The sequence below is a fragment of the Saccopteryx bilineata genome, chromosome 3, assembly GCF_036850765.1.
Source record: "Saccopteryx bilineata isolate mSacBil1 chromosome 3, mSacBil1_pri_phased_curated, whole genome shotgun sequence".
NCBI lineage: Eukaryota > Metazoa > Chordata > Mammalia > Chiroptera > Emballonuridae > Saccopteryx > Saccopteryx bilineata.
The window spans coordinates 309081798-309325498 of record NC_089492.1 but is presented as its reverse complement, the minus strand read 5'-3'; the positions used below and the strand labels follow the sequence as shown (position 1 = coordinate 309325498).

Below are 243701 nucleotides of genomic sequence, written 5' to 3'. Positions count from 1 at the left end.
ATACTTGCACAATGCACGCTTGCAGCGGTGAGATACTATTAGGAATACAAAAACAAATCTATTTAAGTAACCCATATAACAATAACAAAGTATTCAATGTATTAATACTATTAGAGAGGTATTATAAATTGGTACAGTAGCTTAGTGCCATGAAAGATTAATTTCGACCGGTTTTTATTTTTTTATTTATTGATTTTTAGAGAGAAGGGAGAGAGAGAGAGAGAGAGAAGAGGGAGGAGCAAGAAGCATCAACTCCCATATGTGCCTTGACCAGGCAAGCCCAGGGTTTCGAACCGGCGACCTCAGTGTTCCAGGTCGACACTTTATCCCACTGCGCCACCCACAGGTCAGGCCTCGACCGGTTTTTAAAGAGAAAGAGGTAGTCATGTCAGTCAGCTTAACTCCTGAAGCAAGTTTGGATTTTAACAGAATCTTACCTCTCTCCTGTATTTACCAATGGAATTAGAGCCTTGCTTAGGGTGGCTTTTCTTTCTTCCTTGTCACCACACAGATTTTTAAGCATTTGTTGAGTATACTTTATAATATTTTTACTTCAAAACTATAAGAAACACTTGTCTTTATGTTAACCTAACAAAACATAGTAAATGCATTTTCAAGTAACATTTCCAAACTTATTAAAACAGTTCTATTAATTAACAGGCAAATTAAAGTGCACAATAAGGCTGGAAAATTCCAGTACATTATTTCCAGTGGCCATTATTTTTCTATATTATTAATGAAAATCTACACCTTTGCTAGGCAAATCTACTCTGCTTCATGCTTTGCAGCGGCAGCAAGCAGCCTGAAGCTTGAAGCAGTTTAGTCAAAATTAACAAGTCTTTAGGATTTATGTTTCATACTATTTAAATTTAAATGAGCGCGTTTTACTTGTTTCAATTAAAATTATAAATTTGTAGGAATAATATTTTTATAATATTAGAGCCGGCATATTTAATTTTTGCATGCAAGAACTTAAAAATTCACATTTAGACAACATTAAACAAAGACAAAACACAAACAAGAATCAAACAAAGTAGACAAATTAGACAAATTAGAGAGAAACCCGGGATTTTAGAGATCAGAATATGGCCTGCTTGATTTTCCACAGGGCAGTATTGATTGGAACAGATTGAATAGAAACTAAACAGAACTCTCTCTTGAAAAGTTTCAAGAACGGCCGTTTATGAGATTCTGTTTAGCTATATTCAAACAGGTGTTCCCTTTGTCCTCTTTTCAGGCATAAAACAGGAAAGAAATAAAATGAGTTGAGAGAAAGAGGAGAACAGAAAAAAACTAATTTTTCTAAACTCTTAAGTCCTTCTATTTACTAAAGAAAATCAGATAATAACACAACTTTAAAACTCATTCCAGTCTCTAATTATTCTTAAATTCTAATAGCTGCTACAACCGGCAGCCGAAATTCCTCCATTTCAACCCCCACAAGAGGCTTGCTTCTCATATTTTGCATGGAGCTACGGGGGAGGCCCGAGTGAGGTCTGAGACAGACCGGAGTTGACAAATGGATTCAGGCTGGCCCCAATTGTTATCGGGGCCTGAGGCTGGCCCCCTTGCCAGTTTTCCTGATTACTACTTGGATTGCTTGCTAGATTTTGATTTTGTGGGGGCTGCCATTCTATTCCTAACTTTGGTCCTAATGGCTGTCCGTTTTTGTGAAATTTAGAACGGCACAGCTTTGCCCAATGATATCCTTCCTGACAGCGTGGACACAAAGTCTTAGGCAATGGGACATTATTATTAGCATTATTAATTATGGGAGCTGTCCCTTGCACTCCTGGGCCTGCTTGCCCACTCTTGCCAGGGCATTGTCAGCTAAAGTGGCCCGTTTGGTTACAAGTAAAGCAAGCAAGACTTCCCTCAGAGGAAGCCTCATTAACAGAAGGCATTTTTTTTTCTTGATACATAGTCTTAATAAATTGAGGATACATTTCTCCTTTCAAAGCTGCAGCAATAGTTACTCCCTGAACAAAAGCAGGATTTACATCCTGACAGGCTTTGATGAAATTCCCTATCGTTCCTTCTCTCCTCACTGACTGCAACATGGCCTGGCAAGTGGAATCAGCATCTTCATAAGCCAACTGTTTAATTATAATATCTCCTGCCGCCTCATCCAAAATAACTCCTCTCACTGCTTGAATCAACCGAGCAACAAACTCCCTACAAGGTTCATCACCTCTCTGTTTTACTCCAACCACAGTAACATTTTCACCAGACGAAGCTGGCAACTTTCTCCAAGCTGATATAGCACAACCATTCACTTGTATCAAAGCCGGTTTAGAAAGTTTTAACTGTTCACTAACATCAGCAAACTCTCCCTCTCCCTACGCGCCGAAAGGCGCTTCTCTCACGATGACCCCGGCCTAGGGAGCGCCCCACACAACCAGCCCTGGGACTCCAGAGGCGGCTGCTGAACCGCGGGGTGAGAGAGCAGGCGCCCTCGGGGCTAGCCGGGCGCCCGTGGCAGGGAGGGGCCCAAAACAAGCGCACGCGGAGAAACCAAGCACCAAGCGGGTGTGAGATGCCCCTTGGGCAACAGGCGGGTCCACTGGGAAAACACACGGGAATTCCCCAAACCGCCACACACGGGCAGCTCCTGACGACCACCCCCTTTCTCCACACTCTAAAAACTTTGACGAATGCAGTGACAAAAACAGGTAGACAAACAGCAAAAAAACAGACAAACAGCAAAAACAGATAAACAAATAGGCGCCATCAACTGCTCTCGAGCTCGGAATATCTAAACTCAAACGGGGTTCCCTAAATGCGGGGTGCCCCACCAAAGTTTCCGAACCTCGCGTCCGAGGGGAAACCGGCCACCGGCTCCTTCCCGGCTCGTCAGCCAGAGCGCACGTGGCAAACAAACGGTCACGACCTTCTTTCTACTTACCCGGGGTTGGACAATAAAGCTCCAATGTGCAGTCCAACGTCTCCTTCCCGGCCAATGCACCAAATGTTAATCCAAATTTGGAGGGACCCAAATTATGGAAGACAGAAGCAAGGTCCGTGGTTTACACATTAAAGCTTTATTGTCTAGCTTGGCCAAGCGGCGGGAACTCCGACAGAAATCTGACGGAGAGCGCGCCGGCCCTTTGTTCTATTTAGTTTTTATAGTTTTGTAAGTGGGAAGTACAGAAGCAAAAATTGCAATTAGGAGCCCCTTACCGCTATTGGTTATAATCATATGTTCTTTAACATGATAGGACCAAGTTCAATTTGCAAACCATACATCATTTTGGAGAAAACAAAATTTACAAGCCAACACAATGGTAGAAAGATGTCTCTTTACATATTAAAGGCATTCCTATATTATTTAGTGTTTATCTGCTATCTTTCTGTCCAGAGTCACACACGCATTTACATAGGAGAGGTAGTTTTGGTGGGGACAAATGCCCGCAAATGACTCATTGCTATAAGAAAAGGTTTATTTTGGCTTTTCCCTTCCTGCACCTTGCTAGCCATTCACCCCTTTCCCCAGAGGTGTGGTGGGATGTCAGGGAATCTATGTTTTCCTTCCCTTTTCATTTACAATACAATGGCAAGAGCCATCCTGGTTATGCCAATCACACAGTACAGAGACTATTCTCACAATTTCTCTATACACCTTAACCCAAATTAATAAAATGTTCTTCAAGCCTCCTAAAATATTAATATTAATTCTGTAGCCTTTGGTACTTTACAACACCTGCGGGTGAAATGGCTCAGTGGCTCCTCACAAAGAAACGTCTTAGTCTGTGTTTAGACATCTATGCCCTCTCCTACTACTTTCAGACACCCTCTCAAATTGAGGCTACCCTGACCAGACTCCCACTGCCACCCTTCTCACATTCTATTTTTCAGTTCCTTCTGGCCTCAATTTCCCTCATCAGCCAATCATTCTCCTGGTTGGTTTCGCTTCCATCCTGGGACCATGTGCCTGTCCCATCCAACCTCCTTTGCCAATTTTTTTTTCACACTGTGGGCTCTCGATTCCTGGCGCCCTCCATTCTGACATTTCATTGGCACCCATACATGGAAGAGTTCAATCCCATACTACATAGGACACCTCGAATTTCTCCCCAGAGCAGCCGACCCAGGCAGACCATACCACCTGGTCAGACTGATTTTTTTATTAAACAAGAACATCAGAAAAGCAAACAGGCCTGACTAGGTGGTGGCGCAGTGGATAGAATGTCCGACTGGGATGTGGAGGACCCAGGTTCAAGATCCGGAGGTTGCCAGCTTAAGCGCGGGCTCATCTGGTTTGAGCAAGGCTCACCAGCTTGAGCCCAAGGTTGCTGGCTCGAGTAAGGGGTCACTCGGCCTGCTGTAGCCCCCGGGTCAAGGCACATATGAGAAATCAACCAATGAACAACTTATAAGAATGAGATGGCGCCTGACCAGGTGGTGGCGCAGTGGATAGAGCGTCGGACTGGGATGCGGAAGGACCCAGGTTTGAGACCCCGAGGTGGCCAGCTTGAGCGCGGGCTCATATGGCTTGAGCAAAGAGCTCACCAGCTTGGACCCAAGGTCCCTGGCTCCAGCAGGGGGTTACTCGGTCTGCTGAAGGCCCGCGGTCAAGGCACATGTGAGAAAGCAATCAATGAACAACTAAGAAGTCGCAACGCGCAACGAGAAACTGATGATTGATGCTTCTCATCTCTCTCCGTTCCTGTCTGTCTGTCCCTGTCTATCTCTGCCTCTGTAAAAAAAATAAAATAAAAAAATAAAAATAAAAAAATTAAAAAAAAAAAAAAAAAAGAATGAGATGGCAATCCAACATCAGATGTGCAGGCTTTATTAGTAGAGAAAGACCTGCCGGGGCACTTCTCTGGGAAGAAGAGCCCCAAAAACAGACTGAGGCAAAATTTTATAGGGTTGGGAATAGCTTTGAGCAACGGTGTGCTGGTATGTTTGGCTTTCTGGAATACTCTTCCTTGGGGCTATCAACCAGCTTCCTGGAACCCCTTTGTCCCAGGGCTGATTGTCCAGTAATTAAGGGTGGGGTCAGGCAGAGAAGTGGAACAGCAAAAGGGCAGTTGTAATTCCTGGTAAATTCATGTATCTATTATTTCTCAACTCTGTGGTTACATATAAAAGAAAGGCAGTTATTAATTTTATAATATATGGTGAGGGGTGACAAGGAGAAAGAGGAGAAAAAATTGGAAAATTATTGTTTCTTCTGGAGAGAACTCAAGAAGGGAACCTTGCCAAGCCAAGTCCCTCATCCAGTTAAGGAGGTCGTCAATTTCCATGCTGTAAGGTCTGAACCAGGCGATGTCCTCGAACACCTGAGTGAGGAAGTAAAACAATCTTGCGAAGTAATAATTGTTAGTTGCTTGCTGTGAGTGCTAATTGAACAGGGTGACATGGTGATACATGGTCTCCTGGATGAGCCTCATGAGACGTGCTGATCTGGTTCCTCTCGGATGGGAGGTTTTTAGAGACGGGGAACCTGTTGGTGTAAGTTTTAGAAGGACAGTATGTGTGGTTTAAAAGGAAGGGGGTTTAGAGAACATTCAGGAGGGAACTTCTCGGGCTGAGGGGCGGCTTCTTCCTGCTGTCATCCCTACCTATTTGATATTTCCCTCGTGAAGTTCTCCTTGGGGTATTGGGGATAGGAGTGTAGGAGCATTTGATTGTAGGTAGCTCTAGAGATTTCTCTCATCTGGGCCTGTAGGAACTTGATAAAGAAGGGGGCAAGTATTAAAATTAGGCACAGAATTAGGATTGGTCCTATAATTGGTGCTAGCATGAAAAACAAGGGGTTTTTCCACCATTGTTTGGAGTAGGGGTCAGTATAGGCCTGGCCACTGCAGATTTGTTCTTGAAGTTTTTGGAGAGAGTTGATAGTCTCCTCAACCAGGCCTGACTCGTTAATGTAGTAGCAACACTGTTCCTGTAAAAAGAGGCAAGTACCGCCCTTTTCTGCTGTTAGGAGATCTAAAGCCCTCCGGTTTTGTAGGGTAACCTGAGCTAGAGAGGTCAGTTGTCTCTGGAGGGAGGCTAGAGAGGTGGCTGAATTATCAAGGGCTTGTTCTAGGTCTGCCTTTAGTTGGTTAGTAGTCCGTATACTATGGCCTAAGGCAGCCCCACCTATTCCTATAGCCACTATAGAGGTGGCAAGGGTAAAGCCAAAGAGGACCAGGATGAAGGCAGCCCATTTATTTCTGCTTGTTCTTAGTTGTTTTGAGAATTCTTCCTCTCCATAATATGTTAGTTGTGGTGCAACTATACTGGGACTCAAGGGAGGGGGAGGAGGTGTTTAAGGTTTTTAGAATGGTTCCATTACACCAGAAATGAGTTCTGTTAGGGCTGGTTAGAGAAGTTTTGATTGGGATAGTCTTATTACATAATGTGGTAGGCCTATTGGTGTAGCAAATTGAGAGGGTCTTTTTGGAAGAGAGGAACTCCAGAGAGAGAAAAAGGGTCTTGAATTTTGGTGGTGTTGAGTGAATATGGTAAAGGAACTGCGGTGATGGGAGGCTTTTTTAAAAAGGCACAGAGAAAGCAGTGAGAAGTGTTGTATACAGAAGTGAGGTTGAGAACCTGGATACCCTGTTTGATGAGTCCTAGCCATGAGAAAGGTTGGGAGTAGGGATGTATTTATAGGGTTTCAGATTTATCTGTTTCACGAGAGCAGGGTTCAGGGTTGGTGTGTAGGGTTAGGTAGATTTTTTCAATTTTTGGTGAAGGTCTGCATGCGGTTCTGGAAGAAACAAATGGACAATCGTAAGAGGCAGGGTCCAAAAGTTAAAAAAGTAAATAGGAGAGTAAGTGGACTAATAAAAGGTAATAGTCAAAACACCCAGTTTGTGTGAAATCACTGATTTCATATTTACAAATTCATTGGGCTTCAGAGAGAGAGAGAGTGGGAATAAGACAAGGAAGTGGCCAGTCCCCCTGCCCCTAGACCTATTTCTGTAGAGATTTCTAAGCAATAAGAAGAGGGATTACACCTGACCGGGTGATGGCACAGTGGATAGAGCGTCAGACTGGGATGTGGAGGACCCAGGTTCAAGACCCCGAGGTCGCCAGCTTGAGCATGGGCTCATCTGGTTTGAGCAAAGCTCACCAGCTTGGACCCACGATTGCTGGCTCCAGCAAGGAGTTACTTGGTCTGCTGAAGGCCCACGGTCAAGGCACATATGAGAAAGCAATCAATGAACAACTAAGGTGTCGCAATGCGCAATGAGAAACAAGGATCGATGCTTCTCATCTCTCTGTTCCTGTCTGTCTGTCCCTGTCTATCCCTCTCTCTGACTCTCTCTCTGTCTCTGAAAAAAAAAAACACCCCAAAAAAACATCATACAATTCCTTTCTAGTCAGAACTTTTGATTTAAAAATCTTTAAACTTTAGTGACAGTTAAGTTGGCTTTCTTTTTACCCTAGTTTCCCTTTTCCCAAAGTCTGATTAAAAGAGTCCTTAGTTTTTCATATATTCGCCATATGTAGACAAACCAGCTTCAGGTTTGTGGTTGAAGTAAGGCATGCCATTTTTCTATTTTAGCAGCAGTGGGAATTGTCAGGATTATGGTGTGTGGACCTGTCCACATGAAACTCAGTCCTTGTGTGATGTAATACTGGAAGTGCCTCTTGGACAGTCTTTGAACAGTTTGCTGAATAACCTGTAAATCCTGCAAGTGCTTAGGGAAAGGGTGGTTACATTTCTAAACTTTGCAGTTAGAGTTTAAGTCCTCGTGACCACTGCTTCTAGCTGGAATTAGCAGCAGGTCCCAGCCTACTATAGGCATAGGGCATTGAGACAGAGGAATAAAGGAGATACTATACATTAAATAAAGTAATAAACTCAGATTGTCAATACCCACAGTAGAGATCTTTGAGGGATAAATAAAACTCAAATATTCAAACGAGGCATAAGAGATGGCCCTTGTGTTTACAAGAAATGAGATTACTTTATCTGCTTCTTAGAAGAAATTTAGGCTCGTGAACGATTTCCTTGGGCCTTCAGTGGCAATTCCCAGCATGCTGGGAAGGGTCAGGTCACAGGTAGCTGGAGCAGGGCTAGAAGAGACTGAACCCTCTGTCCATGGAGCAAGGGGGCAGCTTACCTTCTCGTGTTCCATTTCCACAGCAGAGATGTATAAACCAGTGGGGCCGGGAAGCCTGGCAGGCTTGAGTTCAATGACCTTTCTTTCCACTCTGGAGCAGGGCCCTGATGGAATTCTATGAAGCCCTTTAGGGCACTGGAGCCTTTAAGAGCGTATGCCAGCCTGACCAGGCGGTGTCGCAGTTGATAGAGCGTTGGACTGGGATGCCGAGGACCCAGGTTCGAGACCCCTGAGGTCGCCAGCTTGAGTGCAGGCTCATCTGGTTTGAGCAAAGCTCACCAACTTGGACACAGGGTTGCTGGCTCGAGCAAGGGGTCACTCGGTCTGCTGAAGGCCTGCGGTCAAGGCACATATGAGAAAGCAATCAATGAACAACTAAGGTGTCACATGAAAATCTAATGACTGATGCTTCTCATCTCTCTCCATTCCTGTCTGTCTGTCCCTGTCTATCCCTCTTTCTGACTCTCTCTCTGTCCCTGTAAAAATAAATAAATAAATAAAATTAAAAAAAGAGCGTATGCCAAAAGCTAGTATTTCCTGACCTCTTTTGGGCCTCATTTATTTATTTATTGTTCATTATAGACCTTAAAATTATGCTCAGAAAATCTCACTGAGGGGCTTGACTAAGAGAGAAAAATTGGGAATCCAGTGTTTAAAAAAAGCCTATTAGACCAAGGAATTATAGGATTTGATGTGTGGTGGTAGGTGGTTGGAGACTGTGGAGGGTCTGAGTTCGATCTAGGGTTAGACTTCAGTTGCTGGGGGTTAAGGCTATACCTAGATAGACTAGGGACTGAGAATGAAGTTGAGCCTTAGCAGAGAAGACACAATATTCCTTCGTGGTGAGGAAGTTAAGAAGGGTGGCGCCTTGAGGCCGGCAGGGAGGGGTTGCAGAGGAGTAGGTTATTTATATATTGTAAGAGAGTACTAGTTTTGAGATTGCATGTTGCTAAATCCTGAGCTAGTGTCTGCCCAAACAGGTGTGGACTGTTTTTGATCCCCTGGGGTAAGACAGTCTATGTAAGTTGCTGGGCTGTATTAGTGTCTGGGTCAGTTTAAATAAAGGTAAACAGAAAGTAAGAGTCAGGGTGTAGAGGAATGGTAAAGAAGGCATTTTTGAGGTCTAGGACCATGAAGTGAGTGGTGTTTGAGGGATCGTGTGACAGTAACTTGTAGAGATTAGTGACTACTGGATGGAGGGGAATTACTGCTTCATTGATTAGGTGTAAAGCTTGTATGAGGTGATAAGCCTCTGAAGATTTTTTTTTTTAACATTTTTTTTATCTTTTTAAAAATTTTTTATTTATTCATTTTTAGAGAGGAGAGAGAAAGGGAGAGAGAGAGAGACAGAGAGGGAGAGAGAGACAGAGAGAAGGAGCTGGAAGCATCAACTCCCATATGTGCCTTGACCAGGCAAGCCCAGGGTTTCTAACCGGCAACCTCAGCATTTCCAGGTCGATGCTTTATCCACTGCGCCATCACAGGTCAGGCCTCTGAAGATTTTTTAACAGGAAGGATAAGGGTATTGCAGGGAGAGTCCGTGGGGATGAGTAAGCCTTGATTTAAGAGGCAGGTAATTATTGGTTTAAAGCCTTAGAAATAGACACCGTTACATATTAAACAAAGAGTTTATATATAAATTATGAATTAAGGAATTTAAATGAGCATGCTTTACTTGTTTTAATTTAAATTATATTAGAGATATTTTCTGACAAACAAAGATACAAGACAGATTACTTACTCACACAGCTTAATATACAATTTTACTTTTTTAAGTTTTTTGAGATGGCAGGGAGTTGCCAGCATAGAGGAGAGGAGGAGAGGAAGCAGACGGATGGACTGTGTGAACAGCTGGATGAAAAGAAGGAGGGTCAGAATCTGCAGGAGGAATAGGAGGATAAAGTGCTAGAGTTCTGAAGAGAGGGGAGAGGACGAGGGGGAGAAGGGCATTGCTGTAGCGGAAGCTGGTGAGGAGAGGGAAATGGGTAAAATACAGGTGAATCCAGTGGGGAGGGGTCGGAGAAGAGAGACAGGCACCAGAGCTGGAGCCACAGCTTTTAAGAAGGGGGGGGGGCCTGGCCGGTTGGCTCAGCGGTAGAGCGTCGGCCTGGCGTGCGGGGGACCTGGGTTTGATTCCCGGCCAGGGCACATAGGAGAGGCGCCCATTTGCTTCTCCACCCCCACCCCCTCCTTCCTCTCTGTCTCTCTCTTCCCCTCCCGCAGCCAAGGCTCCATTGGAGCGAAGATGGCCCGGGTGCTGGGGATGGCTCCTTGGCCTCTGCCCCAGGCGCTAGAGTGGCTCTGGTCGTGGCAAAGTGACGCCCCAGAGGGGCAGAGCATCACCCCTGGTGGGCGTGCCGGGTGGATCCCGGTTGGGCGCATGTGGGAGTCTCTCTGACTGTCTCTCCCCATTTCCAGCTTCAGAAAAATACAAAAAAAAGGGGGGGGGGAGAGAATACAGTGGAGAAAGGAGGGGCCCCTGGCCAGCAAGGTAGGAGAAAGAGAGACTGGTATTTGCAGGTGAATAAGAAACAGGATTGCCTGACCAGGCGATGGCACAGAGGATAGAGCATTGGACTGGGATGTGGAAGGACCCAGGTTCGAGACCCCGAGGTCACCAGCTTGAGCGTGGACTCATCTGGCTTGAGCAAAAGCTCACCAGCTTGGACCCAGGGTCGCTGGCTCCAGCAAGGGGTTATTCAGTCTGCTGAAGGCCCATGGTCAAGGCACATATGAGAAAGCAATCAATTAACAACTAAGAAGTCACAATGCGCAACGAAAAACTAATGATTGATTCTTCTCATCTGTCTCCATTTCTGTCTGTCTGTCCCTGTCTATCCCTCTGACTCTCTCTCTGTCTCTGTAAAAAAAAAAAAAAAAAAAAAAAGAAACAGGATTCATTGAAGAGAGGGGAGGGGGCTTTCTGGAGGGAAGAGACTGAATCAAAAGAGATTTGCAGAGGAACCAGAGAGGGGTCCTGAGAAAGGGGTGCCCCCAGGGGTCAGTCAGGAGGGAGAGAGAGTTGGGAGTCCGCGGAGAAGGAAAGAAGCGAAGGTTTTAGGTGAGGTTTCTTTGGCCAAAAACAGCCTACGTGTAGAACAAGCGTCACAGAGATTAAGGACAGGAGCAAAAGTAAAAGGAAACCTGCACGTAAGAAATTTCAGAAGCCTTTCCCGTCTGTGGCAAAGATTATCTAGATTTCTCAGTATGTTGTAATCGAATGTTCCATTTTCAGGCCAATGGGAGTCATTGCCTAATTTTATTGGGGCCATGCCGTGTTACAGAAGAAAATGAGGTTTTTTTTGGCTTAAGGTAAGAGAGGCCCAACTTAGTGAGGTATTTTATGAGACATCCTACAGGGGTCTGGTCGGAAGGCTTAGACTCTGAAAAGCCATGGAGACAGGTGAACAAGAGGGGGCATCCCTCCCTTTTGTCACTGTCCCAAGAGGAGAGAATCTCCACGTGGGGGAGTAGTCCCTGATAGAGGTTGTCACTACCTGTCAGGGAGCTCCGAGGACAAGAAGAATGAGAGAGTGGAGAGGTTTGGCTAGGCGCCTAGTCTTCTGTGCAGTCTATTGAGACTGAAAGTGAAACCCCTCAAAATGTGAGGCGTGTCAGAAAAAACTGTCCGACCAGAGAAAATTTTGTGGAAAAGATAAGCCGACCGGGGAAGGGTAAAGGAGAAACTCGCTACCTTTCTGATCCGGCAAGGGTTCAGGACAGGGTTAGACTGCCGGCCAATCAACCTACAACTGCTTGTCCAGGCTTTGTTTGAACAGCAAAGAGGGATTGTCCAGGCAGTTAGTCCCCTGTCCCGGGTTTTGGCACCAGATATTAGAATGAGATGGCACTCGAACATCAGATGTGCAGGCTTTATTAGTAGAGGAAGACCTGCCGGGGCACTTCTCCAGGAAGAAGGGCCCCCAAAACAGACTGAAGCAAAATTTTATAGGGTTGGAATAGCCTCGAGCAAGGGTGTGCTGGTATGTTTAGCTTTCTGGAATACTCTTCCCTGGGGCTATCAACAAGCTTCCTGGAACCCCTTTGTCCCAGGGCCAATTGTCCAGTAATTAAGGGTGGGGTCCGGCAGCCAAGCGGAACAGCAAAAGGGCAGTTGTAATTCCTGGTAAATTCATGTATCTATCACAACTAAGGAGCTGCAACAAGGAATTGATGTTTCTCATCTCTCTCCCTTCCTGTCTGTCTGTCCCTCTCTCTGACTCTCTCTGTCTCTGCCACAAAAAAAAAAGAAAAAAAAAGAAGTAAAAGAAAATGGTTTGATTATGAAAATGAGATGCAAAACCAACTTTTATTTCATTGGTGAAAATGCACTATGCAAAAGCCTGAAAGTACTGGAGTATCTGCAGGTTCCCTGATTCCCTCATTTTTGTGACAAGTGTAATATTGAATATAAACTGTACTGGAACAGAAAAAAAACACAGCTAAGGCAAAGTGACTGGCCGAAGAGACCTCCAGTAGGCCAAACATTTGATAATCTAATCTCCATCCTAAATGACACAGCTACAGGTGCCATGACAGTTGATAATCACCATAACAACAAAGGAAGAAACCACAAAAGGACAGAAAAAAGGCAGAATCTGGAAAAATCATTACTATTCTTTCCCCTCATCTCAATATCAACATTTGCTGGGTGCTGGGCGGAGAGGAGGCAGATTTGAGAGCTATGCTCCAGCTTCTCCATCGAACAAAGTTTGTGCAGTTAAATACTTTTGGTCTCATAATTGGCTTCATGACACCAAACGGGAAAAGAATCCCGCATGGAGTCCTCAAAAAAAGGGACTTTCACCCCTTAGGTAACAGTTTATTTCGGTTATTTACAGAAGAGAATGAAGAGACGGCTTGACGGTAGTAACCAAGCCAAGGCATTGACTAGCAACCATCAGGTAGGTAAATTGATCCACAGCTCTGCTCCACTCAAAGGTGGCGACCGCGCCAAGGTGTTGCCCAGCAACCACCTGTCAGTCTAATTTACATCCTAAAGCTGTAAACAGCTGTTCCTGGCTCAAAGATAGCCTCCTGAGGAATCCCGAGTACCCTTACTTGCAGCAAAATCGGGAAAATCACCATCTTCCCCCCTCACCCTAGAGGATGGTTTAGTCTAGCACGCGTTGCCTAGCAACCACCAAAAGAGCCGGTGGTTTTTGTTATGAGAAAAAGGAAGATAAAATTCTTAAAATCAGCCTGACCTGTGGTGGTGCAGTGGATAACGCATCGACCTGGAAATGCTGAGATCGCCGGTTCAAAACCCTGGGCTTGCCTGGTCAAGGCACATATGGGAGTTGATGCTTCCAGCTCCTCCCGCCTTCTCTCTCTCTCTCTCCTCTTTAAAAATGAATAAAGAAAAAAAAAATCCTTAAAATCACAAAAATTTTTCTGTAATGAATTTATACAGGATGGTGTATCATGTACACCATGTGAACTGTGAACATAGTCCTCCCCAAATCCTTTCTGTAATATAAAAATTTGGCAATTAAACAGTATATTGACACGTTTTCACAAATCTGATCACTGCTAATACCAACCTGAGTGCTGTGGGGAGCATTCGCTTCTATTTCTGCAGTTTGTCAGGAGTGTTACCAACTTGGAACTAATAGTGCTCCCCTCGAAGGACCTCGCTTAGCCGGGGAACCAGTCTCATTTTCCAATTCACAGCTGCCTTCAGATTCTTCGTACCGTCAGTGCTAAGAAGTGGCAACACAAAGTGTTGACCTGGAATGCTGAGGTCGAGGGTTCGAAACCACAAGCTTGCTTGGTCAAGGTACATAGGAGAAGCTACTACTACGAGTTGATGGTTCCAACTCCTCCCTCACCTCTCTCTAAAATAAATAAAATCATATTTTAAAAAAATCTTTCTTTCTTTCTTTCTTTCTTTCTTTCTTTCTTTCTTTCTTTCTTTCTTATTTTTTTACAGAGACAGACAGAGAGAGGGATAGATAGGGACAAACAGACAGGAACTGAGAGAGATGAGAAGCATCAATCATCATTAATTCATTTTGACATCTTAGTTTTTTATTGATTGTTTTCTCATATGTGCCTTGACCGTGGGCCTTCAGCAGACAGAGTAACCCCTTGCTCAAGCCAGCAACCTTGGGTCCAAGCTGGTGAGCTCTTTTTGCTCAAGCCATATGAGCTCGCGCTCAAGCTGGCGACCTCAGGGTCTCGAACCTGGGTCTTCCGCATCCCAGTCTGACGCTCCATCCATTGTGCCACCATCTGGACAGGCTTTTCTTTCTTTCTTTCTTTCTTTCTTTCTTTCTTTCTTTCTTTCTTTCTTTTTCTTTTTTAAATGAGAGACAGAAAGATAGAGACAGACAGGAGGGAGAGAGATGAGATACATCAATTCTTTTTTGCGCCACCTTAGTTGTTCATTGATTGCTTTCTTTTTTTTTTTTATACAGAGACAGAAAGAGAGTCAGAGAGAGGGATAGACACGAACAGACAGACAGACAGGGACGCAGAGAGATGAGAAGCATCAACCATCAGTTTTTCGTTGTGACACCTTAGTTGTTCATTGATTGCTTTCTCATATGTGCCTTGACCGTGGGCCTTCAGCAGACCGAGTAACCCCTTGCTGGAGCCAGGGACCTTGGATTCAAGCTGGTGAGCTTTTGCTCAAACCAGATGAGCCTGTGCTCAAGCTGGCGACCTCGGGGTCTTGAACCGTCCTCTGCATCCCAGTCCGACGCTCTATCCACTGTGCCACCACCTGATCAGGCATTGATTGCTTCCTTATATGTGCCTTGACCCCAGGGTGGGGACCTCCAGCCAAGCCAGTGACCCCATGTTCAAGCCAGCGACCTTTGGGCTCAAGCCAGCATCCACGAAGTCAAGTTTATGACACCACACTCAAGCTGTCAACCTCGCACTCAAGCTGGTGAGCCCACGCTCAAGAATGATGAGCCTTCACTTAAGCTGGTGGCCTCCGGGTTTCGAACCGGGGTACTCTGTGTCCCAGGCCAACGCTATATCCACTGTGCCACTGCCTGGTCAGGCAATAAATAAAATTAATTTTTAGATTTTACTTATTGATTTTTGGAGAAAGGGGAGAGAGAAAGAGGAAGAGAGGGAGAGTAAGAAAGAGGGAAGAGACAGAGAGAGTCAGAGAAAGGGACAGACAGGAATGGAGAGAGATGAGAAACATCAGTTCTTCGTGCGGTTCCTTAGTTGTTCACTGATTGATTTCTTATATATGTGCCTTGACCAGAGGGGCTTCGGCAGACCCAGTGACCCCTTGCTCGAGCCAGCGACCTTGGGCTCAAGCTGGTGAGCCTTGCTCAAATCTGATGAGCCCGTGCTCAAGCTGGTGAGCTCGGGGTCTCGAACCTGGGTCCTCCACATCCCAGTCCGACACTCTATCCACTGCGCCATCGCCTGGTCAGGCTAAAATGCTCTATATTTTTTACATAACCATACGCCATTATCACCTCTAACAAAATTATCTCTTAGTTTCATCTAACACTAAATCCATAATCAAAATGCCTCAATTCTCTCAAAATATGTTTTTACAATTGCTGGATCCAAACAAAGACCACACACATCCTTAGACTTTATATCTCAAAATTTTTTTCATCTAAATTGGCTCCCTCATTTTTTATACCAGTGTGATTTCATTTTTAATAATATAACAAGGAAGATAAAAGTAAAATGAAGAAAAATTATCAAAAGATAAGAAGATTAAAATTATAACTAAAATAAAAATCTCCCCTCCTAACTATAAGACACCATTTTTCTTTTAAGTGAGGTAGGGGAGATAGTGAGACAGACTCCCACATGCTCCCTTTCAGGGATCCCCTTGGGGCAGATGCTTGAATAAACGAAGCTACCCTTAGTGCATGAGCAACACTCAAACCAATGGAGCCACTGGCTGTGGGAGGTGAAGAGGAAGAGAAGGGGAGAGGGACAGGGAGAGAAGGTGATGGTTGCTTCTCTTGTGTGCCCTGATGGGGAATCCAACCTGGACATCCATATGCTGGCCAATGTTCTATTCATTAAGCTATTGGTCAGGGCCAAGGAAACTTTTATTTAGACAAACTAAAATGTATAATTGGTTGAATGAACTGATCTTTAAACCATTTTCATTAATGTATTACAAAGGATAAAATCAACAATTAGATATTTTATATTTATTTTTTAAAAGATTTTACTTATGCTGACCTGTGTTGGTGCAGTGGATAAAGCATCAACCTAGAACACTGAGATTGCTGGTTCAAATCCCTGGGATTGCCCAGTCAAGGCAAATACAGGAAGCATCTACTAGAGTAGATGCTTCCCGCTTCTCTTCCCTTTTTCTTACTCTCCCTCTCTTCCTCTTTCTCTCTCCCCTTTCTCCAAAAATCAATAAGTAAAATCTAAAAATTAATTTTATTTATTGCCTGACCAGGCGGTGGCACAGTGGATATAGAGTACCCCGGTTTGAAACCTGAAGGCCACCGGCTTAAGTACAGGCTCATCATTCTTGAGCGTGGGCTCACCAGCTTGAGTGCGAGGTTGACAGCTTGAGTGTGGTGTCATAAACTTGACTTCGTGGATGCTGGCTTGAGCCCAAAGGTCGCTGGCTTGAACAAGGGGTCAATGTCTTGGCTGGAGCCCCCCACCCTGGGGTCAAGGCACATATAAGAAAGCAATCAATGAACAACTAAGGTGGCACAAAAAAGGATTGATGTATCTCATCTCTCTCCCTCCTGTCTGTCTGTCTCTATCTTTGTCTCTCATTAAAAAAAAAAAAAAAAAAAAAAGCCTAACCAGATGGTGGCACAATGGATGGAGCGTCGGACTGGGATGTGGAAGACCCAGGTTCGAGACCCCGAGGTCGCCAGCTTGAGCGCGAACTCATCTGGCTTGAGCAAAAAAAGCTCACCAGCTTGGACCCAAGGTCGCTGGTTCGAGCAAGGGGTTGCTCAGTCTGCTGAAGGCCCACGGTTAGGGCACATATGAGAAAGCAATCAATGAACAACTAAGGTGTTGCAACGAGAAACTGATGATTGATGCTTCTCTTCTCTCTTCGTTCCTGTTTGTCTGTCCCTCTCTCTGACTCTCTCTCTCTGTCCCTATAAAAAAAAAAAAAATCAATAAAGATGACAGTTAAGCACATAGAGGTAAAATATGATTTGGGGGATTTAAAAGGCTTCAGCAAAGAAAATAAAAGAAAGAAGAAATGGATCATGTAAATGTGACAAAATAGTGATACTGGGGTGTGCAAAGGATATGCACCCTTTTACCAAGTATTTCCAACTGCATTGGAACAAGTCCTGATTTACACCTTTACTAGACCTAGACTGAGCCTTCTCATTTCACCCACCTCACAAATATTACTCTTCCCAATTTTATTTAACACGACAAAGATAAAATGCTATATCATTAGATTTTTTTTTGTACTTTTTCTGAAGTTCAAAACAGGGAGGCAGTCAGACAGACTCCCCCATGCACCCAACCGGGATCCACCTGGCATGCCCACCAGGGGGCGATGCTCTGCCCATCTGGGGCCTTGCTCTGTTGCAACCAAAGCCATTCCAGCACCTGAGGCAGAGGCCATGGAGCCATCCTCAGCGCCCGGGCCAACTCTGCTCCAATGGAGTCCTGCCTGCGGGAGGGGAAGAGAGAGGCAGAGAGGAAGGAGAGGGGGAGGGGTGGAGAAGCAGATGGGTGCCTCTCCTGTGTGCCCTGGCTGAGAATTGAATCCGGGACTTCTGCACGCCAGGCCGATGTTGTACCACTGAGCGAACCAGCCAGGGCCTATCATTGGACTTTTGATTAGCACTTTTTAATTGGAGAACATGAACAGTTTTCAGATACTTATTTGCCATTTTAATTCATGTGTGTGAGACTAGCCTGTTTAAAATACTTCCCATAAAAAAAAAAAAGCCCTGGCCAGTTAGCTCAGTGAGTTAAGAGCTTCGTCATCCTGAAATTGATAGATATATGACTTTACCAGAACTTCCAACTGCCCTTTTGTTGTCCTACCTGGCTGCCTGATCTCACCCTTACTTACTGGATAATCGCCCCTGAGGCAGAAGAGTTCCAGAAACCTGGTCAACCTGCCCCAAGGAGGAGCATTTCAGAAAGCTGAAATCCTAAAACCGCAGAAGGGAGCATACCAGAATTTCTGACTCAGTACCCCCTCAGGCTCTCCCAAACTCTATAAAATTGGCCCCTAGTCTGTAACCGGTGCCCTTGTCCCCAGAGAAGTGCCCGGCAGGGTTCCTTTCTTCCTTTCAATAAAGCCTGTTACTATGGTCTTTTCGGACTCCCATGGATTCCAACACTTGGTGCCGAAACCTGGGACAGGGGACTAACTGCCTGGACGCTCCCTCTTTGTCGTCAAAGCTTACAACTAAGGAAGCAATGGGCAGCGGCAGCTTGTTCAGGGCTTACTCCCTGATTCTGTTTGGATGTGTAATTGTAGGTTGATTGGCCAGCAATCTGTCCCTGTCCTGAACCCCTGCTGGACCAGAAAGGTAAGGAGTTTCTCTCTTCCCTTTCCCCAGTTGGCTTCTTCTTTCTTTCTTTCTTTTTTTTTTTTTACAAAATCTTCTCTGGTTGGATAGTTTTCTCTGACATGCCTCACATTTTGAGGGGTTTGACTTTCAGTCTCAGTGGACTGCACGGAAGACTAGGCGCCTAACCAAACCTCTCCACTCTCTTGGACTTCTTGTCCTCAGAGCTCCCTGACAGGTGGTGTTGACCTATATCAGGGACGACTCCCCCACATGAAGATTTTTCTCCTCTTGGGACAGTGACAAAAGGCGGGGACGCCCCATCTTGCTTACCTGTCTCCACGGCTCTTCAGAGTCTTAGCCTTCGGACCAGACCCCTCTAGGATGTCTCATAAAAAAACTCACTAAGTTGGGCCTCTCTGACCTTAGGCCAAAAAAACTCATTTTCTTCTGTAACATGGTGTGGCCCCAATTCAAATTAGACAATGACTCCCATTGGCCTGAAAACGGGACATTTGATTACAATATTCTGAGGGACCTAGATAATTTTTGCCACCAGACTGGGAAGGTCTCAGAAATTCCTTATGCAGGCTTCCTTTTACTTTCGCTCCTGTCCTTAATTTCTGTGCCACTTGTTCTACACGCTGGCTGTTTTTGGCCAAAGAAACCTCACTTAAAACCTCCGCTCCTAATCTTTCCTTCTCCACAGACTCCCAACTCTCTCTCCCTCCTGCCTGACCCCTGGGGACACCCCTCTCTCAGGACCCCTCTCTGGTCCCTCTGCAGACCTCTTCCACTTGAATCTCTTCCCTCCAGAAAGCCCCCTCTCCTCTCTTCACTAAATCCTCTTTTTCATTCACCTGCAAATACCAGTCTCTCTTTCTCCTCCCCTGCTGGTCAGGGGCCCTTCCCTTCTCCACTGTGTTCTTTTGTTTTTTTAAAGAAATTTCCATTTTTTTTCTATTTTTTAAAATTTTATTTATTTATTTTTTACAGAGACAGAGAATGAGTCAGAGAGAGGGATAGACAGGAATAGACATAGAGGAACAGAGACAGATGAGAAGCATCAATCCTTAGTTTTTCATTGCATGTTGCAACACCTTAGTTGTTCAATTATTGCTTTCTCATATGTGCCTTGACCGTGGACCTTCAGCAGACCGAATAACCCCTTGCTGGAGCCAGCGACATTGGGTTCAAGTCGGTGGGCTTTTTGCTCAAACCAGATGAACTCGAGCTCAAGCTGGCAACCTTGGGGTCTCAAACCTGGGTCCTCTGCATCCCAGTCCGACGCTCTATCCACTGCACCACTGCCTGGTCAGGCCCCACTGTGTTCTTAAGCCCCTCCTTCCTCCTCACAGGCTACATCTATGCCCTTCTTCCCCTCGTCCTCTCCCCTCTCTTAAGAGCTCCAAATCGTTTTGACTCCTCTAACCATGTGGTGCCACCACTAGCATCACAACCTCCTCCTCCTCCTCCTTGCAGATTCTGACCTTCCTTCTTTCCATCTAAGCTGTTCACACTGTCCGTTCTTTTGTTTCCTCTCTTCCTTAATGGTGTCTATTTCTAAGGCCTTAAACCAATAATTACCCGCCTCTTAAACCAGGCTTATTCATCCTCACTGACTCTCCCTGCAATACCCCCATCCTTCCTGTTCAAAAATCTTCAGGGGCTTATCACCTCATATAAGACTTATGCCTAATCAATGAGGCGGTAGTTCCCCTTCTTCCCGTAGTCCCTAATCTCTACAAGTTACTGTCACACATTCCCTCAAACACCACTCATTTCATGGTCCTAGACCTCAAGAATGCCTTCTTTACCGTTCCTCTCCACCCTGACTCACTTTTCCTTTCTGTTTGCATTCACCTGGACTGGACACTAATGCAGCCCAGCAACTTACATGGACTGTCTTACCCCAGAAGTTCAGAAACAGCCCACACCTGTTTGGGCAGGCACTAGCTCAGTATTTAGCAGCATGCAATCTCAAAACTAGTACTCTCTTACAATATGTAAATACCTACTCCTCTGCAGCCCCTCCCTGCCTTCCTCAAGGAGACAGACATCCACCCTTCTTAACTTCCTCACCATGAAGGTATATCACATCTTCTCTGCTAAGGCTCAACTTCACTCTTAGTCCATAGTCTATCTGGGCATTGCCTTAACCCCCACCACCTGAGGTCTCACCCTAGATCAAACTCAGACCCTCCACAGTTTCCAACCACCTACCACTGCAGATCAAATCCTTTAATTCCTTGGTCTAATAGGCTATTTTTAAACACTGTATTCCCAATTTTGCTCTCCTAGTCAAGCCCCTCAGTGAGATCTTTTGAGCATGGCTTTTAAGGTCTATAATGGCCAAGGAAGAAACAGAAAAGGCAAATAAGGCCCAAAAGAGGTCAGGAAATACCAGCTTTTGGCATATGCTCTTAAAGGCTTCAGTGCCCTAAAGGGTTTCATAGGATTCCATCAGGGCCCTGCTCCAGAGTGGAAAGAAAGGTCATTGAACTCAAGCCTGCCAGGCTTCCTGGCCCCATCAAGGGACACATCATTGCTGTGGAAAGAAGGACACGAGTAAGAAAGCTGCCCCCTTGCTCCATGGGGGGAGAGTTCAGTCTCTTCTAGCCCTGCTCCAGCTACCTGTGACCTGTCCTTGCCCAGCATGCTGGGAATTGCCACTGAAGGCCCAAGGAAATCGTTCACGAGCCTAAGGTATTTCTTCCAAGTAGCAGATAAACTAATATCATTTCTTGTAAACACAAGGACCATCTATTATGCCTTGCCTAAATATTTGAGATTTATTTATCCCTCGAAGATCTCTACTGTGGGTATTGAAAGTCTGATTTTGTCACGGCTCCAGAAGCGCATCATATTACTTGTTACAGCTAGCAGTGACAAATATGGAACTGGACATTGACCATCTCATTAGCCAAAAGCAGGCCCATAGTTCCCATTGAAATACTGGTCAGTTTGTTGATTTAAATTTACTTGTTATTTGTTTTAAATATTGTATTTGTTCCCATTTTGTTTTTTTACTTTAACATAATCTATGTGCAGTGTGCATAGGGATTTGTTCATAGTTTTTTTTTTAATAGTCTGGCCCTCCAACAGATTGAGGGACAGTGAACTGGCCCCCTGTGTAAAAAGTTTGAGGACCCCTGGATTAAAGGTTTTGATTTCTACACTATAAAATGGGGGCAGACTGGGAGCTTGCTCTCTCTCAGTTCCTGAGATTAGCATTAGAGAGGAGAGCAGAAAAAGACCATGTGGAGGAGGCCAAGAGAATTAGCGAAGATGGTGGAGTGCTGAGTGAGAAGCCAGTTTGTGCAGGGAGAAGGAAGGAGATGGGGAACAGAAGTGAATAAGTCTGGTGAGCTAGAAACCTTTGATTCTAGGAAACTTGGATAAGTCAGTAGCTTTGTGAGTACTGAATGAGTGGGTTTTGGAGCCCAGTGTGTGTATTTATTGCCCACAGGGTGCAAGCTAGGATTAAAGCTAATGGCCTACCAGTTCAGGGCTCTGTTGTTTCATTCCCGTCTGCCCGAATCCAATGCGAACCTGCATGGGCCAGGCTGCTATGATGGTGGCCGTGGATACTGGCTTTACACCTTCTCCCTCCCCTTTCTCTCCCTCCTTTTTCTGTCTCTCTCTGTCTCTGAAAACAAAAAAGAAATTAAGCCCTGACCGGCTAGCTCTGTTGGTTGGAGCGTCCCTCCCAGAGCCGAAGATTGCCGGTAGAATTCCCCAGGCAGGGCACAGATAGGAGCAGCTTCATATTCCTGTCTTTCTCTCTCTCTCCCTGCCTCTCTCATAGAACAATAATAATAATAAAGTACAGTATATTTTCCTAAGTTTTTTTTTTTTTTTTTACAGAGGCAGAGATAGACAGGATCAGACAGACAGAAACGGAGAGAGATGAGAAGCATCAATCATTCGTTTTTCCTGGTGCGCTGTGACTTCTTAGTTGTTCATTGATTGCTTTCTCATATGTGCCTTGACCGCGGGCCTTCGGCAGACCGGGTAACCCCTTGCTGGAGCCAGCGACCCCAAGCTGGTGAGCTTTTTTGTTCAAGCCAGATGAGCCCGCGCTCAAGCTGGCGACCTCGGGGTCTCGAACCTGGGTCCTTCCGCATCCCAGTCCGACGCTCTATCCACTGCGCCACCACCTGGTCAGGCTATTTTCCTAAGTTTTGTTAGTAAGACGTATTTGTGTAGTAAATTTCTGTCAACGCATGTTACGATGACTTCCAATTGATGGTATTTTTTTTCAAGTTGGTTTATGGAGCCTTTGCGGACAAATCAATATTTTACGTTTTCTGGCTTTGCTGTAATAAACTTTTTCCAACTGTCAGGATTCTGCAATCCTGTTTATTTATTCCTCCAGATATTTTTATGGTTTCATTTGTTGCATTTACATTTTTTAATCCACCTGGAATGTATGCTCTAGGCCAGATTCTGGCCCCTTTCCCAGAAAACAACTATCAGGTGTTGCTTAGCAACCTTCACTTGGGTTAGAGTTTGGCTTCTCTGGGGGGCAGGCAGTGGTGGAAAAACAAAACAGCTGCACTGTCTTCAGAGTTGACGGCAACCTTAAAGCATTGCCTAGTTACTCCATTTCGGACTATGTGATTGGACTCTTCACACTCCCCATCCCCCTTCTCCTGAAAGGACTCCACTGGAAACCTATTCTATCTGTTAGAAAAAGGGGAAGCCTGGCGGCATAAATGGGGTAGTTACAGCATCATCCCATACACAAAGATTGCCCATTGGATCCTTAGGGCGCATACAGGAACAGATCGATGTTCCTATCTCTCCCTATCTCGCTTCCTCCCTTCCTTTCTCGCTAAAATCAATAAATAAAAATCAATAAACAAAATTTTGTGCCTGATCAGAAGGTGGCACAGTGGATAGTGCGTCAGACTGGGATGCAGAGGACCCAAGTTCGAGACCCCGAGGTCGCCAGCTTGAGTGCGGGCTCATCTGGTTTGAGCAAAGCTCACCAGCTTGGACCCAAGGTCTCCGGCTAGAGCAAGGGGTTACTGGGTCTGCCGAAGGCCTGCAGCCAAGGTACATGTGAGAAAGCAATTAATGAACAATTAAGGTGTCGCAGTGCGCAAGGAAAAACTAATGATTGATGCTTCTCATCTCTCCTTTCCTGTCTGTCCCTGTGTATCTCTCTCTCTCTGACTCTCTGACTCTCTCTGTCCCTGTAAAAAAAACAACAACACACAAAACTGATGATTGATGCTTCTCATCTCTCTCGGTTCCTGTCTGTCTGTCCCTGTGTATCCCTCTCTCTGACTCTCTGACTCTCTCTGTCCCTGTAAAAAAAAAAAAAAAAATTGTAAGAAAAAAAGGGCAGCGTGTGCGTTGCATAGCAACTAGGTCTCCTGACCCTCCTCCTTGACACCAGAGTCGGAACAGGCGCCCCGCTCAAAGATGACGGCAGTGGTGCTGCTTTCAATATATTTCGCTCTCAACAGTCCTGCCAATAATTCATTTTTTCACATCTGGCCCCAAAGGCGTTCCCGTTACCCTTTCTGAGTTTTGCACGCGGTGGGTGGGAACGAGGACGGTGATAGAACCAACCCGCGCCCGGTGCCCCGCTCTAACATGGCGGGGGGCGCGTCGACAGTGGAGCAAAGCCCTTCGGCGCAGGCGCGCGGGCGCTGTGCAGGCGCAGGCGCACTTCCGTTCCTCCCGCGGAGCCTGTGGCGGCGGTGGCGGCGTCTCACTTGTGGGACATGGTTCCCGGTTCCGAGGGCCCGGCCCGAGCCGGGGGTCTGGTGGCTGACGTGGTGTTTGTGATTGAGGGCACGGCCAACCTTGGGCCATACTTCGAGGGGCTCCGCAAGCACTACCTGCTCCCGGCCATCGAGTAAGTGTCATTTGCGCGGCTCCAGTCCCGCCTTTCGACTGTACTTTTCCACAGCCTCTTGCCTGACCTCGACTTTTCATCTCCAACCCTCACAGGTATTTTAATGGTGGTCCTCCTGCCGAGACGGACTTCGGGGGAGACGTGAGTCTTGGGACTCTTGGGTCCGAGAGAGGCGGGGCTGGGGGCCGGGGGCCCGGACTCCCGGGTCCGAAGGAGGAGGGAGCGGGGTGGGAGCCATTGCTCGTTCTCTGAAATTTCGGATGAGAAGTTCCTCTTCCCTCCCCTTCCAGTATGGGGGAACCCAGTACAGCCTCGTGGTGTTCAACACGGTGGACTGCGCTCCTGAGTCCTACGTACAGTGTCACGCTCCCACCAGCAGTGCCTATGAATTTGTCACATGGCTCGATGGCATCAAGTGAGCTTTTTTCTCGGCTTGGGGTGGGGTGGGGGGCCCTGTGAGGGACCGTGAATGGATAGTGACTGGGGTCACACTGGGTAGCTGAAAGGGCTGAGGGGGATTGTGTTGTTTTCTTTGTTTTCTATTGTTTTGAGAGAGAGAGAGAGAGAGAGGGAGGGAGGGGGGAAGAAGAGAGAGAGAGAGAAGCATTAACTCCTTGTTCCTCTTAGTTGTTCCACTTAGTTGTGCACTCGTTGATTGCTTCTTGTACATGCCCTGACCACGGTTCCAATATGTGACCTCTGGCATGCTGGAACAACACTTTATTTACTGAGCCACCTGGCCAGGGCCTAGGGGGATTGTGTTTTTGTGCATTAGTCAATTCTGTGTGTGTGTGTGTGTGTGTGTGTGTGTGTGTTCAGCAGTTTTACCATTGGGTTTGGAAGTAGGAAAAACTCCTCAGTCTAAGAGGTCTTGAGCTCCAGGCCTGACCTGTGGTGGTGGAGTAGATAAAGCATCCACCTGGAACACTGAGGTCGCTGGTTTGAAATCCTGGTCAAGGTACAAATGGGAGTTGATACTTCCTGCTCTCCCCCTCCCCTGCCCCACTTCTAAATGAATTAAAAAAAAAAAAAGAGGTCTTGAGCTCCAGTACCCACTTGGTATGCCATTCCATGAGTGATTTTCCACTTTCTGTTCACAGTTTCTCATCTCCATTGAAGCCTGCATGCGGGGGTAGGTGGGTAATAGGCCAAGGTAGATCCCTCTGTGCTTTGGGTGGAATTTTGTTAGTTCACATTGCAGGCTCTTACAGGTGCACACAGCCTGGGTCCAAATCACAGTAGTACCAAAGCAGAAGTCCTCGACTAGGAGTCCCTTTCCCCTCTGTACATCTCTAAAAGACAGGTGTTAATAGTACAGATGGTACCTGACTCAAGACTTTTCAACTTTATGATGGTGCTAAAGCCGTATGCATTCAATAAAAAACAGTAGGCAACGCTTTACCATTCTGTGGGTTAAATGCATTTTCAGCTTGTGATATATATTTTTTTAATTTTATTTATTTATTTTTTACAGAGACAGAGAGAGAGTCAGAGAGAGGGATAGACAGGGACAGACAGACAGGAACAGAGAGAGATGAGAAGCATCAATCATTAGTTTTTCATTGCACGGTGCAACACCTTAGTTCATTGATTGCTTTCTCATATGTGCCTTGACCGCGGGCCTTCAGCAGACCGAGTAACCCCTTGCTGGAGCCAGCGACCTTGGGTTCAAGCTGGTGGGTTTTTGCTCAAACCAGATGAGCCCGCGCTCAAGCTGGTGAGCTCGGGGTCTCGAACCTGGGTCTTCCAATTCCAGTCCGACGCTCTATCCACTGCGCCACCACCTGGTCAGGCCAGTTTGTGATATTTTTAACTTACATTATTTGGACAGAAGTTGAGGAGTATCTGTATTTTTTAAAGATTTTGTGTAGCCTGACCAGGCGGTGGCGCAGTGGATAGAGCGTCGGACTGGGATACGGAGGACCCAGGTTCGAGACCCTGAGGTCACCAACTTGAGCACGGGCTCATCTGGTTTGAGCAAAGCTCACCAACTTGGACCCAAGTTCACTGGCTTGAGCAAGGGGTTACTTGGTCTGCTGAAGGCCCACGGTCAAGGCACATATGAGAAAGCAATCAATGAACAACTAAGGTGTCGCAACGAAAAACTGATGATTGATGCTTCTCATCTCTCTCCATCCCTATCTATCCCTCTCTCTGACTCTGTCTCTGTAAAAAAAAAAAAAAAAAAAAAAAAAGATTTTGTGTATTCATTTTAGAGAGGAGAGAGAGAGAAAGAGAAAAGGAGGGTGGAGCAGGAAGTATCAACCCCCATATGTGCCTTGACTGGGCAAGCCTGGGATTTCTAACTGGCGACCTCAGCATTCCAGGTCGATGCTTTATCTACTGCGCCACCACAGGCCAGGCTCATCTGTGTTTTTTTTTTATTTTTTATTTTTTATTTTTTTTATTTTTCTGAAGCTGGAAATGGGGAGAGACAGACAGACTCCTGCATGCGCCCGACCGGGATCCACCCGGCACGCCCACCAGGGGGCGATGCTCTGCCCCTCTAGGGCATCGCTCTACTGTGACCAGAGCCACTCTAGCGCCTGGGGCAGAGGCCAAGGAGCCATCCCCAGTGCCTGGGCCATCTTTGCTCCAATGGAGCCTCGCTGCGGGAGGGGAAGAGAGAGACAGAGAGGAAGGAGAGCGGGAGGGGTAGAGAAGCAGATGGGCGCTTCTCTTGTGTGCCCTGGCCGGGAATCGAACCCGGGACTTCTGCACGCCAGGCCGACGCTCTACCACTGAGCCAACCGGCCAGGGCCTCATCTGTGTTTGTATTAGTTGTTTATTGTATTATTTATCCACTGTTGTATAAGAGATAACCCTTACAACATTGTGGCTTAAAAAACCAAACGTTTATTATCTCACGCAGTTTGTGTAAGGAATTGAGGCATAGCTTAGCTGAATGATTCCAGCAGTCACAGTGAGCCCAGCTGCAGTCATCCAGTGGTTTGATTGGGTCTTCAGAGGCTCCGTTTCCAAGGTGGCACATGTTATGGCTGTTGGCTGAAGGAGTCCGTGCACTGCTGGCTGTTCACCACAAGGGCTCCCTGTGGGGTTGCTTGAGTGCCTGCACAGCGTGGCAGCTGACTTTCCTCAAACTCAGCAATCCAACAGAAAGTCCAAAGTGAAAGGAAGCTACCAGCTTTTATTTTAATTTATTTTTATTTTTTATTTTTCTGAAGTTAGAAGTGGGGAGGCAGTCAGACTCCTGCATGTGCCCTACCGGGATCCACCTGGCATGCCCACCAGAGGGCGATGCTCTGCCCATCTGGGGTGTTGCTCTGTTGCCACTGCAGCCATTCTAGCGTCTGAGGCGGAGGCCATGGAGCTGTCCTCAGGCCACAGGCTTTTTAGATCAAGTCTTGGAAGTCACGTATCATCACTTCTGCCACATTCTATTTGGTACACAAGTCAATCGTGTTCAGTGTTTGAGGGGGTGTGAATACCAGGGGTATGGATAACCTTATAGGGGGACTCATTAGGGGCCTGACTACCAGGACCTCATAGGAATACATTGGGAATTTTTCTTAAACACTTTAATATTTTTTTAAATTTATTTATTGATTTTAGAGAGCAAGGGAGAGAGAGGAAAAAAAACAACTGATTTGTTGTTCCACTTATTTATGTATTCATTGGTTGATTCTTGTATGTGTCCTGACTGGGGAGTGAACCCACAACCTTGGCGTATCGGGACAACACGAATCAACTGAGCTAATCAGCCAGGGTAGGATACATTGGGAATTAAATGAGTTGATGATTTAAAACAGTTCTTGACATTTATTTATTTATTTATTTTTTCTTTTAAGATTTTTGTTTATTCATTATAGAGAGGGGAGAGAGAGTGAGAGAGAGAGAGAGAAGGGGGGAGGAGCAGGAAGCATCAACTCCCATATGTGCCTTGACCAGGCAAGCCCAGGGTTTTGAACCGGCAACCTCAGCATTTCCAGATTGACGCTTTATCCACTGCGCCACCACAGGTCAGGCTCTTGGCATTTATTCAGTGTTTGCTATTATTTCATGTCTCAGTTTCTTGGTTTGCAAATAGATGTCCCATATCCTAGGACTCTTGGGAGGATCACAGGAACTAGTCTTCCTTCTGTGTTAAGCTTACGTCTGGTCTGTGGTCAGAGCTCATTAAATAGCACCCTTTCATGATAGCCATTACCTTTGTACATTTGTTCAGCAAACGTTTTTGAGTCCCTGCTTTGTTCCAGGCTATGTGTATTGGACTGGATACTGAAGGTTCAGTGGAAAGGTGACACCCAAGTTTCCCCCTCATGGTCCTTAGAATCAGTCAGAGTAGAGCAGGGCTCCTCAGTCTCGGCACTGTTGAGACAGATAATTCTTCGTTCTGGGTGCTGTCCTTTGTGTTGTTCAGTAGCTTCCTTGGTCTCTACCCATCAGCTGTCAGTAGCTTCTTCTCTCCTAAATTGTGACAAACAAAAATGTCTCCAGGCATTGTTGAATGTCTGTTAAGGGGCAAAATCAACTCCAGTTGAGAACAGCTGAGATAGATTATAGTTGATAAGACTTGAATAGTGGTAAATGAGCGTTCCTTGGGGCCTGAGCCCATGTCTGATGTCCCTCAATCTCTGTCACCCAGTGTATGAGGCCTGACCGAGAGGAGGCTGAGGAAAACTTTGTTGAACAAGTGAGTGAATGAGTGAATGCCCAGAATGTACTTCATACTCTGATTCTCCCTGGTAAACTTCTGTGTAAGCCTCAAGACTCATCTTAAATGCCCCATCTCTGATTCTGGCAAGGAGACAGTTGCTCCCTCCTCCACCCCCATCACTCCAAGGTGTTCCCCTGTCACAGCCCCACACCTTTGGACTGTGAATGTCCAGGACCCTGGGTGTTTGCTTCCAGCTGGGGCCTGGCCCCCAAGAGGCCTCAGGAAACCTTGGCTGAGTAAATGAATGAGAGAAAGCTATAGGAAAGATAACCACCAAGAAACCAAATCTTGGGGTGGGTGTATAAATACTGGGAAAAGCAGGCGGATCCCCTTATTTTAAAATTTCAAGGGCATTAGGAAGCTAAGAGGGAATACATTAGCTTTCTGAATACCTTCATTGCATATCTCCTCTCTGCTGTAATCAATTTAGAATACACTGTATTTTTTTCTTGCTCTATCTCAGAATAAGTAGCTGAAAAAGCTTTGTGTTCTGTATGCCTTCTGTGGAATCCTCCCAATGGGCTGATAAACATTTTACATTCAGAGGCCAGTGTTTTTATCAAGTCCTATGTAATGCTCTAAACTGACTTTCTGTAACGTTCCAGGCAGGTCTGTAACAGAGGTCACAGAGAATCAGCCACTTTTGTTCACACTTGGATAAATCTCATCTTTTCTGGGAATGTCTGGAACTTAAGAAACAAAGCATGCAGTGTGACTTTTGAAACAGCCTTGCTTTGGGAAGATTCATTTCTGAAATTATATTTCCTGTCTTACAAAAGAGGCAGTCTTCCCCCCCCCCCCACACACACACAGCTAGTGACTCAGATCAGAAAGAATAGGACAGAAAGAAAAAGAGCCCTGTGAGTCTTCCCCATGGCTTTATGACCGTCCTTTTGTTCATTCATTCATTCATTCAACAGACATTAGTAGAGCAAGGTGTCCTAGGCACCGAGGAGTCAGGGGTCATGAGACAGGTAAGATTATGGCTGTCTTGGAGCTGGGGTGACAGGCAGATGGGGAACTTGGCACACACAGCCCTGAGTCAGAGCTGGCTGCTGATCACATTTCTTCATTGGACCAGTACCTCTGGGGCCTCCATGGACCTATTAGCTGGTAAAAGTACACAATGAAGATTCTAGGGTATGACACCTGGCTGGACAAAGGAGGCCAGTGAGAGGACCAGGAAGTGGTAGGGGTCAGAGCACCCAGAGCACTTGCAGTTCATTTTATTTTACTCTGTGTAGTATCAAGGGGTTTATTTGGAAATAAGGTGTATCATAAAGTTTATGATATTTAAAACAAATTTTGCAACTGACTATATTTTTTCCCTTGCTCACCATTTTCAAGTTGTTCTCATTTCTTGGACAGAATAGTTGTTATGTATCTCTTTCTGAGCTGGTAACAGATGGTTTATGCTCAGTGTTCAGTAAAGAACAAGTTTTGGGATCTCAAAGTGGTAGGTTGATCATATTTCCCCTCATTAACTATCTTTTTAATTTTTAATTTATTGGCCTTAGCATGTTAGGTTGGCTCAGTGGTATAGAGCGTCAGCCCATTGTGTGGGTGTTTTGGATTCAATTCCTGGTCAGGGCACACAGGAGAAGCAACCATCTGCTTCTCCACCCCTCCATCCCCCTTCTCTCTCCCTCTCTCTCAATCTCTCCTTTCCTCTCCTGCAGCCGTGGTTTGATTGGTTCAAGCGAATTGGCCCCAGGTAACAAAAGTAATCCTTTTAAAGTGAAGAATTCAGTGAAGTTTAAGTACATCCACAATTTTTTTTTTTTTTTTTTTTTTTTTTTTACAGAGTCAGAGGGATAGACAGGGACAGACAGGAACGGAGAGATGAGAAGCATCAATCGTTAGTTTTTCGTTGCGCATTGTGACACCTTAGTTGTTCATTGATTGCTTTCTCATATGTGCCTTGACCGCGGGCCTTCAGCAGACCGAGTAACCCCTTGCTCGAGCCAGCGACCTTGGGTCCAAGTTGGTGAGCTTTTGCTCAAACCAGATGAGCCCGCGCTCCAGCTGGTGACCTTGGGGTCTTGAACCTGGGTCCTCGGCATCCCAGTCCAACGCTCTATCCACTGCGCCACCGCCTGGTCAGGCTACATCCACAATTTTGTGGAACCACTGCCTCTGTGTAGTTCTAGTGTTTTCATCACCTAAAAGAAAATCTGGTATGCATGATGGAATTGCTCCCCACCTCTTCCCCACACCTCTTGTTCCTTTCCCCCAGCTCCCGCCAGGACACCTTTGGCTCAAGTCTCAGAAACACCCAGCAAACCCTCAGAACAGCAAGCTGGCATTTAGATGGATCCAGGGGGGGTTTATTCACTAGGGTCTCTCCCAACTAGGTGGTAGTAAAATTCCTGTGTAAAATGATCTTATGATGAGAAAGTGGAGGGCTGGGGGTGGTGAGGAGCAGTGGGTGGTCTGAGTGCCCTGAGGGGAAAGGAGTTGGTGACTGAGCTGACAGGGTGGATAGGGAGCCAAGGGCCAAAGCCTGCAGCTGGGAAGAACTCAGGGAGAACTGGGCCCGGTGACCCTCAGCCAGGCTGTTGGCATGTTCTATCCAACAGGGTTTTAGAGAGCCTGCTTCCTAATAGTGGCTCAGACCAATTGGTCTCCCTCCCTGAGGGCTGCTGCAACAAAATGGTAAAAACTGGGTGGCCCAGAACAGCAGGAATGTGTCACAGGGCAGGATGCAGGAGTCCAAGATCAGGGGCAGGCAGGGCCTGGCGCCCTCTGGAATCTGTAGGGTAGACCCTTTCTGCCTCTTCAAGTTTCTGGTCACCCCAGACATTCCCTGCTTGGTGGCATCGTCACTCTACAGTCTCCACATAGTGTTTTCCCTGTGTTTCAATATTGTCTTTTGCTCTGAGGATATCCATCTCTGTGTCCCAAGTCCTCCTTACTATAAGGATATGCTCATACTGGAGGAGGACCCATCTGAATGCCCTCATAGCCTGATCACGTCTGTACAGGCCCTATTTCCAAATAAGGCCACATTCTGAGGTACTGGGGGTTAAGACTTCAACATGTCTTTTCTTGGGGACACAGTTTAGCCCATAACACTGGGAGGAGAGGTCCTTGTACCAGGCTGGGAAGTTGAGGCCAGGGCTGGCTTTGTAGGTGGGGAGATGGTCCTGAAAGCAGACATGCACAGGGACTGGGACACAGGACACAGTACGGTGTCCCAGGCCCTTTCCCTGTTCCATCCTCTGGCAGGGCCACTTACCACAGCAATTCCTTTGCAGGAGATGCAAATGTCCTCTTGTTCTCTGGGCCTGGACTGTACCTGCACTGGGGATAGGGCAGGGAACTTGACAGTGCCCCCATTGTCCCAGTACACACATTCCATTGCAGGGTAGGGGATAGCATGAGGGCAGGCTCTATAAGTGCAGCCTGGGTGCTGTAGGGACCCCCCCAGGACTGACAGTCTGGCCTCTTGCAGGTTCATGGGTGGAGGTGGCGAGAGCTGTAGCCTCATTGCAGAGGGCCTCAGCACGGCCCTGCAGCTGTTTGATGACTTCAAGAAAATGCGAGAGCAGATGTGAGTGTGCCCAGCGTTTGGGGCTCATGTCCTGAGCTGGTCTCTGTCCACTTGGCTCAGTACCCTTTTTTCCTGTTTCAGGACTCCACCCCCTGCTTCACATTGGGGAGTCGGGGCTGGGAATCGGGAGTAGTTCCCTGGCTGGTGCCCAGTCTCAGTGTCCTCATCAGGAGGAGGGGTCTGGCTCCTATCTCGCCTGCCTGCTAGGCCACTTAGAGTGAGTCAGGAACCTCATAGCCTCAGTGTTCTCAGCTATAAAATGGAGCCTTTCTTCCTGACTTCCTATGGGGCAGAGTACTTGCATCTCTGCTGTGCTCGGTCTGGGTCTTTTTTGGGGGCGTTGTTGCCACTTGTTCCACATCTTCCCTTGTTCCTGGCAGCGGCCAGACACACCGCGTCTGCCTCCTTATCTGTAACTCGCCCCCATACCTGCTGCCCGCTGTTGAGAGCACCACGTACTCTGGGTGCACAACGGAGAGCCTTGTGCAGAAGATCGGGGAGGTGAGGACTCCTGGGTCTGAGGGAGGAGGGGCCATGGGCTGGACTCCCGGGTCTGAGGGAGGTGGGGGGGCCGGGGCTGGACATCTGGAGAATGGAATGGTCCAAGACTCTGTGGCCAGCTCTGCTTACGCCTATTGGAAGAACTAGAACCCAGAACCCCCTGGGGCAGCTAGTACAGGCAACTTGGTCTCCTGTCCCAAAGGGGAATTTGGTTTTAGGGCCCTTGTCATCCGGTCGCTCAGCTGGTGTGGTGGCCTTGGGGTGGGCCCTGTGGCGGGTCCTGACCGCTTGTGCCCTCCTGCAGCGAGGGATCCACTTCTCCATCGTGTCTCCTCGGAAGCTACCTGCCCTACGGCTTCTGTTTGAAAAGGCAGCCCCCCCGGCCATGCTGGAGCCACTGCAGCCACCAGCAGATGTGAGCCAGGACCCACGGCACATGGTGCTGGTGCGGGGGCTCGTGCTGCCGGGTGAGGCCAGGTGCTGAGGGGGGTGAGGGTGTCCTTACCAGCCAACTTCCTCTGACTTGGATTTTCTTTCCCTCTCAAACCCCTTCTCACGGGTCTTGATCGTCCATCCTTGGCTGTCAGTCGGGGGTGGTTCAGCCCCAGGCCCCCTCCAGCCAAAGCAGCCCGTCCCCCTGCCTCCAGCCCCTCCCTCGGGCTCTGCGCTCTCAGCAGCCCCCCAGCAGCCTCTGCCCCCTGTCCCCCAGCAGTACCAGGTATGGACATCACCAGGAAAGGGGTGTGCTTCTGGGGCCTTGTGGGAGCCCTGGCCCCTTGGGGAGAACTAGTTTTAGGTTGGGGCTTGTGGGGTGATAGGAGTCTCCCTTGAAATATAAGAAGAGTGGGACTCTTGGGGCTGAGAAATCATGTCCCTGTGGGGTGATGGGAGTCACAAGCTCCCACGATAGTAGAGTCAGGGTGCCTGTGCCTTGTGGGGGTGTAGGTGGTTTGGCTCCATGTGACTCCAGGAGTGCGGTGCATGGTCCTCATCAGTCCCCACAACTCTGTCCCCAGGTCCCTGGGAACCTGAGCGCAGCTCAAGTCGCTGCCCAGAATGCAGTGGAGGCCGCCAAGAACCAGAAGGCTGGGCTGGGCCCTCGCTGTGAGTCCCCGGGCGGGGATATGAGCTGGGCAGATGGCCACAAGGCCTCTCTCCATGCACACTTGGCCCACCTCTTCCCTTGATTTCTCTCACAGTCTCACCTATCAACCCTCTCCAGCAAGCGGCTCCAGGAGTGGGTCCCCCCTTCAGCCAGGCCCAGGCCCCTCCACTGCCCCAAGGCCCCCCTGGTGCCCCCAAGCCATCCCCTGCTTCCCAGACCAGCCTGGTCTCCACAGTGGCCCCTGGTCAGGGCCTGGCCCCCACTACACAGCCTGGGGCACCATCTATGGTAGGTGCCTGCATGCTTCCTGCTCACTGCTCCTCTCCTCCCCCCTGACTGCCTTGGACTGGCACAGTGCCAAAGACAAGCAGTGTGCCTGTCTGAAGGGGGCCCAAGGGAGTGGGTCTTTTTTTTTTTTTTTTTCCCCCTGAAGCTGGAAACTGGGAGGCAGTCAGACTCATTCCTGCATGTGCCCGACCAGGATCCACCCGGCACGCCCACCAGGGGGCGATGCTCTGCCCCTCCGGGGCGTCACTCTGTCGCGACCAGAGCCACTCTAGCGCGTGGGGCAGAGGCCAAGGAGCCATCCCCAGCGCCCAGGCCATCTTTGCTCTGATGGAGCCTTGGCTGCGGGAGGGGAAGAGAGAGACAGAGAGGAAGGAGAGGGGGAGGCGTGGAGAAGCAGATGGGCGCCTCTCCTGTGTGCCCTGGCCGGGAATCGAACCCGGGACTTCAGCACGCCAGGCTGACACTCTACCACTGAGCCAACCGGCCAGGGCTGGGAGTGGGTCTTATGGTTCTGGGTCCTTGGGGGCTATATAGACAACACTGAGATTAGTGGTCTGGGAATGGAGTCGTGGGGCTTGTGGTTCCTGGTGGGTGAAGACTGTTCTGAGGACTCCATGGGTTCCTGTCCTGGGAGTCCTGGAATCCTCTTGTATCAGAGTGTTTATACCCCAGGGACAGCCACATGGTTTTCTGGCCGTGGGTGTGTAGAGGAAGAGGCCTTTGTTTCATTCTTGCTGATCTGCCCTGTCAGGGCCACCCAGGAGACGGTCTGACCTGCTCTGTTGCCTTCTTTCTTCCCCTCTGGCAGGCAGGCCCAGTGGCCCAAGGCGGGGTGAGTGGTCCTTCCCCTGCTCAGCTAGGGGCCACGGCCCTTGGTGGACAGCAGTCAGTCTCCAACAAACTCTTGGCCTGGAGTGGGGTCCTTGAGTGGCAGGAGGTGAGTTGGCTTGAGCAGCCTTTGGGCAGCTGGATCTCATAGGGCTGGACCTGGTGGGGTGCAGGGTGAGACTGGGGCCACACAGGGTCATGGACCTGTGGTCTGAGATAGTCCCCAGGAAACATGGGATTGGTAGCCCAGACGTGAGACTAAAGAGGTAGTGAGACTTGTATTGCAAGTGAAAAACCTAGAAGTCTCAGATTCAGGTTCCAGCCGGGCCCAGGGGATTGTGGCATCTAGGAGACAAAGGGTTGTGTGATTTGGGGACAAGAGGAGAGCTCAACATTTGTAGAAGGCTAGAGGATTATGGGATTGATAGTATGGAGGAGGGGCTCTTGGGACTTAAATTGGGGGAGATCCAGAGCTTTGAGGCTCTCAGGGCCCTTCTTACTGTGATGTGCCGTTCTTTCCCTCTCAGAAGCCCAAACCTGCCTCGGTGGATGCCAACACCAAGCTGACGCGGTCACTGCCTTGCCAGGTCTATGTGAATCATGGCGAGAACCTGTAGGTGACTGTCAGGGACTGGGCGGGCTGGGATTTACATCCTCCTGATACCTCTCTTGGCATCGCCCCCAGGAAAACAGAGCAGTGGCCTCAGAAGCTGATCATGCAGCTCATCCCCCAGCAGCTGCTGGTGAGTGGCAGGCAGGAGGGACCCCAGCCTCTGCTAGGTCTCTCTTCCCTCTTTCCTTCCCTGCCCCGCCCCGCCCATCTGTTCTCCCGTCTTCCCTTCCCTTCCCCACCCACCTCTGTTCTCCTTTCCTCCTTCCCCACTCAACACACTGATTGACCTCTCCATCTCCCCAGACAACCCTGGGCCCTTTGTTCCGGAACTCAAGGATGGTCCAGTTCCATTTCACCAACAAGGACCTGGAGTCCCTCAAAGGCCTCTACCGCATCATGGGCAACGGCTTTGTGAGTCCTGGGCTGGGCTGGCCCCAGGGAGTTGACTCCTCTGACCTCTTGGGCCCAAAGGAACTGTTTTTGATGGTTGGGTGGGCTTTGTGAGCTTGGGCTCCTCAGCTCTCTTCCACAGCCTTAGCCTGTTTTGTAATTATAATATGCATCAGATGGAAGTCCATCCTGTGTTAAGTGTGACAGGAACAATTGGGAAGAAGTTGGCTCTGACAGGTTTACTGGGTATATTGGTTTTCTGGGGCTGAGAACAGAAACTTACTTTCTCACATTTCTGGAAACTAGCAGTTTGAAATCGGGGTGTTAGCAGGGCCACGTTCTCTGAAGGCCCCAGGGGAGGACCCCTCCTGGCCTCTTGCCTTGGGTAGCCCCGGCATTGTTGGCTTTAGACAGCAGAACTCCAGTCTCTGCCTTCATCTTTCCACGGTTATCCTCCCTCTGTGCCTGGGCCCTCACAGGGCGTGCTCCTCCCTGTTTGTGTGTTGGTTTTCTTTTTTTTTTTTTTTTAAACCATTTTTTAAGGTAGTATTTTTTTTTTTTATTATTCATTTTAGAAAGGAAAGGGAGAGACAGAGGAGAGACAGAAGGGGGGGAGGAGCTGGAAGCATCAACTCCCATATGTGCCTTGACCAGGCAAGCCCAGGGTTTCGAACCGGTGACCTCCGCATTTCCAGGTCAACGCTTTATCCACTGCGCCACCACAGGTCAGGCTGGTTTTCTTTTAAGGACACCAGTTCTTGGACTTGGGCCACTCTGATGACTTCATCTTAACTCATTAGATTTACACAGTGCCGGCACATTCACAGGTGCCGGGTGTTGGCACTTCATGTTTTTTTTTTTGTTGTTTTTTTTTTACAGGGACAGAGAGAGAGTCAGAGAGAGGGATAGATAGGGACAGACAGACAGGAATGGAGAGAGATGAGAAGCATCAATCATCAGTTTTTTGTTGCGACACCTTAGTTGTTCATTGATTGCTTTCTCATATGTGCCTTGACCGCAGGCCTTCAGCAGACCGAGTAACCCCTTGCTCGAGCCAGTGACCTTGGGTCCAAGCTGGTGAGCTTTTGCTCAAGCCAGATGAGCCTGCGCTCAAGCTAGTGACCTCAGGGTCTCGAACCTGGGTCTTCAGCATCCCAGTCCGACGTTCTATTCACTGCGCCACCGCCTGGTCAGGCGCAGGCGTTTATTTTTGACTCATAACAGGATGTCCAGTGGTAGGCAGCTATTGGGGTTAGTTGTGTAGCTCCGTGACATGTGGGCCAAGATTCTGTTGGCTTCTCTCAACAAGAGGGCTCTTGAAGCTCCAGGAATCTTGTGTGACTAGATGCAGGAAGCCAAGAAGGAAATATGGCATCCGTTCGTCTTGTATTTCCATCTCTTCAGGAAAACAGACATATCTCCACACCCCCAAGCATCTTCTGGGCCAGATCCAGGGCACTGGGGCCTGGACACGTGGCTCCCCCAAGCAGAATTGGGGTTCTCTAAACAGGGGAGAGGGGCAGGTAGATCTTGGGTGGGCCCCTAGCAGGGTCTGCCTCAGATGAAGAACCAACACTCAGAGAAGTAACCTCGCTTGGCTAAGGTCCCAGACGTGGGACCTCAGCCTCGTCGGCCCCTCCTCCCTCAAGAGCCCTTGATCTGAGCGTTTGTGTATTGTGGCTTCACTTCATATTTGCTAATGTTTTCTTTTTTGTATATATATTTTTTGTATTTTTTCAAAGTTAGAAGCAGGGAGGCAGTCAGATAGACTCCCGCATGCGCCTGACCAGGATCCACCTGGCACACCTACCAGGGGGCGATGCTCTGCCCATCTGGGGCGTTGCTCCATTGCAACTGAAGCCATTTGAGCGCCTGAGGCGGAGGCCATGGTGCCGTCCTCAGCACCCACATTTGCTAATGTTTTCTGGGCACTTCGTGGGTATTTGGCTGCCGGCAAGATCCCTGATGTGTCTGGACACACCCCACAGTCACAGCAACCTGTGATGTTAGCACTGCTGTCCTCAGGCCTCACTGGCAGGGGCTGAGTCTGGGAAGAGTGTGGTCACCCTTTAACGGTCTTTTGGATCCCCTGGGTCAGATGTATCCACCATCGCCATTGATCATGTGCTTCAGGTGCCATTTCTGTGTTGAAGCCCCTCCTCAACCGTGAACGCTCCCAGCAGTCCTTAGGAGTGCAGCCCTGCGAGGTGGGGTGGAGGTGGAGGGTCAGGGTTGGAGCTAGGTGCCAGCCATATGTTTGGGGCGCTTTCTGTCTGCTCCCTTCTGCTTTCAGCAAGCCCCCCAGCCTCACACCGTCCCTGTGGACACTTAGTTCTGGAGCAGCCTCGGGCAAAGCTTCAATCTCTTCAGCCTTTCATAGCAGAAACCATAGTGATCCTTGACTGTGGGACTTCTAGAACGTTCTAGAACCAGGAGGGGTGGGATACCTCCTCAGGGCATGACTGTTTCTGATTCTCTCCCCCCAGGCGGGCTGCGTACACTTCCCCCACACGGCCCCCTGTGAGGTGCGTGTGCTCATGCTCCTATACTCGTCCAAGAAGAAGATCTTCATGGGCCTCATCCCCTATGACCAGAGCGGCTTTGTCAATGGCATCCGACAGGTCATCACTAACCACAAGCAGGTGCAGCAGCAGAAGCTGGAGCAGCAGCGCGGGGTGAGTGAAGCAGCTCCCCTTCCCTGTCCTATCCTCTCCTAGCACCGGCCCACCCGGGCCCCAAAGCTCATGGACAAACCCTCAGGGGCCCCTTGGGGTTCCAGTGCCAGGCACTTAACTCCTCTCACAGGACACGGCCACCCAGGCTCAGTCCCATCCCCACATTTCCTTGCCAACTTGCTCTCCCTTTTTAATCCTCGTATAATCCTCCCTTGGGAACCTGGGAATGTAAAGCTTACTTCTCAGATCCCCCCTTCAAAGAAGTGTTCCCAGCCCCTTACAAGTTCCCCCTCAGGGCTCATGCTCCCCGACATGTGGAGTGACCCTCTCAGATGCACTCCACACCCAGTCACTGACTGCTCCCTTTCTCTCCATGCAGATGGGGGCACAGCAAGCCCCCCCCGGGCTGGGCCCCATTCTGGAGGACCAGGCAAGGCCCTCACAGAATATGGTGAGAACAAGGCCAGCAGGGTCTGGGCCAGGGTCGGGGAGGTCCCAGAGGACACAACTGTTCTGACCTGGCTGTGGAGGCTGAGGGCTCTGGTGTCTCTGTTCCTCACCCCCGTTTCTTCCCATCAGCTCCAGCTCCGCCCTCCGCAGCCCCAGCCTCAGGGCACTGTGGGGGCCTCTGCAGCTGCAGGGCAGCCCCAGCCTCCCAGCGCTGTCCAGGCCCCCCCAGGCCCTGCCCAAGGCCCTACTGGAGCAGCTCCCGGCCCGCCCCCTCCTGGGCCTCTCCTTCGGCCCCAGAATCCTGGAGCCAACCCACAGCTGCGAAGCCTCCTCCTCAACCCCCCGCCGGTGAGATCTGGGTTAGGGGCAGCTGGGAACACGGGTCCCAGGCTGACAGTGCTAGACCTTTTATCTCAGAGGAGGGAGGTTGGCTCAATCAAGGGGTGTGAGTAGAGCCCTACCAAAGGCTCCAGGCCCACCAGCTCCTGTCTGTGTCTTCCATGGGCTTCTGCTGAGACCCTTTTGAAGAAACAACCTATACAAATGACAGGCTGAGATGTTCTCTGAGCAGCTGTGCGGGAAGCTACGTGGTGGTGCGGGGTCTCCTCCCTGGGGACCTCTGAGCCGCTGCTTTTGTTCCCCCAGCCCCAGACTGGGGTGCCCCCACCACAGGCTTCCCTCCACCATCTCCAGCCACCAGGGGCCCCTGCACTGCTGCCCCCACCACACCAGGGCCTGGGGCAGCCCCAGTTGGGACCCCCCCTCCTGCACCCGCCCCCTGCCCAGTCCTGGCCTGCACAGCTTCCCCCACGGGCTACACTGCCAGGTAAGGAGGTCTGGGGGAGGCCAGGGGTCTGGACTGAGTATCCCAGCAGCCCCTGGGCTCCTGGGAAGTAAAATCCTAAGACATAAGTAGAGTTGATCCCCTCCTTGGCTTTTGGGGAGCTTTGAAGGGCAGAGGACTAAGTACCTAGGGAGCAAGAGCTCATCCCCTCCCTGCCTGTTCTCTGGGGTTTGCTGAGAAATGTAGTCTTAGGGCCAGAGAGGTATTTTGGAGTACAGGCTCCCAAAGGCTTAGGGGAAACAGTACACTTCTGTCCAGATGGGGCCAGAAAGTGCTTCTAATGGGTACCCCCAGTACTTCCTAGACAAATTAGTGCCTTGGACTCCCAGAGGAGGAGGGAGAAAGCAGTCCCAGGGCCCTCCAGGACCCCAGGGACTACTGGGAGATGCAGTCCGTTCCCCACTGCCCCCCAGGTCAGATGCTGCTGAGCGGGGGTCCCCGGGGCCCAGTCCCCCAGCCGGGCCTGCAGCCCAGCGTCATGGAGGACGACATCCTCATGGATCTCATCTGAACCCCCGACACCCAATAAAGTTCCTTTTAACACATGCCCCGGCTCCCGTCACTGACATCCCCCCGGACTGGGCAGGAAGAGACCGGGGGTGACATCTCTGTCCTTGCTCTTGCTTCAGCAGACATCGCCAGGGTGCCAGGCTGATGAAGCCTGGGCCACAGCAGTGAGTCAGGCAGTCTGGTGCAGCCTGGCTCGGGGAGACATGGAGGCAGGCAGGCAGTGCTCATGGGACCATGTGCTCTCATGGAGGTAGAAGGGGTCCAGGAGTCCTGGAAGTGACCTCTGTGCCTGCCGGGCTCAGCAGTGTTGGAAGAAAAGGAAAAGTTGGTGAGGCCAGGAAGGCCATCCAGTGTGGAGGAAGCAGAAACAAATATGCGGAGGCAGGAGAAAGTGTGGGGTGTTTGGGGTAGCACGTGGGTCAGCGGTTCTGGAGTGTGAGCACGGGGTGGGGGACCTGGGGGTGGGCAGGTGCCAGGCTGGGCGGGACTCAGGATCCAAACTGAGCAGCATGTGGTTTGTCCTGGGGACACAAGAACCACATGATGCTACGAGCAGGGAGGAGGCTCAAGCGGTGGTTTTGAGGCAAGGAGAGCGCAGAGGAGGAGCTGGGGCCAGGGCAGGAGGGGCGAGGCTGGGACTGGTGTGCCCTGTGAAGGAAGCTGAGGATGTGGGGGATGTTGAGGTCAGCCCCCAGGACCTGTCCTGAGCGCTGCTGGTAAATGGTGGGGCTCCCCTGAGTTATGAGCTGGGAGAAGGAGCCAGTAGTGAGTGCTGATGCTCCAAGGTATGTCCAAGTAACAGCTGCTGTGTTGGGAACTCATGATGTGTCCTTAGGGGACAGTGTATGTTTGGTGATTGAAGTCATAGGAGTGGACAAGATCACGTGGAGAAGGGGGAGGCCCAGGTCCTAATCAGAGGCTGACTTTCCGAGGCTTTGGACAGAAGGGCAGGGGGCATCTCCAAGATGAACAATCTGGCAGGAAGTGGTTTTGGGATGTGGTAAGGCAAGAAGCGAGAAGGACGGCTTCAGATGTGCGGGGGGGGGGGGGGGCTGCAGGGGGCTGTGGCATGTGGTGGTCTCCCTGTAGACTAGACTGGTGCTGCTCAGAGCGTGGTCCACACCTGGACCACCAGCATCTGCATTGTTTGGGACACTGGTTAACGTGATTCCCAGGCCTGGCCCGGGAGAGAGGTTGCAGTGTGGTGGCCCATGGGCCACTCTACAGATGAGTTTTGTTTGGCCTTTTCTGTGTTAGCATACTTGCAATTTTTTTTCTAATGAGTTGTAGAAATCAGGATAATTCTCTCTCTCTCTCTCTCTTTCACACACACACACACACACACACACACACACAAATACACCCACAAAAACTGTAGTCTTCACTTCTCTTGATGAGTCAGAAGATCTGGTACCCCTGGGCCTGCCCTTATGCCTAACAACAATGGGCTAGAGCTGCCCTTTTTGATGGGGCATGTGCTCTCTAGTTCGCCACAGTCCCCACCACTCCCTCTTGCTCCCCCACCTTTGTCACTGGGCTCGCCCTGTGGTTGTTCCTGTGGTAGCATGCAGAGGAAAGTGAAATCTTTCTTGTACCCATGTCTCTATCAAAAGTGGCACAACCAAAGAGAGAACGAGAGGGCCCCGTGTTTCGAAAAAAATGGGAGCGAGACTATTTCTTTGTGGAAGTGAAGAACATGCCTATGTGTTTAATATGCAAAAATATCATGTCTGTGTTGAAAGAGTACAACCTGAAACGTCATTATGAATCAAAGCACAGTAAGAGCTACGACCAGTATACAGAGCAGACGCGAGATGCCATACTGAACGAACTGAAAAAGGGCCTCAAATGTCAGTAGGGTTTGGAAAGCCAACAATAGACATGACAAGGCTGCCACACACAGTCTGACAATGATGTGAAAAGAATTACTCGGGCATTAGAACCTCCCCCAGTTGGCGAGTTCATAAATGAGCATAATGATGTGTCCTGGACAGAAACACGTCTGTTTAGGCCGTTATTTAAGTCTTAACAGGCATTTGTTTGAATTGCACGGTGTGTTGAGAAGTCAGAAGATTTACAAGTCCAGTTGCTCGAAAGTCAAATCAATTGTGGCCTTTTCTAACCTTGCGCATCAACTCTTTCCACCCAGTTAGCTTTATTTATTTGTGACGTTGAAAATTTTCATGTGACTGAAGAAGTCTGTGACATGGTGCCTAAATAGGCCCTACACGGGAAAGGACTTATTTTTGTGTGTGTGTTGACAGGAATGGAATGTTTTACGTAGACAGGTCAGAATTCCTAAGCACAGCTACAGACAGTTGTGGTAATCTAAAGATCTGTGTCACAGGGGAACTTGTCAGGACAGCATAATCCAAGGTGGCAATGTTTGGCAAGGACACAGAAGTCAGGTGATGGTGTCAATCACCTGGAATCGCCTGGTGCTGAGAAAGTAGAACGTACTGATCATCCTTTATGTACCTATGTACTGTAATTACGGGCAGGCTGACGGTGAACTTGACCCACTGTACTCCACACAAGTTCTGTGACCTGGTTGTCACGTGAAGAAATCGGAACTGTTGAAGTCTATCTACTTGGTTCATTTCAGATGAGGCAAAAGCCACACACCTTGGTTCCCCTGAGGGGGTCAGTCAAAGACTTTGGGTCAAGGTTATGACCCTTCTGAACACTCATTTCTCTGCAAGGATATTCACAGCTACTTGAATGTATGATTGTGTTGGCCCAGTCCTGGCGAAAATGGGGAAGCCACTGGCAAGGAATGTTCTGACTCCATTTCCTTTGCTGCAGTTGGTTTCCAGAAATGAAAGACATGGCCCAGATCATATTGACCCAAAGGCTCTCTGCATCCAGACTGTGAAGATGAAGTAACACTGTCCAGTTTGCCTTTGTCGGTACATGTCAGTCATGTGAATTCAGACCACACAGAATGGTTATTGAACTACAGTGCAATAGGGTGCTGGCTCCCCAGTGTGGAAGGTCTCAGCCCTACAACTCTCCAGTAATTGTCCTGAATCTCTTGAGTTGGGAGGTTCCCACGCTTGTGAATAGAAATTTTCTGTTATGAAACCGAATCAAATTATTAACACTGCTCCCAGGATTCAAGGTTGAGTTCTCCAGTGCCCATCCCACCGCACCGCCCGGGCCTGATGCTGACGTCTAGCTGCGGAAGGGATGCTGTCAGCCTTCCGATTTCAACTTGGAGGAGCGAAAGAATTACAAGAGAGAAAATTTTAATAATTAAATCTATTTTTCAATTTGTATTTTTTCAACTTTGAATTTGAAATATACACTCCAGTACCAAACATGTTTGTATTATGTTCCATGCATTCACCATAGTTCAGTAAAGATGCAGTTTGATTATACTTCTGGCCGTCGACTTTTCTTATACCTGGCTAGTTCACTCATTTATGTGACCCGCCTGGCTCCTGTAGGCATTTGAGTTTCCGATCCCTGTCCTAGAATTGTTGAGTCAAGTCTGGGGAAGGGAGGGGAGGGAGGAGACTGGGGACTTTGAACAGCTTCCTAGGTGATTCTCACACAAAACATGGAGTAGGAGACACTGGTGGTAGCCGACGAAGGGAAGGGACCGTGGGTGAGGTTTCCCAGGCAGCGTGTGTAGCAGGGGTTTCTGAAAACTCAGATGACTTCATGGACCAGGCAGGTGATGGAAATGTGTGAAGTGGACGGGTGTAAGACAATAGGGAATGCTGGGGACTGTGGTGAACTTGGAGAGTGCTTGCCCCACTTAAAGGCATTCAAATTAAAGACAAAACACTATGAGGACCAAACAAAACCCTGCTGGTGAGTCCAGTGAGGCCGTTAGGCTGCCATTTTGTGACCTCTGCAAGGAAGAGGAGACGTGAGGACAAGTTACAGAGCCCTGAGAAAGACTCACATGTGAGGGTTGGGCAGGGAGCCAGAAGACAGAAGGACCAGGCAACTGTTCTGGAAGCTTGAGTGTTATTGAGGAAAGTGGTTGACTCTGTGCACAGCCACCAAAAGGGGAAGAAGACAAGCAGAGAGCAGCCAGCTGTTGCTACCGGGGTGGAGATTACCCTGCAGGGAAACAGGCTTGGGTCTAGGACAAATTGATGGAAAAGAAGCGTTTCCGTCTCCAGCCAGCGAGGCCCTCTTGACCTCAACACCCAATTAGATGAACCTAAGGGACTGTCAGGCTCTGATCACAATGCCTAGTCACAGGGTGAGGCAGAAGAAAGCCCAGGGTTATTTGGGTGCCCGAAGGGTGAGGGAAGATCTACACAGAACTCCCGCATTTCACAGTCCAGGTAAAGGTGATAGGTGTAAGCACTTCACGTGCCTATGAGAACCAGCCAATGCCAACAGCAAATCTTTTTGGACGTTTTTCTCCATGTGCCAGGCACTATTAAAACTTCTTAACTAGAAAATAGTGAACACCTTAGAAGAGCAGGGTTAAAATTCCAGCTCCTGCACTGACTAGCTCTGTGGCTTTGGGCAGGTCCTGCTGCCTCTGGGGCTCAGTTCCCCATATGTCAAGAAGTGACTCCCCTGTAGGATTGGGCACCTGGCAGGCTCAGCATAATCTTCCACACCAGAGAGCTGCTCTTGGCTACTGTGGTCATCACTGGCCCAGCGCACTCTTAGAGGGCAGGTGTGGTGGGTAAAACTTGGCAAGATCACCAGAGTGCCCCTGAAGGTTGTGATTGGGTGGGTAACTGGTTGGAAACGTTTTGTTGGGTTTTTTTAATTTTAATTTTTCCTTTTACAGAGACAGAGTCAGAGAGAGGAATAGACAGGGACAGACAGACAGGAACAGAGAGATGAGAAGCATCAATCTTAGTTTTTCATTGCGCGTTGCAACACCTTAGTTGTTCATTGATTGCTTTCTCATATGTGCCTTGACCACGGGCCTTCAGCAGACCAAGTAACCCCTTGCTTGAGCCAGCGACCTTGGGCTCAAGCTGGTGAGCTTTTTGCTCAAACCAGATGAGCCCGCACTCAAGCTGGCGACCTCGGGGTCTCGAACCTGGGTCTTCCGTATCCCAGTCCAACGCTCTATCCACTGCGCCACCGCCTGGTCAGGCAACATTTTATTTTTGACCAATTTGCTTTTAGACCATGCGTCCAGAGCTGGAAGCAGGACTGGAAGAGGCACGAGAGTCCTCCCAAAGGAGCAGGTCTAGTAAATGTGGCAGAACTAATTGAAAAAAATTGGGGCAGAAATGCTAAAGCACCAACACATTAATGTACTGCTCACAGAAATTAGGGGATATTTTATCACTTTATATTCATTTTGAAATTTTCCCTAATTTTTGTGAGCTGTATAGTTATGAACCAGTCATGGGTGAGAGAAAATGCCCACCGATGGCCTCTGTAGAGAAAAATGGTGAGAAAAGTGACAGCTTCTAAAAAAGGTATATTTGTCTCAAGGTACACAAAACTCACAATGTAGGTTTTCCTTCTTGAGTTTTTTTTTTATCTTTTTTTTTTTTTTTTTTGTATTTTTCTGAAGTGAGAAGTGGAGAGGCAGACAGACGCCAGCATGTGCTCCACAGGGATCCACCCTGCATGCCCACCAGGGGGCAATGCTCCGCCCATCTGGGGTGTTGCTCCATTGCAACTGGAGTCATTCTAGAGCCTGAGGCGGAGTCCATGGAGCCATCCTCAGTGCCCGGGCCAACTTTGCTCCAGTGGAGCCTTGGCTATGGGAGGGGAAGAGAGACACAGAGAGAAAGGAGAGGGGGAGGGGTGCAGAAGCAGATGGGCACTTCTCCTGTATGCCCTGGCTAGGAATCGAACCTGGGACATCCACATGCCAGTCTGATGCTCTACCGCTAAGCCACCTGGCCAGGGTCTAAAAAATTGATCTTAAAAATATATTGAGCTTGACCAGGCGGTGGTGCAGTGGATAGAGTGTCGGACTGGGATGCTGAAGGACCCAGGTTTGAGATCGTGAGGTCGCCAGCTTGAGCGCGGGCTCATCTGGTTTGAGCAAAAGTTCACCAACTTGGACCCAAGGTCGCTGGCTCGAGCAAGGGGTTACTCCGTCCGCTGAAGGCCCGCAGTCAAGGCACATATGAGAAAGCAACCAATGAACAACTAAGGTGTCGCCACAAAAGACTGATAATTGATGCTTCTCATCTCTCTCCGTTCCTGTCTGTCTATCCCTATCTATACCTCTCTCTATCTCTCTGTCTCTGTTAAAAAAAAAGAAAAGAAAAATCTAATCAGGTAAACATTAATAAATAATCTTTAATATATATATATATATATATATATATATATATATATATATATATATATGTTGAGCCTGACCAGGCGGTAGCACAGTGGATAGAGCGTCGGACTGGGATGTGGAAGACCCAGGTTCGAGACCCCGAGGTCGCCAGCTTGAGCGCAAGCTCATCTGGTTTGAGCAAAGCTCACCAGTTTGAGCCCAAGGTCGCTGGCTCGAGCAAGGGGTCACTCGGTCTGCTGTAGCCCCCGGTCAAGGCACATATGAGAAAGTAATCAGTGAACAATTTAAGGAACCGCAGTTGATGTTTCTCATCTCCGTTCCTGTCTGTCTGTCCTTATCTGTCCCTCTCTCTGACTCTGTCTCTCCCACAAGAAAAAAAAATGTATTGAGTTACACATGTTTATAGTGTCATAAAGATGAGAAAGCACCAACATATGGGAAATAAAAGGGAAAGGCCCCTTTCACACCCATCCCTACCCCCACACGCTGAGCAAACTGCCCTCCTCCCAGAGGCAGACACATCAGTCAGTTTGGCGTTTGAATTTACATGCATGTGGTTGTAGACATATGGTTTCTTAAATGTTTTACACAAGTGAAGTACTTAATAAATAGTACACGCTAAACCAGGGGTCCCCAATCTGCGGGCCGCATGTGGCCCCCTGAGGCCATTTATCCGGCCCCCACCGCATTTCCGGAAGGGGCACCTCTTTCATTGGTGGTCAGTGAGAGGAGCATAGTTCTCATTGAAATACTGGTCAGTTTGTTGATTTAAATTTACTTGTTCTTTATTTTAAATATTGGATTTGTTCCTGTTTTGTTTTTTTACTTTAAAATATGTACAGTGTGCATAGGGATTTGTTCATAGTTTTTTTTATAGTCCGGCCCTCCAACGGTCTGAGGGACAGTGAGCTGGCCCCCTGTGTAAAAAGTTTGGGGACCCCTGCGCTAAACTGTACAAGTCATTCTTTGATAGGTACAAGTTCAGGGAAGGGCACACCAGATAGAGGGGACAGTGTAGGCAAGACCTGGAGGCTACACATTACGGGGCATATTGTGGCGAGTAGATAAACAGGATTAAAACGGTGTGTGTGTGTGAGAGAGAGAGAGCGAGGGAGATCGGTCACATCAGACTATGCTGTGCGCTCCCTAAGTCTCAGTGCCTTAACAAAGGATTGGCTCCCTTCTCCCCACCTCCACCATGACAGTCTGAGGTGTCAGGTGGCTCTCCTCCAGCAGCGAATACGGGGTTCCGTGCTTTCACGCTGGAACCAACCCCTCTATTTGGGCGTCTTTGGTCTCCATGGAGCGCACCCTGACTCTTACATGCCTGGGACCGGAAGTGACGCGTATGACGTATGACGCTCACGCTTTTCCCACAGTGAGAACGCCATCATTCCAAGCTAGTATGGGGGAAGCCGGGACAAGCGGTTTGCGAGTGCGGAGACACATCTCGGCGGCTCTATAGACGCGTGGAGACTGTTCCAGGGCGGATATACATTTAGATCTTGAGAGCCCTGTGCTGGGCACTTGGGGTAGAGCTGTGAATAAGCTAGACATGGTCCTTGCCCTTACGAAGCTCCCGGTCTAATGTGGGAGACACGTAATTGCGAATTATGAGAAAATGGAAGAAAGAATATATAGCACTTGGAGAGTGTGCATCAGCCAGACTTTTATTTTTAGACATTATTTTGTAATTGCAAAAAACAACAAACACCCAAGACAGAGATTGTCTTATTACCATTTTGTTGGTGGTGTCTTCATGTCCTTGCTTATGTCATGTACACTTCCAACCTATATACACTCCCAGTTTGCCCTTTTAGTGAACTCAGTCAGACCGGTAGCTGATTGGTTAAACAAAAGTTAGGTAAACTAGATTATTTGAGAAGAACATATCTGTATCAGGATAGTCTGGGTTATGTTCTAATAACAACCCCCAAATTGCAATGGGTTTTCTCAGTCATGCTAGGTGGAGATCTCATTCATGCTAAGATATCTCAAATATTGCCAAGTAGCATTGGAAGCCATGCTACTCAGTAATTAAATGCTGCAGACTGAATTCACATGTCACTATTGCTCCAATTTCATTGGCCAGAGTTAATCACATGACCCCACAACCATAATGGCACCTCCTGGAAGTCTTTCCATTCCTGGGCAAGTAGAGAGTTAGAAATATATGGCAAATGTTCTAATGACCATCTAAACACTTTAAATGTTTTTATTTTGATTAAGAACATTTAAACAGACATCTCTAAGTAGGACTAAGACCTTTCATTTAAGTGTTGGTTTCTCAGTTATCATACAATATATTCTTGTATAAGTTATACCCACAAATCATGAGTCATATATCATTTCCAGAGGGTTTTTTGTTTTGAGAGAGAGAGAGAGAGAGAGAAAGAGAGAGGAAAAGAGAGGGAATAGAAGCATCATCTCATAGTTGTGTCAGTTTAGTTGTTCACTGATTGCTTCTCAAGTTTTTTTGTGTGTGTGCGCCTGTGTGTGTGTGTGTGTGTGTTTTTTTTAAGTGACTTGAAAACCTAAACACTTAGGTAGCAAACCAAAGGCTGGGTCTTCCTAGGTTTTTATGAGCTTTTTTGTTCAATCATTTACATTTGCTTTGCTTGCAGCTAATTTGGCAGCATTCTTTTTTAAAGCAACTCACCTTTATTCTTCCAAGTGCAGGCAACCTGGTTTGCATATAAACAACTCTTTTGTATTAATATTTCACTGATTTGATAGGACTAAGTTATTAATTTAGGAACAACTGGCATAAACAGGTTTGGTAACAGACAGTTCCTTCTGAGGAATTGTGCAGCTAACAGATGGGAGCAAAATTACTTAGTCATAATAGCCTGCTAGCTTGGGCAGCAGGTTTTATAGTTGACGTGAAGTGTCTTTCGAACTGGCACACTGGGCAAGCAAGATAGCTTAAGAGTGCTGCTGTACGGTAGTGTTACTAACAGAATCTCAGCCTGTGTTTTCCATTTACATTCTGACATGTTTTCATTTTGCTCATGCTGGAGTGTATCCTGGTCTACCTTTCTTAGACATGCTTAGGCAGTCATGGGAATTCATACCCATACATGTGTCCTGATGGAATCTGGAAGGGGAAGGCATCAACTAGGTGGAGAGCAGGAAGGATGATCAGTCTGGAGACAGCAGCAGGGGCCACATGAAGCTGGGCCTTACAGGAGTTTATATTTAAATTTAAGGGCATTGGGAAGCCATTGGAGTGTTTAGATTAGTGGAATCAGAGAAGAGGCAGCAAGAGTTAGGAGACTCTCATCCTGGCAAGAGATCCTGATGGCTTGGACCAAAGAAATTGGTAAGGAATGAGGATTTGGGGAGATCAAGGAGGCTTCTGTCCCTGTGGTTCTTTCTTCCTGCTGCCAGTAGTCAGGTGTTCTGACATGAGTGATTGTTAGAGCTTCAGAGGTACCTGTTGATATCTAACTTGTAGGTTGGGCCCACAGAGCACTGACTCCCCATTTGGCCACAATCTAGGTCCGGCCCCTCAAGGCCTGACTTCTAAAGGGGTGGAATGTCCCAGCCTCTACCGACACACATGTTCTTTGTAATCACGTTCATTCTCATTGTTACTCAAAAGCTGAGGACTCCCAAAGTTTTATCTCCAGATTCCTCTATCTGCATTGCTTGGTCAACGTCTCAAACAGGAGTAGGGATTTCCCCGCCCTGTTCCTCCTATAGCCAGCTCCCTTTCACCAAACAGCATAAACCTTGGCATTATCCTTCACACCTCTCTCTCACTGTCTACATAAGTTCTTTGGGTTCCAGCTTAAAAATAAATTGTGAAAATGACTGCCTCTGCTGTGGCCACCCTGCCTGCGACCCATTCCATGTGTCCTCTCACCTGGGTTATGGCCAGTTTCCTTTCTGCTCTCCTTCTAGTGCCCTACAATCTTATTTACAACCCAGCAGACAGAGGGGTCCCTAAAAAACGTTTTAAGCCTGACCAGGTGGTGGCACAGTGGATGGGACTGTTGGGCTGGGACGCAGAGCATCCAGGTTCAAAACTCCGAGGTTGCTGGCTTGAGAGCAGGGTTGTTGGCTTGAGCCCAAAGGTCACTGGCTTGAGCAAGGAGTCACTCACTCTGCTGTAGCCCTCACCCCCCCGTGGAGGCATATATGAGAAAGCAGCCAATGAACAATGAGGGTGCCACATCGAAGAATTGATGCTTCTCATCTCTCTCCCTGTCTGTCCCTCTCTCTGTCTCTGTCACACACAAAAAGTTTTAAGTATTTCAAGTTATTTTTTAATTAGGTAACACATATGGTAAAAATTTCAAACAGTCTAAAACAGTACAGTCTCCTTTGCACTCTTGTACCCCCACCTCCCCCTTCCTCCTCCTCAGAGGTGACTATGGATCCCAGATTCTGTATATTTGTATAGAGATTGTGTAAATGACTCTATGCACCCAATGAATGGTTTGTTTTAAAAATGTAAATGATCCATGTATCAGAGACACCCGAATAATACTATTTTTTAAAACAAAACAACAAATAATGTAAATGAGACTGTCACTCCCTTGCCAAAAACCTTTTGGTGATTCCCCAGTAAAATGATACTAAAATCCAAATGCCATCCCAACGCTACAGGGTCCCTCCTACTTGTGGCATCTGGCCCCTACCAACTTCCACAGCTCCCTTCCACCCTCATCCGCTCCCGACTCACTGGGCTCCCTTGTTTTTCTTCTACTCTCAGGATTTCTGCCTTTGCTGTTCCCTCATTTAACACACTCTTTCAGCTTATGCAAAATTGCAGGCTGCTCAGTGACTGTTTTTACTTCTGTGGTCGCCATCCCATCCTTCTGTGCATTTGCGCTATTTAACACATCACAAACTACGATGATGTGTGTTCCTCCGTGGAGCATGGGCTCTGTGATGGACCTAGTCTGTCATCACAATATACTCATTGCCTAGCACATAACTGGAAATGATTAAAAGTAAAAAACAAATATTTAAAATCGTCACTGTGCCAAGTAACGATCCTAATACTTCACACTCATTTGAGCCTCATAACCACTTTGGGGTTAGCAAATATCCAAGTTTAAGGAACAGGGAAAATGAAGCAAAAAAATCTTACACATCCACTAATAAGTGAACATGCAGTCATTTACTTGAGTGAATGAGGGAATCAATGAATGGCCGTGAGAGGAGGGTGTAACTGTAAGAAGTAGCAGAGAGGTGGGCGGAGCCTAAGGCGAGGGGCCAATGGGCACACAGCTGTCACGGCGCCTCTTGAGGCCGCGGGCCCTGCCCTGGCTGCGCGAAGCCCACTGGGAGTTGTGGTCTCCTACCGACCTAGCCACGTCACGGCCTTCAAACCTTAAGTCCTCCCCTTGTTCATGGTACGACCCGTATCCCCACACCTCTAGGTAGGTTTCCTCGCCCTCAAGCCCATTAGTCTTTCCTTCCCTTCTCCTGAGAGCTCTTGTAGTCCTCGGGCTCCGCGGGCCCCAGACTCGAGGTAAAAATCTCTGGATCCCACCCCCCAGCCCGGAGCCAACTTAGTATCGTCTTTTACGTTCATCTGTTACCCCCTCCACCCTTTGGTATGGTCTTCCCCGCCACGGTACCCTGAAGTTGTTTCTCGCACGTCCTCTTAATTTCTCCCGCCCTGCTCGAGCAGCCCATTGTGTCTCCCAATTACCTCTTCCGGGCCCCGCACACCCTCTCCGTTCCCTGAGCCCCCCCAGCAATATTTTGGTACACCCCGGCCACGCCCCCTCTCGGACGCTCTTGGTATGCGCCGTGCTCCCCCGCTCGCCGCAGTAGTTCGGCCGCGGCGACCCCTGTCCGGCGGCGCGTCCCCCGCGCTTGGTACAACCCATCCCGACTCCCCCGGAGCCGCGCGCCCGCACCCCTCAGTCGGTGGAGCCCGTAGCCCCCTCCGCGGCCCGTGGCACCCTTAGTCTGCTCGGCACGCGCCCGCCATGGTCCGTCCGCGCCGCGCCCCGCACCGCTTCGGCGCTGGGGGCCCCCTCGGGGGTCGCGGCCGCCCCCCGCGGCCCCTCTTGGTGCGTGCCGCCCGTTCGCACTCCTGGCCGGCCAGTCCCCGGGGCCCTCAACCGCCGCGGATTCGGGCCCGCTCGGCCCCTCCCATGGTGAGCCCCCCGCCGTTTTTCCAGAGCCTTCCACGGCCCCGCCTCCGGGCTCCCGTCTTTGTCCGCGACCCCCTCCTCTCTGGGGTCTCTGGGTGTCCCCGAAGGGTGGTCCTGCCTGCCTGAAGCCGGGTTCCCCCGTGGAACCCCTCGGTGGTACGCGCCGGGCTCTCCCCTTTGTTACGCGCAGGGGCCGGGGTGGCGGGGGTGGGGTACGCGGGCGGGGAGGGCTCGAATTACTGCTGACTCCGTGGCCGGATTTAAACGCGGGGTGGGGGGCTAGCGGGCGGACCGACGATGGCCGGCGTGCGCGCTTGTTTTTCCAATTGGAAAGTTGGTCTCTTTCCGGGCAAGAAATCTGGCGATGAAGAAGGGGTCTGAAGCCGGCGGCGAGAGGGATCTCATCCTGCCCTCGCGCGCCCAGGTGTTGCACCGGGGGCATTCTGCCCGGCGCCCGTGTCATGTGCGCCCAGGATTTGCACGAGCTCCCAGGTGTGAGATGTCCTCACGCGCAGTAACAAGCCCAGACTTTAAACATAAACTAAACATCTAGCATTGCTGGCACATGAAGCTGCACATGCTTTCCCCGGCCTTGAAACATGCACGTACTTTTCGAAATCTTAATAAAAGCCTATCTGGAGCGGTAAGCCTCCACGTCCTGACGTTTCGCGCACAGCCGAACCGTACACAAACCTGCCCAGGGGTGCGTTTTACCCTAGGCTGACGGTGAAGTTCACTTCTCAACTACACCGCCCCAACGTTGTGCATGGCACGGAGCTGTGCTGGCTCCATACAAGCTTTAACCAGGCTTTCTTCGATTTTACACACCCAGACAATGAGCGCCTCCTTAAACTCAAACATCCCCCTTTTCTCCACTGCCTTCCCCTTTCATGGGTATTCACATCTTATTTGTTCAAAGGCACTTACTGGCCCCTTAAACATCCCTCCTCATTAAGGTTTTCACCCTTTCAAGTACCAGATAGACTTTCCTATGCGGTAAACAACAAATCGGAGGTTGATGCACAGCTCAATTGTGCAAACACTCGACCAGATGGGAGATTTCTTTTAGTGTTGCGCTTAAGCCTAACCCTTGACCTGGTCATGATGTTTGTTGCAGGTGTCCCTCCGTTTAGGCAAGCATCCCTGGTCTTTACACTGTGGACCAAAATTTCTTTCAAGTCCTGTGTGGTCAGCCCGCTCTCCCAGATAAGCAGACTTTCAACACGTGTCCCTAGAGCTTGCACCGACTGAGCGAGTCTGTAGTCTGTCTACCTGGATCCTCCGGCTGAGTGCTTTCACTACATTTCCCCCGAGTTTTGTGCCTGCTCTGCGGTGCATACAGATGGAGGGCTTCGATACCTGCTCTCTGTCTCAGACACACTTCAGCACTGAACACACGCACGTTCTGCACCCCCGCTTGTCTCCCACAACTGCCCGAGGGGAGAGCATGCTTGCTTGCTTAAGATTTTTGTGCTTTTTTTGTGCTTCCCTCAAAAATAGAACTTTCCCTGCCTGTCATTCTGGGACAGAAGATATCTGTATGCTTAATAAGAAATTTGGAAATGCCTATTAGTAATAAGATGGAAATTAACAACTATAAGGCCTTTTTTTCCTTTTTTTTTTTTACAGAGACAGAGTCAGAGAGAGGGATAGATAGGGACAGACAGACAGGAATGGAGAGAGATGAGAAGCATCAATTATCAGTTTTTGTTGCGACACCTTAGTTGTTCATTGATTGCTTTCTCTTAATGTGCCTTGACCGTGGGCCTTCAGCAAGCCGAGTAACCCCTTGCTCAAGCCAGTGACCTTGGGTCCAAGCTGGTGAGCTTTGCTCAAACCAGATGAGCCTGCACTCAAGTTGGTGACCTCGGGGTCTTGAACCTGCCCCCCCCCCATCCGAGTCTGATGCTCTATCCACTGGGCCACTGCCTAGTCAGGTTTTTTTGTTTATTTCCTTCCTGCCTGGAGGCACTCACTAGTGAGGTTTTCAGGGGGTTTCTGCTGCAAGGCTGTTTGAAGCCTTCTCGTGTTGGGTTTGAGATGTTTTTGATTTACAAAAGGGTGGCTGGGAGAGAACCCTGTGAGCAGCATGTGTAGCTTTCCTTGGCTTTATTGCTAGAACATTCTGGTGTTCTGCAAATGTTCTTAAGACACTGTGAGACCCCTCCAGGTGTTGTCATGCTGCCTCCATACGCCCCCGCCCTGCCCTTGAGGTAGTTCTGTACTTTGTGTGCTTCTGGTCCCCGCAACCCTGGGATCAGTCTGATAGGGCTTCATCCTGGCGTGCAGTAGGCAGGAGGGAGGGCCTGCAACTGCCCAGAGAAGTTGGTGGGAGCCAGAGGGAGAATCTGTACTTTCTCTTGACAGTCAAGAGGAGCCTTGGAAGGGCCTGGAGCGTGGGCGGGATGGGGCAGACCAGTGTGCCAGATAAACAAACGGACACAGCCTGGGCTGGCTTGTGTGTTGCGGGGGCTTTGAGGAGACCCTGGACCCAGAGAGTTGGCTTCTGTATTGGGTCTCCGTAGAGAGACCAAAACTTGATCAGGCTGGGAGGGTAAGTGGGCGGAGCCTCCCAAGGCTGGTGGGACTGTATTCCAGGTTTAGAGCTCAGCGGGAGCAAGGGCTGGAGGGGGACGCAGGACCTCGCATGGACTAGTGTTGAGGAGACAAATGGGCTGGGGGGTGGTGCAGAAAACTGAAATCAGCTAGGCAGGGCCCTGACCCTTGGGACAAGTGGTTTGGACGTGGTCCTGGGTGTTTCTGAGAGGGAAGTTTTGGTCTGATCATGGAAATGTCCTTTGTGGGTTTTGTGGGTAACGGCGTGCCCTTGTGGTTGCCCCAGCCTCAGTTTCCCCACCTCTCTTCCTCAGCAAGGTGCTCGGGTCTTTGGGGCCCTGGGTCCTATCGGTCCCTCCTCGCCTGGACTCGCCCTTGGGGGCCTGGCGGTAGGCGAGCACCGGCTCAGCAATAAGCTGCTGGCCTGGAGTGGTGTCCTCGAGTGGCAGGAGGTGAGCGGTCAGTGTCCGATCCCCATGAGTCCCTGTGGAGCTGGGGCTGCCTCAACAGTTTCCATGGCCCTTACGGGTGGGGGCAGGCCTGGGCATCCAAGCTGTCAGTGAGACCCTCGCTCCCACCACAGAAGCGCAGACCCTTCTCGGACTCCAATGCGAAGCTAAAGCGGACCCTCCCCTGCCAGGCCTATGTGAACCAGGGCGAGAACCTGTGAGTGCCCGGCGGGGGGAGGCGAGGGGGCTGGGGCTGGCAGCCTCCCCTGACCCTCTCCTACCACAGGGAGACCGACCAGTGGCCACAGAAGCTGATCATGCAACTGATCCCACAGCAGCTGCTGGTGAGACCCGCCCCTGCCCCCCAGCCTGTCCCCTAGAGCGCCCCTAACCCCTAGCCCTGACCTAGCTGTGCCCTTGTTGCCCCCAGACCACTCTGGGCCCCCTGTTCCGCAACTCCCAGCTGGCGCAGTTCCACTTCACCAACCGAGACTGTGACTCGCTCAAGGGGCTCTGCCGTGTCATGGGCAATGGATTCGTGAGTGGAATGGCGGGCATGGGTGGGCAGCTGAGGGCAGGGCAGGGGGCCATCTCGTCTAGGCAACTTGGTGGCAGCGCAGCACACAGTTCTGCCAGGCAGCCCAGGATGGGCCCCAGGTGAGCTCTCCTGCGGGCCGGGGGGAGTCGCTCGCTCACACCATCGTCGTGCCCCATGCCTGTCTGTGGTCAAGTCTCAGAAAGTGTCTTCAGTAGAGCAGAGGGCAGGCCCCTGCTTCAGGCTCCCGTGTCCTTCCAGGCCGAGCGCTGGCCACGGGGAATCTGAGTGGATGGAGGGACTGAGCTAGCTACCCCTCCTGGGATCCAGCGGGTGGCAGGGGCCTGGTAGACGAGGGTGGCCCGGGGAAGAGCGAGCTGAGAGGAGGGACAGGTCTGTGCTGGGGCTAGGCCTTCCCATCTGGCAGGTGGGGCTAACAGCAGAACTCCCCTAGGGGCCTGTGGGAGGAGTACACAGTAGGTTCTCAGTAAACACGACCTGCTGAAGTAGTCGGTTTGGGATTTGAACGAAGGTTATCAGGAGGTGAAACGTGACCTGGTTCCTATAGCCCCTGAGGTCTAGGCGTGGGGTTCAGCAGCACCCCCCTTCCCCCCCAGGGGTCTGGTTGTGGAACAAGGCGTGTATTGGGGGGGGATATGATGTCCAGGAAGTCCAGAGAGCTCGGCTCTGGGGTTCCCTCCAATCACTGCCTCCAGTGGGTGCTGTGTGCGCCCCGACTTCTGATGTCCAGGAGGAACCCCCCCCTGGCCTGGACAGACTAGAGGGTGTGGTGGCGTGGGGTCTCTTGTCTGACTGGTCACCCCTTCCCTCAGCATCCTTTGCTGAGGGCTTGCTTTGTGCCTGGTCCCTAGTTGCCTGGAAGATGGGCGTCATCCTCTTGGTCCTTGTAGTTCTGGGAGGGCCAGTGAGCATAGGCCCAGGGGGCCCGGGGTGGGTTCCCTGAGCGAGTGGACCCTGCGCTTGAGCCAGGGGACCAGAGGCAAGCAGACATCCTTGGGCAGTGTTCCCAGGTGGGCACATCTGTCAGGCTCATGGTCTCCCATGTCCTACCAAGGAGGCACAGCACCTTGGAGAGGCGTGTTCATGTGGCGTTTACTGTGTACACTACTGGTCATTGTACAGACAGGGAAACAAGTCCAGAAGTGGAAGGCAATTTGCCTGCGCTCTCACAGCTGGGAGGAAGCCGCGTCCCCGGGCCGGGCTGGGCCAAGCCCTCTGGCCACTGCCCTGGCAGTGTTTTGGCTGCACACCTCGTTTTGGGACCATGGGGTTGACTTTGAGGACTTCTGTCCCACGATGAGAAGGGCAGGCTCAGGTGAATCGGGGAAGGGCATTGGGCCCTCCTCAGGGCTCTAAGGTCCCTGACCTCTGCCCCCCCAGGCGGGCTGCATGCTCTTCCCCCACATCTCCCCCTGCGAGGTCCGCGTGCTCATGCTCCTGTACTCGTCCAAGAAGAAGATCTTCATGGGCCTCATCCCCTACGACCAGAGCGGCTTTGTCAACGCCATCCGGCAGGTCATCACCACCCGCAAACAGGTACGCCCCGGCCCCCGCACTGCGTGCCAGTGAGCCTCTGAAGGGTGGGACGACTAAGGAGGGTCCCCAGGGGGGAGGTATGTGGAGTGGGGAGCTGGGCACCCCGGGTGCTGTGTGCACCCTGACTCCTAATGTCCAGGGGGTAGCAGGGGCATGCTTGTCATGGGGAGGGCAGTGTGAGGCTGGGAGACCCTGCAGGGTGATCAGGCGTCTTACCAGTGTGTCCCCTTCACCCAGAAGTGTCCCAGTTCGTGCAACACGTTTTAGAGCTGCCAATTATTATAGGCAGATCACGGGCTTTGTACCCCAGGCTGAGGGGCTGGTACTTGTCCCGGGACATTGTGGGAGCCATGGGAGGTCTGGGGGCCAGGAGGCGCAGGTCTTACCCTGGGCTATAGCAGCCTGGAGGCCGAGCAGTGGAGGCAGGCAGTGCGCAGGCTCGGGACCACTGGACTGGCGGGGTAGGGGAAACTGGGTAGGGCCTGGGAGCCCCAACCTGTCTCCTCCTGCAGGCTGTGGGGCCCGGTGGTGTTGCAGGTCCAGTCCAGATCGTCAATAACAAGTTCCTGGCATGGAGTGGAGTCATGGAGTGGCAGGAGGTGAGCCCTGGGGTGGCCCAGGTCACTTAGGAACCAGTGTACCCCCACACACTCAAGGCCCCTCCCATTCCTGATGTTTCTCCTCCTCTCCCCAAAAGCCCAGGCCTGAGCCCAACAGCCGGTCGAAGAGATGGCTGCCGTCGCATGTCTATGTGAACCAAGGGGAGATCCTGTGAGTGTCAGGCAGGGGTGGAGGGAGCGTCTTGGCCAGACCTAGCTTCCTGACCCTCATCCCCTTGTGCCTGCAGGAGGACCGAGCAATGGCCAAGGAAGCTGTACATGCAGCTCATCCCCCAGCAGCTGCTGGTGAGCGAAGGGGGCGCAGTTCCAGGCAGCGGGTCACAGGGTGGGGGAGCTTCCCAGATGGGCCTGCGAGCGACCAGCTGCAGAGAGTGGTCTGGGTGGGCAGACAGCCCAGGAAGGCCCCAGACCGGAGCCTGGCGGGAGTGGCTTGGAGGCTTTGCAGGACCTGCCTGCGGGGTAAGCTGGCACTCGGCCTCAGTGCCAGCCCCGTGTGGGAGGGCTAAGTGGACGGGAAGCGTGGGTGTGGGCTGTCCAGGCTCCTGGGCCTCACGGAGCTGTCCCCGGCCTCCCTGCAGACCACCCTGGTGCCCCTGTTCCGGAACTCCCGCCTGGTGCAGTTCCACTTCACCAAGGACCTGGAGACGCTGAAGAGCCTGTGCCGGATCATGGACAATGGCTTTGTGAGTGAGCCGGGCGGCGGCGTGGGGGCAAAGGCCCAGGGGACAGAAGCGGTCAGCGCCACTGGGTGTTTAAACGAGTATGAGCTAAACAGAGGGATGCTGGCCTCAGAGCTGGCGGGGGTATGGCGGCAGCCCACAGTGACGCCATGTTTGCTGTGTGCCTGCACACACACTGCTTCCTAGTCCACACAGCTCCCACGGCGCTCTGTGGCTCTGTGCTGCCCTGACCCCATTTTACAGATGGGGAAAGTGAGGCACTGGGGCAGGGACTCAGGCCCTGAAGGCCCACATAGCCTGTCCCCTGCTGCTGCGCCTGCGTTGAGTCAGTGCCTGGGTGGCATCACCGGACACTTATTTGCCGCTGCCTGCTCTCCCAGGGGCAGGACCACCATCACTCTCATTTTCCAATGGAAAACCCCAGGGTCCGGGAGGCCCCTCGCCAGGCCGGGCGGCGGGTCTGCTCCCAGCCAAACACCGGGCCTCGGTCTCTCCTACGGCTCTGCTGAAACCCCCGCTGTTGCCGGCCACTTTCTGGACATCTGTAGGGGTATTGTGCTGTCTCCAGATTACCTATTTCTTTTAAATCAATGGAAGTAATCACAGTCATGGCGTCGGGTATCTGAGGGGCCGGTTATCTATTTCTTCGGTGACTAAGTTTAAAAGCACAGAGCGCCTGAGGGCCCCCTTGAGCCCGGCGTCGGCTCTCTTGCCCACTCGTGTGCAGGTCAGATGGCCGAATGTTGGCTCGGGTGTAGCGAGTGGGGCATGCGCTGGGCTCTCCCAAGGGCTTCCTCTTGGAGACCTGCCACCGCTGTCCCAGAGGCGGTACACACAGGGCCAGTGCTGAACTGGGGGTACCGCTGCTCCAGCCGTGGCTCCACATGCAGCTGGAACGGGATCTCCAGGGTGGCAGAGAAGCCTTCCGCCAGCGTCGGGGCCTCAAACTGCTTCCTGGTGACAGGGTGGTGAGGGCAGTGAGGCCCAGCATGTCGGGGCCTGCGGGTCCTCGTTTGGCTGACCTGTGATGTGGGGATGATGACTCCTGGCTTTGGAGAGACAGGAGCCAGGGGCCTGGATGGGGAGCACGTGGTCGCTGCCCTGTCAGCACTAGGCCTCGTCCCTGGCTGATATGGGCAGGCCAAGGGGAGCAGTTAAGTTGCTGGGCTTCCAGCATTCCTGAGCTCGCTGGCTCTGGGAGTTCATGGCATGAGGGACCCTTGGTGCCGGGTGTCTTTCCCAGCTGGACCTCTGTGCACAGCTTGGTCTGGTTGTGGCTGATCCTGCGTGCTGCACCCAGGCCCCGTTTCAGAGGCGTCTGTGTACTGGCCCCTCCGGCGTAGGTGGCGCTCCTGACAGCAGGTGCCTGTGTCCTGGGCTCTGCTGTGCAGAACGTGTTGGGCCCTACACAGTCTGGGTTTCTGTCACTGTGTCCCCAAACTGCAGCAGTAAGAGCTGTGAGGACTGAGCAGTTAGGACACACCTGGCTCGCACATGCGGCAGCTCCAGCTCTGTCTGTGGGACGCTGGCCTGAGCCCATTCCAGTGGGAAGGGCATCTGTGGCCAGGGCCACCGGTGACGCCTGCTCTGCGCCTGCCAGGCCGGCTGCGTGCACTTTTCATACAAGGCCTCGTGCGAGGTCCGCGTGCTCATGCTCCTGTACTCCTCGGAGAAGAAGATCTTCATCGGCCTCATCCCGCATGACCAGAGCAACTTTGTCAACGGCATCCGGCGTGTCATTGCCAACCAGCAGCAGGTTCTGCAGAGGAACCTGGAGCAGGAGCAGCAGCAGCGCGGGGTGAGGCTGGAGCACTGCCCCTCCCTCGTCCTCCCCTTCCCCCCCACTGCTGACTCTTCCCTGGCTTCTTCGCCCACAGATGGGGGGGTAGTGACCACCCCAGGCCTGGGCCCCTCCAGGAGTCACAGATGAGGCCCCCGCTGAGACTGGTGAGTGGCAGCCAGGTGGAGTGTGGGCTGGACTCAGGCACCCTGGGGGTTTGGGGAGTACTGTGACCCTGGCTTTGACAAGAGCAGAGGGGAGCAAGGGGCCTGGCAGTCCCTGATCCCTAGGAGACTCCAGCCCCCTCTCTTGAGTATGGGCAGGGAGAGGCACTTCCCTAGTCCCCAGAGCCATATAGGCTCACAGGTTCCGGCAGCCAAGTAGGGGGTCCCCCATTTATGCCACCCACTGTCCCCCTGCCCCAGGTCAGGTGCTTCTGAGAAGGGTTCCCTGAAGACTACAACTGCCCAGTGAGATGGAGGACAGTGTCCTGAGATGTCTTTGAGGACAGTTCCCACCCATGTATGTTTCCCCAATAAAGTCTTAAAAGCCCACAGGCCATCATCTCAGTGCCTGTAGCCCTGGCCCGAGAGCTTCATTCCTGGCCTTTGCAGGAGAGGTAGTTCATCCAGAGGTGGGCTCAAGTGCCGGCGCCAGCAAAATGCTACCCAAGCTTGAAGCAAAAACAGTGTTTATTGGAGGGCGGGTAGGGCTCAGCCCTCGGAGAACTGGCGGTACCGCTGCTCCAGCCGTGGCTCCACATGCAGCCGAAACGGGATCTCCAGGATGGCAGAGAAGCCTTCCGCCAGCGTCGGGGCCTTGAACTGCTTCCTGGTGACGGGGTCGTAAGGGCAGTGAGGCCCAGCACTGAGCCCCGTGACCGCCCTGGCAGGGCCGACCTATGGCAGTGCCTACCTGTAGCTGAACATGACCATGTCGGACACAGGGGCATGAGAGGAATCCGTCATCTCCCGGAACTGTGGGGGCAGAGGTCAGGCTGGTTAGGCTGGGGGTGGGCACGCTGGGGGTGCGGGGGCACGGGCACCCACCCGGTTGTTGTGGCGGGCGTGCTCCAGGGTGGCACTGAAGAGGAAGCAGCGGCAGGGGACGCCCGCATCTTGAGCACACTTGATGTACCTGTGGGGCCAGGACGGGCTGAGCTGGTCAGGAGCCCTGTGTGCACCCTGAAGAGGCCACCCAGGGCACCCTGGTACCTGGCCCGGCTCTGGGGGTCCGGGTTGGTGTTGTCGATCACGACCGGTTTCCTTTGCTTTAGAGTCGTCTCACACATGGCCACACAGCGCTGCCACGAACCCAGGGTGTCCTGGGGCACACAGAGAGCAAGTCACAGGGGTCAACAGGGACCTTGCCGGGAAAGGATGGGGTGGCAGGGGCAGAGATCTCAGAAGAGGTACAGGGGGACATCTCATAGGGAGATGAGCAGATAGAGCGGGGGCAGCCGGAACCCTACCCTGTTCACGTGGACATAGCCGGCAGACACCAGATGCTCCCGGAGAAAGGTGGACTTCCCGGCTGCGGGGGAAGGGCAGCATCAGTAGGAGGCCCAGGGCAGCCAGAGCTCCCAGGGATCGGTGGGGTCAGGGTGGCTCACCCCCAGGAAATCCCACAGCGATGACCACCTCAGGGTCGGAGCTCAAGAGGGAGCTAGACTCAGGCAGGAAGAGCGGCCCTGACGGGGAGACTGTCCTCTAGGATGTGGGAGGGCAGACAGAAGGAGTGAGACTCCACCCCACTCCACACCCCCCCCCCCAATCCACCGCCCCCATCATACCGACAGGCCTCACCGGGTCAAAGGCTGGGAGCTCGAAGCCAGCCACTGGCCACTTCAGGAAGAACTCCTCAGGTGTGGCAAAGGGCAGGCCCAGGTTGAGGGCAAACTGAGGATGAGGCTGGCGGTCAGGCGGAGCTCCAGGGGGCGGGGCAGGGCTCCAGGGGGCGGGGCGGGGCGGGGCGGGGCTCACCAGACGATCTGCACAGGAGAAGTCTTTCTTTCTCCCCGGAGCCCAGTTGGCTGGGCGTCCAGCTGCGTCTAGAATGCACAGAGGACCAGCAACCTTAGGGACCTAAGTGTCCCCCCTCATCAGTCCCAAGGAGCTGTACACTCCCCTCACACCAGGCCCTTACCTCCCACGAAGACACTGTCCCCAATGGAGATAGGCACACCATCATTTGCCTGAGGAAGGACAGGAGACTGACAACAGGCCATGAGGAACTTGCACCCACATCCATTCCCCTAGCAACGGGCTCCAGCAAGCATTGGGCTTGATCTCTAACCCCACGTCCAGTCGAAGTGCCAGTCCTGTTGTCTCCGCCTCTCCTCTGGACCAAGGTCTCCCCCTAGACTTAGTCCTTGCTGGTCTGTTCCTCTCACCACCGCCAGAGGGCACAGTGCCTACTGCAGACAGCCCTCCCTCAGGGTAAAAGTTGTCTGGTCCAGGCGCCCTGACAGTGTGACACCGGTTCCATCTGACCTGGCCCAGTCTCCCCTTATCAGCCATAAGGGCATCCTCACTGACTGTCCCTAAACACACGAGGCTCAGTACTTTGTACCTGCCGTCACTCCGGTCTGGAGTGTGGAGTGTTCTTCCAGAAACAAGACATCCACCTGACTCCCTCGCCACTTTTAGCTCTTCACTCTAGTGGCCCCTCTAACCCAGCTTCTGCCTCCTGCTGATTAAGTCAGTTTATATGTACCGCCTGCACCCTCCCTGTAGGCCAGGCTGTGGCACTTCAGACGAATGCACACACAAACACATGAACTGCTAACATCACCACTCTGGTCTTCAGTTCAAGATCACTGGCCTCACATACCAACATGACGCCACGAGGGCTTGTGGCTACAAACTGAGAAGGTAAAGACGATGGGAGGAGATGAGAGGGGGAGAGAAGCAGGGACCGTGACCTGGAGTGCAGAGGCTGGGCAGGGAGTGGGGGGGCTTTAAGAGGGGAAAGGAGGGCAACCAGGAGGCTGCAGTTCACCTGCTGCTGCAGGTGTTCCCACATGCCCGTCACCGGCTTCCGGTACAAGCCAGCATGCGTGGCCACCAGCACCTGTGGATCAGGTAGGGTCAGGTACCATTCCTCCTTGAGCACCCATAGTCCTTCAAGGACATATAGGATGACCTAAGGATGCCACACCACCCCTCACCAAAGGAGAGCTCCCAGTGCCCCAAAACTTGCCACTTAGGATGGGTTTTTGTTCACATAACCACACCCAGGATCTGCCTCCTCTCTGGGTCTCTGTGGCCCCCCCTCTGGAACTCTGCCCCCCCCTCAGGTCACTGTGCTGTATCCCCCTTCCCTGCCAGTCCCTTCTCTTTGTCCCATTCTCTCTGGAATTCTGCCTCCCTAGGCCTCTGTCCCCCTCCTCTCCAAGTCCCTGTATGCCTCTCTCTTGATCTCTGTCCCATTCTCTCCAAACTCCCCCGACCCCAGATACACACACCAGGACTCTAGACTTCTGCTCCAGCACTCTTGGTCTTAGATACCCACCATCCTTGTCCCTATATCTCAGAGTTACTGTCCCCTCCCTCTCTTCTGGGTCCCTGCCTCCCTCCTCTCTGGGTCTCTGTCTCACTCTCTTTGTCCTATTCTCTCTGGGTCCTTCTCCCCCAAATCCCTGTCCCATCTTTCTTGGGGTCTTTGTCCCCTGATAGTCCCAGTCTCCCTTGCAGCTGTACCTGAAAGGGGACTCCCAGCTTTTCGACCACAGCCTCCACCTTGGCCTTGAACTCCTCTGCGGACAGCTTCCCACGCCCAATGCCCATCTGGTTGGTGAAGATCACCAGCTAGGGAGCAGATGGGTGTCACCCAGGGCCCTCCTCACCTGGCCTGCCCCACAGCCTGGACCCAAACACGCACATCCACACCTTGTAGCCCTCGGCGTCCAGCTCCTGGAGCTTATGTGGAATCTCTCCGTACAAGATCCTAGGGTGGGCAGGGAAGTGGCTGGGTGACCTGGGGCCCGGAGGGAGCCTCACTCACCCCCTTCTGCCTCTTATCACCTCCAGTCACTGGGGCCAGTGGGAAAGACCTTCCCAGAGCGTGTGGAGATGAGGGTTCCATCCAGATCAAAGCCGGCCACCTGGCGTTATCAAGAAAAGAACAGCAGTGACACCTCTGATCCTCTCACCCATAGGCTGGTACACATCAACCCTGAGAGGCAGGGCCTATGACCACTGTCCCTTACAGATGGGGAAACTGAGTCAGTGAGCCTACACACCTTAAGCAAGGACAGTCACGGCAAGGACGCATCCCTGATGCCAGAGTGCAGAGCCTGGAATCTAACCTTTTTTTTTTTTTAATTTATTTTTTACAGAGACAGAGAGTGAGTCAGAGAGAGGGATAGACAGGGACAGACAGACAGGAACAGAGAGAGATGAGAAGCATCAAACATTAGTTTTTCATTGCGCATTGCAACCTTAGTTGTTCATTGATTGCTTTCTCATATGTGCCTTGACCGCGGGCCTTCAGCAGACCGAGTAACCCCTTGCTGGAGCCAGCGACCTTGGGTTCAAGCTGGTGGGCTTTTTCCTCAAACCAGATGAGCCCGCACTCAAGCTGGCGACCTTGGGGTCTTGAACCCGGGTCCTCTGCATCCCAGTCTGACGCTCTATCCACTGCGCCACCACCTGGTCAGGCTGGAATCTTCCCTTTATTGTTTCTTAGACCCCTATTTCAATCTTTTTTATTATTATTATTATTAATTTTGAGAGGAAAGAGAGAGAGAGAAGCAAGAAGCCTCAACTCCCATATGTGCCTTAGATCAGGCAAGTGCAGGGTATTGAACCGGCGACCTCAGTGTTCCAGGTCAACGCTCGATCCACTGTGCCACCACAGTTCAGGCATTTCAATCTTGACATTGGGGCTCATACCTTATCTGCCCTGACCTTCCCCACCTTGAAGGGCTAATCATGTAAATGAAGCAGGAGCTAAATTTTGTTTGGGTGCTAACTGCACATCAGGTTGTGCCATGTGGTTTTCATAGCTTCTCCATTTTCCTGGTGAAAGGGTCTCAGAGAATGTGGTATAACAGCATTTGAACTACAGTCTCTCTGGACCTAAGAAATACTCATCATAATAGCTCCTGCTAAAATGATCCTGATCATTGCTGTGGTTACAGGTGGTTACCATGGATCAGGCAGGAAGTGATATACACTGATTTGCCCCGATGCTTACAACAACCCCTTAATTTATCATCAGGTCCATTTCTCAAAGAAGTGGCGGCTAAGAGAGGTTGAGTGACCTGTCCAAGGCACAAAGCACACAGGATTGCGTCTCCACTCTGTGGTGGCTCCCTCAGCCCCCAGTTTGGCCCTCACCTTGCCACGAGACTTCACCCCAGATGCAGTAAACACTAGCAGCTTCTGGAAGCTCTCCCAGCCAGGGGATGACTTTCGCAGTCGTTTTTTCTGCTGCTCAACCTCCTCCTCTTCGTTTGGGGCCACCGGAGGGGTGCCAGGTGGAGTGTCTGGCTGGGATGCTGGCGTGCTGGCCTCTTGCCAGCGCAGGGTCAGCGGGTAGAGGCCATTGACCAAATACAGTGTGTCCCCCACCCCCAGAAAGCCCTCCAATCCAGGTTTCAGCTCCTCAGTCCCAGCAGTTGAGGGGTTAATTCCTAGCTGCAAAGAAATAGAGAAGTGGGGGGCCTGACTCCACTCAACTCAGGATACCCTCCAATCAACTCAGGATAGGACTTGCCTCTCTCCACCCGCCAATCAGACCTGTAAGCCCTGCCCCTTCACTGGGTACCACCAATCAAGGCTTCGGGGAAGTTACAGGTATCAGGTCTTATCCAATTTAAATGTGGATAGCTACTGCATTGAAGCAGACACCACCTGGGGACTTCTTACCTGCTTCCCTCCCGTCCAGATATTCCCAATGGCCTGTTCCCCGCGGGGTTGTGATTTCTCCCAGACCCCACCTCCAGGCTTTGCTGAGGAACTGGTACCTGTTTCACAGCCACGGTCCGAGTCTCAGGGTCTGCGACCAGCTCCACTGAGAAGTGAGAATGTAGAGTCAGGATATTCACCCCCATGTGATTGTTTCACTACCCGGGAGCATGGCCAGCGTCAGGCCACAGGATGGCGCCACAGCACCCAGTCAGGAGGAGGATGCAGTTCATTTCTAAATGGGATTGACTCACTCCTTGATATGCAATGCAGTAGCCAGATAAAAGGCCTGAGGACTGCTGTGACGCTGGTCTTTGCCTAGGGACAAGGCGGGCCTTTTTCTGCTTAAAACTGGCTTCTCTTTGATGAAGAATGTGGCTACGTGCAGGTCCGGGCCTTGGTCCGTTACCACTCTTCCCTGCTTTAGCAAAAGGTACTTTCCTCCACAGGATCGGCTCTTTCCTTGGCAAGAGTCGTAGCCTGACTTAACCCTTCCTGGTGGCCTGAGAGCATCCTCTGCCCAGTGACAGTTGTCTCGGGATAGGCTCAGCACTCTCCCCCTCAGGAGTCTGCTGGTTTCTGGTTAGACACAGCCTTTCTCTTACTGTGTTCCCCAGTGGGCCCCTGCCAACTTTAGGGCTGGCTGCACCACAAAATTTCACTTGGTGGCCAAACATGTCCTTTACCGCACGCACTGACTGTTCATGTTCTTCAAAATGTGTTCCCGTTCCGGAAAAAGGCCACACCCCTCAGCTCAGGCCCCGGCCCCGCCTACCTTGGTTTCTGGAGCACTTCCGGTCGGTAACCTGGGTCAGGGGTCCCCGGCCCAGGACCAGGGCTTGCCGGTCCGTGGGCAGGAAGATGGGAGGTGCCCTCCCAGGGGCGCTCTCCAGCCACAGGCGGCCCTTGGCTTCCAGCTCGGCCATCCTGGGCGCAAGGCTAAGGGCAAATAGGGAAATAGGTTTGGATAGCAACTCGCCTTCACTTGCTACAGGAAGTCCCGCCTCTCCCCGTGCCCTTTACCAGGAATTTCCTCCATCAGCTAAAGGCTCGAGAAATCGCACCCACTCGCTTGTCCTGGGCTCGCGCCGTTTCCCAGATTACGACACTTGGGTCCGTCTCGGGGAGCCGGGACCCCTACGTCCCAGGGCAAAGGATGAGGACCTCGCACGCTCCCGCTTCGGCCCAATGCTCACCCGTGCTTTGGCTTACGCCCCACTTCTGACCAGGGAAGTCTTTCCCGCGAGGCACTCGGCCCGCTCCTCCGCCAGCCGACTTCTATTTTGCAGCGGACGGAAATAACTGGTGTAACACGAGGGGGCGAGATCTCCACGCCTGAAGCCCCGCCTCTTCTCAAACCTCCGAGGCCTATGGTCTGGTCCCTTGCTGCAGTGAGGCTCATGCCGGTAGGGGGCGAGGGTCCTCTGTTGAAGATTCTTTCCACTAAGATATCTCATTCCCTTTGCTTGAGATAGTTAAAGCGGGAAGTTTTCTTCTTCACTTAATGGTTATTGGGCAGTTGAAGAAACCACCGTCCCTGATAGCACCTCTACCTTTGATGCTGCAGTTTTCTCATCGATAAAGTGGGGATAATCGTTTTCACTTCGTGCAGTTACTAGGAAGATTAAAGGAGTTAATACCCGTGAATAATTTATAAAAGTATTTGGGTGGTAGTGTGCCCTGCTTGTCCTGCCCGCTGTTAGCATTCCTCCGTGGGTTATCTGATGAGACGGAGAGTCCTTGTTTACTTGACCCAGCCCTAACTTCAGACTAAGTGCCACTCCATCTCTAATCTCCGCCTGCTTTATGGCAGAACACTCCCAGCCTCACCTGCAGTTTTTGCTCTAGATCAGGAGGAGGCCTTGCTGGGGACTACATAGAAGACCAATTACGATTCCAACACTCCCCTCATTCCCCCCTACCAGGAAGACTGGGGCTCTAGTGAACAGATCTCCCACTGCATGAATGTCCATTTTCTTATTTGTAAAGTGGGGACAATAATTCAAAATCCCAGCTATGGGGAAGGGGGAAAGAAGGAAAAGGTGGGGGGAGGGGAAGGGCACAAAATAAAAACCAGATAGGTGCCTGACCAGGCAGTGGCACAGTGGATAGAGCGTCGGACTGGGATGCAGAGGAACCAGGTTCGAGACCCCGAGGTCGCCAGCTTGAGCGGGGGGGGGCTCATCTGGTTTGAGCACAAAGGCCACCAGCTTGAACCCAAGGTCGCTGGCTCCAACAAGGGGTTACTTGGTCTGCTGAAGGCCCGCGGTCAAGGCACATATGAGAAAGCAATCAATGAACAACTAAGGTGTTGCAATGTGCAACGAAAAACTAATGATTGATGCTTCTCATCTCTCTCCATTCCTGTCTGTCCCTGGCTCTCCCTCTCTCTGACTCATTCTCTCTGTAAAAAAATAAATAAAATTAAAAAAAAAAAACCCAGATAGGTGATGGAAGACAATTTGACTTTGGGTGATGGGTATACAACATAATCAAATGTCAAAATAACCTGGAGATGTTTTCTCTTAACATATGTTCCCTGATTTATCAATGTCACCCCATTATAACTAATAAAGACAAATTTTAAGAAAATCCCAGCTATACAGTGAGAATCAATGAGATGCTGTTCATTCGGCTTTAGCAAGTTTGTTGAATGACTATCCACAGCACACCTCACTCATTTGACAGAGGTAAAACTCTTTAATCTCAGAGTGCCGCTCCCAACTCCCGATCCCCACCCATTCTCCCCCTACTTCAGGGCCGGAGAGTGAAGGCCCCTGCCCCCAACCTTGGGTGGACGAGAGCCCTTTAAGGCACCTGTGGGGGAAGGGGAGAGGGGCGGGAGCTGGTTACGTCCTGGACAAGGATGAGTTTCGATTGGCAGGCTGTAAAGGGATGGAACCAGCCAGTGTCAGACGCAGGGGCAGGATCAGGCCATCCCTTTAGAGGGGACCAGAGACCAGTTGCCAGGACTTAGTAAAATGACCTCAGGCCTAGTAGTGTAAAGAACAGAAATTTAAGGCCACAGGCCAATCCTGGGCACAGGAGGGCTTAGCCACGCCCCCAGGAGGCTGAATCCAGTCGGGTAGACTTCAGAAAGTGCGGGTGATGATTCTTGAGATTGGTCAAGACCTTCACGCTCTGAGCCAATCATATGAAACTGCCCGCTCACCAGTCTGAAATTGGAGCGCCACCACCTAATCCTGGGGCTCGGCTGTATGCTTCCAGAGATGGAGCCAATGCCTTGCGAGCAGAGGCCTTGTCGCTAGGCAGAAAACGGAGAGTCAACCAATTTAGGGTTTAGAACCAGCCAGGCCGATTGGAGAGCGAGCCAGTCCCTTAATAGAGAGAATCTGTCGCTGGGCAGAAAAAAGCAACAGACCCTATCGGGAACCTGGATAGGTTCCGCTCCTCCCCGCAGAAGGGGGCGGTAGACTAAGAGGGCGGCAGGGATTGGCTGAGGCTGATCAATCCTGGGCCGGGGATGTGAGAGGCCGGTCCCGAATCTCACTCGGATTGGCGGGCCCCGGGGGCGGGGCCGGGGTGTAGTGTAGGCCTGGGCGGATGCCCAGCGGGGAGGCTCTCTCCCTGGGCCTCAGTATTTCCGTTTCAACTTCTGGAAGTCGCTGGTGTTCAGTCGCGGTCGCGGAAGGTCTCCGAAGACCTGGGTGTCCTCGGCCTCCCGCAGCACCAGCGCGCGCATGCTCGCAGCGATGCGGTCCAGGTCCGGCGAGGAGGGCTGCAGGGACAGCGACACGGCCGTGGTCAGCGCCTGCAGCCGTGGCCACCGTACCCATACTTACCATGTACCCCGACCCCAACCTTCTATGCCTACACTCTGGGCTCCAGCTCCCCTCCCAGTGCTTTCGCCCCTGTGATGCCCAGAGCCAGAAGGCCCTTCACCCGATCTCGCTCGATATAGGACCTTCCTACTTGGCTCAAAGGCCACCTCCTTCAAGAAGCCTCCTTGCCTTCTCGGCCTGAACCATCGCGTTCTAGTTCCCTCCCACACACTGGAAAAGCTGCTTATCTGACCAACAGGCTGTGTGCACCCAGTTGGTCTCACATTGAAGGATTTGGATTTGGATCAATTGCCAATCAGGCCTCTGCCACCCACTAGCTAGCCACAGGGATTTCACCCTTGCTGAAGGCTTCATTTTCTGCTCTGAAAGTTGGGGTAAAATCAGGGTCTGAGAAAAATCAACACAGAGGCTGCTCAGAAAAGGTGGAACTACCATGTCACCAGCGCTGTCCAGAAAGGTTCCCCTCCATGTCAACCTCCACCTGGGAGGGTTGTGTCATTCTGCCTACAGCCCCAACACCGAGTAGTTCCTGTCACCTTGAGCTGCGCCTGGCCCCCAGGTGAGGCCACCATTTGAAGCTGGACCTAAACCCATTCAGTTACCAGCCCAGGGCCCAGTACTCAGGCCTTGAGTGTTAAGCAGCTGCTGGACCCTACCACCGTGTAAACAAGGACACTTGACAGGATCAGAGAGACAATGAACCAGGGGACCTAAAGCCTTCTGCCGTGGAGCCTGTAGTTGCTTTCCTAAAGAAAGCTGGGTACACAGAGGCCTCAGTTTCCCCTCTACTTCAAGGAGCTTCAATGATCAGGGATGAGGGCCCACTCAGGACAGCCCAGGAAGTACACATGTAGGATCATGGGGGAGGAAGAGAGGACAAGTGGGGGCAGACAAAATCCAGGTAAGGCCAGGAACATTTGGGGTGGGGGGTGGCAGGTGACTGGATCCCCTCTGAGCCTTTGTTTCCCCCATCTGGAGAATATACCAAAATCCTCATGCGTTGCTCGCAACATGTGTTCTATAAATGGAGTTGCTCCTAGAGAAGAGGCTTTCTCTACCAGACACTGGGGCTCATTAGAAGGCTGCAATAGTTCACACTGCATGGCTCTGGCCCAAGAACCTGCCTAGTGAGGTGGGAGGATGGATCATTTCTATGAAATGTGGCATCCTTGCTTGAAGGCTTCCTGAAGGAGGTGGCTCTTGAGCCCTTCCCACCCCTCACCTCCCCCCTCCCATTTGCTCCTCACCGGCCCATTCTCCTCATCTGATGACCGTGCTTCTGTTCTCTTTTCCTTGAAGGGCCAGACGGGCACAGACACAGGCAGGGACTTGGCGTACTGCTGTGTGGGCAGAGCTGAGGCCGGGGGCACTGAGTAGGCGGTAGGGCCAGCGGGGGTCTCCTCGCTCAGGCTGCCGTCTGGGAGAGAGGGTAGACTTCAGCCTCTGTCCCTGCATCCAACCCAGCCACCATCCCCCCACTTGGGGCACGGGGACAGCCTGGGACACTTGCCATCTGTGCTCTCAGGGTCTGACTCACAGAAGGGCGGCAGGTCCTGGAGCGTGGCATCTTCGTCCATCACAAAGAGCCCTGTGCATCAGAGGCCCAGGCCCGTCAGGTCACCTCCTCAAGCCACCGCCTCTGCTCCCTGCACTGGCCAGGCCCTTGCAAGCCTCAGGGATTCTGGAACTATTATTCCCTCTGCCTCAGACACCCTTTCCCTGGTTATCAGTCTGGTCATCGGCAGAAACAACTCTAGTTTCTACCTGTTACACCTTCAGGTGAAAGTAACTGGCTGAACAGGAAATCTGTAAAGTCTATTTGAGTGAGATGAACTCACTCAAAATACAGACTGAGAGAAATGTGCGATTATTATGATTCCAGTTGGACAAATGGGAACCCGAAGGCACAAAAGTTAAGCCACTTGCCCAAAGTCCCAGTTAATAAATGGGGTCGTGGGGATTTGAACCCATTCCACATGGCTCCCGAGTCTGTGCCCTTAACCCTATGCAGGTTTTCTCCAAAAATAGTGAGGAAGGCAGCTATTGGTAGTCACAATAACAAACAAGCACCTCCTATTTACTGAGACCCCTGCAAACTCCTACCCATCCTTGACGCCCTAACAGTCCAGTCTAATCTCCGGGAAGCGCCCAACCGCCATGTTCCCCCAAACTGCCAGCTGCTCCTCCCCCGAGTTCCTCAAGTGCTGCTGCATCCCCGATTACTCTTAATCCCCCCTGTTCTTAGAAGTACCGGGCACCCAGATTTGGAAATAAATCCTATTCCGCTCATGCTTCTGGCTCAGGAGGCCCCCCATCCAACCCCACAACCTCCCCAGGACGCTGCCTGATGTCAGCTGGACCTGAGTCCCACCAGTTGGCACTGTGTTCGTGTCCAGCACCTTCCAGCAAAGCTGGACCCAGCACACTGTACACAAACCGAAGATCAGAGAGAGAAAATGGCTTGCTCACAGTCACACAGGGACGCACGGGCGAGGCAGCCTGGCACCCAGGCTCTGTGAGGCTCCAGCCTCCACAGAACATTACGGCTCAGAGACAAACAAGTCTCACCTCTCCAGGGAAACCTACTGCTGAGACAACATGCCATGCAGAGGGCCACCCCAGTCCTTGCCCCGTGACTCTCACCTCCGTTGTCACTGACGTCCAGCCGCTCCCCAGAGGTCTCCGTCTCTGTCGGCTCATCCTCGTCTTCCTTGTCTTCCTCCTTGGGCAATGCAGGCTGGGGTGGGCTCCCTACAGGGCTGGGTGGCTGTGGTGCCGGTGGGGGTACAGGGGGCCGAGCGGTGCTGGCCGCTCGGTGGGCCAGGGCGATGTCCTGGAGGCAGTGGCGGGCGGCCTCGGCCAGGGCCCCGCGGCCATGGGCTGCATAGGCGCAGGGCCCTGGGCGGGGCGGCGGGGGTGGTGCAGCGGTCAACAGAACCAGCTCCGTGCCAGTCCGGGCCCGGAAGCGCTCAGCAGCCCCCACCACGGCCTCCCACAGCTCCTCAGGGCGCCCCAACGCCATCCGCACCCTGTGGGCAGAGCAGGACAGGGGAATCTGAGGCTGGACTGACTGTACTGTCCCCACCCAGCCCCATGTGTCTGCCTGTCCTGGACACCATTCCCATCCCTCGCATCCACCTGTCCTAGCTGAGATCAGCTTAGCATCTGCCCCCAAAGCCACCATTCCCCCAGAACCCCTCCCCATCCAGACCTCAATCCCAGCCCCAGCCCTCCTGACCTGCACTGTCCCCACCACTCTCATTTCTCCTCTTGGCCCTGGGCTTGGCAGCCACCACCCACAGGTGAGTAAAGAGCACTTGAGATATGGCGGGTCCAAAGTGGGAGATGGAATGTGTGTGAAAGCCACACTGGTTCTGAAGACTCAGTACAAAAAAGTAGTGAGTAAATCATCTCATGAGCAATCTGATGGTGATTACATGTTGCAATGACATTCTAAATATACAGGCTAAATAAAATACAGTGAAAATGACCTTTATCTGTGGCTCATGGAAAATTTAGATGCATGGCTCATATTATACTTACAGTGGACAGTGCTGCCCTGACCATCATCCCAGCCCCTCTCACACCTCCCAGCCTCCAGCCCAGTCAGCACATGGCCCTGCAGGGGCCCTTCTACATCTGGGATGACCCTGCCCCTCGCCACCAACCCACAGACAAGGTCACAGCCCCTTCCAGGCTTCTGAGGCCTGAAGCTTTCAGCCAAACCTCCCACCGCATACCTACATCACTGGTCCTCCATGCACTTGTCCATCTTTCCCTCACCTCTAGATCGGGTCAGCACATCCACCTTGCCCCATGGGCTCCCCCAACATGAGTGACCCCCATTCCAGGACGTATGTCTCTGGGCAGTGCTGTCTGGATCCATGTCTATCTTCCCTGCCAGTGTGGGAGCTCTCCAGGGCGGTCCTGGCAGGTTCATCTCTGAGCCACCAGCAGCCTTGCCTAACACACACAGGTCCGAGAGTGGGGCCGATCAGAAAACGGTGGGCTAGCTCTGGCTGGATAGCTCGGTTGGTTAGAGCAGTTTGGAAGTGCAGAGGTTGCTAGTTTGATCCCCGGTCAGGGTACATACAGAAGCACCCCAGTGTTCCTGTCACTCTAAAATCAGTAAAATGAACATTTTTATAAAAAGAAAGAGCCTGACCAGGCGGTGGCGCAGTGGATAGAGCATCGGACTAGGATGTGGAAGACCCAGGTTCGAGACCCCGAGGTTGCCAGCTTGAGCGCGGGCTCATCTGGTTTGAGCAAAGCTCACCAGCTTGGACCCAAGGTCGCTGGCTCGAGCAAGGGGTTACTCGGTCTGCTGAAGGCCTGCGGTCAAGGCAATATGAGAAATCAATGAACAACTAAGGTGTTGCAATGAAAAACTGATTGATGCTTTTCATCTTTCCCCCTTCCCATCTGTCTCTGACTCTCTCTCTGTCTCTGTAAAAAGAAGATAATAAAAATAAATTCAAAAATATTTAAAAGAAAAAGAAAATGGTGTGCAAGTTGCTGTCTGAGCCTAGAGTTGGCCCATGATGCTTATCTTTCCTACAAGTCTGTTTTTGGAAAACAAGGCAACCAGAGGTCACAGAATACAAAGCCCTTGCTGAAGCCACACACAGTGAGAGCACAACCAGCACATGTCCTCTCAGACCCTGCACAAGTTTATTCTACCCTTGCTTCATGCCAAGCAGGGACTTGAGTGTGGCATCAACAATCTCATCCCACTCTCTCACCAGCCCTATGAGGGGGGAGCTGTTATCAACCACTTCATACTTGCAACTGAGGCCCAGGCAGTCAATATCAGGACCAGGGTCAGACAGCTGAAGAGGAGAACTAGATTGGCAATCTGGAGGCAGAGCCTGTTTTAAATACAAGGGTGCCATCCTGCCTACCTTCGGAGAAAAGGTTTTATAATCTCCTAGTCCAGACGAGAAAAGAGAAACTCCGAGAGCTTAAGGCACTGGCCTGAAAGCACACAGCTACAAAGGGCAGGGATATGGCTGACAATGCCATCTGCCCCAACTCCAACACCTAACAAAGCCGGGACGTGCTCAGGGTCTGACAGCCCCTCCTTGAGTCATTCCCATCTGATGGAGAAAACTGAAGCTCAGTGCAAGGAAATGACTGGTCCAAGGTCACACAACCTAACAGTGCTAGGCCTGGGGCTCTTACTTCCTTGGGACACCAGGAATAAACTCCTCTCTGTCCTAGACCTTAGTGTAACAACAGGGCTGCAAAGAAAAAAATGGGGGTGAGTGGGTGTAAGGGTACCCCACCTCAGAAAGCACACACGAAAAGGACGAGAGTGCCGGAGACCTCTCTGGGGACTCTGGTGGATTACCCAAAGGAAAGAAACCAAGACTTGGGGAGTGTCCTGCCCTTCCATTTTCGAGAGGAAGTCCTGTATCTTTCAAAGAGCTAAGAGACAGAGGACACCCCCTCCCCTCAAATGGAGCAGTTTAAGATTAGGCAAAGAGGAAAAGAAGTGAGACCTGTCCTCCACAGGAGGAAGAACAGGGAAAGTGGCCTCTCAGGAGGCGAAGTGAAGAAACTGACTCCAGGAAGAAGTGAGGAAAAGTTCCCCAAGGAATGAGGAATGCTAATGAAGCCCCCCTGCAACTACCTGTCAAACTGGCAGTGCCACCCCCAACCCCGCTAGAAGGTGGGAGGCTCGAGGATGCACCCCGTAGCCGTAAGGCGGGGTCAATGTCTCGTGTCTTTCTCCACCGCCCAGAGACGTCTCCAGCTCGTCCGGGGTCCAGCGAAGACCCACTTCTCCGGATAGAAAACAGGAAATCCCGCCCAGGTGGGGAGCAGAACAGGAAGTCCCGCCTTTAGACGGGGGAGGGGCGTTTAGCACACCACCCCACTCCCCGGGAGCCACCACCGACCCTAGGGACATGGTCCACAAAGTAAGAATCCTAATGGGACTGAAGACCGGAAAATACAGCTATCTACGTTTTGCTCAGCTCACACTCGACGGTTCACGCCGGCGATCCCTTTCCAGCGCTCAGCGTGGGGTCGCTGGACGATCTCTAACCCTTGATCTACGCAGGCCATATCTCTCCCATGAGCGGCTCGGCCTCCCCGAGACCCTCTCCTCGGGACCGCTAAATCCTCCCACACCGCGGTTCACAACGCCATCTCCACTCACGTGCCCGCAGCCAGCATGGCCGGCTCGGCGCCGTCACCGCCCTCAAACGACATGGCGACGGCGTGCGTCACTTCCGCGTAGTAGCCCGCCTCCACGTTGCACACTCCGCCTCCCTAATGGACGCCGCCCGTGACAAAGAAGGGGGCCAAAGTGGCTTCACCGGACCCCAGGGGTGCCCATAGATGGGGGAAAGCTTCAGCCCGCTCAGAAACAAGCCTCGATCATTTCAATGTGACCCCAAAGAATATGGTGGCCTGCACGTACAAACTCAGTGCACAGTAAGACAAGCGAGCAGACGTCCCTCACTTATAATCAACCTCTTGCACAGAACTAGAGGAAAGCAGTGTCTGTTAATGACAGGCAACCAGCCTGCCATCATTTGCCCATAATGTACACGGGCTCTTCCTCCAACCTAGTTCCTTTCAGCACCAAGACTGGCAAAGATCCAACAAGGCAGCCTTTCTTGTTTCAGTTTGCCCAACTTCAATATGGCGGCTCAGACGGCTTTCTGTCGATGGTGACTCATGAGTTCGTCTGGAATCGCTTCGTTCCCAGGGATACTGACGACTTCATCCTGTTAACCCGAGCTCTTCAGCGCCTTTTGGGATGTACAGCTTCTCTCACCTTTACCTTTCTCGGTTTCTCTTTTCCAGGACCTTGCTATTCCGCCCCGCAGAAGGATGGGACCACCCCGCGTAAGCATGGCCTCAGCTGACCATCTTTACCCGTGCCCTCAAGCAAAATGGCACCTCTTTGGCTTCGATGCCAGTATACAATAAGGAGAAAGAAGTAGGCGTTTCGGAGTTTGAGTGAGGGGGTGGAGCTCTTGGCCCCTCCCCCTTGTTTACTTCTTGGACAGGACGGTGGCAGTGCGCCTGCGCACCTCGCTGAATGGCTCCACCTTCAGGGTTTGAGCCCTATGACTTACCCTCACGGTTCAAGTTCAACCACCCGATTCAGAAAGATAGTAACATCCACTCCTCCTCTAAAATAGGCAAGGGCGCTACCACTGTCGGGGATTGAGGGGAGTTTCATATCCGGATGTGACAGCACGTTGACCCGGAAAAGGGGGGAGCCGCATCTGTGGATCCTCGGCTGCGGCTATGGAGGGAGCCGGTTACAGGGTAAGCACAGCGATCGCGTTCTTTCGCTTCTGTCTATATGAAACCGGCCCCTCCAGTGGTCAACTCTCTCCCCTCAAGACATGCCTGGGCTCTGGTAGCCCGTCCTATCCGTAGAAAACACACTGTTCCCTGATAAACGCTCGGTCGCCCTTCCCTCCACTGCCCTAGGGAAGTCCCACTTATCTTTTGGCCCTGCCTTCTGGGCTGCTGAGATATTCATCTGGGCCCGCCCCTTTTGGAATGCAGTTTTCCCCTTCTACCCCAATTTGTCTTCCTCCTCCTTCCACCCTCCACTGCCCCGCGGACGTTTGGCTGGTATTCACGATCCACCAGTCCGGATCTCATGCCCTAGGTATGCGTTCTCCGGACCCCGCCCCTTGGGGAAATAGCGACTCCCTATGCTTGACCCCATTGGCTCCCGTCTGGGTCCCGCCCCTCGGGTGTCTTTTGAGCTTGGGCCCCGTTCCTCATTGGTTCCCATCCGCAGGTGGTGTTTGAGAAGGGAGGTGTGTACCTGCACACCAGTGCCAAGAAGCATCAAGATCCGGACTCCCTCATCGCTGGCGTCATCCGTGTTGTGGAGAAGGTGGGCCAGGAGGGAGCAGGGCTCGGGCAGACCCAGATCGTGATGGAGGCTACATCTATAGGAGGGATGGTTTGGTTGTCAGCGATGGGATCTTAGGAAGAGGGGCTGGGACTGGAGAGAGACAGGGCTTTTTCAAGCTGAGATTCCAAAATGGGGAATAAGTGTGGCAGTATGGTTTGAGGAGTTAGAAGGAGAGCCCCTCTAACCCCTTTTTCCTTCCCTCAGGACAATGACGTCCTCCTGCACTGGACTCCCGTAGAGGAAGCTGGAGATGCCACCCAAATCGTCTTCTCCAAGAAGGTAGACTTTCCTCACTTTCTCCTTCTCCACTTGCATTTTTCAAATTGAGGCAGTGGAAGGAATATGAAAGATCTGGTACAATCTCAGACCTACCCTCTTCTCTCTCTAAAATCAACTTTTTAAAACACTAGAGGTGTTGGAACTTGGGTTTGAACCCAGGCATGCTGGGAGCCCCGCCTTTTCCTGGGGAGCAGACAATTGGGCTTGGATTCTGAAGATGAGAAGGGGGCAGGAGGAAGTGATTTCAGGTCAAAGGGAGAAGGGGGATGTGTCCCTTGGGGTAGATGCAATCTTGTTTGATTTCCTTGTCTCTGAAATGGGGCTGAAGATGCCCATTCATGCAAAGGAAGCAGATATCGTGAGGTTCGTGGCCATGGGGACAGCTGCCCCCTCAACCCGTTGCTTCGTAGGAGAGCCCTGCCAGGACATGAGAGGATAACTCAGACTGTGGCTCTGAGTTTCATGGGCTGTTAGCCCAGAAGAACTTGAAGAAGTGTGGCATTTCCTCTGGGGCGGTCCTGCCATCATGTCCGTAGAGAAAACAGGACTTGACTGAGGCTACTCATCCACTTCGAGAGCAGCACTCCCTCCATCCTTGCCCTTCTCATCACATAGTCCTCTGAGGCTTCTTGCCATGTCCTGTGCTGGACAGTGCTGGCACCCAGAGATCAGTTAAGCCCAGACCCTGCCTAAGGTCTCTCCCCTATTCTCTTTTTGAGAAATTGAGGCTCCTTTCCCGAGGTCAGAAAAGCTAGGAGAGCCCTGGCTAGGTAGCTCAGTTGGTTAGAGCATCATCCCAATACACCAAAGTTGCAGGTTCGATCCCCAGTCAGGGCACATACAAGAACCATCTGATGAAGGTGCATAATAGGTGGAATAACAAAGCGATATTTCTCTCTTCTCTCTCTAAAATCAACTTTTTTTTTCTTTTTTTTCTTTTATTTTTTCTGAAGCTGGAAATGGGGAGAGACAGTCAGACAGACTCCCGCATGCGCCCGACCGGGATCCACCCGGCACGCCCACCAGGGGCGAGGCTCTGCCCACCAGGGGGCGATGCTCTGCCCCTCCAGGCCGTCGCTCTGCTGCGACCAGAGCCACTCCAGTGCCTGGGGCAGAGGCCAAGGAGCCATCCCCAGCGCCCGGGCCATTTCTGCTCCAATGGAGCCTTGGCTGCGGGAGGGGAAGAGAGAGACAGAGAGGAAGGAGGGGGTGGGGGTGGAGAAGCAAATGGGCGCCTCTCCTATGTGCCCTGGCCGGGAATCGAACCCGGGTCCCCCGCACGCCAGGCCGACACTCTACCGCTGAGCCAACCAGCCAGGGCCTCTAAAATCAACTTTTTAAAACACTAGAGGTGTTGGAACTTGGGTTTGAATCCAGGCATGCTGGGAGCCCCGCCTTTTCCTGGGGAGCAGACAATTGGGCTTGGATTCTGAAGATGAGAAGGGGGCAGGAGGAAGTGATTTCAGGTCAAAGGGAGACGGGGGATGTGTCAAGAGGGGTTTGCTGGACAGGTGGTTGGGCCTGTGTTACCAGGCTCAGAACCCTGGACCTGTCCTGGACGCCTGAGGGAAAATGAAGGGGAGGGTATAAGTGTAAAAAGCACCCTGGTGGGGAATGTGGGACATGGACCAAAGGACTGAAGGAAGGGAGATCGAGAGATTGGAAGCTAGAAGGTCAGGGAGGGGGCAGATGCGATTAGCCAGGGGAGAGGATGAAGTTTCATCTGGGTCATAGGGTTTCAAATAACCTCGGGGGCTAACATGGAGATTCCAGACCCACTCCTCCACCCCTCCAAGGGAGGTAGGGCAGAAACAACTGGGAGCTTGCACTTTTCACAAACCTGGAAGTCAGTCTGAGTGTTCTTGAGAATGTTGTTATCTTCCTTGACACTTGTATTTTCAAATAACAGAAACCTATAGGATGGGCTTCAGCAGAAAGGGCATATAGGCATTCAGGGTACATTCAGCTCCAAGGAACACAGAACCAGACTGATGACAGATTAAGCAGACAGGATCATTTCTCTCATCTCACAAGACTCCCAGAGGTGTAGGGCTGCTGGCCTCGATTGCTGACATCAGGGCCTGGATCACTGAGACACTACTGTGATTGCTTAGATGGCCTTTATTTTATTTTGTTTTTTAGATTTTTTTTTTAGACTTTATTCATTTTAGAGAGAGAAGAAAGAGAGAGAAAGGGGGAGGAGCAAGAAACATCAACTCCCATATGTGCCTTGACCAGGCAAGCCCAAGGTTTTGAACCGGTGACCTCAGTGTTCCAGGTCGATGCTTTACCCACTGCGCCACCACAGGTCAGGCAGCGTCTACATTTTTTCTTTCTTTCTAATATTTAGAGAAAGAGAAGAAAGGAGAAGATGAAAAACATCAGTTTGTTGTTCCACTTATTTATTTAGTCATTGGTTGATTTTGTATGTGCCCTGACCAGGGATCAAACCCACATGTACAGAGACAACACTAAGCAACTGAGCTGCCCGGCCAGGGCCCATAGCATCTACTTTTTAAGGCAAGAAGAAGTGGGCAGACAGAGTGTCAATCACATCTTTCCTCATCAGGAAAAACAAGATTTCTCAGAAACTCTCTGCACTGGTTAGGAATTGTATTTGGCTGTGCATAGCAGAAATAGTACTTGTGCCCACACAAAGTAGAAGCTCATTCCTCTTCTATTAAAAAGTATAGGTTTGGCCTGACCAGGCGGTGGCGCAGTGGATAGAGCGTCGGACTGGACACCGAGGACCCAGGTTCGAGACCCCGAGGTCGCCACCTTGAGCGCGGACTAATCTGGTTTGAGCAAAAATTCACCAGCTTGACCCAAGGTCACTGGCTTGAGCAAGGTGTTACTCGGTCTGCTGAAGGCCCGTGGTCAAGGCACATATGAGAAAGCAATCAATGAACAACTAAGGTGTCTCAATACGCAACGAAAAACTAATGATTGATGTTTCTCATCTCTCTGTTCCTGTCTGTCTGTCCCTGTTTATCCCTCTCTCTGACTCTCTGTCTCTGTAAAAAAAAAAAAAAAAAAAAAAAGTACAGGTTCGCCTGACCAGGCAGTGGTACAGGGGATATAGTGTTGGCCAGGGATGCTGAGGACCCAGGTACGAAACCCTGAGGTTGCCAGCTTGAGCATAGGTTCATCCGGCTTGAGCGTGGGGTCATAGACATGACCCCATGGTCACTGGCTTGAGTCCAAAGGTCACTGGCTTGAAGTCCAAGGTTGCTGGCTTGAGCCCAAGGTCGCCGACCCTAACAAGGGATCACTTGGTCTGCTGTAGCCCCCCAGTCAAGGCACATATGAGAAAGCAATCAATGAACAACTAAGGTACCACAACTATGAGTTGCTGCTTCTCATCTCTCTCCCTTCCTGTGTGACTGTCCCTGTCTGTACCCCCTTTCTCCTTGAAAAAGAAAAAAGTACAGGTTCTTGTGTCATCAATGACCCAGTTTCCTTCCATTCTCACTATACCATTCTCCACATGTTGTATCCATCCTCAAGGCTCTCATGGTCTAAAAAGGATGCTGGAGCTCCAGTCCTTTTGACTGTTTTTGCTCACTCTACATTTGTGTTGCAGATTGGCCAAAGAACTTTGCTCATCATGACTACTCAAGGAATATGCTGCTAGAGCAGTCACCATCTTTTTTTTTTTTTTTTTTTTTTTCATTTTTCTGAAGCTGGAAACAGGGAGTGACAGTCACAGACTCCCGCATGCGCCCGATCTGGATCCACCTGGCACTGGGCGATGCTCTGCCCATCCTGGGCGTCTCCATATTGCGACCAGAGCCACTCTAGCGCCTGAGGCAGAGGCCACAGAGCCATCCCCAGCGCCCGGGCCGTCTTTGCTCCAATGGAGCCTTGGCTGCGGGAGGGGAAGAGAGAGACAGAGAGGAAAGCGCGGCGGAGGGGTGGAGAAGCAAATGGGTGCTTCTCCTGTGTGCCCTGTCCGGGAATTGAACCCGGGTTCTCCGCACGCTAGGCCGACGCTCTACCGCTGAGCCAACCGGCCAGGGCCGAGCAGTCACCATCTTAAAAGTCACCATTCCTTGTGATAGAGGGAAAGAGCTCTAGAGGTCTTCCCCCGACAATGAAATGACCCATCCAGGAAGTGATGCATCCCAGCCCCTTGGCCAGAACTGCTCACCTGGCTCCACCCAGCCAATAGAGTTCAGTGAGCTGTGAATCTGCTGTTCGCCTGAGGCAGAGAGCTGCTAATATTTGGCAAATAGCATAGAGCAGGGGTCCCCAAACTACGGCCCACGGGCCACATGCGGCCCCCTGAGGCCATTTATCCGGCCCCCGCTGCACTCCCAGAAGGGGCACCTCTTTCATTGGTGGTCAGTGAGAGGAGCATATTGACCATCTCATTAGCCAAAAGCAGGCCCATAGTTCCCATTGAAATACTGGTCAGTTTGTTGATTTAAATTTACTTGTTCTTCATTTTAAATATTGTATTTGTTCCCGTTTTGTTTTTTTACTTTAAAATAAGATATGTGCAGTGTGCATAGGGATTTGTTCATAGTTTTTTTTATAGTCCGGCCCTCCAACGGTCTGAGGGACAGTGAACTGGCCCCCTATGTAAAAAGTTTGGGGACCCCTGGCATAGAGGATAGTGATGGCTTTGCCACGGGTGGTTCAGGAGTCGTGTGAATGGGTGTCTCTGCTAGTTCTTGGCCCTCCCCTCCTGGCCCTAGTTTGTTGCTATAGCTCTAAATACCAAGTCGCCCTTCCACAGCACCCAACGGTGTACCAGAGGGTGTTCATTCTTGTACATGCCTTTTTCCAGTATTTCCCTTCTTCATACTCCCCATAGATACTCTCTCAGCTGCCATTGGGTAGAGCAGGGTCTGTAGGCCACTTGAAACTGCACAGGAAGCTTGGAAAGTGAATAGTAGAGTTCACTTTCTGTTATGAGAGGTGCTCAGTCAGCCTGGAAGCAGCAGCAGAAATGGCTGTTGGGTAGACTAACAAGTCTGGGTCCTTCTGCTGTTGCTCTAATCAAGCAGGGTTTGTTGCAGGAGTTCCAAAACATACCAGTTACTTTAAGCAGCAAGGGATTACATGCAAAAAAGTGGAGGCTTATGGAATTTTACTGGGGCTGGAGGAACAGTATGGACACTTCAGAACTGACCTGACAGCGAAGCTGCCACCACTGCCAAGGTGAGGGCTGTGGTGAATGGGACTGGCATTGGAGCTGTTGGGTTCAGGAGCACATCACCGCTACTCGGCCCCCCACAGAGCTAGTGGCTGGGCCCTGGAAGGCTGGCTGGCCTCACCACTGCCCAGCTACCTAAGTGCAGGAAGATTTAGACAGATGAGGCTCCTGTTTGCTCATCAGCCAAACGGGGCCATAATGGCCGAAAGTTGCCCTCACCTAATTTCTGCTTTACAGATCTGAGTATGTGTGATTGGTAGACTCTATCTTGTTTCGGGCACTCTAGCTGCAAGGGAGTTTGGGAAATGTTTTTAGGCCTTATAGTTAGGGCTTTGATTGGTTTTAATTTTTGTGTATGGTCACAAATAATAGTCTAATTCTTTTGCATGAGGCACTCTAATTTTCCCAGCACCATTTATTGAAGAGACTTTTTTTCCTTCATTTTATGTTTTTTGGCTCCATTGTCAAAAATTATCTGCCCGTATACATGTGGGTTTATATCTGGGTTCTCAGTTCTCTTCCATTGGTTTGTGTATCTCTCTCTGCCGATACCATATTGTTTTCGTTATTGTTGCTTTGAGGTATAATTTGAAGTCAGGAAGTGTGATGCCTTCAGCTTTGTTCTTTTTCTCTCAGGATTGCTCAGTGGTGGCTGTCCCCTGTGACCAGGCACCTCAGTCCCACCACAGCACCCCTGTGGGGGAATGTGGTGATGGGGTTCTGAGCCCATGAAATCCCAGCACTGTCCCCTGCAACTAGATGCTGCTGGTAGTACAACTGCAACAGGTTGGGGTGGGGTGACCTGGGAGAAGTCAGCTGGCGCACTCACAGCTTTGTTCTCCTCCCAGTCATGGCAACTGCCAGACCTCAGCTGCTTCACGCCAGCATCTTCGCCTTGGTATCTCCACCCATCGCTGGTATCAGCCGCAATGCTCCTGCTGCTCAGGGAAGATTGCTTCTGCCTCTCCAGTTCTCAGGGCTGCGGATAACGTGCTCTGTAGCCTGATGCTCACTGCTACAGCTTCTTCTGGGACCTGCTGCTAGCTCTGGGAGAGGAGGGGCTGGGCTCCGTGGCTTTATTTTTCTGCTTAGTAATGGTGGCTGCCAGACAACTGTGGGTGTCCCTCTGCGCTCTGTCACCTTCCTGGTCACTGGGCTACATTGCAGTGGGCAGGGAACATTCACTGTGCATCTCTGCTCCTCGAGGCTGTAGGGAGTGCAGGTGGCAGCCTGACTTCCTCTCTCCTGAGACCCTCCGTGAGCTCCGGGCTGTACCCAGCCGTCTCTGCTCCCTTCCCTCCCATTTGCTCCAGTTCACCCACCTTCAGGTGTTTCAATGTGGGGAATCTCTCAACTGCATGTGTTGAGCAGTAAATCCTTTGTTGAAATATAACTGTTCAGTTACCCTAATGTAACTCAGTTAGAGCATCATCCTGGTATGCCAGGGTTGTGAGTTCTATCCTTTGACAGGGCATATACGAGAATCAACCAATGTATGCATAAAAAATAAGTGGAACGGCCCTGGCCGGTTGGCTCAGTGGTAGAGCGTCAGCCTGGCGTGCAGGAGTCCCAGGTTCGATTCCCGGCCAGGGCACACAGGAGAAGCACCCATCTGCTTCTCCACCCCTCCCCTTCTCCTTCCTCTCTGTCTCTCTCTTCCCCTCCCGCAGCCGAGGCTCCATTGGAGCAAAGTTGGCCGGGGCGCTGAGGATGGCTCTGTGGCCTCTGCCTCAGGCTCTAGAATGGCTCTGGTTGCAACAGAGCGACGCCCCAGATGGGCAGAGCATCGCCCCCTGGTGGGCGTGCCAGGTGGATCCCGGTCAGGCACACGCAGGAGACGGACTGCCTCCCTGTTTCCAACTTCAGAAAAATACAAAAAAAAAAAAAAAAAAAAAGGGCCTGACCTGTGGTGGCGCAGTGGATAAAGAGTCAACCTGGAAATGCTGAGGTCGCCGGTTCGAAACCCTGGGCTTGCCTGGTCAAGGCACATATGGGAGTTGATGCTTCCAGCTCCTCCCCTCTTCTCTCTCTCTGTCTCTCCCTCTCCTCTCTAAAATGAATAAATTAATTTTTAAAAAAGTGGAACAACAGCCTGACCTGTGGTGGCGCAGTGGATAAAGCATCGACCTGGAAATGCTGAGGTAGCCAGTTCGAAACCCTGGGCCTGCCTGGTCAAGGCACATATGGGAGTTGATGCTTCCAGCTCCTCCCTACCTTCTCTCTCTGTTCTCTCTCTCTGTCTCTCTCTCTCCCTTCTCTCTCCTCTCTAAAATGAATAAATAAAATTAAAAAAAAAAAAAAGTGGAACAACAAATCGATATTTCTCTCTCTCTCTTCCTTCCTTTTTCTAAAATCAATAAAGGACAGTTTCTTTAATGTTTATTTTATTGATTTTAGAGCGAGACCAGGAGAGAGACAGGGTTAGGGTTAGGGTTAGGGTTAGGGTTAGGGTTATGTTTCTGTATGTGCCCATATCGGGCATCAAACCAGTAACCTCTGTGCTTTGGGACGATGCTCTAACCAACCTAGCTACCCAATGAGGACTAATATCAATAAGGAAGTTTTTTTTTAAGTGAGGGGAGGGGAGACACATGCATCCCCAACCAGGATCCACCCAGCAACCCGTCTGGGGCCAAAATTCAAATCAGCCGAGCTATCCTCAGTGCCCAGGGCTGATGTTTGAACCAGTCAAGCCACTGTCTGTGAGAGAGGAAGACAGAGAAGGGGGAGAGGGAGGGGTGGAAAAGCAGATGGTCGCTTCTCATGTGTGCCCTGACCGAGAATCAAATGCAGGACGTCTGCACAGCGGACTGATGCTCTATCCACTGAGCCAACTGGCCAGGCTGTAAGAATTTTTTAAAAAAAGAATTACAACTCCTCTTGTTGAAACTTCAAGGGGAGAGACCAGGGGAACCTCTCACGCTGTCATTCTTCTAACGTCACTCCTCATGCTATTTTTATAACCTGTGAACCAGCTACTTTTTTTTTATTGAAATAGAATTTACTTAACACAGAGATCTTTAGATTTTTGAAGTGCATAATTCAGCGTTTTTCAGTATTCACAAGATTCTGCAACCCTAGCCAGTGTCCAATTCCAGAACATTTTGTCATGATCAAAAGAAATGTAGCCTGACCAGGGGGTGGCGCAGTGATAGAGCGTCGGACTAGGATGCGGAAGACCCAGGTTCAAGACCCCGAGGTTGCCAGCTTGCGCACAGGCTCATCTGGCTTGAGCAAAAAGCTCACCAGCTTGGACCCAAGGTCGCTGGCTCGAGCAAGGGGTTACTTGGTCTGCTGAAGGCCCGCGGTCAAGGCATATATGAGAAAGCAATCAATGAACAACTAAGGTATCGCAACGAAAAACTGATGATTGATGCTTCTCATCTCTCCGTTCCTGTCTGTCCCTATCTATCCTTCTCTCTGACTCTCTCTCTGTCTCTGTAAAAAAAAAAAAAAAAAAGAAACTGTAGCTATAAGTAGTCCTTCCTTCCCTGAGTTCCTGGCAACCACTAACCTACTTTCTGTCTCTAAGATTTGCCTCTTCTGGACATTTCACATACTATAGCTAGGATCATACAGTTTGTGGTCTTTTGTGACTGGCTTCTTTTTTGTTTGTTTGTTTTTGTTTTTTTGCATTTTTCTGAAGCTGGAAACAGGGAGAGACAGTCAGACAGACTCCAGCATGCGCCCGACCGGGATCCACCCGGCACGCCCACCATGGGGCGACGCTCTGCCCACCAGGGGGCAATGCTCTGCCCATCCTGGGCGTCGCCATGTTGCGACCAGAGCTACTCTAGTGCCTGAGGCAGAGGCCACAGAGCCATCCCCAGCGCCTGGGCCATCTTTGCTCCAATGGAGCCTTCGCTGCGGGAGGGGAAGAGAGAGACAGAGAGGAAGGCGCGGCGGAGGGGTGGAGAAGCAAATGGGCGCTTCTCCTATGTGCCCTGGCCGGGAATCGAACCCGGGTCCTCCGCACGCTAGGCCGACGCTCTACCGCTGAGCCAACCGGCCAGGGCTGACTGGCTTCTTTTATTTAGGACATTTCCACGGTTCATCCGTGTTGGAGCATGGATCAGAACTTCCTTTTGATTGGTGAATCAACTGTGTGACTCAAACACATTTACTTTATTCATCAGTTTGGTGGACATTTTGGGTTGCTTCCACTTTTTTTTTCATTGATTTTTACAGTGAGAAGGGGGCATGGAACAAGAAGTCCAGCTCATAGTTGCTTCACTTTAGTTGTTCATTGATTGCTTGTTGTATGTGCCTTGACCCGGCAAACCTGGGGTTTCAAACTGGTGACCTCAGCGCTCCAGGTCCATGCTCTGTCCACTGTGCCACCATAGGTCAGGCTGCTTCCCCTTCTTTGCTATCGTGAACAGTGCAGCTATGAACGTTCATGTATGAGTTCCTGTGGGACATTTATATTCGTCTCTGTAGGACTCATACCTACAAGTGGGACTGCTGGGTCACGTGGTAATTCCATGTTCCCCTTGTTGATGAACTGCATGACTTCCCACAGCAGCTGCACCACTTTACATTCCCACCTCCATCTTCCCAACACTTGTTATTACCTGTCTCCTTTATTCTAGCCATTCTGGTGGGCACTCAGGGGTATCCGATGTGGCTCTGATTTGAGCTGCCCTAGTGAATACCACTTACTTCAGCACTGTGACCCTGGGAGTCCGACGGCAGAGCACCCTGCCTCTGTCTACCTGCTGCAAGGTGGTGGTGCTTTGATGAGCGCCACCGGGAGACATGGCTTGCAGTCCTGACCCAGTCCCAGTCCTTAGCTGTTCTGGATGACCCCGGTGCCCTCTTTGTGCCTCAGTTTCTCTCTGTGCATAGGGGCTGTTTTCCAGGATAGTCTCGTGGCTCTGATCTGGAAACTCAATCCACAGCCTCTCTTTTCCTTTGATTCCCCAAGGATGCCGGTGCAGGGGACTCCTGCACCTCAGAGGAGGAGCCGACCTTTGACCCCGGCTATGAACCCGACTGGGCTGTCATCAGCACTGTGAGGCCACGGACCCGCCACTCAGAACCCACAAGAGGTAAGCTGAGCTAGTACCCCTGGGGGGCAGGTGGTGACACATCTTACTGTCAGTGGTCATGGCTCCATGGGCTTCACTGCCCACAGTCAGGATGGCCGCCCAGCACTGGCCTTCCAGTCCTGGGAGAGTGGGTGGCGGTGCAGGCTGTCCTCAGCCCAGGTTAGCACGGCCAGCATCTCCAGGGGCTGCAGACTTGCTCACTCTGCCAGGCTCCCTGATTGGCTGTGGGCACCCCCACATGAGTCTAAGCCATGGGAGGCTATAACTACAGGGTGACAGGTGAATTCAGGCCATCTTGGAGTGTCACAGGGTATGGGTGGCACCAGGGGAGGCCTCTGATTCCTCCGGGGCTGGAGGAGCCTTCCAGAAAAAGGTAGTGCCTGGCACTGATGACATTTGGCATGGGGCACCAGCCTTTCCTTGTGGCTCCAGAGTGAGGTCTGGAGCCAAGAGAAGGTTGGAGGTGACGGGGCAGGGGCAGCCCCGAGGAATCTAGTCTGCGTCCTGAGGGCCACAGGGCGCTGATTTCGGAGCAAACACATGTCTACCGGTCTGGGCTCCATGACATTTTAGTCATTCTGTTTCATGGAAATGTGGGGTGACCCAGAGCTTCCAGAGGGCAGGGCTTGGGGCTGCTTCATGGTGGGCTCACAGGACATGACTGTGTCATCCCCTCGGTGCAGAGTCCAGCCTGTCCCGGGACTCTTGGGCCTTCTCGGTGAGCCTGGGGGAGCTCAAGTCCATCCGCCGGTCCAAGCCCGGCCTCAGCTGGGCCTACCTGGTCCTGGTGACCCAGGCCGGAGGTTCCCTGCCTGCCCTGCACTTCCACCGCGGGGGCACCCGCGCCCTGCTCCGCATCCTCAGCCGGTACCTGCTGCTGGCCAGGTGAGCCTTCTCCCAGCGCCGGGCCTTTGTGCCAGGCCCTGTCCCTCTACAGCCAAAGCTGGCCCCTCAGGGCTGTGAGAAACACAATTCAGGCTGATTTCAAGGCAGAAAAAGGGAATTGACTGGCACGTGTAACCACAAAGCCAAAGTGTAGTTTGGTTTCAGGCAGGCTTGGGGTTCTAGGATATTGGAAAAAGTTGATTGCTTCCGAGTTTCTGTCCTCAGGGAATGCCCTCATTGGCCTGGGTTGTGTGCCCACCCCTGGGGCCCAGCTCTGGTCCCAGGCAGTAGTTGGGACCCTTAGCACCTGGAGGGAGGAGGGGGCAGACGCAGGGCCCTCTGTGTGTGTGTGTGTGTGTGTGTGTGATCAAAGCACGTCCCTCCAGCTCCCCACAGGACTCCCGCCTCTACCTCGTCTTCCCCCATGACTCCTCTGCCCTCTCCAACTCCTTCTACCACCTCCAGCTCTTCGACCAGGACAGCTCCAATGTGGTGTCTGTGAGTCCCCAGGCTGAGGGTTGTGTGGAGGGAGGGGGGACTGTGGTTGGGGTGAGGCTGTGACCGACCCTTGGCCCTGTCCCCAGCGCTTCCTCCAGGACCCCTACTCCACCACCTTCAGCAGCTTCTCCCGTGTGACCAACTTCTTCCGGGGAGCTCTGCAGCCACACCCCGAGGGGGCCTCCCCCGACCTCCACCCTGTCCCCGACGATGAGCCTGAGCCTGGGTTCGAGGTCATTTCCTGTGTGAGTATCAGGGTGGACCCTATTACTTTTGCCTGTCACCTTGGCCATGTGACTGCATTTCCCAGGGCCTCAGTGTCCTCCCTGGAAAAGTGGGGATAATAATGGCCCCACCCTCACCAGGTAGCATGAGTGACTGTGGAAAGTGCTAACAGCTTGTGCTCCTGGTGCTTGTTGCGGTTGGGGGGGCCCTTCCAGGCTTGGGGGTGACTTTGTCACTGCCTGTTGAGCTAAGGGCTGAGGTGACCTTAAGGTGGCCTGGCATAGGGGTCAGGGGTACTGTGGGGTCCCCCACAGACAGGGCTCACTTGTCTCGTGTCCTGCAGGTGGAGCTGGGTCCTCGGCCGGCGGTGGAGCGGGCACCTCCGGTCACAGAGGAGGAGTGGGCCCGCCACGTGGGCCCTGAGGGTCGCCTGCAGCAGGTCCTCGAGCTGAAAGCCCGGATCTTCTCAGGAGTGAGGCGCCGGGTTTGTGAGGGAGGCAGGGCTGGGGCTGCAGGCTGCCAGGGGGCCCCCCTCTGAGCTGCCTGCCTGCCCCATCCCCAGGGTCTGAGTCCCAGCCTGAGGCGAGAGGCCTGGAAGTTCCTCCTGGGATACCTCCGCTGGGAGGGTTCAGCTGAGGAGCACAAGGCCCACATGCGTAAAAAAACGTGAGTGGGAGGCTCCTGCCCCGCCTGTTCCGGCTCCGGCCTCTGACTGCCCGGCCTCCCATGTTGATGGGAGGCTGGTGGTGCACGCGTGCCAGTGGCTGGCAGGTGTGCACACACATTGCTCTCCAGACATTGGTGCGAGCCTGTCACGTGCTGGGCACCACGGGGCCCCCGCTCCGTTGCTGTTTTTATCCTGTCACCACACTTTGCTCTCAAAATTCCTGAACTCTCCTCATTCCCTGTATATATTGTGCCCCTGCTGTGCATCCTGGTCCCCACACCAGAGGTGGTGACAGACGCAACAGAAGCCCCTGTGTCAGGAAATACCAGGAGGGGGCCGGGCTGTGTCTGAGAGGGCAGAGGGGCTGTGAGGCGCTGACCCGGGCGGAGCCTGGGGGACACAGGCGCTGGTAGGGTGTCTGCAGGCCCGCCCCTTTCTCCCTTCAGGGACGAGTATTTCCGCATGAAGCTGCAGTGGAAATCCGTGAGCCCGGAGCAGGAGCGGAGAAACTCACTGCTGCACGGATACCGCAGTCTCATCGGTGCGTCGGGGGCTGGAGGGGACCTTGTTGGGGAGATGGGAGTGAACCAGGGTGGGAGGGGCCAAGGACCGGGCAGGGGCAGGAGCCAGCCTCCTTGGGTTTAAATTCCAGCTCTGCTACTACTTAATTGTGAGACATTGGCAAGTGATTTTAGCCCTGTGCCTCAGTTTCCCCATCTGTGGATGGTTCATAACCATCGGTGCTAGGTGGACATGGGGAGCATGCGGCTGTCTCCACAGTGGGCAGGCGGTTGTGAGACCGGCCCACATCTGCTGGGGGTCTGCCTGCAAGAGGAGAGGAAGCCAGCAACAGTGGCCAACAAGGACGCGCCCCACACCTTTCTCACCTTTGTACCCTGCACCCTGTCCTTCAGAGAGAGATGTGAGCCGCACGGACAGGACCAACAAGTTCTATGAGGGTCCTGAGAACCCAGGGCTGGGCCTGCTGAATGACATCCTTCTCACCTACTGCATGTACCACTTCGACCTTGGTGGGCACTGGTGGGAGGGGGTTGCCGTCAGGGGTGCTGAGAGTCTGGGAGGGGCCCTGACCTCCTGTCCCCGCAGGTTACGTCCAGGGCATGAGTGACCTTCTCTCCCCAATCCTCTACGTCGTTCAGAACGAGGTGGATGCCTTTTGGTGTTTCTGTGGCTTCATGGAGCTTGTGGTGAGGCTCAGGGCGGGGGTGGGAGATGGGCCCCCTTCAAGGGGTGGGGTGCAGGCCCTCACGTGACCCTCCCCCCACAGCACGGGAACTTTGAGGAGAGTCAGGAGACCATGAAGCGGCAGCTTGGGCAGCTCCTGCTGCTCCTCCGAGTGCTGGACCCACCACTCTGTGACTTCCTGGGTATGTGTCTTGGTGGGTGGGTAGGGGACAGCAGTGCCACAGATGTTGTCAAGAGTCTCTGGGAATTAGTGGCCACAGTGTCCAGGACATTTGATTCCAATCCACACAAAAATGCCCAGCATAACGCAGAACCCAGAACTTACCTGTGAAAGCAGGATTGCAGTTTGTAGCCCCCCCCCCCCATCCTCAGGCAACCTCTGAGCACCTCTTATCTCCACCCACCTCAAGCCAGAGGTTGGAAACAGGTTCTCTGGTGGCTCTGGATAAAGCGTCAACCTGGAAATGCTGAGGATGCCGGTTCGAAACCCTGGGCTTGCCTGGTCAAGGCACATATGGGAGTTGATGCTTCCAGCTCCTCCCCTCCCTTGTCTCTCTATGTCTCTCCTCTCTCACTCTCTCTGTCTCTCCCTCTCTTCTCTAAAATGAATAAAAAAAATTTTTTTGAAGTGTTTTTTCATGCCTGACCAGGTGGTGGCACAGAGGATAGAGCATCGGCCTGAGACGCAGAGGACCCAGGTTCAAAACCCCGAGGTTGCCAGCTTGAGCACAGGCTTGTCTGGCATGAGCACTGGTTCACCAGCTTGTGTGGGGTTGCCAGTTTGAGTGTGGGATCATAGACATGACCCATGGTCACTGGATTGAGCCCAAAGTCCCTGGCTTGAGCAAGGGGTCACTGGCCGGGCTAGAGCCCCCTGGTAAAGGGCCATATGAGAAAGCAATCAATGAACAACTAAGGTGCCACAACAATGAGTTGATATTTCTCATCTCTCTCCCTTCCTGCCTGTCTGTCGGTCTCTTGCTAAAAATAAAATAAGCCTGACCAGGTGGTTGCACAGTGGATGGAGCGTCGGACTGGGATGCCGAGGACCCAGGTTCGAGACCCTGAGGTCGCCAGCTTGAGCCCAGGCTCATCTGGTTTGAGCAAAAGCTCACCAGCTTGGACCCAAGGTCGCTGGCTCGAGCAAGGGGTTACTTGGTCTGCTGAAGGCCCACAGTCAAGGCAATGTGAGAAAGCAATCAATGAACAACTTAGGTGTTGCAATGCACAACAAAAAACTAATGATTGATGCTTCTCATCTCTCTGTCCCTGTCTATCCCTCTCTCTGTCTCTGAAAAAAATAAAATTTTTACTTGTCAGCCCTGGCCAGTTTGCTCAATGGGTAGAGTGTCAGCCTGGCATGTGGACATTCTGGGTTCAATCCCCGGTCAGGGCACACATGAGAAGCAACCATCTGCTTCTCTTCCTTTCCCTCTCTCCCTTCTCTCTCTTCTCTCTCCTCTTCTCTCATAGCCAGTGGCTTGATTGGTTTGAGCATTGGCCTCAGGCACTGAGGATAATTCAGTTCATCCTAGCATCAGCCCCTAGTCAGGGCTCATGTGGGACTCTATGTTCCCTTCTCTCACTGAAAAAAAAAAATTTGACCTGACCTCCTTGACATTTAGGTTATGTGCAGTTTTTCATCATGAGGAATATAGTCTGCTTCTTTAGGTAAAATTCCAGAGAGTAAAATTGTATCTAGGGCAGTACATATTTTTACACCCTTTGAAATGTCTGTCCCCACCGTTGCTTTCCTGGAAAGTTATACCAACTTCTGTTTTTGGTTTGTTGTTGTTTTTTTTTGTTTTGTTTTGTTTTTGTATTTTTCTGAAGCTGGAAACGGGGAGAGACAGACAGACTGCCGCATGCGCCCAACTGGGATCCACCCGGCACGCCCACCAGGGGGTGACGCTCTGCCCACCAGGGGGCAATGCTCTGCCCCTCCGGGGCATTGCTCTGCCGCGACCAGAGCCACTCTAGCGTCTGGGGTTGAGGCCAAGGAGCCATCCCCAGCGCCCGGGCCATCTTTTGCTCCAATGGAGCCTTGGCTGTGGGAGGGAAAGAGAGAGACAGAGAGGAAGGAGGGGGGGGCGTGGAGAAGCAAATGGGTGCTTCTCCTATGTGCCCTGGCCGGGAATCGAACCCGGGTCCCCCGCACGCCAGGCTGACGCTCTACCGCTGAGCCAACCGGCCAGGGCCTGTTTGGTTTTTTTTGTTGTTGTTGTTGTTGTTTTTTACAGAGGCAGAGATAGGGACAGACAGACAGGAATGGAGGGAGATGAGAAGCATCAATCATCAGTTTCTCGTTGCGCTTTGCGACTTCTTAGTTGTTCATTGATTGCTTTCTCACATGTGCCTTGACCGCGGGCCTTCAGCAGACCGAGTAACCCCCTGCTGGAGCCAGCGACCTTGGGTCTAAGCTGGTGAGCTCTTTGCTCAAGCCAGATGAGCCCGCGCTCAAGCTGGCGACCTTGGGGTCTCGAACCTGGGTCTTTCTGCATCCCAGTCCGACGCTCTATCCACTGTGCCACCACCTGGTCAGGCCTGGTTTGTTTTAATTGGATTTTATTGGGTTAGCTTGTAGTTTCCTCACGCCTCTGCCAGCCCTGGGTCTCACTGCATCCCTCCACATCAGATCGGAAAACCAGGGCTGCCTCACCTGGTCTGGGGTTCGGAAGGCAGGATGGGAGAGGTTCCTGTTGACAGAGCATTCCTGTCTTGGCCCAGAGGCCTTCCCACACTGGGCATGAGTGACTTGCCTAGACAGGTGGAGAGTCTCACAGCCAGAAGACAGTCTCATTCGCACCCCTGGGCACACTGTGAATGAGGATGAGACCAGCACTGGTTTTGAGCCTGCTCTTCGCTTAGCCACTCTTCCCCTGCTGTCCTCTAGATTCCCAGGACTCTGGCTCTCTGTGTTTCTGCTTCCGGTGGCTGCTCATCTGGTTCAAGAGGGAATTCCCCTTCCCAGATATCCTTCGGCTGTGGGAGGTGGGCCAACTGGCATGGGTGGGAGGCCCAGGGAAGGTGGGCAAGCGCAGACCTGGGTGGAACCTCAAGCAGGGGCTGGGAAGTGACCCCTCCCTCTGGCAATAACTAGGTGCTGTGGACGGGGCTTCCGGGCCCCAATCTGCACCTGTTGGTGGCCTGCGCCATCCTGGACATGGAGCGGGACACCCTCATGCTTTCGGGCTTTGGCTCCAATGAGATCCTCAAGGTGAGCCCTGACCCTCTTGGTCCCCACCTTCTCCTTGCCCATCCTGACTTGCGCAGAGGAGACACAGCGGCCGGCTGGGAGTTCCGTGCAGTCTGGCACTGTGTCTATTCCACAGGACTTGGCAGTGGTCGGAACTCAAAGTAGGGTTGTTCAAAGTACGGTTAGCTCTGAGCACTGCAGCTGTGAGACCAGCTATTTTTCTCCTACCCATCCCATGGCTTGCAGTAGTGTCCTCACAGAGCATGTGGCCTGTGTGTGAGTGGGTCTCCCAGGATATAAACCCGGACAGGCTGGCCACAGCGATGGGGCTTGGTGCTGTTTCCCTTCCCAGTGTCCTGCATCTGGCAAGCAGCCTGGGACAATGTGACCTCCCCTAATCACCCAGCTCCACTCTGAGCCCCAAGAGGGCCAGCCCCACCCGTCTTCCCTTCATTGTGTGGCACACAGTAGGTGCTCTGGTGGTGGTGGCTGAGTGCCTCCGGGCAGGCAGGCCTGACCCACCCCCTCCCACAGCACATCAACGAACTGACCATGAAGCTGAGTGTGGAGGACGTACTGACCAGGGCCGAGGCGCTCTACCGGCAGCTGACGGCCTGTGTGGTGAGTCCCCCCCTCCCAACAGCCCCACTCCACCCTCTCCTCAAAACTCTTGACTTTGTTCCCTCCTCCCCAATCCTCCAGGAGCTGCCCCACAACGTGCAGGAGGTCCTAGGTCTGGTCCCGCCCGCAGAGCCTCGCAGCCCCTCGCCTCCTTCGACCCCACTGCCACTGTTACCCACACGGACCCCACCGGCCCCACCGCTCCCCGTGGACACAGCTCCGCAGCCGGACAGCAGCCTGGAGATCCTGCCTGAGGAGGAAGAGGAAGGCGTGGACTCCTAACGTTGCTGGGCTGGCTGCAGCCTTCCCCGGAACAGCACTTTATCCAGCTCCTGCCGCGCACGACCCCACTCCGGAGGCTGGGGGTAGGGCAAGTGAAAGGGGCGGGGCTCCTGCCATGCTTCCTGTGCCCTCCCCATTAGCTGGTTTTATTAACTGACACTTTTCATGTCCAGTTGGCCTCGTGTAGGTGTAGGAAGGAGGCTGCCAGTTGCCTTGAACTTGGATGGGGAGGGGGTTGTACATGGTCCCCTCTGATCACTCTGCAGAGCAGGTGTCTGACCACCAACCCCTAACCCAGCCAATGAAACGTAAGAGGAGGTCCCTTGGTGATGAGTGGGGGCGCCGGCCTTTTGGAGGCAGGTCTCACTTAACTGCCAGAGTTTGGAGCTTTTGGATGAGTGAGGATGGGGTGCGACCGCCACCTAGTCGTCGTGTGGAGACACATCCTGGACTTAACCGAGATGGAAGGACCTGCAGAGCTGCTCACTCTGAGGACCGTGCTTACCAGCTTCTTGTTACTTGAGAAAAATAAACTCGTGTTTAATCCATTGCCAGCCGAGCTTTGTGTTACTTGCATCAGGCGCCATGTGTGTGGTGACAGTGGGACCGGCACTGTGATGACCATTGACCAGTGGTGCCAAACACTCTCCTCCCCCAGTTAAGTCCCTCTGCCCACGCAGAAGTAGTACAGCTTCCGTGGCTACGGGTTATGCACAGCCCCTTCTACCGCGAGGGCTAATGGCTTTGCCTCAAGCAAACTGGGAGGCAGCTGGGCCAGGTAGGGGGCGAGACCACATGGCTTTTTGCAAAAATACTTTAATAGTGGTTGTCCAGCTGGTCCTGTGCCATGTGTAGAGCTGGAGGGTAAGTGCTCTCCCCCTTTTCAGACTCGTACAGGGGCTGGCTGTCCATGGGTGTCTCCGCCACCCGCACGGGCCCCCCCTCCGTGTGCCGAGGTTCCTGGTTGTTGATCAGCACGGCGGCACGCAGGGCAGACTTGACAGCCGTCTCCACCCAGCCATGCGGGTAGGCAGTGTGCTCGCCAGCAAAGTAGATGCGACCATAGGGGATCGTCCAGTTGAACTCCTGCCAATCGTCCTTGTTGGTGTGCCAGAGCGTCGGCGGCTGCAACACGAAGGCGCCATGGCTGTGGGGATCGTCCCTCCAACGCTTGACAATGCCTCTGCCGTCCCAGAGCCGGTACACAATCGGCCCGTGCAGCGCTGCAACGTCGTCGAGCGCCAAATTCAGAGTGTCTTCCACGCTCAGACCCGCGAACGGGGCTGATGAGTCCGACCACGTGTACGAGGCCAGCAGCAGCGCGCCCTCGTCGGGCTGCGGGTAGAATATCTCACGTGCCGGGCGGTCGGTGATCGAGTGGCCGCCCTTGATGTTTTCGTCGTGCCAGAAGGGCCGGTGGAAGCTCAGAAACACCTTGGTGGCCGACACATAGTGCAGCCCACGCAGTACCTCCTGCCGCTTGCGCGACAGCGGTGGCGAGAATTTCATGCCCTGCAGCGCCGGCCCGCTCACGGTCAGTAGCACCACGTCGGCGGCCATGGTCTTTGGACTCTGGGTCCTCAGCGAGGTCCCTAAGTGTACATGCACCTCGTGCGTCCCCTGCGTCACCGCCACGACAGGAGTGTTCAGCACCACGGGCCCGGACAGCGAGCTCAGCAGCGCGCGTGGCAGCAGGTCCCAGCCGCCCACGATGCGGCTGTAGCTGTGGGGACCGAGGCAGGAAGGATAGAGCGGGAGGGTGATCCAGGCTCTCAGGCGCTGCCCCTTTCCACTGGCCCCGCTCTGTGCACTCCCTGGTACTTGTTCTAGTTTTCACCTGGCCGGAGCCCCCTAATCTCACTCCGTTACCCGCCAGTAACTGGCACCTGCCTCCTCCCAGGGAACACCACCTACTTACCCAGAAAATTGTGTGACCCAAGAACCCCGCCTCTTCTCTTCTGGACCACGCCCTTCTCCCGAAACCTTTCTTACCTATTTCCTCTGGAGTCCAGAGGACCGAGGATGGGGGGGACGGACCGTCGCCAGACTCAGGCTCCCTGTCTCTCCTCTCCTTTGGCCCTTTCTCTCTACAAACTTTGACCTTCCCGCCAGCCCCGCCCACTCAATTGCCTTGACCCCTCTGCCACTCACCCCGATTGGCCCCACAGGCCCCGCCCCTCACCGGAGTCGATCGCTGAGGCAGCTGTGCGCCCGCAGGGCCTCCGCGAAACTGCGATAGAAGAAGCCATCCTGGGACATCACGTCTCCCAGGAGCTGCGCGGCGGGTTGGCTCAGGTTCCCCTCCCCGAGGAGGTATTCCTGGAGAACGAGGCAAGTTGAACCTGCCGGTTCAGTCCCTACTCCCGCGGGGGCCCTTTCGCAGCTTAGCCTCCCCATTCCGTGGGACAACCTGCATTTCGTACAGTTTCCTAGACCAGGGCGATCCAGTCCCCACCCCCTTCTTGTGGCTTCTTGTGGCAGATGAGAAAACTGAAACTCAGAGAGGGGGCATGTCCAGACCCATGGTCAAGCAGGGAGGCTGCCTCAGGCCTGGGTCCCAGCCAAAGCCCATGTGCCCTCTCTTGATCCTGGTTGCAGACGGGGTGCTGAAAGCCCCACTCACCAGGAACATGTGCCTGTCAAACTTCTTCATTGCCTTTCTGCAGCCCAGTGTCTCGATATCTTGGAGGGCCTGCAGTGGAACAAGCAGACAGCGTAGAGCTGTGGGGCAGGATGGCAGAGGCCTGGGTTCTCTTTCTGCTCCTGCCCATGGCTGGCCATCTATCAGTCTCATTCTGACTGCCAGGCCTTTGCTCATGCTGTGTCCTCAGCCTTGCCTTCTACTGTTACTCAGATGTCACCACTCTGGGAAGTCTTGCTGAGGCATTCATGCCTCTCACCTGCCAGCACACCTGGGCACTGAAATGCTTATCCCAATTCGATGCTATTTTGCCTACATCTGTCCTAGGCTGTGAGCTCTGTGCAGGCAGGGACTGTCTCTGTCTCAATGCTGTGTTATTTTCATGCCCAGCAACTGTCTCCTGGATCATTGTATTCACCAGTCCTTCCCTTGCCCATAGTTCCCCCATGGTGTCAGCACCTGAAGACACAGAGTTCTAGCCCCTCCGCTCAGATCCACCCAGCAACCCTGTCTAGGGCCGATGCTCAAATACCAAGCTATTTTTAGTGCCTGAGGCTTTCATGCTCAGACCAACCAAGTTCTCCTCAGCACCCAGGGCTGACACTCAAACCAACTGAGCCACTGGCTGCAGGAGAGGAAGAGGGAGAGAAGCAGATGGTAACTTCTCATGTGTGCCCTGACTGGAGATCGAACCTGGGACGTACATACACTGGGCTGATGCTCTATCCACTAAGCCACCAGCCAGGGCCATTGGTCACCATATCTCTCTCTCTCTTTTTTTTTTTTTTTTTTACAGAGACAGAGAGAGTCAGAGAGAGGGGCCGATGGGCACAGACAGACAAGAACAGAGAAAGATGAGAAGCATCAATCATCAGTTTTTTGTTGCGACACCTTAGTTGTTCATTGATTTCTTTCTCATATGTGCCTTGACCGTGGGCCTTCAGCAGACCGAGCAACCCCTTGCTTAAGCCAGCAACCTTGGGTCCAAGCTGGTGAGCTTTGCTCAAGCCAGATGAGCCCGCACTTAAGCTGGCGACCTTAGGGTCTCGAACCTGGGTCCTCCACATCCCAGTCCAACGCTCTATCCACTGCGCCACCGCCTGGTCAGGCTAGTCACCATCTCTTAAGGAAGCTCCAGTTCTAAGAACATTATCCAGGCCCCAGACCACCCTCAGTCCTCCCCCACCTCCAACCCCTGCACTTATACCCCTGCCTCACCTCTGCTTGGCATACCAGTGGCTTTCCTTCACCACTCTGTTCCAGGCTCATCTCCTCACTGCCCCATCTAATTTCAGCCCTCTTCTTTGTCCACCTGGTTTTCCTCTTTCCTCCTCTTCTTCCTCAGGAAGTTTCATCCACAGAACTTCCTGAAGGATGTGCCTTCACTCACTCACTGACTCACTTACTCACCATTCACCTCAAATTTCCCTAGGCTCACTGGACTGGGAAATGCCAATACAGAAATGGCCTGAACTCGTTGCCCACTGTTGTCCAGAAAGGGAAATGGACAATTAGGAGCTGCAAGAGAAGGGTGATCCCAGCCCTCCCTGAGGAGGAGACATTGGAGCTGTTTTGTTTTGTTTTGTTTTTTTTAACAGAGACAGAGAGAGTCAGAGAGAGGGATAGATAGGGACAGAGACAGGAACGGAGAGAGATGAGAAGCATCATCAATTATCAGTTTTTCGGCCTGACCTGTGGTGGCGCAATGGGATAAAGCCGTCGACCTGGAACACTGAGGTTGCCAGTTCGAAACCTTGGGCTTGCCTGGTCAAGGCACATATGGGAGTTGATGCTTCCTGCTCCTCCCCCTTCTCTATCTCTCCCCTCTCTCTAAAAATCAATAAATAAAATATTAAAAAAAAAATTATCAGCCTGACCTGTGGTGGCACAGTGGGATAAAGCGTCAACCTGGAAATGCTGAGGTCGCCGGTTCGAAACCCTGGGCTTGCCTGGTCAAGGCACATATGGGAGTTGATGCTTCCAGCTCCTCCCCCCCTTCTCTCTCTCTGTCTCTCCTCTCTCTCTCTCCCTCTCCTCTCTAAAAAAAAAACAAACAAACAAAAAAAATTATCAGTTTTTCATGGCAACACCTTAGTTGTTCATTGATTGCTTTCTCATATGTGCCTTGACTGCGAGCCTTCAGCAGACCGAGTAACCCCTTGCTCGAGCCAGAGACCTTGAGTCCAAGCTGGTGAGCTTTTGCTCAAACCAGATGAACCTGCGCTCAAGCTGGCGACCTCGGGGTCTCGAACCTGGGTCTTCCGCATCCCAGTCTGACGCTCTATCCACTGCGCCACTGCCTGGTCAGGCTGGAGCTGGTTCTTGAGGGATGAGCAGGGTTCCCTGGGTGGGAAAGTGAAATGGCCTTCCAGGTAGGGCAGACAGAACCCAGGGGAGAGAATGAGGCCTGAACTGGGGCCAGGGCTGCGGGGATAGAGGTGGGAACAGTGCAAGAGAGTCCGTGCAAAGCTGGGGGAGCAGAGAGGGAGTAGGGGGATAGGCATTGAGGATGTACCTGGGAGTCCCCCTTGAGACTGGGGGAGCATGGGGCTGTTGTGAGGTGAGGAACTTGGGAGTATAAGAGAATTTAGGGGAAGATATTGAGCTCAGCATCAGGATACTGGGGGTTGCCAGGGGGAGATGCAAATTAAAATTTAAACCAACTCTGGCTGGATAACTCCATTGGCGAGGTTGCCGGTTTGATCCCTGATCAGGACATGTACAGGAACAGATTGATGTACCTGTCTCTCCCCCTCCCTTCCTCTCAGGCTAAAATAAATAAAACAATTTTTTTTTTTTAAGTTTAGACTAAAGAGCCTGGCCAGGTGGTGGCACAGTGGATAGAGTGTTGGACTGGGATGCAGAGGACCCGGGTTTGAAACTTCATGGTTGCTGGGTTGAGCGTGAGCTCAACAGCTTGAGCGTGGGCTCACCACCTTGAGTATGGGATCATAGACATGACCCCATGGTTGCTGGTTTGAGCCCAAAGATCACTGGCTTGAAGCCCAAGGTCACTCACTGGCTTGAAGTTCAAGGTCGCTGGCTTGAGCAAGGGGTCCCTGGCTCTGCTGTAGCCCCCCAGTCAAGGCACATGAGAAAGCACTCAATGAACAACTAAGGAGCCGTAACAAAGAATTGATGCTTCTCACCTCTCTCCCTTCCTGTCTGTATGTCCCTATCTGTCCCTCTCTGTGTCTGTCACAAACAACAACAACAACAAAAATCGTTTAAACCAAAGATGCAGAAAAGGGAAGTGGTCCATCCAGGACAGTGTGCAGGTGACAAGGGGATCAGAGACCAAAGGCTGGTGGAGCTCTGGGGGTCAGCAGAGTGTGCAGGGAAACTAAAGACGGAGGAGACAGCAGTGGGAGACCGGAGGAAGGAAGGAGAGAAGGAAAGCTCAGCCAGAGAAGGACAGGGGAGCTCAGGATGGCACCGTGTGGAGGGCAGGGCTGCATGGCTGCTGGGTCCACCCACATGGTTGAGGGCCATTTGGTAGATGTCCTCGGGCGTGTGGCCCTTCTCCCAGGGGCGCAGTTTGTAGCCCAGCTTCTCCGGCATCTTCTTCACCACGTGGTTCCGCAGCCTCACGCTGCTCACTTGCGTCCACGCGTTATCGTCGTACTGGGTGAACTGGGTCAGGTTGAGGCCCAGGCTCTTGCAGAGCCTGTGGAGGACCCTGAGGGAACAGGCAAGGCTGGTGAGGGCCTGGCGGGGGCGGGAGAGGGGGGAACTCCCTCTCCCTGTGGGGCCTGCAGAAGGGAAGGCGTGGGTAGGGCCATTGGGGATGGGGTTTGGGGATACGCATGATGCTGGAGTGCGGCCAGATTTAGGGTCATCAGTGCTGGGGACAGGAATGTACTGGGAGCAGGGCCGGTGGAGGACTGGGTTTGGAGCAGGAGCTGCTGGCTTTCACTGGCTGGATGTGGGCTTGGGATGGGGAAGGGACCAGGTTAGGGGGAGGTAGAGCTGGGGTCCGGAGGCACTGGGGAGGGCCAGCTGGGGTTCCAGCCGGACTTCAGGGCCTGACACTTTGAGGGTTCAGTGGGGGGTCTGGCATCAGGGAAAGAACAGAATGGGAGGCTGGGTTTCCACCAGACTTGACTAGGGAGACAAGTTTGGGGTTAAATGACGTCTGGGCAGCATGGAGCAAGAGCAAGTTGGAGGACTGGTTGAGTCAGATCTCGGGCCCAGAGCAGGGGCCCACCAGGCACTGAGTCAGACCTTACCTGTGTGAGCTGGGCATGCGCATGGCTCCCAGCTCACCAATCCATCCTGTCTTCTGATCCCGGTAGGTGAGGATGCGGCCCCCAACCCTGCTGTCTGCCTCCAGGATGGTAACCTGAGGGATGGGTGGGGGCATCAAGCAGGGCCCTTCAGCTCCTCCCAATGACCCCCAACCCCACCCTGTGCCCCCCCCCCCATTCACACAGCAGCAGACCTAGACTAGTCAAAGATCCCTTTCTTTCCGGGGAGGCGAGAGGGGTGGGAGAACAAAATGTCACAGTGAGCAGATACAATGTGACAATTTCCAGACTGCAACAGGAAGGCTTCTGGCCAAATTAAAGAGGGACTTCCCAGCTCAGAGAGGGGGAAATTTCTCTAAGGTACAGATGTCCCTGGCCTGGTCCAATTCTCATTCTTGGATTTCAGTGAGAGGGACAGTGTTTACAGTTCAGAGGGGGCACTTCCCCTTGGGTAGAGTGTCCATCTCCACCAACAAATTCCCCCAGAAGCTGGGAAGTTTCCAGGGACTTCCCTCAGTGATGAGAGAGGGGGGCAGGAAGTCAAAGCCCTCTTAGTGCAGCACGTGCTCCCCTGCACGTCATGGTACTGCAGGGGTTTCAGGCCTCACTTCCAGACCACAGGGGGTGGGGGGAGCAGAGCTCCCCATTCCCACCTCCCAGCACTCCCACCCTTCCACAGGGATGTGGCAGGTCCCTTCAGCTGCAGCAGGAAAGACTCAGGGTAGACTGTGTGCAGCATTTCTCACCTTGTGTCCAGCATCACCGAGCACCTTGGCAGCCACCAGCCCAGCCACACCAGCACCAACCACAATTACTCTCTGGGGCTTTGAAGTCCGATTGAGTCCCAAGGTCACAACCTTGAGCAGCTGCTCATAGTCCGGATCCTGCATACAACTCTCAAATGGGTCCTGGCTGTGGGCAGTCTTCCATTCCAGGGAAGCCACCAGGCCAAGGAGGACGAGGACCAGGAGGCGCTGCGCTGGGGAGAAGGAGAGGATCAGCTGGTATGTGGAGAGAGAGGAGCAGTACCTGCCCCCACTCCCAAGGGCCCCCCTCCTCTGCTTACTTACCCAAAGAGGCCATGATTCTCACTGGGAGGTGGTGTCTGGGTTGGAGGGGAAGCAAGGGCCACTGTGACAGGGGCCCGGGTCTCACCCCAGCCTGGCTCCCGGTGGGCTGCCCAGCGCCCCAAGGGCCACCGCTCTCTCTGGACATGTGTGTCCCCCGATCGGGTCCTGCAGTCTCCTGTTCTGTGCCTGTCTGCCCTGTTCTCCCCCTCGCTGCCCTCCTCTCCCTATCTCTGCGTCCTGTCTCTCCCTGGCCTCTATTCCCTTTTCCTTACCTCCTTCCTGTCTGTTTCTCCTCTCCCCCTCGTCTCCTTGTCTCTATTTCTGTGGGTCCCCGTCTCTCCTGGCCTCTTCTGTACCTTGTCTTTCCTCCCTCCGTCCGTGCGTCCGTCTGTCTGAGGACAGCAGCACTGCCTCTCTCCTCTGTCTCCTCCCATCTGTTTTGCTGGGTCCCCCTTCTTTTATCTTACACCAGCCAAGCCCCACCCTCCTCTAGTTTGGGAAATTGGGCTGCCAGGAAATGAAACTGCGTCCTTGGGTCCCAGGGTGAGGTGCTCAGAGTCTAGTTGAGGATGGAAGGGGTGGCCGGTCATTCAGGGGGCGTTGGGAGGAAATAAATCACTCTAATTTCTTCCTCTTGCCCCAAATAGTTCTGGGGCGGTTGGAGGGCCGGAAATCAATGCTTAATTAACCATGCTAAGAGCAGGCTGCCCCCGGCCTGTCCCCTGTCCTGAGGCCCTGCTTGCACGGTCAATGTGTTGACCTTCTCCTATGCTTATTCTTGGACAGAAGAGGGAAGGTCTCTGGCATTGGAGCTGCATGTCCCCTGTGACAGCCTCTGAATCCCTGTGCCCGCCATTGCTGTGCCCTGGCTCCACTCCTCTCCCATGGGGCCTCTCTGAGCCTGTCTTCCCCTCTATGAAATGGGCACCACAGTGGGACCCCCAGGCAGTGGCACAGTGACCAGAGGCAGGGCCATGGACCAGCCTGCCTGAGTCCTGAGCCTGACACCTTCCAGCTGGGGACTTGGGGACTTGGAGCCATGGCTTTCCCCTCTGGCTCCAGTCTATATCTGTCAAGTGGGAGGATCAGGTCGTGAGTCCAGGTCAGGCCCTGGAGCAGCACCTAGGCAAGTACCAGAACCTGCTCCTCAGGAAATGCTAGCCAGAGGACCCAAGTGGGGTCCCTCAGTGGGGCCTGCACCAGGAGCAGCCCATGGTGTGTGCGCCGGCCCCAGCCCTCGCCAGCCTCGCACTGAGAACCCCGTGTGCTCAGCTCAACCCAGTGTATTGGAGGGAGGCACCTCGGAGAAAGAGCCCGGAACTTCGGCCTCTGTGCCTTTGGCCTTTGTCACCCCATCTCTGGGTCACTTTTCTCCTGGGGGTGGGGTGGGGGTGGGGGTGGCAGGCAGTGAAAACAAGATGACCTAGCTAAAAAAAAAGGATGACCCAGCTCTGTGGAGTCCCCACTGCAGGGCAGCGGGGTCTTGTGGCCGTGGGGGCTTTGTCAGGAGGACACATGGAGGGTGCCCTGAAGTGGATGGGGGCGGAGAGGCAATTTGGGGGGATTTCTCTTGGGGCAGGGGGAGAGGACTCCAGGGGGCAGGGAAGAGGAAAGGCAGGAGGGCGGCAGACCCTCAGCAGCAACAAGACCGGAAAGTCTGAGCCGTAAATCAAAGAGGGATGTGGTTTGGTGGAGGGTATGGGCGAAGGGGGCTTACGGGTGAGTCAGAAAACATGTGATGTGGGGGTGGGCGGGGCAACGGCCAAGAAGGAAACACAACTTGCGAGCTAGACAGAGCTGGAGACGAGCGAGCAAAAGCAGAAGGGCTGGAGTCAGGGCAGCTGCGAAGGGACCCATCCCTGTGACCCCGCTCCGAGGTGGCCCTCCGCTCCGTGCTCTGCCCGCCCTGGGGACTTCCCAATGCTGCCAGAGGAGGATCCTGAAGCTCAGAGGTGGCGAAAGGGTGGCAAGAGGGACAAACCCAGACCCGGAGAACCCCTCGGAGCGGGAAGGTCTTCCCATGGCAGACCCTGCCGCTTCTCTCACAATGACACGGAGGATGCAAACGCTACTGAGCTGGGCCTCACTCACAGTGACAGCAGCTGTCCCTTAAGCAGAAATTCTCCTCTTGCCTGACCTGTGGCGGCGCAGTGGATAGAGCATCGACCTGGAATGCTGAGGTCACAGGTCCGAAATCCCAGGCTTGCCGGGTCAAGGCACATAGGAGAAGCAACTACTACAAGTTGATGCTTCCTGTTCCTCCCCCCCGTCTTTCTCTCTCTCTAGCCTCTCTCCAAAATCAATAAATAAAACCTTAAAAAAAGAAATTTTCCTCTAGTTCCAGACACCTGTGAGAAGAGAAATAGGGCCTGCAGAGCAGAAGACACATGTCCTGAATGGGCAGGTGTCCCTGCCCAGTGGTCCCCGTGCTGTCTGGCTTCATGGCAAAGTCCCACAAAGAAAGGCAGCAGAAATAATGTGGAGGCAGCAGAGCCAAGGGGCTCCCCAAGCTCTAGGGATTCCTGTTGGGGTCCCTGAGTTGACCCCCTGGTGTCTCCCATACAAGATTGCTTTTCAAAGTCCCTCTGACTCTGGACACACGCCAGCTCACCTCCTGGACTCCCATTCAAGGAGTCGGCAGGGTTGAGGGAAGTCAGACAGGTGGCCAGGGAGGGAGGCCATGGAGGGGAGCCAAGCAGGTGGCCAGGGAGGTGGCCCAGAATCAGGGGTCAGCTTTGAATGAGAAAGCAGGGATCCCAGTAGGGCAAGGCCTTATCAATCTCCTTGCTTCTGATAAAGTGACTGTGGGTGTTGTTCAGTCCCACGTGCCAGCTGCTTTATACATTTGTCTTCATTTACTCCAGGGACAATTTGACAAGGGGTGGGGCTCAGCTGTCCTCACTTTAGAGTGTGCAAGACAGAGGCCCAGAAAGTCACCAGCTAAGAAGTGGCAGAGCCTGGGTTTTATCCCAGCAGCTTGGTTCCAGCCCTGTTCTCAATCACCCTGCAACTGGCAACAAGCTCAGGCTTGCGGACAAGAGATGGGCCAGATCAGGGCCTCTCCACCTCGGCACTACTGCCATGTGGGGCCATGTTTGTGGGGGTTGCTCTGTACACTGTAGGATGATGGGCGGTGTCACCAGCCTCTGTCCACCAGATGCCGGTAACACTTGCCCCTCAAGCTGTGACAACTACAAATATCTCTAGACATTGCCAGCTGTTTGTGGGGTTAGGTTGATGTTGGGTGGAACTCCCAAGAGTGAGCAGATGTGGTCCAGGATGGAAACCTATATAGTGGGCAGGAAGGCTACATAGTAGAGGCTGTTTTCAGGTTGGGAGATGAGCCATTTGGGGATTGCTTTGGGAGAAATACCTAGATCTTCCAGAGCCACCCCTGATGATACTAAGGAGACTGGTATTAGGGTTAGATTTAGGGTATGCATGGAACAAGTTAGAAAAAAGAGGATTTGGATCAGGTTAAGTTTCCTTAGCTTGTGGATAGGAGATACAGACATATTGTGAGAACCAGGGTTGGGGGCAAACTGGGGGGAAGGCCTGGACTTTCCATGAATTGAGAATGTTTTTGCCTCAGTTAATTTTGGGATAGTCTGGTTTTACAATGGGGTTTCTAAGAAAAAATGTCAATCTTTCCAAATAGAAACTGTCTTTAGGGAGAACTGTATTTGGTTTTCTTCTAGGACCACAAAGACGACTCTAATGGGGTTTGGGCCAAGTCTGAAGCAGCCAGAAACCTGGCTCTGCGCCCCGGGAGCCTGTGTGGCCCATCTGGGCAGCTCAAGGTGATGGTGGCTGCACAGCAGTTGGAGGGACAGGGCAAAGGCTTTATATGTACTCTTTCCTCTGAGTTGGCCCAAAGACCTGAGTGGTCGGTATTAAAACTTTCCCTGAGTCTCAGGGTGGAGCAGAGCCTGCCCAGGGAATGCCCAGGGCCCCAGGTGGAAGCCAGGGGTCCAGACCTGGCTAGGGGAGGGGTACAGGGGGCAAACTCCTTGAGGCCCTCATGTCTGCCCTGAGCCCTGGACAGGGGCATTTGTCCCATGAAGCCCTCCTGCCCATCCTTCCCATTTTCAAAATCCCCGGGCCCCAGGAGGGGACACTCACTGCATGGCTGGCTTTGGGGGGCTCTGTCAGCGCCCATGGCCTTTCTGGTTAGCCCGCGACAGAAGTCATTGTTGGGCGTGTACGGATCTGGGGTGAATAGTCGTGGTTCTGTCCTGATTCCCTTGTTAGACCAGTGGTGCCCGAGTCCTGGTGTAGAGTCAGAGTGGTTGGAAGATTGTGGGGACAGGTCCTCCCTTCTCAAAACCTTATTATGGAAAATTTCAAGGCTATACAAGAATAGAGAGAGACTAGGATGCTGAACCCAAATGCATTCATTGCATCAGAGCCCATCTTGTGCTTTTTAAAAGATTTATTTATTTATTGTAGAGAGGAGAGAGGGAGAGAGGGAGGGAGGGAGGGAGGGAGGGAGGGAGAGAGAGAGAGAGAGAGAGAGAGGGAGAGAGAAAGAGAAGGGGGAGGAGCAGAAAGCATCAACTCCCATATGTGCCTTGACCAGGCAGGCCCAGGGTTTTGAACTGGCAACCTCAGTGTTTCCAGGGTGACGCTTTATCCATTGTGCTACCACAGGTTAGGCCAGAGCCCATCTTGTTTTATTTACATTTTCTCCCTCCCTCGTTGAATTTTGTAGCAAATGCCATACCTAGGATTATTTTGTAAATACTTTAGGATGTTTCTGTGAAGCACGGGTTGCAAACTTTCTAAATATTTGAGGCCTTTTGAGCCACAGTCTCCATTTTACCTACTCAACTCTGCTCTCCAGGCAGCCACAACTGACAAGTGAACAGGTGTGGCTTGTGCCCCAATAACACTTTATTAAAGAACCATTTGAGATTTTACAAATACATTCTACAATATTTTCCCCGTGCAACTGTCAGTTTTGGCTTAAATAAGCTATTATAAAGTTATCTAAAAAACAAATGGATAGATATAGCCTGACAAGGTGTGGTGCAGTGGATAGAGCATGGAACTGGGATGTGGAGAACCCAGGTTCGAAAGCCCGAGGTTGCCAGCTTGAGCGCAGGCTCACCAGCTTGAGCAAGCGGTCACTGGCTTGAGTGTGGGATCACAGACATGACCCCATGGTCACTGGCTTGAACCCAAAGGTTGCTGGCTTGAAGCCCAAGGTCACTGGCTTGAGCCCAAGGTCGCTGGCTTGAGCAAGGGGTCATGCGCTTTGCTGCAGCTCCCCCCCCCCCAACCCAGTCAAGGCACATATGAAAAAGTAATCAGTGGGCCCTGGCTGGTTGGCTCAGCGGTAGAGCGTCGGCCTGGCATGCAGGGGACCCGGGTTCGATTCCCAGCCAGGGCACATAGGAGAAGCGCCCATTTGCTTCTCCACCCCCACCTTCCTTCCTCTCTGTCTCTCTCTTCCCCTCCCGCAGCCAAGGCTCCATTGGAGCAAAGGTGGCCTGGGCGCTGGGGATGGCTCCTTGGCCTCTGCCCCATGCGCTAGAGTGGATCTGGTCGCGGCAGAGTGACGCCCCAGAGGGGCAGAGCATCGCCCCCTGGTGGGCAGAGCTTCGCCCCTGGTGGGCATGCCAGGTGGATCCCGGTAGGGCGCATGCGGGAGTCTGACTGTCTCTCCCCGTTTCTAGCTTCAGAAAAATACAAAAAAAAAAAAAAAGAAAAAGCAATCAGTGAACTAAGGAGACTAAGGAGCTGCAATGAAGAATTGATGCTTCTCATCTCTCTCCCTTCAATCTGTCCCTATCTGTCCCTCTCTCTGTCACAAAAAACTAACAAAACAAAAAAATACAAATTTTATTTATAAAAACAGAAAGTAGGCCTTAGTTTGTCAACCTCCGCTCTAAAAGAACTTTAAATATAGACCTGTGGTGGTGCAGTGGATAAAGCGTCGACCTGGAATGCTGAGGTCGCCAGTTCAAAACCCTGGGCTTGCCTGGTCAAGGCACATATGGGAGTTGATGCTTCCAGCTTCTCCCCCCTGTCTCTCTCTCCTCTCTCTGTCTCTCTCTCTCTCCTCTCTAAAAAATGAAAAAAACAAAAAACAAACTTTAAATATATATATATATATATATATTAGCACATTTAAAATGGCATTAAATCAATATCCACATTTCCCTGAATGTCTCAAAAATTTTTTAACAATTGGTTTGCATCAAGATTCAAGAATTCATATTGTATTTGAGTGATATTATCTGTCAGTAAGTGTCGCTTTCAGCTCAGTGGATTTGGAGTGTGTCCTTAGAGTGGGCTCTGATGTGATTCCACAGCACCGTACTAGACCTGAGCCTGGGCAAGCCGCACACCTGGTCTGGTTTCTGCCTCTGGAAAAGCTTTGGAGCTACGGGGTTTGAACCAAGATGGTGTCTGGAGGTAAGGTGTGGGGCCCTCGGGTGAGTCACTGAAGTGATCACTGCAAAAGTGAGAGGGAGCTGTGGGGTGGGCACAGGAGTAGCTTGGGACAGTTCAGTCTGGCTGGTCCCAGCAGCAGACCTGATCTGAGGGGGAGGGGCTTTGTTCCTGGGAAGTCCTCAGCTGCTGCCCCGAGTCTGAGGGCAGACTTTTAAAGCTCCCCAACAATTTTTTTTTTTACAGGAACAGAGAGAAAGAGAGTCAGAGAGAGGGATAGATAGGGACAGACAGGAACGAAGAGAGATGAGAAGCATCAATCATCAATTTCTCGTTATGACACCTTAGTTGTTCATTGATTGCTTTTTTTTTTTAATTTTTTATTTATTTACTTTTTTAGATTTTATTTATTCATTTTTATTAGAAAGAGAGAGGGAGAGATAGAGAGAGAACAGGGGGAGGAGCAGGAAGCATCAACTCCCATATGTGCCTTTGACCAGGCAAGCCCAGGGTTTTTTTTGTTTTTTTTTTTTTGACTTTTTTTTTTTTTTTTTTGCATTTTTCTGAAGCTGGAAACAGGGAGAGACAGTCAGACAGACTCCCGCATGCGCCCGACCGGGATCCACCCGGCACGCCCACCAGGGGGCGATGCTCTGCCCATCCTGGGCGTCGCCATGTTGCGACCCTCCTGGGTGTCGCCATGTTGCGACCAGAGCCACTCTAGCGCCTGGGGCAGAGGCCACAGAGCCATCCCCAGCGCCCGGGCCATCTTTGCTCCAATGGAGCCTTGGCTGCGGGAGGGGAAGAGAGAGACAGAGAAGAAGGCGCGGCGGAGGGGTGGAGAAGCAAATGTGCGCTTCTCCTGTGTGCCCTGGCCGGGAATCGAACCCGGGTCCTCCGCACGCTAGGCCGACGCTCTACCGCTGAGCCAACCGGCCAGGGCCCAAGCCCAGGGTTTTGAACTGGCCACCTCAGCATTCCAGGTCGACGCTTTATCCACTGCGCCACCACAGGTCAGGCCTGATTGCTTTCTTATATGTGCCCTGACCGCGGGCCTTCAGCAGACCGAGTAACCCCTTGCTTCAGCCAGCGACCTTGGGTCCAAGCTGGTGAGCTTTGCTCAAACCAGATGAGCCTGTGCTCAAGCTGGCGACCTTGGGGTCTTGAACCTGGGCCCTCCGCATCCCAGTCCGATGCTACAATTAATTTTGTTAAAAACAAATACTCAAAACTCATCACTTCCTATTTGCTTACATTTTATAATTATATATGCTCTGGAGCTGAATTAATTTTATCTGTATAGAATGCACCAATTTCTCAAATTCATGTTTCTCAAATTCATGACTTTATATTGGTGGTTTGAAATCAGCTGTGGTGGTACTATTTACACCATGGGAACTGGCATATGCTACCCGTCAGGGCTTCCCCCACCCAAAGACACCTGTTATATACTATTAACCAGCACACCGGTGTTTGAGATCCTGTTTCAACCTCTCCTAGATCAAGGTTGCTCTTTCACTCTGGAAATTTCCATTTTTTTCTCTAAGATTTTATTGATTTTTTTAGAGGAGAGAGAGAGAAAAATGGCGGTGGGGTGGGAGGAAACATTACTTGTAGTTGCTTCTCGTACATGCCTTGACCAGGCAAGCCCAGGATTTTGAAGCGGTGACCTCAGCATTCCAGGCCAATGCTTTATCCACTGTGACACCACAGGTCAGGCATCTGTTTCAAATATCTGATTCTCTTAATACCAAGGCGTGCCCAATGAGGGAGGGGCCTCATCCTGGGGGACAAGCTGGGCCATTATTGCAGGTGGTTGTTTGAGGTTTGAGATGAAAAGAAAGCCATAACCATAAATCCAGTTGCCACTCTTATCCTTAATCAGAGAAGAAAGGGAGAGTTTACTGAGGAGAGATTCACCTTTACCTAGTGAAGAGGAACTTAAGTAGAAGCCATTTGTCTGGACTGGCAAGGGAGCACTGTATCTTTTCTTCCTGGAAAGGGAAAGTGCAGTTACAACAGAGCTGTCATCTGCAGGGTGGCACCCAGCTGGCCACTGACCCTGCAGCTGTCTCGGGAGCCCAGTAAGCCTGCCGGGGCCAGTTCCCTGCCATGGTGCCAGAGCACCGAGCCTTCCCTCCCACACAGCCCCCATCTCATTTATTGTAATTGCTTATGTTCTTCAAGGCAGGGTGTCCAAGATCCCCTGGAGTGTGGGAAAAAAAATAGAACTTCAATTTGTCTTATTTTTAAAATACATCTACAAGAAGGCAGTTAAGCTCTATTGACTTTTTTTTTTAAGTGAGAGTAGGGGAGATACAAAGACAGCCTCCTGCATGCACCCCAACTGGGATCCACCAGCACCCACCGTATGGGGTCATGCTTGTAACTGAGTTATTTTTGTGCCTGAGGCGGAGGCTTGAGGGAGCCACTCTCAGTGCCCAGTAGGAAGTGCTCGAATCAATCGAGCCAAGGCTATGGGAGGAGAAGGGAGAAAGAAGAGGGAAGGGGAGGAGAGAAGCAGATGGTTGCTTCTCTTGATGCCCTGACTGGGATTTGAACCCGGGACTTCCATATTCCAGGTTGACGCTCTACCGCTGAGCCAACTGGCCAGGACCTTTATTGATGTTTAATGTGCAAAATAATAGGTATATTATATATATTGGAATTGCAAGCTCAAGAAAAAATGTTTTTCTATCAATTGTGTGGTCTCTACCATCAACTTTCTTGGAGACAGAGAAATATTTCATTTTTGTAACGCCAAATTCCAGATCAGAATCTGGTATGTAGCAGGGGCTCCACAAATGGATGCTGAACCAGTAAATGTAGGTGAAATACAAGCCACTCCTGACTTACTAGGGAACTCGAGGCCTTTCCATCCCTCCTTCCTTCAGAGGGAGGGCTCAGATATGGGTCATGGATGAAGACTCACAGGTTGCATAAAACCACTGTAGGGGACAGAGCTTTTGGAGAAAACTGAAGTTGTTGGGGTCTCCCTCCTCTCACACCCCTCTTCTGTGGCTTCTGCTTGAACAGGACACTTGGGAGATCAAGATGGTCAAAGGAAATAGCTCATGATCATGACCTTGGCAAATGAGGCCATAATTCTCCAGAATAGGCTTTTAGTACTCCGTAGCCAAAATATGGCTTAGTGTGGCACGGGCCGAGGGAGGCTGAAGGGGCAGACTCTGCCCCACAGAAGGAGCAGGTGGTTGACATCATTTGCGCCCACAGAAGCTGGGGGTGCAGGCGCAATGTTGTCAGGCCAGTATCTTGACATTACCCAATCTAGCCAAAGTTAACTGAGAGCAATGCTGAGGGAATTCCTGTGGCCCTGAGGGACAGTGATGAAAGACATTTATGTGTATTCTGATATGTTACCTGACCAGGCGGTGGTGCAGTGGATAGACCACTGGACTGGGACACAGAGGATCCAGGTTCAAAACCCTGAGGTCATCAGCTAGAGTTCCGGCTCAATGAGCTTGAGCATGGGGTCGCTGGCTTGAGTGCAGGATTATAGACACAGCCCCATGGTCGCTGGCTTAAGTAAGGGGTCACTGGCTTGGCTGGAGTCCCCCAGTCAAGGCACATATGAGGAAGCAATCCATGAACTAAGGTGCCGCAACTATGAGGTGATGCTTCTCATCTCTCTCCCTTCCTATGTCCGTCTCTCTCACTTAAAAAAATACATATATATTAAATATATATTTATATATATTAAATATATACATTTTATATATATAATATATATATTAAAAAATACAGAACATCACAGGTTCTCCCACGGAGTCCTCTTCCACCACCAGCATCAGAGGAACCCATAATTTGAATTGGTGTATGAATGTTAAACAACGTACTGTTCAGTTTGGATTGTTTTTGAGTTCTAGACCAACAGGTCCCACGTGACAGTCTTCTGGAACCGGTTCTTTTTACCCAGCTTTCTGCTTTTAAGTTCTCCACGCTAACAGCAGCTTATTTTTTGTTCCACAAATTTTATTTAGGAAAGCAACATACAATCATAGGTATTTCAGAGTACAGCAAAGTGTAAAGACAAATATGAAAGACACTTCGATACAGCCGGTTGGTCCTGCCTTCTGGACACTGGATCTCACTGTAACTGACCGGGGGTAGCTTTGGCATCGGGAAGTTCAGAGCCAGTCTGCGGCTGCCTCTGCCACCGTTGCCATCACAGCAAGCATTGTGTGGATTAACGTTTTATGCCGGGTTTCCTCTCTATTGTTCATTCACTTGATAAATATGACAGAGATTGTGCTGAGGACACAAGAAACACTCCCTGCCCACAGGAGTTCACAATCTTCACATCACAATCTAACAGTGAGGCAGAGAAGTCGACAGGCAGCACAATACACAGCAGCAAGAGTCTCCACAGGTGTAAGCTCAGTGTGGTGTGGGGAGCACAGGACAGCCCTCTGACACAGTAGTGGGGTGGCCAAGGTGAGGCCTAACCTAAGGAGACCAGGAAGTCGAGGAGGTGTGTCCACCAAGCCATGTGCCTGGCTCAAGTCGGACCCTTATTTCTTTTTTAATACTTTTTTTCTAAAGATTTTATTTTTATTGATTTTTAGAGTGAGGAAAGAGAGAGAGAGAGAGAGAGAGAGAAAGAAAGAAAGAAAGAAAGAAAGAGTAGTTGCTTGCCTTCAGCAGACAAGCCCTGGCCGGTTGGCTCAGCAGTAGAGCGTCGCCCTGGTGTGCGGAGGACCCGGGTTCGATTCCCGGCCAGGGCACATAGGAGAAGCGCCTATTTGCTTCTCCACCCCTCCCCCTCCTTCCTCTCTGTCTCTCTCTTCCCCTCCCGCAGCCAAGGCTCCATTGGAGCAAAGATGGCCTGGGCGCTGGGGATGGCTCCTTGGCCTCTGCCCCAGGTGCTAGAGTGGCTCTGGTCGCAGCAGAGCGATGCCCCGGAGGGGCAGAGCGTCGCCCCTGGTGGGCGTGCCGGGTGGATCCCGGTCGGGCGCATGCGGGAGTCTGTCTGACTGTCTCTCCCCGTTTCCAGCTTCAGAAAAATACAAAAAATAAAAATAAAAAATAAAAAAAATTATAAAGATTTTATTTTTATTGATTTTAGAGTGAGGAGAGAGAGAGAGAGAGAGAGAAAGAAAGGAAGGAAGGAAGGAAGGAAGGAAGGAAGGAAGGAAGGAAGGAAGGAAGGAAGGGAGAGTAGTTGCTTGCCTTCAGCAGACAAGCTGGTTTTGAACCAGCAATCTCAGCGTTCCAGGTTGACACTCTATCCACTGAGCAACCACAGGTCAGGCAAGTCTGACCCTTTTTTCAACACCTCATTCAATTCCCTCATTTGACCTGTCGCCTCCTGTGAAATTCATTATTGCACAGCCTGTTCTAGTCACAAGTCACTTTACATGAGTGACTAATTTCCAGGCTGCTGTCTCCATGAGAACAAAGAATCTTTCTCACTGTACCACAACCGTGTGTTAGACAGGGAGGCTGCCCAGGAACTCTTGCTGGAAGAGAGATGGCTCTCAGGTGAATGGGTGCTTCTCCAGCCCCAGGCTGGAGCGAGCAGGGGGAGGTGGATGGCTGTAGTAGTGACAAGGGTTGGGATACACAAAGGATACAGACAGCATACCTACTTGGCTGCTGCCCGGACCAGAGCATTCAAACACTTCTATTTGTCAATGTGAAAAGTCAAACCACAAAACAGCTCTCACAACAGCACAACTATTTAAAAGAAGCAGACAAGCAAACAAGTACTTCGTTACAAACAAAAGTTAGATAATAACTATACCCTCCTGCACCGAATGCCCTCGGAAGCTGTGGGCCCTGTGGCTGCCCGCGGCTCAGTCGAAAGTGAACCGGAAGCTGCGCTCCTGCTCCTTGCGCCGCCCCTCGTACACCTTGGTCACCTCGTCCACCTTCCTCTGCAGCAGGGCCGAGTTCTGGTCGATCCACTGCAGGGAGTCCATGTGTGCATTGAGAATCTTGCAGATCTGCTGAAGCGGGTCGCTGGTGTCGGCAGGGCCCCCGGATGTATTCAGGTGCTCGATGATGTCCTTGAGGTCCTGGGCCATGCGCTTCAGCTGCGCATCGATGTTTTCGGCCAGCTTGTAGGTTTTCTCGCGCTCCTCGTCAGCGTGCTGCAGGTAGATGGTCCCACTCTGCTCCTTGACAGACTCCTCCAGCGGGCTCAGCAGGTCTTCCAGCTCCTTCTGCTGCGACAGGATGAAGTCGAGCTCTTGGTCCAGCCTCTTCTGGTCCAGCTTCACCTTCTCCACCTCCCGGTGGAGGGCGGTGATCTTCTCCCCGTTCTCGATCAGCGTGCGGTCCCAGGCATTGACCTGCGTGGCCTGCTGCAGGAAGTGGCGCTCCTGGTCCTCCAGCTCCAGGCTCCACTTGTTGATTAGACTCTCCAGCTGGGCGTAGGTCATCACAGGACTGCTGGATGCCCCAGCGGCTGCACTGGGGCCAGATGGAGCAGTTATGGTGGCGGGTGCATTGCTGGAAATCCCAGCTGGTACCAGGGGTTTTAGGTTTAAAGCAAAGCTGCTGGCGGCGGTGGTGGTGGTGGAGGTGGTGGCTGCGGCTGTGGATGTGGTTGAAGCTGCTCCAGGGGCCTTTAAACTGAATCCCAGCGTCCCAGCCCCAGAAGTTCCAGCTGTGGTTGCTGGGGCGCCGAGGGAGAGCACAGTGCTGGCCGACGAGGCTGGAGCAGCAGCCAGTGAGGCGAAGAGCGTGGGCCCAGCACTGGTGGTGGCAGCAGCAGGTGCAGGAGCAGCTGGCTGGGTGGCTCCTGCTCCAGAGGCTGCTGGTGCCGCCGGAGTGAAGGCCAGCCCAGCAAGTGCTGTGGGCTGGGCCGAACTCCCCATCGAGGCAATATTGAAACTGGAGGTCCCCCCGGTCTGGGACATGTTTCCACCTGTGAATGAGAAGCCCCCAGGTGTAGTGGACGAAGCAGCAGAGGTGGAGGCGGAGCTGAACACGAAGCTGGTGGGTGCTGTGCCCTGGCTGGAGGTGACAGCACTCGAGATGGCATTGGTGAGGGTGCTGCTGCCTAGCCCAAAGCCACCGGGCTGTGCTGTGGCCGGGTTGGCGGCTGCACTGCTCAGGCTTAGCTTCGGAGCGCTGATCCCTAAGGAAAACCCAGTTCCTCCTGCAGCAGGAGTTGTGGCTCCAAAACTGAACCCTGGCGTCTGTGTTGCCGGTGCCTGGGTAGTGAGCGAGAAGAGGCTGGTAGAGGGGGTGCTCACTGCTGGCTGGGAGGGAGCCCCAAAGTTAAACCCGCCAGTGCCAGACGTAGAGAAAGAAAAGCCGGTGGCAGGAGTGGTTGTTGCTGTCTTCGCAGTACCAAACGTAAACCCGCCTGTGGGGGTCCCAGTGCCTCCAAAATTAAACCCGCTCATGGCTCCGGCCTCCGTTGGCAGCAGCTACTCTGGCTCCTGAAGCAAAACTGTCCGCGCCTGCAACCTTAGGGAGATTTATAAAGCAGAGGAAGTGACACGGTCAGATAGCAGTTTGGGAAAGGCAACCTCATCGGCATGGACAGTCCTAACACGCAGCCGCTCTCCTCTTCCTAACCAGGCCCCGCTAAAGACACCAAGAAAGAAGGAGCCGGAGGCTCAGGTGCTAGGCGACAGATGTGCTTGGGATATGCACAGCCCTGTTCAGCACCAGCGGGAGGAGGCTAAGAGCTGGCACTTGAACCACCTCAGCCCGAGGTACCTTTAATGAGTGGGACTAAAAGCACACAGACAACACCTTTAGGACCTGCTCCCCAGGTGTCCCTGCTGACTGCAAGCGAGAAGGCAGAGAATACCTCCTTGGGCACAGTCGAGACCTCAGAGAAACAGGTACGGAAAAGCTGAGCTGTATGGTAGGGCCTTGGGCCCAGAAAGCCCCCAACAGTCCCCTCATTATTTAGAATAGAGGGCATGCTGGAGTGACCCCCACTGTACTTCTTACTCAGGGGTGGGTATGAGACCCAAGTGCTCAAGCAGAGGGATTGGAGGCAGAGCCCCTGGCCATAGCGATTAATTTGGTTCAATGAGACATGCAGACCTGAGTCAGCCAACCAGAGACCTCCCCTGGGATTTCACCCCAGGTGCTTGAGAGCAGGTGGCTTCCTTTACCTGCAGGTGCAGGGCACATGGGTTATGCACCTGGAACAACTCTCATCCTCTCAGTCACCTGTAGTGGGAGACAATGAACCACCACCAGAGTGACAGAGGGGAGGGGAAGAGGGAGGAAAGAGGAAAGAAAGAAAGAAGAAAGAAAGAGAAAGAAAGAAAGAAAGAAAGAAAAGAAAGAAAAGAAAGAAAGAAAAGAAAGAGAAAGAAAGAAAAGAAAGAAAGAAAAGAAAGAAAGAAAGAAAGAAAGAAAGAAAGAAAGAAAGAAAGAAAGAAAGAAAGAAAGAAAGAAAGAAAGAAAGAAACCCTGACCAGACGGTAGCGCAGTGGATAGAGCCTCAGACTGGGACGTGAAGGACCCAGGTTTGAAACCCTGAGATCGCTACGGGTTTAAGCACAGGCTCATCTGGTTTGAGCAAGGGGTCACTTGGTCTGCTGTAGCCCCCCCTCCAAGACACATATGAGAAAGCAATCAATGAACAACTAAGGTGGTGCAACAAAGAATTGATGCTTCTTATCTCTATCCCTTGTCTGTCTGTCCCTTTATCTGTCTGTCACAATAAAAAAGAGAGAGAAAAAAAGGGTCCAGAAGGACCCAATCATGTCCCCACCCTGTCTTCTCCAGAAGACAAGAGCCAGCACATCCCTTTTTCAGTTTAAACTGACTAGATTTCATTTTTTTTCTTTTTTCTTTAAAAAAAAAAAAGTCAGAGAGGGACAGATAGGGACAGACAGGAACGAAGAGAGATGAGAAGCATCAATCATTAGTTTTTCGTTGCAACACCTTAGTTGTTCATTGATTGCTTTCTCATATGTGCCTGACCGTGGGCTTCAGGAGACCGAGTAACCCCTTGTTCAAGCCAGCGGCCTTGGGACCAAGCTGGTGAGCTTTGCTCAAACCAGATGAGCCTGCGCTCAAGCTGGCGACCTTGGGGTCTTGAACCTGGGTCCTTCGCATCCCAGTCCAACGCTCTATCCACTGCGCCACACCTGGTCAGCCCTGACTGGATTTCTTAAAAAAAAAAAAAAAAAAAAAAAAATTATTTTTAACCAACCAACCAACCAGACTAGATTTCTGTAGTCTTTAACTGAAAAAGCGCCCATCTGTTAGCTGGAAAAGTCAAAGGTTACTTGAAGAAAGGGTCAAACGGTGCAGAAATAGAGGTGTTTTGGGGTAAACGGTCACATGCTGGGCATCCATGGATTCAACAATGGGCCCTAAATGTTATCACTAGATGCCCTTATAAAATACAGAAGAGAGACATTTGACTAGAGAAGAGACCATGTGATGATAGAAGAAGAGATGGGATTGATTCACTTTGAACTTGGAGCTAGAGGAAGGGGCCATGAGCCAAGGAGTTTGGGTAGCCTTTGGTAAAGGCCAGGAAGCCCTTGCTGGTTGGCTCAGTGGTAGAGTATTGGCCCGGTGTATGGATGTCCTGGGTTTGATTCCCTGTCAGGGCACACAGGAGAAGCGACCATCTGCCTCTCCATCCCTCCCCCACCTCTCTCTCTCTCTCTCTCTCTCTCTCTTCCCCTTCTGCAACCATGGCTTGGTTGGAGCAAGTTGGTCCCGGGTGCTGAGGATGGCTCCATAACCTCACCTCAGGTGCTAAAATAGCTTGGTTGCCAAGCAATGGGGCAACAGCCCCAAATGGGCAGGGCATTGCCCTGTAAAGGGCTTACCAGATGGATGCAGGAGGCTGTCTCTGCCTCCACGCTTCTCATTTAAGAAAAATTAAGCCTGACCAGGTTGTGGCACAGTGGATAGAGTGTCGGTCTGGGATGTGGAGGACCCAGGTTCGAGACCCCAAGGTCGCCAGCTTGAGTGCGGGCTCATCTGGCTTGAGCAAAAAGCTCACCAGCTTGGACCCAAGGTCGCTGGCTCGAGCAAGGGGTTACTCGGTCTGCTGAAGGCCCCCGGTCAAGGCACATATGAGAAAGCAATCAATGAACAACTAAGGTGTCACAACAAAAAACTGATGATTGATGCTTCTCATCTCTCTCCATTCCTGTCTGTCTGTCCCTATCTATCCCTCTCTCTGGTTCTCTCTGTCTCTGTAAAAAAAAAAAAAAAAAAAGCGCCACGATTCTCCCCTGGAGCCTCCAGAAGGAACCAGCCTTTCTTCTTCTTCTTTTTAAAAATTCATTTCAGAGAGAAGAAAGAGAAAGAAAGAGAGACAGAGAGATGGGGGGGAGGGGAGAGCAGGAAGCATCAACTCCCATATGTGCCGTGACCAGGGAAGCCCAGGTTTTGAACTGGTGACCTAATAGTTCCAGGTCCATGTTTAGTCCACTACACCACCACTGGTCAGGCAGGAACCAGCCCTTCTGACAACCTGCTTTCAACCCAGCAAGACAAATTTCAGACTTCTGATCTAAGCTGTCAGAGAATTGATGTGCACTGTTTTGAGTCACTAAGTTTGTGATAATCTGAGAACAGTCATAGAACTAAGTGTCTGACAAAAGTGAGGTGTGACCTTGTGAACCCCTAGTGCTCTGATCTCAAACACATGACAGCAAACTTCTCTGAGGCTCAGTTCCCCCACCAGGGAAGTGGGGCGGCAGCTACCGCACTGAACCCACGGCCGTCTGTAGGGCACTAGTCAGGGCGCACATGGTCTCTGCCACTACGCACAGGCACCTGCTCCCATTTCCACTTTGGGGAGACGCTCTGGAAGCTGGCGAGGAAGGAGGCCTGTGTGCTAAAGGGTTAACTCAGCAGCAGGCGCTGTGAACACCTTGCTGTGAAGAAATTCTCACAAAAAGACCCAGGGGTTGGGCTGACCTCAAGGTTAACGAATTCCTTTCTGGCTGCCACTGCTCAGTGGGCCCTCAGGCTGCATGACCAGAAGTGCCAGTTCCACTGTAGAGATAGGAATTTCTAGGTAACTAGCCTCAGCTCTGTCTCTGCACGCCCAGCCCCATGCTACAGATACTTGCCTTAACCAAACCCTGAGCTAACTTGCCAACTGGTCTACCAGGGAGGTTGGGCTAATCCAGTGCACAGATGGGGAAAGAGGCTCAGATTCAAGTAATTTGCCAATTCTTATCCTACAGTGGGCCCTGAACTCATTTTTGGACTGCAAACCCCCTTTATACATACTTCTACTCCACCAAATGGGCCCACTTGGCCCTAGGGAAGCAGCTCTGCTTTGGGGCATGGCTGCTACCCTGTACCCCAGTTTCCATCCAACACACGTTACTTTCCTTTGTCTAAAACAGCTGAGGTAGCCTGACCAGGCGGTGGCGCAGTGGACAGAGCGTCGGACTGGGACGCGAGGACCCAGGTTTGAGGCCCTGAGGTCGCCAGCTTGAGTGCAGGCTCATCTGGTATGAGCAAGGAGTCACTTGGTCTGCTGTAGCGCCCGCCATCAAGGCACATATGAGAAATCCATCAATGAGCAACTAAGGTGCCGCAAGGAAGAACTGATGTTTCTCATCTCTCTCCCTTCTTGTCTGTCCCTCTCTCTGACTCTGTCACAAAAAAAAAAAAAAAAAAAGAACTGAGATGCGTGGGTAGCTGCTAACAACAAACCCAGCTAGAGGAGGCTCTGCATGGCAGGTGTGTTCTCCCACAAGGAGGGCTCTGGTACAGGCAGGGTACCAGAGGGCCTGGCGCCTCAGACGCTTGCTGTGGCCTCTTGAGGTTAAAGAGGACATTATCAGAAGCCCCAGAAGAGCTTTATAAAAATGCCAAGGTCAGGGTGCTACCCCAGAGAGACAACCATCATGACTTGGTGGCAGTCTGTGTGCTTTCAATGCTCCCAGCTGAGATTGCTGGCTTAGACCAAGCAGACCCACTGGTAGCATGGTGGCCCTGGGGTCATCTCCCCAGAAGCACATGGCTGTGTGGAGGGAAAAACCCAGCAAAAAATAGGGTTCTTGGAGGAAGGCAGAGGGCACAGTGGAAGTTAGGGAGGGGCAGCTATAATCGTTTTCCTCTGACTCAAGTTAGGAGAGGTTTTTCTGAGGACACTTCAAGAAATAAAAATGGCCTGAAGAGGAGGGGGTAGAGGAAGCAGGACGTGTGGACACCTTCTCTAAGTTGGGTGCTTGGCTTTTCGGTGGTGTTTATTCTTCACAGTGGAAGAGTGTTGTCCTCATTACAGACAGGGAAACTGAGGCAGGGAGAGGCTGAGGAGTAACTTTCCCCAGGATCCTCAGCTACTAAGTGGCAGAAGCAGAATTCAAACCCAGATTGTTTCCTGGTGTCTAGAGACCAACTTTGTGCTGGAAACAGGGAACTTGTCTTGCAGCTGAACTACCTCAGCTGTTTTATCTATCTATCTATCTATCTATCTATCTATCTATCTATCTATCTATTGTGGCAGAGAGAGTCAGAGAGAGGGACAGACAGGAAGGGAGAGAGATGAGAAACATCAATTCTTCGCTGGGTTCCTTAGTAGTTGTTCATTGATTGCTTTCTCATATGTGCCTTGACCACGGGCCTTCAGCAGACCGCGTAACCCCTTGCTCGAGCCAATGACCTTGGGTCCAAGGTGGTGAGCTTTGCTCAAACCAGATGAGCTTGCGCTCAAGCTGGCGACCTCGAGGTCTCGAACCTGGGTCCTTCACATCCCAGTCCGATGCTCTATCCACTGCGCCACTGCCTGGTCAGGCGCGTCTCAGTTCTTGAGAGCTTTGCTATTAATAAGTTGAAGCTAAAATTTTCCAGAGCACTTGTACAAATGTCTTGGCTTTTTATACTATTACAAAACCCCAAGAAAAACAACCTTCTGTGGGGGCTATTCTGGTTTAATGGGTTTGCCATTGTTTAAATGCCTCATCTGTTTCCAACCCCAGATGCCAGGGACCTACTAGTACTGATAAACACATACTGACCCAGCCTGTCTACGTGCTTGCCGTGCATTACTGTTCATTCATTCCTGAAAGCAGGTTCATGTTACAAACTAGGAGAGTGAGGCCTAGATAGGTTACTAAGCCATGGTTCCTGACCTCAAGCAAACATTAGCTTCAACACCAGGATTCTAAGCAGGGACAGGGCTCTGACCCTGGCATGAGTTCCAGGAGGCGCACACACATGAGTGTTAAAAGATGTGGGGTCGCCCTGGCCGGTTGGCTTAGTGGTAGAGCGTCGGCCTGGCGTGCAGGAGTCCCGGGTTCGATTCCCGGCCAGGCATACAGGAGAAGCACCCATCTGCTTCTCTACCCCTCCCCCTCTCCTTCCTCTGTCTCTCTCTTCCCCTCCCGCAGCCAAGGCTCCACTGGAGCAAAGTTGGCCCGGGCACTGAGGATGGCTCTGTGGCCTCTGCCTCAGGCGCTAGAGTGGCTCTGGTTGCAACAGAGCAACGCCCCGGATGGGCAGAGCATCGTCCCCTGGTGGGCATGCTGGGTGGATCCTGGTCGGGCACATGTGGGAGTCTGTCTGACTGCCTCCCTGTTTCTGGCTTCGGAAAAACACACACACACACACAAAATGTGGGGTCAACCAGGAAAAGGGGAAGAGGGCCTGGTGAAGGTAGAGAGAGAGGCTGAAACACGCCTTTCTGGGGTGTAAGTGATCAGGTGTGTGTGAAGTAGAGGAATATTCAGAAGGCCTGGGTTGTCCAAACACTGCATGTTCCAAACAAAGGACTGGTCCTTGATGGATGGCCTTTTGGGAAGGAAGCCTTTGGGGTGTCCTGCCCGATACAATGTCTTTAAGGTGAGGTCTTGGGCCACACAGTATCAGCCTGACCTCTGGATGTGCTAGAGACTGAGTAAAAAATGTGACTGACTTTAAATAAAATCCCTGGACGGCAAGGCCCACCGGTAGACAACAGTCTGTGTGTGACCACACACTGTCGCTGGGAGGATTAAGCGCTGTGTGACTCCACAGGAAGGGACGATGGAAGCTGGCGCCTGGTCTCTTCTGGACTCCACCCTATGTGCCTTTCCCCTGGCTGACTGGACTCTCCATATGCTCACTGTAACTGTGACTCCAACAGCTCTGCTGAGTTCTGTGAGTCCTGGGAATCACTGAACCTGAGGGGGGTCTTGGGGACCCCTGACCAATGTCCTGTGCGATGCAAGGGGAGGACCTGGCAGAACTACAAATGCCATGCTAACGGCTCAGACATTATTTTGAGGGCTACAGAGGGACTTTAAAGCTGGGGGAGACTGATATGGCCAGACATATGTGTGGGGAGGCACTGACGGGATGCAGCTAGAGGTGGGTAGCTGGGAGGGGGCTGGGTGCTGGTTCAGGCCAAGAGCCCAAGGGCCAGAACTCTGGAGACAGAGGAGAGAGCCCTAATTTGGGAAATGTATGTTTGCACCAAAATAAAATAAAGGGATAGTCTGCAGGGTCTGTCCCAGTTAACACAGTCATCGACCACTAGGACTCTGGGAATTTCTCACAAACATAGCCGAACAAATACACATTGTTACAAGCTCTGACACAGGCTGCCCCACTGTCCCCAAAGTGGGGGCTTTCCCAAAAGAGAAGCTGCTGCAGTTAGGGGAAAGCAGGAGGAACAGAAACTGAAAAAGTGGCACTTCCCTGGAAGAAAGGAGCATGTGCTTGGGCTGGCGCTTAGGCTGGGCTGTTACAGCTGTCATTCACCCACGGGCAACCCAAGGCCCAGAGAAGGGGCTGCCTCAGGGAATTACTGACAGAGCCTGTCCCACATTTCCCCAAAATTTTCAAACCACATCTGCCTGCCTTCCCAGCCCAGGGAAGCCAGAGCAAGACCACCTGGGATTCCAACCCACACATACCACCTGCCCTGGCTGAGGGCCCGGGTGCTCTGCTGTCACCTCTAGTTTTACCAGGCCCACTCACCTTCTATCTTTAGTTCTTTTGCCACTCAAACTCCTAACTTTAGTATCTACTCAGCCCTTCTCTGTACAGTGATAGCACATAGAGGAAAAAACCCAACCCCTAAGGTGGGGTCATAGAGAGTAAACAAATTCTTTGCAGTATGACATTCATGCAACAAATATTTCTGAGCACCTGCTAGGTACAGGCCCTGTTCAAAGCCCTGGAAATATAGCTGCAAACGAGAGAGAGGAGACCCTGTTCTCTTGGGAGAGTTTACAATCCATCAGACAGGAAAACAACTACCATTCAAATAAATCATACATCGTATTTTAAGAGGCTAAGTACTGAGGAACAAGAGAGAAAGTAGGGCAGGAAAGGGAACTAGAGGCTGCCGGTGCAGGTTAAGGGGATTAACTAGGCAGGGCATACTGGAAGGAAGAGAATTTGAGGCAGACGGGAAGCCAGCAGGCTGCTAGTGTGGCAGACGAGCAGGTGTCATTGTCACCAAACCCTGGAACTCTCCCTCCTTCCCTATACCAGCCCCTTTCCTTAGGTATCTGAAAGTGTTTGGGAATGAATACAGAAGGACACCAGCCCTGGACCAAGAGGAAAGAAAGGATTAAGTAGGACATGGGGGGTAGGGGTGGGTTTTAGGGTGGACAGAATAATGGCTCCTATACTTGTCCATGTCCTGATCCTGGACCTGTGAATAGGTGACCTCACATGGCAAAAGGGACTTTGCTGATGTGATTAAAGTAAGAATCTTGAGATGTGGAGATTACCATGGATTATCTGCATGGGCCCTAAATATAATCACAAGGATCCTTCGGTGGAATAAGGAGGCAGATGAGGAGAGTCAGAGGGAGCTGTGCCATGGAAGAACGTTTGAAGAGATGTGCTTGCTCCTGGCTTTGAAGACAGAGGAAGGGCCATGAGCCAAGGAAAGCAGGGGACCTCAAGAAGCTGGAACAGGGAAAAAAATAGATTCTCTCCCAGAGTCCAGAAGGAAGTCAGCCCTGTGGACCTATTTTGGACTTTTGGGCTCCAGAACATAAAAGGATGAACTGGGGATAAGAAAGGGGCTGGAGTGAGAGGCAATGGGCCTGGGCTGGTCTGCCTCTATACCAGGACCGAGGTGACAGGGGTGCTGTAGTTACTAGGCCCCAGTGGGGCAACTGGTAGGGAAAGAACGGTGAGCTGGGATTCTGAAAATCAAGATACCCTCTGCTATTGGTGCAGCCTCCTCAGGGGTGTGGATGTGTGTGACAACCATCAATGACAAGCAACCTGTAATGGTGGGTGGGACATATTGGCCTGGGAGCACTGAGTCTATTTTTTTTTTTTAGGTGAGAGGAGGAGAGATAAGAATCAGGGCATGCGCACTGACTGGGCACCACCCAGCAACCCCCATCTGGGGCCAATGCTCGAATCAACCGAGCTATCAATCAGCACCCGCGGCTGATGCTTGAACCAATCAAACCACTGGCTGTGGGAAGAGACAGAGAAGGGGGAGAGGGAGGGGAAGAGAAGCAGATGGTTGCTTCTCATGTGTGCCCTGACCGGGGATGGAACCTGGGATGTCTGCACACTGGGCCTACTAAACTCTGCCCATTGAGCTAACCGACCATGGCCGTAATGGGATTTTGTTCACTGCCCTGTCATTAGTACCCAGAGCAGGATCTGGCATGCAGCAGGCACTTGATAAGGAACTGTGACTAACTGATAACTAGTAATAACTACCGTTTACTGAGCACCACCAATGTAACAGGTGCGGGACCAGGAGCACTAGGGAGCAGCACACTGAACCATTCCTGGATGGGAAACGGGCTCATAGAGGAGACACAACTTCTCCCAGGTCTAGACCTTTCGTTCTGCCTGTGACAGGAAAGATGTCAGAATCAAGTTCTATTTTTTTTTAATTCTTTAAAATTTATTCAGTTTAGAGGAGACAGAGAGAGAGAGAGAGAGAGAGAAACAGAGAGAGAGTGAAGGGGGGGGGGGCAGGAAGCATCAACTCCCATATGTGCCTTGACCAGGCTAGCCCAGGGTTTTGAACCGGCGACCTCAGTGTTCTAGTTTGACACTTGATCCACTGCGCCACCACAGGTCAGGCCAGAATCAAGTTCTAAAGGATGAAAGGTTCTCTGGGAAGACAGGCTGCACAGGGCGTGACGAACACACAGGCCGCTTCTGTATGGCTGGGGCTGGAGCAGTGCTGTGGGGCGGTGCGGCTGGGGGCACAGTCACAGGAGGCTGCCAGGCTAGTTCATCTACTGATGACCAAGCCGCGACACCCTTTCCCTTCTTGACCCACTGCTGCCCTTCCTCTGTTCCCCTGAGAAGCTTGGTGATCCATTACAATGAGGCTCATCCCCTGGGGCCAAGGGAGCCGCTGCCCCCTGTATCCCCAACAGAAACACTGCTTCACTTCCAACCAAAGGGCCCGATTCCTGAGGCCTCCTCGATGGGGTTCAGGAATATGAATCCAGGTCTGCCAGTCCACTGATGGGCTGGGAGCGGGGCTGGAGCAGCAGGCCTGGAGCTGTCATCAGCAGTCCAGACTGTGGACTTCTGTGTGCTCTGAGGACATTGGCCTTTCCCTGTTCCTTTCTGTCAGCCACCTGGCAATATACAGCCTATTGGCCTGAGTCCCACTTCTCTACCCTTAGCCCTGGGATCTCAAATTCTAGGTTCATGCCCATGCCTCAAAGTCTCCTTTAAAAAAAAACCCAAAAGCTAGAGCTCGTAATCATGAATCATATGGTCTTTGTGAAGGGGAAATGGTTTGTTCCATGTCAGGTGCTCTTCAGCATGTGCCTGGTGTATCCTCAGAGCCGAGAAAATATTAACTTTTTTTAAAAAAAATTTTATTTAATGAGAGGAGGGGAGGCAGAGAGAGACTCCTGCATCCACCCGACCAGGATCCACCAGGCATGCCCACCAGGGGGTGATGCTCTGCCCATCTGGGGTCCTTGCTCTGTTGCAACTGAAGCCTTTTTTTAGCAACTGAGGCAGAGGCCATGGAGCCACCCTCAGTGCCCAAGGCAAACTCACTCTAATCAAGCCACAGCTGCAGGAAGGGAGGAGAAGAGAGGGCGGAAGGTGAGAGAGAGGGAGTGGGAGATAATTTAGAGGGGGAAGGGTGGAGAAGCAGATAAGTGCTTCTCCTGTATGCCCTGGCTGGGAATCAAACCCGGGAAATTCACATGCGGGCTGATGCTCTACCACTGAACCAATCGGCCAGGCCCTTAAACTTAATGAAAGTTCTGGGAAGTGACTGGGGCAAATGTTCCTGGTATTCCGCCAACGGCTACCTGATGGCAATGCTGACAACACTGGCATCCAGGAAGGACAGGTGCTGTCACTGTGGGAACTTTCCCCCATTAGTTATTATTATTATTTTAAATTTTTTTAATTTATTCATTTTAGAGAGGAGAGGGAGAGAGAGAGAGAGAAGGGGGGAGGAGCTGGAAGCATCAACTCCCATATGTGCCTTGACCAGGCAAGCCCAGGGTTTCGAACCGGCGACCTCAGCATTTCCAGGTCGACGCTTTATCCACTGCGCCACCACAGGTCAGGCAGTTATTATTATTATTTTAAAGATTTTATTTATTGATTTGAGAGAGGGAGAGAGAGAGAGAGAGAGAGAAGGGAGAGGGAGGAAGGAGAAGGAAGCATCAACTAGTAGTTGTTGCTTCTCATATGTGCCTTGTCCAGGTAAACCCAGGGTTTTAAACCAACAACCTCAGCATTCCAGGTCGAAGCTTTACCCACTGTGCCACCACAGGGCAGGCTGGAATCCGTTATTTAAGACTTGGAGGAAGTGCAACCACGGGCTCAGAGAGACCAGAGGAGAGGAAAGTGGGAGGATAAGAGAAAGGCAATATCAGAGACTGAGGGGACCTTTGCCTTTGGCCATCAGCCCAACCCAACCTCAAATGCCTGGTTGGTATCTTTGTCACATGTGTCAATACAGAGACTCCTTGTCCACTACTGCTGCGATCCCCTCCTGTGGGCTGTTTCGCCAAATGTCAAACAGAACTCATGCTTGATAACCTCAAGTTCATCAACTTTGCTTCTTAAAATACTGTATCTCTTAAATCTATTTGAAAAACCCTAACCCTCAGGGAACAAATGAGCTCAGAAAGCCTGCCCTTCAAGAATGGAAATTAACTGCCTGATTGGTGGTGGCGCAGTGGAAAGAGCGTCGACCTGGAACGCTGAGGTCACTGGTTCGAGACCCTGGGCTTGCCTGGTCAAGGCACATGTGGGAGTTGAGGCTTCCTGTTCCTCCACCCCCCCTTCTCTCTCCTTTCTAAAATGAATTAAAAAAAAAAAGTCAACTATAACACAATGAATGGCCTGCTGACAAGATCTTAGCCATGGCAGCACCCCAGCCTTTCCATGCTCAGAGACAGCAACACAAAAGCCGGGGCAGGAGTGTGCTGATTTATGTTCTAAAAGACTCATCCAAGCTGCTGGCAGTTGTGGTGAGACCCTGGAGGGGGCTGGTGGTAACCTGGGCTCTGTGTCCATCTCTTAACACACCCATCCTGCCTGGTGGGCGTGGCAAACCATGGTGACAGAAGCCTGAGACAGGCGGCTGCACACAGAGCCGTAGCAGGGCAGAGCTGTTTTCTAAGCCAAATCTGCAGCATGGAAACCTTAGTGCTCACCTCTGTGTAAAGGCCACCTCTCTCCCATAGTACAAGCTGTCCCCAGGACGGAGGGTGGAATGGAGATGCCTAGGACTCTGGTCCTAACTCCCTCCAGCCTGCTCCTCCCCAAAGACAAGCACACACCAACCTTCTAGCTAGAAATGACTTGCATTTAGTGGTAGGGGCCTGCATGGAGACAAACAGGAGGCATGTCTGTCTGTTTGCCTGCTCCTCAGGGGGAGGAGCTGTGGGAAAGCCTCACAGCCTGTCGTTTGTTCAGGCCAGGTGCCATGAAGCAATCCCTCCGGGTTTACAGCACATTTAGGTGCTTACAGTTTAAACGCCCAAATGTCACTGCAAAATGACTGCCAAGGAGGCTTCCTCACACGTTCCGTTTTTCAGTCTGCCCAACGACACAGTGATAGCTATTTCTAAAACGAAAATTAAATTAGTTTAAAAACAAAAAAACCCTGACTAGGTGGTGGCACAGTGGATAGTATTGGTCTGGGACACTGAAGACCCAGGTTTGAAACCCTGAGGTCATCAGCTTGAGCGCGGGCTCACAAATATTACCCCAATGTCACTGGCTTGAGCAAGAGGTCACTGGATGGCTAGAGCCACTTGGTCAAGGTACATATGAGAAAGCAATCAGTGAAAACTAAGGTGCCACAACTATAAGTTGATGCTTCTCATCTCTCTCCCTTCCTGTCTGTCTCTCACAAAACAAACAAACAAACAAGTAAATAAATGGAGAAAAAAACAAAAACAAATATTAAAGAAAGAATTAAAAGAAATAAAGAAAATTAAGCCCTAGCTGGTGGCTCAGTGAATAGAGTCGGCCTAGTATATGGATGTTCCAGGTTCAATTCCCGGTCAGGGCACACAGGAGGCGACCATCTGCTTCTCTCCTTCCTCCCCTCCTATAACTAGTGGCTCAGTTAGTCCAAGTATGGACTGCAGGCACTGAGGATGGCTCAGTTGATGCATCCGCCTCAGGAGCTAAAAATAGCTCGGTTAATTTGAGCATTGGCCCCAGATAGGCGTTAGTTGTTGGATCCAATCAGGGTTCGAGTTAGAGTCTGTCTCACTATCTCCCCTCCTCTCATTTTAACCAGGCTTGTTATCCTGCTTGGGTAGAGGGGAAAGGAGCTCTCAGAGGGAGCTGACTTGGCCAGGCACCAACATTGCTTGCTACTCCAGGCTACCTCAAGCTGGTACTTAAATGTTTTTTGGACTCATAGGTTCTCAATTTTCTCTTCTTCCTTCCTTCTCTTGAAAATAAAGATGGATGGAAGGAAGGAAGGAGAAAGAAAGATTATGATCTGTACCCTAAGAAGTCATTTCACATCTAATTAGCAATTACATTCTCTTTTCCCACTGCTGAGGCCTGAAATTGTACCCAAAGGAGCACAGGTGATGGGACAAACAACAATTTTCCCCCAGGGGAAAACAAATCAGATAAGAGTTAAAAAACAACCAGAAGAGTAGATCATAAGGAAGATTCTTGAACCACCATCCAATATAAAGTAGTATGACATACATCCAATAAAACTTGCATGTGCACATCAGTAATAGTCAAAAAGCAGACACAACCCAAATGTCCGTCAACTGATGAATGGGTAAAATGTAGTATCCATACAATGGAGTATAACTCAGTGTTAAAAATGAATGAAGTATTGACATTGCTATAGATTGGACAAGCCTTCAAAAACCAGATAAGGCGCCTGACCAGGCGGTGGCGCAGTGTATAGAGCGTCGGACTGGGATGCCGAGGACCCAGGTTTGAGACCCCGAGGTCGCCAGCTTGAGCGCGGGCTCATCTGGCTTGAGCAAAAAAAAAAAAAAGCTCACCAGCTTGGACCCAAAGTCACTGGCTCGATCAAGGGGTTACTCGGTCTGCTGAAGGCCCGTGGTCAAGGCACATATGAGAAAGCAATCAATGAACAACTAAGGTGTCACAACTAAGGTGATGATTGATGCTTCTCATCTCTCTCTGTTCCTGTCTGTCTGTCTGTATCTCTCTCTCTCTCTGACTCTCTCTGTCCCTCTGACCCACACTGTTTGGTCCCAGAGCTGAGCTGAGGCCTCCTAAGCCTCTCCAAAAAACAAAAAACAAAACAAAAAAAAACCAGATAAGGAGCACCCATCATATGATTCCATTCATAAGAAATGTACAGAATGGGCCAATCTACACAGATAAAAATCAGACTAGTGGTTGCCTAGGGCAGAATGATGGGGGAATGGGTAGTGACTGCTAATGCATATGGACTTCTTTCTGCGGTGATGGAAACTACTCTAAAATTAGATTGTGGTGATGGGAGCACAACTCTGTGACTATACTAAAAACCAATGAATTGTACACTCTAATAATAAATGAATGTGAATTACACAGTATCTTAATAAAACCACTAAACAAACCAAGCACAGGATGCTGGGAAAGGTGTAAGAAAGCAGAGGTGGGGCTGCTGAGCGGCAGGAACTGGGCAGAGCAGTTTCCTCTTCCCCAGATCACTTCAGAGCAGTGATCTGGGGAAGAGGAAACCTGGTTGGGAACAGACTGGGGAGGAGAGTGGGGTTGAACTGCCCAATTGGCTGTGAGGCCATCAGGACGCTTCATGGGAAACGAAGCCCGGCAGATACAACACCAAGGCATCAAGACTTGGAGAGGGGCTAAGGCACCAGGTCCACGGACTCTGCATGTGCAGCAGGGGCCCTGGCCGGTTCACTCAATCGGTTGGAGCGTCACCCCAAAACACCAAAGTTGAGGGTCTGATCCTAGTCAGGGCACATACAGGAAGCAACCAATGAATGCATAATTAAGTGGAACAACAAATGAATGCGTCTCTGTCTCTGTAAAATCAATCAATATAAAAAAATAACTGTGAAGTGCAGTAGGTGTGTGAGCACACGCTCACTCGGACAGAATGGCACACACCTGGAGTTCCCCCACAGCCTCTCCCCTGTAGTCAACACCGATGTCCCAGCGGACAGGCAGTGATGTCAGTGGGGGAGGGAAAAATCCTAGTTGGGTTGTGGCAGAGACAGTTTCTCTGGGAACCAGGTGGAAGCCCCCAGAGGTGGGGACAGGGAGGCTTTCTTTCTTTTTTTTTAAATTTTATTTATTTATTTTTTTTTTACAGAGACAGAGAGTGAGTCAGAGAGGGATAGACAGGGACAGACAGACAGGAATGGAGAGAGATGAGAAGCATCAATCATTAGTTTTTCATTGCGTGTTGCAACACCTTAGTTGTTCATTGATTGCTTTCTCATATGTGCCTTGACCATGGGCCTTCAGCAGACCGAGTAACCCCTTGCTGGAGCCAGCGACCTTGGGTTCAAGCTGGTGGGCTTTTGCTCAAACCAGATGAGCCTGTGCTCAAGCTGGCAACCTCGGGATCTTGAACCTGGGTCCTCTGCATCCCAGTCTGATGCTCTATCCACTGCGCTACCACCTGGTCAGGCAGGGAGGCTTTGATTCTGAGAATAAGAAACAACCACAGCCCTACCTGTCCTTGAGTGACAACCACACACAAAAGCTTCAGGACTTTCTGTGCCGGGCCTGTTGGCAGTGCTTCACCTGCACTGACTCAGGGCCTTATGGAGTAGAAACTCTAGAGTTCTCATCGTAAAGACAGCAAACTGAAGTCGAGAGAACTTACTGTACCTCCCAATGTAAAGACGCACCTTAATTTTGGGGCCCAAAATTTGGGGGGAAAATGTATTATATAAAGTTATTGTACTCAAGTTTTATTCCTCATAAAATTCACACAACTCCTCATCATTGTCAAAACTCCCATCCATTAGCTTGTCCTCTTTCGTGTCTAATGACAAATCAGTCTTCAACAATGAGCGCAAAAACAAGAGCGAAAAAGTGGGAAATGCAAGTAAAAAACAACCCAAAACCTACAACCACTGCATAAAATGCACTCAGTTTTTAGACTCCAAATTTTTCGGGAAAGGTGCGTCTTATACATGGGGAAATACGGTAAGTAATTTGGCCAAAGGAGCACAGGTAGTTAGGGCTGACCCACACTGTCTGGTCCCAGAGCTGAGCTGAGGCCTCCTAAGCCTCTCCAACATGACATTTTCTCACACCACCTCCCCAGTCTCTAATGACATCCTGGGCTATCTCTACCATCTTCCAGACTAGTTTAGGTCTCACTCTTGATCCAATTCAGGGCTGTCTGCCTCCCCTAGCTCCAGGCTGAACTCCTGGTGGCTTGGAGTGAAGGGGGAACATCACCTGCTCCTTCCTGTCCGTCCCTCAGGAATCCATTCCTGCTCTGAGTGAGGGCAGGCAGAAGAGGGCGAAGGGCTCTTTATTGAACCAGGCTGAGGTGTAGGGCTCTTCTGGATGCCGGCCCTCAGTGTTCTCCATGGGCAGCCCCCCCACAATGCCTGCGGAGGGGGCACCTGGGTGCCTGTGCAGTGGTTTCCTGCCTCTGCCTTTGCCTCCCTCTCTCTTGTCCCCCTCAGCTCCCACTATGACTGGCCATTCCAAGGGGTGCTGGCTGGGTTCAGGCTCTGCTACTTTCCTCTGTGCCCAAGTGACCACTTGAGAGCTGTGCATCCATGGTGCACCACATGGGGGCACAGGTTGCCGCCCCCGGCCCTGCCCCTCTCCACCTCCCTCCCACTTGGGTAGGATGAACACATTTGCTGTGAGAAAGGGACAAGCAGCCTGCCGTCAGCCCTGGTGCACAGGAGTGTGGAACAATTTCACAGGACACTAACATCAGCCAAGACCACTCTGACCGTGATGGACCAAGACAAAAATAAGCCCACTCTGGAATCACGTCTCAACACAGACAAAAACACAAATATTGCCCAAAGCACAAAAATGACCGAATGTTTGATGGCTGCTCCTTAACCACACTGTTAGCTCCACTTGTTCCGCCCCCTCTGGAGAAGATAAAGGCACCTGGTAATGAACTTGTCCTTGCCAGCATCCGATTCAGAGCAAAGCCCTGCTTCCCCAAAGCCTCCCAAAGCCACCTAACCCAGCCTGGCTTCTGTAAGTGCTAATTCCTCCCTACTTAGCCACCTCACAAACCCCTGTCCTGTGGTGGGCGGACCTCCCTAGCTGCAAAGCGCAAGAAACTCAAGTTGCTCAACTAGTATGTATTCTTGGTGGCCTCCGCCTGGGGGCATGGCTGGTTGACAAGAAAAAGCAGGGGTAAATAAGATACCTGCCCCCCCTTAGCAGACACTGACCCTCAAGAATGGTTCTTTAGAGAGCTCCTCTCTGTTCCCCCAAACACTGCCCTCCAGACTTTATGGGTCTGGGCTGAGTCTGATCAGACCCTGTTCCTTTTCAATTTTGGTCAGTCCAGCAGATAATTACTGATCTGGGAGCGGGTGGAAACCACTGAACACAAAGGTCAGGGAGGGCTCATGGCCTGAGCCTATCCACACTTGTGGTTTGTTGCCATTTCTCTGAATTGCTTGACCTTTTAAAACCTGGATCTCGCAGAAAAATCTGGGTCTCCAACTTCTGCGAAATCAGCTCTGCACCACCAGGCTGGCATTGCTGCCCAGCACAGTGAGCCCCAAGCAGCACCTATGCCTTTTGGGTGGCCAGGGCTTTGCTGGCCTGTCTCCCACACAGGGCCTGCAGGTCTGTGGGGATGGCTCACTGACTGAGCCAGACACTGTTCCAGGCATTTTCACATACTCTCCTTCTGGCCCTCACCACTGCCCTCTCAGGAGAGTTCTGCTACTATCTCCACTTAGTGGAGTCCCCAGCAGCAAGAGAGTATGGTATCCTGCTGGAAGCCAAAGAGTGGTCAGTGATGGTGATCTGAGCTCCAGGACACTACATCATCAATCACCTTCAGTTGGCCCTGTCCTCATGGGCGTGTGCGGGAGGGGGCACCCCAGTGGGGGCCCTAGCATTTATCTCCCAGATGAGAAAACTGAGGCTCCAAGAGGGGATGTGTAGTAGGCTGGATAACTGCCCCCCAAAAAATGTCTGCATCCTAGTTCCCAGAACCTGTGAATATATGACCTCAAGTGACAAAAAGCACTTTGTGGATGTGATTAAATCAAAGATCTTGCGATGGCGACATCCTGGATGACCGGGTGGCCCTAATGTAAACACTAGGGTCTTTATAAGAAGGGGCAAGATCAAAGGAGAAAATAGGAGATACGACAATGGAAGCAGAGGCCGAGTGTGTAAAGAGGAGCAGCGAGCCAAGGAATGGAGGCAGCCTCTAGCAGGTGCAAACAGCCAGTAATGGAGTCTCCCTTGGAGCCTCTGGAAAGAATGCAGCCCTGTGCACTCATTTACACTTTTAGTCTCCTGAACCAAGAGAATTAATGTCTGGGTTATTATTATTTTTTAAAAGATTTTATTTGTTGATTTTACAGAGAAAAGGGAGGGGGACAGAAAAGTATCAACTCATAGTTGCTTCACTTTAGTTGTTCACTACTTGCTTGTCGTATATTACTTGACTGGGCAAACCCAGGGTTTTGAACCGGCAACCTCAGCATTCCAGGTTGACGCTCTATCCACTGTGCCACCACAGGTCAGGCAACGTCTGTTGTTTTAAGCCACTAAGTTTGTGACAATTTCTTACGGCAGTGAGTACAGAAATTGATACAAAAGACAACCACTGAGGGGGCCAGAGCTGGCACAGTAGTGCAGGGCCTAACTAGGTTCAGCGAGCTGCGGTGTTTTATGCTGAGGGGGGTGTAGCAGGAGTGAGGGAAAGGAAGAGGCTCAGGAGGACTCTGAGCCACCAGCACACGTGGCAGACCTATGCCCTGAGCTGCCCTTTCCCAAATGAACCGGCCTTGATCTTCCTGATCTTGCTTGCCAGGACACCCACCTCCAACCCCTGCCCTTTGGCCTGCATAACCTAAATACCTGCCCTGGCACCTCTTCAGGACAACAGAATTGAACTCCCCAGCCTCTGTGCACAAGCAACTCAATTAAAAGTGAACTGATGACTAGCGAGGCAGCCGCACAGGACTGGGCGCTGTGGGGAATGACTCCAGAAATGAGGAAGGTTCTGACCTTGCCTTCTAAGTGCTCAGGGAAACAGTCACGCACACACAAACATCTGTCTGTGAGACAGCTACGAAAGCAGACCCAAGTGGTGTGGGGACCAGAAGATAAACAAACATGTAGATATCCTTGAGGTAGTTAAGTGTTGGGCTTTATATACATCATTTCACACAATCCTCCTGGCACCCCAAGCCTTAGAGAGAAATATATAATGTTCATAACTAGGTAGATCCCATTCTACCCATTTTACATATATTTGTCTAGTTCCTTACAACCCTCTGAGATGGGTCCTCTTGTCCCCACTTTATAGATGAGGAAACTGTGTCACAGGGAGAAGATGCCACTCGCTGAGCATCACAGAAGTGGTGCAGTCGGGATGTGAACCTAGCAGCTGGTTCTGGAGCCCTCATTCTGACCCACTTTGCAGACAGCAGCCGAGGCTCAGGCCGAGTAAAGACCTTGTCCGCTCCCCCAGCCAGAATTAAGTGGTAGGGCCTCAGGATTAGAACCTGGATCCATCTGATGCAAATTCTATGCTCTTTTCATCATGCCAGACTCTCTCCTTAATTGGGAAACAGTGAAGGGTTGCTGCAATAGTACAGGTAGGAGAACCTGCCTAGGGCTAGGGGGATGGGGAGAGGCAAGTCAGAATCAATAGAATTTGGCAACTAAGCAGCAGCAAACCTGAGGTGAAGGCCCAAGCTTGGTGGCCTTCCAGCAGGCCATGCTCTGGTCTGGGGTCAGAGCTGAGAGGAGGAGACAGACTTTCCCTGGGGCTTGTAGGGTATCAGAAGCTGTGAAGTGTTGGGGAGGTCTGGGTTCTAACTAGCAGCGATTGAATAAACACCTTTCACCTCTTGGGGCTTCAGTCTTGCCCCCTGCAAGACCGGTGGGTTAGCCTCTGTGATGAGGCTCCTTCTTGGCATTGTCTCAGATTCCCAGTGTCTTGCACAGGTAGCTATTCTCCCTCCTCCTTCACAACCCTCCCTTACTGCGCTGGGACCTCTCCTGGATCCAGGGCTCCCTAAACAGGAGGCTGTTGCCAGATGTGCCCGGGCCCCTAGAGACTCCCTCCTCTTCCCCTCCCCATCAAAGAGCCAGGGTGATGCAACCTGCCTGCAACTGCCACCTCACTTCCCAAGTCTGGTGCTTCCGACTGAAAAAAGAGTTCCCAGCAGCCCCACCCATGCTCCCTGCTCCAGTCCAAGAGCTGAAAGGGCTGGGACACCTGGACCATGGAGGACTCTGCGAAGCTGGGAAGGCTGAGGTGTTTGAGTCCTGGAAGGGCCACAGGTCTGGGTCAGGGGTGGGCACTGAAGCAGGCTCAAGGTGCCAAGACCTGGGCTCACAGGCAGCAACTGAAGACTCACAGCCCATACATTAGAATATGCTTAGAAGGGCTAGGGAGCTAAGTGTGAGAACGGGCACCCATGCAGCAGGACTGAGTCAAGCTGCCTGGGTGGGGCTGTGGGCACCAGGGTGGAACTGGGTGGGATCCAAAAGCTAGAGAGAGAAAAAGGTACAAGGGGCTGGGACAAGAGCACCAGGGTCTCTGCCCAAATGCTTTCTCAGTCAGCATACATTGCACACAGCCAGCAACATGGTTCCCATACAGAGCAAGCTATTTCCAGTTATTAAAAAATACTCATCTCATTATCCTCCCACAAACCCATAATCCCAGTCTAAGAGACAAGAGCAAACGGGGGGACTCACCACAGACCACCCAATCAGCACTGGTCATGAAAGACAAGAAAAGTCAGAAACAGCTGCGGACCAGAGGGGGTTGGGGAGACACGATGACTAAATGTCATTGGACATCTTGGAAGGGATCCTAGAACAAAAAAGAGCATTAGAACAATCAGTGAAATCAGAATAAAGCTGAATTTTAGTTAATAGAAATGTACAGATGTTGTTAGTTCCTTAGAGTTCCTTAGCTATGATAAACAGCACAGCAATGCAAGACAGCAACAATGGAGGCGTTAGGTGAAGGATGGACGGAAACTATACTATCTTTTTTGCAACTGTTTTGTAAATCCAAAATTATTCCCAAATAAAAAGTTAAACAGCCTGACCTGTGGTGGTGCAGTGGATAAAGTGTCGACCTGGAGATGCTGAGGTCGCCAGTTCGAAAACCTGGGCTTGCCGGTCAGGGCACATATGGGAGTTGGTGCTTCCTGATCCTCCCCCCCTTCTCTCTCTCTGTCTCTCTCTCTCTCTCTTCTCTCTCTCTCTCCTTTCTAAAATGAATAAATAAAATAAAAAATTTAAAAAATAAAAAATAAAAAGTTAAACAAACAAACAAACAACTCTACTTAGCCTGGCCTGTGGCAGCGCAGTGGGTAAAGTGTCAACCTGGAACGCTGAGGTCCCTGGTTTGAAACCCCAGGCTTGCCCAGTCAAGGCACATATGAGAAGCAACTCCTATGAACTGATGCTTCCCACTCCTCCCTCCCTTTCCTTTCTCTAAAAGTCAAGAAATAAAATCTTAAAAAAGAAAATGATGAAACACCTCTACCTAGTCCTCATGCATAACCCAGACTAAAGTTCTTTTCAGAAGTGTGTGTGTGTATGTATGTGTGTGTGTGTGTGTGTGAGAGAGAGAGAGAGAGAGAGAGAGAGAGAGAGAGAGACTGGGCCTCCTCACTGCTGGGCAGTCTGTCCCACACTGTACCCTAACGCCCGTGCTATTGTTCAAATCACTACTGACAAGAGGAAGGAAGTCCTTAGGTTTCATTTAAAAGGTGGAAGCCAAGTCATAGTTTTAAAGCACTGCTTCGCAAAGGAGATAAAACACATCCACCTCAATAATAATAACAACCTCTTTTATATAGCACCCACTGTGTGCCAGGAACTAGTCTAAGCACTTGACCTGCATTAACTCATTTAAACCTCAAAACAGCCCTAAACGATAAGTACCATTAATGGCTTTATCTCTCTCTTTCTTTCCTTTTTAAACCATGAGGAATCTGAGGCACAGGGAAGTAAGGGAAATCACCAGTGTCATGCCTCTAGTAAGCAGGGTGCAATCAGGGGTTGAACCCAAACAACCTGGCCCCATAGTCTATGATCTTAACTCCTACTCTGTGATGTCCAGATAACAATGTAGCCTCTACGGGCTCAAGGAAATACAGAGCAAGAGCTCAAATCCTGGCAGAGTGGACAGTAAGTGCTCTAAGGGAAACCGGTCAGATCCCGGGGGCTTCCTGCATACAACAGGGAAAGGGGAAGGAAGAAGCATACATATCTTTATTCCCCACATAACTCTCAAGATTAGATTTACCCCACCTTCTTTGGATTTTAATTCAGCCCCATAATAGTCATAAAAGTGATCAAGTGAACTCTAGGTGTAAAGTCCTGACTTGGACAAATGCAGGGTGGGAAAAAGAAGATTCTGCAGCAGAGGGAAGACCCACATTCATTTGGGCTGGTGGAGGGCCGCGTGCACAAGGGAGGAACGGTCTCGTGTTTTTCGGCAAGCTTGTGAGACGAATCTAGTGCTGGCCGTCTCAGTAAGTCAGGGTGAGGAGGAGCAGGGACAAAAGAATGAACCAGCTGGCCTGAGAGCAATGCTGAGAAGGGCTGAGGAAAGGTGGGCGGCCGATGGAAAAAGGGCTGGAGTGGGGTCGGGGGTGCCAGATTCCCTGCATCCCCGGGTCGAATGGGGCTGAACATCCAACATTTGGAATGGGTGTGGGTGGGGATGGCTGGAAACTGCCACCGTGGAGAAATGAATGAGACATGAGGGCCTATTATTAGCAGGCGTTAGTTGGTCCAGTATCTGGAGCTCTTGCGGGAATGAGGGAGATCGGGCGAGACTGGGCCCCAGAATTTCTAGTAATAGCAAAATACGTTATACATACACATATGAGCTGGGCTCTGTGCGTGGAATTTCAAAAGCATCGACTCGCTTGACGCTCACAAACCACCCCATCGGGTTGAGTTGACTATTCTCATTTTACAGACAGCTCCCTATCTATCTGAAGCCAGAGGTTTTCAGTTATTTGTCCGAGACTGACATGGCAGGTCTATGGTTTGAATGGAGGGCGGGCTTTGACCACACGGCCTCTAACCCACATAAAAGGGTTTTCAGAATGAGCAGGGCAGCTGAGGCATGAGGAAGGAGACCAGCATGTGGCTGACCGGAAACTCGTGAAGCAGAGGAAAGGAAATGAGACAGGAACACGTGCTAGTCGTAGGGAGGAGGAACCCAGGCCTAGGCGTCAAGGTGAGCGGAGAGCCAGACCCATTACCAGAAGGGGGGGGCAGGCCCCCCACCAGTTGCAGCCAGGCCGGGGCGGGGCGCGGAAGGATCCGGGCGAGCGGTGCTGCGCCACCCCCACTATATCTGCCTTTAGTCCGCGGGGCCGCCTCATTCCCCATTTTCAGATCACGTCAGATCACTATCTCTCGTAAAGCTACCGCGACGCCACCTCTGCCCACGCAGCCCCCGCCATGGCTCTGTAAGCCGCGACCTCTCCGTGTCCCCAGCCCGTCTCCGCGCTCACCGCGCCTGTGGTCTCCTCGCCCGCCTTCTTGTTCAGCAGAGGTTGCCGTTGCCTCTCCTTTCCGCAGCCATGGAGTGAGTAACCGCTCGTCCCTCTCCAACTGCCCTTCCCGCCCTTTCGAAGCTCGCGGCCTTCACGACCAAGCCTGGGGGGGGGGGGGGGTAAGGAGAGAGACGAGAGTAAGGGATCATGGTCGCGCAGGCGCAGAAGAGGAAAAACGGGACTCGGCGCGAGGACGAGCATGCGCACTCGGCCCGATGCGGCGTAGGGCGGGGAGTAAGGATACTTATTTCCAGAGAATGTTGTGTGTTTGGAGAGAGCCCGCGCGCAGTTGCGTCGGCGTACTCTGGAACGATTCGGGCCGTGCGCCGTTGGTCATGCCCCAGAGTCGGTATTTAAGGGCGAAGGCATTTAAGACAGTATGCAGCTGCAACATGCGCACTAACCTCCAGGAGGGCGGAAGCGTAAGAGCAATAGGACTGGACCTGGCGGCGCATGCCCTGTATTTGTCAGCGAGAAGGCGAGGTGTGGAAGGGTGGCATGTGTGGCATCTGTTCTCCGCCAGCCACCTCCACCTTTCCTGCTCCAAATTGCTTAGTCGCACAGCACAGCTTTCCTTTCCTTTCATTCAGGCATCTTCTGGGGGGGGGGGGTGCTGGGTTAGATTGACAGGGTGGAAAGCGGGGCTTAGCGACAACCGTTAAGAATGGGATGGGATGGAGTGGCCCTGGCCCATGGGCTCAGTCGGTTAAGAGTGTCCTCTTGAAACGACAAGGTTGCAGGTTCGATCCCTGGTCAGGGCACACACGGGAATCATCCAGTGAATGCACGACTGAGTGGAACAACAACTGAATGCTTACTTTCCTCCTCTCTCTCTCAACCAATCAATAAAAACAAATAATTAAATAAGCTCTGGCCGGGTAGCTCGGTTGGTTGGAACTTCATCCCAGAGTGTAGAGGTTGTGGATTCAACTCCCCATTCAGGGCACATAGAGGAACAGCTCCATGACAGTTCCATGTTCCTGACCCTAGCTCCACTCCATTTTTTTTTTTTTTTAATTTTTTGAGAGGCAGGAAGATACGGGAACATGGAGCTGTTCTGTCTCTCCCTGCCTCTCAAAAAAAAAAAAAAAAAAAAAAGAATGGGGTGGAGCTAGGGTCACAGCCTTCATGAAGTATGGGGTTTACTTGAGCCATTGTTAGGAGGGGCGGGGCTAAGAACCGTAGATGAGGGGTGGGGTTTCGGTCGGAGAAAGGCGGGGCCTTGGGAATATTTGGGGAGGAGTGGAACAAAGATAAACGTGGGGCGGGACTTGGAGGGACAAGTAGGATTTGTTTGTTTTTTTACAGAGGTAGAGATAGACAGGGACAGACAGACAGGAACGGAGAGAGATGAGAAGCATCAATCATCAGTTTCTTGTTGCGCGTTGCGACTTCTTAGTTGTTTTCATTGATTGCTTTCTCACATGTGCCTTGACCGTGGGCCTTCAGCAGACCGAGTAACCCCTTGCAGGAGCCAGGGACCTTGGGTCCAAGCTGGTGAGCTCTTTGCTCAAGCCAGATGAGCCCGCGCTCAAGCTGGCGACCTCGGGGTCTCGAACCTGGGTCCTTCCGCATCCCAGTCCCATGCTCTATCCACTGAGCCACCACCTGGTCAGGCGGGACAAGTAGGATTTGAATGGATAACGATGAAGGGGCAGAGCAGGAAGAATTCCCCTTAGGAATTCTTGAGATGGAACTTGAGATGGAACCTAGGGAGGGGGTGGGGCCTAAAGGAAATATTTTTAAAGGATGGGGTGTGGCTGGAAGAAAATTTCCCTGGGATTGAGTTATTTTGGGAGGGAATGTTGTGAGGGTGGGAGGGGATTTTCCTGGGAGACCATTAAGTTTCTGTATTGGAAGGATTGGTCTTGGGAATTTTAAAATTCAGGCACAAAGGCCTGACCTGTGGTGGCGCAGTGCATCAAGCGTCGACCTGGAACGCTGAGGTCACTGGTTCAAAAAAACCCTGGGCTTCCTTTCTGCGGCCATCGTAGGAGCGGCAGCGGTCAAGATGAAGTTCAATCCCTTTGTGACTTCTGACCAGAGCAAGAACCGCAAAAGGCATTTCAGTGCCCCTTCCCACGTTCGCAGGAAGATTATGTCTTCTCCTCTTTCCAAAGAGCTGAGACAGAAGTACAACGTTCGGTCCATGCCCATCCGAAAGGATGATGAGGTTCAGGTTGTGCGAGGACATTACAAGGGGCAGCAAATTGGCAAAGTAGTCCAGGTCTACAGGAAGAAATACGTCATCTACATCGAACGAGTGCAGCGGGAGAAAGCCAACGGTACAACCGTCCACGTGGGCATTCACCCCAGCAAGGTGGTTATCACAGGGCTCAAGCTGGACAAAGACCGCAAAAAGATCCTCGAACGCAAAGCCAAATCTCGCCAAGTAGGAAAGGAAAAGGGCAAATATAAGGAAGAAACCATTGAGAAGATGCAGGAATAGTCATCTCACGTACACCTTTCATTAAAAATGTTCAGTGGAGAGCAAAAAACCCTGGGCTTGCCTGGTTAAGGCACATATGGGAGTTGATACTTCCTGCTCCTCCCTCTTCTCTCTCTCTCTCTCTGTCTCTTCTCTAAAATGAATAAATAAATAAAAATAATTTTAAAAAATTCAGGCATAAAGAAAATACCCTTGGGAGTGTGTAGGATTTGGAGAACGGAAGGGCAGATTTAGATTCTGAGAAGGCAAGGCATGGTCCCAAACCCAGTTGGGAGAGGAAGGGAGGATCCTGGGAACACCGTAACTCTGAGGGTGAGTCTGGCATGTTACCCCACCTGCTTTTGTTTCACACATGTAGGTCCTGCACTTTCACCTTGGTGCCTGTCTTCGCCCAGATCAGCAACCTCCAGAGCCTCCTCCCAGCTGCTGGTGCAGCCTTCTTCCCTGCCATCTGTGCCCAGCGCCTGTGCTGCAGCCATGTCACTCCTGGCGACCCTGGGGCTGGAGCTAGACAGAGCCCTGCTCCCAGCTAGCGGGCTGGGCTGGCTCGTAGACTATGGGAAACTCCCCCTGGCCCCTGCCCCCCTGGGTCCCTATGAGGTCCTTGGGGGAGCCCTGGAGGGCGGGCTTCCAGGGGGAGGAGAGCCCCTGGCAGGTAAGTGCAGGTGGAGAATGGAGATGGAGTGAACTGAAACCTGGGGGGGCGGAGCAGGGTAGGAGGAAGAATTTATTCTTTAGATAAATAATTATTGAGTGCCTGTAATATGCCAGGGACTGATTTAAGTGCTGGAAATGTAGCTTGGAACAAGATTGACATGACCCCTGTCCTGAAGCTTACACTCGAGTGGGGAGATAGACAAGAGACAAAAGATGAGGTTTTGGGGATAAGTGGGAAACGCTTAGTAGCTGAACTAAAAAATGACAACGGGGAACTAGTTTAGAGTGGATTAGCCAGGAAACCCTCGCCAAGTGGGTAACATTTTGGCTGAAGCCTAAAGGATGGGAAGTAACAAACCATGAAGGGATCCAAGGGAAGAGCCTTTCAGGTGGAGGGAAAAACATGCAGAGGGCCTGTGGCAGGAATTCCTTTATTCATTAGTGCGCTCCAAATGCTCAGAACATAGTGGGTTTTCAAAGATGAAACAGGGTATGTTGTGTATGTGAATCTCATTTGCTTTTTAAGATAAACTAGAGTGTAAACCAGAGAAACCACTGATGTAGGTTAATCAGTAAAGACGACGTTGCAATGGTTGAAGAAATGGCTGGTTGACTGTTTTGTTGTTTGGGTCATTGGTTGGTTGGTTAAAAGGGCTGATTGTTTGGTTGACTGATTTTTTTTTTAGTCAATTTGCTCCACTAGTTGCTGGCTGGTTAACTGGTTAGTTGATTGGTTGGTCAGTTGGTTGGTTAGATGTTTGATTTATTGGTTGATTTGATGATTCATTGATTGCTTGGTAGACTGATTGGCTGGTTGGTGGGTTTGCTCAATGGTGGAATGAATGAAGCGGACACAAGTGAGCGCCTAGTTGAGTAGAAGACAAGGAACTCAGGGAACTTCGTCTTCCTCCCATCCTCCAGGTGATGGCTTCTCTGACTGGATGACAGAGCGGGTTGACTTTACAGCCCTCCTCCCTTTGGAGCCTCCCTTAGCCTCAGGTGCCCTCCCCCCACCGTCTCCATCTCCACCTGACCTGGAAGCCATGGCCTCCCTCCTCAAAAAGGAGCTGGAGCAGATGGAAGACTTCTTCCTTGATGCCCCTCTCTTCCCACCACCCTCCCCGCCACTGCAGCCACCGGCACCGGCACCGGCACTGGCACTGGCACCAGCACCAGCACCAGCACCACTGGCACCAGCACCCTCCCTCCCCCTCCCCCTCCCTCTCCCTTCCTTTGATCTTCCCCAGCCCCCTTCCCTGGATACCCTTGACTTGCTGGTCATGTACTGCCGCAATGAGGCTGGGCAGGGGGATGCGGGGTTGGCTCCCCTCCCCCCGGCACAGCAGCCCCCTCCTCCACCCCCACCCTCTCGCCTGGCCCCCTATCCCAATCCTGCCACCCCTCGAGGGGACCGGAAGCAGAAGAAGAGAGACCAGAACAAGTCTGCGGCTCTGAGGTACCGCCAGAGGAAGCGGGCCGAGGGGGAGGCCCTGGAGGGCGAGTGCCAAGGGCTGGAGGCCCGGAACCGGGAGCTGAGGGAGAGGGCTGAGTCTGTGGAGCGGGAGATCCAGTATGTCAAGGATCTGCTCATCGAGGTGTACAAGGCACGCAGCCAGCGGACCCACAACAGCTAGATGGGCAGGGGCTTTGTTTGGGCTGTAGGGGGCGCTGGTCTCCGGCTCTGGCTCACCCGTTTCTGGGGCTGAGGCGGGAGGGACCCTCCATCATCCCTCTGTCTCCTGCTTTTTCCCAACCCCCTCCCCCTTTTTCCTTTTATCCTTGTGTCCTCCCTTGTCTCTTTCTGATTTTGCTCCTTTCCTTCCTCAGAATCATGGCGTGTTTGGCCTTAGTCGCCACGATAATTCTCATGTGACAGCTGAGGGGCTGCGGCCCGGGGGAGGTCAGGGAGCGGGGAGAGCGTGGAAACCTGGCATCCCAGTCAGGGCAGTGAGGCCAGGAAGCTGGGCAGAATGAGGTCAGGAGAGCCGTCCAGGGAGTCAGGGAGGATTTCAGGAATGGCACCCATATAATAAATAAGCAGAAGAGCCAAGCCAGGTGACCTGGGGAAACTACATTTGTCAGGGAGCCCAAAGGTGGCCGAGTTCACATAGCCAGCGGCTATGGAGGCGAAGGTGGAGGCAGGCAGGGTGGGTGTGGCCGTAGTTGGTGACTGGGTGTTCATTTTAGCTCTAGGAGGGAAATCAGTGTTTTGTGAAGGTGTTGGAACAGGGGCTGTATCTCGGTGAGGGAGGGCAGGGAGTGATCATTGTGGTGGGGAGGGCCGTGACGGAAATAAAATGAAGAATTTCTTCCAGTCTGTGTGTCTTGTCTTTGAGAGAAGTTGGAGAGAGAGCAGGCTTAGGCCAAAGACAAGAATGATAACAGACCTGGCCTGTGGTGGCACAGCGGATCGAGTGTCAACCTGGGATGCGGAGATTGCTGGTTTAAAACCCTGGGCTTGATCAGTCAAAGGCACATTTAACAAGCAAGCAATGAGCAACTAAAGTGAAGCAACTATGAGCTGATACGTCTCACTCTCACCTTGTCCTGTGTAAAATCAATAAATAAATTTTTTTTTTTTTTTTTACAGAGAGAGAGAGAGAGAGGGATAGATAGGGACGGACAGACAGGAACGGAGAGAGATGAGAAGCATCAATTACTAGTTTTTTGTAGTGACACCTTATTTGTTCATTGATTGCTTTCTCATATGTGCCTTGACCGCGGGCCTTCAGCAGACCAAGTAATCTCTTGCTCAAGCCCGTGACCTTAGGTCCAAGCTGGTGAGCCTTGCTCAAACCAGATGAGCCCATGCTCAAGCTGGAGACCTTGGGGTCTCGAACCTGGGTCCTCTGAATCCCAGTCCGATGCTCTATCCACTGCGCCACCGCCTGGTCAGGCTAAATAAAAATTTTTTAAAGTTATTTTTGATTTACTAATTTTGAGAGGCAGGGGGCGGGGAGAGAGAGAGAAAGGGCAGGAGGAGTAGCTGGAAGCATCAAGCATCAACTCTCATATATATGTGCCTTGACCAGGCAAGCCCAGGGTTTTGAACTGGCAAACTCAGCGTTCTAGGTCAACGCTTTATCCACTGCTTCACCACAGGCCATGCCAATAAAATCTAAAAAAAAAAAAGAAAGCCCTGGTTGGTTGGAGCGTTGTCCTGGAGCACGGAGGTTGCCGGTTCGATTTCCCAGTCACTTACAGACACTTCCCCAGACACATACAGGAGCAGCTCGATGTTCCTGTCTCTCAAAAAAAACCCAAAAAACAATCAATGAACAACTAAAGTGAAGCAACTATGAGTTGATACTTCTTGTTCCCCCCTCCTCTCTCTGTAAGATCAATAAATAAAATCTTTAAAAAAAAAAAAGAATGATAATAGAAATAACAATAGTTATGGTCAGGCTCACACACCTGGCACACGGCCAAGGCCAAGACAGGACTGACTGAACTGGTAATGATACAATACCCACTTTTAGACTCAGACTATTAATTACTTGCATAGACAGTGAAATTCACAACAGATTGCCAAAGGCTCCCCCTGGTCCTTGTCACACGCACCAAAAAAGGAGACACCAGAATGTGAAGGGCTGGACAGCTAGAGCAAGGGTTGTGGGGAGCACTGTGCAGAGGAGCCCCTGTCTAATTTAAGCCTCTCAGGGGCAGTTGGGAGGTAAGTGGGGGATGCCTGGTAGCCCTGGAGGGGACGTTGCCCTGCATCTATTGAGAATTTACTGTGTACCAAGCACTGTTTAAAGCATTTTACATGCATTATCTCCATTCATGCAAAAGGGAGATCTCATTAGCTTTTGGATGAAGAACCATTTTTAAAGTACTCAGTGGCATTGAGTACATTTACAATGTTGTGCAACCATCACCTCTAGTTCCCAAACACTTCCATCACCCCCATATAAACCCCCTGTCTATTAAAGTTACTTTCCATTGCCCTTCTCCAATTTGTTTTTGTTTAACACATGCAATGGAAAAAAGTTTAATTCTTGTTCACCCTTGATAGTTTAGCCTTTGGGGTCAGTAGTGGGTTGGTGGCCTCTCAAAAGATGTGTTCACGTGCCAACCCCCAGAATCTATGAACATGACCTTATTTGGAAAAAGGCAGATGTGGTCTCTAAATCCAATGACAAAGTTCCTTATAGAGAGAAGAGCCTGACCAGGCGGTGGCGCAGTGAATAGAGCGTCGGACTGGGATGCCGTGGAGGACTCAGGTTCGAGACCCCGAGGTCGCCAGCTTGAGTGCAGGCTCAAACGGTTTGAGCACAGCTTACCAAGGTCAGTGGCTTGAGCAAGGGGTCACTCGCTCTGCTGTAGTCCCCCACACCTCCAGTCAAGGCACATGTGAGAAAGCAATCAATGAGAAACTAATGTGCTGCAACAAAGAATTGATACTTCTCATCTCTCTCCCTGTCTGTCTGTCCCTCTCTCTGACTCTGTCTCTGTCACAACAACAAAAAAACTTGCAGTTTTTTTTTTTTTTTTTAATGTGCCTTGACCACAGGCCTTCAGCAGACCGAGTAACCCCTTGCTTGAGCCAGCGACATTGGGCTCAAGCTGGTGAGCTTTTGCTCAAACCAGATGAGCCCTCACTCAAGCTGGCGACCTCGGGGTCTCAAACCTGGGTCTTCTGCATCCCAGTCCGACGCTCTGTCCACTGCGCCACTGCCTGGTCAGGCAAAACTTGCAATTTTTTGTTTTCTTTTTAATTCTTTTTTATTTATTCATTTTAGAGAGGAGAGGGAGAGACAGAGAGAGAGAAGAGGGGATGAACTGGAAGCATCAACTCCCATATGTGCCTTGACCAGGCAAGCCCAGGGTTTCAAACCGGCGACCTCAGCATTTCCAGGTCGATGCTTTATCCACTGCGCCACCACAGGTCAGGCAAAACTTGCAGTTTTAAGCCTGAGCTCTGGAATGTCAGTAATTTACATTGTACATTACACTCCAGTGCAGCTCAATCTTGGCAAAAATGGAGAAAGGACTAAAAATTCAATAATCGTGAGATTAGAAGCATTTAGTGATTTTTCTCCTTCAGAATGAGGCAGAAGCTGGCACTGCATATATATCCAAGCTGTGGCCTTGAACAGGTAGGTCTCTTTGCTTCTCTGAAACCAACCAGGTACCTTTTCTGGAAGTCAGGGATGGCTTCGCTAGACCTGAGAGGCTGCACAAATGTGGAGAGAAGTCACCTTGTTTTGGAGGGGACCGGGTCTGGGTGCTAAAGCTTTCTCCATCCTACTCTTTCATTGTGACATACAAAATGTCTCAGCCCTGGCCGGTTGGCTCAGTGGTAGAGCGTCAGCCTGGCGTGCAGGAGTCCCAGGTTCGATTCCCGGCCAGGGCACACAGGAGAAGCGCCCATCTGCTTCTCCACCCCTCCCCCTCTCCTTCCTCTCTCTCTCTCTCTCTCCCCCTCCCGCAGTCGAGGCTCCATTGAAGCAAAGTTGGCTTGGGCGCTGAGGATGGCTCTGTGGCCTCTGCCTCAGGCGCTAGAATGGCTCTGATTGAGGCAGAGCAACACCCCAGATGGGCAGAGCATCGCCCCCTGGTGGGCATGCCGGGTGGATCCTGGTCGGGCGTATGTGGGACTCTGTCTGACTGCCTCCCCGTTTCCAAATTAAGAAAAATACAAAAAAAAAGTCTCAGATGGGCACCCGTTATAGATTTGGAGTCCATCTAAAGGATTTTGATCAGCGTTTGAAAAGAAAATAGAATAATAAAACCGTGCAGGACGGTGTGGTATTTCGTGAAACTATCTTGATGTGAAGCGATTTCTTACTGTGCATCAAAAAAGTTTGGAAGCCATTGGTCGACACCCCCTGTTCCTACACTGATTTCTAGACAACTAACTGACCGCTAACACCAATAGCAACTCCCTTTGTCCTAAAGCAGTTTCCGGTCTCCGGCCCTTACAGCACTCAGCCGCCAGGTGGCGCCCGCGCCCCGCCGTAAACGGATTCTCGGCTCTCGGGCGGCCCAAGGCGATTGCTTGTCTTTTCGACCTAGTCGCCCTGACGATTCTGTTTTCCCATGGACTAGAAGCCCCGCTCACCAATATAGTCCCTGAGCAAAGCGCGGCAGGAGGGCTCTGGTCAAAGGGATGTGGCCATCGTGAGATCTAGCCATTCCGGCCCTGGCCGTTTGGCTCAGTGGTAGAGCGTCGGCCTGGCGTGCAGAAGTCCCGGGTTCGATTCCCAACCAGGGCACACAGGAGAAGCGCCCATCTGCTTCTCCACCCCTCCCCCTCTCCTTCCTATCTGTCTCTCTCTTCCCCTCCCGCAGCCAAGGCTCCATTGGAGCAAAGATGGCCTGGGCGCTGGGGATGGCTCCTTGGCCTCTGCCCCAGGTGCTAGAGTGGCTCTGGTCCCAACAGAGCGACGCCACCTGGTGGGCAGAGCGTCGCCCCCTGGTGGGCGTGCCGGGTGGATCCCGGTCGGGCACATGCAGGAGTCTGTCTGACTGTCTCTCCCCGTTTCCAGCTTCAGAAAAATACAAAAAATAAAAATAAAAAAGAGATCTATCCATTCCTTCTTCACTACATGTGCTCTTTAAACGCCTCTGTGCTCCAGACGAAGTCCCTGCTCCCAGAGCTCCCATCCCGGTGGGGAGGGCAGACAGTAGCCCAAATTCACGACCTCCTCGGTATGGGGAAGCCTCCCCTGTCTAGTCTGGAGCAGGACAGACCGCGGTGGAATCCCGCCCGGGCCCCAGCAGGCTGTGTGACCTTGGGCAGCCTGTTTAGCCTCTCTGTGCCTGTCTCCTCTACTATAAAATAGGGTTGTCGTGAGCATTAAACGAATTAATATTCATAAAGCACTTAGAAGGACCTGGTATAGATCCTGCCCTGGTGGCTTAAAACAACACAAATGATGCATTCCGGAAGTCCTGGAGTCCAAAATGAGTCTCATGGGGATAAAATCAAGGTATCTGCAGGGTTGGTTCCTCTGGAAGGTTCTAGAGAGAATCTGTTCCTTGCTTTTTTAGTTTCTGGTGGATGCATCACTACAGTCTCTCCTGTGGTCGCATTTCCGTCCCCTTCTGTTGTCAGAACTCTCTCTTTCTGCCTCCCTCTTATAAACTTGTGATTACATTTAGTGTCCACCTGGATCATCTCCACCCCAAGATCCTTAGTAATCACACACCTGCGAAGTCTTCTGTGCAAGGTAATATTGTCACAGGTTCTGCGGATTAGGACGTGGACATCTTTATGGGGGACATTACACAGCCTATCACATACAGCATCTTTTTTAATCCTCTACCCAGAAGCTGGTGTTTTCTCTGATTTCTGTTTAGGGGAAGAGAGAAGAGAAAGAAACACTCTCAGCCTCACACCTCGCTACTAATTCCGTCTTTTTTTTTTTTTAATTTTTATTTATTTATTTATTTTTTACAGAGACAGAGAGTGAGTCAGAGAGAGGGATAGACAGGGACAGACAGACAGGAATGGAGAGAGATGAGAAGCATCGATCATTAGTTTTTCATTGCACGTTGCAACACCTTAGTTGTTCATTGATTGCTTTCTCATATGTGCCTTGACCGCGGGCCTTCAGCAGACCGAGTAACCCCTTGCTGGAGCCAGCGACCTTGGGTTCAAGCTGGTGGGCTTTTTCTCAAACCAGATGAGCCCGCACTCAAGCTGGCAACCTCGGGGTCTTGAACCCAGGTCCTCTGCATCCCAGTCCGATGCTCTATCCACTGCGCCACCGCCTGGTCAGGCTAATTCCGTCTTTTAATGGGCAATGTCACATCACTATAGTGCTAGAGGCCCTGGCCAGTTGGCTCAACAGTAGAGCATTGGCATGGCATGTGGAAGTCCTGGGTTCGATTCCTGGCCAGGGAACACAGGAGAAGCACCCATCTGCTTCTCCACCCTTCCCCCTCTCCTTTCTCTCTATCTCTCTCTTTCCCTCCTGCAGCTGAGGCTCCACTGGAGCAAAGTTGGCCCAGGTGCTGAGGAGGGCTCCATGGCCTCCACCACAGGCGCTAGAATGGCTCCAGTTGCAGCAGAGCAATGCCCTGGATGGGCCAGAGCATCGCCCCCTGGTGGACATGCTGGGTGGATCCTGGTCGGGCACATGCAGGAGTCTTATCCGCCCCCCCCACACACACACACTTCTCACTTCCGAAAAATATAACACACACACACACACACACACACACACACACACACACACATTGTCCTAGAGGTCTCATCCCTACACTTGGTTGGAGCGGAGCTCTTCCCAGTCCCTCAACCCCCAGGTGCACAGCCAATAAATCCTCTGGGAGGAGTCTGGGGAAGTCACCTGCTTACCCAGCACCTGCGGCCCCAGCTCATGTACCTGAGGTCAACAAGTGAATTCACCTTTGTGCCCCAACTCCACCTGGGTCAGCTCCGTGGTGTCAGGGTTTGAAGGCTCTGAGGGGCTCAGGATTCAGCTCTCCTGGGCCCAGTTCAGCCTGACGGGTGACACAGACCAGAAGCAGAGACAGCCCTTCCAACACTGGAAGAAATTAGTCTCCCTGCAGAATGGGCCAGAGGCTGGGGCAGCCACTGCTGAGTCTTGTACAGCAGGTGAGTGGGGTGCAGGACCCCTTAATGTTTTTGTTACAATAAGGACCATTCTCCTGCTTTAACACTGAAATGGCTCCAAGATAATGACCCAAATCCTCAATGTGGTACCCAACATATGGTGGCCCTCAATATTAGCCCATGAGGCTGGTTTCGGATGCCTACCACATGTGCCCATGTGCACACACCACATGGACACACAGTTACAAAATATAGCCCTGGTTAGATAGCTCAGTAGGTTAGTGCTTTGTCCCGAAGCGCAGAGGTTGCCGGTTCAATCCCTGGTTAGGGCACATGCAGGAGCAGATTGATATACCTGTCTCTCTCTCCCTTCCTTCCTCTTTCACTAAAATTAAAAACAAATACACACTCAGAGACACAGACCTGCACACCCACAGGCGAATGCACAGACACAAGGACTCACACACATACATCCCTGGTTCTCAGGCCGAGGAGACCTAGCAGCAATCATGTCTCCTGCAGAAGAAAAAGAATAGGGTTTTTCTCTTCTGCTGCACACTTCCTGACTTCGGGTGACTCCAAGTGTCAAAGCCATGTGCTCATGGGTCCCTGGAAGCCTGACAATGGTTGACCTCCCCACCCCCATCCTTTCTGGCCCTCAGCTGGAAAAGCAACAAATAGCTTACTTGCTTTGAAGGGCAGTTTTAGGGGCTCATTTTGCAATGCTGCAGAAATAGAAAAACTGACTCAAACCAAGACAAAGCAGAGCATTGGTCAAAACAGGTCTTGGGGTTTTCTCTCCACAGAGCCTGCCCCACTAGGCCTCTCCGAAGGGGTTCAGGCTGGGCAGTGGACAATAGAATAGCAAAGCAGGAGGAGGGGCAGGCAGGGAGATGTAATGACCTTGGGTCCACAAGGCACAGGTTGGGGACGTGCTCTGCTGATGCTGTGTGGTGTCTCTCTGGTACCACCTGGTACCATTTAATTAAAAGTAATATGTCACTGGTCTTGGCTGGATAGCCCGGTTAGTTAGAACATTGTCCTGGAGTTCAGAGGTTGCCAGATCAATCCTCAGTCAGGGCACATACAGAAACAGGTTGATGTTCCTGTCTCTCTTTCTCCCTTCCTCTCTCTCTAAAATCAATTTATTTTATTTTATTTTTTTGTATTTTTCCAAAGCTAGAAACGGGGACGCAGTTGGCCAGACTCCCGCATGCGCCCGACTGGGATCCACCCGGCATGCCCACCAGGGGGCGATGCTCTGCCCATCTGGGGCATTGCTCTGTCGCAACCAGAGCCATTCTAGCACCTGAGGCACAGGCCATGGAGCCATCCCCAGCTCCTGGGCCAACTTTGCTCCAATGGAGCCTCGGCTGTGGGAGGGGAAGAGAGAGACAGAGAGGAAGGAGAGGGGGAGGGGTGGAGAAGCAGATGGGCGCTTCTCCTGTGTGCCCTGGCCGGGAATTGAACCCGGGACTCCTGCACGCCAGGCTGATGCTCTACCATTGAGCCAACCGGCCAGGGTTATCTAAAATCAATTCAAAATTTTTTTAATAGGTCATCTTATATTTGAGACACAAGTGGTTGAAAAATGAGGAATTGGTTACAGATGAAAAGGAACTGTTTGTTTTTTTATCTATGCAGTTCTGGATTGCACTCACCCTATTTCCTTTTATGTATTTGTGATAAACTCAGCAGTTTTCCTGGTCTGCAACTTTCCAAACTAGACAACACGTTCTGGGCCCTTGGGAGCGGATTACTGCACGTTCACCAGGGGGCGCACCAATGATTCGGAGCCTTGGTCTGCGGAATCCGCAGACCCATGCAGGTGGGCGCTGTCACCCTCACTTAGGGAAACAGAGGCTGCCTGCACCACACAGCCTGAGGAGGGAAACAGACTATTCTGGAAGCCCCCAAGAGGTTTGGTGATTCACTGGAAGAATTTAATGAACTAAGAGAAACTATTATACTCATGGTTTATCACAGCAAAAAGATACAGATTAAAATCTGCAAAGGGAGTAAGAGCCTGGGAGCCATCCGCGACAGACCAGGTGCAAGTTCCCAGGTTCTCTCCCAGTGGAGTCTTCCATAGTACTGGAAGAAGTCAGCACTGCTGAGTCCCCAACACGACTCTGCAGGTAGGGCCATTAGAGGTCATTAAGGTCACATGAGGTCATAAGGATGGGACCCTGATACATAAGATTAGTGTCTTTTTTTTTTTTTTTCATTTTAGAAGAGAGAGAGAGAGAGAGAGAGAAGGGGGGGAGGAGCAGGAAGCTTCAACTCCCACATGTGCCTTGACCAGGCAAGCCCAGGGTTTTGAACTGGCGACCTCAGAGTTTCAGGTTGACGCTTTACCCACTGCACCACCACAGGTCAGGCCAGATTAGTGTCTTTATAAGAAGAGACACCAGAGTTCTCTCTGAGGAACAAGATGGTAGCCATCTGCAAGCCAAGAAGTGGGCTCCCACCAGGTGGCACCTTGATCTTCGACTTCCCAGTCTCCAGTGAGATAATAAATTTCTATTGCTTAAGTCCTCTCACTTCCCAATCTGTGGTCTTTTAGGGCAGCCCAAAGCTGACTCATACACCCAGCAATGGTATGAGGCAGGTGCCAGTATTGCTGACTGTGAACGCTCCCTGGGCCTTGGTGTCCAGGGTTTTTACTGGGGGCCTGTTATGGGCTGAACTGTATACCCCCCAATAAAGAGTTTGTCTCTGGACCTGTTGTGGGTTGTGGTTTGGGTTTTTTTTGAGCATTAAAATAAATTGTGGTAAAATTCATATGACATAAAACTTAACATTTTAACCATTTTAAAGTATACAATTCAGTGGGATTAAATACATTCACAATATTGTGCAAACATCACTACTGTCCAGTTCCAGAACTTTTCCATCACCCCAAAAGGAGACCTCACACCCATTAACTATCATTCCCCATTCTTCCTTCTCCATCACTGGGCAACCACTACTTCACTTCCTGTCTCCAGGGATTGGCCTCTTCTGGACATTTCATATAAGTAGAATTATACAATATGTGGCTTTTTGTGTCTGGTTCCCTTCATGACATTTGAGGTTCACCATGTTGTATTGTGGATCAGAACTTCATTCTTTTTTCTGGCTGAGTAATATTCCACTATATGAACGGACCCCTCTCCCTTTTTTTTTTTTTTTGCATTTTTCTGAAGTTGGAAATGGGGAGGCAGTCAGACAGACTCCCGCATGTGCCCAACCGGGATCCACCTGGCATGCCCACCAGGGGGTGATGCTCTGCCCATCTTGGGCGTTGCTCTGTTGCAACCAGAGCCATTCTAGCACCTGAAGCAGAGGCCACTGAGCCGTCCTAAGTGCCCGGGCCAACTGTGCTCCAGTGGAGCCTCAGCTGCGGGAGGGGAAGAGAGAGACAGAGAGGAAGGAGAGGGGGAGGGGTGGAGAAGCAGATGGGTGCCTCTCCTGTGTGCTCTGGCTGGGAATCGAACCCGGGACTTCTGCACGCCAGGCCGACGCTCTACCACTGAGCCAACCGGCCAGGGCCAAACGGACCCCTTTTTGTTCAGAGTTTCTTGTGTGCTAGTTAACGTCAATTCTTTGACTTGACTGTGGGGTGGACAGTACAGACCCTCACAGGTGCCTGGGGCTCGTCCCTCTCAACTCAGCATGACCTGACCCTCTCTGTGCCCAGGTGGGGGCGTGGAGGTGGGAGCGGGGCTTAAAACCGGCCTTGGTTGTTGAAGAGGTACAGAGGCAGCACGGGTGTGACCCAAAGTTCCAGTTCCCTGGGCGCATTCACTCCTCACCCCTGTAGACTTCACTTGCAAAACCCAACTTCAAAGATAAAATTATTAAGAATTTCAAGATGGCAATCTCAGAACACTGAACCCTTGGAACGAGGTCCTCAGGAGTGTGGGGTCCTGTGCAACCGGCCCTGCCTCTCACTGTGGAGCTGGGAGCTCTGTGTGGACTACAGACCCGGCCCCGAGACAGACAGGAGGCTCAGTGCCCCCTGGGGAGACTGGCAGGGTGCTGGCTTTGGGGTTGTGCTATGGTGAGTCCCCTAAGGGCCAAAGTTGGGAGGTCCTACTCTCCTCGTTGCCCCCAGCTCCCGCATTGAGTAGATGTGTGCCTGGTGAATGGATGAATGAATGAAGGCCCGTTTCCAGCGCCTAACCTGGAGCCCTTACTCACGAATTGCCCCCTAGACCCCCGATCTGGGACCACCTTGCCCCTGAGGCTGACCCAGGGTGGCCCCGCATTCTCTCTCTGCCCTCTTACTTCCATCTGTGAAAGGAGAAGTCAGAAGAGAAGGATCGTCAGGGACATTTGTGGTGCCCCGAGGGTTCCTCTTCTGTGGCTGGTCACTGCCCCTTTCTCTCCAGAAGCTTCTGTTGGAGTTTTCCTCCAGGACAGACAGGCAGAGCCAGAAGCCAGACGGTCTGAGAACAGGCGCAGCCCCGGGGGCCCCGGAGATGCTGCCGTTGCTTCTGCCCCTGCTGTGGGCCGGTGAGTGGGTTGAGGGCCGAGGGCCAGGCATCCGGGCATCCAGGCATCTGGGCCAGGGCTGGGCTGATTCTGAAGCTGAGCCTCTGTCTCCCCCAGGGTCACTCCAGAAGGATTCAGGGTACAAGTTGCAAGTGCCGGAGTTGGTACCAGTGCAGAGGGGTCTGTGTGTCCATGTCCCCTGCACCCTGTCCTACCCCCAGGTTGGCTGGAACGACTCTATCCCAGCTTATGGCTACTGGTTCTTTAAAAAGGATGGCAAAAAAGATGTTCTCGTGGCCACAAATAACCAAATCAAGGGAGCAAAAATGACCAAATTGCTATTCAACCTCTCTGGGGACCCTGGGACCAACAACTGCTCCCTGAGCATCACCAATGCCCAAAGGAAAAACAGTGGAAAGTACTATTTCCGACTGGAGAGAGGTCGTATGAAACACAGTTACCAAAATAATCTGCTCACTGTGAACGTGACAGGTATGGAATGGTCCCCAGGAATAGACAACAGGAATGGGTGGCATTGTAACCTCAGGGGGACAGTGGTGCACGGTTAGTTCATGGTTGGGGGTACCTCCCTTAGAGGCACACATGGGGTCCCCTCTGGAGTCTGGCCTCTCTTCTCTCCAGCGCTGACACAGACTCCTCACATCCTCATCACGGAGCCCCTGGCGTCCGGCAGCCCCAGCCACCTGAGGTGCTCCATGCCGGGGGCCTGTGACATCCTCACCATCTCCTGGATGGGGGCTGCCCTGAGACCCCTGGGACTGGACTTGGCAGACTATAACTCCTCGGAAATCCTGCTCAACCCCCGCCCGCAGGACCATGGCACCAACCTCACCTGTCGGGTCACCTTCCCCAGGACCGGTGTGTACAAGGAGAGGACACTCACGCTCAACGTGTCCTGTGAGTGCCCGGCCAGGATGCCGGGTGGGGAAGTGGGCTGCAGGAAGGACACAGGCCTTGTTCCCTTCCACTTCCCATTTCTGTGCCTCCTAGGGGCTGGGGCTGGGGGAAGGGCCAGCTCTGACTGTTCAGTGCTGCGTCTCTGTCCAGATGCTCCGCAGAACCTGACCATCATCATCTTCCGAGGAAACCACAGAGGTAAGCTGGGATGTCCCCTCCCTGAGCAGACAGCAGAGCCTGGGGCTCAGAGCCAAAGCCAGGAGGGCCATGGCGACATGCAGAAACCGGAGGCACCCAGCTCACTCTGACAGATTGTTCTAACTTACTGTTCTTTATGCACAAAGACGATCGGTCAAATATATGCATGTTGTGAGGCATCACCATAAAAGGAAGACTTGGGACGCACCACTCAGGTTAAGAAATAGGGCAGAGCCTGACCTGTGGTGGCGCAGTGGATAAAGCATTGACCTGGAAATGCTGAGGTCGCCGGTTCGAAACCCTGGGCTTGCCTGGTCAAGGCACATATGGGAGTTGATGCTTCCAGCTCCTCCCCCCTTCTCTCTCTCTGTCTCTCTCTCCTTCCTAAAAATGAGTAAATTTTTAAAAATAAATAAATAAATAAATAATAAAAATAAATAAAAATACCTTAAAAAAAAGAAAGAAAGAAATAGGACAGCAACCCTCCCTTTGGAGCCCCCTAAATGCCCCTTTCCAATGTGGGCCCTTTCATCTGGCTTCAGAGGAAGCCATCACAGTGATTTATTTTTAAAAGATTTTATTTATCAATTTTACAGAGGGAGGAGATGGTGGGGGGGGGAGCGAGAAGTATCAACTCATAATTGCTTCACTTCAGTTGTTCATTGATTGCTTCTCATATGTGCCCTGACCTGGTAAGCCCAGCGTTTAGAACTGGTGATCTCAGCATTCCAGGTTGAGTATCTATCCACTGTGCCACCACAGTCCAGGCCACACTGATTTTTTTTTTTTTTTTAATACAGGACAGAGAGAGAGTCAGAGAGAGGGATAGATAGGGACAGACAGACAGGAACGGAGAGAGATGAGAAGCATCAATCATCAGTTTTTCCTTGCGACACCTTAGTTCATTGATTGCTTTCTCATATGTGCCTTGACCGCGGGCCTTCAGCAGACCGAGTAACCCCTTGCTCGAGCCAGCGACCTTGGGTCCAAGCTGGTGAGCCTTGCTCAAACCAGATGAGCCTGCACTCAAGCTGGCGACCTCGGGGTCTCGAACCTGGGTCCTCTGCATCCCAGTCCGATGCTCTATCCACTGCGCCACTGCCTTGTCAGGCCACACTGATTTTTAAAAGAATTTTTTTTCATTGATTTGAGAGAGAGGGAGAGGAGGAAAAGGAGAGAGAGAGAGAAGCATCAACTTGTTGTTCCACCTAGTTGTTTCATTTAGTTGTGCACTCATTGGTTGCTTCTCATTTGTGCCCTACTGGGTTTGCACAAGGATGACACTATTCACTGAGCAACTCAGTCAGGGTCACCAACCACACTCAGTGAATTTTGCTACCGTTCTTTTAATTTTTTTTTCTTTTTCCAAGTGAGAGGAGGGGAGATAGTGAGACAGACTCCCGCATGCACCCCAACCAGGATCCACCCAGCAATCCCCATCTGGGGCAGATGCTTAAATCAATTGAGCTATTTTTAGTGCCTGAGGCTGATGTGCAGGGACCAACCCAGCTATTCTCAGCACCTGAGGCTAATGCTCAAATGAATTGAGCCACTGGCTGCGGGAGATGAAGAAGGAGAGAAGGGGAAGAGAGAGGGAAGAGTAGCAGATGGTCGCTTCTCCTGTGTGTCCTGACTGGGAATGGAACCTGGGATGTCCATATGCTGGGCTAATGCTCAATCCACTGAGCAATCTAGGGCCAAGTGTGGGGTCACAGCTGCTTTTTTTTTTGGTGTAACTCCATCTCATATTTTTGACATTCGTCTGTGTCACTTGCTGCTGTAATTCTTGCGTCTCTTCATCTATAGATCGCTCTACTGTGCAGGACCCACACTTTTTTTTTTTTTTTGTATTTTTCTGAAGCTGGAAACGGGGAGAGACAGTCAGACAGACTCCCGCATGCACCCGACCAGGATCCACCCGGCACGCCCACCAGGGGCGAGGCTCTGCCCACCAGGGGGCGATGCTCTGCCCCTCCGGGGCATTGCTCTGCCGCGACCAGAGCCACTCTAGCGCCTGGGGCAGAGGCCAAGGAGCCATCCCCAGCGCCCAGGCCATCTTTGCTCCAATGGAGCCTTGGCTGCGGGAGGGGAAGAGAGAGACAGAGAGGAAGGAGGGGGGTGGAGAAGCAGATGGGCGCCTCTCCTACGTGCCCTGGCCGGGAATCGAACCCGGGTCCCCCGTACGCCAGGCCGACGCTGTACCGCTGAGCCAACTGGCCAGGGCCCACACTACAGTTTTTTATTCTATCTTTGAAGAGCGCTTGAGCTGTTTACAAATTTTAGTTTTCATGGGATTGCCTCTGTAAACGGCAGTCTGGCAAACAGAACAACAGTTCCCTAGGGTAATGTTGTTGTTTTTTTGCTTTTACTTTTTCTTTAATTGCTTTTTTTTAGATAGATGAAGGGAGAGAGACACGCACTGAATCCTTTGGTTCACCTAGTTGCATGGATAGAACCTGCAAACTTATCCCATCTAAGCCACTCTGCAGTTACCTTGGCTTTTAGTTTTATTACTATTTATTTTATGTTGAATTTACTCCTACACCATAAGTTTTTGTTTCTTTAGTTTCCACTGGGATGTCTTTTTCTTCTGTGCAACTTCCTCTTCTGGTTTAGGAACAATCGCTCCTTTTCAGTAAGGATCACCTCAGTGTGGCAGGGAGAGCTCATGTAAGGGTTAATGTGCCCATGAGCCCTGTAAATGCTCCACATCTTGGAAGCTTTGTTCACCTCGATGTGCTCAATGACCAGAGAATCTTCATCTAACCCCTTGAGTTCAGCAGTACTCTCCGCATTTTTAAGCATGTGGAGCAAATATTGCGCACTCTTTTTGGGCAGCGACCCTGTGCCCAGCCCCACTGCTTGGCCTGGGCACACCTACCAACTCCACCATTGTAGTGACGAAATGGCACACACTGCTTCTGTAAGGTGACATCTTTCAGGTATTTAGTGGCTTTTCGAATATGCATACCCTTGATGGCCTGGGCAGTTTCATGCGTGTTCTTAAAGTGAACTTGAAGGTTTCAGCCTCTTGATTTGCATGATTTTGTGGGGTTTTCTGGGTCAAGTGAGTAGCAAACCATTTTGAGAGGTCACCTATGCCCATTTTCAGGAAAAGGTCTACAGGGCAATGTTTCCCAAGCTTTATCAAGCCTACAACTTTCTCAAGGATCTTATGAAAATTCAAATCCTGCATTTCTTTTTTCCTTAAAATATTTTTTATTTATTGATTGATTTTAGTGAGAGAGGAAGGGAAGGAGAGAAAGAGACAGGAACATCAAGCTGGTCCTGTATGTGCCCTGACCGGGGGTCGAACTGGCAGACTCTATGCTTCAGGATGATTATCTAACAAACCGAGCTATCTGGCCAGGGCAGAGCCTGCATTTCTACCCAGAGCCTGGAGGGTGCCAATGCTACCAGGCCACAGTCCTTCCCCAGAGAAACGGGACTATAAGTTTTATGCCCAGGTTATAGGGATGCAGATTTTTTTTTTTTTTCTGAAGCTGGAAACAGGTAGAGACAGTCAGACAGACTCCCGCATGTGCCCGACCGGGATCCACCTGGCACGCCCACCAGGGGCTACACTCTGCCCACCAGGGGGCGATGCTCTGCTCCTCCCGGGTGTCGCTTTGCCGCAACCAGAGCCACTCTAGCGCCTGGGGCAGAGGCCAAGGAGCCATCCCCAGCGCCCGGGCCATCTTTGCTCCAATGGAGCCTTGGCTGCGGGAGGGGAAGAGAGACAGAGAGGAAGGAGGGGGGGAGAAGCAAATGGGCGCTTCTCCTGTGTGCCCTGGCCGGGAATCGAACCCGGGTCCCCTGCACGCCAGGCCAACGCTCTACCGCTGAGCCAACCGGCCAGGGCCGGGATGCAGATTTTTAATTTAATTTTATTTATCTTAGGGAGAGAAAGACATCGATTTTGTTGTTCCACTTATTTATGCATTCATTGGTTGTTTTTTGTATATGCCCTGACTGGGGATTGAACCTGCAAATTTGGTGTACTGGGATGATGCTCCAACCAACTGAGCTACCTGGCCAGGGAAAGGATATATAGATTTTCAGTGCTGCTAGATAAAGGTATTACATTATAGCTCTGGAGGGTCACACAGGAAACTGGCAATAAATGTTGTCTTGGACAAGAGGAATGTGTTAGTGCGGGGAGATTTTATTTCCAACCCCCCATTCTTCCTCTGTAAATTTTCTAATGCAACCTGTCAACACCCTACTTTTCCCAAAGTAACTGGGGGAAGAAGAGGAGGAGGGGGACATGATGCCCCAAGGAGCGTTGAAGGATTTGGTGCTTGAGGTTTGAATGCTTGAGTGAGAAGCATTGAACACTGCAGGAAGGAGAGGGATGTGGTCTGGGACGATGCCTCGAAGGTCAAGGAACAGCTCCAGTGTTCGTCAGCGGGTGGTGGTTGGAGAAACAAAACATGGTTTGTCCAGATGGTGGACATGACTCAGCCATGGAGAGGGATGAAGCAATGACACATGTGACAAGGAGGATGAGCCTGGGAATCATCACGCTGAGTGAAAGAAGCCAGACACAGAAGCACACAGAGTACGATTCTATTTACATGCAATGTCCAGATGAACAGATCGGTAGAGAGAGAGAATAGGTTAGTGGTTGCCTGGGGCTGGGGGGCTGGGAGGACTCGGGAAGATGGGGGAGGTGTGCAGGGTTTCTTTGGGGGGGGGTGGCTGATGAAAATGTTCTAAATCATCCTGACCAGGTATGCAGTTGGTTAGAGCATCCTCTGGATAGCTAAGGTTTCAGGTTAAAGCATTGGTCAGGGCACATATAAGAATGAACCATGCCTGGCCAGGCGGCACAGTGGATAGAGCATCGGACTGGGACACGGAGGACCCAGGTTCGAAACCTCAAGTTTGCAGGTTGAGCCCAAAGGTCACTGGCTTAAGCCCAAGGTTGCTGGCTTGAGTAAGGGGTCACATGCTCTGCTGTAGCCCCACCCCGTCAAGGCACATATGAGAAAGTAATCAATGAACAAGCAATCAACAAACAATTAAGATGCCACAACGAAGAATTGATGCTTCTCATCTCTCCCTTCCTATCTGTCCCTCTCTCTGACTCTGTTTCTGTCAAAAAATAAATAAAATAACCTGACCAGGCAGTGGCGCAGTGGATAGAGTGTTGGACTGGGACGTTAAGAACCCAGGTTCGAGACCCCAAGGTTGCCGGCTTGAGCACAGGCTCATCTGGTTTGAGCAAGGCTCACCAGCTTGAGCCCAAGGTCGCTGGCTTGAGCAAGGGGTCATTCGGTCTGCTGTAGCCCCCCCCTTCCCGGTCAAGGCACAAATGAGAAATCAATCAATGAACAACTAAGGAACCATAACGAAGAATTGATGTTTCTCATCTCTCTCCCTTCCTGTCTGTCCCTCTCTCTGACTCTCTCTGTCTCTGCCACAAAAATTAAAAAGTAAATAAATAAATTAAATAAAGAATTAACCAATCGGCCTGGCCAGATAGCTCAGTTGGTTAGAGCGTAGTCCGCAGAGCAGAGGTTGCCAGTTCAATCCCTGGTCAAGGCACATGTAAGAACAGATTGATGTTCCTATCTCTCTCTCACTCCCTTTCTGTCCCTCTAAAAATCAATCAACCAATAAAAAAATTTAAAACATGTTCTAAATCAATTGTGGTGATGGTTGCACAGCTGTAAATGCTGGGTACAAGGAATTGTATGCATGTAAATTCCATCTCAATAAAGCTGCTTGAAAATCTTATCGTGGATATCCCTTCCCAACTTAAAAAAAAAAAATGTAAAGAGAATTAGGAAGAAGCCTTTGGAGCCGGTCCGCAAGCCTGGGCCCAGCTATCCCCTCCCTCTCTCCAGAACCGGAACTCGCGGGGAACGGCTCATGTATCCTGGTCCGGGAAGGCGACTATCTGCGCTTGCTTTGCGTCGCTGACAGCAACCCTCCCGCCACGCTGAGCTGGGCCCAGGGGGGCCGGACCCTGAGCCCCTCACAGCCCTGGAACCCCGGGGTCCTGGAGCTGCCCCAGGTGGAGGCGGGGCACGAAGGCGAATTCACCTGCCGAGCTCAGCACCCGCGGGGCTCCCTGCGCGTCTTCTTGCGTCTCTCCGTGCAGAGTGAGTGGGGGGAGGGCAGGAAGGCCCCAGGGAGAGGACACCCGGGTCCTGGGAGGGCAGAGGCACCGCTGACCTTTCTCCTCCCTCCCCACAGACCCCCCGCAGCTGCTGGGCCCCTCCTGCTCCTGGGAGGACCAGGGTCTGCACTGCAGCTGCTCCTCCCGAGCCCAGCCGGCCCCCTCCCTGCGCTGGCGGCTGGGGGCGGGGCTGCTGGAGGGGAACCACAGCAATGCCTCCTGCAGGGTCACCTCCCGCTCAGCTGGGCCCTGGACCAACAGCTCCCTGAGCCTCAGCCAGGAGCTCAGCGCCGGCCTCAGACTCAGCTGCGAGGCCAGCAATGTCCACGGGGCCCAGAGCGCCGCTGTCCTGCTGCTGCCAGGTCAGGGGGTCCAATGGGGAAGAGGCTTAGGGAGAGAGGAGTGGGTCCCAGAGAAGATGGAGCCTGGGGAGAGGGGCTGCGACCCTGACAGGAAAGGTTGAGAGAGAGGAAGGGGCACGGGGGTCCTGGGGCTTGGAGGGGAGTTAGTCATCTCAAACCCCACTCGTCTGCAGGGAAGCCCGTGTTGGGGAACGAATTGGTTCTGGGGGTTGTCGGGGGAGCCGGTGTCGCTGGCCTGCTCAGTCTCTGTCTCTGCTTCATCGTCTTCATGTGAGTGTCATCCAGGAGGGGGGGGGCAAGAGCAGGGGAAGGAAGGGGTTCCGGTTCCATAATCCTCGATAGCCCCCCCTGGAGTAATCTGGAGGGTGCAGAGGTTGTGAGGCCTAGGCCTGGGAACGGGAGCAGGGTCTGTTTTCACCCTGATCCGAGCCCCTGTGAAGAGCGTCCGTTCTCATGATGAAAGTCATCAGCCTAGGTATGTCCCCAACGTCTCGGCCTTGGTCAGCTCTGCTAGCCTCTTCAGCAGGGGACAGTGGTCACACTCCAAGCTCTGAGCCAGGCAGGCTGCTGAAAGGTCCCGGCCTCTCCTTCAGGGTGAAGACCTGCAGGAGGGATGCACCTGAGGCCACAGCTGGGGACAAGGATGCCCCTTCCATGCTGGGTTCCATTTCCCGGGTGAGTCATGGGCCCACTGTCCATTGGGATCCCATCGGACCACTTCCCCAGGATGGCCACAGCCAGTCTGTCTTGATGACCATCACGCTCCAAACAGGCTTTTCTTCTTGGGTCCCCATTGACTCAGTCACTCAGGCCAGTGACCCGGGAGTCCCCCTGTCCTCTGCTCTCTGTCTCCTTGTAGGGCCAGGGACCTGCCCATCTTCCTGAATGTGTTCTCACATCCAGTGGTCTTCCCTGCCCTCACCTCCTCATCTTCTCCTTCCTAACCTAGGATTTCAGAGGGGTCTCCCCCAAATAATTGTATACTACAAATTTAGGGGCCCCTAAGACATTCTCATGGTCAATATCTCACTGGAAGGACTCACAGAACTCCAAAGAGTTGTATTCATGGCTCTCATTCACTACAGCAAAAGGGTGGGGATAAAAATCAGCCAAGGGAAGAGGCTCACGGGGCAGGGTCCGGGAGGACCAGGCATGGACTTCCACTGTCTCTCCCAGTGGAGTCACAAGGACAGCGCTTTCTTCTCCCAGCAATGACACGTGACTACTACGTACACGGGGTATCCCCCAACAGGAAGCTCACCCAAGCCTTGGTATCCAGGTTTTTTTGTTTTGTTTTGTTTTGTTTGTGTGTGTGTGTATGTACAGAGACAGAGACAGAGAGAGGGACAGATAGGGACAGACAAACAGGAAGTGAGAAAGATGAGAAGAGTCCATTCTTCATTGTGGCACCTTAGTTGTTCATTGATTGCTTTCTCATATGTGCCTTGACTAGGGGGACTATAGCAGAGCGAGTGACTCCTTGCTGAAGCCAGAGACCTTGGGCTTAAGCTGGTGAGCCTTGCTCAAAGCAGATGAGCCCGTGCTCAAGCCGGCAACCTCAGGGTTTCAAACCTGGGTCCTCTGCATCGCAGTTCCATGCTCTATCCACAGTGCCACCGCTTGGTCAGGTGGTGTCCAGTTTAAATTGGAAAATGGTCACGCAGGTGTGGCTGACTGTCCATGTAGCTGAACTCATTTTCTATCCCCTGCAGAGGTTAAGCAATACTAGGCAGCCAAAGTCACTCACCCTCAATCACATGAACTACCTGGTGTGGCCCGAGGTCTCAGACAAACAAAGACACTTTTGTCAGGCAGGACATTCCAAAGGCTTAGGTTCCTGTCCAGGTGCTGGAGGTAAAGGGTCATACTTTTCTTTGGGCAAGGTTAACCTTCTGCTATACAATATCCTTTGCTGCTGGCCCTGGCCGGTTGGCTCAGTGGTAGAGCGTCGGCCTGGCATGCGGGGACCCGGGTTCGATTCCCGGCCAGGGCACACAGGAGAAGCGCCCATTTGCTTCTCCACCCGCCCCCTCCTTCCTCTCTGTCTCTCTCTTCCCCTCCCACAGCCAAGGCTCCATTGGAGCAAAGATGGCCTGGGCGCTGGGGATGGCTCCTTGGCCTCTGCCCCAGGCGCTAGAGTGGCTCTGGTCGCGGCAGAGCAACGCCCCGGAGGGGCAGAGCATCGCTCCCTGGTGGGCAGAGCGTCGCCCCTGGTGGGCGTGCCAGGTGGATCCCGGTCGGGTGCATGCGGGAGTCTGTCTGACTGTCTCTCCCCGTTTCCAGCTTCAGAAAAAGAAAAAAAAAACAAAACCCAATATCCTTTGCTGGGTTCATAACATAATTTTACAAATGCAAATTCTTGTCCTCATACTACCTATGCCATTCTGTGCATCCTCTCACAATGTGCAGTCAGAGAATATAATTGGCTATTACCTTAATGTCTGCTTCCCACACTGTAAGCCGGTGGGAGGTCAGGGGTCAGGGGTCTGCTCTGTTCCCCAGTGAATATCCAGGACCTGGCACAGGGAAGCTGTCCCAGAAGAGAGTGGGCACTGAAACCAGAGATCTGGGAATGGACCTTGGCCCTACCAACAACTAAATGTGTGATTTGGGGATATTTACTTAGCCCCAGTTTCTCCACCTGATAAATGAGAACAGGGATAGTGTCACCCAGGTGGATTGTAGTAAAGAATGTAGGAGACTGCTGCCTGGCCTGTGGTGGCACAGTGGATGGAGCGTCAACCTGGAACACTGAGGTCACCAGTTTGAAACCCTGTGCTTGCCCCGTCAAGGCACATGTGACAACTAAAGTGAAGCAACTATGAGTTGATATTTCTCATCTTGCCTCCCCCTCTGTAAAATCAATAAAATAAAACCTTTAGCATCTAGGAGACTGGCAGTTAATTATGAAGACCCAGGCATTATTACCTTAAAAAAAATATACATATGTATTTTAGCGAAGGGAAGAGACAGACAGGAAGGGAGAGAGATGAGAAGTATTGACTCATAGTTGTGGCATCTTAGTTATTCATTGATTGCTTTCTCATATGTGCCTTCACTGGGGGGCTCTAGCTGAGCCAGTGATCCCATGCTCAAGCTGGCAACCCCGTGCTCAAGCTGGATGAGCCTATGCTCAAGCTGGAGACCTCAGGGTTTCAAACATGGGCCCTCAGCGTCCCAGGTCAATGCTCTAGCCACTGTGCCACTGCTTGGTCAGGCTACTCTAAAATATTTGTTGACTTACTGAATGGGGGCTCCACCAGTATTTGTGGAACGAATAGATGAAGGACTCATTTGCTGTTTTCAGGTTCCCTTATGGGCTCTCCTTGCTATCTCCCCACCCTTATCTTACTTTGAACTTCCTTTCCCCCTCCATTCAGGGTCAGCATGAATGTCCGCCGGGCAGCCACCTGGACCACCTGCCCCTAGCAGTGGTCTCCTCCACCTCAGGGGAGGAGCAGCAGCTCCATTATGCCTCCCTCAGCTTCCACGGGTTGAGGCCCTGGAAGCCTCGGGACCAGGAGGCCACCAGCACCACCGAGTACGCAGAGGTCAAGATCCGTAAATGATGACCTCCAGCTCTGTGACTTCTGGCAGGAAGACCCAGGGCTTCTCTGGGAAGGGAGACATCAGGGACAATACCTAAGACAGAGCTAACAACTATGTATGGGTATCCCACTGGGGTGGTGCTAGGCAGGACTGGGCTCAAATTTCAGCCCTGGGACCAATTGTGAGCATTACTGACTTTACTATACTACTCGGTTTCCCCTCTGTGACATGGACACAATAAACCTAACTCGCAGGGTTGTTGTGGGGATGTCTAAGCAATTATTAACATATAGCACCAACAGGCATGCCTGCGCAGAGAGCACTGCACCGAGGGCACGCCTCTCCCGAGGGGAGTCCATCTGGAATAAGGGGCATGCCACCCCAGCCCAAATGGGGACCACTCCGCAGGGCTGACCTAGCGTCAGGGCTCCCTGAAGGCCTGGATGAGGCTGTGATTGGGCTGCATTGCAGCTCTGATTCTTCCTCTGCTCCACTTGCTCCCCCTTCCCCCTCCCCTCCCCTTCCCCTCTCCTCCTCCCCTCTTCAACCCCCCTCCCCTCTTCTCCCCTCCCCTGCTTCCCAGGGCCAGCCCTGGCCCATGTCCTCTGCACACTGGTTTCTGATCCTGTTTCCTGTAAGCCCAATTTGTATATTTTGCCACACACAAAAAACTCATTCACCAATTATCTGAACTATGTGATAGTTTATCTAATTATATACCTCTTTAATTATATGTCCCTGAGGCTTTGATTCTCCTCAACAGTTTCTTTTCGAAGAATTTGCTTATAAAACTCGCTGTTACTGTCTGTGTTCCATCCACTTTGTAATTAGGTTTTTTGTTTTTTAACAGAGACAGAGAGAGAGTCAGAGAGAGGGATAGACAGGGACAGACAGACAGGAATGGAGAGAGATGAGAAGCATCAATTATCAGTTTTTCCTTGCAACATCTTCGTTGTTCATTGATTGCTTTCTCATATGTGCCTTGACCGCGGGTCTTCAGCAGACCGAGTGACCCCTTGCTTGAGCCAACGACCTTGGGTCCAAACTGGTGAGCTTTTGCTCAAACCAGATGAACCCGTGCTCAAGCTGGCAACTTCGGGGTCTCGAACCTGGGTCCTTCCGCATCCCAGTCCGATGCTCTATCCACTGCGCCGCTGCCTGGTCAGGCTGTAATTAGTTTTTATGACTGTTACACCCAACTTATTTTGTTCTCTTTTCCATTGATTGTCCATTTAGTTTTTCCCATAATTTCCACTAATAAGAAAACATGTTCAAGGTCCTGACCGGGTGGCTGAGTTGGTTAGAGCAGGGATCCCCAAACTTTTTACACAGGGGGCCAGTTCACTGTCCCTCAGACCATTGAAGGACCAGACTATAAAAAAAACTATGAACAAATCCCTATGCACACTGCACATATCTTATTTTAAAGTAAAAAAACAAAATGGGAACAAATACAATATTTAAAATAAACAACAAGTATATTTAAATCAACAAACTGACTAGTATTTCAATGGGAACTATGGGCCTACTTTTGGCTAATGAAATGGTCAATGTCCGATTCCATATTTGTCACTGCTAGCCGTAACAAGTGATATGATGTGTTTCCGGAACCGTGATGCATGCATCCTGCGTCACCGGAAGTAGTACTGTCCGTGAGCGACGCCACATCCTGTGCTCCTCTCACTGAGCACCAATGAAAGAGGTGCCCCTTCTGACAGTGCGGCGGAGGCTGGATAAATGGCCTCAGGGGGCCGCTTGCAGCCCGTGGGCCATAGTTTGGGACCCCTGGGTTAGAGTGTCATCCTGATATGCCAAGGTTGTGGGTTTGATCCCTGGTCGAGTTGGCCAATGAATGCATAAATGAGTGGAACAACAAATTGATCTCTTTCTCCCTTCCTCTCTCTCTCTGTAATAAAAAAAAAAAAGTTTAACGTGAACGAATAGAGTGATCAGGTATTGGCATAGTTATCTTTGTGCTGATAACTGCTAAAATTCGATGTGTTGTGATTACATCTTTCATGGCACAATTTACTTTGCTATGCTTCAGAACTATGTTACATCTCTTAATGACTTTTGAAAATGGTGCCTATTGGCAAAATGAAAGGCTTGTCATTTAAAAAAAATTTATTGACTTTTTGAGAGAGAGGATGGGGGGAAGAGAGAGAGAGAGACATCAGTCTGTTGTTCCATTTATTCATGGGTTTATTGGATAATTCTTGTATATGCCCTGATTGGGGATCGGACCTGCAAACTTGGCATATGGAATAATTCTCTAACCAAGTGAGCTAACTGGCCAGGGCTTTGTTTTCATTTCCTATGTCCTACTTCAACATAACATGAGATGACTCCACTTAATCCCAGGCTACTATAGAGTCTTTAGGGACAGCTATGCGAAAGACTCACAATCTTCAAGGAGCAAGATCAGTGGTGGGATTCAGCTGGTTCGCACCGGTTCAGCAGAACCGATACCTAATTTTTTGTTAAGTTTGGCAAACCTGTTGTTAAAATGGCACTTCTCATTAGGGTTCTAAGGTGGGCATCTGGCCAGCTGCCCAATGTGGAAGTCACAAATTTACATTCTTTACCCTTTTTCTTAGTGTGTGTGTATGTGTAACAGAGACAGAGGGACAGATAGGGGCAGACAGACAGGAAGGGAGACAGATGAGTAGCATCAGTTCTTTGCTGCAGCTCCTTAGTTGTTCATTGATTGCTTTCTCATATGTGCCTTCACTAGGGGGCAGGCTAAGTAATGTCTTTTTAAAGAATAGCTTTGACACTTAGGTAAATTTTTCATTACTTTTTAGCATTTTCAATAAGTTCTTGTAAATAACCGAGCACTTAACATTGTTTTCTTTCAACTTGCATAATCCTACTGTGAGACAGATATTGGATATTAAAAAATAAATTAGCCCTGGCCGGTTGTCTTGGTGGTGGAGTGTTGGCCTGGTGAGTGGATGTCTCAGGTTCGATTCCCAGTCAGGGCATACAGGAGAAGCAACCATCTGATTCTCCACCCCTTCCCCTCTCTCTCTCTCTTCCTCTCCCACAGCCATGGCTTGATTGGTTTGAGCACACTGGCCCCGGGCACTGAGGATGGCTCTGTAGAGCCTCTGCCTCAGGTGCTAGAAGTGGCTCAGTTGTGAACATGGCTCCAGATGGGGTTTACCGGGTGGATACCATTCAAGGTACATGTGGAAGTTTGTCTATCTCCCCTTCTCTCACTTGAAAAATGAGAAAATATAAATAAAATAGGCTTTCTTCCATGGATTATTATTATTATTATTTTTGTATTTTTCTGAAGTTGGAAACGGGAAGGCAGACAGACTTCCGCATGCGCCCGACCGGGATCCACCCGGCATGCCCACCAGGGGGCGATGCTCTGCCCATCTGGGGCGTTGCTCTGTTGCGACCAGAGCCATTCTAGTCCTGAGGCAGAGGCCATGGAGCCATCCTCAGCACCCGGGCCAACTATGCTCCAATGGAGCCTTGGCTGCGGGAGGGGAAGAGAGAAACAGAGAGGAAGGAGAGGGGGAGGGGTGGAGAAGCAGATGGGTGTGTCTCCTGTGTGCCCTGGCCTGGAATTGAACCCAGGACTCCTGCACGGCAGGCCAATGCTCTACCACTGAGCCAACTGGCCAGGGCCTCCATGGATTATTTTAAAAGTCAAAAGTTTGGTGTGCCTGACCTGTGGTGGCTCAGTGGATAGAGTGCGGACCTGGAAACGCTGAGGTCACCAGTTCAAAACCCTGGGCTTGCTGGGTCAAGGCACATATGGGAGTTGATGCTTCCTGCTCCTCCCCGCTTCTCTCTCTCACTCTCTCCTCTTCCCCTCTCTAAAATGAATAAATAAAATCTTTAAAAAAAAGTTTGGTGTGAGGTGGGGGGGGGGAGAGGATTTTCTTTAGAACAAAACTATAATTTCAATGCTTCAAGTGAATAAACAGATTTTCTTGACCTCACTTTTTTTTTTTTGGATAGAGAGAGAGAGTCAGAGAGAAGGATAGATAGGGACAGATAGGAAGGGAGAGAGATGAGAAGCATCAATTTTTCATTGTGCTACTTTAGTTGTTCATTGATTGCTTACTCATATGTGCCTTGACTGTGAAGCTACAGCAGACCAAGTAACCCCTTGCTCAAGCCAGTGACCTTAGGTCCAAGCTGGTGAACTTTGCTCAAACCAGATGAACCGTGCTCAAGCCGGCAATCTCGGGGTCTCGAACTTGGGTCCTCCGTGTCTCAGTCTGACGCTCTATCCACTGTGCCACCACCTGGTCAGGCTTGACCTCACTTCTTAAAAAGAGCCTCTGAGGGGCCCTGGCTGGGTTGCTCAGTTGTTTAGAGGTTTGTTCCCATACGCCAAGGTTGCAATTTCAATCCCAGGTCAGGGCACATAAAAATCAACCAATAATGAATGCATAAATAGGTGGAACAACAAATCAATGTTTCTCAATCAAAAAATAAATACCCGCCCTGGCCAGTTGGCTCAGCGGTAGAGCGTCGGCCTGGCGTGCGGGGGACCCAGGTTCGATTCCCGGCCAGGGCACATAGGAGAAGCGCCCATTTGCTTCTCCACCCCACCCCCTCCTTCCTCTCTGTCTCTCTCTTCCCCTCCCGCAGCCAAGGCTCCATTGGAGCAAAGATGGCCCGGGCGCTGGGGATGGCTCCTTGGCCTCTGCCCCAGGTGCTAGAGTGACTCTGGTCGCTGCAGAGCAACGCCCCGGAGGGGCAGAGCATCGCCCCCTGGTGGGCAGAGCGTCGCCCCTGGTGGGCGTGCCAGGTGGATCCCGGTCGGGCGCATGCGGGAGTCTGACTGTCTCTCCCCGTTTCCAGCTTCAGAAAAATACAAAATAAATAAGTAAATAAATAAATACCCATTGGGTCTTTATTTTTTTGACAGAGATAGAGAGGGAGAGAGATGAGAAGCATAAATTTTTTGTTGTGGTTCTTTATTTGTTCATTGATTGCTTTCTCACGTGTGCCTTGACCGGGGGACTACAGCAGAGCAAGTGACTCCTTGTTCAAACCAGCAACCTTGGGCTCAAGCCAGTAACCCTAGGGTCATGTCTATTATCCCACACTCAAGCCAGTGACCCTGTGCTCAAGCCGGATGAACCCATGTTCAAGCCAGCAACCTCGGGTTTTCGAACCTGGGTCCTCAGAGACCCAGGCTGACACTCTATCCACTGTGCCACCACATGGTCAGGCCCATTGGGTTTTTTTTTTTTAATCTTTTTTTTTCTCACACGATTTGGTCCTGCAGATGCCTCGTGTCAGCCATATGCGGCCAGCATATTTAAGAAATCTTCTCTAATAAAACTCTTCAAAATTTAAAAAAAAAAATCTTTTTTTTCCTTCTTTTTTTCTTTATTCATTTTTAGAGAGGAGAGAGAGAGGGAGAGAGAGAAGGGGGAGGAGCTGGAAGCATCAACTCCCATATGTGCCTTGACCAGGCAAGCCCAGGGTTTCGAACCGGCGACCTCAGCATTTCCAGGTCGATGCATTATCCACTGCGCCACTACAGGTCAGGCCCCATTGGGGTTTTGAATGAATGAAGAATAGTGAATGGCAGCAAATCCCAAAAATCCTTTAATTGCTCAGTATAAAGGCTATTTGAGAAAATGAATTCATGAAAATGACCTCCATGTGCACATCAAAGACATCAGAGCTGTCTGAGCAGCATTATGGAGAAGACACCTTCCCCAGAATCATGCACGCTGTGCTTCTACTTTGAGTAAACACTGTCTACACTTTTCACAAACACCCAGCATTGTTTGTATTTGTAGGATCTCCATCAAAAGCAGTAAACTTTATCCCATCAACTTCTAGCTCAGTTAAAATAACAAAACAGGCCCAAAATGGAGTCCCTTATGCTAAGCCTCATGTCAGCAAACCAAGGCTTATGAGAGTTTCCCAGAAGTGGAATCCTGATCTGGTCAATGAGGAATCTCCTGGTGAGCACAAGGGTCATGTGCCTAACAAGACACCTGTGTGTGTCCCCAAAGGAAGGGGACTTTGCTATAGCCAACCTGTTTTGCTCCGACTTCCTTGTTCCCACTTCCTTCTGCCTTTCTATACGGCTCCTCAGAGCTACTGTCTGCCTTATGGGATGCTGCCTGACTCATGACTCACTGAATAAAGCCAGTAAGATTTCTAACATTTCCTCAGTTGAACTTTTTTTTTTTTTTAACACCAATAAGAGAGTCTCTGCAAACATTTGCTATTGTTTCTGAGGTCTTGCTGGCAAGGATTTCACTTGTAATTGCCTTAGAAGCCAGCCCTTTTCGAAGGAAAATATTTCACAAGCCAAGGGAAATGACTTGCCCTTCCCACAGCCTGCGGGGCCGGCCCTGGACACACCACACCTATGTTCACTGAGAGTCCCGAGACCCTGTGGAAAGTTGTTAGAACCCATCAACAGCACCAGTACCAGAATGCCTGATGAACTTTGAGACAGGGTTTCATTTTGGGACAGAGGCGGGGTGTGGGGGCCGAGAAGGGGCTCCGGCCACTGGAGCGGTCTTTTTCACTGGGATCCTCTGGGCAGCGCGCTGCCAGTGCCTGCTGCAGCGCCTGCTGTGTATCTGTTGAATAAAATGAAGGGTGACTGTGTGGCGGAGAGGAGGGGTAAGCTGGTGGGAGAATGAGTGGGAAAGAAAGGGCTGGGTGAAAGGATGAAGAACTGGAGGGAGGGATGGGCAGATGGGCAGACAGTCCCAGACTTATGATGAATCGATGTACAGTTTTTTGACTTCATAATGTTGTGAAAGTGATACACGTTCAGTGGAAATTGTACTCTGAATTTTGAGCTTTTCCTGGGCTGGTGAGATGTGGCAGGACGTTAGCTTGTGAGGCTGGACAGTGGCGGTGAGCACGGCTCAGTCAGCGTGCCATCACGAGAGTTAACTGGCACTCCGCAGTGTAGTGTTAAACGCAGTTTCCTCTCTTCTTTTTTTTTTTCTGACAAAAAAGAGAGAGGCAGATAGAGACAGACAGAAAGGGAAAGAGATAAGAAGCATCAATTCTTCCTTCCAGCTCTTAGTTGTTGTTCATTGATTGCTTTCTCATACGTACCTTGACAGGGGGCCACAGCAGAGTAAGTGACCCCCTTGTTCAAGCCAGGGACGTTTGGGCTCAAGCCAGTGACCATGGGGTCATGTCTATGATCCCATGCTCAAGCCAGTGACCTCGGGGTTTCGAACCTGTGTCTTCCGCATCCCAGTCTGATGCTCTATCCACTGCGTGGCTGCCTGGTCAGGCTTTTCTTTCTTTTTTTTTCAGAGACAGAGAGAGTCAGAGAGAGGGATAGATAGGAACAGACAGGAACGGAGAGAGATGAGAAGCATCAATCATGAATTTTTCATTGTGACACCTTAGTTGTTCATTGCTTTCTCATATGTGCCCTGACTGTGGGCCTTCAGCAGACTGAGTAACCCCGTTGCTCTAGCCAGCGACCTTGGGTCCAAGCTGGTGAGCTTTGCTCAAACCAGATGAGCCCGCACTCAAGCTGGCGACCTCAGGGTCTCAAATCTGGGTCCTCCACATCCCAGTCCGATGCTCTATCCACTGCGCCACCTCCTGGTCAAGCTGGTCAGGCTTTTTCTTTATTTTTACTTTTTGCCAAACCCAAGGTGATATAGATTTTCTCCTATCTTTTCTTCTATAAATTTCAGTTTTGCATTTGAGTTAATTTTTATGGAAGGTGTAGTAGGTGTCTGGGTTCACTGAATGTATTTTCTTTTTTTTTTTTAAATAAAACTTTTTTTTTCTTTTCTTTTTTTTTAATTTATTTATTTATTCATTTTTAGAGAGGAGAGGGAGAGACAGAGAGAGAGGAGAGAGAGAAGGGGGGGAGGAGCTGGAAGCATCAACTCCCATATGTGCCTTGACCAGGCAAGCCCAGGGTTTCGAACCGGCAACCTCAGCATTTCCAGGTTGACGCTTTATCCACTGTGCCACCACAGGTCAGGCACTGAATGTATTTTCAACTTATGAGTTTATTGGGATCCAACTCCACTGTAAATTAGGGAGCATTTGCATATGGATATATGGATGGATGGGTGAATGGATGGATGGATGGGTGGGTGGGTGGATGAATGGATGGGTGGGTGGGTGGATGTGTGGATAAATGGGTGTGTGGATGGATGGGTGGGTGGATGGATGAATGAATGGATGGGTGTGTGGATGGATGGATGTGTGGATAAACGGGTGTGTGGATGGATGGATGGATGTGTGGATAAATGGGTGTATGGATGGATGAATGGATGGGTGGGTGGGTGGATGTGTGAATAAATGGGTGTGTGGATGGATGGATGGATGGGTGGGTGGATGGATGAATGGATGGATGGGTGTGTGGATGGATGGACGTGTGGATAAATGGGTATGTGGATGGATGGATGGGTGGGTGGGTGTGTGGATAAATGGGTGTGTGGGTGTGTGGGTGTGTGGATGGATGGATGGATGGGTGGGTGGATGGATGAATGGATGGTGGGTGGATGGATGAATGGATGGATGGGTGTGTGGATGGATGGATGTGTGAATAAATGGGTGTGTGGATGGATGGATGTGTGGATAAATGGGTGTATGGATGGATGGATGGGTGGGTGGATGGATGGATGGGTGTGTGGATGGATGGATGTGTGGATAAATGGGTGTGTGGATGGATGGATGGGTAGGTGGGTGAGTGGATGGATGGATGGATGGGTGGATGGGTGGGTGGGTGGATGGATGGATGGATGGATATATGGATGGGTGGATGGGTGGATGGATGGGTGGATGGATGGGTGGGTGGATGGATGGGTGGGTGGATGGATGGGTGGATGGATGGGTGGGTGGATGGGTGGATGGATGGTTGGGTGGATGGGTGGGTGGGTGGATGGATGGATGAATGGATGGGTGGGTGGGTGGGTGGCTTCATGAAGTCTGGATAGATGAATGAAAAGGTAGATGGATAAAAAGTTGAAGGGATGGGTGGGTGGGAAATAAAAAGAGAGAGAAATTTTCCCCAAAACTTCTTTTGCAGACACTCGACTCTCCAAGCTCCAATGAAACAATTTATTACCAAAGCATAGTGGTTGGCAATTGGGGTGAAGGGTCCTGCTGAGGGGGCTGCTCAAATAATGTCCTTGAGTTGTGGGGTCTTCTCTGTTCAATCCCCCGCAGCTGCTGGGAGACAACAGTTGAAAGGAAGCGACAGTTGAGAGGGGGTCATTCACATTACCTGGAGCCTAACTGATGGGTTCCCTGTCGCTAATTGAGACTGACAAGTATTTCGCCTAAGGAAGCGGCAGGAATGCACATTCAAGAGATCTTTCTAGATGTTTATCTACAGCAGGCCTCGATTCACATTTCTTTTTCTCAATTTCTTTTTTCTATTTCAAACTGGGAGTGGAACGTTCTGGAAGACAATAAAGTGGCTGTGTCTTCTGCATTCCAGGAGCTCCCTTTATGCTCCAGGTGTGTGACAGGCACTTTCCAGGGATGGGGAGGGGGTGACAGCACCGTGAACAAGGGGAACAAGAAACCTTTGCTAGACTTACAATTGGGAGGAGGGTGGAGACACTACAAATTAAACACATACTTTCTTCCAGAGGGGGAAGGGCTGTGAGAAAATGGGCGATGTGGGGAGAGGAGGCAGGGAGGCACCTTAAGGGGGGTGATTAGGAGTCCCCAGGATCTGAAAGCCTATAACAAGAAGCAGCTGCACAAAAATGGAAGGGGAAAAGCATTCTTGACCATGGAAATGGCAAGTGTACGGGGTCCTGAGGGCCTCAGCGTGGCCTTGTCTGGAATCTGAGGGGAGGGCGAGCCGGCGTGGCACGGAGTGGCCTGGAGGACGGATGTCTGGCACGCAGGCCACGTGACTCCCAGGTCGCTGGGCTCCTAACCTAGCATCTCCCCATTAAGTTCCTAACCAAGGCACAGACCTGGTGCCGAGTAAGAGGGCCCCAGAGAACAAGCAGATCCAACACTATAATGACCCTGTTAGGTTTGAATTTTAGTATTTCCCTTGTGCTGGGCACAGACTGGAAGGCATGTAAGATCGGCCAGTGCCGACCGGAAAACCAGAGTGGCCCACTCAATAAACATGGCTGGCTGTGTGCCAGGCCAGCGACGTGCAAGACAGACAGAGATGCCAGAGAAAGACAGAAGCCCATCCTCATGGAGCTCACTGCCAGTGGGGGACTATGACAAGTGAATACACAGCTCACCTCCTCCTGGTGGGGGTCCCCAGGAGAGGGCAGAGCCTGAGACCTGGAGAAAGTGGAGTAGGAGGGACTTGGCAACTGCCCAGAGGGGCAGCTGGAGTGGGGAGGTGTGTGGTGAGGGCTCGGAGGTCTTCTGGACACCTGGGGGACAGAGGAACCATTTGCCAAGCTGGATAGACTGGGGGACCAGGGCGAATGGGTGGAGAAGTCACGCCTTCCCTGTTAGAGAGTGTCTGTGGTGACGGCTGAGAGCTTAGGACCTTGCGGAAGAAGCCAATCCCCCCCCCCCCATTTGCTGAGTCCTCGGTGATCAGCCTGTGTGAAGAGCTTCACACACCTTCACACATGAGTGTGCTGGCTCACGTTGCCGGCACTGGGGTGTGAGTAAAGGGTGCAGGAATGGAGAAGCTGTGTAACCAAATGCCAACAGGAAGAGGACATGGCTGAAGGAGACAGGCTGCCACCTGGGACACACTTGGACCTGGCTCCCCAGCCTTGGCGCGACTGGCATCAAGGCGGGTAGGGCCGGCCTGTGTGCTGCGGGATGTTGAGGCATCCCTGGCCTCCACCCTCTAGATGGCAGTAGCTCCCTCTCCCCAGCGGTGACAGCCAAGAATGTCTGCAGACAGTGACAACGTCCCCATCTGTTCTCGCCTCCCTTGGAGAAGTGCCGAGTTAAGACACACACTGAGCTCTGACTCCAGCCAGCCCCAAGGAGAGAAATTACAGCCCCACTGCCTGGGCAGGACACTGGGGAAGCTCTCCTTCAGCACATCCACGCGGCCTTGCCAAAACTGGCTGTAAAGTCCATCTGACCTCCCAGAAATCCCTCTACACTCTCCTACGGTACAAATGGGGGTGTAAAGAGGTACAGTCCTGATGGAGGGCAATCTGATCACCACAGACACAGGCACACACCAGGATGTGCAAGGCAACGTTGGCTGTAAAACAAAACTCTGGGGCTGAGCAACACATCCACACAATGGACCACGGCACTGCCGTAAACAAGGGCATTCTGTGCTTGCAGGAAGGGCTGCAAGATCACCCGTGAAGTGGAAAGAGCAGGAGCACAGTCAGCGAGGCCTGTGTGTGGGGGACAAGGGAGCCCTCCCAAAGGAAAGCAGAAGCTGCCGGGTGGCTGGAGGCATGGAGGGAGGGAAGGACAGATGAGCTCACCATGCTGCTTTCCAGGCTCGGAATGCAAGTTATGCCTGGAACTTCCCCATGGAATTTTCTAGCTACGAGAGCCAATCAACCCCCTTCTTCCTAAAAGCCAACTTGAATTGGGTTTCTGCTACCTGTGATTCCTGAGGGGATGGAAAGTTCAAGAACCCTGTGGAAAAGTCCAGGGTCTAACTGGAAAGCTGGCCCTGGAATAAATATCAAATGACACCTGGGAAGCAGGGCTAAGGGGGGTAGGAGGACGGAGCTCGGTTGAGACTCACAAACTCTTCCTGCCGGAACCCACCTATGGTGCCATCTGGAGGTCTACGGGGTCATAGACCGATGCCCGCAAACTCTGTAGCTGGGTTTCCAGATTGATCCTCAGCATGATGTAGGGTGGCTTCTCGTCATACTTGAGGGCCATCACCACGTTCAGGTACTTCTGAAGGGTCTCTGTGACCAAAACACCCCCACCATGGGACAGGCCTGAGAGGAGCCCCCAACCCAGAGCCCAGGGGGCTGCGCCCACAGGGTCTCATCCATGGTGCCCAGTAGCTCGCTGCTACCTCTGTGCCTGGCACTGCCATGGCGCTTAGATTGTTTTTTAAAATTGATTTTAGCCTGACCGGGCGGTAGCGCAGTGCATAGAGCATCGGACTGGGATGCGTAGGACCCAGGTTTGAGACCCCGAGGTCGCCAGTTTGAGCGCGGGCTCATCTGGTTTGAGCAAAAACTCACCAGCTTGGACCCAAGGTCGCTGGCTTGAGCAAGGGGTAACTTGGTCTGCTGTAGCCCCACGGTCAAGGCACATATGAGAAAGTAATCAATGAACAACTAAGGTGTCGCAACGAAAAACTGATGATTGATGCTTCTTATCTCTCTCCATTCCTGTCCATCCCTATCTATCCCTCTCTCTCTCTGTCCCTGTAAAAAAAAAATAAATTTATTTTAGAGAGAGAAAAACATTGGTTTGTTGTTCCACTCATGCATTCACTGGCTGAGTCTTAGATGTGGCCTGACTTGGGATCTAACTCCCAACCTTGGTGTGTCAGGATGATGCTCTAACTAACTGAGCTACCCTGTCAGAGCGGACTTAAAAAGAAAAATCTTGGGAAAAGGTCAAACCTATGCAACAGAGGGGCAGTATCATGAACACCCACACACCCATCACCTAGTCTCAACAACGGTCAACTCACAGCCGATCTTGTCTCATCTAAACCCTACGCTTCCCCTTCCTATATTGTTTTTTTTAAAATTTTTTTTAAAATTTATTTTAGAGAGGAAAGGGAAAGACAGAGGAGAGACAGAAGGGGGGGGGGGGAGAAGCTGGAAGCATCAACTCCCATATGTGCCTTGACCAGGCAAGCCCAGGGTTTCGAACCGGTGACCTCAGCATTTCCAGGTCAACGCTTTATCCACTGCGCCACCACAGGTCAGGCTATATTGTTTGTTTTAAAGCAGATTTCAGCCCTGGCCGGTTGGCTCAGTGGTAGAGCGTCGGCCTGGCGAGCAGAAGTCCCGGGTTCGATTCCCGGCCAGGGCACACAGGAGAGGTGCCCATCTACTTCTCCACCCCTCCCCCTCTCCTTCCTCTCTGTCTCTCTCTTCCCCTCCCGCAGCTAAGGCTCCATTGGAGCAAAGATGACCCGGGCGCTGGGGATGGCTCTGTGGCCTCTGCCTCAGGCGCTAGAGTGGCTCTGGTCGCAACATGGCGACGCCCAGGATGGGCAGAGCATCACCCCCTGGTGGGCAGAGCATCGCCCCTGGTGGGCGTTCCGGGTGGATCCCGGTCGGGCGCATGCGAGAGTCTGTCTGACTGTCTCTCCCCGTTTCCAGCTTCAGAAAAATACAAAAAAAAAAAAAAAAAAAAAAAAGCAGATTTCATCTGACTGTCATTTTACCTGTAAATATATTTAGTGCACCTCTAAAACGGAGACCTGTAAACTTACACTGTAAAAGTCCAGAGAATAAATATTTTTGACTTTGAGCACTGGTTGGTCTGTGTGCAAATGGATTCATCTCAGTTCTCACACAAAAACAGCCAGGACAACTTCACTTATGGATGCTACACCTCAAATTTTATTATTATTTTTTTTCTTAAGCTGGAAACGGGGAGAGACAGTCAGACAGACTCCTGCATGCGCCCGACCGGGATCCACCCGGCACGCCCACCAGGGGCAACGCTCTGCCCACCAGGGGGCGATGCTCTGCCCCTCCGGGGCGTTGCTCTGCCGCGACCAGAGCCACTCTAGTGCCTAGGGCAGAGGTCAAGGAGCCATCCCCAGCGCCTGGGCCATCTTTGCTCCAATGGAGCCTTGGCTGCGGGAGAGGAAGAGAGAGACAGAGAGGAAGGAGGGGGTGGGGGTAGAGAAGCAAATGGACGCTTCTCCTATGTGCCCTGGTCAGGAATTGAACCCGGGTCCCCCGCACGCCAGGCCGACGCTCTACCTCTGAGCCAACAGGCCAGGGCTACACCTCAAATTTTAAATAAGTTTCACAGTCATCTTTTGATGTTGGCGATCTGCACCCCTCACCCCCAACCATTTTGAAATGTAAAACAATTCTCAGTTCACTGGCTTTAGACACGGACTCCAGGGACATAGTTTAAATAATACAAGGGCTTGTTTTTGTTGTCTTCTTCCCCCTAAATAAGCACAATATCATGATCACTTTTAAAAAATGCCAGTTATACCCTGGCCGGCTAGCTGGGTTGGATAGAACATTGTCCCAAAGTGCAGAGGTTGCCGGTTTGATTTCTAATCAGGGCACATACGGGAACAGCTTGATGTCTCTCTCTCTCCCTGCCTCTCTTGCTAAAATCAATACATAAATTTTTTTTTTTAAAGTGCCAATTATGCCCTGGCCAGGTAGCTCACTTGGTTACAGTGAACTCCCAATACATCAAAGCTGCAGGTTCCATCCCAGGTCAGGGCACATACAAGAACCAACTGGTGAATGCATAAATAAGTGGAACAACAAATTGATCTCTCCCCACCCTTCCACTCTCCAAATAAATCAGTAAGTAATAAAACAAAATTTTAAGTGTCAATTACGACACCAATAGCATCATAATAGTCCCGGTTTGGGGCCTATCAGAGGCCTAGGCGGGAACTAAAAAGCTCACTTAATTCGCTCAGCGCCCCTGGGCCAGCTCTGTGCACAGGGTTCTGTGCTGAATTCTCTGGGCAACCCCAGAAGGAGGGCTATTATTGGCCCCATTCTCCTGGCCCCCTCTGAGGCAGAGGCTCAGAGAGGTACATTTATCCACTGAAGGTCCCCTGGCTAGTATCTGCTGGTCTGTCGACTGTGGAACAAGAGGCCGTGACTTCCTCTGGAGGGCGGCCAGCCCCGCCCTCATCCTTAAGTCCATCACCCAAACCTTGCCCCCGCCCAGCTACACTTTCTTTTATTTTAGGTTTTTTTTTTTGTTTTTTTTTTTTTTACACAGAGACAGAGATAGGGACAGACAGACAGGAATGGAGAGAATGAGAAGCATCAATCATTAGTTTTTCGTTGTGACACCTTAGTTATTCATTGATTGCTTTCTCATATGTGCCTTGACTGTGGGCCTTCAGCAGACCGAGTAACCCCTTACTCTAGCCAGTGACCTTGGGTCCAAGCTGGTGAGCTTTGCTCAAGCCAGATGAGCCTGCGCTCAAGCTGGCGACCTCGGGGTCTCAAATTTGGGTCTTCCGCATCCCAGTCCGACGCTCTATCCACTGCGCCACTGCATGGTCAGGCTCCCCATGTGTCTTGACCAGGCAAGCCCAGGGTTTCGAACTGGTAACCTCAGTGTTCCAGGTCAATGGTTTATCCACTGTGCCCCCACAGGCCAGGCTCACTGGTTGATTCTTGTATGTGCCCTGTCTGGGGATCAAACCTGCAACCTTGGCATAACAGGACGATGCTCTAACCAACTGAACTAACCAGCCAGGGCCCATGTGTGTTATTAGTGTTCAGAGACACTTCTGAAATTTTTAGGAAGATCATTGTTTTTCTACAGTAGGCACATATACCCATGCAATTCAAAAAGCTCAAAGACAATAAAAGGCTGGTAAAGAGAGGTGGCCCCGCCTGGATCCAAGCCCGCTGATCCCACCACAGCCCCCGCCTGTCCCTGCCCTTCAGGACATACCTGAGGGCCTCATGCAGCGACTGTAGTGTCCCACGAGGGCCTCCGGGTTGTCAAGGAACCTGACAGGACAGAGGTACATGCGGACATATTTTTGGGAAGGGAGAACACCTTTCAAACAAAATGTCTCAGAGCCGTACAGTACATTCTTGCTGTTCGCGGTAGTTACGCCCTAGAGTTGCCTGGAACACTGAATTAGCAAATTCTGAACCTGCTTTTAGCAGAAACAAAGCATTAGGTTCCTCCGAGCCTCTGGTTACATTTTTATCAACTGATCAATAACCTAATAACCTTGTTTATGTGCCTGTGTTTCAAGACACCTTATTTAATATAATGTGGACTTATTCACATTGAGCTCATGGCCAAAAGCACTCTCACTTGTGCATGAATGAAGCACTTGTGCCTGCAAAGCACATCACTGCCTCCTTGCACTTGGGAACATGAGACAGCACTTCAGCACGAGGCATGGGGCCACTGTAAACAGCAAAACCACAGACTAAGCACGGAACTGTGGAAGGTGGCACTAAACAGACCACGCAGGAGACAGAGGTTCACAGGGCGAGGGCTGAGCCGGGACGGCCGAGCATCCCCTCAGTGGGGAGGCTGGGATCGCGGCATCAGGCGAACCAAAACCGTCCCCACTCTGAGCATCTGAGAACGACCATGCGAGCACTGTGAGCACTGACTTCGGGCCTATAAACACATTTAATGACTAGGCACATTCACAAATATGAAATTTGTGACTAGCGAAGACTGACTATCTACACACAAATATCTGTACAGACATGCATGTGTGCGCGTGCCCCACTCCTAGAAAAATGGAAATTTATCTGCTTTTTTGCTCCATCCTCAGAGCCCCAGCCCACTGTAGGGCAACTGGGCTGGCTCCCCTCTGTCCATCTAGCCCCTGAGCACTGTCTTTCCTTCCCCCACAGCCCAGAAGTCCCCAAGCCCCACCCTCCTGCTCCCCAACCCGCTCTGCCCCATCGTTCCTCTGTGCAAGGCTCTGGGGCCAGTTCAGGCCGCATCCGCTCCCTGGCCCCCAGCCTCCCCCAAGGCTCCGGAGCCTGGCCCCAGAAAGCCCTTCTAAACCCAGAGCAGTCTCTGCCACTCCCGCTCCCTGCTCATGGTGCTGCTGGGCTCCCCAGGGCCCTGGGGGAATGCCCCTGCACGCATGCCAGCCCCTCTGGCCTTGTCTCCCAGACTTCCTCCCTCTCATCTCATGCTCCAGCCACACCAAACTTTTTCTAGTCAAAGCAGGTCAAACATCCGCCTGCATCTCTGGCCTCTGCCCATAATGCTCCATCTGTCCTGGACGGCATTTCCCCATCCTGACCCCGCGGAGCTCCCCCACCCCTCCAGGCAGAGGAAGACGGCCCCTCCTGAGTCCCCGTGCAGAGGCCCATGGACGCCCTACAACTGGCAAGACCTGTGTATGGGAAAGGCTAGGTCTGACCCCCTTCCTGAAGCCTCAGGATGGGTGCAGTGAATGAATGAATGAATGAGTGACAGCCCAGAGAGCAATCCTTCCCCCACAGGCCGTCATGGTCAGTGTCCCTGGGACTCCCTGCCCTGCTGGCAGCTGGAAGAGCAGGGTCCAAATCTGAGTCATGTCTCTGCTTTCCCAGCCGGGAGCCTTGCACACCAGCAAGCCTTGGGGCATCATGCTCTCTCTTGTTTCTTTCTTTCTCTCTTTTTTTTTTTTACAGGTACAGAGAGAGAGTCAGAGAGAGGGATAGATAGGGACAGACAGGAACGGAAAGAGAAGCATCAATCATCAGTTTTTCATTGTGACACCTTAGTTGTTCATTGATTGCTTTCTCATATGTGCCTTGACCGTGGGTCTTCAGCAGACCGAGTAACCCCTTGGTCGAGCCAGCAACCTTGGGCCCAAGCTGGTGAGCTTTTTGCTCAAACCAGATGAGCCCGCGCTCAAGCCGGTAACCTCGGGGTCTTGAACCTGGGTCCTCTGCATTCCAGTCCGATGCTCCATCCACTGCGCTGCCTCCTGGTCAGGCTCTTGTTTCTTTTTAAAAATTAATTTATTTATTGATTTTCGAGAGAGAGGGGAAGGGAGAGAGCAAGAGAGAGAAATATTGATTTAAAATTTTTTTAATTTATTTATTCATTTTAGAGAGGAGGAAGAGACAGAGAGAGAGAGAGAGAGAGAGAGAGAGAGGAGAGACAGAGAGAGAGAAGGGGGGGAGGAGCTGGAAGCATCAACTCCCATATGTGCCTTGACTAGGCAAGCCCAGGGTTTCAAACTGGCGACCTCAGCATTTCCAGGTCGATGCTTTATCCACTGCGCCACCACAGGTCAGGCCGAGAAATATTGATTTGTTGTTCCAATTATTTATGCATTCACTGGTTGGTCCTTCTGTGCCCTGATCAGGTTGAACCCACAACCTTGGTATATCAGACGACACTCTAACCAACTGAGCTACACAGCCAGGACTTTTCTTCTGTTTCTTTAGCTATCCATTTTCTCATGAACCAGGATGTACAAGAAAATGAGTGAATATTTGTTGAACAAATGGAAAAAGGCCACACACACCAGTTAAGATGACCTAGAGGAGAACAAGTTAGGGTTCCAGAAAACCTTCATGTACCAACATCGCCCCCTCATGGTTATTTTGGTTACTGCCTCAAGCCTGGGCTGCCGGGTCCAGAATGACAGTTCTATGACTGCCCACATCTCCCCCTGAAGTACCTTTACTCGCCCAGCTCTCACCCCTACCCCCACCCCCACCCTGTGCTTGTAATTGTGATCTGGGTCTCTGGAATGAACTATTACTCATACTGAAATAATCAATATTAAAATGGTTACTGGGAGCTTGACTAGTGGTGGTGCAGTGGACAAAGCATTGACCTGAGACACTACGGTCCCAGGTTTGAAACCCCGAGGGCTCTTGCTTGAGCCCAGGCTTGCCAGCTTGAGCGCAGGGTACCAGGCTTGAGCGTGGGATCATAGACATGACCCCGTGGTTGCTGGCTTGAGCTGCACCCCTCCCCCCAGCCCCTGGCCAAGGCACATATGAGAGGCAATCAATGGTGCTCACTTCAGCAGCACATATACTAAAATTGGAATGAGACGCAATCAATGAACAACTAAAGTGATGCAACTATGAGTTGATGCCTTTCATCTCTCTCCCTTCCTGTGTCTTTCCCTCTCTCTCTAAAAATATAAATAAAATGATTACTAGGACTTATTTACTCTGTACCAGCTTATTGATTGTAGAGCCTCTTAGGGAAGCACTTGAGGTCATTATCATCACTTGTGAAGGGGAAGGCAAGATAAGTGTGCAAGGGAGATATGACTATTCTTAGGAGTTAGGGGGAGGCCCTGGCTGGGTAGCTCAGTTAATCCTGATATGATAAGGTTCTGCATTTGATCCCTGGTCAGGGTATATCTAAGAATCAATCAATGGGCCCTGGCCAGTTAGCTTAGTGGATAGAGTGCTGGCCTGGTGTATGGACCTCCAGGCTTTGATTCCAGGTCAGGGCACACAGGAGAAGTGACCATCTGCTTTTGTCCTTTCTCTCCTCCTTCTTTCCCTCTTCCCTGCCACAGCCAGTGGCTCCATTGGTTTGAGCATTGACCCCAGGTGCTGTGGATAGCTCGGTGGTCTGAGCGCATTAGCCTCAGGTGCTAAAAATAGCTTGGCTGACTTGAGCATCGGCTCCAGATGGGTTTGCTGGGTGGATCTCAGTTGGGGTGTATGTGGGAGTCTGTCTCACTATTTCCCCTCCTCTCACTTAAAAAAAATCAACCAATAAATGCATAAATGAATGAAACAACAAATTGATGTTTCTCTCTCAAATCAATAAATGAAAAAAAAAAAAGTTAACTTAAGAAAAAGGAGGTGGGGGAAGTACAGGGAGAGAGGGTTCAACCCAGCAGAGCCTCAGAAGGTGGTTTCACTGATGACAAGAGGTGTCCTCCACTGATTCCCAGCATTTCCTAGCATCAGGGGCGGGCACATAGATGTCCTTGGAAAACTGGTTCTAAATGAATGAGTGAATGAATGAATGAATGGTTTACATATGTGCTATCCTGTCTGCCTGGAAATACTTTTTTATTTTTTGATTAGAGAGAAAGAGAGAGCAAGGAAGAGAGAGAGAAACGTTGATTTGTTATGCTACTTATTTATGCATTCAGTTGTTGATTCTTGTATGTGCCCTGACCAAGGGATTGAACATGCAATCTTGGTGTATTGGGATGATGCTCTAACCAACTGAGCTACCCAGTCAAGGCTCTACCTGGAAATCTTGCTTCCCCCTTGTCTTCCTGGAGAATAACTTTGCTCTCTATACACTGGGTCAGGTATCTTTTGGGTAAAGGCTCTCAGTGGCCCAAGGCCAGGTCACGTGCCTTCCTTCTGCTCACCCCAATGCCGGGGGTAGGGGGTGCCTCCATCCTCACATGCACTGTCTGCTTCCAGCCCATGTGTCTCCTCCCAGCCTAGGAATCCCCCAAGGCTGGGGCATACCTGCCTGACCTGCGTCTACACAGAAGCCCAGGCCTGGGAAGGAAGGCTCATGCATTTATCCCGTACTTCATGAGCACTCAAGGCCACCAAGCACTGTGCCGTGAGCAACACGGTGATGAAGAGAGCCGACACAGCCCCAGTCCGCACAGAAACTTGATGTGAGGTGGCACTGTGGAGGATCTGCTACCTGCCGCCCGGTGTCACCATTTTTCTTTAATGGTAGAACCCCAAGGGTCAGCAGTCACAAGCTGGAGACATTTCCTAAGCCCACTGCAGCTCAGGGTGGCTACGTGACTAAGAGACACATGGCACTTCTGGTCTTGCCCTTTAAAAGAAATGGGGGCGGGGGGGGCCCGCGGGAAACAGTGGCAGCAGAGCTTGCACCCAGAGAAGGCCGTACGCGTGCTGAAGGGCATTGAGGCACCCACCCACCACCCTTGGTCTCCTGCCTCAGGACTGTTAGTGAGAGGGGAGTAAATGTCCCCCTCATTTGAGCCAGTGTTTGGGGTCTATCTGTAAGAGCTGCAGAGCCTTATCCCTAACTAACATAGGACGCACGCATGAAGGAGCAGGTCACAAACTTCAGACACACCTGACGCGTTAGCAACCGGGCTGCACTCCTCCTGCCTGTGTAACTAACTGTGACTTGTTGTTTTCACTTGTTGCCTTCATTTCAAAAATGGAAAACAACTGGGAAACTAGAAAATAAGTGCAACAATAAATTCCAAGAAAACAAGTCAATGGCTCACATTCTGGCAGGTTCCAAGGCTGGCTTCTGACATAGAGGTTGCGTGCAGAAGCCTGGGAACTGAAGGCCTCTCTGTCTCTCCTTCCCTCTGCAGAGATGTGGGCATGTCCTCCTCCTCGCCTCGCATGGCCTTGTCATGAGACTCACCCTGGCCATTAAACCTAAAAGAGCCACACATGTCCACACCCTGGCAGTCCCACTGGTGGACCCCAGGCCTCTGAGCTGACTGGCGGTCCCACTGGTGGACCCCAGGCCTCTGAGCTGACTGGCGGTCCCACTGGTGGACCCCAGGCCTCTGAGCTGACTGGCGGTCCCACTGGTGGACCCCAGGCCTCTGAGCTGACTGCCCCACCAGTCTGACAGCTGACACACTATCTCACTCTCTCTTATTTTTTTTTAAATTTTATTTTTTGTGACAGAGACAGAGACAGAGAGAGGAACAAATAGGGACAGACAGGAAGGGAGAGAGATGACAAGCATCAATTCTTCATTGTGGCACCTTAGTTGTTCACTGATTGCTTTCTCATATGTGCCTTGACTGGGGGGCTACAGCAGACCGAGTGACCCCTTACTCAAGCCAGCGACCTTGGGTTCAAGTTGGTGAGCCTTGCTCAAACCAGATGAGCCCACACTCAAGCTGGTGACCTCGGGGTTTCGAACCTGGGTCCTCCTCGCCCCAGTCTGACGCTCTATCCACTGCACCACTGCTTGGTTAGGCAACACTCTCTCTTTACTGTTTCCCCCAATAGGTGTGAGTTCCCTGAGGGCAGGGATGTGGATTTTAGTTATTCCCATGCCCTAGGGCCTAAAATGGAGCCTGGAGCAGAGCAGGTGCTCAATACCTATTTGTTCAGTGGAGGAGTCTGCCTCCAATCATCACCCAGCCTCCCACATCTGGGAAACCCTGGCTTTGAGGTAAAAGGGCCTCCTCTGGAGTCGACAGACCTGGGTGTGCGTCTGAGTGCCTCTACTTAGCAGCTGTGTGAACTGGGATGATTTCCTTAGCTTTCTGTGCCTCAGATCATTACTGCACGCACTTCAGGACAGTGCTGATGAGGACACAGGGAAGTGCTGGGCACAGTGCCTGGTGCAGACAAGGGTAGGAGAAATGTTAGCCTTTAATAGGTATTTATGAGCAGGCCAACGGGGCAGAGGCAAGTTCCTTCCTCCAAGCGTGCACAAGCAGAAGACCTGTGCAGAGGGGGTAGGGAAGAGCTCCCTGGGGAGTGATGGCTGTCAAACATGAAGGCAGTGAGATTCAGGGCATGGCCCCATGTATGCCAAACACACACCCAACTACACTTATGTTTCAAGGACACAGATACTTCTAAACAAAAACTTTAAGGGAAGTATTCAGAGTAGTGAACTCTAGCAATGTAGCTGGACATGAAAAAATACAGCATTCAGTAGAAGGAAGCAAAGAACAGTGAAATGTAGAGCAGAGCATTATTTATGCAAATTAAAACCACTCATCATACATTGTTCAGGGGCATAGATACCGCAACACAAACTTATTTAAAAGCAGTAGTAAAAAAATAAATAAATAAAAGTAGTAATCAGAAGCAGTAAACTTGCACATGTAATATTAAGGTTAAAGCTGCAGAACACTGTTGAGTGAAAAACGTCAGAAACAGACGAGGTTTAGAGAATACCATTTATGCAAGTCAAACACATAGTACTGCCACCATCATGCAAGTTTAAGGGTACAAATACATTTCAGGATGTTTGAGTGCTGTCTGTGGTTGAGAGGAGGAAGATGTGGGATATAAAGAGACACAATAAAAGGGGAGGCTTAAGACAAACCAGTGACACAGCACGCTGAGAACTGGAAGCACGACGGACCCAGCGCTGCTCACTGGAGCTTGCCCTCTTCCCACTCTGCACGCGTCCCCGGGCAATCTCACCCTCCCCAGCGCCTCTGCGGACGCTCCTGAGATACCGCTGACATCTGAGTCTCCACTTAGACTTCATTTCTGCACTTCAGATGTAGAGAGCCAACCATCTGTGGGTGACCCCTCCTGGATGACTCCTGGGCAACTCTCAGCCCCCAAGTCTGTATCAGATTGTGAATCCAACCTCCGTACGTGTAGTGCTTCCCTGTGTCCAGCTGTCCACTGACTGTCCTTGGTGATGAGAACCAAAGCCCCATGCTCACTCCTCTCTGCGCCCTGCTTGTCCTCTGTCAGCGGTGCTGAAACCCACACCCAGCACTTTTCCCCGGGAGCGAGCTGCTCCTGTCCGTGGTACTGAAACCCACACCCAGCGCCTCCTTCGGCAGGGAGCTGCCCTCCGTCCGTGGTGCTGAACAGCACACTCAGCACCTTCCTTTGCAAACGGATGCTCTGTCCTTGGTTCTGAACCTTGACACTTCTCTCCACAGTATTTGTATGTGTGAGCGGTGGCGGGTGGTGGGGGCATGCACTGTCTTGGTGCTGAATGTCTAAAACTAGCAGGATCTGGCGGTTTTACACGCGGGGGTGAGGGATGAACACTGGTGGCTGGTGCTGTCGTGTGCTGAGGCAGGGCCCAGACCTAACTGCTCAGGTTGCCCACGTGCCCCGTGAAGGAACGCATGAGTGAGTCATGGTGTCCAGTGCACGGTGAGCATTTTCTACAGGCCAGGCTCTGTGCTGAGTGCTGTGTATCTGATGCCTTGGAATCCTTCCATAGTCCCCTACAATGGGTGCTAATAGAACCCCATCTCACTGAGGACACTGAGTCTTGCGGAGGTTAAACTGCCCGCCCAAGTCCTTGCAGTGGCGTGGCTGGAGTCTGAGCCCAGGCAGCGTAACTCCAGAGCCTACGCTCTTGTCTGATGAAATAAATGGTAGAGCACAGCCCTGAGAACTGGCTCTGCTGCACACCATCTCCCCCTCTTTTCTGTCCCAGCTGGGGCAGCTTATGCCCCACCTGCATAGGTGCTGGGCCAGTGCTGGGCTCTGTGAGCCCTGGACTCACTTCTGTTTCAGCTGCATGATATCCTCGGTGTTGGGAAGGCACTCAGTCCACGGCAGGGTCCCGTAGAGCCACTTGAGCAAACAGTAGCCCAGGGCCTGGAGGTCGCTGCGGCGAGACGGCCCTAGGGAGGGAGGGAAAGGACTAGCAGCTCGGTCTGGATGCTCCACTCACTGTCACGTCTACCCCCTTCCTTCCTCCCTCCCTCTCACTGACTCAACCACCCAAGCATACAAGCTCTTGTCTGTTCGTTCACTCTTCCTTCCCCTATTCTCACGAGTCTCTCCATTATTATCATTCCCTCGCTTGGCCACCCTTCATCCTCATGCTCACTAGCTCACTCCCTCATCTACTTGTCGTTCATTCATGCGCTCATGCATTCAATGAGCCCTCAGAGCCCTGAGCATCAGGCCCCATCCAAGTCCTCAAAGATTTGCTTGGGTCCCAGTCCTTCAGTCTAGTGACAAGATGGTTACATTGTTTGATTTCACAGGACAGAGTATGAGGGGGCCCAGGAGGGTGGAGCCTGAATACAGCCTCAGTAGGGGAGCAAAGATGACCACTGGGTTTTATTTTTCTCACGCTGCCTAAACGTCATGATTTAGACCATTTGTGTAAGCATTTGACAAACACTGAGAGTTGACAGTACCAGACCCTCTGCCACCTGCTGCCACAGGCATCATCCTTTTCCTGGGGGAGCTCAGAGCTTCATCTGGTGGAAGGACGCAGGCTGGCACATGGATGGCCATGATACCAAGGGAAAGAGGAGCTAAGACCTCAAGGAATTGTCCCCAAACTCTCTGCTCACTCTGCAAACTTCTCTACTTCCCTTGGATACTCTCATTCCTCCCCAGGGCTTCAGCTAAGTCCTGAGATCCTGTTGACATCTGAGCCTCTGTCCAGGGTTCTCTCCGATGCCCCAGACACAGATAGCCAATTGCTTCCTCCACAGCCCCTCCTGGATGACTCCTGGGCAACTCTCAAGTTCTAAGTCTACACCAGATCCTCAACCTGAACCTCTGGGTGTGCAGGGCCTCCCTGGGCCCAGCTTCCCTCTGTCCTTGGTACTGAACCACTGGCCACAACTCCCTAATGCTCGGGGACACTATTCTTAAATCTGAATCCTTATCATCGTTCCCTTAGGAGACTCCAGCGTCTGGTCATCTGTTGTTTGTGGCTGTGAAATCCTAGAGCTGCCCTTGTAGGAGAAGTATGTCTCTGTGGTCCCGAACCCTTTCTCTGGCCTCTTACCACATCCCCTGTGCTGGTCCAAGCTAATGAACTCCAGGTCCCCCTCATGTAGGCTCTTGCTGCCTTCCACGTAGGTCACATGTCTGCCACCTGGAGAGTAGCGGAAGGAGAAGCCATAGCCTGCCAGGGTCACCTGTGTGGGCATGGGGAGACACCATACAGTTTGGATGCTGGGAGCTTAGACTCTGGAATCAGACATTTCAGTTGTGGGTGTAATTTGAAACAATCAAATGCCCAACAGTACAAAAAAATGTGAAGTGAAAAGAACCCAAACCAACCATCCTATTGCAGCCCAGCTCCCTAAATCTAGTGCCTAGAAGTAACCATTAATAATAGTTTCTTAATGTTTCAAATCTTTTTTTTTTTTTTTTTTTTGCATTTTTCTGAAGCTGGAAACAGGGAGAGACAGTCAGACAGACTCCCGCATGCGCCCGACCGGGATCCACCCGGCACGCCCACCAGGGGCGATGCTCTGCCCACCAGGGGGCGATGCTCTGCCCATCCTGGGCGTCGCCATGTTGCGACCAGAGCCACTCTAGCACCTGGGGCAGAAGCCAAGGAGCCATCCCCAGCGCCCGGGCCATCTTTGCTCCAATGGAGCCTTGGCTGCGGGAGGGGAAGAGAGAGACAGAGAGGAAGGCGCGGCGGAGGGGTGGAGAAGCAAATGGGCGCTTCTCCTGTGTGCCCTGGCCGGGAATCGAACCCGGGTCCTCCGCACACTAGGCCGACGCTCTACCGCTGAGCCAACCGGCCAGGGCCTCAAATCTTTTTTTTTAAATAATTGGTAAACACGTGGCTGGGGCGGGCCCTAGTTTCCCACAGAGGGGTCACACTGCTCCTCCCACTGGGCCGCCAGCTTTCTGCAGTTTAAGTGGTTCAGGGTGTTAACTCTGGAACCAGACAGATCAGATTCAGATGTCATGTTGGCCCTTAGTGACTGTATAACCTTGCGCAAGTTAAGTACTTTAAAATTTTTTTTATTTTAGAGAAAGAGAGAGCAAAGGGGGGAGGAGATAGAGAGAGAGAGAGAGACAGAGAGAGAGACAGAGAAGGAAGGAGACAGAAACACTGATTTGTTGTTCCACTTCTTTATGCATTCATTGATTCTTGTACGTGGCCTGACCATGAGCCTACAACTTTGGTGTACTGAGATGACATTCTAACCAATTAAACTACCTGGCCAGTGCATTATGTAACTTTTTTTGTGCTTCGATTTCTCCTTTTGTAAAATGAAGATGATGACAGGCCCCAACTTGCAGAGTTGTTATGAGGCTTAGGTGAATTGAAAACAGCAAGTAAAGTACTGACAGCCAGACCCAGAGTTAGCCCCATCTGCGTTTTGTTTTTTTTTTAAATTTTATTTTATTTATTCATTTTAGAGAGGAGAGAGAGAGAGAGAGAGAGACAGAGAGAGAGAGAGACAGGGGGGAGGAGCGGGAAGCATCAACTCCCATATGTGCCTTGACCAGGCAAGCCCAGGGTTTCAAACTGGTGACTTCAGCATTTCCAGGTCGACGCTTTATCCACTGCGCCACCACAGGTCAGGCCCCCATCTGCGTTTTAATGGTTTACTGTATTCTGCCCTTTGGACAGTTGACAACTATTGGTTTTGTCCATGCGAGATTAACATCCTTTTCTTCTGGTCACAGATTGTGATATTTAATTTTAAATGTCAACCTCACAGGCCCACAAAGTGCTCAGACATTTAGCCAGAATTATTCTGGGTGTGTCCATGAGGGTGTTTCTGAATAATACATTTAAATCATAGTCTAAGTAAAGCAGATTGCTCTACCCAATGTGGGTGGGCCTCATCCAATTGGTTGAAGGCCTGCATGAACAAAAGGGCTTAGTGAGAGGGAACACCTCCTGCCTGACCGCAAGAGCTGGAACACTGGTCTTTCCAGCCTTGGACTTGAACTGAAACACTGACTCCTCTTGGGTCTTGAGCCTGCCAGCTTTTCAGAATAGAACTCACCCAGTCAACACTCCTGGTGCTCAGGCCTTTGGACTCTGACTACGACACCATCAGCTCTTCCTGATTGTAAGCTGGCCAACGGCAGATCTTGAGACCTCAGCTTCCTGAATCGTGTGAGCCAATTCCTTATAGTAAGTCTCTTTCTGGCCTACCAGGCGGTGGCACAGTGGATAGAGTGTCAGACTGGAATGTGGAGGACCCAGGTTCGAGACCCTGAGGTTACCAGCTTGAGCACAAGCTCATCTGGTTTGAACAAGGCTCACCAGCTTGAGCCCAAGGTCGCTGGCTTGAGCAAGGGGTCACTCGGTCTGCTGGAGCCCCCCGGTCAAGGCATATATGAGAAATCAATCAATGAATAACTAAGGAGCCGCAACGAAGAATTGACGTTTCTCATCTTTCTCCCTTCCTGTCTGTCTGTCCCTATCTGTCCCTCTCTCTGACTCTCTGTTTCTTCCACAAGAAAAACAAGTCTCTTTCTGTACATTCTGCTGGTTGTTTCTCTGGATAGCACTAACACAGCTACAGAATTTTTCTCTGGGATCACCACTCCCCAACTCTTAGTCCACGTGATTGGGCTGAGGCTCACCTGACCTATTTCCACTGGGTTGCTAAGCTGAGGGGAGTTCGCCTGATTTGCTGGTGGTGATTTTGTCACCACGAGGGAAGATAATCTGTCTGGCAATGACCAATGCGCAAACAAGAGCCCAGAGATGGAAAAGCCAGTTTCCCAATGACAGGGCTTGAGTTCCTAGGTTCAGACATGCCTGAAACCAGTGAAGTCCTCCATTTTTCCACTCCCTGGACCAATATACTACTGCACTCTCCCTTTTAAACTTTTTTTTTTTTGCTTAATCCATGTTAAATTAAGTTTCTGTTGTTTGCAACTAAAATAATAATTAGAATTTACTTTAAAACGCTATTTAATCAGTACCCTACTGGGAGTATATATTTAAAGTTTTCCCATTTTACTATTAAAATCAATGTCAGGAACACTGCATATTTGTACATATACCTTTGAATAGTCCTATGAATATATGGATAAGATATATTCCTAAAAGAGGAACTGGTGGGTCAAAAAACATGCATTTAAGATTTTGACTGCTTTATGCAAATTACCTTCCAAAATGGTTGCTCAATTCATACTTCCAACAGAATATATAAAAAAAAAATCTTTATTTTTTTAAATATCCTTTTATCATTCTTTTCAATTCTGTAGCTCACCTAAAGAATAAAAACAGAATGTTCTAATTTCCATCTCTATGATTATTAGGGAGGTTGAGCATCTTTTCTTTTTTTATAATTTTTTTTTTAATTTTTTTAAGTTATTTTTCTAATTTTTTTATTTATTTACTTTTTTTAGATTTTATTTATTCATTTTTATTAGAGAGAGAGAGAGAGAGAGGGAGAGATAGAGAGAGAACAGGGGGAGGAGCAGGAAGCATCAACTCCCATATGTGCCTTGACCAGGCACGCCCAGAGTTTTGAACCGGTGACCTCAGCATTCCAAGTTGACGCTCTATCCACTGTGCCACCACAGGTCAGGCCTTTTTTTATAATTTTTTAAAAAAATTTTATTTATTGATTTTAAAGAGAGAGGAGAGGAGAGAACAAGAAGTATCAAGTCATGGTTGCTTCACTTTAGTTGTTCACTGATTGCTTGTTATATATGACTTGACCGGGCAAGCCAGGGCCCCGAACCGGCAATCTCAGCATTCCAAGTCAACGCCCCATCCACCGCGCCACCACAGGTCAGGTAAGCATCTTTTCATATATTTACCTAATCTGTGGATTTCTTTTTTCTATGATCTACTTTTACTGTCCTTTATCTATTTTTCTAATTTGCTCATCTTTTCTTTTCCTTTTTTTTTTTTTAAGTGAGAGAAGGGGAGATAGACAGACTCCCGTATGTGGCCCGACTAGGATCTACCAGCAACCCCCCATCTGGGGCCGATGCTCAAATCAACTGAGCTATCCTCAGCACCTAGGGTTGATGCTCAAACCAATTGAGCCACTGGCTGTGGGAGGGGAAGAGAGAGAGAGAAGGAGAGAGGAGGAGAGAAAGAGGGAGAAGCAGATGGTCGCTTCTCCTGTGTGCCGACTGGGGATGGAAACCGATGTCTGCACATTGGGCCAACGCTCTATCCACTGAGCAAACCAGCCAGGGCCTCATCTTTCCTTATTTATTCAAATTAGCTCTTCCTATATGACAAACAGCAATTCTTTGTCTGCAATATACATTGTAAAAATAAATGAAGTTTTGAGACAGATGAGATTCTGAGCCCAGAGAGCTCTGAAGGTGGAGCTCCTACCTGGCTCAGGTCTTCTGGGTTCACAAAGACATTCTCAGCTGTCACATTTCCATGAACATACTCATTCTCGTGGAGGAACTCCAGGGCATCCAGCTGGGGGAAGCAAAAAAGGATCTCCATGAGCAGCGGGACTAACACAAAGAGCCTCTGAGGCGCAGCCCAGTGAATGAATGAATCCCCACCAGTAGGCCTGAGGGGGCGTGGCCTGCTCGTGACTGGGATGGGGGCAGATCTAAGCCGGACTAATTCTGGTTGAGCCTTAGGAAGTGCATTCTGACAGCACACCTAGCAGATCTTCTAAGTAGGCTTTAAAAAGTTCAGCATCAATTAAAGCTGACATTTGGTTTTCTATCTTTGTCTTGTATCTATTTCTTAGTTGAATACAAACTCAGGAGGAGGGAGGAGTTGGTTCCTTATTGCCTCATGCAAAACAAACAAACAAATAAACACCCAATGCCCATATATATCAGAGTTCTTCTTATTTCTTTTAGAGAGCAGAAATAAATTTAGTTAAGCAGTTTATATTTTTATCTCTCACTCTGACTTCTCCATTGAACTCCAGACTCATATATCAAATTGCCTCGTTGTTTCCTGCATCGTAACGACATATCCAAGCCTCCCTTGACCCCAAGGCTTAACTGTCCTCCAATTTCTGCTTGTCCTACAAACTTTCCCTCCCCATAGCCTGGCCCCTCTCCTCAGGCCTCGTCCTCTCTCATGCAGACCTCCCCTGGCCTCCATCTCACCCCTCCAGTTCCTCCCCACAAGGCCCACAGGGTTCTTTGGCATCCAGAGCTGACTGTGCCCCTCCCCTGCCTCCAATCCCCCATGGCTCCCCACTGCCCTCAGGACAGAGTCCCAGCTCTTCAGCTTGGCATTCAAGGCCCTGCGTGATCTGGTCACTGCTGGCCCCTCCACACCAACTTCTTACCCTTCCTCCTCCACATGCCACACTGAAGACACTCAGAGCATGAAGACCTTTGGGGTTCACCTAGTATATCATTCCCTTGCCCCTTTCATCCCCCTCCAAATTTAAATTGGGGCCTCTTAGTCACCTCCACAGCAGGGGGACACTTCTGTTCAGAGAACTTTTTACAATTTATGCAACTGTTAAATTTAATACTGCCCTTTCTGACTAGACAGAAAAGCCATGCTTGTGCTGCTTGTTCCCTGCTGCACTGTCAGCCCTGGGACAGTGTCGGACACCCATCAGGGGCCTGCTAAGTACTTAGTGAAAGGATGGATGAAAGACCAAAAAAATGAACCGATGTCTATGCTCTCTCCACACAAGCCTTTGCACAAGCCGTACCCTGGGCCTGATATTCTCCATGCACACCTCCACCCCCACCTTCCCCAGCACTTTGCTATTTCCCACTCTCGGCTTAGAAAGGACCTCCATCAGGAAGCCTGATAGAATCCCTCAAATTGAGACTGGGCCCCTTCCGCAACTCCCTTGGCCCTCTGGACACCCCTCACAGTAATGCTTCTCCCCTAGTTCTAATGGCCTGGGGTTCACCTGTCTGTCAGCGTGCTAGTCCTCGGTGTCCAGCAGAGGGAGGCACGGGCTGAGGTGTCAATGAACAGACTGATAAACTAGAACCTGGTGGCCACCCCCTGGACGGGAACCAGCGATGCTTAGGCACATACCAGCCGGCAGGCCATCTGGAACACAGACTGCATGGGCATTACGTGTTTCGGGGTGTCATCCAGGACTGACTGAAGGCTCCTCCCCAGCATGGGGAACACCAAGAACCTGGAAGAGATGAGTATCCCAGAAGGTGGGAGAGATAACCAGGGAGAGGAGGGGAAACCAAGCAAATGTCACTAAAGCTGGACTGTGGCTTGGTGGCTACTGAGGCCCTGGTCCCGGGCAAGACTAAGGGTTCTGACTGGTGGAAAATCAGCCCGGCACAAAGCAGGAGAAAGCAACCAACCAACTGGCCAGTGGCCCCAGGGTCCCAGCCATACCCGAGCACATGCCAGGGAGAGAAAGGGGCCAGAGAGGTGGGTGGCAAGTTAGGGGACTCACCTGTACCTGTCCTGGTGAATGCCAAAACCAACACAGGTGGGGATGGCCAGTAGGGGGATCGAGTACAGCTTCTTCCACTTGTTCACTATGGGAGGCAGGGCCCTGAGAGGTTAGAGCCCACCTGGTCCCAGGCCCATGGGGACAACAGCCCACTCTCAGACCAGAAGCACAGTGCGCCCAAGCCAGGCCAGACCCTAAGTCTCCTGGTCGAAGATACCACACCTGTGGGTGGGTGACAATGGGGGTGTTGACAGGGTGGGACTTGTTGACCCCGAATGTCTGTCATCTATGTCGGTGGGTGATGAGGGGTGAACATGGGAGGAAGAATATACAAATCTGGAGTGGAAGGGATAAGAATGACAGAACTTCTGAAATCACATGTATAGATAATAGTTTCAGGAAATGTCTAAACTGGCACGGTGTCACTAGATGTCAGCCCATCTTCCAGGATCTCAGTTGGATGGTACAGATTCAGAGGTGTGAAGATAAAAGTTTAACAAGTGCTGTCCAGGGAAAAGAGCCCTGGTTTGCAGTGTTTGCTAATTTCGGTGGTGTAAATACTGCCACCCTGGTCAATTACTAGCAACTGATAAGACGTCAAAGGATATAAAGACAGAAAGAGACATGTAGCAGCACAGTTATACAGTGTTTTCACCATCCAGATACAATGACATAAACAATCTCAAGGGTATAGATAACAAAAATGTAGACAATTAGGAAGTAATAAGTTTTGAGTATTTATTACCCTTGGTCTTAATTTATTTGATTGCTAGCTGGTGTAATTAATTTGAAGAATGGCTATGATTAACAACTGGCTTAAGCTAGTTTTAAAATTTTAATATTTGGCTCTGAAGAGCTGGTATGAGCTGGCTTTTGCCCAGGCTGCCTGTTCTGTGAGGCCTGAGGACTTATGTGTGACAGAAGCAAATCTGGGCCTTCTATTTAATATTTACTTATCTTTTATTTTCTTTTATTTTTTGTATTTTTCTGAAGTGAGAAACAGGGAGGCATAGGGCAGACTCCTGAATACACTCAACCAGGATCCACTGGCATGCCCACTAGGGGGTGATGCTCTGCCCATCTGGGGCATTGCTCCGCTACAACTGCAGTCATTTTAGCACCTGAGGTGGAGGCCATGGAGCCATCCCCAGCGCCCGGGACAACTTTGCTCCAATGGAGCCTTGGCTGCTGGAGGGGAAGGGAGAGAGAGAGAGAGGAGAGGGGGAAGGGTGGAGAAGCAGATGGGCGCTTCTCCTGTGTGCTCTGGTCAGGAATCGAACCTGGGACTTCCACATGCCGGGCCGATGCTCTACCACTGAGCCAACCAGCCTTGGGCCTTCTATTTAATCCCCACCATTCCCATATGTTCCAGGAGAAGCTAGTTGCTGTGGTGAAGCTGGTACCGCCCAAGTCTCACCCTGTTGCCCACTCTTCTGTGGAATACCTTGCAAAGGCTTGGCAACCCGCTGAAAGAAGTTCTGCTCATTGAACAAGCGCCCATCCTTGGCATCCTAGCATGGGATGAAGGGGGAGAAGGCTGTTACACTGGAATCTCAGATAAGGGGTCCCAGATCATTGCTGGCTATATGTTACCCCAGGGTAAAACCAGCAACCCAGGTTCCCCATCAAGTCCCGCACATCACAACCAAATGCCCTAGGGTACTACATGTGAACGCATATCAGAGACTTCAACTTCCTTCCCATTGCCCAGGCTCTTTTTCTTTCTTTTACAATAGATCTACAAGTTCTCCCTGGACATGTGGCCTTCAGCTAAAAACCACACTTCTCAGGCTCCCCTGAAGTGAGGAAGGACCACCCACATGACAAGTCCTGACCAATGGGGATGAGAGCAGAAGAGATGTAGACAACTTCCTGAGTTGGAGGATAAAGGACTTGATAGGCGCTCTCCTTCCTCCTCTCTTGTTGGCTGGAAGGTATGTGTGACAGTGGGAGCTAGAGCAGCCATTTCAGCCCATGAGATGGCAAGGTCATGGGTTGAGGATGTTGCAGCATCTCCATAAAGCACCTACTATGTGTTAAGTATTGTTCTGGAGATATAGTTGTGAACAAAGAAACTTACATGCTTGGTATCCCTGGGCAAGGGACTGAGTCCCCACTTCCTCACCTGTTAAATGGGGAACACAGTAACTACCGCACAGGCTTGCTTCTGAAACCTCAGCCCCGAGTTGGGCACAGAACAGACTCACAACAAACAGGGGCTATTAGTCACCTGTGAGCCTGGTTCCGGAGCCCTTGCTCTAAACCACTCACGTGGCCCCCATCTAGGGCAGAGGGAGAATTGGGACCCCACCCAACTGTCCCAGTTCTTCAGGGGGGGTGTGGGGGGTGAGACAATCTGAATAAATATATATATATATTTTTTTTTCATTTTTCTGAAGCTGGAAACAGGGAGAGACAGTCAGACAGACTCCCGCATGCGCCCGACCGGGATCCACCCGGCACGCCCACCAGGGGCGGTGCTCTGCCCCCCAGGGGGCGATGCTCTGCCCATCCTGGGCGTCGCCATACTGCGACCAGAGCCACTCTAGCGCCTGAGGCAGAGGCCACAGAGCCATGCCCAGCACCCGGGCCATCTTTGCTCCAATGGAGCCTTGGCTGCGGGAGGGGATGAGAGAGACAGAGAGGAAAGCGCGGCGGAGGGGTGGAGAAGCAAATGGGCGCTTCTCCTGTGTGCCCTGGCCGGGAATCGAACCCGGGTCCTCCGCACGCTAGGCCAATCTGAATAAATAAAAGCCACCCATAATTCCAGCACTCAGGGATAATGGCGAGGCTACTGACCACAACCAGGCCCTTTTATTAAACACTTCCTGTGTGCTGAAGGGTGCGACTCAACTGCCAGGTTGTTCTCACTTTGTCAGTTTATTTTTTCCTTTTGGCTCCCAAGGAGCACATGCTTCCTGTATTCTAAGGTCAGGTCTGATTTCATTGACTTCTCAGCACAGAGATCCCACGTGACTGGTTCTCTGTTTAGCCCCAATACTAAGCACAGTTACATATCATAGTAGGTGCTCAGTAACAGCACGCTGTGAGGCAGGCAGATAGCGGGGAATGGGCACCCTGGTGTGGGCATGATTGGCTCCATCACACAGAGGGGGGAACTCAGCTCAGAGAGGGGAGGCGCAAGCCCAGATCGCACAGCCAGGAAGTGTCAGAGGAGGGCTCGGATGGACCTGCTGCAGCCTCTGAGGGCCCTGTGAGAGGAGCAACCCGAGGCCCAGCAGGAGGCGTACCCTGCCCCAGGTCCCCCTGCTGCCTGCTTTCCTGCCTGCCCCAGCCAGAGAGGCTTGCAGATTTGGAGATCAACGGTGCATCTGCCAAAGCCCCAAGCCCCCCACCTCAGCACGTCCTTCACCCTCCCTAGTGTCCCCTCCTCCCCAGTGTCCCCCAGGGCCACTCACTAGTTTAAGCGAGAATCTTTGTTTCTGGGCACTTGACTCGCAGGAGGAGACAGGTTCAGCTGTGGACGGACATAATGAGAGAGGTTATAACCTACAGGGAATGTGAGCGACGTCGTCCTCAAACTTCCCAGTAACGAGCAGCAGTTTCAGTTCCTTGGTTCCCAAGGGGGCAAGTGCATTCTTGGTTTTCAAGATCTGCTCCTCTGTATTTTCAAACAGGTTCCTTTTTCTCCCTCTTTCTCTCTGTTAATATCCAGTTATGCAAAAGGGTTATTAACACAGTAGGCCTGAGACGCTCTCCTTGGAAAGGCCTGCTCACAGGCTGCCCTTGGCTGGTGGAACATGGATTTCGGGAGGGTTCCAGCATTCTCTCTACCCAATTAGAGGGGCTTCTTGTGCCCAAACTGTTCTGCTGAACATCTGCTTTGCTCCTGGGAATCTGGAATGTAGCTATGTTCCTGGCAGAGGGCGACTATATGACCAGCCCCCAGTAAAAGCCCTGGGTGTGGAGTCTAACAAGCGGCCTGGTTAACACTTCACAGGCGCTGCCACACCTCGCCTGCACCCGGAGGGACTCCATGGAGAATGGGAGAGGGCTCTGGAAGCTGCGCTGGGTGGTCTCCCCGACACATTGCCCCATGTGCCTCCCCTCTGCTGACTCGGCTGTGTCCTTTCGCTGTGATGGATCACGGTGTGAGAGGCCTGTTGGTCCTCCTAGCGTACCCCTGAACCTGGGGGTGGTCCTAGGAACCCCGATACACCCTATCTGCCTTTGTCTATATATAAGGTCTACCAGAAAGTTCTATCCATTTTTGGAATAAAACAAAATACAAATTTTTCTTACTGTCAATTAACTTTATTAAATAATAAAATTGCCATTATTATTAATGATTTCTTGCCAGCATGAGGGCAATTTGTATATCCCATTTTTGAAAAATGTTTTATCTTCTGATGCGAAAAATTGAACCAGTGCTTGTTTGATATCTTCTTCATTTTTGAATTTTTTGCCCTTCAAAAAATTTTGTAAGGACAAAAACAAGTGATAGTCGGAGGGTGCCAAGTCCGGGGAATATGGTGGATGCGACAGACATGCTCCTGTAGCATTTCTTCCTTGTTGAAATTCGTAAAAATTACAGTGGCGTAAATGAACTTTATCAGTAGCCATGGGTACACTATCACTTCACACATAAGACTAACGTGAATCAACTTTGTTTTAGTTAATTTGCTACATCACTATGTATACATTAAGTGATAAAATAGAGAGGCACGCATGCACCAAACATGTGCTTATGTGTCAAAACTTGTGATAGAAACGGACAGAACTTTCCAGTAGCCCTTATAGATGGGTCAGTGCCATGTGCTGGATGAGAGCCCCCCTGCCCTCCAAGAAGCCTTCAGCCCCTCAGGGACCCCTTGGCTGCAGATCTAGGGCAGCCTGTATCCAATGGTCTAATGGTTAATCAAGGGGGAGATAAAGGCACTGTCCTGTTGGTCCAACATGGAAATATGCCGAAAGTCCACCTCTACTCCAGAGCCCCCACAGGGCCAGCCCAGGCTGCACCAAGGCCTCTGCAACACCCCCCTCCTTTCTCTCTCCTCCCCAGGTTCTGACCCCTGGGGCGCTTCCTCATAAACACCCTGCATCTTCATTCTGCTTCATTATATACCCCGCAAACCTCCAGCCCTGCGCTAAGTGTGGGCTTTATACACACCCCTTCCGTTCATGCTTGGGACAGCCCTAGGGAGGCAGGCCTACTAACACACTACCATTACTGCTGTTGTTAGTGCCATCTGATGGATGAGATGACAGAGCTGCAGCTTAGAGAGGCCAAACCACAACGGAGGCTTTGTGCCAGGTCAACCGTGGTTTGAGCCCCGCCCCGCCATCAACTCTGTGTAGCTCTGCTCGAGGAGCTAAACCTCTCTGGGCCTTCCTTGCCGTCTCTGTAAAACAGGGGTAGTGAGGTCCACCTCTGAGACGAGATGCAAGGATTCAGAGGGGCCAGTAGAAACAATAATGGGACCAGCTGAGCGCAGATCGCAGCCAGCTTCATCTTTTATGTGCGGCACTCAGTGAGCCCACTCACAACCCCAGTGCCCAGCCCTGGGAGTGCCCCACGGGTGGCTTTTAGAATGTAACAAGCTCGAGGGTCCCCGCCTGGTAAGTAGCAGAGCTACTCCGGCCTGGGTCTAGCTCATCCCAGAGCCCACAAGCTGAAGCATTGCTGCCTGTTCCAGCGGGCTCTCTGCGTCCTTCCTCCTTCTCTCTTCTTTCCTTAATCATCCTGGCTGTAAGATTTCTGGAGCCAGATCTCTGGCTGGTTATTAACAACTCTGGATTAATTGTCCTCATTTATAAAAAGGGGATAATGATAATGCTGATGTCATAAGACTGTTGTAAGAATTAAGATAAATCAAGAAGTACAGTTGGTCCTTGTATATATATTTGTGGGTTCTGCACCTGTGGAGTCAACCAACTGCTGATTAAAAATATTTTTGGGTTGGCCCTGGCCGGTTGGCTCAGCGGTAGAGCGTTGGCCTGGCGTGCGGGGGACCCGGGTTCGATTCCCGGCCAGGGCACATAGGAGAGGCGCCCATTTGCTTCTCCACCCCCACCCCTCCTTCCTCTCTGTCTCTCTCTTCCCCTCCCACAGCCAAGGCTCCATTGGAGCAAAGACGGCCCGGGCGCTGGGGATGGCTCCTTGGCCTCTGCCCCAGGCGCTAGAGTGGCTCTGGTCGCAGCAGAGCGACCCCCTGGAGGGGCAGAGCATCGCCCCCTGGTGGGCAGAGCGTTGCCCCTGGTGGGCGTGCGGGAGTCTGTCTGACTGTCTCTCCCCGTTTCCAGCTTCAGAAAAATACAAAAAAAAAAAAAATTTTGGGGGGAAAAGTTACATTGTTGCTGAGGTGTGTTCTGTAGTTAGGCTGTTGGTGGTAGAGTCTGTACTAAGCATGTACAGACTTTTTCCCTTGTCATTATTCCCTATACAATACAGTATAACAGTTATTTACACAGCGTTTACATTGTATTAGGCAATATAAGTAATTTAAAGATGATTACAGGAGAATGTGCATAGGTTATATATAAAAACTATGCAATTTTATATACAGGATTGAACATCATCTGATTTGGGTATCTGTGGGGGATCTTGGAACCAATCACAGAAACGAACAAATGACTATCTATATAAAGCAAACATGTTTATGTAAAAACTTGTACATTAGGCCCTGGCCAGTGTCAGTGAATAGAGCAGCGGTCAGCAAGCTCATTAGTCAACAGAACCAAATATCAATAGTACAATGATTGAAATTTCTTTTGAGAGCCAAATTTTTTAAACTTAAACTATATACGTAGGTACATTGTTATTAACTTAATTAGGGTACTCCTAAGCTGGCCAAAGAGCCGCACTCAAGGGGCCAAAGAGTCGCATGTGGCTTGCGAGCTGCGGTTTGCCGGTTTGCCGACCGGTGGAATAGAGCATAGGCTCTCCATATAGAAGTCCCATGTTTGCCTGACCTGCGGTGGCACAGTGGGTAAAGCGTCAACCTGGAATGCTGAGGTTGCTGGTTTAAAACCCCGGGCTTGCCTAGTCAAGGCACATATGGGAGTTGATGCGTCCTGGTCCTCCCCCTTTCTCTCTGCTCTCTCTAAAATGAATAAATAAAATCTAAAAAAACAGTTAATAAGGCCCTGGCCGGTTGGCTCAGTGGTAGAGCGTCGGCCTGGCATGCGGGGAACCCGGGTTCGATTCCTGGCCAGGGCACATAGGAGAAGCACCCATCTGCTTCTCCACCCCCCCTCCTTCCTCTCTGTCTCTCTCTTCCCCTCCCGCAGCCAAGGCTCCATTGGAGCAAAGATGGCCTGGGCGCTGGAGATGGCTCCTTGGCCTCTGCCCCAGGCGCTAGAGTGGCTCTGGTCACGGCAGAGCGACACCCGGAGGGGCAGAGCTTCGCCCCTGGTGGGCGTGCTGGGTGGATCCCGGTCGGGCGCATGCGGGAGTCTGTCTGACTGTCTCTCTCCGTTTCCAGCTTCAGGAAAAAAAAAACAAAAAAACAAAAAACAGTTGATAAAAAAAAAAAAGAAGTCCCATGTTTGAGTCTCGGTCAGTGCACACAAGAGAATTGACCATCTGCTTCTCTCCCTTACTCTCTCTCCGTTCTCTCCCTCTTCTCCTCCTGCAGACAGTGCCCTGATTTGTTCAAGTGACGCCCGATCCTGGTCGAGGTGAATGTGGGAGTCTGTTTCACTATCTCCTCTCCTCTCACTTAAAAAACAACAATTTGTACACTAATGGTCACACCAGCATTATTCATCACAGAAAGAAATGCAAACGACACAAATGTTCACTAACGGATAAACCAAACGCAGTGTACATACACCCTGGAATATTACTCAGCCACAGAACGGAATGAGGTACTGGCACACGTGCCGCAACATAGATGGACCTTGAAAACATCCTGCTAGGGGAAAGAAGTCAGACACAGAAGGTCACGTGTTGTATCACTCCATCTACCTGGACTGTCCAGAACAGGCAGATCCAGAGACAGAAGTAGATTAGTGGTGGCCTGGGCTGGAAAGGGGGGCATGAGTGACTACTAAAAGGTACAGCGCTTCCTTTTGGGGTGAAAAAAATGTTCTGGAATTAGTAGTGATGGTGCATAACATTGTGACTATATTAAAATCTGCTAAATTGCAGACTTTTAAATGGTGAATTCTATGTTATGTGAATTTTATCTCAATTAAAAGATTGCATAAAACCCCCCAGAAAACCACATAAAGCACTAAGAATGGGGCCTGGCCTTGAGTTAGTAAGTACTCAGTAAATGTCAGGTTGATTATTACTAATAATTCCAGCAGAGTCATTCTCTTCATTGTAACAAGATATCCATCTTTTGCTGTTTGACTACTGACAGCTTTTATGTCTGGTCCTGCCTTGTGCGTCCCCCTCCCCCCCCCGCATCTGCAGGAGCTGATAGGAAAGCCTGGGGTTCCCATCTTTGGTGCTGGTGGAAGGAAGAGTGAAACTGTGTGAGGCCTGGCCTCTGGGTGGAAACCCTCACACTGGCCCCACCCCTTAACCACAATAAAAACCCAGGCCAGGTGCCTCTCCTTGTGATCTCAAGACATTTCAGACTTGCTCTCCCAAAGACAACTATAAGGATATATAAGCAATAAACCTTTCATATCCTCTTGGAATATGACATGATCAGTCTCACATCAGTCTCAACATTCAAACCAAATTTTTTTGGGGGGAGGTCCATCTTATCTCTGTAGGGTAGAGACTAATCATTGTCCTTATCATTCGGTCATACTGGATCTGCATTCCCATGACAACAGTAGGTGGAGCTGGAGAAGAGTGCTTTCCAGTTGGCCACACTTGCCACCACTCCCAAATGCCTTACTTCCAGCCTTCTGCACTCATTTATTCTACCTGCCTGACCTTGTAGGTGGGTAGTTTGCAGTCCCAGGTCTAAGAGAAATTTGCCTAGAGGAAGGTCTGCAGCTGGGATATGGCTTCCATTTTCATTCTCAGAAAGGGGTTCCCCTCCCCTCACCCTGGCTCCAAGGTGGCCTGGCCCACCCCATCACCTGCCCACCTGTAAACAGAGTGTACCTTCATAGAGAATGCCCTGGTCGTCCCTGGTCTGGAGGGATCCCAGTTTCCAGTATTGTCCATTATTGTCCTTCAGCACCGACCCTGTGGGCAAAGCCTCGAGGGAGGTGGTCACACGGCTCCGCTTCAGTGTCTGAGGGCTCCTCGTCAACTGCGGGCTTCTCTTTGCTGTCTGAGGGCTTCTCTTTGCTGTCTGAGGGCTTCTCTTTGCTGTCTGAGGGCTTCTCTTTGCTGTCTGAGGGCTTCTCTTTGCTGTCTGAGGGCTTCTCTTTGTTGTCTGAGGGCTTCTCTTTGCTGTCTGAGGGCTTCTCTTCGTTGTCTGCGGACTGCTTTTGGGGGCTGGGGTTCTGCCCTGGGATCCTACAGCAAGATGGCCAAAATAAAGGAAAAGGGGCAGCCAGAAAAGACAAGTTGAATGGATAGGAGATAGTACTCATAGTACTGTTTACTTACTCATTTGTTTAATAAACAATGGCTTACTAGAACCTTTCATGGGTCAGGTCTGTGTGACAAAGCTGGGGATACAGGTACGAGTCATACCTCAGCTCCTCCCTCACGGGGTCCTAATTATGTCGGGGAGTCTGACCTGGACACAGCCAGTCAGACTAGGCAGTATGGAGAGATATGAAAGAGACTGACTGTGCCTGGAGAAGTCAGGGAAGGCTTCCAGGAGGAGGACATGTGAGTTTAGTCTTTTTGAATGAATAGAATTTTCCAGGAGTCAAAAAGACTCTCCACATTCAACCAAAAATATCCTGAGATAGGACATGGCCTTGTGCTAAATATAAAGAAATTTATTAGACTGAGGCCCTGCCCTTGACTGGCTAGCAGACTGGCAAGAGAATGGGGTGGCATGGTGAGGAGGAAAAGATACTAACTACTGGACATGGTCACAGGAAAAACTATTAACTACTCCATTCCTGATCCTGGCTGGTGGCTCAGTGGATAGAGTGTTGGCCCGGTGTATGGACGTCATGGGTTCGACTCCAGGTCAGGGCACACAGGAGAAGCGACCATCTGCTTCTCCCCCTATCTTTCTCCCCCTTCTCTCCTCCCCCCCCCCCTTCTCTCCTTTTTCCCTCCCATAGCCAGTGGCTCGATTGGTTCCAGTGACTCTGGGCGCTGAGGATAGCTCGGTTGGTCCGAGCTCATCAACCTCAGGTGCTAAAAATAGCTCAGGACTCAAGCATCAGCCTAAGATGAGGTTGATGGGTGGATCCTGATTGGGGCGCATGTGGAAGTCTGCCTATCTCCCCTCCTTTCACCTATAAAAAAGAAAAAAAAATGACTCCATTCCTCCCACATACCCTCCACCCAAGGCACAGAATGGCAAAAGGCAATAGGGTCTGGAGGGTAACCAGGGACAAAGAGGAGACACCGAGGACTGAGACTTTAGATCGGACGGCCTGGTAGGAAGGAGACAGGCACACAGTCCTTAAGCCTTCCTTGGTCACTGGCTAGCATGGGCCACACTCAGATGACTCTATCTGGTCCCTGCTCACAAAAGACTCTCAGTCTGGTCAGTGAGGCAGAAAGGGACAAGGAGCCTGGAGGGAACATGTGCTCAAATGAGTGGCAATGGCACTGTGGGCGCCCAGACAAAGAGGATGAAGAGAGGCTCCAGAGGGAGACACGTTACCTTGATCTAGCCTTGGGTGCTCCTAAATGGCTTCCCAGAGATCTGACCCTTTGTGTGTTGGAAAGTGGCAGCATGCCAGGCAAAGAAGGGATTTGACAGTGCCCCACGCTGAGGGAACAGACTTAGCTAAGACCAGAGGCTGAAGACCCTGAAAAGTATTTCCAAAAAGTAAGTTTTCCATGCACAGGGTTGTGGTGAGAGCTCAAACCGGAACCAGACCACAGAGTCTTCAGTTGCCTGCCTGAAGAGGTCAGACTGTCAGGCAATGGGGACAGTAGGTGACAGTGAGCAAGGAGGGGTGGGGTCAGCTCTGATCCTGTAGAGATGAACTGGAGGGAAATCCTGGGGAGGCTGGGATAAAGGTCCAGGCAGATATAAGTGGCACCTGAGCAGGGGGATGATGCCCCACACATTGTCCGATGACCCACCTTTTAACCAGATGAATCCTCACTCTTACCTTTGGGTTTCTCACAGGGACTTAAGGTATCTTCAGACCCAGAACTGTCATAGTCTGAGAAGACGGATGATGGAGAAGAAGCGAGACAGCTGGACCATTTCACTTTCTTGGGAGAGAGTTCAGAACTAGTGTTCTTCCCTCTCCTTGAGCCTAGAAAAAAAGGAAGGCCAAATGCAGACTGAAGGTTACAAAGGCCCTTTACAGGAACCACAAAGCCAGACATCCTAAGTTCTTATTCAAGCACTCTCGTCCCTTCAACCACTCTCTTCCCTTTGGTGTGGTGCCCTCAAACCGAAGACTCACTTCTTCTTCAGGGGTCTTAGCCTCTCTTATATCTGCTATTACTTTGTCATTCTGTTCTATCTTCTAGGTCATTTCTGCAGATCTATCTTCTATTCTAGTTCACTATTCTCTCTTTTGCTTTGTCTAGTCTGCAGTTTAAATAATTCAATGAGTTTCTAATTGCCATATTAGCTTTTATCATCATAGGTATTATTTGGTTCTTTTTCAGGTCTACCAGGTCAACTCTAACTAACTTTTTTCCTTTATTATATTTTTAATTTCTTCCTTCATTTCTTTAAACATATTAAAGGTGTTTTGTTTTTTTTTGCATTTTTCTGAAGCTGGAAACGGGGAGGCAGACAGACTCCTGCATGCGCCCGACCGGGATCCACCCGGCATGCCCACCGGGGGGCGGTGCTCTGCCCATCTGGGGCTTCGCTCTGTTGTATCCAGAGCCATCCTAGCGCCTGAGGCAGAGGCCACAGAGCCATCCTCAGCGCCCGGGCCATCTTTGCTCCAATGGAGCCTCGGCTGCGGGAGGGGAAGAGACAGACAGAGAGGAAGGAGAGGGGGAGGGGTGGAAAGGGGGAGGGATGGAGAAGCAGATGGGCGCTTCTCCTGTGTGCCCTGGCCGGGAATCGAACCCGGGTGTTTTGTACATAGTCTCATCTGTTAAATCCTTGGAATCTGGTCAGTGCAGGTTTGATTCTGTCGTTTGTTGTTTTTCCTGACAGTGCCTTGTTTCCTGGTGTCTTTGTTAATTGATTGGGAAGCTCATGTGCCCGTGGTTAATTCCCTAAGGTCAGTCTCTAAAGGGTGTTCCCCAAAAAGATTTGCCTCATTTGGAGAGAGGCACCCACACGTCATGACAAAAGGGTTCATTAATGAGCTCTAACCGAAAATGGGGACCTGACGATATCAGGCCTAACCTGGGAAGATGGTGAGCAGAGGAATGACAGGGTCTGACTTTGTCTCAACAGGATCTCAGACTACCATATAGAAAACCATAGGGGAAAGAGAAGAAACAGGGAGACTAGGACAGTGGTCAGCAAACTCATTAGTCAGCAGAGCCAAATATCAACAGTACAACGATTGAAATTTCTTTTGAGAGACAAATTTTTTTTTTTTTTTTTGTATTTTTCTGAAGCTGGAAACAGGGAGAGACAGTCAGACAGACTCCCGCATGCGCCCGACCGGGATCCACCCGGCACGCCCACCATGGGGCGACGCTCTGCCCACCAGGGGGCGATGCTCTGCCCATCCTGGGCGTCGCCATGTTGCGACCAGAGCCACTCTAGCGCCTGAGGCAGAGGCCACAGAGCCATCCCCAGCGCCCGGGCCATCTCTGCTCCAATGGAGCCTTGGCTGCGGGAGGGGAAGAGAGAGACAGAGAGGAAAGCGCGGCGGAGGGGTGGAGAAGCAAATGGGCGCTTCTCCTGTGTGCCCTGGCCGGGAATTGAACCCGGGTCCTCCGCACGCTAGGCTGACGTTCTACCGCTGAGCCAACCGGCCAGGGCCACGAGAGACAAATTTTTTAAACTTAAACTATAGGTAGGTACATTCCTTATCGAGGTAGTGCCTGCACGTGGTATTTTGTGGAAGAGCCACACTCAAGGGGCTAAAGAGCCGCATGTGGCTCGCAAGCCGCATGTGCCAAGCAGGGGACCAGGGGAAGAAGGCTTCTGCAACAATATCAGTGACAGGTGAGGGTGGGATGGACCAGGCAGAGGAGGAGGCAGGAAGTGATCTGATTTGGCACTGATTTTTTATTTTTCCTTTGATTTGAGAGAGAGAGAAGGGAGAGAGAAAGAATGAGAGACAAGGGAAGGGAGAGAGAGAAGCATCAATTCACTGTTTCATTTTTTAGTTGTGTACTCATTGCTTGCTTCCTGTATGTGCCCTGACCAGCGATCAAATCTGCGACCTTGGTGCATGGGGGCCACGTTTTAGCCACTGAGTTACCTGACCAGGACCTTGGCACTGATTTTTTTTTTTTTTTTTTTACCAGGACAGAAAGAGAGTCAGAGAAAGGGATGGATAGGGACAGACAGACAGGAACGGAGAGAGATGAGAAGCATCAATCATCAGTTTTTTGTTGTCACACCTTAGTTGTTTATTGATTGCTTTCTCATATATGCCTTGACTATGGGGCTACAGCCGATGGAGTGACCCCTTGCTCAAGCCAGCGACCTTGGGTCCAAGCTGGTGAGCTTTTTGCTCAAGCCAGATGAACCCGCTCTCAAGCTGGCAACGTCGGGGTCTCGAACCTGGGTCCTCTGCATCCCAGTCTGACGCTCTATCCACTGCGCCACTGCCTGGTCAGGCGGCACTGATTTTAAATAGAGAGCTGACAAGATTTGCTAGAGGGCTGAACTGTGGGTGGGAGAGAAACAGGACTTAGGATGACTCCATGGTCTGCTGTGAGAAACTGGATAAATGAAGTTGCCATTTACCACGATGCTGAAGTTTATGGTAGACCTGGAGTGCTGAGGTCGCCAGTTCAAAGCCCTGGACTTGCCCAGCCTGGCATGTACAGGAAGCAACTACTACAAGTTGATGCTTCCTGCTTCTCCCTCTCCCCTCTTTCTCTCTCTCCTCTCTCTAAAAATCAATCAATGAATTAAAAAATATTAAAAAAAAAAAAAGTTTATGGAAGGGGCAGCCACATCAGGTACTCAGTTCTGGGCATGTTTATGTGACAGCCAACAGATGTCAAACAAGTAATAGTTTGATATACTATATAATTCTGGGTTTCAGGGAGGGGTCCAGGCTGAGGACAGAGATGTGTGAGTTGTCAACTTTAAAGCCATGGGACTAATAAGATGCCAAGAAACTGAGTACAGGGAGAGATTAGCTCCGGACTTCTCCAGTTTGAATGCAGGCTCAGACAGACTGCAAAGGTGTACATGCTCCCTCCTCACACCCCACACACAGCCCCTCAGCCGTCCTCCAGGGAAGCTCAAAGCTCCAGTCCTTACCTCGGAAGGATGACAAAAGCGGTCTGACAAAGGTCTGGGACTCCTCATGCTCCTCTGTAGACAAAGACTTTCCACAGTAGGGGCAGAATTTGAATGCTGTTTGGATACTTTTGCCACAGCCTGAACAGAAGGTGCTCATGCCAAAAAACAGAAGTGTGCAGGAGGGAACAGGAAGCTGAAAGAGAAACTGCCCATGAGCAGTCATCAAATTCCTCACGTTGTAAAGAAAATGATCACCCACTGAATATACTCCCTTAGGGAGTGGCCACTCCTAAAATGAGTCCCTGTCCACTGTGACCAGCATCTAGCCACTACTCTCTTGCTAAGGGCCCAGGGCAAGTACAAAGCCGAACAAAGATACAAAGCAGAAACTGCAGACCTCACGACTGATATGGGAGTGCCTGAGGTCAATGAAAATTACGAGGCAGCACTGCTGCAATCACAGAAGCTCTGAGCGTCTTCAACTGCATTTGTGATGTTCATTTATTCAAACACATGATGGGGATGAGAGAGACAGCTAATGCTCAAATACTCACATGCTCCCCTACACTTCCTAGGGCCCCGTCCAATTAAATTGGGACCACATAACTAGTTCTGGTCAATGGGGTGTAAGTGGAAGTCACTTTCCAGCTGAGGCTGTTAAGAGCCAGAGTAGTAGCTCCTCTACCCTCTCCTGCCTTGCAGGAATAGCTCTGGAGGCCACATACTCCAAATGACACAGCCACGAGATGAAGGAAGGCTGCCTGGTCCACACTGGGATTTCATGATCAGCAAATAAACTTATGTTGTATTGAGCCACCAAGACTTCAGGGTTTATTTATTACTGCAGCATAGCCTACTTTATCCTGACTAAACGCAGTGAGACAAAAGGAATCCATTGAATTATTTTCTAAGCTTTGTGTATCTGTGGAATATTTCCCAATATTTAAAAATCAAAACCAAGCCCTGCCCGGTTGGTTCAGTGGATAGAGTTTTAGCCCAGTATATGTATGTCCCAGGTGAGATTCCTGGTCATGGCACACTAGAGAAGTGACCATCTGCTTTTCTCCCCCTCCCTCTTTCCCTCCTGCAGCCAGTGGCTTGACTGGTTTGATTGTTGGCCTCAAGCACTAAAAATAGCTCAGATGATTTGAGCACTGGCCCCAGACAGGGGTTGCTGGGTGGATCGTGGTCAGGGGCATACAGAGTCTGTCTCACTATCTCCCCTCCTCTCACTTAAAAAATAAAAATAAATAAAAACCAAAATCATACATATGACAGATGAAGATGTGGCAGGTTTATCCATTTGCTAGGCTGCCATAACTTATTACCACTGAGAGGTGGCTTAAACAACAGCAATTTATTTTCTCACAATTTTGGAGGCTAGAAGTGTGAGATCAAGGCATCAATGAGCTTGGTTTCTTCTGAGACCTCCCTGCTTGGCTAGCAGATGCCTGCGTTCTCACTGTGTGCTCACACGGCCATCCCTCTGTCTGTCCTGATCTCTTCTTGGAAGGACACGAGTCATATTGGGCCAGGGACCTGTCTTAGTCTGTTTGGGCTGCTGTAATAATATATCACAGACTGGGTGGCTTAAAAACAAGAGAAACTTATTTCTCACGGTTCTGGAGACTAGGAAGTCCAAGATCAAGGTGCCACCATGGCTGGGTTCTGGTGAAAGCCCTCGCTTGGGCTGCAGACTGACAGCTCCTCGCTGTGTCATGTGGCGGTAGTGGCTAGGGAGCTCTCTGGGGCCTCACTTACAGAGCATTATTCTCACCGATGAGGGCTCCACCCTCAAGACTTAATCCCCTCCCAAAGGTCCCACCTCCTAATACCATCTAATAGGGCATTAGGATTTTAACCTATGAATTTGGAGAGACCCAAACATTCTGACTATAGCAGGCCTACCCTAACAACCCCATTTTAACTTAATTATCTCTTTAAAGACCCCCATCTCCAACTATGGTCACATTCTGACATACCATATTTCCCCATGTATAAGATGCACTTTCCCCCCCAAAATTTGGGGTCTAAAAACTGGGTGCCTCTTACACAGTGGTTGTAGATTTTTTTTCACTTGCATTCCCCGCTTTTTCGTGCTTGTTTTTGTGCTCATTGTTGAAGACAGTGATTCATCATCAGACACAGATGAGGACAAGCTAATGGATGGGAGTTTGGGAGTTTTGACAGTGATAAGGAGTTGTACAAATTTTTTTTTTTTTTTTACAGGGACAGAGAGAGAGTCAGAGAGAGGGACAGGGACAGACAGACAGGAATGGAGAGAGATGAGAAGCATCAATCTTCAGTTTTTCGTTGCGACACCTTAGTTGTTCATTGATTGCTTTCTCACATGTGCCTTGACCAGGGGCCTCAGCAGACCTTGGGTCCAAGCTGGTGAGCTTTTTTTTTTGCTCAAGCCAGATGAGCCCGTGCTCAAGCTATTGACCTCGGGGTCTCGAACCTGGGTCCTTCCACATCCCAGTCCGACACTCTATCCACTGCGCCACCGCCTAGTCAGGCAGTGTTGTACAAATTTTATGATGACTAAAACTTGAGTTCAATAACTTTATGTAAAACATTTTTTTCCCCAAATTTTGGGCCCCAGAATTAAGGTGCGTCTTATACATGGGGAAATACAGTACTTGGGCTTAGGGTTTCCAAATACAAATTTTTTAAAAATATATATTTTATTTTATTGATTGATTTTAGAGAGAAGGGGGAGACAGAGAAACCGATTCCTTGTTCCACTTACTATTTATGCATTCATTGGTTGATTCTGTTCTTTCTTTCTTTCTCTCTCTCTCTTTTTTTTTTAACAGAGACAGAGAGTCAGAGAGAGGGATAGATAGGGACAGACAGACAGGAACGGAGAGAGATGAGAAGCATCAATCATTAGTTTTTTATTGTGACACCTTAGTTGTTCATTGATTGCTTTCTCATATGTGCCTTGAATGTAGGCCTTCAGCAGAGCGAATATCCCCTTGCTCGAGCCAGTGACCTTGGGTCTAAGCTGGTGAGCTTTTGATCAAACCAGATGAGCGCGCACTCAAGCTGGCGACCTTGGGGTCTCGAACCTGGGTCCTTCCGCATCCCAGTCTGACACCCTATCCACTATGCCACCACCTGGTCAGGCTCCAAATACAAATTTTTACAGAACACAGTTCAGTTCCTAAAAGCAGGATTAAACTAGTTAATAAGTGAAGAGAAAATCCACAAGGATGACAGTGCAACAGATATTTCAAATGAACATATTTCAAATAGCAAAAGAAAAAAAATTATCTTATTGGTTCTTTATTCTAAAACTTAGTGTACAGTATCAGTCATAAGCTTGACTATCAAAATTGAAATCAAAGTAAACCTGTGGCTTGATCTCGCCTTGTAAGAGAAAGTTCTTCCCATTTTACTTTATTTATTTTTGGCAAATAAAAATTGTATATATTTAAGGTATATGTGATGTTTTGATATATATGTAAATTGTGAAACGAGCCTGACCTGTGGTGGCACAGTGGATAAAGCATCAACCTGGAAATGCTGAGGTTGCCGGTTCAAAACCCTGGGCTTGCCTGGTCGAGGCACATATGGGAGTTGATGCTTCCTTCCCCCTTCTCTCTCTCTTTCTCTCTCTCTCTCTCCCCCCTCTCTATAATGAATAAATAAAATCTAAAAAAAAAAAAAGTTACAAATCTAAAAAAAAAAAAATTGTGAAACGACTACCACAATCAAATTAATATATCCATCACTTCACAGTCCCTGGTAACCACTATTCTACTCTCTGTTACTATGAACTGGACTTTTTAAAAGATTCCACATAAGCCTGACCTGTGGTGGCGCAGTGGATAAAGCGTTGACCTGGAACACTGAGGTCACCGGTTCAAAACCCTGGGCTTGCCAGGTCAAGGCATATATGGGAGTTGATGCTTCCTGCTCCTCCCCCCTTTCTCTCTCTCTCTCTCATTCTAACTCTCTCTCCTCTCTAAAAATAATGAATTAAAAATAAATAGATAAATAAATAAATAAAAGATTCCACATATAAGAGAGATCATGCAATATTTTGTGACTGGCTTAGTCTAATCAAACCCTTATCTTTTATTCATTGTAAACACTGGTCTGTCACAATCGCAAAATAGTAGAGTTCTTTAAAATCACTGAATCTAGTCCCAGGCAACCTGGAGCTCCAGATCTGCTATGTGCCGGGTACCTAATTTCACCTCTGTGTGCCTCAGTCTGCCCAATAGTAAAACGGGGATTCTAATCTCTCTGATAGAGTGATAGTTGAGGCCTAAATGAATACATTTATAGCAAGTGCTAACAACAGGGCCTAGCTCATGGAAAGCCCTTTATGTTAGTGGTTATTACCATATCATGCCCTGTTATCTCACTAATTATATTCTATTTGCTAATACTTTTTTTTTCCCCTTTTCTCTTTCAATACTAGAAGTTCTAAGCTTCTCAGGGCTCTGTTTCCTCTTGGTGCTGCCTTATGGAATTACAGTGCCCGCCCTTGAAAAACAATGGCCATCCAAACAGCTAATGAAAGAAATCTCAGCTAGAGAATAGGTTTCCTCTCCCTCGAGGTCTGCAAAAGAACAGAAACCACACTGGCGTAAAACTGCCTTTTGTGTGTGTGTGTATATGTGTATGTGATAGAGACAGAGAGAGTTCATAGTAACAGAGTAGAATAGTGGTTACCAGGGACTATGTGACAAACAGGGACAGACAGGAAGGGAGAAAGATGAGAAGCATCAATTCTTTGTTGTGGCACCTTAGTTGTTCGTTGATTGCTTTCTCATATGTGCTTGACTGGGTGCTACAGCAGACCGAGGGAGCCCTTGCTCAAGCCAGCGACCGTGGGCTCAAGCCAGTGACCATGGGGTCATGTCTATGATCCCATGCTCAAGCTGCATAAGCCTACACTCAAGCTGGCAACCTCAGGGTTTCAAACCTGGGTCCTCTATGTCCCAGTCCGATGCTCTATCCTCCGCACCACCACCTGATCAGGCAAAAACTGCCTTTCTATTATTTCCCATAAAGGAGGTGTGTAAGACATCTGACTGCAAAGACTGTCACTAGGTATCCTTCAGTTCCTAAGAAGTCTGTAATTCTGATTTAACCTAATAATTTTTATTAAGTTTAAGTCATTTATTTAAGTAATTTAACTTGATTTATGTAAGTCATTTAACTTAATAATTACTTTACAGGTAATAGCACTGAAAGGATAGCTCTACCTCTTCAAAGATAGAGAAGTTTTGTTAACCACTTCTCCCTCCTCCCCCAGGTCACAACAAACCTGAAGCCCTTATGATGGAGCCACAGATCCAAACTGCCAAGGAAGGCTGCCATGGAGAGTTATTCTAGACTTTGTATTAGTGAGAAATTTGTGTCTGGGTTAAGCCACTGAGGTTAGGGGGCTGTTGTTATTGCAGCATAGTATAACCTAGTCTGACTAATATCCTGAGACTCTGCTAGATTACTTATGTAAACAAAAGCTTGAAAATCTGTGGTGGTTTTAAGTGGATTTATTTATTTATTTATTTTTTTGTGTTTTTCTGAAGCTGGAAACGGGGAGAGACAGTCAGACAGACTCCTGCATGCGCCTGACCGGGATCCACCCGGCACGCCCACCAGTGTGATGCTCTGCCCACCAGGGGGCGATGCTCTGCCCCTCCGGGGCGTCGCTCTGCGGGGACCAGAGCCACTCTAGCGCCTGGGGCAGAGGCGAAGGAGCCATCCCCAGCGCCCGGGCCATCTTTGCTCCAATGGAGCCTTGGCTGCGGGAGGGGAAGAGAGAGACAGAGAGGAAGGAGGGGGGGGAGAAGCAAATGGGCACTTCTCCTATGTGCCCTGGCCGGGAATTGAACCCGGGTCCCCCGCACGCCAGGCTGATGCTCTACCGCTGAGCCAACCGGCCAGAGCCTTAAGTCGATTTAAGTAGAATTTTTCTAGGTGCCAAGGGCCCTTGGATAAAGATGACCTCCAGGACGGGGCAAGCGCCTAACCCAGTGACCCTGTCATGCCCACAATGGTTCTCCTGGGACTAAAGTATAAGAGCAGTAACACAGGAGAGATGGAGCGGTCGCAGGCTGTTGGTGGGGAATAGGACTTAAGGGGCATGTACCCAACTAGGTTGTACCTTTATGGGTTCACAGTCTGGCCCTCAGATTCACTGGGCTGAAATCTCCATCCTAAGTGTCCTGTAAGTGAAGAAAGGTGGAGAGGCTGACTCAGGCTCACTACACACAAAAGGGAAAGATAATGGTTAATGTTTACTGTGCACTGGCTATGTAGACAGCATGTGCTAATTTCTATAACAATTCACTGAGCCCTTAATATGTGCCAATTGCTGGGGATACAGCAGCAAAGGAAACAAATGCAGTTCTTCACCTGACAAAGCTCACATTCTGGGTGTGGCAGGAAACAAGATAAACAAATGAGCAAGTAACTATTTAACAGTTCAGCTGAAGATAGGGTTATGGTAAACGTTCTGTAAATATGACAGAAAGAAAGAAGGGCGTCTCAGAGTGCTGAGGTCACATGCCCAAGGTCACAAGGCTAGAAAAGAACTCAAGCCCGAGGCTCCAACACTCAAATGCTGCTGGCCTTTATCATCCATTTACCCATTTATTTAATTTATTCAACAAATATTTACTGAACATCTCCTATGCGTTAAATATTGTTTCCTTCCTGAAAGGTTCTGAGACTAGCACAGGAGAGCTAAAGGTTAGACTACACCTTAGCATAGAAGGGACAGTGACACGCCTCGGCCCCAGGGCGTCTATCAGATTCGCTATTAGCTCTACCGGCCTCGCCTCCGTCGTAGCCACACCCTCTCTTAAGAGCCGAGAGCAAGATTGCCCCTTCCACATTCAATTGATTAAAATAATTCACAGTACCGCCTGAGTTGGAGAGGGTAGAGAACTAGATTTCACCTCTGATGGAAGGAAGAGCAGCAGCATATTGCAGCGCTGCGTCATGCCAGGGCCATGAGAGGTTGGTGGCCATGTTTTGCAATCGACCACACCTTGCTGCGTGTTCCTCCTGACCTAGCCTTGCTGACTGCTCCTTCCTTGTCTCTCCTTCCTCTCATGAAATATCCCAGCCTTGATAATGTTACAATGATAACAACACAGTCACACTACATCTTTCAGCTTGGTGTTGTGAACACATTATTGTACTTGTTCTCCAAATTTCTTACAATGGAGGTATTTTTATTCTCACGTTGAGATGAGAAAACAGACATTTAGGAGCTTAACAGGTCTCACAACAAGGAAGAGCCTGAATAAGATTCAAACTCTGGAATGCTTGATCCCCACATCATTAACATTTTACTATGTATGACACAGAGCCATACCAAATACAGTGTGTCCGTAAAGTCATGGTGCACTTTTGACCAGTCACAGGAAAGCAACAAAAGACAATGGAAATGTGAAGTCTACACCAAATAAAAGGAAAATTCTCCCAGTTTTATACCTATTCAGTGCAGTTCGATGTGAGCACACGCACAGATTTTTTAGGGCTCCTTAGGTAGCTATCCCGTATAGCCTCTACAGACTCGTCACTGACTGATGGCCTACCAGAACGGGGCTTCTCCACCAAACTGCCGGTTTCCTTCAACTGCTTATCCCATCGAGTAATGTTATTCCTATGTGGTGGCGCTTTGTTATAAACGTGCCGATATTCATGTTGCACTTTGGTCACGGATTCGAATTTAGCGAGCCACAGAACACACTGAACTTTCCTCTGTATCGTCCACATCTCAACTGGCATGGCCCTGGGCTGCTTCGCTGTATACACGGTGTTATGTCATCATCTGCGCATGTGCACATGCTGCCACATCATCCTACAGGAACTGGGAGGGTTTTCCTTTTATTTGGTGCAGATTTCACATTTCTATCATCTTTTGTTGCTTTCCTGTGATCGGTCAAAGTGCACCATGACTTTACGGACACACTGTATTTGCCACGTGCTCACATGGCTCTGTGACTTTCACATGCTGTTTCCCTTTGCCTAGAAAAGCCTCTGCCTGCCTCTCTTTCTTCCTTTTTGCCCCATCCCCCTGCCCACACTCCATGAGAAAGCACATTCAGAATCCCTCGCAAAAACTTTAATTCCTCCAGGCAGAGTTAGGTGACTCACTTTAGTATCCTATGCAACCCTCTGCTCACCGTTTCCTTATTCTTGACCATTTCCTCCTTTAGCATGGGAATCTTGTTCTATTTTTCTTTGCATCTTCCAGACCTAGAACTGTGCTTGGCTGATAGCCATTGTTTGATAAGTGATTGTTGAATGGGATTTTTAAGAGCATGCTAACTTTGAAAATTAAGATTCTATTTAGGCATATTAATAACCTTTACCGAAATAAGCGATTGATAGAGCCAAATGGTCACAAGACCCCCCCCCCCCCCCCCGCGCCCCCCGGAAAAAAAGAGCCGAGAGGAGCCTGGGACCGGAAAGACAGGCCAACTTTCCGGGCAACCAGGAGCTTCTCTCATCACAAAACTCGCTGTCGCGGTCTCCGCCTCCTACAGAGGGTCCTCATGACGTCACAGGCACTACGCCCGAACTGCGTACAGAGTAACGGGAGACTTCCACCTGCTAAGCCTTGCCTTCCCCTCACTTCTGGACTTGGTGAGCCTGGGGATGGGGGAAGACCAAATACCTGAGTCTAGGCCCTCGGATGGACCTCGGGGACTGTCACTCACCTTCTCGGTGGCCCCACAGAAACTTCCGCTGGGGAGGAAAGCGCTGCGCGCGCATTCTCTGCCCTGAGGCAGTACTGCGCTCGCGCAGGCGCTGCTTACCTCCCGACTGCACCCCCTTCCCCCAGCCCCGCAGGTCCAAGCCATGGAACTCCATTTCCCAGACGCCTTCGCGGCTGGGGGTGGATTATTCCCTGGCGGTCCATCCCTATTTTATCCTCTTTGGAACACTGCCTGGTCCTACTACGCATGTCCTAATGTGGAGCCAATCGTAAGGAAGAATAAACCACGGGGCATCTGTCCGCCAATCAGGGGCGGTCACATTTTTCCCGCCTCAACTTCGAGTGTCTTTTCAGAAACCCCATTTCCTTAATGTGTTTCTACAGCACAGCCCTGGCAGTCTCCTTGAGAAATCAAAAGTCTCCCTTCTAGAAAAGGCAGAAGGCTGATTAGGTTATTCTTCAACAGAAAAAAGCTGGACTATAATAACCAGTTGCCTCCTGAGCCCGGTTCTGCTCCTACTATTTTCGCCCCCGCCACCCTGACGGAGTGCTTCTCCGGACCTCTAAAGACAGGGAAGTGGGTGGAGCTAGGAAGATAAGCGAAGGTGTCCACACAGCCCTCTGGGAAACGTCGTTTCTGCGCCGGCGCGAAGGAACCTGAGTGAGAAGTTCTGTGCAGATGCGCGCGGCTCCAGCCATGGCTGTATGGAAGCGCGTGTGAGAGGAATCGGGTCTCTGGCAACCCCTCGGCCGGGGTCGCGTCTGTTAACTCGGCGGCCCTCAATCTGGAGGTGAGGTGACGCCAGGGTTGGGATCGCTGAGGACTCTGGAGGCTTGAGGGGGTCGGTCATCCCCGAGGGTGGATGAAACGCTCCGGCGGCGTCTACCGCAGAGAGCGCGTCGCTTTGGGCTCTGGGTCTCGGTGGCGTCCTGAACCCTCGTTTGGAGCCTCTTACGGGTCAGACTCTTTTGTTCAACTGGTTTCCAGCCCTCCTCGGCAGCCCTGAGAGGAGCTATTCCACTTTTCATTTTATTTTGGGGTGAGGAAACCGAATCAGGAGGGGACTTGCCCGAAGTCTTGCGGAATGAATGAATGGGAGTTCTTTAAGAAAGTCAAAGGATTGGACATTTATCTGAGTTCTTCCTGTGTGCCAGGCGCCGTGCGGTCCTCACGTGTTCTCCTATAACCTTCGCAGTCGGCTCTGAGAGGTTAGCTCCCCGGGCTTGTGGGATACCCGTGGCACCAGGATCATCTCGGGGATCAGACTTGAGAGTTAATACGGTGCATATTTTATAATTAGGCATTCCCCCCCCCCCCAGCGGGATCTGGAGCAGTTCTCGGAAATCGAGTATTTCTGCCAGAAAAGGTGTATTCACACTGAGAGGAAGACTATATATACTTTATATATGTGTGTGTGTAAAGACTATGTACGCATAAAGTAGAAACAGAAGGACTATAAGTATTAATAGTTATACTAATTACATTATAAATTATAGTATTACATTGTATATTAATATATACACTGCTTACAGAAATTAGGGGATATTTTATAGCTTCATATTCATTTTGAAATATCCCCTAATTTTTATGAGCAGTATATATTAAACACATAGCTTCTGTGACAATTTTGGTTAAGTTTTTATGCTAATTTATGAGTCAAGCTCTGGTTTTCAGAGCTATTTGCTTTTTTAGAATTACAGATAAGGGACTGCAGATCTGTTGTATTTGCCCCATTTTATTCGTGTGGAGACTAAGGCACGGAGACGGTGAATGATCTGGTCATCGTCTCACACTAAAAAGCAAGACTCCAGGGCCCAAGATTTGGTTCAAGTCACTTGGACAGGCTGGATGGCCTTGAGGGTTCCTGTCTCTTCCTTCCCAGGGCTGAGGGTGTATGAGATGTGGACAGATTTTCATTCGGAAACTAGACAGACATCTCAAACTCAGGTAAAGCAAAGAGCCTGCCTGGCTAGGGCTATGGGGCATCAGGGAGTAGTTACACCAAATAAGGGGGAAGGGTAAGATTTAAACGAGCTCTAATTAATTAGCCTTGTGGTAATGCAGACCCAACATAGTGAAATCCTTGGATTTTTTTCAGAAGCTAGAGATCAATTATTAGATGAAATTTTCCAGTTTTCAAGTTTGAGACTACTACTTAAAATAATTTTCTTTCATAACTTCCTATTTCCCAACACCGTGTGGGCCAAATATAGTATCTATGGGCTGAATTATACTCACAAATTCAGGCTTACCTGTGTCATGTGAGGAAAATCGTTTAAATGTTAGCACTTGACTGGTATACTACATTGCCTTATCTGCAATCACAAAATCTAGAAAATTCTGAAGACCATTTTAAAAAATAAATTTTTTTGCCCAAACCTGACCAGAACTGCTATGATTTATAACCCTTAATTATCCTATCTAGAGTGAATATTTATGCCCTTTACTCTAGAAATGTTGAAGTGTTCAGTGACAAGATGCTGCCTGTCCTACACTGGACTGGGATTTTAATGAAATATATTATGTAAATATGTATCACCCTTTTAAAATCTGAAAAATTCTGAATTTTAAAAAATTGGTTGATTTTAAAGAGAGGGAGGAAGAGAGACAACAGAGAGAGAAGCATTCATTTATTATTCCACTTAGTTAATGCATTCATTGGTCACTTCCCATATATTCCCTGACTGGTCGATTGAATCTGCAACCTTGGTGTTTCAGGACTATGATCCAACTGACTGAGGTAACCAGCCAGGGCCAAAATTGCTGAATTTCCAAGCACAGCTGGCCCCACAGTCTTAAGAATTGTAGGTCAGTGTCATTAAGTCATCCTGCCGCTTCGTGACATGGAGTGTTTTCAATGCTCCATAGACACATGTGCCTTAGGAAATTCACAGTGGCTACCAATGTGTAAAAGACCCTCTGGTACAGTGTTTTTCATATTGTGGGTTATGACAATACCTCAGTGGGCAGTGACCATAATTATTTTTTTTTAATGAATAAAAGCGGCCCTGGTCAGCTTGCTCAATGGTAAAATGTCTACTAGGTGTGTGTAAGTCCCAGGATTGATTCCTGGTGCAGGGCACACTGGAGAAGCGACCATCTGCTCTCCCCCCATTCCCTTTCTCCTCCCCCCCTTCCCCTCTGCAGCCATGGCTCCATTGATTCCAGTGCCTTGGCAGACAGCTGAAAATGGCTCCTTGGAGCCTCCCCTAAGGGCTAAAAATAAAAATATCTCTGTTGCGCATGTGCTCCCCATGCGGAGAGCGGGGGGTGGGGGTGGGGGTGGGGGTGGGGTGTCCCCTGGGTGGATCCCAGTCAGGGCGCATGCGGGAGTTTGTCTCACTATCTCCCCTCCTCTCACTTAAATATTAAAATAGAATGAGTAAAAAGCGACTAGAATAAAACAACATCCTAATAAATCCTATTTTGTAAGATTAGCACATGAAGCTTTTGTTTACTCATGTATGTGAATGAGCAGTTGTGATACATACTGTCTTTGTTTCTGTGGGTCATGGTGAAAAAAGTTGAACTCTCACCAGACCTGTGGTGGCGCAGTGGATGAAGCATCGACCTGAAACGCTGAGGTCCTCGGGTTTGAGGCCTTGGGCTTGCCTGTTCAAGGCACATGTGGGAGTTGATGCTTCCTGCTCCCCTCATTCTCTCTCTGTCTCTTTCTCTCTCTTTTTCCTCTCTCTCTAAAAATGGGGAGGGGGTTCGCTGCTGTAGAATAGCACAGTTTGCCGTTGATGTTAGCCTAAAGGCCGAGAAGCGATAAGAAATAGCAACAGTTCAGAGGCCGACTCACTTGGACTCAAGTCCTAGAGATGCTAGATCATCTGAGATCTCAGTAGCACTGCCCCAAGAGTTGAATTAGAGAGACACTTGGGTTCTGTTAACAGCTATTCTGTGCTGTGTGCTAGGACACACCAGTGTGTAGGACAGAAGGTCCCAGACCTGTATTGACTGTGGTAAGTGTTAAGAATGGTTGCGCAGTTGCTCTGTAGGCTCTGAAGCACCGTGGAAACTTGGGCCTGGGGTAGTTGCAATAAATAACAATTTATTGTTGTGATTCCTGCAGGGAGACACATTCTGACTCATCCTACTTCTGGACGTTTTGGGGGCTCATCCAGCATGGCCAGGAACTTAGCCCTAGAAGGAAGGAAGACCTTCTCCCAGTTTCCTTGTCCTTCCTGCAGCGCTGCCCACTGGGAACATGGAGGGGAAGGAGGGGGAGCTTGAACCAGGACTCTGGCTGCTGGGCCTAGTTGGCGATTATTGAGGTGAGTCAAGGGTCCCTCCAATCCTAACAGGTTGTCCCCAAAGGCTGCGCATGTGGTCTACCTTTGTTCCGGGCTCACTGTCCTATGGCGGCCGCAAGCAATCTTAAAGGTAAAGCTCTCACATTCTTGCTCTCCTGCTCCACACCCTTCCAGGAATCCTTATTGCTGATAAGACAAAATCCAGGTTTCTCAGCCTATTCCTGCATGATGGGGGTTCTGTCCCACTCCATGGCATCTTGGCATCTTCTCATCCCTTGACTCACACAAGCCATACTCCCTTCTTGGACTTGGAGTAATTACGCCTTCTGTCAGGGTCTTCCCTGCCGGAGGACCCTGCGTCCCAGCTCTGGTTAGTCTTCCACAGCCTTTAAGACTGGGCTCAGTCCCCCCACCTTTGTAGAGCACTTCCCTGCCTGGTCCCCCAGAGCACTGCCCGCTGCCTCCGCTGCGGAACAAACCCACTGGGCTGTGGTTGACCCCCCCTTGTCTGTCAGCCCCACCAGACTCAACACAGCTGCCCTTCGGTCAAGTCCTGCCTGTGTGCCAGGGACCGTGCAGGAGCATCCCAGCAGCAGCTCAGTCACTTTGCAGAGCAGCCCTATGAGATGGGGCAGGAAGCAGAGCCCTGAAGGGGGCATGTGACTTATTTGCCAATGGTTACCCACAGAGGAAGGTAGTGGGGCCACGTCTCAGACCCAGCCTAAAGACTCAAGTTTCATTCTTACTTGAGATGTGTCTGTGCGTGTGTTGATGGTATGGAAGGAACACACCAGATAGCCACGGGTTTACCTGGGGAGTGGGTGCTGGGGGAAGGCTGTCACCTTTTATTGTCATTACTTCTCCAGTCTGTGAACTTTTATACTAAACACCTATTCACTAGGAACTTTTAAAATTAAGAAACATGGCATCACTGTAAGTGGTGGAAAGGCGCTTCAGGCTGTGAGCCCAGCACAACTGTGAGGGCTCTTGCCACCTCAAAGTTATATTGAATCTAATCAGGCTGCTGCTGAGCTGATTAGCTTCCAGGAAATGCATCAGGCAGAGGAGCAGCTAAATGATACCAGGAGGAAGTACCGTATCCAGAATGTGGCACCCTCATTCAGGAGCATGGAATAAAAAGAGGTACAGATATAGATAAAAACCTCTGGCCTTAACCAGATAGTGGCGCAGTGTATAGCGCGTTGGACTGGGATGCAGAGGGACCCAGGTTCAAATCCCAAGGTCACCGGCTTGAACGCTGGGTTGTGGGTTTGAGCATGGGATCATGGACATGACCCCATGGTTATTGGCTTGAGCCCAAGGTCACTGGCTTGAGCAGGGGTTTACTTGTTATGTTGTAGCCCCTGGTCAAGGCACATCTGAGAAAGCAATCACTGAACAACTAAGGAGCTGCAATGAAGAATTGATGATTCTCATCTCTCTCCCTTCCTGCCTGCCTGTCTGTCCCTGTCTCTCGCTAAAAACAAAAACCTTCTGAAGTGTATTGCCACTTTACAGGGCATAGGCCTCATCGGATTCTGATTCAAACAAGCCAACTATAAAAACATCATTGAACCCAGTCAAAATCAGAGGGACAGAAAACAGAATGGGCGATGACCTGGGGGTAGGGGTGATGGAAAGTTAGTGTTTAATGGGGTCAGAGTTTTAGTTTTGCAAGATGAAGAGAGTGCTGGAGATGGATGATGGTGATTGTTTTTCAACAGTGTGAATGTACTTAATGCCACTGAACTGTACACTAAACATCGGTTAAGGTGGTAAATGGTATATATATTTTACCACAATTAAAAAATTGGGAAAAAATCCCACTGAGATATAAGATATCTGAATACTAACTTTGAATATGGTGTATGTGTGCAGTGAGTAAGGTGTTTTTCTGTTAACACTAAGGTATTCACGGGTGAGATCAGATGTCACCAGGGATTAACTCGGAAATATTTCGCCCCCTGAAAAGATAAAGAAGTAAAAGTGGGGGAAGAGGCTTAATGAACAAAACAGACATGCTGATAGGATGGGGATTGAGTTGGTGATGGATATATGGTAGTCTGTTGCATGCATGTCTCTCCTTGGGTATATGTTTGAAGTTTCCATAATGAAAAATTAAATTCTTGAACACTAAGAAAAGCATAAGCCAGAAATAAATGGATTTTAGGATCAGGCAGACTTGGGTAAAGACCTGCCTGTGTTCCTTCTCCAAGACTCTCTGTCCTGGGCTACACAGTATGGGGATGCCTAATCTCTTAGGTCTGAAGCTTCTCACAAGATGATTTTTGCCAAGGGCCTAGCACATGGAGGGTGGGGGGCATGCTGAGTGAGCTGTTGGACCCCACCCTTACCCCAGCCCCAGAGTCACTGACAGCGTGTTGTGTTCCAGCAATTTGTGACCCTCAAGAATGTGGCCATGGACTTCACTTTGGAGGACTGGGAGCAGCTGGGGCTGGACCAGGGGGACCTGTTCTGGGACATGGCACTGGACAATTACCAGAAGCTCTTCCTGCTGAGTGAGTGTGCACCCCTGCCTGGTGATCACCGATGCCTCCCCGTCACCCACAGGATAGACTGCCACCTCCTGAACATCTTGCTCCAGCGTGATTGTGCTCAGCAGTGCTCAGCTGGCCGATTCTACCTCCTAGGGGACAGTGGCAATGCCTGGGGACCTTTTTGATTGTCACATCTGGAGGGGTTGGGGTGCTCCTTGTACCTTATGTGTAGAGTCCAGGGAAGCTGCCACACTGAGAATGCAAGGACAGCCCCCACAGCCAAGGATTACCTGACCCCAAATGCCAGCGTGGCAGGTGGCCGACGAGCTGAGCCAGCCCCTGCTGTCACCACGGCTTCAGCAGCCTTTTCCTCTTTTGTCGTCAAAGTGTGATTCCTCATGAAGACCTTGGGGTCTTCACCTTTGCTCTCCCCTCTGCCCAGAAGACTCTTGCCCCTTCCATGCCTTGGGGCTTTCCTAAGACTAAAATTACAACCCCATTAGCACTCCCTATCTCCTGCTCAGCTTGTCACCACTCCTTCCTTTTCTTTTTCTTTTTTTTTTTATAAAATGCTCTTTTTTTTAATTCAAATTTTATTTGTTTATTTATTTATTTATTTATACAGGGACAGAGAGAGTCAAAGAGAGGGATAGACAGGGACAGACAGATAGGAATGGAGAGAGATGAGAAGCATCAATCATTAGTTTTTCGTTGCGCGTTGCAACACCTTAGTTGTTCATTGATTGCTTTCTCATATGTACCTTGACCGCGGGCCTTCAGCAGACCGAGTAACCCCTTGCTGGAGCCAGTGACCTTTGGTTCAAGCTGGTGGGCTTTTGCTCAAATCAGATGAGCCTGCGCTCAAGCTGGCGACCTCGGGGTCTCGAACCTGGGTCCTCTGCATCCCAGTCCGATGCTCTATCCACTTTGCCACCGCCTGGTCAGGCTATCTTGTTCAGTTTTTAAACTCTAGTCCACAGTAGAAATATGTTTCCTTTGACCCGCCTGCACATCTGAGTCTGTTTATGAGGAGGGTATTAGGGTATTAGTTTCATTGGCTGCTCCTACAAATGCCACAAATGTAATGTCTTAAAACAACACTTATTCTTGGCCCTGGCCGGTTGGCTCAGCGGTAGAGCGTCAACTCGGCATGTGGAAGTCCCAGGTTCGATTCCCAGCCAGGGCACACAGGAGAAGCACCCATCTGCTTCTCCACCCTTCCCCTTTCCTTTCTCTCTGTTTTTCTCTTCCCCTCCCACAGCCAAGCCTCCATTGGAGCAAAATTGGCCCAGGCATTGAGGATGACTCCATGGCCTCTGCCTCAGGCGCTAGAATGGCTCAGATTGAAGCAGAGCAACGCTCCAGAGGGGCTGAGCATCGCCCCCTGGTGGGCATGCCAGTCGGGGCATGCGGGAGTCTGTCTCTCTGCCTCCCCCGCAGCCCACCCCTGCTTCTCATTTTGGAAAATACAAATAAAAAAAAACCCACTTATTTTTACAGTTCTTCAGGTTAAAAGTTTAAAATGGGCCAAACTTGGCTAAAATCAAGGTGTTGGCAGGGCTGATTCCAGGGAAGAATCTGTTTCCTTGCCCTTTTCAGCTTCTAGAAGCCTTCTGCCTTGCTTGGCCCCTTCATCTTCAAAGCTAGTAGTGGCCTTTCCTCCTCCATAGAGTGTCCCTTGGTTATGATTGCTCCCTTTCTTGAGGAAGTTTGGGGAGGGCAGTGTGCAGGACTGGCTAAGCTCTAGGACTCCGACGTCATCTATCACTGGGCCTAACCCATCGAGACCTTGTGTGATATGTGGTCTACAGGTAAATGAGTGAATCGTGAACCGGGCTAGCTCTGCTCATCCTTTGAGCTGTTGCAAGTTTTGTTTCCATAGTTCCTGTTATAGCTTCAATCAGCCTGGATTATGAATGTCTGAGTCCCTGTCTTCCACTGGACCAGGAACCCTGCAGGGTAGACATCCCCAGAGTCACCCAGTACAGCATCTGGCCCCCCAGGAGTGTGTGCTGGATAAAGCACTGAACAGTCAGGAGAGCCAGAAGTTTCCTGCTGAGCAGCTGGGTGGTCCTCCACATCGTGCTCAGTGACAATGCTGTTCTCTCCCTGCAGACCCCTGTGACCCAACCTGACCTCCAATCCAGATGGCGGGGAAGAGCTAGAGCCCCTGGGGAGAGGAAGTCCCAAAGTCGCAGGCCCTGGTGAGTGGGTGGGGAAGGGCCGCTAGCACCTACTGGGAGGGTGGTGGGGTACGAGGGTGTGGCTCTGTGCCTTTTGTCCTCATGTGGTATGTGTCTATCCAGTCATTGGGACCCTAGGCTTCTGGGCTTCTGTCCCTTTGTCCCAACAGGGATCAGGACCCTCACTCTGCATGCCCACCTTGTGTCTGTCTACCTCAGCATTCAGCATGTGGCTGTCCTAGTGCTTTTCCTCGGTTCCCTCCTTGATCCTTCCCAACTCAGCAGGGGGAAACCTTCCATTCTCCAAGTTGGTCTCCATTTTCCTGCATCATGACCCCTGAGACCTGTAGACACCCTGGTCTCCTGTTTTGACCTCTTTGCACAGGCCCAGCCCTCCTTCCTGGCCCACGGAGCACAACTCAAGCCTGGGCATTTGCTCTGCCCTCTCCCGTGCCACAGTCCCCCCAGGGGAGTCAGGTTAAGCAGAGAAGATTCCCCGGTGTGATGCTGGTCACAACATCCCTAGTGGGAGAAAGAAGAGGCAAGGGCCTTTCCTGGGGCTTGAGGCGTTTCTCATGGTTTGCTCGTTAACGGGAGAAGGGCCCCTGGACCAGAAACCGTGGAGTAGTGGCTGTATGGCTTGGTCAAGATGCAGCTCCATTCTTGGCTCACCTCAGGAGCTCGTGAGTGTGAGTCCTGCAGCTGCCTGCAGTGTTTTCACACAGGTGACCCAGGCACAGATTTCTGCTGCCTTGGATTTCTGTTTCTGCCACTTTAACGTAAGGCCGTATCTGAGCATGTGGAGTAAACATACCCTCCATGGTAACAATTGTATGGCATTGTTATTATTTATATCTCTTGACCCTTGATCTTACTTCTCTAGGAAGTAGGCCTCAGTCAAGGAGGGTGATGGTAGAGATACTGCTCAGAGGTCCCTGCCAACTGCCCTGTGGAGGCCCTGTGGTTGCCTAGCTTCTGTCTTAACTCTCTTGGACATGGGTTCCCTGTTTCCTGTGATGCAGGTTCCAGCTGGATCACCATTTTGGCCTCTTCTCCTTCATCCCCTTGACGGACAGGCTTGACTCGGGGCTGAACCCCTGTTCTCTCTTTTCTCTGTATCCTCACCCTGTAGCTCCTGTCTTTTCATCTGGGGAACAGAAACATATTTTCTCTCTTTCAGACACTGCTGAGGCCAAGATCTTGCCTCGGCATAGGAATTCTTGGAAGGACTCTCTCAGGAGGTTACAGAGACATTTTCTAAGGATAGCCTTGGGAACTCCAACTTGGGAGAAGCCCGCATAGGTGAGAGCTAGTTAGATAGTTTTCTGGGAGATCCAGAAGGTCTTCTGAGCTCTGACATCACCAACAAGGAAAGTCCCACAGAGTGCAAGAGTCGTGAACTCGAGAGCAGCCTCACTCCTGAGTCCCTCCTTTTCACGGGAGAGGATTCCCTGATTCATGATCTTTCTGAGAAGAGCCTGATGCCAGCTAAGTCTCAGGAGTGTAGGAATGATTTGGGCTCCCACGTAGACCAGAATCAGCAGGATACTATCCAGGAAGGAGTGAAACCATATAAATGCAGTGAATGTGGGAAGAGCTTCAGCAGCTGCCATCTTATCCAGCACTGGATTATTCATACAGGGGAGAAACCAACTGGGAATCAAGAGTATGAGATAGGTTTCAACCAGAGTTCTCACCTTTTTATACATCCACTGACTCACACAGGCTACAAATTCTATATGTGCAACAAATGCGGGAAGACTTTTAGTCAAAACACACACTTCCTGGGGCATCAGAAAATTCATGCTAGAGAAAAAATACGTAAGAGCCAAGACAGTGACGATCCATCAGGTCATGGCTTACAGCTTGCTGAGCAGCAGAAAACCCACAGAGGTGGTAAATCCTACAAGTGTAATGAGTGTGGCAAGTGTTTCAGGAAAACCTTTCATCTGACTCGGCATCAGAAAACCCACTCTCAGAAATGCTATGAATGTGCCAAATGCAAGGCCACCTTCAGCTTTAACAAATACCTCCTCCAACATCAGAAAATTCATGCTGCAAAAACTACCTCTCAGTGTCAGGAATGCAGGAAGACTTTCAGGCAGAACTCATCCCTCAACAGACATCAGTCTCTTCACACTGGAGAAAAGCCTTAGAAGTGTGATGAGTGTGGAAACCCTTCAGCCATATCTTGACTCTAAAGAACCACCAGAGGATTCACAATACAGAAAAATCTTATAAATGTAGTGAATGTGGGAAAGCCTTCTACCGGAACAGTCACCTGAATGAACATCAGAGGATTCATATGAGCACAGGCCCCACAAATGTAATAAATGCGTCAAGAGTTTCAGCTGGACTTCCCACCTGATTCCATACCAGTCTGTTTATGCGTCAGAAAAGCCCTACAGCTGTGCCGAATGCAAGGAAACCTTCAGCCATAATAAACGCCTTGTTCAACACCAAAAAGTCCATGTGATGGAAACCCGCTATGAGTGTTAGGATTGTGGTGAGCGCTTCACTTGCAGCTCGACCCTGACTTGCCACCAGAGTGTTCACAACCAAGAAAAACAAGGACTTGATGAGAGTGGGAAGCTCTTGAATCAGAACCTATAACAGAAAGAGTATCCAAGTATTGGCAAGAAGAGCTTGAAGTGTTACAAATGCAAGAAAACCTTTAGCTGCAGTAAATATTTGACTCGGCATAAGAGGCTTCACATTGGGGAGAAGCCCTTTGAGTAACTAGTGTGGGAAAGCCTTTGTTCAAAGTACACACCTCATTCACCACCAGGTGATCCACTCTGGAGTGAAGCCATGTAAGTGTGGGGACTGTGGGAAGGCCTTTATCTGCAGAACCTCCCTCATCAAACATCAGGGCATCCACAAGAATGAGCACCCCTTTAAGTGCAGTGGATGTGGAAAGATCTTCAGCCAAAGTGCTTGTTTCTCAGAACATCAGTTAATTCACACTGCAGAGAAGTCCTTTAAATGTAATCAGTGTGACAGTCTTTTCTCACAGTAACTACCTTATTCAGCACCAGAGAATTCATGCCGAAAAGACATCCTTTGAGTGTAATGAATGTGGGAAAACATTCAGACACAGCTCGCGCCTTTCTAAGCATCAGAGTTCACACAAGTGAGAAAGCCTATAAATGTATGACTGGGAAAGCTTTCAGGCAGAATGCTCTTCTCATTCGACATCAGAGAGTTCACACTGGAGAAAAGCCTTACTTTTGTCGGGACTATGGGAAAGCTTTCAGCCAGAGCTCATATCTTTCTGTTCACCAGAGAGTTCACACCAGAGAAAAGCCCTACCAGTGCACTGAATGTGGGAAAGCCTTTTCCCAAAAAGCAAATATGAGGCAGCATGAGAGAACTCACACAGGCGAGCAGCCTTATATCTGTGATGTGTATGGGAAAGCCTTTGGCGGCAGCACCGACCTCAGTCAGCACCAGAGTTCACACCCAAGAGAAACCATATCAGTGTTAACACTGTCAGAAGCCTTTCGTTGCTACTTAGGTCTCTGCAGATATCAGGTTCACACTCAAAAGTAACAAGTAACAATACTACCTGTGGGCGTTATGTGACAGCAAGACTGGACATCTAAAGCCTAAAGTTGAGACCATCGTATTGTAAGTCCATCCTCCCCCGGCAAAATAGATACATATTTTTATTAATAAAGGCCAGTTAGAAAATCTGCACACAAGTCAATTAAAACAATGAAAACACAAAAGAAGCTGTGTAGCATCCAAATTCAGAAGTAGACTCTGGAGCCAGTCTGCTGAGTTAAATCTCACCTCTGCCATTGCTACCTAAGTGACCTAAAGAGAGTCAGAATCTCTCAGGGCCTCAGTGTCCTCATCTGTAAACAGGTAAAATAGCTACCAACCTCAGAGGGCTGAGGTGAGGATAAATAGATGTGAAGCACTTAGAACTAAGTGCCCAGCACATAGTAAATACCAAGTGTGAGTTTTACATACGTATCACATACAAGGTATAGCAACCTTCTATCTCTTTTTACAGTTAACATTCTTATTAATAGCCTATCTGGCTTTAATTTTTCAAGCTTTTCTCCAAAATGCCTTTGGCTTAATTTGGTTCCCTAAACCCAGCACATTAGTCTTTTTTCCCCCTTTTTTTAAAAAACACATTCACATGCCACGTTTTCCCATAATCTTCCTGTGTTTAAAGTTGTTGGCTATACCAGTATTTTTCAACTGCTGGTCTGCCAGAAGTTTTGTGCCTGTCTGAAAGTTAACCTCTGATGTTGTACAAGAGCAGTTAACTCTGGCGGACCCGGACGGAATTTCTGGAGGACCGGCATTGGTCCGTGGACCAGCAGTTGAAAACCAATGGGTTATACAATATGAAACTCAATTTGTCATGGGAGTTAACAGCAGAATTCAGTTAGGAAAGCTGCACTGGGTATTGTTTTCAGTTAACACTACAGAGAATGAGCTTGGTGGTGAAAATTGTGAATGACTGGCTGGGATGTTCATGCACCTTCTGTCCAAGCTAGCCACTCGCCAGGAGATTTGCTAGGCACCAGGACAGGGAATGTCCATGTGGTAAGGCCCACCCCTGCTTCAAAGCTTCTGGAATCCAAGGGAAATGGATGGTTCCATTTTCACAGGGAGTGCTGTTGACCAATGACATCTTAAAATGCCACATGCTGTCAAGTCATCAGGTTCTGGAGTCGCTGAGGATTGTTGGAGAGCCCAGTGAGGAAGTGAGCCTGCCTGTTGGAGCTGTCTAGTCAACAGCTCGCCTTGGCCGGGCCTGTTCTACAGTAGAGACTCATGTCGTGGAATCACAGCCTGCTGCCTCTTCATGGCCCCTCATCTCTGGGCTCTTGTGCCCTACCACTGAAGGAACAAGTCATACGTTTGCTGAAGTGCAAACAATCTTATGAAGACATTGGACACAATATCTTTTTTTTTTTTTTTTTTTTTTTTTCATTTTTCTGAAGCTGGAAACAAGGAGAGACAGTCAGACAGACTCCCGCATGCGCCCGACCGGGATCCACCCGGCACGCCCACCAGGGGCGGTGCCCTGCCCCCCAGGGGGCGATGCTCTGCCCATCCTGGGCGTCGCCATATTGCGACCAGAGCCACTCTAGCGCCTGAGGCGGAGGCCACAGAGCCATGCCCAGCGCCCGGGCCATCTTTGCTCCAATGGAGCCTTGGCTGCGGGAGGGGAAGAGAGAGACAGAGAGGAAAGTGCGGCGGAGGGGTGGAGAAGCAAATGGGCGCTTCTCCTATGTGCCCTGGCCGGGAATCGAACCCGGGTCCTCCGCACGCTAGGCCGACGCTCTACCGCTGAGCCAACCGGCCAAGGCTGGACACAATATCTTTCATATTATTGGCACTCAAAAGTTTAGGAGTATGTGCCCTGTGCTCTTGGGCTTTTTAAACTTTGTACCTTGAGTTATGCTGGTTGATTATGTTGTTGACACTGGGGAATTAAGGTGGATCACTGGGCCTACTGCACAGTGGGGAGCATACTGGTTTTCTTTTATTTATTGGGATGGCATTGGTTCTCAAAACCCTAAAGGTTTCAAGTGTACAACTCAACATCATCTGTACACTGCATCGTGTACCCTCCGCCTCAAGCAGTCTCTTTCCATCCCCATTTCCCCCACTTTGCCCCGCTCCACCTACCCCCGCCCTTCCTTTTCCTCTGGATTTTGCCATCCTGTTGCCTGTTGTGTGTTTATTGGTTTTCTAATGGCCAAAACGTTCAACTTCCGATATGTGGTCCCTGCCTTTGAAACTCTGCCCAGTCTGGGCAGCAGACCTTTTATACACCAAAGGGGAGAACAAAGTTGGGTAGGGCAGAGGTGGGAAGTCAGATTGAGAAGTGTGTTCAATGAGGAAATTTTGATACCAAACAGGGCAGAGACCCTGTGGAAAATCAGTAGCCACGGTGGGGGGGTGGGGGTAGTTTCTGTAACTAATGGCATGTTGCTGTGGGCCAGGGTAGAAATGCCCTGTGCATATGTTGGTTTTCTGATTAAAGTTTTGAGTCCAAAAGTGTTGGTTCCTTCTCTCAGCCTGGTGCCACACACCTGGCCAGATAGTGGGTTTTCAGAGTCCCTGCCTTCTGGTTTTCATGTTCTAGTGGGGGAGGGATTGCATTGGTGAAAACCATCCCTTTAGAGGGCAGTTAAGCCTGACCAGGTGGTGGCACAGTGGATAGAGTGTTGGCCTGGGATGCAGAGGACTCACGTTCAAAACCCTAAGGTTGTGGCTTGATGCGGGCTCACCAGCTTTAGCATGGGGTCGCTGGTTGGAGCGTGGGATTATAGACATGACCCCATGGTCGCTGGTTTGAGCCCAAGGTTGCTGGCTTGAGCAAAGGGGTCACTTGCTTGGCTGTAGCCCCACCCCCTATCAAGGCACAGATGCTGTAAGGAAGAATTGATGCTTCTCATCTCTCTCCCTTCCTGTCTGTCTCTTCCTATTTGTTTCTGTCTCTGTCACACACAAAAAATAAAAATGACAGATGGAGGGTTTGAATCCAGGTCCAGCCCATATGTGTAACCACTATGTTTCACTGCTGCCAAGTTCACCCTGTCTCTTTTTCTTGTATCATGATGACTTTTAATGCCCCAAACAGAAGCTACTCTGTTGGCTGGAACCCTGGAGTCAAGGTGGCACAAAGCAGAGTCTCAGCTGTCCTGTGATAGGCATGTCATACTAATGAGCAGTAAACCTTCATTGCTGTAAGCCATTGAGATGCTGGAGGGGATTGTATGGTACCATAACTAACCTATCCTGACTGACACAGCCATCTTTCAAATCTTTGATGAGGCTTAAATTTGATGTACACAAGTCAGTAAACAGTATTTTGCAGGTGGTAAGTGTTCAATTACCCCAGGACCTGTACCAAAAGCCGCATAGCACAACGGTTAATCCTGCTTATTCGTGTGTGAAACTGAAAGTCATTAAACTCTTAGTTCCTCCATTTCCTCATTGTACACCAGGAGAAAACGAATACCCTCTTCAGGGGGTTATGAGATTTGAATAGGTTGATAAAAGTAAAACCATAATACAGTAGGTAGCAGAAAACTGTTTTCTGTCAATATTGTTAAAAAGAGGCTATTAATAGTTCTCGCCTCTTGGCATTCATATTTGTGGTTCCATCTGTCTGTAAAAGTTCTTTCACTTGAACTTCTTTTGGAAACTACTTTTCTTGCAAGTACAAGATCTTTGTCTTTAAATTTATTTTTCAATTACAGTTACACTCAATATTTTGTGTTAATTTAGGTTATACAGCAGAGTGGCAGACAATCATATACTTTACCACTGGTTCCCCCAGATAGTAAGAACAAGCCCTTACACCCATTCCTGTAGGAAACCCTCCTATTCCCACCCTGCCCAGCTGGAGTCGGCAACTCTCCCAGGGTTCCCACAGGAATGTGCCAGAATCCTAGTGCTCACAGTTTAATAATTGTTATTATTTGGTGACTGTCTCTCCTGCTCCATTCTCTGGGAGTTCTCATCACACTTTAATTGATGCATAATTTAATTATCCGTTTACTGCGTTGTGCATTGCTCTCAGGAAATTACCAAGAAGTTAGAATGGCTGGACCAGGAGCGTTGAGACATTTTAAAATCCAAAACGACACTGCTACCCAAGCAAAAAAAACACTTTGCAACCAGCAGCTTGTGAACTCCAAGGCAGAACCTTTCCTGGAGCGAGCAACAGTGTGGCCAACTTTTTCTTTTTTTTCTTCTTTTCCGTTTTTGGCAATCAATTTAAGTGAGCATGAAGTCGAACATCATTGACGCGTCGGTAGTAGCCCCGCCCACAGCCAGGCGTCTGTAACGGTGCTTACTTCATACGCTCCCGGAGAGACGTTGCCAAGGTGGCTAACGTCTGCCATTCCGGGAAGTGCGCCTGCGTGTGGGAAGGAAGGGGGTGGGGCAGGAGACGATGGAGAGGCGGGAAACTAATCCTCTTGGTTGGAGTTGGGTTTGTTTAGGAGGTTTGAGCCTCTTCTGCACTTCTTCAAAACTTCTACATTCAAATTGTAATAACTATGTATGGGGCTACTAGAAATATGGAGGGAACACTTTTAAACTTATTTATCGAAGGGAGGGACAGAAACATCGATCTGTTTCTGTATGTGTGACCGGGGATCCCACACGCAACCTCTGTGTATGAGAAACGATGCTCTAACCCAGTGGTCCCCAACCTTTTTTGGGCCACGGACCGGTTTAATGTCAGAAAATATTTTCACAGACCAGCCTTTAGGGTGGGACGGATAAATGCACAAAATAAAATTATGCGACCGGCGTAAAAACTGTGGTATTTTTAAAATATAATTGTCGAACTTACGAGACAAGCGTCAAGAGTGAGTCTTAGACGGATGTAACAGAGGAAATCTGGCCTTTTTTTTTTTCCTGAAGTTGGAAACGGGGAGGCAGTCAGACAGATTCCTGCATGCGCCCGACCAGGGTCCACTTGGCATGCCCACCAGGGGGCGATGCTCTGTTACAACCAGAGTCATTCTAGCGCCTGAGGCAGAGGCCATGGAGCTGTCCTCAGCGCCGGGGCCAACTTTGCTCCAATGGAGCCTTGGCTGCGGGGGGGGGGGGGGGAGAAGAGAGAGACAGAGAGGAAGGAGAGGGGGAGGGGTGGAGAAGCAGATGGGCGCTTCTCCTGTGTGCCCTGGCCGGGAATCGAACCCGGGACTCCTGCACGCCAGGCCGACACTCTACCACTGAGCCGACTGACCAGGGCCGGAATCTGGCCATTTTTAAAAAATAAAACATTGTTCAGACTTAAATATAAATAAAACGAAAATAATGTAAGTTATTTATTCTTTCTCTGTGGACCGGTACCAAATGGCCCACGGACCGGTACCGGTCCGCGGCTGGGGGGTTGGGGACCACTGCTCTAATCAATTGAGCTATTGGGCGGAGGGGGGTGGAGACGACAACACTTTTTAAAGTATATCATTGTCTAACCACTATGCTGTATATCTGAAACTAATATGAAATAATATTAAATGTAAACCGTAATTGAAAAAAAAAGAAAGCTCCTCCACACAAAGCATGCTTTATCCCACCCATAACAAAACCGGTACCTTGGCAAACAGGTGGCTGAACAAAGGAAGTCAAGGGTTTGGCCAATCGGAAGTCCAGCTCTACTGCACACACCTACCTTTAACTAGACTGGGATATAGTATCTACGGCAACGAATTGATTGCAGGAGGCAGAGGTTTCTGGGAGGTGTAGTAAATTAGGGAGTCCAGTGGGATCCAGCAACATTTAGATCTTCCTTTGCTAATATCTAAAGTAAAGTATATAACAACACCCAGCAGTATATATTTCCATGTAAGCTCAGAATGATAGTGAAACGTGCCTTAAGTTGGTTTTCAGTATTTGGAAAAACTAGTTGCCCACACTAATTTAATGGAGAGATTTCACATTTAAAAAATCTGAATTTCTGGGTCCTGTTGAAAAGTCCGAAGATCTGAAAACACTGGTGCCGTTATTTCCCTGCGACAGCCATATGATGGAACTGGGCATTTTCCACTCTCTATGAATGAGACCTGTAGTTGTTCGCTTCACCTATTTGGACCGGAAGATATTTGAGGTTTCAATTTCAGACCCTGGGGAAACCTTCCAAGCTCCTTTCCCTGAAAATCAAAGCCCTTTGGGTGTATGGGTCAATACCTCTTTGTTGGTTTCCCATCCCTGCTCAACACTACTAGTCTTATTTATTCAACAAATATTTGGGCCAAGCATTGTGCTAGGCTAAATTCCACCTTTCTTATCAACCCCCACCCCCCACCAAACATCCTCATTATCCAAATCCTGACTGAGATAGCAACAGTTCTGCTAGCAGTTTCAGAAATAGAAGGATACCATGTAATCCAAATCTATTTGCTTTCTGCTTTGGGTTAGCCAATAGCAAGAGTTCAGACAGCAATAGATTTACATGAAAGTCATCTGAATCTATTCAGGAAAACAAGGGAAACCTGTGTTCTCCACACTGACCACTTCTGTTCCTCTGCCTGACTGTCCTTTATGGTCCCGCTATGGTGTCATCTTATTTTGGATGCATTTCCCCCAAAACAGAAATGGCTGTCTCTTCAAGCCCTCACTGTGGGTTTTCCATCCATCTTGATATTTGGGTGTCCAGAGCTAAACCAATTAGGGGGAGGGTCCTCCAGTAACTGATGGAGACATTGAGAAACTGTTATAGATTTTATTAAATTTCTTTTCCTTTCCCCTTACAAATCCCAAATCCGCGGCCCTACTGTAGCACGAGCTTCCGGTTTTGTCTATAAGTAATAGCCCTGGTCAGAAAGAGAAAGCCTGGAGGTTAGAAAGAGAACTTCAGGCCCCTTTATGGCACCACCACCAACAAAATCACCAAAAACAAAAACAAAAACAAAACAAACTCCAATCATTGGCCTTATTTGGCTTAGCCAGTGACATCATGGGTCTCTGGGCAGACTTCCAGGGTTCTCAGCCAATCGGTATTGGCTCATGTGGAGGGAGGAGTGAAAAGTTGGGACTGGGAATGAGGGTAAAATGTGGAAATGAAGAGTGGGAGAAGACAGGAAGGGACAGTGAGAGACACACAGGGAAAGAGACTCAAAGAGAAAGCAAAGACTGAAAAAGAAAAATAAGGAAAGAGAGAAGCAGGTGTAATAGGTGAAACTGTGTCCCCTAAAAGATATATCC

At 50.7% G+C, this 243701-nt stretch overlaps 13 protein-coding genes, 1 long non-coding RNA gene and 2 other non-coding genes across 45 annotated transcripts in view; 8 read left to right on the top strand and 8 right to left on the bottom strand.

Annotated features, from left to right (window-relative positions):
* The first annotated feature begins 24201 nt into the window (after positions 1-24201).
* On the top strand, positions 24202-44207 carry MED25 (mediator complex subunit 25). 5 transcript variants are annotated; one of them, XM_066271511.1, is made up of 18 exons: positions 24202-24392; positions 24488-24533; positions 24683-24807; positions 32525-32623; positions 33004-33124; positions 33429-33591; positions 33712-33842; positions 34141-34228; positions 34324-34517; positions 35326-35454; positions 35873-35958; positions 36031-36088; positions 36262-36369; positions 38835-39023; positions 39403-39474; positions 39603-39821; positions 40119-40299; positions 42441-44207. In XM_066271511.1, exons 1-18 carry the CDS (start codon positions 24259-24261, stop codon positions 42683-42685), a joined length of 2388 nt encoding a protein of 795 aa, XP_066127608.1. In that variant the 5' UTR covers positions 24202-24258; the 3' UTR covers positions 42686-44207. The 5 variants fall into 5 exon arrangements, with proteins under 5 accessions (XP_066127608.1, XP_066127606.1, XP_066127605.1 ...); XM_066271509.1 differs by having other exon boundaries at positions 24221-24392; positions 43633-44207; XM_066271508.1 differs by having other exon boundaries at positions 24221-24392; positions 43175-44207.
* On the bottom strand, positions 34933-35008 carry TRNAA-GGC (transfer RNA alanine (anticodon GGC)). The gene has a single exon. It is a non-coding gene; the product is annotated as a tRNA-Ala (tRNA).
* An 8155-nt stretch (positions 44208-52362) lies between the features above and the next one.
* PTOV1 (PTOV1 extended AT-hook containing adaptor protein) lies at positions 52363-61927 on the top strand. Of its 3 annotated transcripts, none has more exons than XM_066271493.1 (13): positions 52363-52455; positions 56052-56189; positions 56321-56403; positions 56473-56530; positions 56617-56724; positions 58123-58278; positions 58791-58877; positions 58976-59049; positions 59126-59183; positions 59477-59581; positions 61179-61376; positions 61456-61525; positions 61784-61927. In XM_066271493.1, exons 4-12 carry the CDS (start codon positions 56504-56506, stop codon positions 61465-61467), a joined length of 825 nt encoding a protein of 274 aa, XP_066127590.1. In that variant the 5' UTR covers positions 52363-52455; positions 56052-56189; positions 56321-56403; positions 56473-56503; the 3' UTR covers positions 61468-61525; positions 61784-61927. The 3 variants fall into 3 exon arrangements, with proteins under 3 accessions (XP_066127590.1, XP_066127589.1, XP_066127588.1); XM_066271492.1 differs by lacking the exon at positions 52363-52455 and adding an exon at positions 52470-52547; XM_066271491.1 differs by lacking the exon at positions 52363-52455 and adding an exon at positions 52802-53184.
* Positions 61928-62031: 104 nt separating this feature from the next.
* On the bottom strand, positions 62032-69193 carry PNKP (polynucleotide kinase 3'-phosphatase). Of its 4 annotated transcripts, none has more exons than XM_066271485.1 (17): positions 68467-69193; positions 68046-68209; positions 67330-67376; positions 66701-67000; positions 65384-65463; positions 65249-65306; positions 65060-65167; positions 64359-64430; positions 63504-63552; positions 63341-63408; positions 63164-63256; positions 62971-63067; positions 62830-62891; positions 62573-62682; positions 62408-62495; positions 62274-62335; positions 62032-62189 (listed from the first exon to the last, which is right to left on the bottom strand). In XM_066271485.1, exons 1-17 carry the CDS (start codon positions 68670-68672, stop codon positions 62072-62074), a joined length of 1782 nt encoding a protein of 593 aa, XP_066127582.1. In that variant the 5' UTR covers positions 68673-69193; the 3' UTR covers positions 62032-62071. The 4 variants fall into 4 exon arrangements, with proteins under 4 accessions (XP_066127582.1, XP_066127585.1, XP_066127584.1 ...); XM_066271488.1 differs by having other exon boundaries at positions 68294-68607; XM_066271487.1 differs by having other exon boundaries at positions 68335-68607.
* A 754-nt stretch (positions 69194-69947) lies between these two features.
* On the bottom strand, positions 69948-78017 carry AKT1S1 (AKT1 substrate 1). 9 transcript variants are annotated; one of them, XM_066271499.1, is made up of 5 exons: positions 77861-78017; positions 73717-74102; positions 72584-72661; positions 72321-72490; positions 69948-71009 (listed from the first exon to the last, which is right to left on the bottom strand). In XM_066271499.1, the coding sequence occupies exons 2-5, from the start codon at positions 74093-74095 to the stop codon at positions 70866-70868; spliced, it is 771 nt and encodes a 256-aa protein (XP_066127596.1). In that variant the 5' UTR covers positions 74096-74102; positions 77861-78017; the 3' UTR covers positions 69948-70865. The 9 variants fall into 9 exon arrangements, with proteins under 9 accessions (XP_066127596.1, XP_066127598.1, XP_066127595.1 ...); XM_066271501.1 differs by having other exon boundaries at positions 77867-78003; XM_066271498.1 differs by having other exon boundaries at positions 77649-77999.
* Positions 78018-78164: 147 nt separating this feature from the next.
* TBC1D17 (TBC1 domain family member 17) lies at positions 78165-97592 on the top strand. Its single transcript, XM_066271479.1, has 17 exons — positions 78165-78360; positions 78848-78946; positions 79172-79246; positions 89335-89458; positions 90142-90343; positions 90730-90841; positions 90928-91086; positions 91410-91538; positions 91629-91732; positions 92180-92274; positions 92648-92764; positions 92841-92941; positions 93022-93121; positions 95833-95930; positions 96040-96156; positions 96670-96756; positions 96838-97592. Exons 1-17 carry the CDS (start codon positions 78340-78342, stop codon positions 97036-97038), a joined length of 1941 nt encoding a protein of 646 aa, XP_066127576.1. The 5' UTR covers positions 78165-78339; the 3' UTR covers positions 97039-97592.
* A 127-nt stretch (positions 97593-97719) lies between these two features.
* IL4I1 (interleukin 4 induced 1) lies at positions 97720-139756 on the bottom strand. Of its 5 annotated transcripts, none has more exons than XM_066271482.1 (8): positions 105353-105421; positions 104997-105031; positions 104673-104905; positions 103909-104021; positions 103157-103358; positions 99662-99730; positions 99221-99357; positions 97720-98761 (listed from the first exon to the last, which is right to left on the bottom strand). In XM_066271482.1, the coding sequence occupies exons 2-8, from the start codon at positions 105007-105009 to the stop codon at positions 97855-97857; spliced, it is 1674 nt and encodes a 557-aa protein (XP_066127579.1). In that variant the 5' UTR covers positions 105010-105031; positions 105353-105421; the 3' UTR covers positions 97720-97854. The 5 variants fall into 5 exon arrangements, with proteins under 5 accessions (XP_066127579.1, XP_066127580.1, XP_066127578.1 ...); XM_066271483.1 differs by having other exon boundaries at positions 105269-105398; XM_066271481.1 differs by lacking the exons at positions 104997-105031; positions 105353-105421 and adding an exon at positions 139638-139756.
* On the bottom strand, positions 115365-142450 carry NUP62 (nucleoporin 62). The gene is made up of 3 exons (XM_066271490.1): positions 142430-142450; positions 139638-139755; positions 115365-118832 (listed from the first exon to the last, which is right to left on the bottom strand). The coding sequence occupies exon 3, from the start codon at positions 118766-118768 to the stop codon at positions 117209-117211; it is 1560 nt and encodes a 519-aa protein (XP_066127587.1). The 5' UTR covers positions 118769-118832; positions 139638-139755; positions 142430-142450; the 3' UTR covers positions 115365-117208.
* ATF5 (activating transcription factor 5) lies at positions 142365-148947 on the top strand. Its single transcript, XM_066271494.1, has 3 exons — positions 142365-142503; positions 145279-145575; positions 146499-148947. Exons 2-3 carry the CDS (start codon positions 145398-145400, stop codon positions 147209-147211), a joined length of 891 nt encoding a protein of 296 aa, XP_066127591.1. The 5' UTR covers positions 142365-142503; positions 145279-145397; the 3' UTR covers positions 147212-148947.
* On the top strand, positions 144412-144991 carry LOC136332158 (large ribosomal subunit protein uL24-like). The gene has a single exon (XM_066271505.1). The coding sequence runs from the start codon at positions 144483-144485 to the stop codon at positions 144918-144920; it is 438 nt and encodes a 145-aa protein (XP_066127602.1). The 5' UTR covers positions 144412-144482; the 3' UTR covers positions 144921-144991.
* Positions 148948-158468: 9521 nt separating the features above from the next.
* SIGLEC11 (sialic acid binding Ig like lectin 11) lies at positions 158469-170257 on the top strand. Its single transcript, XM_066271478.1, has 9 exons — positions 158469-158601; positions 158698-159072; positions 159223-159498; positions 159649-159696; positions 165549-165806; positions 165901-166185; positions 166359-166455; positions 166779-166860; positions 169566-170257. The coding sequence occupies exons 1-9, from the start codon at positions 158568-158570 to the stop codon at positions 169752-169754; spliced, it is 1644 nt and encodes a 547-aa protein (XP_066127575.1). The 5' UTR covers positions 158469-158567; the 3' UTR covers positions 169755-170257.
* Positions 170258-178771: 8514 nt separating this feature from the next.
* VRK3 (VRK serine/threonine kinase 3) lies at positions 178772-224186 on the bottom strand. Of its 9 annotated transcripts, none has more exons than XM_066271472.1 (15): positions 224061-224176; positions 221492-221552; positions 215380-215566; positions 212120-212269; positions 210024-210383; positions 204412-204470; positions 202410-202503; positions 200993-201077; positions 200611-200716; positions 198964-199056; positions 194680-194812; positions 193432-193552; positions 185239-185297; positions 181408-181556; positions 178772-178896 (listed from the first exon to the last, which is right to left on the bottom strand). In XM_066271472.1, exons 3-14 carry the CDS (start codon positions 215516-215518, stop codon positions 181408-181410), a joined length of 1548 nt encoding a protein of 515 aa, XP_066127569.1. In that variant the 5' UTR covers positions 215519-215566; positions 221492-221552; positions 224061-224176; the 3' UTR covers positions 178772-178896. The 9 variants fall into 9 exon arrangements, with proteins under 9 accessions (XP_066127569.1, XP_066127564.1, XP_066127565.1 ...); XM_066271467.1 differs by having other exon boundaries at positions 215380-215554; XM_066271468.1 differs by having other exon boundaries at positions 178772-178893; positions 215380-215554.
* TRNAT-AGU (transfer RNA threonine (anticodon AGU)) lies at positions 195362-195437 on the bottom strand. Its single transcript has one exon. It is a non-coding gene; the product is annotated as a tRNA-Thr (tRNA).
* LOC136332147 (uncharacterized) lies at positions 198171-209319 on the top strand. The gene is made up of 3 exons (XR_010730602.1): positions 198171-198407; positions 202729-202926; positions 208591-209319. It is a non-coding gene; the product is annotated as an uncharacterized lncRNA (long non-coding RNA).
* Positions 224187-233635: 9449 nt separating the features above from the next.
* Positions 233636-236517, top strand: ZNF473 (zinc finger protein 473). Its single transcript, XM_066266677.1, is given in 8 exon segments — positions 233636-233689; positions 234215-235175; positions 235178-235306; positions 235309-235735; positions 235737-236015; positions 236017-236118; positions 236120-236449; positions 236451-236517. Coding segments are annotated over 8 exon segments (2349 nt in total).
* Positions 236518-243267: 6750 nt separating this feature from the next.
* The window catches only part of IZUMO2 (IZUMO family member 2), an 18172-nt gene continuing 17738 nt past the window's right edge, over positions 243268-243701 (bottom strand). The window contains exon 7 of the mRNA XM_066265265.1: positions 243268-243310. Within this exon, the coding sequence (XP_066121362.1) occupies positions 243268-243310 (43 nt within the window). The remainder of the gene's footprint in view (positions 243311-243701) is intronic.

Bases quoted from the DNA above. Each gene is read 5' to 3' on its own strand.
- PNKP (XM_066271485.1), bottom strand. From the start codon at position 68,672: ATGAGCCTCACTGCAGCAAGGGACCAGACCATAGGCCTCGGAGGTTTG. The intron at 68,210-68,466 runs GTGAGCATTGGG...ATTTGCCCTTAG, and splicing joins GGGCGTAAGCCAAAGCACGG to CCTTGCGCCCAGGATGGCCG. The intron at 67,377-68,045 runs GTAGGCGGGGCC...CTCACTTCTCAG, and splicing joins GAAGTGCTCCAGAAACCAAG to TGGAGCTGGTCGCAGACCCT.
- VRK3 (XM_066271473.1), bottom strand. From the start codon at position 215,518: ATGAGCACCTTCTGTTCAGGCTGTGGCAAAAGTATCCAAACAGCATTC. The intron at 199,057-200,610 runs GTATGTGCCTAA...TGCTTCCCCCAG, and splicing joins TCCAGATGGCCTGCCGGCTG to CTGGATGCCCTGGAGTTCCT. The intron at 181,557-185,238 runs GTATGTCCTGAA...TTTTGGTCACAG, and splicing joins TCGCTGCATGAGGCCCTCAG to AGACCCTTCAGAAGTACCTG.
- PTOV1 (XM_066271491.1), top strand. From the start codon at position 53,014: ATGGTCCGTCCGCGCCGCGCCCCGCACCGCTTCGGCGCTGGGGGCCCC. The intron at 56,725-58,122 runs GTGAGTGGAATG...CTGCCCCCCCAG, and splicing joins GTGTCATGGGCAATGGATTC to GCGGGCTGCATGCTCTTCCC. The intron at 58,279-58,790 runs GTACGCCCCGGC...CTCCTCCTGCAG, and splicing joins TCATCACCACCCGCAAACAG to GCTGTGGGGCCCGGTGGTGT.
- IL4I1 (XM_066271480.1), bottom strand. From the start codon at position 105,141: ATGTCCAGAGAGAGCGGTGGCCCTTGGGGCGCTGGGCAGCCCACCGGG. The intron at 104,906-104,996 runs GTAAGTAAGCAG...CCTTCTCCCCAG, and splicing joins GAGAATCATGGCCTCTTTGG to CGCAGCGCCTCCTGGTCCTC. The intron at 103,359-103,908 runs GTAAGGTCTGAC...CTGTTCCCTCAG, and splicing joins CGCATGCCCAGCTCACACAG to GGTCCTCCACAGGCTCTGCA.
- TBC1D17 (XM_066271479.1), top strand. From the start codon at position 78,340: ATGGAGGGAGCCGGTTACAGG. The intron at 78,947-79,171 runs GTGGGCCAGGAG...TCCTTCCCTCAG, and splicing joins TCATCCGTGTTGTGGAGAAG to GACAATGACGTCCTCCTGCA. The intron at 90,344-90,729 runs GTGAGCCTTCTC...ACGTCCCTCCAG, and splicing joins CGGTACCTGCTGCTGGCCAG to CTCCCCACAGGACTCCCGCC.
- ATF5 (XM_066271494.1), top strand. From the start codon at position 145,398: ATGTCACTCCTGGCGACCCTGGGGCTGGAGCTAGACAGAGCCCTGCTC. The intron at 145,576-146,498 runs GTAAGTGCAGGT...CCCATCCTCCAG, and splicing joins GGGAGGAGAGCCCCTGGCAG to GTGATGGCTTCTCTGACTGG.
- LOC136332158 (XM_066271505.1), top strand. From the start codon at position 144,483: ATGAAGTTCAATCCCTTTGTGACTTCTGACCAGAGCAAGAACCGCAAA.
- MED25 (XM_066271511.1), top strand. From the start codon at position 24,259: ATGGTTCCCGGTTCCGAGGGCCCGGCCCGAGCCGGGGGTCTGGTGGCT. The intron at 24,534-24,682 runs GTGAGTCTTGGG...CTCCCCTTCCAG, and splicing joins AGACGGACTTCGGGGGAGAC to TATGGGGGAACCCAGTACAG. The intron at 36,089-36,261 runs GTGAGTGGCAGG...CCATCTCCCCAG, and splicing joins TCATCCCCCAGCAGCTGCTG to ACAACCCTGGGCCCTTTGTT.
- SIGLEC11 (XM_066271478.1), top strand. From the start codon at position 158,568: ATGCTGCCGTTGCTTCTGCCCCTGCTGTGGGCCG. The intron at 165,807-165,900 runs GTGAGTGGGGGG...CCCTCCCCACAG, and splicing joins CTTGCGTCTCTCCGTGCAGA to ACCCCCCGCAGCTGCTGGGC. The intron at 166,186-166,358 runs GTCAGGGGGTCC...ACTCGTCTGCAG, and splicing joins CGCTGTCCTGCTGCTGCCAG to GGAAGCCCGTGTTGGGGAAC.
- NUP62 (XM_066271490.1), bottom strand. From the start codon at position 118,768: ATGAGCGGGTTTAATTTTGGAGGCACTGGGACCCCCACAGGCGGGTTT.
- AKT1S1 (XM_066271495.1), bottom strand. From the start codon at position 77,142: ATGGCCTGCGTAGATCAAGGGTTAGAGATCGTCCAGCGACCCCACGCT. The intron at 72,662-73,716 runs GTGAGAGTCACG...TCTGATGCACAG, and splicing joins GGACGTCAGTGACAACGGAG to GGCTCTTTGTGATGGACGAA. The intron at 72,491-72,583 runs GCAAGTGTCCCA...CCTCTCTCCCAG, and splicing joins AGACCCTGAGAGCACAGATG to ACGGCAGCCTGAGCGAGGAG.